Source organism: Rhineura floridana, chromosome 4 (genome assembly GCF_030035675.1).
Source record: "Rhineura floridana isolate rRhiFlo1 chromosome 4, rRhiFlo1.hap2, whole genome shotgun sequence".
Taxonomy (NCBI): Eukaryota; Metazoa; Chordata; class Lepidosauria; order Squamata; family Rhineuridae; genus Rhineura; species Rhineura floridana.
The window spans coordinates 148,169,384-148,423,331 of NC_084483.1; the positions used below are offsets into that span (position 1 = coordinate 148,169,384).

The 253,948-nt window shown below is 42.2% G+C and overlaps 5 protein-coding genes and 1 pseudogene across 12 annotated transcripts; 2 read left to right on the forward strand and 4 right to left on the reverse strand.

Moving 5' to 3' along the window:
* Positions 1 to 8,566: 8,566 nt before the first annotated feature.
* Positions 8,567 to 61,727, reverse strand: EIF2AK2 (eukaryotic translation initiation factor 2 alpha kinase 2). 2 transcript variants are annotated; one of them, XM_061624724.1, is made up of 15 exons: positions 61,525 to 61,709; positions 56,273 to 56,405; positions 53,250 to 53,370; positions 43,358 to 43,431; positions 28,012 to 28,089; positions 27,252 to 27,348; positions 25,530 to 25,564; positions 25,313 to 25,384; positions 22,112 to 22,231; positions 18,176 to 18,304; positions 15,853 to 16,036; positions 13,592 to 13,726; positions 11,798 to 11,896; positions 9,466 to 9,528; positions 8,568 to 9,380 (listed from the first exon to the last, which is right to left on the reverse strand). In XM_061624724.1, the coding sequence occupies exons 2-15, from the start codon at positions 56,392 to 56,394 to the stop codon at positions 9,273 to 9,275; spliced, it is 1,437 nt and encodes a 478-aa protein (XP_061480708.1). In that variant the 5' UTR covers positions 56,395 to 56,405; positions 61,525 to 61,709; the 3' UTR covers positions 8,568 to 9,272. The 2 variants fall into 2 exon arrangements, with proteins under 2 accessions (XP_061480709.1, XP_061480708.1); XM_061624725.1 differs by lacking the exon at positions 28,012 to 28,089 and having other exon boundaries at positions 8,567 to 9,380; positions 61,525 to 61,727.
* Positions 61,728 to 64,311: 2,584 nt separating this feature from the next.
* LOC133383650 (sulfotransferase 6B1-like) lies at positions 64,312 to 86,047 on the reverse strand (annotated as a pseudogene).
* Positions 86,048 to 93,236: 7,189 nt separating this feature from the next.
* Positions 93,237 to 110,874, reverse strand: LOC133383647 (sulfotransferase 6B1-like). Its single transcript, XM_061624726.1, has 7 exons — positions 110,427 to 110,874; positions 106,843 to 106,961; positions 105,011 to 105,100; positions 103,581 to 103,707; positions 96,500 to 96,594; positions 95,368 to 95,524; positions 93,237 to 93,895 (listed from the first exon to the last, which is right to left on the reverse strand). Exons 1-7 carry the CDS (start codon positions 110,626 to 110,628, stop codon positions 93,765 to 93,767), a joined length of 921 nt encoding a protein of 306 aa, XP_061480710.1. The 5' UTR covers positions 110,629 to 110,874; the 3' UTR covers positions 93,237 to 93,764.
* Positions 110,875 to 118,700: 7,826 nt separating this feature from the next.
* On the reverse strand, positions 118,701 to 137,338 carry RNF212 (ring finger protein 212). Of its 4 annotated transcripts, none has more exons than XM_061624732.1 (10): positions 137,219 to 137,338; positions 133,812 to 133,873; positions 129,957 to 130,031; positions 127,884 to 127,940; positions 127,375 to 127,433; positions 126,368 to 126,416; positions 124,363 to 124,426; positions 123,314 to 123,386; positions 120,081 to 120,280; positions 118,701 to 118,862 (listed from the first exon to the last, which is right to left on the reverse strand). In XM_061624732.1, exons 1-10 carry the CDS (start codon positions 137,232 to 137,234, stop codon positions 118,825 to 118,827), a joined length of 693 nt encoding a protein of 230 aa, XP_061480716.1. In that variant the 5' UTR covers positions 137,235 to 137,338; the 3' UTR covers positions 118,701 to 118,824. The 4 variants fall into 4 exon arrangements, with proteins under 4 accessions (XP_061480716.1, XP_061480715.1, XP_061480717.1 ...); XM_061624731.1 differs by having other exon boundaries at positions 136,915 to 137,338; XM_061624733.1 differs by lacking the exon at positions 123,314 to 123,386 and having other exon boundaries at positions 120,081 to 120,307; positions 136,915 to 137,338.
* On the forward strand, positions 136,070 to 140,510 carry NANP (N-acetylneuraminic acid phosphatase). Of its 4 annotated transcripts, none has more exons than XM_061624729.1 (3): positions 136,070 to 136,161; positions 138,016 to 138,270; positions 139,749 to 140,510. In XM_061624729.1, the coding sequence occupies exons 2-3, from the start codon at positions 138,181 to 138,183 to the stop codon at positions 140,481 to 140,483; spliced, it is 825 nt and encodes a 274-aa protein (XP_061480713.1). In that variant the 5' UTR covers positions 136,070 to 136,161; positions 138,016 to 138,180; the 3' UTR covers positions 140,484 to 140,510. The 4 variants fall into 4 exon arrangements, with proteins under 4 accessions (XP_061480713.1, XP_061480714.1, XP_061480711.1 ...); XM_061624730.1 differs by having other exon boundaries at positions 138,016 to 138,082; XM_061624727.1 differs by lacking the exon at positions 136,070 to 136,161 and adding an exon at positions 137,450 to 137,490 and having other exon boundaries at positions 138,016 to 138,082.
* A 93,510-nt stretch (positions 140,511 to 234,020) lies between these two features.
* Positions 234,021 to 240,044, forward strand: LOC133384199 (cytochrome P450 1B1; the record flags this gene model as incomplete). The annotated part of the gene is made up of 2 exons (XM_061626113.1): positions 234,021 to 235,024; positions 238,350 to 240,044. Coding segments are annotated over 2 exons (1,611 nt in total), but the record flags the coding sequence as incomplete, so codon positions are not given.
* Positions 240,045 to 253,948: the final 13,904 nt, after the last annotated feature.

Sequence of the window (253,948 nt, forward strand, 5' to 3'; positions counted from 1 at the left end):
TAAGGTAAAATCCTTAAGTATGAACAAGACTTGGCTTTATGTGACAGTAAGCTCTGTTGGACTCACGGCCTTACATCTGAGTAAATGTGCTGAATGATTCAACAGGAGAGTTCAAGCAGGACTTTAAAACCTCAACAGTTCTTCAAAGTGTTCAAATTTGGCTAGATTGTGTCTCAAGTTATCAGGAGCAAAAGTTTGTGACTGTACTAACAAAAGCAGAAAGATAGCACCCAGTGTTAATGTATATTAACACATACTTCTTTAGTTTGATTACTTTTATTTACATATGTGACAGTCTGAAAGTGGGCTAGCTGCCAGACTACTGACAGTTGTATACGCGGCGAACACTGACTAGCATTACGTAATCACAATAAAGAATCTATCACTGATTACATTTGGCATCTCCATTACTAATTGTGTGCGGGGGGCATATTTTATGAAGATATGCGCCAGAGAGGTACTAAGGATCAAGTGCATGGCCAAGACATGTCTGAAGGTAATCAACTCTCACAGAGCAGATGTTTCCTGTAGAAAGACATTTCGTTTCATCTGTATGCTATGTAGTTTCCAAAAGAAATCAAAAAATGGAATTTTCTTTATACACATAATTTATTAGGAAAGACAAAAGCAGCTATTTAACAGTAACATTAGCAATAAAAAATGACAATTATTTCCAAGATTTGAGAAATACAGACTTCAGCCAAAACTACTATCAGTGATTTAAAAACATATTAATGCTCACTAGAAATTTCCATGAAATGATTCCAATTAATGACTGACTTAGCATAGATTACGGCTGGCCCAGAATCCTATTCTCCCATGTGACTATCTTCCTATAGTATTGGATGATGGAAATGAAAAATGAGTTCCCTGTGGAATGCTGACACAGCCTTATGCTATAAAATAATGTTTTAATATATTTTAAACTGTTTTTATGATGTTTTAAGAGTGTTTTTAGTGTTTTTGTTTGTTGCCCTGGGTTCCTACAGGGAGGAAGGGCGGGATGTAAATTTAATAATTAAAATACCATCAAATCCTACCTATTCAAAATATCTCTCTCCAAAGGATCTTTGCAACACAAGCTACACTGATTCTACCATTCATGTTATTTTCATATACACTGTAGACATCCCCTTCCAACTATTATCATAACTTGTTAGACATCTTTAGGTCTCATGAATGCAAAAAGTTCTTCAAGAGTGGTTCTACTGATGTTTCTAAAACCATCTCCACTAGCATGAAATAGTTTGAACTACCTCTTTTGCGCCTACACAGATTCAAAGGTTCTTCACTTATCCCTTAAGCCTAAGGCTGTATAAATAGGGCCCCACTCATATGGCGGGTTACATTCCAAACCCCCGCCTAAAAGCGGAACTCATTCAATAGAATGGCGCCTGATGCCCAAAAAACACCGTACAAGCAGAACAAGTGTCATATGAGTGGGGCCTTACTCTAATTGAAAGTCACTATATTAGCGAAATGCCAAAAAGCAGGGACCTATTGTATAGTCCTTATATGAAGCAACCACACTCGCTTAGGCTCATGCTGCACCTCAGCAATAGATCTAATACAGTAGGGGCCCACTTCTTGGCACCCCGCTTTTTGGTGTTCTGCTAATACGGTGCCTGTGGGGCAATCAGCTGGAGGGGGGGCTGGAACTCCTCGCACTCAGGCTGATCATGCCGGAGGAGGGGAAGATCTGATCTTCTCCTCCTCTGGTGCAATCAGCGGGTTAGGTTCCAGACCCCCATGCTACAGCTGATCCACTTTTTGGCGGTTTTTGCTTTTCGGCGGGGGTCTGGAACCTGACCTGTTGTATGAGTGGGGCCCTACTGTACAGACAGACTTTAAGAGGAAACTCCCACCATAAATCTAGGGAGGAATCAGGATAAAAAAGAAAGGAGTTCCACAGCGGAAGGCGTTTATGCTATTTATTGACTACACATTTCTATATGAGTATAAGTTTATACTAAATCCTACTAAGGTATTTCCAGTTCTTATTGTTTACTTTCTAACACAGACTTTATTTTAGAAGCTGCTATCTTGGCTATATGGCCAGACTTCCTGGAGGGGGAAAATGGGTACAGAAACTCTTGTCTTTTTAAAAATGCTTTTTCTCCAACTCTGAAGGGGGGCAAAACATCTAACTCTATAAACCTATATAATACATTGTTTAAATGGGCCTACTACAAGTGCATATGTTAACACTTGGTCTAACTATACATGCACAGGCAGGAGTATATCAAGCTGTTCTCTACAGCGCTGCTGTCCTCAGAAGGAAAGTATCAAACACTTATGGTATTCTTCAGCCAAAGTGCAAACAGATCAAAACTAAACAAAGAACAGCAGTTCTTGAACTGCATATAAAACTGTTCTCAGTGTGCTGTTTCTCTACACAGAAGGATACTGCCCTGGATCTGCCGTCAGATTAATCATTTCTCATCAACTTTGTTCATGAACATCAGACTAAATAAAAATTTCAGAAAGTTAAACTAAAAGAAAATAACATTAATAGATAAAGGGTTGTTGAAAAAGAAAAGTCTTTAAAAACCAGCAGAATACAAGTAAAGAGGAAGATAATCTAAGCTTTTCCAACACCTAGAACAAATGTATGGGTTTCCTGGAATTTTTCCTATGCAAATTAAGAGTGTTTGCATTTTCACTGGAAAATTTTCCCATGCCCCAGAGAATGAACTAGTTTAACACGTTTATTTTACCTCTATTTAGTAAACAAAGCTAAACATTTTAAACCTCCTGAAGTTTTCTTATTGTTTGTTTTCAATTGGCATCCATTCATTATTACTAATGGACTTATGAAACAATCTTTTCTGCAGAAAAATAAAGTGCTGGAAAGTTTACCATCCCAAATTACTGCCCTTGACCGATAAGCATCCTGTTCATCAGTACTTCTATCTTGTCTAGATTTAATTTCAGTTTGTTTACCCTCATCCAACAAAATACTTTAAAATATATTTAAACAAAACATTTTAAAAAACATATTAAAGCATCTTTAAAAACATTTTTTTAAAAGCATTAAAAACAACTAAAAAAGTAATTATAACAGACGCAGGCTGGGGCTAGTACAAAACGCCTAAAGGGCACCAGGTTGGGGAAGGCTGGGCTAGCCTGTGCAAATGTTTATTTGGAAAAGTATATTTGATGAGTCTTTCAGTAGAAAGGAACATTTATTAATTTATAAGACATTTACCACCACACTACCAACAGGCATTCCTACGGAGGCAATGCATGAAAAGTTACTCAGTCACCCCACTGCTCTCAGTCAGCCTTTACTGCTTCATCTGGACTGTGTGAGAGACTCCCTTACAAATAATTTGCAAACTTCCAGATACATGAACAAATCATCTTGAACTCTGCAGCTAGAAGTGAAACATGATCCTATCTGACAGCAGGCTCCTACACTATCCCAAATGGAAATGGACCTTTAGTGTAGTGGAACCTACCCTTTGAATTCCCTCCCCTTAAATTAGACAGGCACCATCTGTTATCTTTTTGCTGCCTACTAAAGGCCTTCCTCTTTCAACAAGCCTTTTAAGTTGAGACCAGATCCCAAGTCTGCGTCGGTCTTGGAATTGCTTTTTAATATGTTTTTAAACCTTTTTTAAAAAAACATGTTTTTAAAGCTTTTAAAAATGTTTTTAAAGATGTTCTGTTTTAATGTATTTTAAAGTGTGTTTTTACGATGCTTTAAAGTGCTTTTAGTGCTTTTGTTTGCTGCCCTGGACTCCTACTGGGAGGAAGGATGGGATATAAATCCAATAATTAATAAGTAAATAAATAAAATGCTTGCCATTGTAAAAGTCCTGTTGTCCTCTGAGGATTACATTCTTAATAGTAGATGCTGTCATGTTAGTATTTTCTAAAGGTTAATTTAAGCACTATACTTACTTTCCAAGTTTGGCTTGTGGAAAATTACTCAAGCAAGGTCTCAAGAATAAAACAAAATGATCATCAATAATGGTTGGTTCTAATTGATTGACCCAAGCAGGCTGGGAGAATACAGGGAGAGGTACTTTGCAACCCTCAGTTGTGTATTTGATGCACCCATCCTCCCACCCATCCTCGTATGGGACGTCCCACACCCAACAGAACAATATAGCCACATTTGCAGTTTAACAGTTGCAGTTGTACTACATACAAATATAAAACAAGGAAGAAAAGACCAACGGACAGGCCCCATTTTGTAAGAGGTTTTATGGAGAGCTCTATCTTATACCAAAATAAAAGGGGGATGCCCAAAAGATCATGTCAACTGCTCATAGGGGCACTCAATCACCCAGTGCCTGCAGGAGGAAGGGGACCGCCATTGCAAAGGGAAGAAGGAAAGTCATTTGCTGCTGCTGCTGCTGCCTGCCTGCCTGCCTGCCTGCCTGCTTGCTGCTGCTGCTGCTGCTGTTCAGCTACCACCACCGCCCTCTTCCTGTTGGAGAGGTCAATCCTTGCAGGACCAGGCCCACAAGTACTCAGCCAGCTGTTGCTGATATCCTCCACCTGTCCCCTGCAGGGGATACACAAGCTGGTTGGCTGAGGTGGCTCCTGCTTTGCAGATTGCCTGGCTTTTTGCAGGTCTTGAGTCATGTGCCTGGGAGAGAGGACTCGGAGCCAAGTGGGGAGACTTGAGGGGGGCCCAATTAGTGTAGTGATGGGTAGAGGGAGACATGGCATTGTAAGGAGGACTTGCCAGGTATGGGGAACATGGCCCAGGCAGTTGACTGTGCCTTGTTCTGGTTCTCCCCACACCCGCAGATTTGTTGGTTGCCCTATCAGCCAGCTCTCAGACCTCCGGATGCTGCTTCTAAGCGCAAGATCGGTGCATAATAAGATCTCCCTCATTCATGATTTGTTGATGAGGCAGCCGATCTCGCATGTATAACCGAGACCCGGGTGGGTGAGCAGAGGAGTCAGTCTCTCCCAGCAATGTCCACCAGGGTACCTGGTTCAGCATCATGGTAGACCCGAGGGTCAGGGAGGGGGGGGTTGCTGTGGTCTATAGGAGCTCCATCTCCCTCTGCAAGCACCCTGTCCATGTGACTACTAGTCTGGAGTGTTTGCACCTTGTGTTGGGTCAGCAGGACAGACTGGGGATTCTGTTGGTGTACCACCCACCCTGCTGCCCAACAGACTCCCTAGCCGAGCTGATGGAGGTGGTCTCGAGTGTACAGTTGAGATCCCCCAGACTGTTGGTTCTGGAGGATGTCAACATCTATGCTGAGGCCATCTTATCCGGGGCAGCTCAGGATTTCATGGTTTCCATGACAACCATGGGACTATCCCAATATGCCATTGGCCCAACACATGTAGCAGGGCATACTCTATACTTGGTTTTTGCAACTGGACATGGAGATGGTGATCTGAATGTGGGGGGCCTTACATAAGCCCCTCTGTCATGGACAGATCACTGCTTGCTGAAGTTTAGACTTACAGCAGCTTTTTCCCTCTGCAAGGGTGAGGGACCTATTAAGTTGGTCTGCCCCCAGAGACTAATAGATCCCGATGGTTTCCAAAGGGCTCTTGGGAGTTTTCCGGCTCATAGGGCTGGTGCTCCTGTCGAAACCCTGGTTGAACTGTGGAATACAGAAATGACCCGGGAGGTTTTTTTGCTGCCACTATCAAATCATCAATCTGCCACCCAGCAGAGCTCTTCAGAATTGTCCGGGGGCTATTACATGCTGGCCCAAAGGACATGATAGAACCATCTGAATGTATTTGCTGTAATAAATTTGCCAGGTACTTCCAGGATAAAATCTTTAGCATCCGCCAGGACTTAGACTCCACGGTTATAGCAGGTGAATCAAGTGGCGTATCCAGAGCACAGCCTTCTCCCGATTTCTTGGATGAGTTTCAGTTGGTGCAGCTTGAGGACGTTGACAAGGTGCTTGGACAGGTTCGTGCAACCACTTCTGTGCTGGATCCTTGCCCTTCTTGGCTAATAAAAGCTAGCAGGGATGGAACAGCCGGCTGGGCCAGGGAAGTGATTAATGCCTCTCTGTGAGAGGGGGTGGTTCCTGGCTGCCTGAAAGAGGTGGTACTGAGACTACTCCTGAAGAGACTCTCCCTGGTTCCAGAAAATCTTAATAATTATTGGCCAGTAGCAAATGTTCCATTCCTGGGCAAGGTCCTTGAACAAGTGGTGGAAGGTCAGCTCCAGACACTCTGGGATGAGACCGATTATCTGGATCCATTTCAGTCAGGTTTCAGGCCTGCTTTTGGCATGGAAACAGCCTTGGTCGCCCTGTATGATGACCTTTGTCGGGAGAAAGACGGGGAGTGTGACTCTGTTGATTCTTCTTGATCTCTCAGCGGCTTTCGATACCATCGACCATGCTATCCTTCTGAGAAGCCTGGCTGAGTTGGGAGTGGGAGGGACTGCATGGTGGTGGTACTGCTCCTACCTGGCGGGTTGCCTCCAGAAGGTGGTGCTTGGGAAGCATTGCTCGGCACTCTGCACTCTCCAGTATGGGGTTCCACAGGGGTCAGTTCTGTCCCCCATGCTGTTCAACATCTACATGAAACCTTGGGTGTGGTCATCCGGAGCTTTGGAGTGCGCTGCCATCAGTGTGCTGATGACACGCAGCTCTACTTCTCCTTTTCATCTTCTTCAGGTGAGGCTGTCAATGTGCTGAACTGGTGCCTGACTGTGACAATGGACTGGATGAGGACAAATAAACTGAGGCTCAATCCAGACAAGACTGAGATGCTGCTAGTGGGTGGTTCTTCTGACCGGATGGTGGATGTCCAACCTGTCCTGGATGGGGTTGCACTCCCCCTGAAGAAGCAGGTTCATAGCTTGGGGGTTCTCGTAGAACCATCTCTGTCACTTGAGGCTCAGATAGTCTCGGTGGCACGGAGTGCCTTCTACCAACTTCAGTTGGTGGCCCAGCTGCGCCCCTATCTGGACAGAGATAACCTCACTTCAGTTGTCCATGCTCTGGTAACTTCCAAGTTAGATTACTGCGACGTGGGGCTGCCTTTGAAGACGGTTCGGAAACTGCAGCTTGTGCAAAATGCAGCAGCCATATTGGTAACAGGGACCAGACAGTTTGAACATAGAAAACTGATTCTGGCCCGCTTGCATTGGCTGCCTGTACGTTTCCGAGCTCGACTTAAGGTGCTGGTTTTAACCTATAAAGCCTTACACGGCTTGGGACCACAATACCTGATGGAACGCCTCTCCCTATATGAACCCACCCGTACACTATGCTCAACATCCAAGGCCCTTCTCCAGATGCCTACTCCTTGGGAAGCTGGGAGTCTGGCAACAAGGGAGAGGGCCTTCTCAGTGGTGGCCCCCAAATTATGGAATCTTCCTGATGAGGTGCGACTAGTGCCAACACTTATCTTTTCGGTGCCAGGTCAAGACTTTCCTGTTCTCCCAGGCATTTTAGCATGTGTTTTTAAATTGTTTTAATTGTGTTTTCAATTGTTTTTAAAAGATGTGTTTTAAATTTGTATAATTGTTTTTAATTACTGTAAACCGCGCAGAGAGCTTCGGCTATGGGGCAGTATATAAATACAATAAATAAATTAATTAAAATTAAAATCATGTTAAAGCTCTCCTAGCAGAAACAGAAAAAATAGTTGCAGCTCAGCTTAAAACCGTACTAACTGAATGAGCATAGATTTAATTTAAAACCTCATTAAAACAAACAATGCTTAGGGTTTGTTTTAAAACACATATTTGTTCAAAAGGCCTCAGTGAATAAACAGATATTCACTAGCTGCGAAAAGACCATAAAGGTAGTGCCAGGCAAGCCCTTCTAGGGAGGCTATTCCGTATCTGAAGGACAACCACTTTGAAGACCTCTTCCTTTGCAGTCACGCAGCTCACTTCACTTTGCAGGCCATACCAACGAGGATGTTCAGGTTTGGTCATATGGGAGAGGAGGTGGCAATCTTTCAGGCAACCTGGTCCCAAACCCTTTAAAGCGGGCCCAGAACCAAACTGTGATGCCCAGGCCCAGTTAATAGCGCCAAATAAATTTTATTACATAGTCACAGATCTGACAACCCACTGAATAGTCTTATGACACTATCTTGAACCAGCTGCAGTTTCTGGGTCATTTTTAAAGGCAGTGCCACATACAACACATTGATGTAGTCTACATGGGAGGTTCTGACTTTTCACACGTTTTGTCCCCACAAGAGCATCCCCAGCAAACCTTGAAGGCTACAGCGGGGTCAGACCCCCACCTGAGATCTGGTCTCCTAATGGGTCTCTCACACTGGCCCCAGCACAGGTCTCTCACAATCCCACTACTAGGCACCACTATGTGACACTCTGTAACACAATACTGCCCTGATACTGTGCCTTAGTCTCCTTCACAGATTGCTACGTAGTGTCTGGGTGCAGTTACAGGCCACAACCCCCCTGTATCTTTCTGCCTTTAAAGATTACAGCCCTGGGTTGCTTTGGATACCTCCTGCTGTTACACTATCCCTTCACCGCTGCCGCCATTGATATTGTTCCTAGCTTTGGTATTTGCTCTGCCCACCCTTCTGGTCTGTAATATCCCAGCCAAGGATCAGGCATGTTGTTAAACCAAAACTATTTATTTATTAACACAAGGAATAAACAACATTACTTTAAGTTCAGTTAACATGTATGTTGTTACATATAATAGTTTTCTCTTTATATATTTTAGTCCTAAAACTTGCTTCACTACCCGCCTAAACAGAAATCCTCCCCTCCAAAACCCAGAACCAACGACCAATTAACCAACCCCCTCTCCAACTGTCATTCTCTCATTTATACCTTCAATCACCCAGATGCTCAGCCAATCACAACTCCTCTCACTCACTCTACTTACCACATTTACCCTACAAAACTGACACTATAATTACTGTATAGTAGGGCCCTGCTTCTCGGCGCCCTGCTTTTTGGCGTTCTGCTAATATGGCGCCAGCGGGGCAATCAGCTGGAGGGGGGCTGGAGCTCCCCGCGCTCCAGCTTATCTCGTAGGAGGAGGGGAAGATCAGCTGTAGTGCGCTACATATGATCTCCTCTTCTGGCGCGATCAGACTCCCACACTCAAGCTGATCGCACCGGAGGAGGGGAAGATCAGACTCCCACACTCCAGCTGGTCATACCGCAAGGTTTTTTGCATATTAGTGAATTCCTTCAGATTGAAATGGCCCAAGCAATTTGTGTGGCTGTGTGCCACAGTTTGATTCAGATAAGATTTTAGACATTACCACCAACAAAAAGGAACAATCAACTCTGGACCAAAATATTGCACTTTTGCTTTGCCAGATATCTAACAAGTATGTGGGGTGTATTTTGAGTTCTTTAAAAGGAACAAAATATCTGTTGCTGATGGTCTTTGAGATGGCACATTTGAAAGCAGTTTCTTAATTAGGAATTTCTGTAAACAAAGAAGAGAATAATCTTTTTAAGATTACAATGGGCATGGACAAAACAACCTATAGAAATGCTTTACTGCAGTATACCTCTTCCGGAAATTTCTTGACAAATGTTTCGGGAAATTTGCCTTGTCTTATGTTCTTCAACACCTGAAAAATCACACGGAGTCTAATTAATTGCCACTTAAGAATACCTCTCATGACACAAATTTCACTGGCAAAGTCCAAAGCTACAGTTTTGAGGGAAACACCAGCGGCCTAACTTTCCAAACATAGAAAATTGAATGCCTCCCACATTTGTAAGTTGGATTAAGTGTGTATGTCTGCTTGCATTGTTCCAGGACCTATGGAGAGAACACCCAACACCATGCTATGATATAATTTATTACAGTATGGGATACAGCACAGAGGATAAAAGACTCTACTTTCAACCTGAAGCCTGGGTTCTTTTGGGTTTCATGGCCCTTACAGCAAACAGTCTGATCTATTTGAAGGGCCTACAAACACACACTACCCCAAATTTCAAGGCATTGCAAAAAACCTTTCATAGTGGACACAAAGGGCAGTGATGCAAGAAGGAAGCAATCTCGGAGATTCAATTGGGGTTCAAAGCATCAATGTTATTGTCCTACTTTACAGCTCCTGTAGGATGCAGCAGCATGTTAGGATCCCCTTAAAAATTACAAGTCTACTCAAATTTGCAAAGGAGGCTTGGCAAGTCTCTTACTCCATTGTTAAAGGAGGTCTGAGTCTCTACACATCATTCAGGGTCCAGCTATACTATATTGTTCATATCAAATTCCTTCCACCCAGGGTCATTCCAATGTCCAGTCCCCTATTTTTTCTTGTCCCACTTTGAGTCTACCCTGTCTAGACTTTCTCTGCTACCTCCAAAGTTGTGGCGGTTATGTTAGGATTGCATTTTAGTACTTAGAGTAGACCCACTGAAATGAATGAACATAGATTAGCCATGCCCATTAATGAGTCAGCTGTGTCAGATTTAGCAAAGTGTGAGAACTGGAACAGTTTCCAGCTACCTCTCCACAGTTACATTTTATAGAGACACTCAGGCATTCACTCATGGAGAAATTGAAAGAATTAATGAACTTCCTCATGCTCTGAAATCTGCAGCAGATGAAGTCCAACATACCCTTAAAAATGGGACAATGGCCCACCTCTCCCTCGGAAGGCAGGATTCACAATGTGTAGCCACATCCAAAAATGTATACCACTGGAATGTGGTATACAGACACAAGCGTCCTTCAGGTGTTCCACTTATGTTAACTGTTATTTTGTTGCTATTTAACTGTTATATATTGTCTTTAATGGTTATGTGTATATGACAAACAAACTTGAAATTTCTAAATAAAAGGTCGTATATAAGGGTTTTAAATCAATAAAATAATGAACATGAGGAGGTTTGATCTGCACATTTGTTGGAAGGTCCTCGTGTGTACACACACAGGGCTTCCTTCAGGTATTCAGCGAATGTGTGAAGTGGCAGGGTCACCCACCTCAAACCCCACTTTCTTTAATCACGTGAGCAAAATACCTGAAGGATCAAGAAGTGTGATTTACTTAGTAAGAGAAGCCAGGATTCCAGCTCAGAATAAGCCTAGCCTCACCTGGTGCAGACTGTTGACTGTAAAAATTGCATCATCTCGCCATACTTTTGAATCAGATACAATTTGGAGGAGGGCGGAACTCAGTAACAGCTGGAGTATAAATTTATACTTGAAGAATGCAAACTCTCACAGTTCCACTCTGTCCTCCTGCATATATATAACTATTTGGCATGCTGTCTCTCATCTCTCACTCTCTCGCACGAGAGAGAGGGGGGGAGAGAGAGGGGGAGAGAGGGGGGGGAGAGAGAGGGAGAGAGAGGGGGGGAGAGAGGGGGGAGAGAGGGGGGGAGAGAGGGGGGGGAGAGAGGGGGGGAGAGAGAGAGAGAGGAGAAAATATGCATACACATGCAAGGGAGATGCTTGCAAGCAAAATGACTCTCTGGTGACCTAAAACGGGAATGCACTATATGAAAATTATACTTGTGTTCACAAACTTACAAAACAACTGCCAACATTGAAGCAATGCATATACATTTCCGGTTTCTGTGGCCAATAGATGGTGATGGGGGCAGCCAATTAGTTGTTCTTCCCAACAAAACTCTTCCCATCTCCCTGACAACACTGCAGCTATTTCACTGACTCTGAAGGAAATAGCTCCAGGAGGTTGCTTTTTCCAGACAATTGCTCTTTAGCAAGCATGTACACATGAATATGCCCCTTTCTCCTTCTGTCCTGCCCCTTTCATTCCTTGCAACTGCATGGGGGCCCCACTTGTGCCCACATATCTTCTATACAATTATGTGAAGAAAAACAAGCTGTTTAAAGAAAGGGAGAAATCTTTTCAGATTATTTACCTTCAGTCTTTCATGACAAGTCTCAAATGCACAAAGCATTTCAAATAAAATTAATCCTAATGGGAAAATATCCACTTCCATTCCATAATGGCTCCCCACCTGCGGACAGTACAAGCACTTTAGGTCTCAAGAACATGTTCTAACAGAACAATTTCACAGAGATTAACCATGAAAGTCAGCAGTCGCCAAGAGGGCACATTTCAAATTTTGAGAGAGTGCTGAGGACATGGTTACAAATTGGGAGTGTGGCGTAACACAAATGGCTGCCACGGGTTGTGTGGCACAATACACACAGATGGCGAAGCTTTTCCCATAATTGTATTTCCGTAATAGAAAAGGCTTAACCTGTTGAAGCGATGCCTGCTATACAGCTGTTTAAGGCACAAGAACCCAATTTTTTCCCAAACCTAGACCAAAGCCTAGGTTGCCATCCTGTACCCACTTACCTAAAGTAAGCCAATTAAACACAAAGAGACTTACTTCTAAGTAGACATGTATACTATCGTACTGTAAGTTACTGTACAGTGAATTCTTAATGAGTTCCTGGTCTTCAGCTCCTGCAAAGCAGGATACATGCCTAAGCCTCTTTGCAAACTTTATGAAGAGGGGGATTCCTTAACATTCACCTACACTTATTGTGTTGTAATATTTGCAGAAAATCAGTTCTACAAACTACATGATCTCAGGTGAACCCAGCACAGGAAAGATGCATCCTGGTTGCTAGGAAAAAAGGGCAAAGTAGGGAAATTCTGAGGACTTGGGGGGGGGGAAACAGAAGCAGGAAAAGGGCATTAAAAGGGAGGGCAAAACAGCAGCTCTTTAAGAGCACAGGGATTCCTATTGCGTGATGTCCAGTCAACTCATTTATCAATCACAGCTCTGACATCACTCATTGGCTAAAAATACTGACAGGCAGGAGCAGCTAGGCTGGCTCATTTCACATAAATCGCTTAGAAGGGTACCTGCACATGTTGCTCCATAACTTTCTTTCTAGGAGAGCCACTTTTTTTTTTTTTTTTAAGAAAGCTCATATACTAGGCTACCTGCTGGGGGCATCAATGAAGGCTTTTGCAGGCACCCACAGGTGATAGGTTGGTGACCGCTAGTATAGGCCTTATGTATTTCTGCGTGCATTTTGGCATTTTTAATTTAAAAACTGACTATAAAATTGTTTGGCTGATTGTTTCTTTTCCAAATAAGTGCTTCAAATGCCCACTCAGTCATTCAGCTAACTGAATGACTTTGAGACAATCACTTCCTCTCAATCTCAATTATAGGGTTGCTGTGATAATATGGTTGTGGTATGGGGGGGGGGAGAAGAGAGACTGCCATGCCCTGAGTGACGCCCTTCAAGGAAGAAGGAATGTTGTAATTGATTTTAAAAAGTGCTCTCCAGCACCAAGTTTATCTGGAGAACTTCATGTGAGTTTCCTCTAGTTTTTGTAACAGTTTTGTAACCTCAATGATGTTTTGGATAAGCAGGTCTCTGGTGTGTGATTAGGCCAACCATCATGTTTGTCTGCTCTTCAGAGATTCTACAAGAACAGCCCCACTAGATGTGGCCAAATGCCCATCTAGTTCAGCATTATAGTGGCCAACTGGATCCCCGTGGGAAGCGCACAAGCAGGATCTTTCTTTTCCCCGCTTGTGACTCCCAGCAACTGGTATTCTGAGGCCTCCTACCTCTGACAGTGGAATCACACAATAGTGCAGATCAGTCCGAATGGGTGCTTGCATACACAAAACAAATGAACTGGGAGAAAAGCATCAATACATATACAAATTTAAAATTACCTGTTCGGGGGCCATGTATGATACTGTTCCCCTGTTTTGCGTCCGCTGTACTGAAAGGTCATCTACACCTGATGTTACCAGTCCAAAATCACCTATTTTTATTTTATTGTCTCTAGATATGAATATATTTATAGGCTGTGAAAGCAAGAAACAAAAAAAATTGTGTATCAGACATACAAGTTAATAAGTTTTTTATGAGCATGGGCCAGTTGAGTAGTTATCCTAGAGAGTCTGTACCACCTCAGCTTCTTATTTATTTTAGAAAATTTCTACCCTGCCTTTTGGTGGCTCAAGGTGTCTTCCAGATTAAAAACCCCAACAAAAACTGTAAGGTGTTACAGGGAGGTTTCAGTCTGACATTGATTCTATCAGTCACCACTACACACGCTCACCGAAAGAAACTATTCTCAGGCTATGGTCTGAAGGCACATGAGGCCACCACCTTGCTGAAGTTAAGCAGGTCTGGGTCTAGTCAGTGCCACCTGGGAACCACATGTATGCCACCTTGGGTTCTATGATGAAAGAAAGGTGGGGTGCAAATGTAATAAACGAATAAATATTTGCATCTCTCCTTTCTTCAGCACAGAAGGGAGGGTGGGCATCCAGACCAGGCATCCAATGAAATGTGGGCATGACTAAGGGAGCATGTTCAATGTAGGAGGTTGAGCAAGGGCAAACATTAACTGAGCAGAAAGGACAAGCATTCTCCGTCCTGTGCTATGGATTTCTGACAGAATATTTACCGAGACCTTTCACAGGTGCCATGGTAAATACTGGCAGTTACGCTGGTGCCCATGGGCACCACATTGGTGACCCTTGGTTTTATGGAAAGAAATCTATGAGCCTCCAGATGCGGTTGGACTCTAGCTCCCATCAGCCCCAGCCAAAATAGACAACGGTCAGGTATGTTGGGAGTAGTAGTCCAGTAGTCCAGCCCACACACACACACACTCACACACACACACACACACACACACACTCACACACACACACTCACTCACACACACACACACACACACACACTCACACACACACACAGAGCTGGACAGGAGCAGCCACCACAAGGCCACAGAGCGGCCCTCCTAAAACATATTTCTGCTGCTTAGCTGAACAGGGTTGCACAGGCACACGGATGATGCCACGGATGATGCATCCACACAGTCCCCCACCTCACTGACACCTTGTCCCGCCCCAGAACAGGGCAACCAGGTAAGTGGCAGTGACAATAATGTCAGGAGGGTGGCCACTAAAGCAGGCCGTCATCTGGGGGTTTCATGGCCTCCTCTTTTTGAAATGAAAACTTGGGGCTGCCTTCTTGGCCCTGAAAAGGAGCCTACCCACCCCCCACCCCCCATTACCTGTCCTCCTCCACTTGAGGAAAGGCAGGCTGCGGTACATTTGATTGCCACCCTGGAGGGACAAACCAGCAGCAGTTTCTGTTCACCCAAACCTGCCTTTTCAGCTTAGAATTTGGAGACTGTGGCTGAGAGGAAGAAGCTTCAGGCAACACTAAGGGGTGGTGCACAGATACCAGCAGGACCTAGCATTTAAACAGTGCAATAAGATTTTTTTAACTTTTGCCCTAGCCAGGGTGGGGAGGAGTGAGATCTGAGGCAGCATAAAGTCTCAGGCCACCACTGTCCCTGGCCTCATGAAGAGGCACAGCATGTCTCCCTGGGGACAAGGGGAGATCATTTTTTGCTTAGCTACCAGGGCCAGCCAAAACCAGTGGTTCCATAGAATGTGCACACAGAACTAGAAGGCAAGAGGTTTGGTCAAGGGGATGGAGGCTTTAGACTTGAAATGACTCAGAGAAATCAAGGAATGAGATAGTCTAATTAAACTGTTTAATATTTTATGTGCATTTCTATATTATTGTTGTTGTTGTTGTTGTTATTGTTGTTATTAACTCACACTTCACCCTAAGGTCTCAGGGCGGGTTACAATAGTTTAGAATACAATGATATAAAAATTAACAACAACTTAAAATTACAACCTGACAAAAAATAAGATGGGTCCTAAAATAAACATCTCAGGTATCAAAGGGCAGGACAAAGAGGTGTGTCTTCAGCACTCATTGAAAACTGTACAGTGAGGTTGCCAGACACACCTCTGTGTAAGCTCCTTAGTAATACATCCTCTGAGCCTCCAGGATGGGACTAGGTGAACCTTTCGCTAAAAACGTAGCTAGCTAGCAGCTTCTGTTCAACATTTACATTTTTTCATTCACACCTGAAATTGTAATTATCTAGTCTACATACCTTGAGATCTCTATGAATTAAGTCTTTGGAATGAATATACTTCACCCCTTTCACTATTTGCTGGAATTTAATTTTGACATCTTCTTTATAGCTTTCTTTTTCACTTTCTGTACGAATCCAATTTTCTAGTGTTCCCTTCTCACAATATTCCATCATTATAAAGAGGCAGTCAGCTTCCATTAACCTGTTAAAAATTTAAAATAAAAACAGATCACATTATTTGTGTATTTATTTAATTGTACTTATGAATCGCTTCCTATGAGACATTTCAAAGTGATTAACATCAAAAATAAAAACAGATTAAAAAATCAAAACAATTTCATATATAAATTCAAGGCAGATAAAAACTGGAATGAAAAATCTCTACTTCAAAGGCTGGTTGAAAAAGGAAGTCTTCAATAGGCAACACAACAAGAGACAGCATCGATCTGATATATTTATCCCCATTAACTACCAGGCTAAGTTCAAGGTTCTGGTTTTGGTGTATAAAGCCCTATACAGATTGGGACCAGGAAACCTAAAAGATCATCTTACCCCTTATATACTCGGTTGATCACTATGCTCTGCAGGTGAGGGCCTCCTGCAGGTATCATCTTACCAGGAGGTCCATTCTGCACAACGTAGGAAGTGGACCTTTCGTGTTGTGGCACCTACCCCTTGGAATTTCTCCCCTTAAATATTAGACAGGTGCTATCTCTGTTATCTTTTCGGCGCCTACTGAAGACCTTCCTCTTTCAAGAAGCCTTTTAAGTAAAGACCTTATTTCCAGTCTGTCTGTGTTGTAACTGCTTTTTAAGATGTTTTAAAGCTTTTTTTAAAAAGATGTTTTTAAAGATATTTTGTTTTAATATGTTTTGCTTTAATGTATTTTAAAGTCTGTTTTCATGATGTTTTAGAGTGTTTTCAGTGTTTTGTTTGCTGCCCTGGGCTCCTACTGAGAGAAAGGGCGGGATATAAATTTAACTGATTGGTGAATTGATAGATTAAGGGAGTAGATGTCACAATGCCAAAGGTCTAATTCCTACATCATACAGAATGGACCTCCTGATAAGATGGTATCTGCAGGATGCCCTCTCCTGCATAATGCAGCAGTAGTTTGGGTATATAAAGGGTGAGACGTTATTTTAGGTATCCTGGTCCAAAGCTGTATTGTGGTTTGTATACCAGTACCAGCACACTGTTAGCTAATTGAAAGTCAGTGCAATTCTTTTAGCAGCAGCTTAACATGGTGGTGACAGTCTATCCCAGTGAACAGTCAAGCTGCTGCATTTTGCACTAGCTGCATTTTGCAGCTTCCAGGCCAACCTCAGAGGCAGCCTCACAGAGTATATTGTAGCAATCCAACCTGGAGGATACCAGCGCATGGACAACAGTGATCAGGCTCCCACAGTCTAGAAAAGGCCATCGATATCTTACCAACTGAAGTTGGTAAAAGGCTCTCCTAGCCACTGAGGTTACCTAGCCCTCTAGTGACAGAGAAGGACCCTAGCTCCAACATATTTCTTCATGAAAATTAATGCTGAGACCAGCAAGGTTTACCTACAGCCAAATTTATCTTCAGCTACAGCTGGTCTTAGAGTTAAGGCTCTTAACTGACATGTAAAAAATCAAGAGAGGTCAGTTTCTACATCAGAGTCACTGTTAGTTCCTAAATCAAAGCTGCCGCCAAACTGCCTAGTTTATTATTTAATTAATTTGAACCAAAAAAGTCAACTTACAATAATAAAATTCATATAAATGCAATTCATATAAATGCAACATTTAAAATCAACACCACCACATGGATAGTTGTCACCCACAATAATAATTAACAAACAAAAATGTCCTTTGCCCACAAGGATCATCAAAGATTCCAACTACAATAGTTGCAACAATATTATACAGTAGTTGCCATCCAGTGGCATTTTTACAACTGAGGGCGAAGCCTGTACGCTGAAATCAATACTAAAATGGAACTTTCAACAAATAGTACCACGAGGAAGGTTTTAAGAGGGCACTGTATTCTACAGCAATCAACCTTAATATAATGAATTTCTAAGCACTTGTGTGAGCAGATCATTTCAGTAATCTTTACAACAGCTCTGTAAGTATTATCAGCCCACACTGCAGAGGGCAAGGCTGAAAGAGGCTTGGCTAAAGCCTCCTGAGAAGAGGGAACTTCCCAATTCCTTCTCTTAGTTACCAGCTACACCAGATCTCTCAGGCAGGTACTTGCCTCAATTCAATAGAGTGATAACGAAAGGGATTTGCTTCTCAACACTGGCATGGAATGTTTACACAAAGAACAAGAATGATACACCACCTGATGATGCAATGGAATTACCTGTTATCACTTATGCTGTCCTCTGATGGGAGATGGTCTTTCCCGATCCAACAATTGAAATATCGAACAATGTTTTCATGATCAAGTTTTGCTAAGACTTGTACTTCAATTTTTGTTTCTTCTTCTCCACTGGTTGAAGGAGGGGAAGGGAAAGAATGTTAGTTAACATTCATGGTTTACTGTAAAGAGGAAAATGGATCGTTTTTAGATCATTATTTTAAAAATAAGGTTTCTGATTTGGTACCCTGTAAACAGATGTCCAGAAACTAAGGGCAGTACCCAGCAAGGATTTCTGTTTGTGCAGTGAAACTTCCCCAACTTCTCCTCACCCTGTGCACCCTCCCCAAACCTGCCTCACATGGTTGGGGAACCCCCCAGAACAGATGTAGGGGGCATGCAGGGAGAGGAAGTTCCACTGTGCATCCCGAAGTCCATGCGTTCACACACCTACGTTGCTGGGTATCACCTTATGTCAGAAATAGAGAGAGCCTGCTAATCGGTAAAATCTGAAGTACGGATGATGCTTTTGAACCTTATTGATACTGAAAAGGCTCTTATCCAGGAAGGCATACCTTATAATAAACAACTCTAGCATACATAAATGAACTGTCAGAAGAAAAACTTGCTTAGTGTTTTCTTCCTTGCAGCTTTCAGCTAAAATAACAAAGTTATAGCAAATGCATAATGCTTGGGTATTATGTAAATGTGATGTCATGCCAATGCATGTGGGCACAAGTTTTTACACATACAAAGACTAAAATGGGAATATTATAGAAACAGCAGCCATATACGTATAAAGGAGGCCTTAGACACAAATAATGCTTGGTGTATTTCTTTAGCATTTTATAAAATGCTAAACTCTCTGCACTAACAACTCTCAGCCCCCAGGATTCTTGGGAGACATCATGGCGGTTAAAGTGGTATAAAAATGGTGGATGTTGTCAAGAATGCCTGATTTCTAAAATGGCTCAGAGGCAAAGAATTGTGAGGAAAACATCTTGTCTGAAATGGGGCCTCTGTGAAGGCCATGACTTTGCAGTTTTCACAGCTGAAGCTAGTTAATTAGGCCCAAGCAAGAACAACTGCTTATCAGTGGAGACTGGTACTCCACGGTCATAGGCCTGGGACGGCTGAGGAGTATCCGACCATAGGCATGAAAACTCCAGAAATGGTTATTCATCAGAAAGCCCCGATTGGGTAATTAATTCCTGGCTGTTGCTGGGCATTTTCCCATAAGAATAGGATCCAACCCTGAGCCTTTGTTCCCCAATGTCCCTCATGGTTGCTGATGCTACTTGAGTGGGGTTCCACCTTTCATCTACTATCCAGGCTATACATCTCTGGGGAGATAATAATAATAATAAAATAAAATTTTATTTGTTAGTCGCCTATCTGTCCGAGTTATCGGACACTCTAGGTGACTTACAACAACATATGAAAATACAATAGACAATCAAAACATAATTATCAATTAAGCTAACATCAAAAAATATCCAATAATATATCAAAAAGCTAATCCACCCCAAAATTCCGATAGGCCTGCCTGAATAGCCAGGTCTTAAGAGCTCGGCGAAAACCCACCAGGGAGGAGGCATGTCGGAGATCATAAGGGAGAGAGTTCCAGAGGGTGGGGGCCACAACCGAAAACTCCATCTCCCTGGTCCGCACCAGTCTAGTTGTTTTGACTGGTGGGACCGAGAGGAGGTCCTGCATGGCTGATCTTGTAAGGCGGCCTGATTGGTGATACTGGAGGCGGTCCTTCAGATAAACTGGGCCGAAACCATATAGGGTTTTAAAGGTCAACACCAACACCTTGAATTGGGCCTGGTAAACAGCTAGTAACCAGTGTAGGTCTATTAACACCGGGGTGATGTGATCCTGGCGGCGGCTATGCTTAATTAAGCGTGCCGCCGCATTCTGTACCAGCTGCAATTTCCGGACCGTTTTCAAGGGTAACCCCATGTAGTGCGCATTACAGTAGTCTAAGCGAGAAGAGACCAGGGCATGTATCACTCGTGGGAGCAGATGTGTAGGAAGGTAGGGCCGCAGTCTCTGTATCAGATGTAATTGATACCAAGCTGCCCGGCTCACTGCCGAAATTTGAGCCTCCATGGACAGCTGGGAGTCAAGAATGACTCCTAGACTGCGGACCTGGTCTTTCAGGGGTAATCTCACCCCATTAAGCACCAAGTCGATGTCTCCCAACCTTCCTTTGTCACCCACGAGCAATACCTCAGTCTTGTTGGGATTTAGTTTCAGCCTATTCTTGCCCATCCATCCACTTATGGACTCCAGGCACTTGGACATGGTCTGAACAGCCAACTCTGGTGAGGATTTAAATGAGAGATAGAGCTGAGTGTCATCCGCATATTGGTGACACTGCAGCCCAAAACTCCTGATGATAGCTCCCAGCGGTTTCACATAGATGTTAAATAGCATGGGGGAGAGGATAGAACCCTATGGCACTCTACAGTTAAGAGGCCAAGGGTCTGAAACCTCATCCCCCAATGCCACCCGTTGGTACCTGCCTGAAAGATAGGAATGGAACCACCGTAAAACAGTGCCCCCCACTCCTAAACTCTCTAGGCGAGTCAACAAGATACCGTGGTCAACGGTATCAAAAGCCGCAGAGAGATCCAGGAGGACGAGGAAGGTATATTCTCCCCTATCCAACGCCCTCTTCATATCATCCACCAGAGCGACCAAGGCTGTTTCAGTTCCATGCCCAGTCCTGAAGCCCGACTGGAAACCATGTGGAACCATGAAGTTATTTTGCTGTTTACCTCTTTGTAAGTATAGATTAGGCTAGACAGTTTTGTTATTTTTTGTCGGCGACTGTAACTCTCTGTATTTTACCTGGCCCTCAGGGGTGTGGGTTTTAAGGAACCAAATTGCTGCTATATTTGTGCACTTAGATTTTATTTAATAAAGTTATTTCTTATTTACCAGTGTGTGTTCATTGCAGGGGTAGTGTGGCCCTGAATCCAGTACCCTGGCCAATTGACCACAGACTGCTGTAGATTTTGGATATTTTGTCTGGGGCTCCAAGACAAGGAGTGTAGCTTGTCTGTTGGAATCCTTGGCAGGTCTATTTCTGGCACTTTGGGTTTCCCCTTGGCCCGGAATGGGTGACATGATTAATGGATGGTGGCAGTCTACATATCTTACAGAGTTGTTGTTGGTTTACTCAGCCCTAGTAAGGGGAGAAAGGGGGTTGTGCCTTGCCAGGATCAATTGCCCTGTGTTTGGGAATTGAGTCCTGGGACTGAACTGGGCTGGTTCATGACATGAACATGACAGAGTGGCCATTCATTCAGCCAGATAGGCGGCATAAAAATAAAATTTCATTATTATTATTATTATTATATGTGACCTCCATTACAATACCTCTGCTGATGTCCGATGCAATCATTACTACTTATATGAAGATGAACTATGGATGCGTTGCACCCAACATTAGTTAAACTCAGCATTTTGTTGTTAGGTCCATTAATTTGAATGGATCTCCTCAGAGTAGAATTTAATTGGCTACAAGCCTATTATTCTAGCCAAGCAACAGAAGAGCAATGGCATGTTCCTACCACATTACTTGCCAATGTATTAATACAGAGGTAGCCTACATGGCACCCTCCAGATGTTGTTGAACTCTATCAGCCTCAGCCAGCATAGCCAATGGTCAGGAATGATGGAAATTGTAGTTGAACATCTGGAGGGCACTACTTTTGCTACCCCTGCAATAGTAACTGAACTACTGTTGCATATTCTTGTGCCTAAAACTTTAGTGCTGATAAATAGTGCCCCTGAATTCCACTAACATTCAGATTAAAATAATTTCAACTGGAATAGATATCATGTTCATGTGGAAAACAGCACAAAACTGTTTTAATGGATTATAATGGCTTAATTAAAATAAAAAGCAAGCACAGGATAACTTACGCAATAAGCTTGACTCGTTTGACAGCACATAATCTATTATCAATAGCTTGCTTTGCCTTGAAAACTGTTCCATATCCACCAGAACTAATGCGCTGTATGTCTTCAAAATCTTCAAGAAACCTTTTTTTTAATAAAATAAAAAAAGAAAGTCTGTAGATGGCAGAAGCCTTGAAAAGTGTTACAATGAAATAAAGGTACAATGAAATAAATATCTAATGAATTCCAATGTAACACCATTGAAAGGTGTTCAAATGAAATAAATTATCTAAGTGGGCTAAGAGGGTATATTTGCTATTAAAGGACTCAAAGATATCATTCATAGAATGCAAATGATTACAAGGCAGCTCCCTGTAATCAACAAAAAATATCCAATACAAAACATTAAAACACAGCACAGCTAAACAAAACTAGCAACTCATTAAAAAGGTATCAGCTGCTTGACATAAAAACCCATCAGTTACAAAAGCCCACTAGAATACTACCACCTTAAAGACTGTAGGAATAAGGCAAGTTCCAGACTTTTGGTGCCACAGCTAAAAAGACCCTTCTCCATGAAGTAAATCACTCATTATACATCAGATAAAGAGGGCACTTGCAGTAGGACTACAAGGAAACTTCAAAACTGAAAGAAGACATATGCAAGAAGGTGGTCCTTCAAGTGTCCTGGGCCTGATGGTTTTGAACTATGTTAAAGGTCAAGACCAGCACTTCACACTGGACCTGGAAACCAAATGGGAGTCAATGCTGTACTTGTAAGAGTGAAGAAATATACCCCAAGTGGCCTGTTCTGGTTAATAACCTACCAGCTGCATTTTGTACAAACTGCAGTTTCCAAACACATTTTAAAAGCAGCCCCATGAAGACAGCACTCCAGAAGTCCAATTTGGAGGTGACTGTGGCATAATGACTGTGGGCAAATGGAATAAGTGCAGCTGGTGAACCAGGCTAGGCTGGTAAAACCTGGTAAGATTAACGCTTGATTAATATTGCTAGGTATCAAGAAACTGCCTATAATCTAAGAGCACATCCAAGTCTCTCCCAAGTCTTATGGACGAGTGCAACTCCTGTCCGATACAAACCATATCTTAAATCACAGAACTTCTGTCTTGTCTTATGGTTGAAGTGAAAAGGCCCTGCCAAATTTGCCACCTCAGTGTTCTCAGATGGGTTTTTTTCCACAGAAGTAATGGCTTTGAAAACCAAACGTGGCAGCAAGAGCAGAGCTCTGTGGGCCACCATAATTTTTCCTCTCCCAAGTGCCACTAGAACAGCCTTTCCCAACTAGTGGGCCACCAGATGTTGTTGGACCACAACTCCCATCAGCCTCAGCCAGCATAGCCAATGGTCAGGAAAGATGGGAATTGTGGTCCAACAACATCTGGTGGCCCACTAGTTGGGAAACGCTGCACTAGAATGACATCTGCCTCTGAAGGCAACTTGAAAACATCAGCTGGTCCAAAATGCAGCAGCCAGATTACTGGTTGAGGTTCCCTTTAGAACCCTTATAACTCCAGTTTTAAAACAGCTGCATTGATTACCAGTTCATTTCCAGGCCCAATTCAAGGTGCTCACATTACTGTGTAAAGCCTTAAATGACTGAGGCCCCAGATGGAAGATGGTCTCCATCCCTAGAGATCCCCTAGGGCAGCCTTTCCCAACCAGTGTGCCTCCAGATGTTGTTGGACCACAACTCCCATCAGTCTCAGCCAGCATTGCCAATGGTTAGGAAAGATGGGAGTTGTGGTCCAACAACATCTGGAGGCACACTGGATGGGAAAGGCTGCCCTAGGGTGTTAAGATCAGCAGAGGGGGCCCTCTTGGTTGTTCCACCTCCCTCAGAAGTTCACCTGGTGGTGGCCTAGGAGAAGGCATACTCTTTGGCAGCTCCTAGATTGTGGAATTCCTTCCACACAGAAGGGCATCTAGCTCCTTCATTAAATAGTTTGCACTGTATGTTGAAGACGCACCTCTTTAACCTCGCTTTTGATACCCAAAATATGTGTTTTCAGGACCCACCCTATTCCTGTGACTGTAATTTGTTTTAACTTGTTTTTAATATTGAATTTTAAATTATTGTAACTTGCCCTGAGATCTGATGGTGAAGGGCAAGTAATAAATTGAATAAATGAGCAGCAGCAGCCAGAATGCTGCTGCTGCCTACACACTGTAAATAAAAAAGAGGAAGCTACCGCCATGGTTAAGTACCCCCTTCCCCCAAACAGCTGTACCCCAATTCCATCATATACTCTCATATACTCTCCTGTTTTGTTCCCACTACCAACTGGACAAACCAATGATTAGGAAAGTTAATTGCAGCCCTAGGCTGAATTGAGATTCAGTTTCTGCACCCTAATTTAGACCATCATCCTCATCTAGTCCATCACTTCTCCACTATTTTCTGGCGTCTGACTGAAAGAAAGAGCTGGATGTTATCAGCATATTGAAGGCACTGTACTCTCAAGTATCTGTATGATCACCTCCATGAAAAAAAGCATAGGGACACAATAGTATCATGCCAGCCAGTGCGTGGACCAACATTGCCCTCCACAAGCATACCATCTTAGATCTATCCGGGACGACAGCAAATTTAAAACAGTGCCTCCCAATCCTATCCCAGCAAGATAATCCAGGATACCATGGTTGATAGCATCAAAAACTGCTGAAAAACCAACAAGGATGTACTTCCCACTCCCTTCATTTTCCAGCTAGGATAACAGAGACATTCTCCATCCCAAAAACGATGCCAGGAAGCCAGTTCGAAGAGGTCCCCCATAATCACTCTCCTCCAGAATACCTGGAACGTAGACACTAATGTGTGTTCAAACTCTCTGTCCAAGTAAGGCAGAGCAGAGCCTGTCTGATAAATTTTGAACTGGTGGAATCCAAGGAAGGAATCCAGATTGAAAAGGAGCCAAATAATCATTCAAACATTTCCTCATGCTGTCCAATGACACAGACAATTGGCTGCACAACATCATCTATGTAGTGGGGATGTGATCTGATCTGACCTTTCCATGATAGTGAATGGAGAAGCCTGTGCTTATCTGGTGCCCTATGTGTACATGGACATGACTAGTTGTATTTTTGTCAGTTCCTGACAAACCATCTTCCCACGTACTCTGTCATCAGTGAAACCAAATTTCAAAGCTACAAAAAGTAAATCTTATTTAAAGCGTTCAGCAATACGAAGTTTATTCTTACTTTTGATTGATGGTGAATTCTCTTTCCTTTGGATTCAGCGTTGAAAATTTCGGTGCCAATTGTGTCTCTTTTCTTAGGAAAAAAAGAGAAAAGTAAACTTTCTAACACTTAAGTAGTAAACACAAATGCATATGAAAGTGCCACCAAATGGGGATGTTAAATCATGTTCCCTAACTGATAAGATAAAGAGTATCCATTTCAAATGATAAACACTTACCTTTTAGATTTCACAGCAGGACCTTTGGGGTTTGCCTATAGCAAAATGAAGAAGAAAAATGTACTACTTTATAGTATAGCTGTTCTACCATAGTGTTAAATGCTTAAACTTAAAAAGGCTTCACTCAAAATCAGAATGCAGAAAATGCCAAGCATAACAGCTCAAAACCAGACCACTGAAAGTCAGGGACAAATTGCCTGTTTCCTGAACCATTAGGGGTCACTGGTTAAGAAGAGGCTGCTCCTGGTTTGAGCTCCACAGTCCTCAATACAAATCTCATACAGCTGAAGAGTCAAGGGATCCAGGAAACCCATCTACTTTCAGACATCTGTTGAAAATTGTGTTATTTGGACAGGCCTTTGAAATATGATTCCCCCCCACAAACCTGCTTTTATTGATGTCTTATCAAAGTTAATGTAATTTTGTATGATGTATACCACCTTGCTGTATTTTTATGAAAAGTGCAGTCTACAATTAATTACTCATGCCGCTGCCTGCTTTATACCTTCAAGGCCTTCTACACTTTGACCCTTTGGGTGACTCGTTACTAGTAGTGCTGTAACCAACCATAACTTCACCTTTGCAAACCATATATTGTACACCCCACCTACCAGCTGTACTGCCATTTAAATTAAAACTACAGATTTAGAATTAAACAAGAAAGTTACATATCCAACTTTTGTTTTATGAAAGCAAATTAGTTCAGTGTAAACAAATTAAGGCTCCAATAAAACCCAACTTCACAAAATCACATTAATGTAATTAATTAATAAATGGTAAAACCTGAGCTAAAAATCATAGCTGAACAAATTTCATACATTTAAAGATTATTTTCATATTTATTTCATTATCAAAAAATCAAAATTACCCACATAGGATTAATAAACTATCTATTATTCACTGTTTGTAATGGTTTCATTAATTATACATGGGTAATTTTGATTACAAAATAAATATGAAAAACAGCACTGAATGTGCGAAATAAGTGTCAGAATACACTCCACCAGCAGCAGCCAAATTGCACACAAAAGTGCATATTTTATGTAAAAAAAATATGTACACAATGCTATTTTAGGGGAAGATGTAAAAGCATTGAAAAATGCACATTTTACATAAAAAGAGTGTACAAAAGAAGGACAATTTAAATATGGATTTTTGTGTATCTTTTTTAAAATCCACACGAAGTGGACCAGAACAAAGCTATGATTAAGAGCCACCAGAACTGAAACTGGGGAAAGGACTGTAGCGCGGTGCTAGAGCATCTGTTTTGCACGAAGAAGGACCCAGGTTCAATCCTCGGGACCTCCAGGTAGGACTGGGAACATCCAGTCAGAAAAGGTGGAGAGCCATCAGTCAGTGTGGACAGTCCCAACCCAGACTGACCAGCAGTCTGACTCCTATGTTTCTAAGGCATCCTATGTTCCTATGAAATGGGATAGAATTAGTCCATCCCTACTCAACACTGAGGGAAGCTGCTACTTCATTTCCTGACTGTTGCCTGTCGGTTTCTTTTCTGCCCATTTCCTTAGTGAACCACCCTAGGAGCCATTTGGCTGAAGGGCAGTATACATAAATAAAAATAAATTCCATTAGATCAGACCGACCAACGTCTTTTAATTCAGTCCTAACCTACAAAAACATGTAGCAGCATTAACATTTTAGCATGCCTAAAACAAGAACAAATAGCTGATACTGTACTGAAAAATGAAAATAGTTTCATACCAGAGAGGATGGAGAAGCTTCAATTAGTTGAATGGCACCAAATTGATTAGCAAGTTTGTCAGCAGCACTCTTACAATCTGACTCCAAATCTGTGTCACTAGAGAAATATTTGAAATATTTTTCATAGCTGTTATTATTATTATGTGTTTAATTTCTTCCATTTACAACTTTCATTAAGGAATTGCTTCCCATGAATTAACTCAAAGATCATTTTAACTGTGTTAGAATATTTTTAACTGTGTTTCGGAATATTTTTAATTGTAACTGTTTTGGAATACCTTTAACTGTTTCTAGCATGTTTTCTTTTTCTTGTTAAATTGTGGTTTTTTTATGTTTATAAATAGAAATTTCAAGAAAGAACTGGACAGTTTAGCATCATTCCACCTATCAGAGAGAGATTGCAAAGCAAAAAAAAATACTGAACTTTATGGCCCAAGCGTACAGGCATTCTATTAGAGCCAGGATAGCCAATATGATGCCTTCTAATGTCAGTTATTACTTATTTAGCTTGACCCCAATTTTAGTGACTATAATAACTGAAAACCTTGAATAGATAAAGAAAACCTTAGTGGGCGTACAACTAATTTGCTTACAAAACAGGAAAAGGAATGTGTTCATATTATTTAGAACCTTTCCTAATGCTTTTCCTAATCTTTCCAAAAAGATGTCATATGCTATAGAATAAATGAAGACTGTAGACTTTCTCCTCAAGTACCATAGGCTTTCCCACATTTAAATTGCCATTGAAATTGTTTCTTACTTTGTATATACACCAGAGGTTTGAAAAATTATACTATCTGATTTGTTGACAGCAAGATCCACAGTCTCTGGAACAGACCTGAAAGACAAGTTTCCAGATTCAACATTTTCTTTTTCCTTTTTTGGTTTTTATTTATATGCAAAGAAAGAAACATTCAAGTAAACAATACAGGTATTATAAAATACAACTGATTCTCAATCGTTCTTGGGCATACTACAATACTCTATGCCAGGACACCATTTTGGGTTATAAAGTTAATATTTTCCCTTCAATTCCACACATTTTGCGGAGAAAACCATACAGAGGACATTACAGGGATGGATCAAAACAAAAACCATTTCAGCAGATTCACTTTCATAATATTTATATTTCCAAAGCTTCCAAGGATGGGGGATACTGTATGTTATTTTGATTTGTATGTGAAATAAAAGCATGCCATGTTATATAAAAATCATTTAGTTTGCCTGTGCCTCTCATGAATTTCACCTCCTGTGCTAGTTTTTCAGCAACTGCTATCTTCCAGGCATTCCTGTGCTGCAATACTACATTTAATTCTTTGAGACATTTCAATTTTGAGCTATGGATAATCTTATTGCTCAGATGAAAAAATAAGCAGCTCCACAGATTTAATGTCTGAACTGAGACCTTCAAACAGGGATAACAACATTAATTGAGATGTATAACTGATAGGTTCTTTCAAGGTAGTCTCAAGAGTTTGAACTGCGACATACCATCAAAAGAACGGACCCTCAGCAGATTAGGCAGGTGTAAATTCCATTTAAACAACTTTTAACCACAGAATAAAGCAACAGGGCAGCCCAGCTCACATGTTACTGCTAAACCATGGTTTAGTACTACATGCATGAGCTGGAAAGAGCCCAAGCAAAGACTTGGGCTCATGAGCTCCCCAATGGCTTCTCCTACAATCAGCCTGGGTGAAGGACTTTGCTAAGGTTTTCTTTCAGTCTCACAGAAACTCTGGTCAGTTTCAAAACACGCCAACTTCAACCAATGGGCTATGAGGATGGCTTGTTTAACTAACCAGAGTTTATTTTAAATCACAATCTCTGGTATCTCACAAGCAGTGGAGATTTTGTGAAACCCAAACGAAATGCAAGCAAAGTCCTTCTATCAGATGGGTGGGAGGAGTGGAGAGTACAGGCCTAAAGCTTTGCTCAGGATTGTTCCAGTTAATGCATATTGTACTAAGCTATGCATCCAGCAGTAAATCATGGTTTAGCATAGGGATGGGGAACCTGTGAGCCAGCATAGCAAATGGTCTGGGGTAATGGGAGTTGGAGTTCAACAACAGCTGGAGGACCACAAGGTTCTCTGCCCAGTTACATGTGAATGCAGACAGAGGAAAGTTGTGCTCCCATGGCAACAAAAGCTTGAAGAAATAATGTAGCATTACATTAGAAAATTCTTTGGGAAGAAGACTTTAGTTATTGATGTGCGCATATGGAAAGGGAATCTTTCTTTAAACTTACGGGGTAAAAGCTATCCCCAGTCTTAGCATCGTCTTCCCTCTTTTTGCCAAGAGAGAGGGATACAGGGGTCATCGAGGCAATGGCCATAAGGCACCCCTGTGTTTAAGAACATAAGAAGAGCCTGCTGGATCAGGTCAGTGGCCCATCTAGTCCAGCATCCTGTTCTCACAGTGGCCAACCAGGTGCCTGGGGGAAGCCCGCAAGCAGGACCCGAGTGCAAGAACACTCTCCCCTCCTGAGGCTTCCGGCAACTGGTTTTCAGAAGCATGCTGCCTCTGACTAGGGTGGCACAGCACAGCCATCACGGCTAGTAGCCATTGATAGCCCTGTCCTCCATGAATTGGTCTAATCTTCTTTTAAAGCCGTCCAAGCTGGTGGCCATTACTGCATCTTGTGGGAGCAAATTCCATAGTTTAACTATGCACTGAGTAAAGAAGTACTTCCTTTTGTCTGTCCTGAATCTTCCAACATTCAACTTCTTTGAATGTCCACGAGTTCTAGTATTATGAGAGAGGGAGAAGAACTTTTCTCTATCCACTTTCTCAATGCCATGCATAATTTTATACACTTCTATCATGTCTCCTCTGACCCGCCTTTTCTCTAAACTAAAAAGCCCCAAATGCTGCAACCTTTCCTCGTAAGGCAGTCGCTCCATCCCCTTGATCATTCTGGTTGCCCTCTTCTGAACCTTTTCCAACTCTATAATATCCTTTTTGAGACGAGGCGTCCAGAACTGTACACAGTATTCCAAATGCGGCCGCACCATAGATTTATACAACGGCATTATGATATCGGCTGTTTTATTTTCAATACCTTTCCTAATTATCCCTAGCATGGAATTTGCCTTTTTCACAGCTGCCGCACACTGGGTCGACATTTTCATCGTGCTGTCCACTACAACCCCGAGGTCTCTCTCTTGGTCGGTCACCGCCAGTTCAGACCCCATGAGCGTATATGTGAAATTAAGATTTTTTGCTCCAATATACATAATTTTACACTTGTTTATACTGAATTGCATTTGCCATTTTTCCACCCATTCACTCAGTTTGGAGAGGTCTTTTTGGAGCTCTCCACAATCCCTTTTTGTTTTTTTTTGTTTGTTTTTTTTAAATAATTTTTATTCAAATTTTTCAAAAAAACAAACAAAACAAAGTCAAAAAAACATACAACAAAAAATAAAAATAAAATAGTTGACTTCCGATTTGTCGCAGATCAGCTATAAGTATATAATATACATCAAACCTGTCCCTTAATGTATACATACAGAATCCCTTTTCTCCATAGGCTGTCTTAGTTAATCGTCAAATCCCAGTATCATCATTTTATTTTGATCTTTCAACAAAAAGTCTAAGAGAGGCTTCCATTCCTTAAGAAATGTATCTGTCGATTTTTCTCTAAGTAGACATGTCAATTTATCCATTTCTACTAATTCCATAAATTTCAATAGCCATTCTTCCATTGTTGGTGTTGATTCCATTTTCCACTTTTGTGCATATAATAATCTTGCTGCCGTAATCATATATAATATTATTCTTCCATATTTCTTTTCTATTTGTTTATCCATAAAACCCAATAAAAAAATTCTGGTTTTGACTGAATATTTATCTTTAGAATTTTTTGCATCTTCCTACCTATCTGTGCCCAAAATGATTTTGCCTTTTTACACAGCCACCACATATGATAAAATGATCCTTCTTGTTGTTTACATTTCCAACAAACATTAGAAACATTACTATACATTTTTGACAACTTTTCTGGAGTCATGTACCAACGGGTACATCATTTTATAAAAATTTTCTTTAAGATTATAGCATAGTGTAAATTTCAAGCCTTTTTTCCACATATTTTCCCATTCCCGTTCCGTGCCCGGTACCTGCCGGGCAAAAGGGGCGTGTTTGCGGCTGCTGCCGAAGCCAGGCCGCCATCAAGGGTGTGTGCGTGCGCACGTGGCGCGCCAGCGCGCCGTCGTGACGCACAGTAAGGAGGCGGGGCAGCTGAAGGCCATTTAAGGCCACTCCACCAGCCTCCCGCCCTCCTTTGAATTTTGGCGGCGGAGGCCTTGTGGCGGCGGCTGCTGCGCGCCGCGGGGAGCCTTCCGGCCGCGGCGGGCCCTTTGGTGCGCCGGCCTAGCGGGGGCAGCGGCGGCAGCGGGACGCGAGGGGCCTTGGGGCCGCGGCGAGGCTCGGGAGGCCTTACGGCCACGGCGAGGCCTTTGATGGGCCGGCCTCGCGGCTGCGACGAGGCACATGGGGACTTCCAGCGGCGGCGAGGCACGGGAGGACTTTCAGCCGCGGTGAGGCCTCTGATGGGCCGGCCTTGCGGCTGCGACGAGACGCGTGAGGACTTTCAGCCGCAGCGGGGCACGGGTGGCTTTCCAGTTACGGTTTCAGTTTCAGTTACCCCTGAGGAAGAATCTTTATTCAGAACATGTCAGGCCTAAACAAACTGCACTGCTATGGGGGCACCTTTGATGCTCTTCTGCTCTCTCCTGTTTCTTTCCTTCAAACTATCACCTTCTGATTCCATCATTTATCATAGAAATAATGTTTGGGATTAAGGGAAACACAACAACCTACTTCTAGTTAAATAGTACCCTAGACTTTCTATCATAAACCTGGAATATGTGGAGTAGGGGGAGAGACAATGTTTAAAATTTAATTCTATGCTGATAGTAAAAGAGAGATTGAAAAGGCCAAATATGTCTTGCAACCCAGGGCATGTGTGTCTGTGTTTTAAGTATGCAGAGAGAAATGTTTACTTTAGCTGAAGGTGAATTACAGTCAGCATTTTTATGGATTAAATATAATTTGAAAAGAACAGTAGGGGAAAAGGTTATTTTAAGGATTTTCTATTTAAACTAAACAAAATATTTATGCAGGCAGGCTTCTGTGCAGAACATAGAGGCAAGTATTCATGGAGAGCTCCTGTCTGTTTCTCTAAGCATAGTAATGCAGCAGGTAAAGGGATGATGCATAGACGAAGAGCTGTCTCTCTCCTCTCCTATGTATCTAGGTCCAGTTCCACACCTTATGTGGCAATTGACATTGCCACTTGCTCACTACATGTCTCTCACAATGCTGTAATGGGTGGCAAACCTCCAGTTAGGGCCAGGAGATACTTCTATTGGGGTCCCCTGCCCATTACAGAAAGCAAAATAGGAATAGACTCCTTTTCTTGATACTGAAGTGTATTTTTAGTTTAAACTAAATGTTACTTTTCAGTTACCAATTACCTAGAGAGGTAGTGGGCTATCTGACACTGGGGGCATTCCAGGGGCAGCTGGAGAGGGGATGCTTTTATTAAGGGATGTACTGAGAAGGCCATCCCACTTCCTCACTGTTTTGCAAACCAGGAAAGTTCAGAGAAGGGGTTAGTCAATTAGGGAGAACTTGAGATGAGAGCCCCCCCCCCAAAAAAAAAAAAATTGCCTGCACTCCCACACCCTTCTGCTGCCTGTGGCCGCCACTTCTTTTGCAGAATAACCTAGAAAGATGCTCTGTCATAACGTAGCGGCCATTTGGATTGGAACAATGCAATGTAATTACAAAGAGCAGAGGCTTTCTGATGAGGGTGGGGGGCAGCTGGAGACAGAAAGGAGGCTGCAGGAGCCAGTAGGGACCCCCAGTTAGTGCTGCAACCTCACCTCCAAAACTACTTCAACTCCAAATGCAAAGGGAACTCATCCCCCCTTTTTTCACTGTCAAGCTTCTCCCCCCCCCAAATACGTTCTTCAAAACCCAGGTAAAAATATATGAACCTTTCCATCAGTTAAGTCCCATAAACCTCTGTCCTAAGACCCATTTAATCTGTGGTATTCTGAGTAAACACACATAGGATTCTGCTGTATGTGTGCAATCACATGCACCCTTCCAGGGGAAGAAGTAACGATACACTCGGGGATTTTCTCATAAGTAAGTATGCATAGAATTGGTCCAATTCATATTTCTCTGAGTAAATTATTTAAACATAATGGAATTAATCACGTGCAGGCTGCACATTTGCTTGCATCTTCTCTTTAGCTAGTTTACAAACTGGTCTGTAGATAAGGTGCCCACCTTTTTTACAGGCCTCTAGTCCTGTGCTTTTAAGAGTCATCTGATCTGCAGACATTAGAAGATGACATTGCTTAACTCCATGCCATCTAATAACTGCTGAATACGAACCTGCTATTAAAGGCACAACAACAAGCCAGAAGGATATGTGGGGCCAGGGCCCCCCAAAGGAGTGGGAAGCAGCCCCCAGCAGAGGCTGCTTGAGAAAAGTGTCCCTTCCCAGCTACGCTCGAGGGCTATGGACCTTGCTTGCAGACTGCCCAGTTATGGGGAGACTCATTTTATGATGTGGTTTTTCTTTATTATGCAGTTTTCCGGATCCTATGGACGCACTGGTCCAGGGGACAATTGATGAAGACACACAGTTGGGCAGGGTTATTGGCCCCTTCCCATCATCCCCTACCTCTGCTCTCTCAGTGCCCCCCCTGTATAGTGCCCAAAGTGGCAGTGGGCAAAGTCTACCTGATTCACCATCCGTCATACAAGTGGGGTCAGTCAGTGATGGCTTCATACCAGATAGTCTATGCACAGTGCACTACACTTCATTCAATATAGTGCGCACCTGTGGCAGAGATGCCTTATGGGCAAGTGTGGCAGCTAATCTGCCTGCGTTGCCAGCTGTTACACATGGTGGATTTTGAGCTGCTGAGTTTTGCCTTTTAGGTCAACTATGCAGCAGAGCATTACCTATGGGCTGCTGTATTCTTGCATGGAGCACTTCAGCCCCTTCTGGGAAGGGACAGCCAGGAGACGAGAGGCCCCAGAAGCGGTGGGGCACTATTTTCATGATGTCCAGTTCTCGGGTAGGGCAGACTTTGGGTGCATGTTAGCGCTTGATGGCACAGTTTATAGCGTAGCTATGAACTGGGGAGTTCTTTTGGCAGCTGGGAAAGTGGAGGATCCTGCCCCAGTGTTCACCTTCCAGGGTATTAAAATCGACTTTTGGACCCAGGGCTGCAGGCTGCCTGGAAAAAGCTTGAATTGTTGCAGATCAAGATCCTGAAGTTTTCAGGGGCTGGGAAAGTGTTTGCTTTCTGCCCTTCAGGTATTGGGGGCCTTCTGTGGTGGGGTTTATAGTGCCATAACAGGGATTTCACAGCCTCACCACAGGTTCAGGGTTTTGGCTGCCTTATGCGCCAACCTGCGGTGTGGCCCCCTCCGTTCCTGCAGTGCGTCAGTGGTGTTCCAGTTAGAGGAAGGACCGACTCTGCTAGTCCCATACCGCATACTGGGAGATGGGGGAGGGGAGTCAGAGATGGTCAGGGCAGGAGGGGACTCCTGGGAGTTGGGGGGATGGCAGGGGCTATGCAAAGCGTGGCCTATTCCTAGGAATCTCGTCCTGGAATTCATCACAGATGGTAGGAGTAAAGCTTGTCTGCCAGTGTGTCGCAAGGTAGGCTTGCAGGGGGCCTTTAGGACCATTCACATGTCTTGGGATATGTCATGTGCTGGCCAGCTGGCCCATGCACACCCCCATACCCCTTATCCTCACCCTCCATGTTCACCTGACCCGCCAGGGATTGTTGATCAGGGAGGTGCCCTGTGACCATCATGCTTCAAAGCTCAGCGGTTACATGTAGCACCCCTCACACTTAATTTTGGAGCCTTCCGGATGGGGGGTGGGGGTGTTTGGGGCCAGGTCAGACTTCCCTTCGAGCCATCCTGGGGTCCAAGGTTTGTTTCCAGGCAGACCAGGGGTACAAGAGTCATTCCACATTATTTTACCCTCCCCTGGACTGGACACTTCCCCATGACGGCGACATAGTGTTTTTGGCCGGAAGCTATAGGCCTGGCTGCCTGATATTCAGGGGGAGGGATCTTCCCTCATAAAGTTTCGGTCTAGTGTCGCGATGCCTGGGAGCGGACCCATGGGGGTTTGAGGGCCATGCCCCTCCGGAATTGGGGTTGCCTACCCGGCAGTGGAATTGCCTACCTGGGACGGTCTATTTGGTTTTTGTATATGCAGGTGCAGGCCGCTAGGAGGTGGAAGTAGGGGGCGCATGGAATACATTCACCCCAGGGGCGAGTCTGAAGGTCTGGGACCCAACTGTTCACGATTGTTTCTGTTTTTGGCAGGTTGCTGGACGGGGATGGAGCAGATGCGCAGTCTACTCTGCAGCCATGGCATGAGCTCATAGGCTGGCCTTGGGGCCGCAAACGCACATTGGTTCACAGCTGGGCCTCTGATGGTGGGCCATGGTTTGGTGACTGGGTTGACAGAGTATGCGCTGGAATGGTCTCCTACCCATGTCGTTCCAGCAGGGTTCAGGGCAGAAGGTTACTGAAGGGCAAGACATGTGAGAACATGCAGTTGAGGCCACAATAGCCTCTGGTCGTCTGCTATGGTCAGACAGGAAGGGCAAGGCCCTCAGTGGCAGGCATGTGAGGACATGCAGCTGAGGCCTTGGTAGCCTCGGGTCGTCTGCTGTGGTCAGACATGGAGGGCAAGGCCCTCAGTGGCAGGCATGTGAGGACATGCAGTTGAGGCCACGGTAGCCTTGGGTCGTCTGCTGTGGTCAGACATGGAGGGCAAGGCCCTCAGTGGCAGGCATGTGAGGACATGCAGTCGAGGCCTCGGTAGCCTTGGGTTGTCTGCTGTGGTCGGACATGGAGGGCAAGGCCCTCAGTGGCAGACATGCTTGGACATGCAGTTCGGGAGGCAACGATGCCATCCTCCTGATGGACCTGCAGAGGGGTCTGCATGAGATTCTTATCGGGTGTGGGGTAAAGGGAGACTAAGCAGAGGCTTGTCCCCCTTTTGTGGCAAAGAAGTGCGGGAAAAGGTTTAAAGGGAAAGGGCAGCTAGGTGACACCTTTAGGCACCTTTGGGGGCGATTGGCGGTCCGGGGGCCTGCAGCTCAGGGCTATACGGCCCGGGGGGCAGAACACGGGCCGCCTTTGGGGCCAACGTGCCTCATCCGCTCGGAGTTTCACGGCTCCGGGGGGCGGTGATGCGGGTTGGACCCCCTACACATCTTCAGGGTGTGGCTTGAGCTGGGGTCTGGCATAGGGCAGCCCCAGGCTCAGGCAAGGTTTAGTCGCCCTATGGCTGCAAGCAGGCTTTGCCTGGATCATCAGAATGCTCCCGCACTTGATTTCCCCTCTGCAGGTTCATTATTCTAATTGATTCCGTTTAATAAAGTGGCCCATGATTTAACCCAATGAATGGTGTTTGTGTTTTATTTTGGCAATAGGCCGCAATCCCGTTCCGTGCCCGGTACCTGCCGGGCAAAAGGGGCGTGTTTGCGGCTGCTGCCGAAGCCAGGCCGCCATCAAGGGTGTGTGCGTGCGCACGTGGCGCGCCAGCGCGCCGTCGTGACGCACAGTAAGGAGGCGGGGCAGCTGAAGGCCATTTAAGGCCACTCCACCAGCCTCCCGCCCTCCTTTGAATTTTGGCGGCGCCCGCCCGACCCTCCCTCTACTGCAGTGTGATTCATTTGGTCGCTACGGGGCCGACTAGGAATTTTTGGCCTGCCTGCCTCGCTTTGCTGGCAGGTTTCTTTTGCCTACTCCACACTGTGGTTGGGGGGACGGGTCAAGGGTTAGCACGGGTGCCTTTGGGGTTAATAGGCTGATTGGTGTGTTTTTAGCTTCAATATGTCAACGGTCACTTGTGGCAAAGAAGTGCGGGAAAAGGTTTAAAGGGAAAGGGCAGCTAGGTGACACCTTTAGGCACCTTTGGGGGCGATTGGCGGTCCGGGGGCCTGCAGCTCAGGGCTATACGGCCCGGGGGGCAGAACACGGGCCGCCTTTGGGGCCAACGTGCCTCATCCGCTCGGAGTTTCACGGCTCCGGGGGGCGGTGATGCGGGTTGGACCCCCTACACATCTTCAGGGTGTGGCTTGAGCTGGGGTCTGGCATAGGGCAGCCCCAGGCTCAGGCAAGGTTTAGTCGCCCTATGGCTGCAAGCAGGCTTTGCCTGGATCATCAGAATGCTCCCGCACTTGATTTCCCCTCTGCAGGTTCATTATTCTAATTGATTCCGTTTAATAAAGTGGCCCATGATTTAACCCAATGAATGGTGTTTGTGTTTTATTTCGGCAATAGGCCGCAATGATCCATTTGTATGTTATAACCAAAAATTTTTGCCCACTTTACCATACACTCTTTTACTTGTTCTTCCTCCATATCCATTTTCAGTAAGAGTTTATACATTTTCGCAATTATATTTTCATCATTTGTACACAATCCTATTTCAAAATCAGATTTACTTATTTCAAACCCATACATTTTCTTGTCCATTTTATATCTTTCTAACAATTGTAAATAGACAAACCATTGAAAACTATATCCTTCCTTTGTCAGTTGTTCTCTCTCTTTCATTATATATTCTCCATGTACATTTTCTAATAGTTCTTGATAAGTTAACCATTTCTCTTTTCCAGCCATTTCTCTTCTGTAAAACGCTTCTTGACTTGAGACACATAATGGTATTTTCGAATAAAGCCTTGGTTTATATCTATTCCATATTTTCAACAGAGGACGTCTTATAAAATGATTGTTAAAGTCTACATTTACTTTTACTTTGTCATACCATAGATATCCATGCCATCCCCACTTCAAATTATGGCCCTCCAAATCCAATAGTCTTTTATTCCTTAATAAGATCCATTTCTTTATCCAGACTAGACAGCAGGCAGCAAAATAAAGTCTCAGATTTGGTAATCCCAGTCCTCCTCTTTCTTTGGCATCTTGTAGTAGTTTAAATTTAACTCTTGGTTTTTTTCCTTGCCATACAAATTTAGAGATATCTTTTTGCCATTGTTTAAAAGGTAAATCAGAGGATATTACAGGTATTGTTTGAAACAAAAACATCATTCTCGGTAATACATTCATTTTTATCACAGATATTCTACCCATTAATGACAATTGTAGTTTATCCCATCTTAGCAAATCTTTCTTAATCTCTGTCCATAATTTTTCATAATTATTATGAAACAACTTTGAGTTTTTATTTGTCATAATGATACCTAAATATTTCAACTTTTTCTCTATTGTAAAATCTGTCTTGTCCATTAACTCTTTCTGATCCCTTAAAGTTAAATTTTTCACCAACATCTTTGTTTTTTGATTGTTGATCTTAAATCCTGCTAACGGTCCAAATTCTTTTAATTTGTCCATCAATACATTAATTCCTTCCAAAGGGTTTTCTAGTACAATTATCAAATCATCAGCAAATGCTCTCAATTTATATTCTTCTTTTTTTATCTTTAATCCCGAAATTCTTTTATCTTGCCTTATATCTCTAAGCAGCACTTCTAAGACCAGAATAAATAAAAGGGGAGATAAAGGACATCCCTGTCTTGTACCCTTTTGTATTTCACATAAATCCGTTAAATCTCCGTTAACAATTATCTGAGCCTTCTGAGATGTATAAATCGATCTAATCCATTTTATAAAATTGTCTCCAAAATCCATTTGCTCCAAAACCTGAAACATAAATTTCCAATTCAAATTATCAAATGCTTTTTCAGCATCTAAAAAAATCAAAGCTGCTTGTTTATCATTTCGTTGTTCTAAATATTCCAACACATTCAAGACATTCCTGATGTTGTCACGTAATTATCTTTTAGGTAAAAACCCTGATTGATCTTCCTGAATAAATTGTTGCAATATTATTTTCAATCTTTCAGCCAAAATCATTGTAAAAATTTTATAGTCATTATTCAATAGAGATATTGGTCGATAATTTTTTGTTTTAGTTAAATCTTGCTCCTCTTTAGGTATTAATGTTATATTAGCATTTTTCCAACTATCCGGTATCTTTCCCTCTTGCAGAATAAGATTCATTGTAGACTGTAAAGGTAGCAAGAGTTCTTCCTCCAAACATTTATAATACATTGCAGATAACCCATCTGGTCCTGGCGCCTTTCCTAATTTAATTTTGTTTATAGCTTCAGATATCTCTCTTGACGTAATAGGGCCATTAATAGCTTGTCTCTGAAAGTCTGTAATTTTAGGTAAATTCTGTTTAGATATATACTCTTCTATTTTTTCAGATGGAATTTCCTGACACTTGTACAATGTTGAATAATATTGATGAAAAATCTTTTTGATTTTTACATTATCTGTCAGCGTCTCATCTCCTTCTTGTATCTTTAAAATAATATTTTTTGACGTTCTTTTCTTAATTTATATGCTAACCATTTCCCAGGTTTATTTGCAAATTCAAAAGTCCTTTGTTTAGCAAAATTTAGTTTCCTTTCAATTTCTCTAACTGTCAGCATTGATACTTGCTTCTGTAACATTTTAATTTGATTTACAATAGAAACTTTAGTTGGATTCTTTTTCAATTCTTCCTCTTTTTGTTTTATTTCTTCCAAAATTAATTGCATTTTCTGTTGTTTCTTTTTTTTTAATTCAGAGTTACATTTAATAAAATATCCCCTCATAAATGCCTTACTTGTATCCCAAACGATATTTTCACTTGTTCCTTTATGTAAATTATGTTCAAAAAACTCTTTTAATTTCTTCTTACATTCTTGTACTACTTTGTCATTCTGTAATAAAGATTCATTTAGTCTCCATCTAAATCCAAGATTTTTTTTTTTAAGTTAATATCACAGGATTGTGGTCCGAAAAAGTTTTTGGTAATATATCCATTTTAAAAATATCCTTCGCTAGGATTTTAGACATCCAAATCATATCAATCCTCGAGAATGTTTTGTGTCTTTCTGAAAAATAAGTAAATTCCTTTGCGTTATCATTTATATATCTCCAGGTATCCACCAATTCTAAATGTTCCATCAGTTCAAAGCAAATCTTCGGTAATTTACCCTGTGTCTCTTTGATATTTTTTTCAGAAAGCCTATCAATTTTTGGTGAGATTACCCCATTCCAATCACCCATAACACACCAATGATCATATGAAAACTCTGACAATTTTTCCATAAGTCCTGTGTAAAACCTTGTTTTATCTTCATTGGGGGCATAAATACCCACTACCAAAATGTTTGTACCCTGTAAAGTAATTTCAACCCCCACAAATCTACCACTATCATCCAGTAATACCAATTTAGGAAGCAATTGTGGGTTAATGTAGAGAACAACTCCATTTTTTTTTTTTTGGTCCAGCCGAAATAAATTCTTCACCCAAATTTTTACAAATCAAATATTTGGAATCTTTCTTCTTAATATGAGTTTCTTGTAAACAAATTATATCCAATTTTAATTTTTTCAAATAATGAAACACTTTCTTTCTCTTCTGCGCCGTGTTGGCTCCATTTATATTCCAAGTTAGATATTTGTAATCCATCTTTAAGCGTGTATTTTAAAATGTGCCTGATGCTCCTTTTAATCCATCATCTTCCTTCCCCTCCTCTGCATATCCTTGTTGACTTTGTTCCCCAGGAATTATATCCATATCTTTGAGTTTATCTTCATCCATATCTTTTGAAGCTTTTCTCAAGAAGTCCCTTGCTTTTTGAACAGTATTCAATCTATATTTCTGTTGTCTGAATGTAAAGATCACTCCTTCTGGAACATCCCATCTAAATTGAATTTTGCGTTGTTTAAGTTTTTCTGTAAGGAAAGCATATTCTTTTCTCTTACGTAAAAGTCTAATAGGAATTTCTTTCATCACCAGTATTTCCTTACCATCAATTTTAAAGGTATTTTTAAAGTGTTGCTGTAATACCATATCTCTGGTCGTCTTCTTTATAAAGTGAACAAGCACATCTCTTGGAATTTTTTTCATTGTTGCATATCTGGAATTAATTCTATAAACTTTGTCTATTTCAAATTCCATCCAATCTTCATTCAAATCCAGAAATTTTACTAAAGCATTAACAATTTTATCTCTGATGTCTTCACCTGTTTCCTCAGGGATTGCACGGAATCTCAAACAATGTTCTTTATTTCTCATTTCAGTCACAGCCATATAGTCCAAGTTTTTTTCTAATTCCAGATTTAATATATCTGTTCTATTCTCCAAGATTTGTACCTTTTCTTTAGTATTTTTTGCATCCTCCTTTATTTGCCCAATTGTCCCTTTAATCTCATCCACTTGTGTTTTAATATAGTCTTTTATATCCATCAATTCAGTTTTCATTTCCTGTTTTATATCATTAATCCCTTCCATTATTTTTTGAAACATATCTGGGGGTATAGCCCCTTCCTGTGGGTCAATAAGACCTCTTCGCTCCTGGGCCTTAGTTGCTTTTTTAGTTGTCATTTTCAAAAGAAGCCTTTAATTTCTGATATTAACCACTGTTCCAAAACCTAGAGGCAGTCTGTTTCTTTTTTTTTTCCTCCACCAACAAAAGAGTTAATATTCCAGGCCTGTTATTATAGTCCAGCCAGCACAGCACAGTTCTTATCTACGTCCAAGAATGCAAAACAATTCTGGTTCCCAACACCAAACGATTAGTAACAATTCGTCCAAAAAAAAAATAGTCCAAGGAGAAAAATAGTCCAAAATATATTTCCATCAAATAATAATTACCTCTCATCCGTTTTTAAACTTTAAAACTCCAAATTCAGGCCAGCTTTTTGTCGTAAAAAATATATATATAAGTTGTTTACATTTTCTTTCTTCCTTAATTATATTTAAAAGAGAAAAAGTATGACTCACCCAGGTTTCTCAGTTGCTGATTCGTAAACAAATCTCTTTTATTGTAGTAATTTAAGCCAAATGATAAGATTTAGACAGAAGTAGGCTCGCTGGTTAAGGACGTTTTTTAAGAAGAAAAAAAAAACGCTTCGCTTTTTTCCAGTACAGCTTGCATGGAAATCCTGACTCCGTCTTCAGCCGATCGGCATGCCTTCTTATCTCAGGGATTTCCTGATCAATTCCAGCCGCCGACAGCTCAACGAAGTCTTGTGGAAAATCTGATCGGTTCTCCTATACCTTGGAGAACATTTAAGCCAGTCAAAGTTTCCTCTTGGCTGGCTTTTAACCTGAAAAAAGCTTCCTCTGAGGCAGAGATCTCTCAGAGACAGTCACCAGCTGAGCACTCACTTCCGGGAAGTCCCACAATCCCTTTTTGTTTTAACAACCCTGAACAATTTAGTATCGTCAGCAAACTTGGCCACTTCACTGCTCACTCCTAATTCTAGGTCATTAATGAACAAGTTAAAAAGTACAGGTCCCAATACCGATCCTTGAGGGACTCTACTTTCTCCCTAAGGAAAAGTAGCTCCCCCAGTCTTTACAGACTGTGACTTTCTGACAAGTGAGAAAAGACGGACTTGCAGATATTGGCTTTTAACATACCAGAACTGTTTGTCTCAACACACGATAGCAAGCTATGGCTACCCTTCGTCTTATGGCTGCATATCTTTGGGGTAAAAGAAAAACAGGCAGAATGTGGGGGACAGAAGATTCAAACAACCTCTTTCCTTCCCTGGAGGTTGTTGGATTCCATGCAGCAGGACCACGCATGGTCATCCAGAGGCAAGGCAAACCAGGTAAATATTTTATTTTTATTTTGTTTTAAAAACCTCTAGATACTGCTTTTTATCCCTCGAAAGGTCCCCCGAGGCTTAAAATAAATGATTTACATACAGACAAGATTAAAAATACATTAAAAGTTCGGTAAAATAAAGCTGCCTTGAGCACCTGCCTAAAAGAGATCAAAGAAGAGGCCAATCTAACCTCCCATGGGAAGGCGTTCTACAACCAGGATAGCAGCATTCAAAATGCACTGTTTCAATCCCTGCCAATCACACCTCTTTTGCCATATGTAAGGCGAGTGTCCCTTTTGTTAATTCTGGGATTCTATATTGTACAGCATCATTGTTTAATAAATGAAAATTTTCTTACAATGGGTTATTTAAAGAGACATTATTAAATGGACAACTTACTTCACAGATGCCTCTGGTGATGATCCTTGGGAATTATTAAGAGAATCACTTGTAGGGGTAGCACTTCTTTCTGCCTGGAAAACAATGCAGAATTATCCAACAACTATTTTTTTTTAAAAAAACTGCAGTAATGGCAGTGACAGGAAAGGGATTAAACCAGCATTTGCCAACCTGGTGTTCTGGACTACAATTCCCATCTGCCCCATCCAGAATGACTGTGCTGGCTGCGGCTGATGAGAGCTGGCGAAACCATTCACAAGGCATGTCCACTACCTGAAAAGAAGTCATCTGCATGGACTGATAATTAAACACAGTCTGCTCTTTTACTACTTAGACCTGCATTATTCTGCAAGGGGAGCTCAGCTGAACAATTAAGGAAAATAGCTCCTATGGGCCGCTTGTTCTTAACATTAACTTCTGTTATCACTTTTTAAATTAAAGCATGATTGTTTATTGGATATGTAAGGAAATTTTACATACATGTTTATTCTTGTTGTTGTTATGTTCCTTCAAGTCGATCACGACTTATGGCAACCCTATGAATCAGCGACCTCCAAGAGCATCTGTCATGAACCACCCTGTTCAGATCTTGTAAGTTCAGGTCTGTGGCTTCCTTTATCGAATCAATCCATCTCTTGATGGCCTTCCTCTTTTTCTACTCCCTTCTGTTTTTCCCAACATTGTTATATTTTCTAGTAAATCATGTCTTCTCATTATGCGTCCAAAGTATGATAACCTCAGTTTCATCATTTTAGCTTCTAGTGATAGTTCTGGTTTAATTTGTTCTAACACCCAATTATTTGTCTTTTTCGCAGTCCATGGTATGCACAAGCTCTCCTCCAACACCACATTTCAAATGAGTTGATTTTTCTCTTATCTGCTTTTTTCACTGTCCAACTTTCACATCCATACATAGAGATTGGGAATACCATGGTCTGAATGATCCTGACTTTAGTGTTCAGTGATACGTCTTTGCATTTGAGGACCTTTTCTAGTTCTCTCATAGCTGCCCTCCCCAGTCCAAGGCTTCTTCTGATTTCTTGACTATTGTCTCCAGTTTGGTTACTGACTGTGCCCAAGTATTGATAATCCTTGACAAGCTCAATGTCTTCATTGTCAACTTTAAAGTTACATAAATCTTCTGTTGTCATTACTTTACAAATACGGTGTAAATACCGTATCATAAATACAGTGATAAAATACACCCCTGTCTCACACCCTTTCCAATGGGGAACCAATCAGTTTCTCCATATTCTGTCCTTACACTAGCTTCGTGTTCAGAGTACAGGTTGCGCATCAGGACAATCAGATGCTGTGGCACCCCCATTTCTTTTAAAGCATTCCATAATTTTTCATGATCTACACAATCAAAGGCTTTGCTGTAATCTATAAAGCACAGGGTGATTTCCTTCTGAAATTCCTTCGTCTGTTCCAGTATCCAACATATGTTTGTGATATGATCTCTGGTGCCTCTACCCTTTCTGAATCCAGCTTGGGCATCTGGCATTTCTCGCTCCATGTATGGTAAGAGCCTTTGTTGTAGAATCTTGAGCATTACTCTACTTGCATGGGATATTAAGGCAATAGTTCGATAATTACTGCATTCCCTGGGGTCTCCTTTCTTTGAAATTGGGATGTATATTGAATGCTTCTAGTCTGTGGGCCATTGTTTAGTTTTCCATATTTCTTGACAAATTTCTCTCAAAATTTGGATATATTCAGTCTCAGCAGCTTGTAGCAACTCTATTGGTATGCCATCTGTTCCTGGTGATTTGTTTCTTCCAAGTATTTTAAGAGCAGCTTTCACCTCACATTCTAAAATTTCTGGTTCTTCATCCGTGAATGAATCTGTCATCCTGGCATCTCCTTTATAGAGTTCCTTTTATTTCATCTCTGTCAGTCAATGTGTTCCCCTGTTGATTATTCAACATCCTACCCTTGGTTTAAATTTCCCTTTAATTTCTCTAATCTTTCAGAATAGGGCTCTTGTTCTACCCTTTTGTGGCCCTCTTCTATTTCTATACAATAACTACTGTAATAGTTCTAAATTATATCCTGACTGTCCACCAAATAGTGTTCAAGGCAGCTAGCTGCAATAATACAAGTATAATAGAATATCATAATATACAACAGATATTTTATCAAATTTTACACCAACAAAATACAAAATATAACACAGGTAAGTAAAACAATAATAAATAAAAGCAACCAATTAGAACTCAAAAATCCTGTTCCACCCTTCATTCTTGTTCCTTGTACTTTTTTTCACCAAAATATGAACTAACATAGCCTTTCCATAAGCTTATTCAACAATCATGTCTGATGTACGCAAGACGCACAAATCAATTGTGCCCCACCATATTTTCTCTGGACCTCTCAAGATTGATTTTTCTCTTTTTTTGCGAGAGTATTTTCTTTAGTGGTGGATTTATACTGTACTGTCCACATATCATTCCACTTTATTAACTGTCCTGTGATGCTTCCTCAATTTTATTGAATTACTGCTGTCTGGAGAGGCACTCTTGCACTACAGTGCAACAAAGGCAGAGTACATTTGTGGTATAAAAAGCCAGAGGATTTCAGGAGGAAGTTATGGGGCATGCACAGATTAGAAGTGAAGCAGTATGTCTGTCCCAAAACTTTTAGGAACCATATTGCGCAACTGTATATAACCACCCTGATTCTATCATGAGCACAAATAATCATAAATGCACAATAAAAAAGATTTATACAGCTGCCTGTTTCCTGGTCAATCTAAGGTAGCTAACATGGCAGCCACAGTGCCTCTGCACCAGCAGAGCCCTTCCTTAGAACCTCGGGGGTTCCTTCCAGGGTGTAGTCATCCAGAGTTGTAGACCCCTTACTTTTTTGAGAGCAAAGGCCCAGCCAGGTCTCTATGTAGGAGCCAATCAGCATGAAAGGAGATTTGTCAGCCACTGAGAAGACTCTTCTCAACAGCTTACCCACAGCCTCCCCTTTCATGCTAATTGGCTCCTAGGGACGTCTGTAGTTGAGGACAGCAAGAGAAACAAGGGAAAGAGTGTGTGCCTGTGAGGGAGTGTGGCATCACTATCATGAAGGGACCCTGCACTTCTGAATTTGCCACTACACTACTGGTCCCATCTGAAAATAGGCTTGAAACAAGCATTTTATTGTAGCCAACAAAATATGTTGCAGTGTGTGCTTGTTTGTGGGTATGTGGGTTGTATCCAAAGCAATGCCAGTGGAGTTCTGGCACTTATGTTTCCCTCTACTGCCCCCCCCAAATCTTGTCTGGAGGGTCCACCAACTGTCTGCAGCTGATTTTGAAGGTGCACAAGGGTCCAAAGGGGAGAGGAGAGGAGGGAAAGGTTTACAAGGAATGGCAACAAAATTAAGTAGGAGCTATGAGGTCAGATATAAAGGGCATGGGCATCTACAGAGTGTACCTCCCTTGCCATTGAGGAACATCTGTATATAAGAATAGAATTACATAATTCAACAGTATTGTCACACCATGGTGCTTTATTGCTATAAAAATGTATACAGGTGAAGTTTCATTTTTAAACAGTATTATTTTTATAGTGTCAGAATAATAATTCCAACACTCCTCTTTCCCTCCCCTAAAGATGCAAAGATATAAAAACAAACTGACTTTTGTAAAGCTCCAAGGAGCTTTGAAAAAGACTTTAGACCTAGGCTTCAGAGCTGCACTTCTTCCACCATCACCACCACCACTATCCACCGCACTAGTTCAAGACACATCCTTGCTGCTCCACTAGGCAACATTTTACATTTTATGATCTCTGGTAATAGCGACTGATGATTAATAAATGTTGATTATATATTGATATTTCTTGACATTATTTCATTTACATTCTGAAGAATTTTGGTTGGGGCATGACAACTTTATAAGCTCATCGGGGGTCAATGAACTCAGAATTTGGAAAACCATGATTCAGACCATTTGTATTCCACCCTTCATCCAAAGATCTCAGGCCAGGTAAAAACAAAATTCAATAAAACAGCATACCCATATGTATGATTATAAATACACAATAAAATCACAAGTACAGCAATTACTAAACATCAGTGACCATTTCTAGATGCCTGGATAAAAAGCCCAGGGTTATATTCAAAGCAACATTAAGCAGATTGTTCCGTTGTGCAAGGAGAAATCTTGCGCTGACAGAACAATCTCCCCCTCCCCCACGTGTCCCCTAAATCTGTTCCTGGGGTTCCCCCAATCCCCCAGAGCAGATTTGGAGATGCCGCGGAGCACATACAGGGGGAGAGGGGGGAATATCCCCTTGTGCTAGCACAATGTTTTCATTTACCACCCCAAATACCCCAAGAATAAATGCCAACTGAATTTCAAGAGGCAGGACATTCCAAAGCTGGAGTGCCACCATGGAGAAGGCCTGCCTGCTACTATTCAGGGTAAGTTCAACTAGATGTTACCAATTTTCAGTAACAGCCCCAAGTTCTTTGCAGCTTTGCTCTTAGTCTGTCCAGTTCCCTAAACAGACATATGGCATGGGATCAACCACAGAAAATCATCTCAGATTATTTAATTTGCTTTGGTTTCTTGGTAAAGCTACGCAACAAAGGAAAGGGAAACGAAGAAACACAGCTTCTACACATTTGAATACATTAAAAGAAAGTGCTTTGTACGACACTGTGGGTTGGAGGCTTTAATTTACTCATCAGCTAATTTATCCAGATTCTTATTAAAAGAAAATTGTTTAGGAAGGCCATATATATTATTTATTATATTTATTTGTCGCTTACTCCAAAAAAGTCTCAAAATTGACTTATGGGGGGTTACTTATATTTTTTAATAAGCATACAATACCAAATTTAAAATACATCAAAAGAGAAAAGAACAGTATTAACTAAAAATGTTCATCCTGCAAGAACATAAAAAAAAAAATCTGACCCCACCCAACTCAAAGATGAACACCTTCAAACAACATAGGAAGCTTTCAGTAATCAATCCCCTAGGCTGTGGTTCTGATCCAACTTCCTGCTATGAGATAATAGAATACTCCAAGCAGAAAACAAAGCAAAAGTCCATGTGTTGAAAGGAATCCATTACCATTGATAAATCACTAAGAACTTTAGGTTTTTTTTAAAAAAAGAGGAAAATAATAGTTTAAAAAATCAAATATAATTGATAACTTACATTGGCATGTGTTCTGGCCCAGATTTAGAAACCAAAACATAATGAACCACCACTTTATTCTTCAGTTTATATTCATTGAGCAAGGCAATACAGTTAGACAAAGGTGGTACTTGTGGTAGATTTGCAGCAGGCTCAGGCAATTGAGGTGGTGGTGACGGTGATGATGATGGAGAAGGTGGCACTGGTCTTAAAGAAGGATCTGCCTATAAACTGTTGTTCAGTAAAGCATGCTATGAGACTCACAGACAGGGATTTTTAGAGAGAGAAGGAAACCTGCAATAAACGGGTTAAGCCGAGCAGAACAGAGCGCCAGGTTTGCCAAGGTCAGCAGCTGGCGGGCAAGTAGATAAGGAGAAACTTGCAGAAGCTCTGGTGTGGGGGAAAGGAGTTTTTTGGAGAACAGTAGTTTGGAGAGAGAACTGTGATTTAGTTTTATTGTCAGTAAAGACTCTTACAAGAAACTTGCCTGGCCTGGCTTATTTACTGATCCATGCGTCTCTAGAATTTCTGCTTTGTATGATCTCTATACGCACACACCGACAGGGGTTATGGGCCCAGCTTATCATACAAAGTAAGGGGTTCAAGTGACGTCGTTGCAGAGAGAAAAGAAAGTGCACGAAAGAGGCAAGTAAGAGTGGACAACATGGCTGTAAACCTGTCATCCGGGATGCCGATGGAGAGACTGAATGCTGTAAACTACTCCAGCTGGAAATGGAGAATGAGAGCAGTTCTGATTAAAGAAGATTTGAATGATGTCGTAGAAAACCCCCCTCCGGCAGCTCCTTCAGCAGCGTGGACGAAGAAAGACGAGAAAGCGAAGGCTTTTATTACGCTGGGGCTGTCTGATTCTCAACTGTTGCTGGTGAGTAATGAGCCGACAGCTAATCAAATGTGGGAGAAGCTAAGGGCCGCTCATGTGCAGCAAACCGCAGGGAGCCGGCTGTGTTTAGCACGGAAACTTTATCAGATGCGTTTTACAGATGAAATGACTATGACAGAGCATTTGGCTGAATTTCGTAGATTGTTTGCTGAACTTCAAGAAAGAGGAGTGCATCATAGTGACATTCAGATGGTCTATATACTGTTATCTTCATTTGATCGAAAATGGGATGTGCTGGTCTCGAGCTTAGAAACTTTACCAGACGGAAATTTAAATTTGGACTTTGTAGAACAGAAACTTCAACAAGAATGGAATAGGAGACAAGAGAGTAAGAAGACTGAATTAAAAGAGACTGAGACTGTACAACATAATCAATATCAAAGAAACAGGCAAGAGAATAAAATATGTTATTTTTGTGGGTCCCGAGGACATATACAGAGACATTGTTTAAGTAAGAAGAGAACTAACAGGGACTTCGGACGTCAGAGAACAAGCGTGAACTTTATTACTAAGGAGGACAATAAACTAATTAGCTCTAAATGACTGTTAGACAGCGGAGCGTCTAATTGCCTGATCACAGACTCTAGTTTATTTTACACATCAAAGCCGATACAGGAGAAGATTTATTTGGCTGACGGATCGACTCAGGACGCTATTGCAAAGGGCACACTTAAGTTAAGTAATTTGGGAACTATATTGACAGATGTGTTATTAGTTTCTGGTTTAAAATATAACATTCTATCAGTGAGAAAACTAGCTCAAATAGGTTGTAAAATTACATTTGAAAAGGATAGATGTTTTGTGAGAAAAGATGGTGAAATCTGTATGCAAGGGAAATTACAGAATCAAATGTTTATGGTAGAGAGCAAGCTTGATAAACCCACGTGTGCCTGGATAGGAGTAAATAAAAACAAACACGAAAACTGTATACATGAATGGCACAGAAAATTAGGGCACGCACATTTTGAGAAAGTGAAAAATACTCCAAAGCATAGTCAAGATTTGGAATTAACACACTGTGAGCATGTGGATGAATGTGAGGTATGTTATAAAACAAAAATGACTGTGACTCCTGTAAATAGGAGCTGTGAAAGTACTACCACTAAACCCTATCAGCTCATACATGTGGATTTGGCTGGACCTTTCCAGTGCTCAAAAGGTGGGGCAAGATTTTATTTAGTGATTGTAGATGATTTTTCCAGATTTACACATGTCTTCTTATTGAAAAAAAAAAGTGAAGCAGAAGATAAACTAAAGGCATTCATACAGAGGACAGAGACACAATATGGGGTTGTTATCAAAAATATCAAATCAGATCAAGGTGGGGAATTTATCAGTAATTCATTTAAAACATATTTGGAAAAGAAGGGAATATTACAAAGTCTCACTGCTCCCTTCAGCCCATCCTCCAACGGGACTGCAGAGAGGAGGAACCGATCACTGCAGGATTCAATGAGAGCCATGCTGGCCGATGCAGATATGAATAACACCTATTGGGGTGAATGTATTCTGTACACTGCTTACATTCAGAACCGCCTTGTGCACAGAGTAATAGGCATGTCTCCATATGAGAAACTGACTGGAAGAAAACCCAGGGTGAAACACATAGAGCGTTTTGGAGCAAAGTGCTGGGTGCATGTGTCAAAGCAGAAAAGGCATGGTAAATTAGCATCTAGAGCTCAGGCAGGTCGTATTTTGGGATTTCAGAATTCATATTATAGAATTTGGTTGCCTGAGAAACAACAAGTAGTGTTAAGCAGAAGCGTAAAGGTGATAGATAAACCTTGGAGAGACAGTCAAACAGTAATACTTGATAGTGCGAGCAAGCAGGAAGCAGCAGATGTTCCTTTTGGGCATCAAATACCATTAAGAACTGCATTGACTGACTTAATTCAAAGTGGCAAACGTACTGTGAAAAGTCTGAGAAGTGAAGACGTAGCAATGCAAGATAAAGAGGTGCCAGGTACTAGTGCAGGAACAAATGCAGACACAGGTGCAGGACCAAGTAAAATTGAGAGTGAGGAAGAAATGGAAATAGATACTGTCAGACGGTCAGATAGAAAAACGAAAGGAAAACCACCTCATAGATTCACATTTAACGTTACACAAAAGAATGATGAGACAGATGAATATCCAGTAGAATGGGAAAAAGAAGGTCCAATAGACAAAGAAACAATGGATCTCATGTGGAAATACTGTATTGAAGAATGAAATATAAATGAGTGTATCAAATAAAAGTGAACAAAACTCTGTAAAAATTGTATGAATAAAGAAAAAAAAACTGAAATGTAAATGTAAATACTGTAAGGAAACATGTACTGATGTGTATTGAAAAATTAATATTGTATAAATGTGACAATGGAAATGTAGTTTTGTAATCTGTGAGTCTCAGGTGGGGGCTGTTGTTCAGTAAAGCATGCTATGAGACTCACAGACAGGGATTTTTAGAGAGAGAAGGAAACCTGCAATAAACGGGTTAAGCCGAGCAGAACAGAGCGCCAGGTTTGCCAGGGTCAGCAGCTGGCGGGCAAGTAGATAAGGAGAAACTTGCAGAAGCTCTGGTGTGGGGGAAAGGAGTTTTTTGGAGAACAGTAGTTTGGAGAGAGAACTGTGATTTAGTTTTATTGTCAGTAAAGACTCTTACAAGAAACTTGCCTGGCCTGGCTTATTTACTGATCCATGCGTCTCTAGAATTTCTGCTTTGTATGATCTCTATACGCACACACCGACATAAACAGTACGTATAAGTTAATCTACTTAACCGGAGAAAGGTTGTTCACTGAATTCCTCCTCATTCCATGGTTAGCGCAGGTCTGCTCTTACTTTGAGTTTCATGTTTCAAGTTGGCACCAGACATTGCAATGTCTTTTTGAAAATATTATTCTGAATTATCAGCGTTACATGATGACAACAGTACCCATCCAAAACAAAAGCTTGAGAGAGAAGGATAGACCTAATTGTACATTTGGTACAGGATTGTCATTCCTCACCCTGACCCAGTACTGGACATGGAGTCCTCAGAGGATAACCCCAACTTCTCATAGACTGAAGACCTGAAGCAGGGTTCCCCAGAACCAGCAGTGAAGATCCTCCTTGAGGAACGTTCCTCAGGTGTTTCAGTCAATACTATGGGTACAAAGTTTAGGCCCCCTGTTACTGGCATTGTAGTCTCTGAGGGCACCTGCTTGAGTGTGGTCACATGTTCTGACCGTCTGACTTTAACCGACATCTAGATAGCCACATTCTGCACCAGCTGACGCTTCCAAACCAACTTTAAAGACAACCCCTGGAAGTTATAGTAGTCAAGTCTGGATAAACTTTTGTAACTGCTCACTTAACTTAATAGAACCAGAGTTGGAATGGACCTCAAAGATCATCAAATGCAACCCTCTGCTAATACAAGAAACCCACTTCTACAGCAGTCCTGCTTAAAACCACTAATAAAGGAAAATTCATCATTTTCCAAGGCAGTCTGTTCCACTGCTAAACAGCTTTTGCCATACAGATGTTAATGCGTGAAGGAAGTTTCAGCTTCTTTACCCTCATCCATCCCCCAAACACTTCCAGAAACCTGTTTTAGAGCTCCTCAGGTTGCCTGGGAATTGTAGGTGGATATAAGAGGTAGAGCCGGGTGCCATCCACATATTTGTGTCGCATAGTAACCAAAATTCTCTGATGACATTTCCCAGCACTTTTATACAGATGTTAAAAAGCATGAGGGTCAAGATTGATCTTGAGGTTTATGAGACCCTCATAAGCCAAAGGCTCTTTTCTGACTATAAATATATTTTACAGGGAGAGGAGACACATCCATGTTCCAAGGCATGTATTCTATAAGTTTGGTTTACCTGCAGTTCCTTCTGTATGATCTCCCAAGCCAAGAGTGCTGCATGGGCTCTTGCCTCTTTCTTAGATTTGCCAGTTCCTGGGCTATACTTTCTTGCATCTATTAGAACTGCTATTGTGAATCTGCAATGAAAAATATATTAGTTCACCAAATACTTAAAAACCCAGTCTGACAAATGTGCTTGAACTTCAATATGCTAAAACTCTGGAAAGCTAGTCAGAATGTAAGATACACAAGTAAATTGAAATTTTTGTATAGTTTGGTTACTGTAAATCTCCCATCCCTAATATTTACAAAATATGCCTAATTTCATCATAACTTTTCAATCATATAAAATGGTCTTCCCCAACCTGGTGCCCTCCAGATGTTTTGGAGTCCAATTGTCATCATCCCTGACTATCAGTCATGCTGGCTTGGGAGATGGAGTTCAACAACATCTGGAGGGCCACAAGTTAGCTACCCCTGCACTAGATGTTGTTTCAAGGAGATCTCTGGAGAAAAGTAGGCTTCAGCATGCATAACTATAGGGGAGTTTCCAAGGATAATCTGCTTATCTATATGCAAGCACTGGGCCAAGAAAACCTGTCCATGACATGAAGAAGTCATTAGACTTCTTTTGCCTCCATGGAGCTACAACTGATACACATTTCTCCCTTTATTTATCTCAGGGTACATCACACCAGGAGTTTGTCAAGAAAGCCTGAAATTAAAATGGCTCTGTGGCAAAGAACTGTGGGATTTCATCTTGTCTGAAATGGGTCCTCTGTGTGAGATCAATGACTTTGCCGTTTCATTTCACAGCTGAAGCTAATTAGTGGGGCCTAAGCAAGAACGTGATTCATCAGAAAAGATAATAATGCTGAGAAAAACAGAAGAGAGTAGAAAAAGAGGAAGGCCAAACAAGGGATGGATGGATTCCATAAAGGAAGCCACAGACGTGAACCTACAAGATCTGAACAGGGTGGTTCATGACAGATGCTCTTGGAGGTCACCAATTCATAGGGTCGCCATAAGTCATACTCGCCTAGGAGGCACATAACAAAAACAAGCAAGAACGCCTGTTTATCAGCTAAGAGCCTGGTACTCAAGGCCAGCCTGGCCTGGGAAGGTTTGGGGAGTATGTGCCAGTTAGGCGTGAAAGCTTGAAGAAGCATTGCATGATGAGAAAGCCCCCTGATTGGCTAATTAGTTCTGGACTGTTGCTAGGATCTTTTCCATAAGTATAGGAGTGAAATCTTTAGCCTTTGTTCCCCTGGGTTCCATCTTGCCTATAGGTGGTTACCTGTGTGGGTTCCATTTCCATCTGCTACCCAGACTATGCATCTATATACAACTATACAACCCATGCCTCTTCGAAAGTATAGAATAGGTTGGTTAGTTTTCTTGTTTTGTTTTGTGATTGAACTCTTTGTATTTTACCTTACTCCTTTGGGTGTGGGTTTTAAGGAACCATTTTACTGACATTAATTGTTCACTTATATTAGAAGTAGCCTTATTAAATATCAGAGCCAAATTCCTCCTGAAATGAACACACACTGGTAAATAGAAGTAGCTTTATTAAATATATTTACCAGTGTGTGTTCATTTCAGGAGGAATTTGGCTCTGAATCTGGTACCTTGGCTACTGACCACAGACTACCGTGTATTTTGTTATTTGCCTAAGGCTCCAGGACAAGGAGTGCTCTTTTGGCTCTTGGAATCCTTGGCAGATTTATTTCTAGTCCTCTGGGTTTCCCTTTGACTCAGAGTGGTTGACCAGTTTAAGGGGTGGTGGCAGTCTACCTACCTTGCAGGGTTGTTGCTGGTTTACTCAGCCCTGGTAAGGGAAGTACTGGTTTGTGCCTTGCCAGGATCAATTGCCCTGGGTGGGGATTGAGTCCTGGGATGAACCAGGTCCGGTTTAGGACAGGTTCATGACAGAGTTATCTTTAAGAAGGGAGAGAAGGAGATACATTTCCATTTGTTGCCTTCCCGACCCAGGAACTGACTGCAAAAGAGGGAAAGTGAAGCCACACAACACATACTCCAACCACCACCTTAAGCATTGGAACTGGGATGAATAACAGATGGCAGAGCTAGGTATGGAAAAAGAAGCCTGAACCTGTCCTATACTTTATCTCTAAGACTAGCAGATCTAAATAGTACGAGAAGGTGTGACACTTAAGGAACTGTTTCTACAGTATAGCTAATGAGCTAGGCAGGATGTTGAACAGGAATGGGGGGAGGGAACCAAGAGCTTTCTAACCATAAAAAACTGTGCCTTTAGTTTAGTTACTATAACAAGTGTTCCTGCTCTCTTTACTTTTGTATAACAAGCATCTATGCCTGCTTCCTGTCTCCATACACACCTCTTGATTAGAGATGTGAAGGCCTGGAAAAAAACTGGAAATATTCAGGAAAAATGTGTTTTTTCCAGGGGGTTTCCGCAGCCATTTTATTTTTTTCTGAAAAACTGAAAAAAAATGAAGAAAAAATGGATTATGGAATGTTTTATTTTAGCATCATGAATAAAACGTTTCATTGAATCTTGGTCCCCGCTTTTTCTCAGTTCTTTTTATGGGAATGGATGCTTTGTGACTGCTTGACACTGTGGAGGACTAGCGGAGACATAAATAATTTTCTTTGTTATTAATGTTCATGGTTTCTTCTGTTTTTTTAAATTATTTTTTGCCTGCTCCTCATAAACTGGCAAAAAGAGGTTCCTTGCAGTTCAGGACCTTGTCGATCCATTTGTTACAAAGCAAAGTAAAAAATTTAAAAAGTAAATTCAATTTGTAATAATTGTTTAAATAATATGTACTTTTAATATACCAAATGTGATAATTTTATGCCAAACCAACTTGTACATAATTACATTTGATGTTCCTGAAGTACCAAAGTGACTTTTAATATGTAAAAAGTGCTAATATTGCATGTCAATTTTTCTGAAAATTTGTTTTTTCTGAAAAAAATGGGGAAAAACTGTTTTTTCCATGGCTTTAGCAAATTTTACATCCCTACTCCTGATATTCTTCATCAACTCACACACGATCATGAGCAGGGCCGCTGACATCGACTTCCTTATAATCCAATCGTGCACGTTTTTTCTGACAGTATTCGTTAAGTTTTGCCATGTACACACGTGGGCCAGCATGGTTGTCTGCCATTTTGGTGTGGCCTAGAAAAAATGAAAGAAACTCCAAGAAGGAATGCTGCATTCATCATAGCGCTTCTTTCCCATGTTAACAGTACAGGAGCCAGGTCAAAACCAGGGCACTCTGGGGAAGAGACTGCAGAGTTCCTCTTCATCCCCCATTCGCACCATGGTTATGGTGGCATTGCACCCATAGGGGCTTCCCCCATCACCTCCTTTTCCCAAGAGGCCCAATACAAACATGGCGGCTGAACAGCACTCCCATTGGCAAATTGCCTTGGCTTCCCCTCCCATTTCCCCAAGAGAAAGGGTGCCTAAGAATAAAGCATAACTCTTTCATACTCCTTTTGGCCCCACTAGCACCAAACTCCTTGTAAGTGGCAGTGGAGCCAAAAAGAAGACAACAGTGGCTCTCCTTGCTCCCCCTAAACATGTCATCACAGGGGCCTCTTCAACAACCATTTCCCATTTGGAAGGGTTAGTGGCAGCTCCATAGGGAGAAGCAGGAGCTCTAGGCTCATTCTGTCCCCAGCATCTCTCCTCAGTGGTGAGCCCCTTCCATTCTGTGGGCCTCCATAGGCCCCTGACTACTGATGCCAAGCTGACTGTCACAACAGCCCAGTCCTCAAAATGCTCCACAAATGCAAAGCTCAGCAGTTGGAGCACTGGAGCTCTATGAAAGCAAATGCATGCAATGCAATCCTAGGCACATTTATTCAAAATCATGTCTCACTGATTTCAATAAAATTCTCAAGTGTACACAGAATTGCAGATTAAGATGTTTGGAACTTAATCAACAGATCACAAACTCTCAGGCAATGCTGGGAAGCACAGACTCGCAGGGGTCACAGGAGACATTTCTACTGACATCAGCCCACCTGCTGCAGGAGGAGTAGCCACAGAAGAGGCCACAATATGATGTGATAAGGAGAGGAATCACTACTGAGCATATCTCAGATCCATATAAAGACTCCTATTGTTCGTCAGAAGTCTTCATAAGAGCAGATGTTAATCAAAGAAAAGGAGGGAGCAGAAGAGAAAAAGGATGCAGGTGGCAATACCAAAAAGAGTAAGAAGTGTGATGCCTAGTCCAAAAACTAATCCAGACTAGTGAGCAGACTATTTTCAACTTCCATGCTGCTATTTGAACATCCAACCTAAGAGTTCTGATTAACTCAAACATTCACTCACTTTATTCACTGTGACCTTGACACACTAACCAACTAATATCAATATTATTATTACATTTATTACCCGCGCTTCAACAATAGATCCCAAGGCAGGTCTTAACAATATAAAGTACATTATTAAAAACAGTTTAAAACAAATTACATTGTCAACTACAGAAAGTCCTAAAAATCTCTCTCTCAAGTGTCAAAAGAGGTGCATCTGGTGGTAATTTCCCTCTAGAGAATTGAAAGAAAAGTACAAATTTTGTAGCCAAATTCTGAACATTTTGTTAAAAAGAGGGGAGCGAAGAGGCGCTGCGGCGGCGATGCCCGCAGGAGAGAAAGTGTCCGGTCGGGCTCTCCCCACACTTCTGGCTGGAAGATCCAAGAAACAGAAATGCAGTCTTAAAAACAAACAGAAGCTGCAGGTGGCAGCTCTTCATATTTTGAGTTGCCATCAGAACCTGGGCAATCTCTTCCTGGAGGTCTTGCGGAGCAGCGAGGAGTGCTTTCCGTCCTGCCGGGAATACCACCAGTAGTTTGGGCACTGGCCCTGCCTGGACTACCCGCTCTACCATCCGCTGCGCTACTACAACTGCAACGGCGAGAGCAAGCCGCCCAAACAGGCGCACCCATGCAGCGTCTTGGCCCCATTTGCACCGTCATCCGCACTGTGGCCTGTGGCGTCTTCGATTCCATGCTGCCCAATGACGACAATGAGCCGATGACAACTGGCCGACCAAGGTCTACATCTACCCGGTTTGTTCGCTCCACCTGCAGACGTCGCCGGTTAGTCGTTTGGCCAGCCCGAGAGGAACTTACGGTGGCACCCACCGCCCCGGAAGAGCTGCAAGACTACGAGGCCTGGGAGCTACCGCTGCAGTGTCAGAGGGCCCACAGGGCAGGCCAGTTCGTCAGCCTGCTGGTTGCCGCCACCCTGCTTCCACTCTACCAGCGGCATTGTCATTGTCGTCACTGGCAGGGCATGCAGACGATGACCTTCAGCGTTAAACTGTACTATTCTTGGCCTGAGCCGCAGGCCGTTGCCGTTTCGGACTGGTGTACCGCTCCTTGAAATAGTTGTAAGTTCAGGCAAGACAGAATGCCTTTCCTGGATATTTTTTTTCTTAATATAATGTTATTTGCTATTTAATTTAATTTTTTGTACAATGTATTGCTTTTTTGATGTATTGCCTTGTTGATGTATTTTTATATTTGTGTTTACTTTTTCTGTAAGCTGCCTTGAGGGCCTTACGGCCGAAAGGCGGAATATAAATAAACATTAATATAACATAACATCTTCAGCATAAAACGAAAGCTGTAGAGTGAAGTTGCCAGTCACAGCTCTGTGGGGATGGAATTCCACAACTTAGGGGCTGCCACAGAGAATGCCCTCTCCCAGGCCGCCACCCACCAAACTTCCATGCATGGAGGAACTATCAAAAGGAGACCTTCTGCTAAGCTGAAGAGGACTGTAGAGAAGGAGTCAGCTTTTCAGATATTTGGGGCCTAAGTCACTTAGGGATTTAAACACAAGTATTACCACATGGTGACTATTGACATCCATAAGTGGCCAAAACAAGCTTCCAAGGGGAAGCCAGCAGACTGCCTTGCTGTAGCTCTGACACACGCTGACCAAAGTGGCTGCAATTCTCTTAAAGTGCCTACCCAACGATGCTAAAGTTAGAAGAAGTAACTAATTCTCAGTTCTTTATTTGCTCGAAAGTTCAAAAACACTAAAAAAATATACATTTCTGAACTCAAAAGGAAAGTTTATATGCCCTTGAACCCCAAAATAAGCTTTGGGATACCACATATCATATATCTCCATGATCAAGGGACTTTCCTTTTCGAATCCAGCAACACTTTTCTTCAATCACATTAACATGCTTTCAAAACATTGATAAATGTGTGATGAAACCATAAGAAACTGGAGAAGCCCATCCCAAAATATGCTTTGGACCACCACAAATTATACATCCATGGATATGAGAGAGTGACCTCTACAAGATGCCATTAGATCCTGCATAGCCCGGAGAGTCCTCCATGTGCAAAGGACTGTCAAGGGGCACCTATGCACACCAACAATAGCCAAGATAGATAGAAAAAAAAATGGGAGTGCCTACTAAAAAATATGCCTTGGGCCAGCACAAATCATACACTCATATATCCGAGAGTGTTCTCTACAAAACAGCATGGGATCTGACCCGTCCCAGACCTTCCTCCACCTCCAGACACAGCCAGGTGCATCTACAAACATCACCAACAGCCAAAATGGGGGGGGGGATAACTGGTGGTGTCCATTCCAAAATATGCTTTGGGGCAGTACAACTCATACACCCACATATATAGCAGAATATCCTTGTTGTGTTGAAATTTAAGAATTGCCTTAAACATTATAGTTTGCTTTATACCCTGTCCATATAAATGTTAACAGTGCCCAGATTAGATTCAAAGTGACCCCTGACTGACTTTTGATATCAAGAAAGGTTTATTTCCTGGCGACCTGACCCTTACCTACATTCCAGTGGCTCGAAGAATAAAAGCCGGTTTGAGCTGGAAACTTCACTATTATGTGTTTCTTATATCACATCCATGCCTATGACCTTGTTTATTGTTATAAATGTGCCTTGCATAGAAATGTTATAAGTTGTCCAATGCCCCACAGACCTTGACTTGTGAAACCCTTTGATATGCAAGCGTAGTAATTTTCATGTCTGTCTCCTACTCATGGGGCGCCCGGTTGCAGCCGGGCCACCCCTTTACTCTTCTCTTTGTCGGTTCATGCAAAGTGCTTATCTCAAGGACATGCGAAATATGCAGACATGGAATCTAAGAGATAATCTCAATGTTTCCGCTTATGCTCTTCCCCTGTACCCCTTTACCTCCTTCTACATATCTTAAGGCTGTAATCACTAAGCAATAGCTCCTTTTGTGTTTATGACGTTACCCTGATATTGTAAACTCGGGGAGAGACTATATATACCCTAAGACATCAATAAACGAGGTTCCCATTCTGAAGGCTTTGAGCTGTAAGTAGTGGGACCCCTTTGCAAAGGATTTCTGTGTCTTTTTTTAATTGATCTCTGGTAGTGGGTCTTTTTGCACTCAACTCCCGCACCCCTCCTGGGTGGATGTGAGCTGGGGTAGGCAGAGACAGCTCGCGTGTTTGGTTTGGACCTAACATCCTCTATAAGGGGCTATTGGTTCCCATCTAGGCCAGAACTTCCTGTGGGTGCATGGCATGGTAAAGGGCATGTATGCACATCAACAATGGCCAAAATATGTAGGGAAAAACAGTAAATACTGGTGCCCATTCCAAAATACGCTTTGGGCTGCTATAAATTATACATCAACACATATGGTAGAGGATTCTCTACAAGACGGCATCAGATCCTGCTTGGCCCAGAGCTTCCTCTGGGCACGTTGCATGGTCAAGTACGTCTTCATCCACCAACATTAGCCAAGATATGGGGAAAAAATAAGTAACTGGGGCTGCCCATCCCCAAATACGCTTTGGGGGCCCACAAGTCATGCACCTACACATACTGGAGAGCTAAGAGATGCCGTTGAATCGTGCCTACCCAAGGCATTTTGCTTCCTGAGGCAGAGCAGCAACTAAATCAAGGTGCATCTCAGCAGAGGCCAAAATAATTTGGAGACCGAGCCAAATAATCTGCCACAAGCGCCTCTCCCTCTCCCGGGCAGTAAAAGTACAACAATAAACTACCTGCTGCCCCGGCAAGACCCCAAGAGCAGCAGCCGAGGTGGCCACCTCGCTCTACCCAGTTACCTGGAAGCAAGCGAGCCCCCACTGGAACCACCTGGATTTACGTCCACATAAGCAGGGGCAGGATTAGGCTACTCCCCTCCCCCCCCCCGGACTCTTGGGTGCGTCCAGTGATAGGCTACCGTCTGAGAGCTAGGACCGTCCCGAACGCACGCAGCCAGCCGCCTTGGCATACAGTACTTACTAACGAAGCGGGATGTTCGGCAGCGGCTTCTCTCCTGAACAGCCTGGAGACGGACCACACCGGGCGAGCGACTTCCGCGTCTTTAAGCAGCCCACCTTAGCTTTCGTTTTCCCGTCTCTGGGTCGAGCTTCTTCCGAAACTCCTTCGCTCCTTGGATTCCCGAGCCTGGCGCCGCGAGAACCGAAAATGAAAGAAGTCTCGCCGGAGACGCCACTAGCGGTGCCTCGAAGTCGCTGGCGTCTTATGGCTTATGCGGCCTGCTCTCCAAATCGACTAGATGAAAACGAGAGTGGTTGTTTCTCTCTCTTTTTCTTATTTTGACAGCTGAGGTCCAGAAGGGTTTTTGCTGAAACCGACTTAAGTAATGCTGCGCTCACCCTAGGTTTGGTTTCCTTGGGAAGAAGGTCTGCGGAGACTTTGGTGTCTTTATGAAATATGGTTTATTTATTCACACACATTCCAACCTGATCTTAGGATAGAGGGGTTCAAGGCATCAGCAGCCCAGTATCGTTGCTGGGCACCTGATAGACCCACCTGGCCACTCTGTTAGACTAACAAAAGAAACTCATCTGACGAGCAGAGCGTTTTTCACCCCCAGGTGCAAGTCTCCAAATCAGAGGCTGGAAGGGGACTCACAGGAATTTTCCATCTCAGCCCCCCAAACAGTAATGTGAATTAGTGGGACAGCTCATTTGAATCCCAAATGCTTCTTCACGGTATGCATATTAAATCATTCCATCATAGCAGCAAACCTGGAGCTCCCAGATCCTGGAGCTCTCCTATTCCCACATTGGACAGACCCATATCTCAGTTTCAGTAATGTCAGTGTCATGTGCACACCATTGTTCATCTTTCGCATTCTTCCCTCGGGACATAGATATCATGATCATGTGTCAATAGAGGTTTTAAATACAATATACAAATAGTCTCATAATATACGAGAACACCAGTATGTTTTTAGGTGGAGTCCAAAGATTTTCTGCAACCAGTCGGTAGTTGTTACAAACCAATGGGTCCAGGGTGGGCTTTTTCAGGAGTGGTTGAATCACTGCCTCTTTCAAGGTGGCTGAACTACTCCTTCCCACTATGTTGCGTTGACCACACCCTGGATCCACTCAGTCAACCCCCCTCAGCAAGCTTTAATAAGCTAAGAAGGGCAAGGGTCGAGAGGACATGTTGCTGGCCGCATCATCGCAAGCACCTTGTCTACATCATCAGGCCGCATCAACTGAAACCATTCCCAAGAAGTTGCAGCAAGTGTTGCACTGGACACCTCATTGGGGACTGCAGTAGATGTGGAGGGGGCATCAAGACTGCTACGGAGGCGAGCAACTTTACTCTCAAAGTGCCTTGCAAACAATTCACAGTGGGCCTCTCAAGGGTCTAAAACTCCATTTCCTGGAGTTAATCTCAACAGACTCCGACAGTACAGAAAAGCTCCACTGGACGGCTACTTAAGGATGCGATGGAGGCAGAGAAGTGGGCCTAGAAGATAATCTAGTAATAGATACTTGGGTTTGTGTACAGTTTCCTTGAGTCCAGAAGAAGCCTGCCTGTGTGATCTGAAAAGACCAGTAGCAGGTCTACAGAAACTGCAGTGGCTTTTTCTCCTGTGAGTTGATAAATCTGGACCACATTTAGCAGAACCTAGGCATATGAAAGAAATGGGGGATCTACTGTGAAATTGTTTGGAAGGCTTCTGTCATAAATGATGCCTTTGCCAACTGGGAATAGAATGCACCTCTCACTCAACTAACTGATGACAGAGTCTGAATAACTAGAATAGTTGTCTTTGAGAATTGATGTTTTGTAATAATAGAATTTAATTATTTCAAGTGTTTAATCATGTTGCAGACAGTGCCTCAGTAATCCTTGCATGTGGGCCGTTATTATTGACCTATTGCAGATGCGGGGGGGGGAAGGTCTGAAACTAAACCCACCTAGTTCATAGGAGAGACAAGAATTGAACTTAGAATTCATTCCCATAAAGATTATGTCAAACACACAGTGGGCATGTGACAGATGTATGTAGCTTTTCTATGGGTCCCTATATACAGAGAGAAGAGGAGTATGTATGGAAAAGTGTAAGGATATGGGTAATGCAATGATTATGATCTTATAGGTGAGTATGAGCTAGGGTTGCCAGATTCATCGCCTGAGACTGATCCTGTATCTTTAGAAGAGAAAGTCAGCCAAGTGCAGGTGTTCTTGCAACCCTGTAATGGGAAAAACCACAAGGTGGAATTCTCCCTTCCCCCGGCACAACTTTTAAAGATACAGAACACCTCTTGGTTGCCAGGCCCAGCATCCAAGAGGTGTTCTGTATCTTAACAGTTGTGAAGGGGGAAAAGAGAATTCCACCTTGTGGTTTTTCCCATTACAGGGTTGCAAGAACACCTGCACTTGGCTAACTTTCTTTTCTCCTAAAGATACAGGATCAGTCTCGGGGATTGAACCTGGCAACCCTAGTATGAGCCCACAAATACAGAAGGGGCCCAACTAGTTCAGCAGAATGTACACAAAACAGAACAGTGGGTTTTGGCTCTACAGTAGGATACAGAGGGAAAAACAAGTATATCTTTTGAAGGAGGACATGATAATAAAAAAACAGATCACTATCCCAGAACACTTTTATAGCACATGGGTTTTAATCTCCAAGCCCTTCCCATTTAGTATGTTAAGAATCTTGAGTCCATGATTTTAAAGCAAAAAGCCTGACCATATTTATTAATATTCTGTGGGTAAATGCCTACACCTCTTAAATAATTTTATTCTTAACTAAGGGGCTTAAGACAATGACTTCCAATTCCAAGATTTAAAATTTACAGTATTTGTCATATTTTAGCTTTGCACCCAGTTTAGTTCCAGCTAAACACTCTTCAAATTTTGCATCCATTTCCTGGCTCTGGGCTTCAGTGAACAAAGTCTTCCAGTCACCCACAGCACCTATATGGGAACAATTAAAAATGAATTACACAATTTATCCTTTTTTATAAAGAGGTTCAGAGATCAGATGTATGATTCTGGAATGTTGAAACAGATGAGTGTATTGTCCTAATTCACATGCTTTAAGACGGCAGTCCTATGCATACTTTCATGGGAGTAAGCCAACTAAAGGGATTTCTAACATACATCAGATTGGAGCTATGTGGAAATGTGAAGGCCAGGAGGGAGCAATTGGAAGCTTTTCCCTTGGAATATTTTTGTTTTTTTAACTTTATATTAGGTTTCTTTTTTAAAAGGCTTTTTTCAACTAGAAGCCTAGGATATTTTGGAGAATTAAAAAAAACCTCATGAACTGTTTTCTATTTTAGAATGAAGAATGACATGCGTTTAAGGCAAGATTTTAAAAATACTGTTGTAACAAGATAGAAATACCAGGTTTTGCTTTTTTGCCATAAATACCACCACTAGAGGACTCTTGTGTTACTGGAACAAACAGAGCAAGTGTGCTCACAGCCAGAATCCAAATTAAAAGCTCAGGACATAAAATCAGTAGTACCTTTCCTGAAGAGGATAGGAGCAAATTGACCATGTGTTTCTTGGGATTTATTGTTCATTGCTTGGAAGGTAGAGTTGTCTGCAATAGACTTAATCATCTCATCAGACAGAGGCAGTTCATAAAAGTCAGCTATTTGCTTCACTCCTTCATAAAGATTCTGAATAATAATAATAAAGTTAGTTACGACTTCATAAATATTGTTATGGGTTTGGGGTTGAGATAGATGATTTCTATGAGTCCCCTTCAGCCTGTGATTTGGAACCCTGCACCTGGAGGTGAGAAATCTGCTCTGCTGGCCAGATCTCCCTTCCTTAGTCTAACAGAGTGGCCAGGTGAGTTAATGTGCCTGTCAAGCACCCATTAACTGGTGAATGAGTCAAGGAGATCCTGTTGTTATTGAAACTCTTCAGGAGAGCCTCACCCCCCTTCCTGAGGCCAAGCAGAGGCTCGAGTTTGAAGTTGGGTCGGGAAAAAGGCTAGGGATGAGGCAGGTAGAGAGCCTGGCTCTCTGCACCATGGCTTTGGGGTGCCTCCTGTAAGCCTGATGGAAAATGCAATGTTGGACTGCTGATGCCTTGAACCCGTCCATCCTAAGCTCAGGTTGGAATGTGTGTGAATAAATAAACTATATTTCATAAAGACACCACAGACCCTGCTGGCCTTCTTTCCAAGGAAACTGAGCCCTGGGCAAGTGCAGGGATCTCTGGAAAACTCACCGCTCAGAGATTGGGGTGGTGTGCAACAATATTTTTGGTACTTTAGGAAATTTTCTTAGTTAGAAGCTGTCCTCAGACTCAAGGATTGGGCAGGCTAGAAATCTGAGTAAATATATTCATAAATTTATGTGCTTTAGCTGCACTGATATAAAAAATAGGTGCAGTGTGAAAGAAAGTACATAACTTGGGATGTTGGGTGATAGATGGGATGGTTAAAGAAGATGAATCTGCTTCACATCTAATCTAAAGGTTAGATGCAAGGCACCATAATTTAACTCTTCCGATTTCTACCAATCCCCTCCCCACAATTTCCATTTTGTCATGTCCAATCCATAATTCAAAAATTATGGCAGAGTTTGGAGCACAACTAGTGATAAGCTTACATTTATCCGAAGTTCCAACTTAAAGGGAATAATGTAGGCCTGTGAATGATCACACCCAAAGAGTTTATAATACAAAGACTTAATGTCATTGGCATATTGGTATGCTTAGTATTTAATCAAATGCAAGATAATAATTTATTTTTAACTTGAAAACATGTAAAATAGAATATCCAAAGCTGCTAATGAAAAGGAGAAAAAAAACATAATTTTAAAAATAACCATAGCAGACAAAAAGTCAAAATATAAAACCAGCAGAAAAGTGTTTTCTGGAATAGAAAAGCCTTGCATTGTGGTGAGAAGGGAGTACCACATCTCAGATAAAAAAGGGGCTGTCCTGCATGCTCCCCATACCTGAAAGTGGAGAGGAGCAGGAACCTTTGGTGAAGACCAGAGAATGGGCCAGGTTTATCACGGCCTTAATTGTTCAAAAAAAAATTGATGACAGGAGATAGTGTTATAAAAGCAAATACTACTAAATAATCAGGAGAAGAGCAACAATGTTTATTTCTCACGCATGTCTTATTTGACACTGGGAAATGTAAAATTATCTTTTTAGAAAAAATAAGAACTGGTGGAGGAGGCCAGAGTGGGAAGCTGCTCATTGTGTCCCATGGGGCTTCCCACACCTAGGTTGCAGCTTCCCCCAGTGGCACAATTTGGGTTTTTTAAGCTGCCTGTTGGAATCAGTAGGAGGCTTTTCAAGCCTAAATCTGGCATGGGGTTTGGGGAAGTCACTAAAACATTCTCTGCCCTGTATTTAGACTAGGAAAACCTGTTGATGGTAGGGAACTCCTTAAGTAACAGATTCTGTTATCCAAAGAAGAAGAAGAATGTGTAACATTATTAGTATTATTTCAATTTCTAAGAATGCTCACTTCTTTCAGCTCTTCATATGTGATAAGCATGATATTTTCTTCATCTATGTTTGTCCCAAGCAAGAGCATGGTCAAAGTAGGAATTCCAACAAACTGAAATAAAATGCAAAGAGCGTATTTCAAAGCCTGAGAAAATTACCAAGTGACATCTGTTTCGGTTTATGGCAAAAGCTCCACATATCATAGAACGAAAACTGAACAATTCATTCAGTTTGATTCAAGACTGGCTAACACAGGACCCATTTTCATGACATGTAAAATCTGTATACACAAATCAAGATGAATCGGATGGTAAAAGGATGTCTAAATTCAATGAATCATAGAATAGTAGAATTGGAAGAGCCCTATAAGACCACTGAGTCCAATCCCCTGCTCAGTGCAATACATTGTAAAGTCTGTTTTTAAGATGTTTTAGAGGTTTTTTTAGTGTTTTGTTTGCTGCCCTGGGCTCCTTCTGGGAGGAAGCGTGGGATATAAATTTTAAAAATAAATAATAAATTAAATAAATAATGCAGGAATCCAAGTTAAAGGATACTGGACAGGTTGCTATCCAGCTGCCTCTTGAATGCCTCCAATGTTGGAGAGCCAACCACCTCCCTAGGTAATTGGTTCTATTATTCACTCTACACATCATGGATGAGGCTGGCTGTCCACTATTATCTGAATGACATCTTGTCAGTGGTATGTTGATTTCATGCCAGTTTTGTGCTGTTTAAATGGTCCTTTTAGTTAACACATTTTACTTATTTATTTACCACATTAAGTATAGAATGAGATAGAAATATTCTATTCTTCCAAAAAATATGTAAGCAGTCTTACAACCCTACATTAGTCAGTGTGTTTTATTCTAAATTAACTACTTGGAGAAATACCAGCTGTGGAATCTTGCCTGCAGTCAAGAGCCCTGTTCCGTTTCAGCTTCATATGTATGGTGTATACCTGATGCTTGGGGAAAGTTTAATGCTAGGTAGAATTTGAGAATAGAGTTCTGGATCTTTGAAATATTGAAGGTGAAAGCTTCTAAAATAATATACCTTCACCACTCATGAACATTTGAAAAAAATCATCCTAGGAGCTGGCATTTGGAAGGAGAGGGTTTTTGTTGTAAAAATGGTAATAGGATATAGCAGCATCTTTGGGATTTCGTAATATCACCAGCATCTATTAAAAACAAAAAGGATATATTAGATTTTATTGTTTAAAGCAACAACCAGTGGTGTGCACTATTTAAATATTGAAAGTAATGGCTCAGTTCAAACTAAAACTAGAATGTTAAAATGTCCAACCTGCTGGAGCCTTAAATTGTTTTCAATTCCTGACTATCCCAGCTAAAATGCTGGTGAGGAGAGACTTGTTTTGCTAGAGTATAAGAGACTGCTACAGCAAGACAAGAGACACAAAGTTTAGATGAGTAGATGTTCCAATAACATTTCATCTGAGAAAGACTAGGGGAATAGATTTTGCTTCATATCTGGGATCAAATTGATTGCCCTATTCTGGTCCAAGAAGGAATTTTCCCCAGATAAAGTTGAGTACTGTTGTGAGGAAGAAGACATGGCAGGGGGATTTTCTACTATATGCTGTGATTTGGCTCATGTTACAAAGCTGTGGCAGCCCCCAATATGAATAGAACAATTCCAGAGACCCCTTACCTTGCAGAGTGTACAGAGAAAGGAGTGCCCTTACATCCAGCTAAACTGAGGATACAGTGGGTGGATCCAGACATAGTTGCACATAGGTCTCGTTGAAATTAGATGGATAGCTCATGACTGGTTTAAGTCCCATTGATTTCAATGAGACCTGACTAACTTAAGCTGCAATCCGACCTCCCTCCCCTACCAACAGAGCTTTTGGAGTGGTGGGGTTGCCACCTTAACCCTGCCACACACAGCTGATAGAATGGAAAGTGGGAAGCAGCAAGATCACTGTCCCAACCTGCAGCTGGCGCAGCAATGAGCCTCAGCCTCCAGAATGCCCCATTTTGGGACCATCCACTGGCAGGCATCCTGTGCAGTAGGCAAGAGTGGGAATGCCACACTGACGGAATTATGTTTGCATCGCTTCAGCAGCAGCAGGCAGCTTAGGATGTAGCCCTCTGCCCAATCCAAAGCCCTCCACCCAGTGCAAGGGTTAGGGATATGGATTCCTCTGCTTGCTTGCTTGCTTGCTTGGGTCCAACCCAATGGACATAACTTTTGCTTTACCACAATAAAAACTGTCATATTAAGAGACTCACATAAATTAAACATTCAGAATCATACTTAAATGCTGTCAGGCAATGCTTATTAGGCAATCGTAGTAGTAAAGGTAGTCACTTACCTTCACCTTATTCTCAATAAAAGATCTGGGAATGTTATTGTAATGGAGATGAGTAGTAAAAACACGTGGAGAAGGCTTGGTTTTCATGTCCTAGATGGACAATTAAAGGAATGTTAGTATTCCAGTCAGCTGATTGGTAGTTAGTGACCTTTGAATTTTGTTAGGTTTCAGTCACATGACATTGTTATAATGCCAGGTGGCTGACAGATGGGTAGTCCCACCTGCCTGTCACAGTTGGCCCACAGGAGTGGAGAAGAACAGGATCTGGTTGTTGGGCAAATCCAGTTCTCCAGCCCTATTAAAATGACTTTAGTCTTTAAAGGGGGTCTTAACTAGTTAATTAAGTGATGAACTAGTCTAAATAATTCATATTGTAAATGCATTCAAATATTTCTATTTTTCACAAAGACTAGTTCTTAAATGTCATTTTTCCCTAGTCATGGAAGTACTAGAATATTAAACATCAGAAGAGCCTGCTGAATCAGACCAGTGGCTCATCTAGTCCAATATCCTGTTCTCAAAGTGGCCAAACAGATGCTTGTGGGAAGCCCTGAGCACAACAGCATTCTCTCCTCCTGCAGTTTCCAGCAACTGTTACTAACTGCAAGGATTTTCAGAGGAGTAACTATACTAGTCTTTTGCAACAAAATAATGATAATTAATAATAATAACATTGTGATTCCTAACAAATGTAGCATGAAGGGGAATCCAGGGTGGTGCTCTCCAGATCTTCCTGGCCATTGGCTATGCTGACTAGGGTTGATGGGAGTTGTAGCCCAAGGACTTCTGGAGGGCATCACATTGGCTATTTCTGTCTCATGCTGTGAGATTTTGGGGACTACAGGCCATTTCATCAGATGCATGTCATCAGACGCATGAAGTGCTATCCTGAGTTGCAGGTACATGTAGATATGGTTGGGTGATGGGACTTTAAAAAGTGAGCTCAGAGGAAAATAAAATGCAGAAAAGCACATACAGTGCCTTGCAAAAGTAATCAGACCCCTGACCAATGCTCTCATATTACTGAATTACAAATGGTACATTGTAATTTCATTCTGTATGATACTTTATGTTGAAACACTGAAACTCAAAACCAGCTATTGTAAGGTGCAAGGGGAAATGTTTGTAAGACACATAAAAAAACAAAACACGTTGCTTGCCTAAGTATTCAACGCCTGTGCTGTGGAAGCTCCCAGATAACACAGATGAAGGAAACAAGGACACAATTACCTTACCATTGGCCTCCACCTGTGAACCATTAAACTTGCTGTCTCATTGTCAGGATAAAAACCTCACTGTTGAAGGATCATTGGTCAGCCTGTAGATCTGAAGGAAAATGAAGCCCAAAGAGCATTCTACAGAAGTAAGGGATAATGTAATACAAATGCATCGGTTAGGAAAAGGGTACAAAATAATATCCAAGTGTTTGGATATCCCAGTGAGCACAGTTGGATCAATAATCAGGAAGTGGAAGCTGCATCACACCACCCAGGTACTGCTAATAAAAGGATGTACCTCAACACTCAGTGCTCAAACAAGAAGGAGACTTGTGAGAGAAGCCAAAGAGAGGCCAACAATCACTTTGAAGAAGCTACAGAGTACAGTGGCTGGGAGTGGAGTAATGGTGCACCAGTCAACCATATCAAGAGCTCTGCATAACACTGGCTTGTATGGGAGGGTGGCAAGAAAGAAGCCGTTACTCAAAAAGTACCATCTGAAAGCACGTCTGGAATTTGCTAGAAAGCATGAGAGTGCCTCAGCTGCCATGTGGGAAAAGTGTTTGTGGTCAGATGAGACCAAGATAGAGCTTTTTGGCCAAAACTCAAAGCGCTATGTGTGGCTCAAACTTAACACTGCCCATGCCTCAAGACACACCATCCTTACAGTGAAGTATGGTGGTAGCAGCATCATGCTGTGGAGATGCTTCTCATCAGCAGGGACTGGGCATCTTGTTAAAACTGAAGGAAGAATGGAGCAAACTACAGGGAAATACTGCAAGAGAATATATATATCAGTCCACTAAAAACTGAACCTTGGGAGGAAGTCCACTTTTCAGCAGGACAGTGATTCCAAGCACAAGGTCAAAACAACACTGGAGTGGCTCAAGAAAAAAGAGGTGAATGTCCTACAGTGGTCCAGTCAAAGTCCTGATGTCAATCCCATTGAGAATCTGTGGCACTCTTTGAAAATTGTGGTCTACAAGTGACATCCAACCAACCTGAACGACCTGGAGTGAATCTGCCAAGAAGAATGGGCCAAAATCCCTCCGACATGGTGTGCAAAGCTGGTACATACCTACTCCAAAAGCTGTTACTGCAGTGAAAGGTGGCTCTACCAAATATTAATGTGTGGGGTTTGAATACTTATGCAAGCAACATGTTTCAGTTTTTTATGTTTCTTACAAACATTTCCCAACATGCCACCCCAATTTTGGTGATCACGGGTAGAGGGAAGTATAGCCATGGGGAGGTGGTGAATTACCATAGAAGATGAGGGCAAGGCTATCTGCGCCTTGTTCCTTGCTGCCACTCCTCTCATGGATGGGTTCCTCGTTACTCATCTGCTGTGCCCACTGGCCTGTATGTGTTGTTGTTTAATGCCAGATCAGTACACAATAAGACCACACTCATCCATGATTTGATCGTGGATGAAGGTGCCAATTTGGTGTGCATTACTGAGACCTGGGTGGGTGAGTTGGGAGGAGTTGATCTGACCCAGCTTTGCTCACCTGGATACTCGGTGCAACACCAGCACAGGCTGCAGGGACGGGGGAGGAGGAGTTGCTGTGGTCTACAGAACTTCCATCTCTGTCACCAGGAAACCACTCTGTCTTGGAGCTGGCTGTGAGGGCCTGCACCTGGTGTCGGGCCAAGGAGAAAGTAAACTAGGGTAGCTGCTGGTGTACCATCCACCCTGCTGCCCAGCAGCTTCCCTGAGCTGGTGGAGGCCATTTTAGCTACGGTATTGGAGGAGCCCAGAACGATAGTCCTGGGTGATGTTAATGTCCAGGCTGAGGCTGCCTCTAGTGTTCTGGCTCGGGACTTCATGGTCTCCATGACAACTATGGGGCTGTCTCAAGTTGTCACCGGCCCGACGCATAGAGCAGGGCACATCCTCGACTTGATTTTTGCTCCAGATGGAGGAAGGGGTGGTCTGGAGATGGGGGGGGTGGATGTCACCCCATTTTCATGGTTAGACCACTTCCTAGTGAAGTTTATACTTATGGCTCTGATCCTTCCTTGCAGGGATGGTGGATAGATTGATATGGTCTACCCTCGGAGACTAATAGAATCCACTAGATTCCTGAATGCTCTTGGGGAGTTCCCAGTAGATAGAGCAGGTGACCCTGTTGAAGCCCTTGTCATGCTGTGGGACAGCAAGGCACGTTGGGCTCTTGACATGGTTGCCCCAAGTGCTCTCTCCAGTATTGTGGAGCCCATTTTGCACTTTGGTACACCAGTGACTTAAGGCAATGAAACAGGCTGGACGATGGCTATAGCCCAAGTGGCGAAAGACATGCTCTGAGGCTGATCGGGCACGAGTAAAACATCATAACCGTGCCTACTGTGAGGTGGTGAGGGTGGAGAAGAAGGCCCACTTCTCTGCCTCCATCGCATCCTCAAGTAGCCATCCAGTGGAGCTTTTCTATATTGTCGGGTCTATTGACATCAGCTCCAGGAAATGGAGTTTTAGACCCTTGAGAGGCCCACTGTGAATTGTTTGCAAGGCATTTTGAGGGTGAAGTTGCTTGTCTTCATAGCAGACTTGATGCCCCATCCACATCTACTGTAGTCCCCAATGAGGTGTCCAGTGCAACGTCTGCTGCAACTTCTTGGGAACGGTTTCAGTTGATGCGGCCTGATGACATAGACAAGGTGCTTGTGATGATGCGGCCAGCAACATGTCCTCTCGACGCTTGCCCTTCTTGGCTTATTAAAGCTTGCGGAGGGGGTTTGACCGAGTGGATCCAGGGTGTGGTCAATGCCTCATTGCGGGAGGGAGTGGTTCTAACCACCCTGAAAAAGGCAGTGATCTGACCACTCCTGAAAAAGCCCACCCTGGACCCATTGGTCTGCAACAATCACCGACCGGTCACAAATACCTGCTTCTTAGGAAAGGTGATTGAGAGGGGTGTGGCGCAGCAATTGCAAGTACTCTTGGATGAAACAGATTATCTTGACCCATTCCAGTCTGGGTTCAGGGCTGGTTATGGGATTGATTTGGCCTTGATTGCCCTGATGGATGACCTTTATTGGAAGAAGGACAGTGAGAGTGCGACCCTGTTATTCTTACATGATCTCTCAGCGGCTTTTGATACCAATGACCATTCCGCACAACATAGGAAACGGACCTTTAGTGTGGTGGCACCTACCCTGTGGAATTCCCTCCCCTTAAATATTAGAAAAGCGCCATCTCTGTTACCTTTTCGGCGGCTACTGAAGACCTTCCTCTTTCAACAAGCCTTTTAAGTTGAGACTTTATCCCAGTCTGCATCTGTGTTGGAATTGCTTTTTAATATGTTTTTAATTTTTTTAAAAAACAATGTTTTTAACCTTTTTTTAAAAAGATGCCTTGAAAGCTTTTTAAAAAGGTTTTTGACTTCCCAGGAGGATCGCTCCGCCTGCGCTGCCTCTGGGACGGGCTCCCGTCTTGGTGGAAACTTTTTCAGTTTTAAAACCAGTCAGAAGGGCTTTTTGACTGGGGAAAATTTCTTCCGGATAAGGAAGAAACGTAGAGATTTTCCACAGAGCTTTGTTGTGTTTGTTGGAGGCTGGAATTCTGTGAAAGAAGGTCTTCCAGCAGCTCGGACGGAGCTAGGATTTCCAACCAGCTCAACTGATTAAGTGAGCCTTTTTTTTTCTTCAAAGAAAAACGGATTAACAGGCAAGCATTCTCCTGTCTTTTCTCATAATTTTGTTATCAATACAGCTCAAGAGATTTGTCAAAGAACCAGCAATTAAGAAACCCTGGGTGAGTCATAGCTTTCTCTTTTATTCACGGAGCTAAGGGGAAGAAAATAGAAATAGTTTATCTTTATTTTTATTGCAAAAAGCTGGCATGGAATTCAGCATTATAAAGATTACAAACGGCTGAGGGGTTTCTAATTTAAAGAGAATTTTTTTTTTGATTTATAAGACTTTTGAGTAATATATGTCTGGGACTATTTTTCCGGTTTACTTTTTTTTTTTTGATGAATCTGCTCATTCTTCCAGCTACTAATTATTTGGATGCTGTGAATTAAAGTTGTTTTGGCACTTTTGGACATACAAGAGATAAGGCAGTTCGTCTTGTCTAGAGGGTGACATCAGCTGGCTTGAAATATTAACTCCTTTGTAACTGGATAAAGAAATAAACTGTTCTTTGCTTGGGACATTGGAAATTGAAGGGATTGTGTTTTTTTTGGTTTTAAGAATGACAATCAAGAAGGTGGTTGAGATCATGGATGTACAAGAAGGGACTTTCTCTTTAGATATGTTTCAGAAAATAATGAATGAGAGGACTTCCGGGAAGGGTGACTTAGCCTGTGCCTGCTTTTGAGACGGGCTCCTGCCTCAAAAGAAGCTTATTCAGATATATCAGTCAGTTTTTTCTTTTTTTTTTGACTGATTAAACTTCTCCCGGGTAGGGAGAAACGAAGAGATTAACCTCAAAGCCTATTTTTGTTGGGACGACCAGATCTCATTAATTTATGGGACGAGGTCCAGCCGACGAAGGTGGGACGGATTTTCAACAGCAAGCTCTATCTGTTAAAGCGAACGTTCATCTTATCTTCTAAGAGAGAACGCACTAACAGGCAAGCACCCTTCTTTCTATATTTTTCTTTTACTTGACTTAAATTGTTGCTGTTTAAAAGAGATTTGCCAGATTGATCAGTTTTTGACATCTCACTGGGGAGCCATAACTTCTCTCTGCTACGCACTAATTAATAGCTTATCTCTGTTTTTGTTGCAAAAAGCTGTCCTGGATTTGCATTCTAAAGATATACACAGAAGAGGGATTTCTATTCCAGATTTTTATTTTGAAAAATATTATACTGTTTTGAGACTACTCTCTTTTTGGTCTATTTTATTTTGACGAATCTGTTTCTTGACGATTGCCATTAATTGTTTCGATCCTGGGAACTGCATTTTGTTTACTTAACTATTGGAGAGATAAGGCTGTCTGCTCTGTTTATACTGTGATGTCACCAAGTTTGGAGTATTAACCCAATTGTTGCTGAAATAAGAAGTGGTTTTCCTATATTTTTCTTTTAAAATGGCAATTAAGAAAGTGGCTGAAAATCTGGAAATAACTATGTTTCAGAAAATAATGGATGAGATTGAGATAACGAAAATTGAATTGAGTAAAATGAAGCAGGAGATTAAAGATATAAGGGTCCCTGTGAGAGAGGTGACCCTGGAAGGGGTCCCTGTGAGAGAGGTGACCCCGGAGATTGGAACAGGGGTCCCTGTGAGAGAGGAGACCCTGGAGACTGGAATAGGGGTCCCTGTGAGAGAGGAGATCCCGGAGATTGGAACCAACGTGGAACAGGAACAAGATTTGGAGTCTATGGACTTTAGAAATAAAATCTATTGTTTGGAACTCAATGTTATCTCTGAAGAAATGAATGAAGATTCTAGAGATAAAGTTATCAATGGCATGGATAATCTTCTGGACTGGAATGATGTGATGGAGCCCAATATAGAGAAAATCTATGATTTTACAGCAGTATTTCAGCAACCTATTCAGAATGGATGGCAAGAAAATATTTGGGATAGAGGTAATTCCCATCAGACTCTTACTTTATGACTATGGCTTTGACAGCAAGATTATTATGGAATACTGATAATGGAAGATTGGATATTGAAATTACTGGACTTAACAAGACTACTGAAGATGGAAGATGGAAAATGGAACTAATAGAGATAATAGAACAATGGCTACTGAAATTATTGAACCTAACAGATTCTGATGTGATGGATTAATTGAAATGTTTATTTTGACTATGGTTATGACAATAAGATTATCATAATTAGTAATGAGATGGATTAATCGATATGCTTATCTGGAAAAAAAAAATTGATAGATATATTTCTTAAAGAATTGAAACCTCTCTTTGACTTTTTGTGGAAAGAATAAAGTAATGTTTATGAGATTTGATGATTAAGTAAGATAACTACTGGAGGAAAGTGATTTTATAATATGACTTAAGAGACAGGATTGTTATATATTATAGACTTATAACTGATTTGATCTTTGACAAATGGGAAGTCAATATTTTACTCTTTATTTTTTATTTTTGTTTTTTTTTTCTTTTTTTCTTTTTGTTTAACTATTTTTGATTTTGTTTTTTGTCTTTGAATGTTTTATGATTTTGTCTTGTATGTTTTATGAAAATCTGAATAAAAATTATTGAAAAAAAAAAAGAAAATAATGAATGAGATTAAGCTAACAAAACAAGAACTCAGACATAACAGACAAGTGATGATAAGTGAATTTGGCGAAATGAGACAGGAGCTGAAAGAAATTCAGGATTCTATGAGAAAGGAGAACAAAGATAAATTTGGAAAATTAAAAAAGGATGAAAGAAAAATTAAAGGGAAGGTTCAAGCCCTGGAGATTGGATTAAATATGGTCTTGGAAAAAGATTTGGATTTCCTGGCTGTGATGGATCCTGGAGACAAATATTACTGTTTGGAATTCAGCGCTGTCCCTGAAGGAATTGGTGAAGAGATTGGAGATAAAGATATCATCGGTTCGAAAAAATTCATGGACTGGAAGGATTTGATGGAACTTGAAATGGAGAAAGTTTACAGAATTAATTCCTGTTTTGTGACAATGAAAAACCCTTCAAGAGATGTGCTAGTGCATTCTGTAAAAAAGAGGAACAGAGATGCGGTTCTGCAACAATACTTCAGTGATACGTTCGGAAATGATGGCAAGAAAATATTTGTGATGAAGGAAATCCCTATCAGACTCTTATTATATGACTATGACAGCAAGATTATTGGGTGCGTAAAGATGGAAGATGGAATCAATACGGATAAAGGAAGAAGAGCGATTTGAAATTACTGGATTTAATAGACTTGAAGAGTTGGATTAATTGACATGTCTATCTAGAAAAAAATTGATGGACATATATCTCAAGGATTGGAAACTTCTCTTTGACTTTTTGTAGAAGAATAAAATGATATGATGTTAATGAGATTTGATACCAACTAAGATAACTGCTGGAGGAAGGTGATTTTATAATTTATCAAGAGACAGGCTTGTCATATATTATAGACCTATAGCTGAACTACGACAAATCGGAAGTCAATAGTTTTTTTTTGTTTCTTTTTATTGTATTAGTTTTAATTTGTGTTTTTCTTTTTGTATTGTCTTGATTTTGAAAATTTGAATAAAAATTAATTGAAAAAAAGAAAGCTTTTTAAAAAGGTTTTTAAAGATCTTTTGTTTTAATGTATTTTAAAGTCTGTTTTTATGATGCTTTAAAGTCTGTTTTTATGATGTTTTAAAGGGTTTTAGTGCTTTTGTTTGCCATCCTGGGCTCCTGCTGGGAGGAAGGGTAGGATATAAATCAAATAATAAATAAATAACATAAAACCAATGTCACCTTACAATAATTGATTTTGGGTTTCAGTGTTTCAAAATAAAATATCTTACTGAACAAAATTACAATGTAGCATTTGTAATTCAGTAATATGAGATCACCACTGGTCAGGGGTCTGATTACTTTTATAACGCACTGTATAATTAATGATCATTGTTTTACGAAACACCTCTGTTAAGTATGTCATCACTTCCTCCAAGGAGCTCCAGATGGCATACATGGTTCTTGCTTCCTTTTTTTTAACAGCACAACAACCCTGTGAGGTACATATGGTTGAGATAAAATGGTCTGAGGTCACCCAAGAAGTTTCATGCTGAGTAGGGATTTGAAACTGGGTCTTCTCCGTTGTACTGATCAGAAAATAAGACAAGCCTTGCTGGATCAGACTAAAGGCCATCTAGTCCAGAGTGAGAGCCCACAAGCAGGACCTAAGCCCAACAGCAACGTCTACACCTGATTCCCATCAACTGGTATTCAGAGGCATACCAGTACAATGATATGAATAGCAAAGTTTCCTTATTTATTTTGGAATGGCAAAGAATAATACTTCATCCATAGAAAGTAGCATTACTTTGTGATTTTAGGTCATTTTTAATTGTTTTTAATTCTGTATTTTAAAATTGTTGTAACCCATCCTGGGACCTTTGGGTGAAGGGTGAGTAATGAATGTTGATAATAATAATAATTCTACTAACAAAAAGGAAGGGTTTTGTTTTCTGTCTTACAGTCAGTACACTTGCTGAGACGCTAATCCTAAACACTTTTGCCTCAGTGTATCATTTTTTTGGTTGTGGTAAAGTTTCAGTGACCATATGGATTTCCTCTGTCTGTAAGCATTGCTCCATTCTCTTCAGTGAAGATGCAGCTCCTCCTACACATTCCTTCCCATCACCCCAAGCACAAGTAGTTCTTCAAGCACATTAGAATACACACCTGACTCTGGATTAGAGCAGTTACATGGAAATAAATTCTGTTGAAATCAATGGAGCTTTCAAGTAAAGTGTTTAGTACAGAAAGGCAAATGATATTTTCTTGCATCTTAATGGCCCCTCATATACTTTCTGTGTTTAGAACTAGCTTCAACATTCAAGGAATCTAACTGTATGAATGTTACACAATCACACATAATAGCCATAAAGTATCTGCCTTCTGTGTTGGACACTGTAAAATAAACACATTTAAACACTGATAGTTTGCTAGACATGCCTCCCTGGGCTCCTACTGGGATGAAGGGTGGGATATAAATCAAATAAATAAATAAATATCAACCTGAACTTTTTGGACGTCTCCGAATTCAAACATTTGGAAGTGATCTGGTGGTGGTAAATCCTTGTAACTTGGAACTGCAGCTATCATGTCATTTACCATTTTGAGTGTCCAGTTAGTACCTGTAACACAAAGGCAAATGAGACATGTATGGATTCCAGAGGCATAAGTTGCACAACCAAGAGCACAGTTCTGTTCACTTAAGACAGTGAACTTAAGTGAGCTTAATGGGCCTAACTCTGTGTTAGCACTAACTCTAACACTTTGTTTCCAAACTATGTATCTACCAACAAGTGAACCTGTAACATCCTGCCAGACATAAATGCCCAACACCCAATATTCACAAATTTATGTAATACCACTAAAATGTTTTCTCTGTTTTACAGTTCACACTGTACACCGTGCATACAAAAGCTAATTCTCAGCGAGGTGCTAAATCTGTGACTGGCCTGTATCACTTTAAGTAGGAGTATGATTCTGAATTTACATATTTTCCCCATATATCCATATCATGTTTGTATGCAACATTCTGTGATCTATGGACTTGAGTGGCCTGAGTCAGACCTAAAGTCAGCAGTTTCTAAGTCTGCTTGTCAGAAAGTCCCACAGGAAACTGAATTTGAAGTTTCTGCCCATTATGGAGTGGTTCATATATAGGACAAAACCATTGTTGGTCATATGGAAAATAAGCAAAGAGGGGCCTTGGGACTGTGTGCTCCCTCTTCATTCTCCCTCTCTTGTGCACCCAGACGCTTCTTCTAAAGAGGAAAACCACTGTTTGCTATTTTATCCAAATTGTCAAACTGGTTTGCACTTAGTCTGCAGACCTAGAATCACCAACCATGGTTTCATCCTGATTTTTCAGGACAAGGATTCGCCAGAGTTCATCGATTTGAATGAAATGAGAAACTGTGGTTTGCACCAAACCAGGAACAAAGGGATGGATTTATGGCATATAAGGGGACGAGAGAGTGAAGGAGAAAGCATGTGACTGACTGCAGGGCTCCTCTTGGCTCATTCACATAGCATTATGGCTGAACTTTCTCTGAAGATCTAGTGCAGGGCAAGATAGTCAATGTGGTGTCCTCCAAATGTTGCTGGATTATAATTCCCATCAGTCCCTGATAGCATGGCCAATGGTCAGGGTCAAGGATGAGGGGAGCTGCAGCCCAACAATATCTTTGGCTACATTACCTTTCCTAACTCTGGCTGGTATTATTAATTTTTGTCTGCTCTGGAGGTCCTTTTTGCTGAAGAGAGATTATCCATGCTGTTCTTGCAGAAGCTACTGTTAAGAAATCTCTCCTAGATTATGTACTTTCCCCACATCTGGGGAACAGCATGAAACAAGAATACTCTCGCCAAAGCAGTCTTTTTCAGCTTGTTAAGGCATTTAGGACTTTCCTACACATCCTCAGCTAAAAAACATAACAATAAGGTTTGCTCCAGCATTATGTGAATGATATGTAACAAAGGTGGCCTTGGTTGTCCTGATGGATGACCTTTATTGGGAGAAGGACAGTGGGAGTGCGACCCTGTTATTCTTACTAGATCTCTTGGTGGCTTTTGATACCATTGACCATGGTATCCTTCTGAGCCCACTTGGTGAGATGGGTATTGGAGGCACTGTTTTACAGTGGTTCCAATCCAATCTCCAGGGTCATTTTCAGAGAATAGCATTTGGCAATTGTCTTTTGGCTCCCTGGCAGTTGTGCTGTGGGGTGCTGCAGAGTACCATCTTGTCCCCAATGCTCTTTAACATCTATATGAAGCGCTTGGGAGCAATCATCAGGAGATTTGGGGCTAGGTGTCATCAGTACACTGATGATACCTAGCTCTGTTTCTCTGTAACATCTGAATTGGGAGAGGCCGTGCAAGCCTTGGACTGGTGCTTGGACTTGGTGGTTGGCTGGATGAGGACCAGTAAATTGAGTCTGAATTCTAGCAAGGCAGAGGCACTGTGGATTGGTGGTTCTTGAGTTCGGATAATTGGTCAGTTGCCTGCTTTGGGTGGGGTTATACTCCCCCTGAAAGAGCAGGTTTGTAGTCTGGGGGTGGTCCTAGATCCATCTTTGTCACTAGAGGCTCAGGTGACCTCAGTGGCTAAGAGTGCCTTTTACCAACTTCGGCTGGTAAAATAGCTGCAGCCTAACCATTGTTATCCATGCACTGGTAACCTCCAGGGTGGATTACTATAATGCATTCTATGTGGGGCTGCCCTTGAGGTTGTTCCAGAAGCTGCAGCTGGTGCAAAATGCGACAGCACAACTGCTCACTGGGGCAGGGTATCGCCAACATGTGACCCCACTGCTGAAAAAATTGCACTGGCTGCCCATTAGCTACCAGGCTAAGTTCAAGGTTCCGGTTCTGGTACAAAGCCCTATACAGCTTGGGACCAGGATACCTGAAAGATGGTCTTACCCCTTATACACCCAGTTGATCACTATGATCTGCAGGTGAGGGTCTCTTGCAGATATCATATTATCAAGAGGTCTGTTCTGCACAACATAGGAAGCACACCATTAGTGTAGTGGCATCTACCCTTTGGAATTTCCTCCCCCTTAGATATTAGACACCACTTCTGTTATCTTTTTGGCACCTACTGAAGACCTTCCTTTTTCAACAGTAGAGACCTTATCCCAGCCTGCATCTTATCCCAAGTAGAGACCTTATCCCAGCCTGCATCTGTGCTGGAATTGCTTTTTAAGGTGTCTTTAAAGCTTTTTTTAAAAAAGGTTTTTAAATATCTCTTGTTTTAATATGTTTTTCAATATGTTTTGTTTTAATATATTTTAAAGTCTGTTTTTATGTTGTTTTAGAATGTTTTTAGTGTTTTGTTTGCTGGCCTGGGCTCCTACTGGGAGGAAGGGTGGGATATAAATTTAACAAATAAATAAATGAAATAAATAATAAATTTGACTGTTGTTTCCTGAACTTTGCCAGAAGGGACCTGCTAAAGGGTTTCTGAATTAAAATAAAGATTACCTCACCTTTCAGCATTTGACACTTATGGGGCATGCTTTATACATTAGTTAACAATTTGTTGCCTGGAAGTACATGTGTATAGCTTTAAGAGGCAGTCTGAAAGGTAAATTGTGAATTGGTGATATCACGGAATGCATGTATATCTGTATGTAAGAAATAAGAAATGGCTAATATCCGTGGCGCAGAGTGGTAAGCGGTGGTAACGCAGCCGAAAGCTCTGCTCATGGGCGGAGTTCGATTCCAACGGAAGGAGGAAGTCAAATCTCCGGTAAAAGGGGTCGAGGTCCACTCAGCCTTCCATCCATCCGTGGTCGGTAAAATGAGTACCCAGCATATGCTGGGGGGTAAAGAAAGGCCGGGGAAGGAACTGGCAATCCCACCCCATATATACGGTCTGCCTAGTAAACATCACAAGACGTCACACTAAGAGTCGGAAACGACTCACACTATAAGTGTGGGGACACCTTTACCTTTAATATTTGCATTAGGCGGTCTCCAAGAGGTCTTCTGTATCTTTAAAAGTTGTGCAGGGGGAAGGGAGAATTCTACCTTGTGGTTTTTCTCATTACAGTGTTGCAAGAACACCTGCACTTGGCTGACTTTCTCTTCTCCTAAAGATACAGGATCAGTCTCAGGCCAGGAACCTGGCAACCCTACTTGGCAAGCTAGTTTTCCATGTGAAGGAGGCAGCAGGATCTTTGAATTAGCATTTGGTCATGTGATTCCCCCACCTGCAGTCAAAAGTGGTACAGCTCAGCCCTAGATTTACTACCTCTGTTAATAATTAGCCCTAACATGTTTTCCTTACTGGGCCAAGAGTCACTAGAGCAAACATGCATTTGTAACCCCATGGAGCAGTGCTTTTGAAGATTAAAATTAGGTGCAGGGCAATGAGAGACAGAGGAAGGATTGAAAACTGTCGCTGGTTCTCCAGTTGCTCTTTAAGGAATTACTCTCCATAATTAAAAAGGAACAACATACATTTTTGTGTAAGGTCTAGTCTAGCATTCAGAATGCCTTCACTAAACTTACTGCCCATGCTCCTTCCAGAGGTTGAATCTATTAATACAGGTTCCTGTGGAGAGCAAATGTTAATAAGGGAGGAGTGTAGCTCATTGTTAGAGCATCTGCTTTGCGTAGAGAGAATCCCAAATTCAATGCGAGGCATGTCCAGGGAGAGCTGGTATTTTTTTAAATTAATTTACATGTTTTATATTTCATTCTTCATCACAAGCAATCTCATAGTGGGTCACATTCAAATAAAAAACAATACAAAAACATACAATAAAATCAGTCAATAAAAGCATCTTTGTGTCTGAGGCATGGCTGGAACACTATTTTATTTTATTTATTTATTATTTTATTTATATCCTACCCTTCCTCCCAGCAGCAGCCCAGGGCGGCACTTCAATGAAACCATATTCTCAGCTCAACCCATATTGTATTTTTTTTATTAATTTATTATTACGTTTATATCCCACTTTTACTCGAAAGAGCTGAAAGTGGCATACATGGTTCTCCTCCCTCTCCATTTTGACCTCAGAATAACCCTGTGAGGTAGGTTAGGCCGGGAGACTGTCTGGGCCTAGGTCACCCAGCAATCTTCATGGCTGAGCAGGGGTTTCAATACTGGTCTTCCAGGTCCTAGTCCAACACTAACCACTAAACCACACTGACTCTCAAATCTGAAATAAGTCCTATTGAATATTGTTAAAAAGGGCTGCTGCAAAAACAAAGATGGAAAAGCCTACAAAGCACAGAAGTAAAGAGAAAATTATGTTGGTTTTTAAAGGAAGAATTTCAGGCAACTAGGCTTCCTGCCTTATAAAGGTATTTGCTCAACATCTGGAACATGATTTATGCTTTTTGTCATTTGGATCAACTTGCAATTTACATTTCAGCAACGTTCAACCCCTGAACTGATTCAAAATAGTGAGATATTAATAAATGAAATGACAAAGTGTCTTTCCCTCAGTTTACAAGTAGTTCGGGTAGGTCAAAGAACATTTCCACTTAAAAGTTTCTTTAAAAATTGTATTTTGCTTCTGTTTGTTTCTAGACCCAGTTCAGATCACTGGTTTTGACCTATTAAACCTCCAAAAGGCCTGACACCAGCCTATCTGAAGGGCCCCTCAGTTCTCCCTCTGAATCCATCTGCATACTGAGATCATCAGCTAGCACCCTATTCCAGATGTCCTCCTTCTGAAGGTTGGTGAGTGGCTGATAGGGACAGAACCTTTCTTGTCATGTGAGCTTGGGTTATAAAGTCACCTCCCCAAACATATTCACCTGGCGTCTATTTTACTGTCTTTTAGGCACCAGGTAAACCAGAGTTTATTCTAACACGCAGCTAGACACATTTTGCACAGTGTAAAAAAAAAGTGCTATGTGAAATAAGTTTTTGTGTAGTTGAACATATGGGATTTAATAAGGAGCTAGGTTTTTAAACTGAAATAGATGAGCAGAGAGAAAAATAAATAGAAAATGAAGATAAATACTGGTTCCTTTCAAATCTTCATAATCTTATACTAATAGTAAGTGATCTTCTGGTAAAAAATAAGGTGCCAGTACTCGTACGTTGATAAAAGTTCTGTGGGTGCCAGCACAAAATGGCTGGCACGGGCAGCAACAGAAGGGTTGCCGGTACTCCATACCGGTAAGTACTGTCACCAAAACAGACCTGCTAATAGTATATATCAGACAAATTACTTGACTAGCTTGGGGGTGGGTAGCATTCTGGCTGCTTGTGCAATAGGAAAAAACATTTATAATAATCTCTGATGTAAACACTGTTTTGTTTGCTCAAGCTTTTGACAGGGAAACCTCCACACAACAGTTTATTGTGGACTCAGTGCTGTTCCTGCATGCAACTTTTTATTCAGTATCCACAAGATACTGTCCTCATTAAAATTAAAATACCATCCCATATTATTTTCCCGTGTAATTTAGATTTACTGTTTCCACAGGAAATCTGAAAAGTAAAGAAAAAAATAACACAATCTGTAAATCCAGATTAAATCAGTAAGAAGAATGAATTATATCCACTTAAGTCTCCAAAACTTTCTCTGTTACAGCAGAGAAAGTGCAGACTTGATGGACAAAGTGCAGACTTAGCGGGCAACTACATCATTCCCCCCCTTTTTTTCTCTCCTTCATTTTGCCTTAAAATCCTGCCTGATGGAAGAGTTCTGAACTCAAAAACTAACAGATAGGAACAGGAACTAATACCAGGATTACCAGATTAAAACAGATTGTATTCAAAAGGTGACTGTAACAATAGGGTTTTCATTAGGCATCTAAAATGTGATGTGTAGAACCCTGGCAGACCTCCACCAGCATGGACTTCCACAACCACGATGCCACCACTAAAAAAGCCCTGTATCTCTTGTATCTATCTGACCCTCACAAATAGATGGGAGACAGAGACCATAGCCTCCAAGGCCAAACATAAGTAAGACTAATTCATATTGGAGTAGACAGTTTCTAATATAATCTGGTCACAAACCGTTGTATTCTAATCTGTTGTCCAACACCTTAGAAATCCTCATTTAACCGAAAAGCAGCAGGGTGAGGGTTCCTTTAAAAAAATAAAAAATAAACAAGTAAATCCTCTATGGTCATTTAGCAATTGATAGCCCACTCCTTTCCTTTTTAATTTCCTCCTAAAAAACTAGATACTCACCGCATTTTGGATAAGCAGCTATCAGTATATCATCCTTCCTAGCTTCCATGGTTTCCAGTGCTTCAAAGGTCTCGGCACTACAAAGGCGATTAGGATACAACACTCCTCGGAAAGTAAACAGCAGCTCCTCATTCTCATTCTCTTGGCTGGCAGCAACAAGATTCTCTACTAGTTTCACAAACTTACTCTTTTTCTGGGCCATCCTTTACTCTTGCTGGCTGCCTCAGACTTGTAACCTTCACTTTTAAAATGCAGGTTTGGTTTTGCGTGACCAAGTGAGAGGTGAGATTCTTGCACACTTGTGTTTTCTTGCTCAATAAAATGGTATTGCAGAGGAGGAAGCAATCCTGAATCACAGGAACTCACATGCTAAACTCTCATTTATACCTTTGACTTGTGGAATTAAGAATTACTTAATCTTTCAGTGGCTGGGTGGGACGGGGGGGGAGGGAATCACTTAAGAAAGAAATTGCAACACTAGAGGCCCTGCAGGGAGAGAAAAACTGACTGAAACCACACAGATACAGATTTGTATTTTTTCAAAATATATACAGTTATATAATACCATAATAATACGATTTGTTAATATATCACATAATAATAAAAAACATAAATAAAAGAGTCATGCTTATCATTTGTTGCTTACAGCTTTAAATACATTATTTATTTACAGCTTTGCTAGGAAATTTATAGAGGTAAGTCTATGTTAGGATAAGGCTGTATATAAGATGAATTTTATAAGGCTTAAAAGTTTGGGCATTTTTCATTTGTTCCAGAACTTGACAGTGTTTCAAACATGGTGAAAGACATGTAGTAAAATTAGAACTATTACAGCTATGCATGTTTACTTTGAAGTACGTCCCCCTGTTGCAGTAAGCCTTACACGCTAGTTTAAAAAGAAGTATTGGTTTTGCATATTTTAAATTGTATATTTCCAATTTTGTTTCATTGTGTTCATAAATTTTGAGTAATTCTAAATGGGAGCTTTATTTGCAAATAGGTCATTCAGATATTTGAAATGCCTTGCTGGCAGGCATATATTTACTTAGTGTATTTCCCCCAGAAAGGGTCAATTCAGATTTAATGGGGGGGGGGGATATGGGCTGGCATTTTAATCCTAACAACCTGATGTGGTCGCTGTAAAAAACTTGCAAGTGTGTGTTTAGGATTACAGCCATAGTGTGCCAGTAATGATAGCCATATCAAACTGCGCCCTATCAAATATCAAATTGTTGCCCTGTTGTGATGGATGATCCATACAGATGAGGGCCAGAGCTTTAGGAGCAGCACTTGTAAAGAAAAAGAATAGGTAAAATTCCTGCAAAAGTTTTGAACTAGGCTCACTGATTTGGCTTACGCTACCCATACTGATTCTGCTAGTCCAACCGGAATAGCAGAGAGCTGCATGGACCTTCACAGGCACACTCCTTATGTGGCTTTTCATGTACAGATATCAGATAATCCTCCTTGAAAGTGAGCTCTTTTGACAATTAAGAGATAGACAACAACTATCCCATGCAAGTAAAGTAATGCTCAAAATTCTACAACAAAGGCTCTTACCATATGTGGAGCGAGAAATGCCAGACATCCAAGCTGGATTTAGAAAGGGAAGAGGCACCAGAGATCATAACGCAAATATACATTGGATAATGGAACAGACGAAGGAATTTCAGAAGGAAATCACCCTGTGCTTTATAGATTACAGCAAAACCTTTGACTGTGTAGATCATGAAAAACTATGGAATGCTTTAAAAGAAATGGGGGTGCCACAGCATCTGATTGTCCTGATGCACAACCTATACTCTGCACAAGAGGCTACTGTAAGGGCAGAATATGGAGAAACTGACTGGTTCCCAATCAGAAAGGGTGTGAGACGGGTGCATTTTATCACCCTATTTGTTTAATCTATACACAGAACATGTCATACAGAAAGTGGGATTGGACCAAGATGAAGGAGGTGTGAAAATTGGAGGGAGAAATATCAATAATTTAAGATATGCAGACGATACCATACTATTAGCAGAAACTAGTAATGATTTGAAACGAATGCTGATGAAAGTTAAAGAGGAAAGCACAAAAGCAGGACTACAGCTGAATGTCAAGAAGACTAAAGTGATGACAACAGAAGATTTATGTAACTTTACAGTTGACAACGAGGACATTGAACTTGTCAAGGATTATCAATACCTTGGCACAGTCATTAACCCAAATGGAGACAATAGTCCAGAAATCAGAAGAAGGCTAGAACTGGGGAGGGCAGCTATGAGAGAACTAGAAAAGGTCCTCAAATGTAAAGATTTATCACTGAACACTAAAGTCAGGATCATTCAGACCATGGTATTTCCAATCTCTATGTATGGATGCGAAAGTTGGACAGTGAAAAAAGCAGATAAGAGAAAAATAAACTCATTTGAAATGTGGTGTTGGAGGAGAGTTTTGTGCATACCATGGACTGCGAAGAAGACAAATAATTGGTTGTTAGAACAAATTAAACCAGAACTAGCACTAGAAGCTAAGGTGATGAAATTGAGGTTATCATACTTTGGACATGAGAAGACATGATTCCCTAGAAAAAGACAATAAAGACAATAATGCTGGGAAAAACAGCAGGGAGTAGAAAAAGAGGAAGGCCAAACAAGAGATGGATTGATTCCATAAAGGAAGCCACAGACCTGAACTTACAAAATCTGAACAGGGTGGTTCATGACAGATGCTATTGGAGGTCGCTGATTCACAGGGTCTCCATAAGTCATAATCGACTTGAAGGCACATAACAACAACAATGGCAGGGCTTCCAAAACTATGGTCTGTGGACCACCTGTTGTCCATGAGCTTCATTTAGGTGGTCTGCAGTATGTCTGTGAAAAACAGCAGAAGCAGCAGATGTGAACAGCAGGCACAGTGACTGCTTCGTCATTATTAAAATCCGGTGGTCTGCCCAGAAGATGAGTGGGATGGACTGGAAGTGAAGGAGGGAGGGAGGCATTTGAAAGGGGAGGAGAGGATTAGCAGCAAAGTTAAAGGGAGACTAGAATTAAGACTTTGGTATTCATTCAGTTAAAAATCCTGCCACATCTAGAATGGTACATTACAATTGCTATTATAAGCAGAAAAATCCTTGCGTGGTCTGCTAAGACCCTTAGCAATTTTCATGTGGCCCATGGGGAGGGGGGAACCACTGAGAACCACTGGGAACCACCGGTCCACAGTGCAATGTATGGCATGGGTGTATTTCCAGAAAGTAAAGGCACAGCTGCATTGTAGTACTGTGAAAATCTAAATGGATATCTGATCTAAGTTAAAGTATGAAAAACACGGTAAGAGCAAGTTAATGCTAATGTTGTTTCTACAGTGCCATGAATGTACATTGGTGTTTGCAAAAGCCTCCACCTAGAAGTTGACCAGTAGTTGTGTCAGAAGGAACTATGAGAGAGGTTTGGAGAGTGGAGATACACAAGAGGGCCTTTTAGGTTGTGCCACCCACCCCCAATTATGGAATGCTCTGCCCAGTTAGGCCCACTTGACACTAGCATTACCATCTTTATCATGCTAGGTTAAGACCTTCTTCTACTCTCAGGCATTTAAAGATGTGTGACAGGCTAATTATATTATCACTCGATTAGTAATTGTAAATTGATTTTATGTATTTTTGATGTTGTATATTTATTGTTTGTTTAAATTGTTGTTTTGTTTGAGTTTTACAGAGCAATCCAACTCTGGGGAAGCAGGCGTAAATTGTGCTGGAGCAAGAGAAGCCAACATAAAGTTCTGCCATATCGAAATGCCATCCAGGAGCCTCTGGGTTGGCTGAACGGTGCCTCAGCTGGGACTGCACACAGGGGCTAGAAAGTAAAAGCCTGCTCTCCCAAATACCCCTACCAGGGAGTAAGCCCTCTCCATTGACTTCTGTTGCAATTATTTTCTTAGACCAATCTTTTTCCAGCATAACTTTTGCCTGGATTGGGACCTGGAGGAGCACTCCAAACACAAGTTGGATGTGGCCTAAGTTCCCTCACCTTGGCCCCTTCCCTGACATCTCCCCTTTTGGGGGCTTACACTGGGTCCACTTGTGCTGGTCTCAACTGAGTCAGGCTGAGGGACTTAAGACACTGGTGTAGTTCAGCTGAGCCGGGACCCAGCCAGCTCAGCTGGAGATCCACCGCATCCAACTCCCCTCAGCCCAACGTAAATGCCAGTTGGATTGCACCCTTAATTTCTTCTGTATCATTTGAATTTTGTAAGTTGCATTGGGACTATTTTGGAAGCAAGCTTTCAAGTACTACAGTTCATCTTCAGCTTGACCCTAAACATGTTTACTCTGTGTTAACTTACACTGAGTTCACTGGGACTTACTCCCAGGTGAGTAGCAACAAAATAAGTATTGAAGAAGGACTGATGTTAGCTAAAGTCCACAGCTATACAGAACAAAGGAGATTGTAGCAAACATAACCACATTCATTCTGCAGTAGGTCAATAAAATTGCCAATATTTAGGAATTGCATGAGGAATTCATTTCATAAAAGCCCTCCAGAGGCAAAGCAGTAAACATTAAATACATCACATTTGGAAAATATAGCAACTAAAATCAGGGTCTGGATCTTCATTTCCATCCAAATATCACAGAACATGAAGCACAATTAATAGCAATTAGATAGACCTTTTACTGGACAAAAGACATGTTCACATTCACCTTCAGTTTTGTATAGATCTATCCAGAGAAAATTCGGGCATTGAACCAATTGATATTTATGTGGCTGATATATTCAATAATTTGCCTTCCTCAGAGGAAGTTCGAGCCTGCATATTTTGCAGAAACATTGTGAGACTTTGAGATGGATTATAATTACTGGGATTAAGCAGATATGAGGATTTCAATTTATTTTCGAATATTGTATTTTAATGGCATTGGTAAATTTTGGTTTTACTAGATTATTGCTGCATGCCCCAAATATTTGGGGGGAGAGTAAATTTTAAAATTTGAAAACCACAAACAAAGCAAGAGAGCATCCAGAGCACAAGATAACAATTAGAAAGTCAGATAATCTCTGATAGAACTCCAGCAAAAATTGAAGGGGATTGTGGATCCGACAACTTAATTATATAAATAATTTGAACTCTGTCTGTTTATATAATATTTTTGTAAGCCGTCACACATCGTGGCAGGGCGCAGCAGCAGGACAGAAGGCAACCAAGGCGAGGGTGTGAGGAAAGCAAGGATGGCAGGCGGGTGAGTGAGCGGGCGTCAGTGGCAGGCAAGTGGGCATCAGTAACAACAACATGGGAGGCAGGTAAGCAGTTGAGGTAGGGGAGCAGCAGTAGCTTGGCCTGGCAGAAGGCCAGTAAGTGGCCTAAATGGGGCTGGGGCAAGTGCTTTGGGGGCCTTTGGGGAGTTGCCAGGGGGTGGAAGCTTTGGGGAGTTGCCTGGGGATTGGTGGGGGACATTATCCCTGTGTGGTGTGTTTGTGATTCCTTGTGTATGTGTTTGAGGATGCCTGGGGTGTGTGTATATGTGTGTTTGGGTGTCCCTGGGGCGGGGGGTTGAGAGTCCGTGTGTGTGTGTTGGTTTGGCATGCAAAGCGTGCAGGGGCAAAGTCCCTAGTCCAAAGTATATTATTCTGCCTACTGAAATGATGCACTCTGAGAATCAAAATAGTTGGAAGGGGCCTATAAGGGGCCTATGCAGGAATTCAACTTAAAGCATACCTGATAGGTGGCTGTCCAGGTGCTTCTTGAATGCCTCCAGTATTAGAGAGTCCACTAGGTAATTGGTTCCATTGTCATACTACTCTAACAATTAGGAAGTTTTTCCTGATATTCTGTCAAAATCTGGCTTCCTACAATTTGAGACCATTATTCCATGTCCTGCACTCTGGGATGATTGAGAGGAGATCCTTGCCCTCCTCTGTGCGGTAACCTTTCAAGTACTTGAAGAGTGCTTTCATATCTCCCCTCCGTCTTCTCAAGGCTAAACATGCCCAGTTTTTTCAGTTTCTCCTCATAAAGTTTTGTTTCCAGTCCCCTGATTATCCTTGTTGCCCTCCTCTGAACCTGTTATCTTATGCCCATAGAAGTGAATGTGGAACCTACATATGTAAATCAAGGCAGGTACCTGTGAATAATACATCTCCCAGATCTCTGAATATGATGACTTGTTAAGATAAGAGGTGGAGTCACATGGCATAATCTTGCTATGAACAGCGTTTTGAGCATCCCTACAGGAGCCAGCAGTGGATGCTGGTGCATTATGTCTACTACAGCACATCCCTGCCAAGCAAAAAAATTAAGTTTTCCCAAAATCTGAAAGCCACACTCTTTCCACTCACATCCTTCCATTTGAACTTAGAGAGGCTCCTGGATATATTTCTATCAATCTCCCCTTCTCTAGCTGATCAGCTCTCTACACTGTTCAACCAAGCACAATGCAAAATCCAAAGAAACCATGTGAAAAAATAGTATTTTCCCAAGGCTTTAGTCTCCTAAGAACTGGCATCTTGGCTGGGTCCTCCATCCCCACTTTCCTTTTATTGTAATGGCAATCTAGCCAATCAGAAATTAACATACAGCCACAGACGAACATGGGTTTTGGCCATGGAAGCCTTATCAGAATCGTCCATATGCGCTAAGCATGGGCAAAGTTGTTTTCTTGAAGGCCACACCAATATGACAGCAGAAGGGTTCTTGGAGCCAGGTAGCAGGGGTGTGTTTGCTTCTATGAGCAGCCTTGTTTGCTTCTTTTCTTTCACTGACCTGCCATTCTGTGAGTGAGCACCACTGGGGACGCTGCGAGTTTCTTGTATGTAAAATAAATCATTTTTACTCATACCATTCATGTTTTTAATGCATGGAACATGGGGAGATTTGAATCCGAAATATCTTCCACATTATGGATTTTGGATCCTATCTTTCTTTCATCATGGCAGTGGACCTGGAGTTCCCAGGTGGTCTCCTATTCTGACATTGGCCAGACCCACTTATCAATTTCAGTAATGTCACTGTTTTTCTTGTGCCTTCAAAATCGTATCCCTGGAACATGAACAGTGATGATCACATTATCGACAGATGTTGAACAGAGAATGTAAGTTTTGTCATGTAAGAAAGTATCCGGATGTTTTAGGGGAGCAGTTAGCTTCTTTGATACAAGAGAGACTATGTAATTGGTGCATTGCTAACTGGTTATTAAACTAGTCAAAACCACTTTCTAGAAAAACACTGGGCTGTATTAGATTAAACAAAGCTTCATTTTAAATAGGGTTTATTAGAGGCTGAAACTCAATAGGTGTTTTCCGTTTTAAAGCTCAGCTCAAAAGTGAGAAATATAGAGAAGTATCTCTGAGCATGCACAGAGTGTTTCTGTTTCACTACGTTGTAACCACAACCAGTGTCCACGCTAGTTTTCTACATGTAAGTTTTTTAATGTGAAGTTGAACACCATTCAAATACTGAAGCCCCTCATGCACTGAAGTCCCCCATGTAGTGGTGATAGTTTAGCAATAGATACTTGGGTTTGTGTACAGGCTCACTGACTCCAGGAGAAGCCTGCCTGTGTGGTCTGAAAGGACTAGTGGCAGCTCTGTAGAAAGTTCAATGGCTTTTTCTCTTGTGATTTGACAAATCTGGCAGCAAGCAAAGACATGGCATATATCTCTTTTACTTTGACCACTAGAGACTCTGAGTTTTTGTGTTAGTTTATCTAACAATGCTTCATTCCAAACCAGCTTATATAGTTTATCTAACAATGCTTCATTCCAAACCAGCTTATACCAATATTCTTGGTCCTTCCAAAAATGTGCCACTGTGAAATAAGCCGCATGTAGTAAATGTGTAATCAATGATGTATTTTGCATCTGAATAATCATCTATGAACAAATAAATTTATTCTTAACTAAAGGGCTTAAGACAATGACTTCCAAATCCAAGATTTAAAATTTACAGTATTTGTCATATTTTAGCTTTGCACCCAGTTTAGTTCCAGCTAAACACTCTTCAAATTTTGCATCCATTTCCTGGCTCTGGGCTTCAGTGAACAAAGTCTTCCAGTCACCCACAACACCTGTATGGGAACAATGAAAAATGAATTACACTAGTTATGCTTTCCTATATAGAGGTTCAGACCAGATTTTGGAATGTATTTGTCTGTTTGATTGATTGATTTTACATTTATATCCCACCTTTCCCCCAAGGAGTTCAAGATGATGTACCAACATGGTTCTCCCACTCCCAATTTTATTCTCATAAGAATCCTGTAAGGTAGGTTAGGCTGAGAGGCAGTGACTGGCCCAAGGTCACTCAGTAAGCTTCATGGCTGAGTGGGGATTTGAACGCTGGTCCCAGTCCAACACTCTAACCACTGTACCAATATTGAAACAAAGGAGTGTATTGTCCTAATTGACATGCTTTAAGGCTGCGATCCTGTGCACACTTTCTTGGGAGTAAGCCAACTAAGGCGTTTACTAACATGCATCAGATTGGGGCTATGTGGAGATGTGAAGGCCAGGAGGAGGAATGACAGAAAAAATGAGGTTTATATGTATGCACATGTGTACAATTAGAAACTTTTTCAAATATTTTCATCTGATTTAACTTTATATTGTTATTTTTATTATATTATTATTAAAAAGAAGCATAAGCCTTTTTTCCAATGGAAGCCTAGGAGATTTTGTAGAATTTTTAAAAATACGCACTTCATTATATATTTTCTCCTTTACAATGGTCAGTGACATGTTTTTAAGGCAAGATTTAAAAAATATTGTTTTAGCTGCCTTGGAATGCACCAGCTAACCCTTCTAATAGTTATATCAGAAAATATTAGGTAATTGTAATTTCTGAATACTGTAAACATATAAAACTCTCAAATCATCTTGCCTGCTTCAAATATCTCTTTTGCAGCATGTGAAAGAAACTAGTCTATATTTTGGAAATATAAAATCACCAAATCAAGAAACAAGCAAACATGAGAAACCTCACTTACCTGAGAGGAAGCTCCATTGAATTCAACAGTTAAGTTCAACTAATTTATTGTTCAATCCTATGCTTTTTTACTCAGAAATAAGTCCCAAAAGGACTTACATCCAGGTAAATGTGACTTTGTTGTTATATGCCTTCAAGTCAATTACGGCTTATGGCAACCCTATGAATCTTTTGGATATATTCATAGGGTTTTCATGGTAAGAGGTATTCAGAGGTATAACTATGAAAACCTAATTTGGGCTATGTGTATATTTAAAACATTAAATGTGCAAACTCTTCAGGACCAGAAGTCTTTCCTGTTCTAATTATAGCAAAAGAACCAGAAAGATCTTACAGAGATTTTTTTCAGGGTTGCCTGTGCATTTGAAATTTGGTTCTTTATGTGTAATTAGAGTGAAGAAGATAGAAATGGAGTAAAACTATTTCCTAGACATTGACAAAACATAAATATCAGGTTTTGGTTTTTTTACTATAAATGCCACCACCAAAGGGTTCTTATGTTACTGAAACAAACAAAATCCAAATCGAAAGTTCAAGGCATAAAATCAGTAGTACCTTTCCTGAAAAGAATAGGAGCAAATTGACCATGTGTTTCTTGGGATTTATTGCTCATTGCTTGGAAAGGAGTGTTGTCTGCAATAGCGTTAAGCGTCTCATCAGACAGAGGCAGTTCATAAAAGTCAGCTATTTGCTTCACTCCTTCATAAAGATTCTGGAAAATAATAATAAAGTTAGTTATGACTTCATAAATATATTTGGTACTTTATGAAATTTTCTTAGTTAGAAGCTGTCCTGAGACTCAAGGATTGGGCAGGCTAGAAATCTGAGTAAATGTACTTACAAAGGTATGTGCTTTAACAATGCTGATGTAAAAAAATAGGTACAGAGTGAAAGAAAGTACATAACTTGGAATGTTGGGTGATAAATGGGATGGTTAAAGAAGATGAATCCACATCTAATCTAAAGGTTAGATGCAAGGCCCCATAATTTAATTTTCTGTTTGTTTATGTAACTTAGATTAACACTATTACTGATAATTTTAAATAAATAACCTAAGTCCCAACTTAACTGGAAAATGCACACACACACACACACAAAGTGTAGGCTTGTGAATTATCACACCCAAAGACTTAATCTTATTGGTATATTGGTGTAGACAGGAGAACATAGAGCAGGGCCTTTGGTGAAGACCAGAGAATGGGCAGGTTTATTGTGGCCTTAATTGTTCCAATGAAATATGATAAAAGGGGACAGTATTATAACAGTCAAAACTACTAATTAGCCAGGAGAAGAAAATAAATGTTTATCTGTCATGTATCTCTTATTTGAAACTGGAAAATGCAAATATATATTTTTAGAATTAAGTAAGAACTTGCACAGAGTAGGCCAGGGCAGCTGGATGTGACCCACGGGGACTCCCCTCACTTCTCAGCAGCACAATTTGTCCTTTTAAAACCTCCAACTAGAGCCGGTGGGAAGTTTTTAAATCCTAAATCTAGCATGAGGGGGCTGTTAGAGGAATTTACAGGTCGGGGAGGTCACCATTCTTGCCTAAAATACCTCCTGCTCTATATTTTTGTAGGGAAAAACCCTCCTATAGACCCTTGTTGATAGGAAGCATCTCCCATAGCAATTGTCATAATTATGAATGTGTAACATTATTATTTCAATTTCTAAGAATGCTCACTTGTTTCAGCTCTTCATATGTGATGAGCATGATATTTTCTTCATCCATATGTCGGTCCCAAGCAAGAGCATGGTCAAAGTAGGATTTCCAACCAACTGAAATGAGATATAAACAGTATGTTTCAAATTACAAAGTGACATCTATTTCAGTTTATGGGAAAAGCTCTACATATCATACAACAAAAACTGAACAATTTGTTCATTCAGTTTGACTCAAGACTGGCCAACACAGGACCCATTTTCATGACATGTAAAAACTATACACAAATCATGATGAAGAGATGGCAAAAGGATGGCTAAATTCGCTCTACAAATGGGTGATAAGTCTGGCTAGCCACCATTATCTGAATGAAATCTTGTCAATGGCATATGGATTTCATAAGCCTCTTCTGTTTGGCCAATTTTGTGCTGTTTAATGGTCCTTTTAATTAACACACTGGGCAGTATCCAATTAACTCATTCCATCGGCGCAAGGATTTCTGCCTGCACAACAGAACTTACCTGTTTTCTCCCTGCGTGTGCCCTGTAGCTCCAGAGGGTTGGGGGGCTCCCCAGAACAGATTTAGGGGGAAACACAAGAGGAGAAGATGGCAGAGAAGTTCTGTTGTGCAAGCAGAGATCCATGAGCTGACAGAACAGGTTAGTTGGATACCACCCACTTTAACTACTTATTTGCTGCATTAAGGATAGAAAGAAACAGAAATTTTCTATTCTTCCAAAGGATGTGATAGCAGTCTTACAATCCTGCATTAGTCAGTGTACATTTCCATCTAAACTGACTACCTGAGGACCATTCAGAATTTCAAACAGAATATCATATGTACCATTTCCCCTAAACACATTGTTAGAAAGAAAGGGGAGATGGGGTTTAAATTACCTGCTGGTCCTTTGAGAGTGCTATTGAAGTATTTAAAACAGAAGTGGGGAACTAGTTGCATGCCAGATATTACCAAATTACTGTACTGCTCCCGTTGTCTCTGACATCACTGACCATGCTGGCTGTGGCTGACGGAAGCTGGACAGCTTCTAGAGCAGTCTTTCCCAAACTGGGTCCCCAGATGTTGTTGGACTACAACTCCCATCAGTCCCAACCAGTGTGGCCCATGGTCAAGAATGATGGGAATTGTAGTTCAGCAACATCTGCAGACCCAAAGATTGGAAAAGGCTGTTAGAGGATGCCAGATTCACCACCGCCTACTTAACCATTATGTACAAAGTAGTGATATAGAAATGGTTACTAATTTACGTTTTGTTGTTATGTGCCTCCAAGTCGACTGCGACTTATGGCAACCCTATGAATCAGTGACCTCCAAGAGCATCTGTCATGAACCACCCTGTTCAGATCTTGTAAGTTCAGGTCTGTGGCTTCCTTTATGGAATCAATCCATCTCTTGTTTGGCCTTCCTCTTTTTCTACTTCCTTCTGTTTTTCCCAGCATTATTATCTTTTCTAATGAACCATGTCTTCCCATTATGTGTCCAAAGTATGATAACCTCAGTTTCATCATTTTAGCTTCTAGTGATAGTTCTGGTTTGATTTGTTCTAACACCCAATTATTTGCCTTTTTTGCAGTCATGGTATCCGCAAAGCTCTTCTCCAACACCACATTTCAAATGCGTTGATTTTTCTCTTATCAGCTTTTTTCACTGTCCAACTTTCACATCCATACATAGAGATCGGAAATACCATGGTCTGAATGATCCTGACTTTAGTGTTCAGTGATACATCTTTACATTTGAGGACCTTTTCTAGTTCTCTCACAATTGCCCTCCCCAGTCCTAGCCTTCTTCTGATTTCTTGACTATTGTCTCCATTTTGGTTAATGATTGTGCCAAGATATTGATAATCCTTGACAAGTTCAATGTCGTCATTGTCAACTGTAAAGTTACATAAATCTTCTGTTGTCATTACTTTAGTCTTTTTGACGTTCAGCTGTAGTCCTGCTTTTGTGCTTTCCTCTTTAACTTTCATCAGCATTCATTTCAAATCATTACTGGTTTCTGCTAGTAGTATGGTATCGTCTGCATATCTTAAATTATTGATATTTCTCCCTCCAATTTTCACACCTCCTTCTTCTTGGTCCAATCCTGCTTTCCTATGATATGTTCTGCGTATAGATTAAATAAATAGGGTGATAAAATACACCCCTGTCTTACACCCTTTCCGATGGGGAATAAATCGGTTTTTCCATATTCTGTCCTTACAGTAGCCTCTTGTGCAGAGTATAGGTTGTGCATCAGGACAATCAGGTGCTGTGGCACCCCCATTTCTTTTAAAGTATTCCATAGTTTTTCATGATCTACACAGTCAAAGGCTTTGCTGTAATCTATAAAGCACAGGGTGATTTTCTTCTAAAATTCCTTGCTCTGTTCCATTATCCAACGTATATTTGCGTTATGATCTCTGGTACCTCTTCCCTTTCTAAATCCAGCTTGGACGTCTGGCATTTCTCGCTCCATATATGGCAAGAGCCTTTGTTGTAGAATCTTGAGCATTACTTTACTTGCATGGGATATTAAGGCAATAGTTCGATAATTACTGCATTCCCTAGGATCCCTTTTCTTTGGAAGTGGGATATATATGGAACGCTTCCAGTCTGTGGGCCATTGTTTAGTTTTCCATATTTCCTGACAGATTTTAGTCAAAATTTGGACTGATTCAGTCTCAGTAGCTTGTAGCAACTCTATTGGTATGCCGTCTATTCCTGGTGATTTGTTTCTTCCAAGTATTTTAAGAGCAGCTTTCACCTCACATTCTAAAATTTCTGATTCTTCATCATATGGTTCCTTCGTGAATGAATCTGTTATCCTGGCATCTCTTTTATAGAGGTCTTCAGTGTATTGCTTCCATCTTCCTTTTATTTCACCTCGGTCAGTCAGTGTGTTCCCCTGTTGATTATTCAACATCCCTACTTGTGGTTTAAATTTCCCTTTCATTTCTCTAATCTTTTGGAATAGGGCTCTTGTTCTTCCCCTTTTGTTGTCCTGTTTCTGTACAGTAACTATTGTAATAGTTCTCTTTGTCCCTGTACTAGTCGCTGTATTGTTGCATTTAGGGTTCTGACTGTGTTTCTGTCTCCTTTTGCTTTTGCTTTCCTTCTCTCTTTAACCATTTGAAGAGTTTCTTCAGTCATCCACTGGAGTCTTTCTCTCTTTTTAACTAGAGGTATTGTCTTTTTGCATTCTTCTCTGATAACGTCTCTGACTTCATTCCATAGTTCTTCTGGTTCTCTGTCAACTAAGTTTAAAGCCTCAAACCGGTTCCTTATTTGATCTTTATATGCTTCTGGGATGTTATTTAAATTGTATTTTGGCATTATGATTGCTTTGTTGGTCTTCTTTAGCTTTACTCTGATTTTCGATACGACCAGTTCATGATCTGTACCGCAGTCTGCTCCTGGTTTTTGCAGAAAGTATGGAACTTCTCCACCTTCTGCTACCAATTATATAATCAATTTGATTCCTATATTGACCATTTGGTGATGTCCACTTGTATAGTCGTCTTTTCGGTTGTTCAAAAAATGTGTTCGCAAGAAACAAATTATTGGCTTCACAGAATTCAATAAGTCTTTCTCCTGCTTCGTTTCTGTCTCCTAGGCCCCATTTCCCCACAATTCCTAATTCTTCTCTGTTCCCTACTTTTGCATTCCAATCCCCCAAGATTATCATCATATCTTGTTTTGGTGTGTGATCAATTTCTTCCTGTACTTCTGCATAAAATCTCTCCAATTTCTCTTCTTCTGCATTTGCCGTTGGAGCATAGACTTGGATGATGGTTGATAGGTTTCCCATTTAATCTCATTGATATCACTCGCTCAGACCTTGCGTTGTAGCTCCTAATTGCTCTTGCTACATCACTTCTCACTATTAAAGCAACCCCATTTCTTCTTAATTTCTCATTTCCTGCATTAAATATTTTGTAGTTGCCTGATTGAAAATGTCCCATTCCAGTCCATTTTAGTTCGCTCACACCAAGTAACGTTGATGCGTTCCATTTCTTGCTTGACAATTTCTAACTTTCCCTGGTTCATGCTTCTCACATTCCATGTTCCTATTGTGTGTGTCGTACAACTCTGGACTCTCCTTTCGCATCTGTGCGCATCAGCCTCTGGGCTTCCTTTCGGCTTTGACCCAGCTGTGTCATTAGTCACAGCGCTACTCGTACTTGTCCTTTGTTCTTCCCCAGTAGCTCGGTGAGTGCCTTCTGACCTGGGGGGGGTCTCATCTTCCAGCACTATCTCGTGTTGCATTTTGGATACTCTGTTCATAGGGTTTTCATGGTAAGAGATATTCAGAGGTGGTTTACCATTGCCTTCCTCTGAGTTTGGATGCATCTTAGTCTGGTGTTTCAGCTTTGACCATTCCGCCTTGGGTGCTCCTGCTAGGAGTCTAGCCTCTTGGTCTAGACTCCTGACGGCATTGCTCTCAGCTTCTTCAACACACTCAAACCCCCTCACCACGTTAAGGTGCGTATCCGAAGAGGACTAATTTACTTACTTCTACAAAAAAAAGCGATAGACTTTTTTTTTTTTGTAGAACTAATTTACTTACTTCTACAAAAAAAACAGTCTATCGCTTTTTACTGGGGGGGGGAGTATTACTCCTGTCCTTATCAGGGACTGTTTTAAGAAAAAGAATGTGTGACATCGCTATGATGACTAAACTAATCTGTTACTTTTATGCAAGGGAAATCAGATTATGTCAGAGAATAGATTTATTGAAAAATGGACAGTATTTGCCATATTCTGGAATGATAAATGTAAGGATAACATTTGCCTTTATTCTATTTTTTCATTAATATTAAGTGAATTTGGGTTAGTTAGCTACTTCAGTAACATGAATTTGTACATTATGTATGGTTAATACATTAACAGGAAGTAACTATATGTACTTATAAAAATAGATTATTGTTAATCTCTTAGGATTAGTTTTATTTACTTATTTGTTCCTTCATTTATTTATTTATATCCCACCCTTCCTCTCAGGAGGAGCCCATACTCAAACTTTGTATGATATTTAATTTTGACTTTATTCGGAAGGGGGTTATATATGCATACCTTAATTTTATAATGACACAGGCACACAGTAATCTAGATCCAACCGGCAGGTCACACCCTGAACTCCCCCATCCCCAAGTGGGCAACTGAGTCAGATCATTGGCCCATCTTGCCCAGATGTGTCTACCCTGACTGGCTCTCCAGGGTTTCAGACTCAGGTCTTTCCCATCTCTACTTGGAGATGCTGGGGACTGAACCGGGAGCTTACTGCATGCAAAACAGGTGCTTTACCACTAAGCTGCATCCCTGGTGTAGGTGCCTTGACCATTGAGGGAACAGAAAGAAGGGGGGAAGTGTCTTTTACCATGTTTGGCTTATCTTCAGAGGTTTTTTTAACTGTTGCCTTTCATAGCAATGTACATAATACTTTGTCTTCTGATAATAATTGGTCTAAAACATCCTGGACTAACATGTACATACAGAAGAGAGCAGAGAGTACAGCCAGAGCCTTGCTTGCTGAATTGTTGTTCTTGTTTGTTTTTACAGTTGTCCCTATTGTTGAGACCAATGGGCATGTATCAGTTTCAGTGTCTTGAAATCAACAGTGTGAGAAAACAGACATGGTTATGACTATTTAGAATTGCTGTTTATTCAGATCTTAAAACATAGTTAGGGATGGAAAGATCTGTCAGTTTTGGTTCTTTCCAGGTTTTCATTTTTCTAGTCTTAAATTCTGTTCTCCACATTTCCACATCAACTGGTGAATTTAAAAAAATTCTCCAGCATTTTAGTGTGAATTTCTCCTGGTAAACACATTTTTGCAGGCAGTTTTGACTCATGTACACATTTTAGCAAGCAATTTCTCATCATATAATGCATTTTTGTATGTTATTTTCAGTAATATATTCATTTTTATGCACACTTTCACCTGACAGATGCATTTTTATAAACATTGGCTGGCGAACTGCATTGCACAATTCAAGTAAGTGTGAATTGCAAAGGATGGCTGTGTTTCGGTTCTCATATGGTTTATAACAGATGCTATTGGAGGTCGCTGATTCATAGGGTCGCCATAAGTTGTAATCCACCTGAAGGCATATAACAACAACAGTAATTGTTTCAGAAAGCGTGAATTTGACATATTCAGCTTGAAATACAAACTGAATCAAATTTCTCGCCCATCCCTACATAGGATATAAGGCGGTACTTAGTGTAGCCATCCTGATGTCTTGAGCAAAGCTCTGCAGAAGTATGTTCAGGATTGACTAATCTCAGCTAAGAAACATGGAAACCATCATATATAAATAATGGACACCTGTTTGTATTCAACATGATAAAACTTTTTCAAATTACTTGACTCCCTCCTTTTCGGGAGGGCAATTTCTCAGTGTGAGATTCCAGTTATTCCTGTCATCTTATTGTCTCCTAATGATGTAAGTCAGAGTAACAGTGCAATCCAACTGATGGGTAGCTGGCAGGAGGGGAGCCAACGGGAAGCTCCATAGCATCAACTTGCCACTCAGGAGCCGCCGGCCCAGCTGAATGGATGCTCTGTTGGGAGCCATGTGTGGGACAGCCAGCTCCCACAAATAGGTCTACTGGTGACTCAGTACTCCTCGTAGACCACCATAATTATTTTTCCCCACCAGCGTTCTTGCCAGTGGAAATCTCGTGTGGAGCGGGATCTGGGAGAGCACTCTGAGGAGGACATGGATGTCACATACATCCCCTCCATGGCTCGCCCCCAGCCATACCCCCATAATGCCCCATTTTGGGGGCTACCACCAGCTTCCACTTGCTCTCTGTCCACTGGGCTGGCCAACCCTGGTGGACCCCCAGCGGCGTTGGCATGCTCCTGGCACGGCTGCAGCTCAGCCAGGACAGGGGCTTCTGTTGGCAGAGCCTGGAGGCTCCGGGAGCCTGCCAGCTCAACTAGGAGTCTGCTTCATCCAACCTCTCACCAGCCTGGCGCAAAATCAAGTTGGATTGTGCCCTAAAACACTTTTGGGGAGATTTCATGCTAGGTAGAATTTGGGAGTTCTAGACCATTGAAATATAGAAGGTCAAAGCTTCTAAAATAATATACCTTCACCACTCATGAACTTTTGAAAAAAATCATCCCAGGAGCTGGCATTTGGAAGGACAGGGTTTTTGTTATAAAAATGGTAATAGGATACAGCAGCATCTTTGGGATTTCGTAATATTACCAGCATCTATTAAAAACAAAAAGGATATATTAGATTTTGTTGTTTAAAGCAACTATTGATATCCAGTGATGTGAACTTTTAAATACTGAAAGTAATGTCTCCGTGCAAACTAAAACTGGAATGTTGAAAATGTCTAACCTGCTCGTGCCTTAAAATATTTTCCATTCCTGCCCATCCCAGCTAAAACGGTGGGGTGAGGAGAAGTTTAGTGGAGTAAATGTCTGTTCCAATAACATTTCATCATGGAGAGATGAGAGGAATAGAGTTTGCTTCATATTTGGGATCTAAGGGATTACCCTGTTTGGGTCCCAGGTAAGACTGAATACCTATTCTGAAAGAAAAGAGAGGCCAGGGAGGTTCTCTACTATATGCTGTGGTTTGGCTCATGTGACAAAACTATGCTGCCCCCCCCCTATCTAGGAAATGGTTCTGGGGAGGGGCTTACCTCACACAGATTACAGAGAAAGGAGCACCTTCCAGTTACATTGAGAATACAGTGGTTTAGATCACATAGTTTTACATAAGTCCCATTGAAATCAATGAGGTTAGTTACTACTAATGGGCAGACCAATCCAACTCATGGGAAGCCAGCGGAAGGGGTGCCAGCAGAGGAGGAGCTGGTGGGAAGGTTTGTGGCATGCAATTGCCATTTGGGAGCCTCCAGGCCAGCTGAACACAGCCTCAGCCAGCAGCTGCGCACAGGACCAGAAAGTAAAAGCTGGCTCTCAAGAACACCCCTGCCAGGGAGTAAGTGCTTCCCATAGACTTCCATTGTAATTAATTTCTTAGACTGACCTTTTTCTCAGTGCAACTTTGGCCTGAATTGTGACTCGCAAGAGTGCTCCGAACAGGAGTTGGATGTTGCATACATCCCCCCCTTGGCCCCTCCTCCAACATGCCCCTGGAATGCCCCTTTTCCAGGCCTTACATCAGCTTCTGCCAGCACCTGCTGAGCTGGGCTTCCCTGGTAGACCCCCAAAAGGGCCCCAGCTCTGCCAGGGCTGGGCCAGGCTGAGCCAGGACCCCACCATATCCAACTTCCCTCAGCCCAACATACATATGAGTTGGAATGTGCCCTTAGACTGCAATCCAAAGCTTTCTCCCCCACCAGTGAGGCTTTTTGGAGCAGCAGAGTCATCACCAATCTGCAGCCCTGTAGTGCACAGTGGCTAGAGCTGAAGGTGAGGGGGCAGTAAGATCACTGTAGCAGCTTGGTTAAGACACACAAATTAAGAATTCAGTATTGTACTTAAATGCCATCATGCAATGCTATTAGACTATAATAGTAGTAATGAAACTAGACACTGACCTTCACCTTATTCTCAATAAAAGATTTGGGAATGTTATCATAATGGAGATGAGTACAATAAACACGAGGAGAAGGCTGGTTTTTCATGTCCTAGAATGACAATTAGAAAGGCGTGTTAATCTAACCTTTAATGCCTTTATGCTACAATCCAATATATGTCTACTCAGAAGTAAGCTCCATTGGGTTCGATGAGACTTACTCCCATGTAAATGTGTATTGCAGCCTTAGTCATTAAAGGGCTTTTAATCAATTAATCAAGTGATTGACCAGTCTAAACAATCCATATTGTATATTTATTCAAATATTTATATTTTTCACAAAGACTAATAAAATTATTTTAAAAAATTTCTTCATTCATAGATGTACAGGAATAATGGGGAAAAAATGGACTGTCTTCAAATCGATTCCAACTTATGGCAACCCTATGAATAGAGTTTTCATGGTAAGCAGTATTCAGAGGGGGTTTACCATTGCCTCCCTCTGAGGCTGAGAGGCAGTGACTGGCCCAAGGTCCCCAGTGAGCTTCATGGCTGTGTGCGGATTCGAATCCTGGTCTCCCAGGCTGTAGCCCAGCACCTTAACCACTAGGATTTTCACCAGCTAGGATTTTCAGAGTAATAGCTGTGTTAGCTTTTTATAGCAAAAATAACAATGAGTTTGGTGGCACTTTAAAGGCTAAAACATGGAATTTTGTGGACTCCAACGACCCATTTCATCAGATGCATGAAGTGTTATACCAAGTTGTAGGCACATATATACACAGTTGGGGGAGGCTATAAAAAGTGAGGTCAGAAAAAAATGAAATGCAGAAAGTACATACTAATAATTCACTGTTCTTGAAATACCTCTATTAAGTACATAATTATTTCCTGCAAGGAGCTCAAGATGGCATTAGGTGGTTCTCCCTCCCCCTTTTAATATCACAACAATCCTGTGAGGTCAATCAGGTTAAGAGATAGTGACTGGTTCAAGGTCACCTAGAGAGCTAAGTGGGGTATGACCTGGATCTCTTTGCTCCTAGTCCAATACTCATCAGAACATCAGAAGAGCCCTGCTGGATCAGAACAAAGGTCCATTTAACCCAGTATCCTCTTTTCACACTGGCCAATCAGAAGCATATGGGAAGTCCACAAGCAAGACCTCAGTGCAGCAGCCTGCTCCCCAGTTGTAATTCCCATCAACTAGTGTTCAGAGGCATACCAGTATGCTTATTAATAGCAATGTTTCACTTCTTTCTTTAGGAATGACATTGACTAATACCATGTCTTCCATGGAACATAACATTAGTAACAGGAACAGTGGTGCTTCTCCTGGCTTCCCTCTCATTAATACAGTTGCCAACCTCCTAATCTAACCTAAACCCATTTACTGCAATTCATTTTTTTCTTTTGGTGACAGTGGTAAGATTCCAATGCCCACACAGCGTGTGTCTGTAAGCATTGCTCCATTCTCTTCAGTTGAGAGGCAACTCCACCTAAGCATTCTTTCCCACTGTCCAAGGCACAAATTAGAACACACATTAGAACACACATCTGGCTCTGGACTGGGGCAGCTACATGGAAGTATATTCTATTGAAATCAATGGTGCTTCCAAGTAAAGTGCTTAGTACTGAAGGGCAAATTATATTTTCTTGCATCTTAAGGGTCCATAATATATTTTCTGTGTTTATTTGACAACAGAATTGGCTTCAATATTCAAGGAATCTAACTGTATGAAAGTTACACAATCACATATAACAGCTGAAAAGTGTTTGCCTTCTCTGTGGTACACTGTAAAAGTAACACATTTAAACACCGATAATTTGCTAGATAAACTTGGAAATCATGCAAACCTGAACTTTTGTGGGGGGTCCAAATTCCAGCATTTGGAAGTTTTCTGGAGGTGGTAAATCCTTGGAACTTGGAACTGCGGCTATCATGTCATTTACAATTTTGAGTGCCCAGTTAGTACCTGCAACATAAAGGCAAATGAGACACATATGGATTCCAGAAGCATAAGCTGCATAATCAAGAGCACAGTTCTGTTCATTTAAGACAGAGAACTTAAGTGATCTTAACAGGCCTAATTGTCTTAGCACTTTGCATTAACTCTGTCACCATTTTGCTCTCAGTATTTAGTATCTACCAGCAAGTAAATTACAGTAATATCTCAGTTAACAAAGTAGATGCTTTCCTGGACATTACTTCTTTACAGAAACTTTGGTACCAGAGGTAGGAACATGGAAAGAATGGGGATAGGTTCCTACATCTGCTCATAGATGGTAGGGGCAGTTTCAACAGGGGCTTTAAAGGATGCCTACCTGGCACCCAGTCACTCCCCCCCTTCCCACTCCCCTCCTTTTCCTCCTCTGAATGTATTGGATCCTTCCCTCCCCAGCCCTGGAAGAAAGCAAGAGATCTCTTGAATGCAAAGCAAACACACAGGCTTATCAGTTTCACCCTAGCAAATCAAGGGCACAGGCTTATCAGTTTATTGATGGCAAAGCAAAGACAGAGACTGCTCAGTTTCAGGTTAAAGCAAAGGCACAGGCTTGAACATTTATCCTTAGCAAAGCAAATCTAGTCAGTTTCATCTTTTAAAAAGCCTACCTTAAAAGAAGCTTCATTCCTGGAGGATTTGTTAACTGAATTATTACTATACTTAGGTCCCGAACAGTTGAAAGACCACTTCCTTCCCTATAGACTCCGTTGGATGTTAAGATCAGCAGCAAAAGCTTGGTAGTTCCACTGCCCTCATAAATTCGGAGGGTGGCAGCCTGAGAGAGGGCATTCTCTGTAACAGCCCCTAAGCTATGGAATTCCCACCTCACAGAGATGTGCCTGCAATCTTCCTTATGTAGTTTTTGTCTTATATTGAAGACACCATTCTTTACCCTGGTCTTGACACCTGAGATAAGTGTTTTTATCTCTATTTTATATTGTTTTAACTGAAATAATAATAAGGTTATCCCAATAGCTTCCAAATTTGTAATATCCTGCTAAACGTAAGGTATCCAATACTCACAGATTTATGTAATGCCACTAAAATGGTTTCAATGGATTGTATCTAATGCTAGTCCTACGGCGTAGACCCACTGAAATTAGTAGACATGACTAACTTAGGTTCATTAATTACAATGGGTCAACTCTGAGTAGAACTTAGCTGGCTACAACCCAATATTTTATAGTACAGAAAGGCTAGTTCTCACTTAGGTGCTAAATGTGTCACTGGGCTGCAACCCTTTAGGTAGGACTATGGATCTGAATTTATTTCCTTTTCCTATATATCCAAATTATATTTGAATTGATATGATTCTGATATAATTCTGTGATCTCTGGAGTTGACTGGCCTGAGTCTGACCGAAAGTCAGATGTTTCCAAATCTGCCTGCCAGATGGCTCCACAGGAAATTGAATTTGGAATTTCTGCTCATTGTGCAGTGGTTCACACATCCCACAAAACCATCGTTTGGCATTTTGTAGATAAGCAGGGAGGAATCTTGAGATTCTGTGCTCTTTCTTCACCCTCATGTGTCCTAATCCCCGTCTCTGAAGAGGAAAACCATAGTTTGCCATTTCACCCAAATCAGTATGAAACAAGAATATTCTTTCCCAAGTAGTCATTTTCAGCTTGTTAAGGTGTTCAGGACTTTCCTACACATCCCCAAAGTTAATACTTGAAGAGGAGAGTTAAGCCTTTTTGCTCAAGAATATGTGACTGATTTGTAATTTGACTGTTTTTTCCTGAACTTTGCAAGAAAGGGCCTGCTAAAGAGCTTCTGAATTAGAATAAAGCCTACTTCACCTGATGCATGGTTGATCCAGTAAGGGAAGAAAACTCAATATAAAATGGCATGTTACCCGATTGTGGATGCACGGAAGAACATTGTGTGGGTGGGATTTTTCATATTCTTTATGATGTTTCGCTGGGTGCCATTTATTGTCACACCCCTAGGGTTGCCATATCCCAGTTGCACAAATCCAAGCAGATTGATTTGCATATTATGTAAATTATTTGCTAATTATGCAAATTAAGCATATTAATTGTTGCATGGTCTAGTCATTTTGTTTTTGTGCCTAGTAATTGCCACCAAAAACTGGGGGAGGATGTGAGGAATCTTTTCTTTAAACAAACTTGCATTTTCAGCCTTAAATGCCTGGACTCTAGTTCCAACACTATGAAATTTATTTATCGAGAGGATTTATATCCTGCCTTTCCACTGTTAAAAACAGCTCAGGGCAGCTTACAAACACAGTAAAAGCAATACAAATACACAATCAATATAAAAACATAACAAAACACAAAACAGAAACAAACATAAAACAAGTCAATGCAGCAGTATAAAAATCCAGCATAAAACAAAAAGCCAGCAAAGCATCAATTAAAATAAGTTTGCTTTTATATCTTGTGTATGTTCAGAGGAGGGAGCGTTTGGTGGATTGAAACCCCTTTCTTCCATCCTCCATGATGGCAGGCAGACATTCCCATTACAGTCACCACTTAAGACACATACCCTGAGACACAGAGGCAATTGAGATGACACCTGCTTCTCCTTGCTGACTCAACCAGAAAGTCTGTGGCAGAGCTGCATGTGTAGATTAAGTAAGCATGCAGTTTTCTAAACTGCTAGATTCTGCATATGCAGCAGGCAGACTAAAATTATTGATTTTCTCAGGACAGCTGTGGTATCCTTCATTGGCTAAGAACAATGGAAGGTGGGAATAGGGTAATTTCTCACAAAATGGGCAGAAAACTGCCTCCACATTTTGCCTTGTATCTCTGGATCCAAAATGGCCGCTAGAGACTTGCTTTTTTTAAAAAAAATGAAAGCTGGGAATCTGGCCCACCTAATGGCCTAAGTGGGCACTGGGTAGCATGGCTAGAATCCAGGTAAAACCTGACTAACCAGGCAATATGGCAATGCTACACACCTCCTATTTCCATTTGTTTCCATCAGAATGCGACCTGCTTTTTTCTTCTAGCTGAACATATGTTCAGCAATGGATAACCAAATCCTTTCCCTTTCAATTTTAATTATAGCACAGTGGGGAGGACAGCCTGGCTGGGAGTCCAGAGTCTGTGAGTTCAAATCCCTGCTCGTGTCTCCTGGGTGTCAAGGGCCAGCTAAAGATCACCTCCACAGTGAGTGGCTTAGGGGTTACATGCCCTGCCACCTATGCAGCGTGGGCAAGCTGCACAGTCCCAAGGAGCCCAGTCACTCCCCAGCTGGCAGTTGCGGACAAGGAAGGGGCTGGCTTGTGCAGCTGGGGCAAGTTGAGCAGGCCCTAGCCAGCTGAGGAGGACTAGCCTCAGAGGGAGGCAATGGTAAACCCCCTCTGAATACCATTTACCATGAAATCCCTATTCATAGGGTAGCCATAAGTAAGGATCGACTTGAAGGCAGTCCATTTCCATTTCATAAAAATTAGATACTCACCACATTTTGGATAAGCCACTATCAGTATATCATCCTTCCTAGCTTCCATGGTTTCCAGTGCTTCAAAGGTCTTGGCACTACAAAGGCGATTAGGATATAACACTCCTCGGAAAGTAAACAGCAGCTCTTCATTCTCATTCTCTTGATTGGCAGCAAAAAAATTATCTATGAGTTCCACGAAACTGCTCTTTTTCTGGGCCATGTTATGCTTGCTGGCTGCCTCCGTCTCGTTGCCTTCTCTTTTAAAAGGCACATTCAGCTTTGCGTGACCAGATGAGAGGTGAGAGTCTTGCAGGCTACGTTCTTGCCCAATAAAAGGATATTGCAAAATAGGAAGCAATTCTGAATCACAAGAGTTCTCACGCTAAAGTGTCATATATGCCTTTAACTTGTAAACTTAAACTGAATTTACGGCTTCAGGAATTAAGAATTACTTAATCTTTTAGTGGCTGGGCGGGAACCTTTCTGGGGGGGTGGGATCATCTGGGGAAAAGATTGCATCACTAGCTAGAGGCCCTTGCAGGGGTAGAAAAACAGGTTGAAACCATACAGTAAGATTAAAGAGCTCCTTTCTCTTTCAAGAATGGTAGTAATATAGTAGAGCATCAAGGTTTATTATAATGTGCAGCTAGACACATTTTGCTCATTGTCAAAAATGTGTGCAGTTGAAGTAAGTTTTTGTGCAGTTGGGCATATGGGATTTAATAAACAGCTAGGTAGTTTCTTTAAAAAGAAATGTATGAGAAAAGATTAAAAGAAATAGAAAATGAAAATAAATAATGGTTCATTTAACATTTTCATAATTTTATATTAATAGTATATTATTGGACTAATTACTTGACTAGTTCAGGGGTGGGCAGTGTGCTGGCTACTTGTGCAGCAGAAAAAAAGCATAGAATAAACCCTCTAGAGCCTTCCCTATTTTAGGATTCTTTGGAAAACTAGGTAACATGAACTTTAAAAGGTTTAAAAATCTGGGCATTTTTCATTTGTTCTAGAACTTGAAAGTGTTTCAAACATGTTGACATGCAGTAAAATCAGATATTTTGAGGCTCTTTTTACTTTTGTTTTTAATGTTTTTTTAAGTCACTTTGAGTTCACCTTTTTGGAAAAAGGCAACTAATAAATATAATAAATAATGATAAATCTTTTACAGCTCAATCATGTGCATGTTTACTTGGAAGTGAGTCCCACTGTGTACAGTAAGCCTTATGCACTAGTAAATTAGTAAGTTAATTTTTCTTGCATATTTCTATTTGTATATTTTTTCCATTTTGTTTTATTAAGCTTATTAAGTAGATCCACACAATACATTTAAAGCACATCCAGTGCATAACTTCTCCTAAAGAATCCTGGGAAGTGTAGTTTCCCCCTCACAGTTATAGTTACCACCACCCTTAACAAACAACAGTTCCCATGATTCTGTGGTGCGATTCATGTGCTTCAAATATGTGTTGAGTGTGCTTTAAATGAATTGTGTGGATCTGCATAAGGTATGATGTGCATTCATTAGGGAACTGAAAAGAACATTCTAAAAGTTTTTTTAAAAACAGGAAGGGTTGTAGCTCAGTGGTAAGTCATATGCTTTGCATGCAAAGGTCCAAAATTCAATTTTTGGAAAAGACTATTGCCTGGAATCCTGGAGACCCAATACTAGTCCATGTCATCAGTACTGAGGTAGATGGTAGCAAGTGGCCTGAGTCGGTATAAGTTAGATTCCTTTGTTCCTAAAAGTGGAAAGAGACCCAAGGGTCACAGTGACTCCAACATTTATTTATGTATTTTATTTACAATATTTATATACCGCTTTATTATAAAAAAAACCTCAGTGGTTTGCAGAAGGAATTAAAACAATAAAATAATTGGCAAACAGTTAAAGACAGGTATTTAAAAACATTCAAAATAATAAAACCAACAATGAGTTAAAAAACACAATAGTTTTTACCTGCCTGGGTAGGCTTTCATAAACAAAAATGTTTTTAGCAGGTGCTGAAAAGAGTACAATTAATAATAATAATAATACAATTTTATTTCTAGGCCGCCTATCTGGCCGAATTAACAGCCACTCTAGGCGGCGTACATAGACTAAAATATAACATAGAGTAAAATATAACATATAATACAAAACAACAATAAGTATACTCAATCCAAACCTACCCCCATCATACAAAAATTTAAACTAAATTAGACAGAGGTCTCGAATGCCTGCCTAAAAAACCATGTTTTCAGTTCTCGGCGGAAGCCTGTCAGGGAGGGGCCATGGCGGAGATCATAAGGCAGAGAGTTCCAGAGGGCAGGGGCCACAATTGAAAATGCCCTCTCTCTGGTCCGCACCAGCTTAGCTGTTTTGACTGGTGGGACCGAGAGAAGGTCTTGGGAGGCTGATCTCGTTTGGTGGCCTATCTGGTGATGCTGAAGGCGTTCCTTTAGATAAACTGGACCAAAACCATGTAGGGCTTTAAAGGTTAAAACCAACACCTTGAATTGGGCCCAGTAAACAACTGGTAGCCAGTGCAGATCTTTAAGTACTGGAGTGATATGGTCTCGGCGGCGGCTGTTCTTGATCAGACATGCCGCCGCGCTCTGTACCAGCTGTAATTTCCGGACTGTCTTCAAGGGTAGCCCCACGTAGAGTGCATTACAATAGTCTAAGCGAGAGAAGACCAGGGCATGTACCACCCGTGGGAGCAGATGGACAGGGAGGTAGGGTCGCAGCCTTTGTATCAAATGTAATTGATACCAAGCTGCCCGGCTCACCGCCACGACCTGAGCCTCCATGGACAGCTGGGAATCAAGAACAACACCGAGGCTGCGAACCTGGTCCTTCAGGGGCAATCTTACCCCATTCAACACCAGGTCAAAATCACCCAACTTCCTCCTACCTCCCACAAGCAGTACCTCGGTCTTGTCGGGGTTCAGCTTCAGCCTGTTTCCTCCCATCCATTCACTTACGGCCTCCAGGCACTTGGAAATGGTAACCACAGCCATCTCTGGTGAGGACTTAAATGAGAGATAGAGCTGAGTGTCATCCGCATATTGGTGGCACTGCAGCCTAAATCTCCTGATGATGCCCCCCAGCGGCTTTATATAGATGTTGAATAGCATGGGAGAGAGGATAGAACCCTTTGGCACACCACAATTGAGAGGCCAAAGGTCTGAAGCCTCATCTCCCAATGCCACCTGCTGGTGCCTATCAGAGAGATAGGAATGGAACCACTGTAAAACAGTGCCTCCTATTCCCATTCCCCTCAGGCGATCCAGGAGGATACCGTGGTCAACGGTATCAAAAGCCGCTGAGAGGTCCAGGAGGACGAGGAATGTGTGTTCACCTCTGTCCAACGCCCTCCTCAAATCATCCACCAGAGTGACCAAGGCTGTTTCAGTTCCATGTCCAGTCCTGAAGCCCGACTGGAATGGATCCAAATAATCCGCTTCATCCAAGTGTGTCTGTAACTGAGTAGCCACCACTCTCTCAATCACCTTGCCCAAGAATGGTAAATTGGAAATTGGGCGAAAGTTGTTCAACTCTTGGGGATCCAAGGAGGAGTTTTTCAGAATGGGCTTTATTATTGCCTCCTTGAGGGCTAATGGCATTGCACCCTCTTCCAAGGAAGCATTCACCACTGCCTTGATCCCTTCGCTCAATTTCTCTTTACAGCTCACAATGAGCCATGTAGGGCAAGGGTCAAGCAAGCACGTGGTTGGCCTCACATTAGAGAGCACCTTGTCCACTTCCTCAGAGGGAAGGGGCTGAAATCGATCCCACCGGACCGGAATGCAATTGGCCAGCTCTGGCCCACTACCTGTGTCCACAGAGTACAGAATCGTGCTCTTCAGGTGCTCGATTTTATCAGCAAAGTGCTTGGCAAATTTGTCACAGGAGGCTTTAGAATGTTCCAAGGGTTCCTGTGCAACCGGACCGACCACGCTTCGGACCACTTGGAACAACCTCCTGGGACAACACTCTGCAGACGCAATGGAGGCAGCAAAGAATTCTCTCTTTGTTGCCTTCGTTGCCACTTGATAGGCAGCTATTGCTGCTCTAACAAGTGTCCGATCGCCGTCAGAACGAGATTTCTGCCACCGGCGCTCTAGTCGTCTCACCTCCTGCCTCAGGCCCCGTAAGCGTGGTGTATACCAGGGTGCAATCTGAGTTCTATTCAGTGGGAGAGGACGTTTTGGAGCCACCCAGTCTATTGCCCTGGTGATTTCCCTATTCCACTCCGTCACCAGGGTTTCGACTGGGCGACTTTCTGATGGCTCCACATCTCCCAGCGCATTCAGGAATCCTTTTGGCTCCATCAGGCGTCTGGGGTGGACCATCTTAATGGGTCCCTTACCCCTGCGGAGGGTATGTGGCAGTGAGAAGTCCATGTTCACCAGATAGTGATCTGACCATGACACGGGGTTCAAAGAAACAGCCCCCATTTTCAGAGCACTCCCTTCCCCTCCTGAGACAAACACAAGGTCGAGAGCATGACCGGCTACATGGGTGGGTCCAAAATTACAAAGGTGCAGTTCCCAGGAAGTCATGGTTTCCATGAAATCCCAAGGAGCTCCTATGAGAGCAGCCTCCGCATGCAGGTTAAAATCCCCCAAGACTAAGAGGTCAGGGGAGAGAACCCGCACGCTCGAGACGACCTCGAGCACCTCAGTCAGGGAGTCATTTGTGTAGCGGGGTGGGCGGTACACAAGAAGAATCCCTAAACTGCCCTTAGGGCCCAACCTCCAGTACATGCAGTCAACAAACTTGGTCTCGTGGAGAGGGAGTCTGGCAAAACTCAAGGACTCCCGATAAATGACTGCCACTCCCCCTCCCCGCCTACCAATCCTTGGCTGCTGTGCATATCGGAAACCCGCTGGACACATGGCCTCAAGCACAGGTGCTGCCGCTGCATCCAGCCAGGTCTCCGTAATGCACACCAGGTCTGCATGCTCATCCATGATCATGTCATGGATGAGCGATGTTTTTTGCACCACAGACCTGGCGTTACACAACAGCAGTCGAAGATTGGGTGGAGTCGTACATCTCCCAGTTGTCTTCTGGTGGTGTGCAGGCCCGGAACAGGGGATGGATATTATGCATCTATCCCTTGTTCCCCTAAGCTGGCATAGCCTGCGCCTCGTACCCCTCCAGCATCTGCCGCCTAGCCTCTCGATAACGTGGCCATCCGCCCTCCCCACAAGAACCTTCTCTGCCAAGCACATGCCTCCCTCCCGCCGGGACTCAAGTAAAGTCCCCCCACTTCCAGACAGGACCACCTAAAGTGCCAAAATATCCCGTTATCCCCCCACCCAGCCACTGTGAGAACCAGCAATGGAGAGTGCCAGCAGCCACTGGAGGCGTGGGTCTGAGCACCCACCAGGCCAGTACTCCCCAACCCCCCCGACCATCCAAGCTGTGTCCAAGTTACTTGCCGAGGCGAGGGGGGAGATCATATCCAGTCTCTGGCCGCCTTCTATGATGCTCCCCAGTCGTTTCGAACCGCGCCCACACTCCAGCTATTCCACTGCGGCGTTCTCTCACTGCCGCCGGACCAACGCTCTTCACGGCCCTCCACACCTGGCCGCTCTCTCTCGCGCTCCTCCACTGCTGTTCTCCAATTAAGGTGTCTGCCTAATGTCAATAGGCAGGGAGTTTGAAAGCGTAGGTGTTGCCACACTACAGGACTGATTTCTTACAAGAACACAACAAATACTATTTGGCACCCATAACATGGAAAGCACACCTTGAACTTAGCCTGGTAGCAAATTGGCAATAAGTGCAGATTTCAGAGCAGAGGTATTACGTGCTGATAGGGTCTCACTCTTGTCAGCAATTGTGCCACAGCATTCTGCACTAACTGCAGCCCCCGGGTCAGGTTGTGCTGCATAGGGATTTCTGTGACTGTGGCTAACTGGCTACCAGGATATTTTTAGTTTTGGCTTTTGGTTAGGAATCCTGACTGGTTGTAGCCAGTTCTGGTTCTGCCTTACTCATAGGAATCTTGTGGTTGGTATGGCATTGCGTTTAGGAAATCATCACTGTCTTTTTTTTTCTTTTTCCATTTCCATTTCATTTACCTTTATCCTCACTCCCTTTCATCCATAGAAGCAACAACAGTGGTTCCATGTGCTCCGCTCAACCCCCTTAAACCCGCTGGTGATGCACCTTGTTGTTTGCATGATGGTTTATGTTTTGCCCAATAATGGTAAGAGATAATTCACATACTGGAAAGTGTGGCTGCAATTGTTGTTGTTCCCAAGCTGCTGCCTATGAAGGTAAACCAAACCATGTGTGTTTTCTCTCTGTCAGTTTTTCACTGGAATTGGGTTGGCTGTCAAAGTGAGTTTATAGCAGCCCACAGGAGAGACAGAAAAGATGAGAGAATCTTCTTATATTACTAATTTCTCAGACCTCTTTCTGAAGTGGTCAAATCTGTAAAGAAATTTGGAGCAGCCATGTTAAAATGTAGGGGCAGGGCATTCCAGGCAGGGGGTTGTCAACCCTACTTGGATATGGATATCTTCGCAGAGGATCCCAGGTCAAGCTTTACCAACAACACAATCCAAACCATATCTACTGAGAAGTCCTATTGAGTTCTATGTGCTTAGTCCCTTAGTAAGTGTGTTTAGAATTGCAGCCTTTGGGGGCATCCATCTTTACTCCTGAGTGCTCCCATCTAACATCTCTACAACACTAGGCTCCTTTCTTCCTACAATGGCCTTCTGGTGACTGGCCTGGCCTAAGGGCACTTAAACCCTTTTTGTCAGAAGCAAGTAGGCTAGATTAAATGTTCCCTACCCAGACTCCATCTTTTAGCTAAGATTTCTATCTTAATTTCTAATCAGATAAATGTTTTTGTTTGAAATATATACGCCAAGCAACTGTGGTTGATACTTAATGCATCATGCTTAATGACATCACTCAGGCCCACCCTTATGACATCACTAGGGCCCACCCCAAAATCTCAGGTTTGGGATGCTTCTGACCTGGCAACCCTAGGAGCATCAGATATAATATATATGAAATCTCTACTATTTGCTTTCTTTCTTTATTCAAGAAGCCTGGAAGGGTTGTATTATTCAGTGCTGTACAATAATTAATACTTAAAATAAAAGGTGCTGAGCTGAAGCCCTTTCAGGAAGGCTTGGCAGGTCTACCCTGTAATTTGTAATGAAAAGGAGACAGATTGTGGCCCATGATTGGGAATGAATAGGGGACAGCCTGCATCATAAATCAGGTTGGCTGACATATTGTAATTTATCTCAATCAAGCAGCATGCCAGTCCATTCTTCCTGGTCATTCCACTTTACTCCTCTGGCGTGAACAGCAGAAACAAACCAGGAAGCTGCAATTCATCTTGGCTTCTTGTTACACCCAAATCCAGAATCATGGTTTGTTGCTTCCTAAAAAGCCATGATCTGTAAACCATCAATAAGACATGGTGTAAAGCTGGTTAGTGATGTGGCTTGTTAGGGAACAACAAACTAAGATCCCTGGTTTGGCCTAACAGGAAGTCATGTTTGATTGAGGCTTTCTGGTTTGTTTCTCCCACTTATGCCAGGGACGGAACAAAGCAGGAGCAACTGAGCAGCATGTAGCAGCACACTGCCCAATCCTTATAAACCGCAATAAGCCAACAGGCCTGACTTAGCATGATGTGTGAACATCCCTCTGGTATTTAAATCAGTGGTGAAGGACCAGCATCTATAGCTGCAGTCTTAATGTACACTTATCTGTAAGAAAGACCCACTGAATTCAGCGGGACTGACAGGGTAGTGGCAGGGGGAGAAGCAAGCATGACACACTCCTTTGTTCCACTGAGGAGTGAGTTACTGGAGCTGCGGAGAGAGGTGAAGCTTCTAGTGAAGGAGGAGAGGACACTTCTCTCCTCTGCTCTCCCTTCTCTCAAAGAAATGTTAACAATATTTCCCTCCCACTTAGCCAAGTCTTGGGCGATTTTCACCTACCAAGAAGAGAAAAGGTTAAGCACACTGAACTCTGGAACAGAATGGAGTACTTAGTAGTAGCAAAATGTTGTAATTGTATTTTCTCTGAAGAGAGGTTGCAGTAAAAAGGAGTAACAAAAACAATAACAGAATGGAAGTTTCTCAGAGAAGAAAACTACAAAATAAAATCTTGAAAGTTAATAGTCAGTAGGGGAAAGGGAGGGAAGGGGGTGATAGGGGTTCGGGAAAGGGACGGAAAGGGAGTTAATAGGTTTTTTGTATTATTTTGTAACTAAGTACATGTTAATGCAAAAAGGAGATAAAAATAAATTAAACAAAAAACAATCTTAAACATTTTAATCAAACTAGATATTGTACAGTGGTATGAATCTTTATATGCTTTTTATATACAATTAAAATATTCAGTGGTTTAGTTCTCTGTGTTGAATGGAGTTTGCAAGTACATCTATTTATGTAACGAATGTCCTGTAAGCCCAGTGGATCCTAAAAAGAGAGATTTTAAACTATAATAAATTTCATTAGCCAAGCTAAATGCATTATTTATAAAGAAAATTACTTTAATGATCGTAATAGTGAAAATTAAACAACTGAAAATGGAAGAAATCCTATTTAGCCAAATATGCTTCAAGATTCAGATTCAACCTTAAATTGGAATGTTAAGGTTTTTTTTAGAGAATTCCTGCATGAGACCACTGCCTGATAAAAATTGCTATCATAAAATTTCCTTTAATATTTTTCTAAAAAATGTCAAATGTCAGTCAACTGTAATGCAACAGTAATGTAGCTATAGTACAGTGAACTACAGTTTTAAAGCAGGTAATTTATTTAAGGTAAGGCATGCATTAGCCATTTCCACGAAAGAAAACTAACTAAATAAGTAAATAAATAAAACATCCACAACTGGGGCTCCTCATATCAGGGCTTTGTAATGCATTAGAACATATATTACAGGTTCTGAAAGGTGATCCAAAACTATTGGACTGGACTATTGAACATTCAGTGTTGCGGTGGGTGCAGGGCAGCCTGTGAAGATACTAAATAGGATTCTTTATGGGAGAGGCAGAGGAACACAGAAATCCTATAGCTGTGGATGGAGGAGAATCCAAGGTGGAGAACCACTAAATCCAAATTCCTGCCAGGCTCACACCAGCAGGGCAGAAGGTGGAGACGTCACTTTTCTTCTTCCATTGGATGTGGAAGATGTTTTGGATTTTCCATTGAGATCAATGGGAAGGAAAATTAGTATTCTACCTTTAAGGCTAGAGTAGTTCACTCCCCTGTTGTGTGTGTGTGTGTCAGAGGAATGGAGGTCAATGGATACAGCAGATTCAAAGTCTCCCCTAATCTGTCTAGGGCATGCCCCATTTTTTCTGTTAACACCATAGGGTCACCAGTGGTAAAATGTCAAAGGTGACACTCCTCCCTGCATCTGCAACAGGAAGACTTGCCAAGGCAGACCTTCTTCTTTACTCATAGGTCTCCCCTGGTGGCATGCAGAGAAGGATATCTGTTTATCCTTTGGCCCATGAGACACCCTCCCAGGAACCGTAAGACTGCACCCTACCATATTATTTTCAGAAGCAATTGCCTGCCAGGCTTATATAGTGTTATTACTGCCCATGAAATCAATACAGTGCACTTTGAACTAAAGTAACTTAATTTTTGATGTAGTTATTTCAGTCATTCACTAAACATGCTTACCTAAATGTTGTCTTTGTAAAAGATCAGCAAGTCTAATTGGATGTCTTGTTACTGACGAGAGTGAAGGTGTTGGTATACATCGATAATGCTGAGTAGTTCTTTGTCCAAAACCATCTGATATGTGATCTCTACTATTTTGTGATGATACAAATGGTGACATATAAGAAGTCTTCCTACTGGGCATTCTGAAGGGTGATGACCTAGACATTCAATGGACAAGACTGTGTCTGCATAGCATATTGAGAAAGACAGACATAAAGTATAATCAATTATAGCAGGATGTACATTTTTACTTTTACTATTTGGACCATCTATAGAATGCTAAACGTTTAGTAAAAATTGTTTATTGGACAAATGAAAAAATGGAAAAGAGATAAATGTAGGTGGCTGGAACCCTGAAGAAGAACATTCCTGTTATGAGATACCCTGCAACATTTTGCTATTTTTCTGTAATATCTGACTCAGGATCCAGGAGAGGCCATACATGTCCTGAACCAGTGCCTGGATGCAGCAAAGGGCTGGATCAGTGCTAATAAACTGAGACTGAAATCTGATTAAAAGTGACCTATGAATGGGTGGTTCCTAGATCTGAAAACTGGGATGTCTGCCTGTTCTAGATGGGGTTGCGCTCCCTCTCATGGAACAGGCACATAAGTCTTGGAGTACTTCTAGTTCCATCCTTGTCATTAGAACCCCAGGTGACCTCTGTGGCACAAAATGCTCAGCACAATGTTGGTTAGTACAACAGGTACACCCATTTCTGGACAGGGATAGCCTAGTCACTGGCCATGCATTGGTAACCTCACACTTACTGTGATGTGCTCACAAGGGGCTGCCCTTGTGCTTGCTTCAGAAGCTGTAATTGGTGGAGAATGCTGAGTACTGAGTGGTACATCTAGGCATGCACATGTTACACCTGTGCTTAAGGACTTGCACCAGCTGCCTGTTTGCTACCTAGCCAAGTTCAAAGTTTTATTACTGATATATAAAGTCCTAAATAACTTGGCACCAAGATACCTAGAAGACCACCTCCCTTACTACATGTCACGTCAACTTTTGCAATCTTCAGTGAAGGCCCTACTAGGCAGCCGATTCTTATTGAAATCTCACGGAAATAGGCCTTCCCAGTTGTAGCACCAACTTTCTGGAATATTCTCCCAAAAGAGATTCAGGAGACTCTACTGGCTGGATGTTCTAAACGTTTGTGTACAAAACCATCTGTTTGCTCAGATCTATTCTGATGTTTAGAAGGACTATCCTATTCAGTTGCTAATTGGCTTGTTTTAAATGCCAGGTTTTATAATATATTTATTTTGATCTGTTTAATATTTTATGATATCCTATAAACCTCTTAAGAGATTTTGTTAAAAGTGTTAAGTGGTATATACATTTCCTAAATACATAAAAATAAAATAAACATGGCAGTCCAGAATCAGGTGGGGAGTGAAAGGGCTTTCTGCTGACAACTCCCTCTGCAGGTAGAAAAATATTACCTTGCATATTAAAAGAAAGGAAATGACCCATCAAGAACAGGCACTAAATGACTTCCAAGACCTATAGAATATTAAAGTCAGTTGAGTGTCAGTTGTAGGAGGGGGAGAAAAAACAACTGGGAAATTGCCTGCTGTTCAAACCCATGACAGATTATGGTATATTTGAGTGAGGGATTAGGGCAAACCTGCATTAAATTAATGGATGATAAGACAATCAATGGCTACTAGCTATGAAAGCTATGCCTCTGGCTGGCCGTTGTGAGAACAGGATGCTGGACTAGATAGGCATTTTGTCTCATCCAGCAGGGCTCTTTTTAGAATGTTGATGTTCCAGGATAGTATAAGCTTTTAAGGGTTTACCACTTCGAAGCATAAAGGATATGGGATGTGAATAGGGAACAGGATTAATAAGGAAAATAGGGAAGGCCTGCTGTTTCCTGCATTGTTTAGGCTATGTACCTTTGGGTTAGGCATCCATTTCTTTTTAACATGTTAATTTATTTCCATCTTTACGGCAATATGTGCTACAAAATTAAAATAAGGCAAAAGAGTGCTAATAGTACAATATATTATTGTTATTATTATTAACAACAACAATATATTCCGCCCTTCCTTCCAGTAGGAGCCCTGATATGATATCTGATATGCATAGAATAGTTTGGTCATCCAAAGGCCAAATTAGACATTTGCTTAATTATGTATCATGCAGCTATGCATCTGTTTTTCCTTAAATAATTACAGGCACAGAGGACCCTATTTCTTACTGGAAAGGCAGCACATACAGAAACTTTTCTCTTCATTCCCTACTACAGTCACAATGGAGATCAGTGTCCCTGTGTCTCCAATGGGATCATTTTTTCCCTAAGGCTCCCAGCAGCTCCCAGAAGGCAGGAAATCTCTATTCCAATTCCAGGACAGATAATGTGAAGAGATCTCCCAGTCCCCATGTGCTGGCTTCTCCTGTGCCTGTAATTAATGAAGGAAAACGATACATAGCCACGTGCTATGTATTTGGTGAACATAGTGTTGGAGATCCCACCTTTCAGAATAAAAAAGAATGGAATTGTTAATATTAGGGTTTACTTTTCAACGAAGTACACATTTTATTTGTATTTAATACAATAAATAGAAATGCAAAATTACTATTATTTGCATAAAAGTTGGCATACAAAATTCCACAGTACAGGAATGCAACAAAAATATTTGTAAATGGAAGCCTATTTGAATAATAATTTTTTTCTTTAGAAAAGCAACATGCTTAGATGACTATGACTGCAATCAAAACTGTTCACTGCTGAGGCTCTACGGAACTACTGTTGCGTCCAGTCTGACCACTCACAGTAGTGGGGGTACAGACAGATTGGGCCTATTCCCTGTGCCAGCTTCAGAGCGACACAGCAACAGGGCCCAGATCAAGCCCAATGCCAGCCAGCATTACCTATGATAGCAGCTTGGGATCCTGAGATCCCAGGCTGGCTAACCCCTGTCCCCAACCTGCCCTCAAAATGCCTCACTTCAGAGCTATCCACCAGGCTCTGCCAGCAGGAATGCCATCAGAAGGCAGAAGGGGGAGGTCTAAGCCAGAGGCGAGAAAACATGGAGGGATGCCTCCACTCAGTCCACGCATACATATCCACACACAGCCAAGCATAAGGAAGGTATGGATTGTAGCCCAAGGTGATAAAACATATCCCTCTCATCTCAAAAGTTGCCTCCTATTGCAAAGTTGGTTTTAGTTACCTTACAGACCCTGATGTATTGTTCTGACAAGAAGTCATTCCAGACAATTGAGAACTTCTGCATGTAACACTGCCTGTAAATAATATTCCTGAATATATTAAAACATTAAAGAATTTATTTGACATACTACATTATTTTGAAAGCTCATTTCCAGAAATGTATAAATATGTCTTTGAAAAAGTGAAATCTCAGTCAAAGTGCCCTTTAGATCACTTAAAATTATTTCATTTGTTTTAAGCCAGCAGGACAGTTAATAGTAAAACTTTCAAAAATAATATGTAAACCATTACAAATGGACCATGATTTTCTAAAAATTTACAAATTCACTGATAACATTTTTTAAATCATAAAACATGATTTATTCCTATGTAACATTTTTCTGTAATTTTGGTTTTTAGTATCTTCCTAACAATGTCTATGTTCTTCTGGACCTCGCTTACTCATATAACGATGGATCAAATTTGTTAAAATACATGGGTGGTTGATGAAAAAGAGAGCAGATTCCTATACCTTTAATAGTTGTGTTGAAAAGGAATCCCCTGTTCCACAACAGATAGCAACTGAAATCTACGTAGTTCAAAACACCATGATTGCTAGAAAACATTCAATTTGAACACCTGAAAACCCTCAAGGATTTTTTGAGTATTCAAAAGAACACTTAAAGAGTTTGATCTTCTCCATTACCTGCTACCTTATCCATCCTCAAGGGAAAAAAATCCCCAAGAGAGTAAGGGTGGGGTAGAAGGCAGGGATGATTCCCTCAAAGTCAAGAGAGGCCCACTAAGTCTCTCCTCCTTCCCTTGACTATAAAGTGAGGAGATCCTGATGATCCACTGATTCATGATGATGATCCATGATGTCCACTGGCTTCCACCATCTTCAAAGAAGCCACCACTTCTTACTATCTCATCCTGGCTCCCAGTATGAATTTCTCCTTCCTCCTTGGAGACAGGATAGCAAGTGGTGAAGGTGCACGTTACCAAGGTGCAAGCCAAATTATATGTATTCCTGTGTTCAGTTTTTAAGAATTGGTCATTAACTCTTCTTACCCATATGCCCTTTCTGAGGTGGGCTTATCAATGATATCCTTGTGGGTCCAGCCACTGTCTCAGTCTAGATGTATGCAGAGATATTAACAGTACAGTAAATTATGTAAAGACACAGAACATAAATAATTTCAACTTCTTGAAATATTTCTTTCTCCATTGCTGCTAAATCATGGACATTTTAGCTTGCCAGTAAGGTAATGCTTTCTTGAGAAATTTAATTTAAGTACTACAAATTAATAACTACTTTACTAATGTATTGTTTATTTATTAACATAAATTTGCTAACCAGCTTCCTAAATGCTCAAGGCATCATGCAAAAAAGTAAAACTAATAAAATAAAAATTACAACAAAAAGAATAAACAGCACTAAACTAACCAATCATAATGGAATAAGAGGAGAGGTCCTCTTGTGGATAAGGAATTGGTTAAGAAGCAGAAAGCAGAGAGTAGGAATAAACGGACAGTTCTCCCAATGGAGGGCTGTAGAAAGTGGAGTCCCTCAAGGATCGGTATTGGGACCTGTACTTTTCAACTTGTTCATTAATGACCTAGAATTAGGAGTGAGCAGTGAAGTGGCCAAGTTTGCTGACGACACTAAATTGTTCAGGGTTGTTAAAACAAAAAGGGATTGCGAAGAGCTCCAAGAAGACCTCTCCAAACTGAATGAATGGGCGGAAAAATGGCAAATGCAATTCAATATAAACAAGTGTAAAATTATGCATATTGGAGCAAAAAATCTTAATTTCACATATACGCTCATGGGGTCTGAACTGGCGGTGACCGACCAGGAGAGAGACCTCGGGGTTGTAGTGGACAGCATGATGAAAATGTCGACCCAGTGTGCGGCAGCTGTGAAAAAGGCAAATTCCATGCTAGGGATAATTAGGAAAGGTATTGAAAATAAAACAGCCAATATCATAATGCCGTTGTATAAATCTATGGTGCGGCCGCATTTGGAATACTGTGTACAGTTCTGGTCGCCTCATCTCAAAAAGGATATTATAGAGTTGGAAAAGGTTCAGAAGAGGGCAACCAGAATGATCAAGGGGATGGAGCGACTCCCTTACGAGGAAAGGTTGCAGCATTTGGGGCTTTTTAGTTTAGAGAAAAGGCGGGTCAGAGGAGACATGATAGAAGTGTATAAAATTATGCATGGCATTGAGAAAGTGGATAGAGAAAAGTTCTTCTCCCTCTCTCATAATACTAGAACTCGTGGACATTCAAAGAAGCTGAATGTTGGAAGATTCAGGACAGACAAAAGGAAGTACTTCTTTACTCAGCGCATAGTTAAACTATGGAATTTGCTCCCACAAGATGCAGTAATGGCCACCAGCTTGGACTGCTTTAAAAGAAGATTAGACAAATTCATGGAGGACAGGGCTATCAATGGCTACTAGCCATGATGGCTGTGCTCTGCCACCCTAGTCAGAGGCAGCATGCTTCTGAAAACCAGTTGCCGGAAGCCTCAGGAGGGGAGAGTGTTCTTGCACTTGGGTCCTGCTTGCGGGCTTCCCCCAGGCACCTGGTTGGCCACTGTGAGAACAGGATGCTGGACTAGATGGGCCACTGGCCTGATCCAGCAGGCTCTTCTTATGTTCTTATGTTCTTAATCAGCCAGCTGAACTGAAGGCAGCATGAAAGAAATTGGCAAAATTGAAAGTCCATTCCACAGTCTCAATATAAAAGTCTTGCTTCTCACTGCTACTAAAAGGATAACTCCCTACCTGAATGTTTACAATCTAACAGCAAGTCGGATGTGGGAAAGGAGACTCAAGTATGTGAGGTAACATAAAGAGAACTACATGGAGCCTTGCTATTCCTGAGTGTGTATCTCATCGCCACCCCAAACATAAATTAATACCTTGCCATATGTAACATGTTCATATTGCAGCCAATCATATTGCAGCCCACTCCCCCTGCTGACATATTACATATGTTTCTGGGAATTAGAATGGAAGATTTCTAACTGCAACTGTTTGTATGTAGAAAAGAGAAAACCACTTACTTTCCTCATTAAAGATGGCACATGATCTACTTCCATTGATGAAACCCTCCTGGTAAGAGATTGGGGCACATATGCAAGATGTTAAATGTTAAAATAAAATAATGCTAGTAGAGATCAAATATCACTAAACTTATGTCATACTGACATGTTATATTTAATTTGTTTAGTTACAAACAATAACCCATTGCAGCATTCCTCAGTGAAACTATATTTCATTAAAGCCTTTTGGAGTGAACTTCTAGCTATAAATATGAAACCATATATGCTCTCATGCCATATACCTTTCTAGTAGGCTACAGGCAAATCTGTACTCTTCAAATACCTTCATGAAGAACGCGATGGTTATCACTTCCTTCAGAGATGAGCAGAGCAATCCAACTCGGGGAAAACCAGTGTAAGTGATGCCAGCACAAGAAAAGCTGGCATAAAGTTCTGCCGCACCCAGTTGCCATACAGGAGCATCCAACGCCTCTCAGCCCAGCTTAAATGCGAGTTGGATTGTACCCTTACAGTGTAATCTTATATGTCTACTTAGAAAAGTAGGTGTATCGAGTACAATGGTGCTTACACTTAGGGAAGTGAATGTAGGGTTGCGACTTCTAAAGTTGCTATCAATGATAGGTGAACAATTTTAGCAGCTCACACTTGTACAACTTAACTGGATTCAAAGGAAGCAATTTTGTATTTGATTTTGAAAATTGTACCAAATAAATTCTTGTAAGACTGGACTTGAATGTAGGTGAGATTTAGTATCTTTCGTTTCCAAGTAAGAATATACAAGTCCTGTTGCATCAGACCAAAGTTCCATCTAATCCAGCAACAAGTTTTCCATAGTAACTAACCAGATACTTCCAGGAAGCCTGCAAAATGGGCATGAGGGCAACAGCCCTCCACTATACTACCATACTATACATTCCCCTATACTATTAATAATTCAGTTGTCATGCTAATATTTATTTATTTATTAAATTCATATTCCACCCTTCCTCCCAGTAGGAGCTGCTTACTGTTGTATATGCTGCATTTGTTGTGTTGCCTTCTTAAGATAGCCTTCCAGTTTTGTAATCTGAATGGAATAAAATATTTCAGTAATTGAGATTTGGATTGTCATCCACAAATGACCAATTGTTTTTAACAAGATTGCTCCAGAGTAAGTGGTTGTATTTTATCTTGTTTGTTCACCGCCCTGAGAGCTATTCTGCTAAGGGCGGTATATAAATTGAAATAATAAATAAAATAAATAAATGACCAATTGTTTTTAACAAGATTGCTCCAGAGTAAGTGGTTGACAGCTCATAGTGATAACATTCTGATTAGCAGGTAAGACAAAGGGTCAGATGGGGCATACATCTCTTCAAAGCAAGAACCCACTGTGCTGCCCTGCCTTTTGACATTTAATATTAATAATATTGATGCATTAGTCAATCTGTTACATTTTAGGAATACAATATAAAAATGTAAACATAACTTCTAACAACCCCCCCTCCATTATTTCTATTTAACATATTCAAGGTACCTTTCCTCTGTAGTGTGCCAATAACTGCCTTCTGTGTTTTTCCTGGAATTGGGCAATCTAAAAATTAAGAGGAAAAAGAGTACTAGGTATCACTAAATAGTGTTGCTGTGATAAACAACTTGAAGAGCGACAATAAAAAATAACAGAAATGAAATACTTAATGCTTATCATGTATTTTATTTTAACACAGCAAAACTTTTTCATTGTTTTCCAGAGCCAGTTCACTCTAAGGCCACCATCCTGTTCTCTCCAACCAAGGAGTACAAGTTTTAGAAGGATTCTTAGGTGGCGTTCAGCATGATATTCCCATCCTAAGCTCTGCTACCCCATCAGTGAGCCTGGCCTAGCTGAGGAGCAGTCCCCCCAGACTTCACATTGGATCAGCCAGTGGCCTACTCTTCTCCTCTTGTGGCACCACGCAAATGTTTGCTGACAGTATTTTGCGTCTGTGCATATTTGTGTGCAAAGCTTAGAGACGATCCTAGATGATCCAAAGTGGTTCTCAAGAAGGCCTCAGCTTCAAGCTAACAGCCAGTTGCATCCATACTGTTGCAGTATTGTATTCCTTTTTAGATAATGTTGGGCCCAATCTGCACTATACATTTAAAGCAGTATTAAACCATTGTAAATAGGCATGCATGGCTTTCCCCAAAGAATCCTGGGAACTGTAGTTTGTTAAGGGTGCTGAGAGTTGTTAGGAGACCCCCATTCCCCTCACGAAGCTACAATTTCCTCTTTCCAGGGAACTCTAGAAACTGTAGCTCTGTGAGGGGAATAAGGGTCTTCTAACAACTCTCAGCACCCTTAACAAATTACAGTTCTCAGGATTCTTTGGGGAAAGCCATGACTGTTTAAAGTGGTATGATACTGCTTTAAATGTGTAGCGCAGATAGGGCTTTGGTTTAGACTCTAAACTTTAGAGGAATCTTCATTAAATACATGACAGCACTGGTGCAAATGGCAGCTTCCTTCCATGCCAAATAGCAAGATGAGGGAAAGATTTTGCCAGAACTGTTACACCCACACCTTTTCTGTGCAGTTCATATTTAAACTTTTAAAACAAGCATGTGCTACCGAACTATGCAAATTGCCTGCCTCTGTCCATTTCAGGTTTTGAAATTAGATGGAAGTATGAATAGCAGCTAAGCCAAGTTTCTCTCCAGAAAAATTAAGTTGAATGATATCATAATTGATGGTTCAAAGGTCATTGTTAAGTTCATTTTCAACTATATTTTTATTGAAATACTTACAATTCTACAAATTGAAAAAGCAAAACAGTTACACACAAAATAACCAAGTGGGAGAATTTACAGTACAGAAAGAATATAGCATCAGATATATAAATGGCGTTTACCAGATAAATAAAAGTGGAATACAAATATTATGTAGTGATATGATCACTCTAGAACAATTTATGTTGAGTGGAGTAACACTGTACCAAGGGATCATTAACATAAGAAATTAAATAAACTACAAAATTATCCAGATGGGAATATTGTTTTTCAATTATGGCTAAGTTTAAACTCTCTTGTACTAATGTTCTACACCATAAATGCAATTTTCTTCCATTGAAAGATGGCATCATAAGTAATTTCTAACAACTATTTGATGTATCCTATATTCATTACTTGCCAGTACCAAACACAGCATGGGATTTCTTCTTGTGGGTTGATAACCGGTAGTGTAGTGGCAAAATCAGAAGTGCAGGTTTGCTTCATAATAGTCGCACCATGCTCCCTCACATCCACGCTCCCTTTTCCACTTTCCCTTGTCTCCATTGTTCTCCATGTCATCTGCAAGTCCACACTCTACTACAACAAACACCCCTTTCACTCTGATTGGCTCCAATCAGCACAAAAGGATAAGGACTCTTCTTAGTAGCTAACATGCTCCCACTTTCATGCTGATTGGCTCATACAACGGGACCTGGCTGGGACCATACTCCCAAAAAAGTAAGAGGTCTATGATCCCCCCCCACAGCCCCAGATTACTACACCCTGTATGGTGCCAGTTTAATGATGAAAATAATCTCTAGTGTATTTCTGATGAAAAATCACTCAGATCACAACTCACTTGTGTGACTTCTTTAGAATATTTTCTGCATAATCCATCAATTCCCGTAAACAGTGACTGGATATCTGAATTCACCTGCAGAGAAACACATTACATGACCAAAAATAATCAAAGTATATAAATATTTTTGGAATATACAAAAGTATGCCACTTTGCAGGAAAAATATTCACACTCAGCTCCCTTCTTTGTGTGTACATGCCTCACGTGCAGCATAGAACAAAAAGGGCACTCTCTAAGCGCCACCACTATATTCACATTGAATCTAATTTAGAATCTCAATGGCAGCACAAGTTTGGAATTACACCAGCAAAGGTCTTATCAGAACCAACACTGAGTCCTCTACTGAAAGTGTACATATTGATGGGATTTTTAGATCACACTACTCAGTTTTTGCTTTATATTTTAAAGTGCTACTTTGAAATTTTTCATTAATTATTTTATTTTGATATGTATGTTTCCCCCTTTAGGATGCACACCTTAATGTGGTGAGGGGGTTTGAGAGTGTTGAAGAAGCTGAGAGCAATGCCATCAGGAGTCTAGACCAAGAGGCTAGACTCCTAACAGGGGTACCCATGGCGGAATGGTCAAAGCTGAGACACCAGACTAAGATGCATCCAAACTCAGAGGAAGGCAATGGTAAACCACCTCTGAACACCTCTTACCACAAAAACCCTATGAACAGAGTATCCAAAATGCAACACAAGATAGTGCTGGAAGATGAGGCCCCCAGGTCAGAAGGCCGAAAGGAAGCCCAGAGGCTGATGCGCACAGATGTGAAAGAAGAGTCCAGAGTTGTACGACGCACACAATAGGAACATGGAATGTGAGAAGCATGAACCAGGGAAAGTTAGAAATGGTCAAGTAAGAAATGGAACATATCAACATTACAATACTTGGTGTGAGTGAATTAAAATGGACTGGAATGGGACATTTTCAATCAGGCAACTACAAAATATTTTATGCAGGAAATGAGAAATCAAGAAGAAACGGGGTTGCTTTAATAGTGAGAAGTGATGTAGCAAAAGCAATTAGGAGCTACAATGCAAGGTCTGAGCGAATCATATCAATGAGATTAAACGGGAAACCAATTAATATAACCTCATCTACGCTCCAACATCAAACGCAGAAGAAGAAGAATTGGAGAGATTTTACACAGAAGTACAGGAGAAAATTGATCACACACCAAAACAAGATATGATGATAATCATGGGGGACTGGAATGCAAAAGTAGGGAACAGAGAAGAACTAGGAATGGTGGGGAAATGGGGCTTAGGTGACAGAAATGAAGCAGGAGAAAGACTTATTGAATTTTGTGAAGCCAATGATTTGTTTCTTGCCAACACATTTTTTGAGCAACAAAAAAGACGACTGTACACGTGGACATCACCAAATGGTCAATATAGGAATCAAATTGATTATATAATTGGAAACAGAAGATGGAGAAGTTCCATACTTTCTGCAAAAACAAGACCAGGAGCAGACTGCGGTACAGATCATGAACTGATCATATCAAAAATCAGAGTTAAGCTAAAGAAGAAGAACAAAGCACTCAATGCCAAAATACAATTTAAATAACATCCCAGAAGAATATAAAGATCAAATAAGGAACAGGTTTGAGGCTTTAAACTTATTTGACAGAGAACCAGAAGAACTATGGACTGAAGTCAGGGACATTATAAGGGAAGAATGCAAAAAGACAATACCTCTTGTTAAAAAGAGAGAAAAACCTCAATGGATGACTGAAGAAACTCTTAAAATGGTTAAAGAGGGAAGGACAGCAAAAGCAAAAGGAGATAGAAACATGGTCAGAACCCTAAATGCAACTATACAACGACTAGGGACAAAGAAAACTATTACAATAGTTATTGTATAGAAATAGAAAAGGACAAAATGGGAAGAACAAGAGCCCTATTCCAAAAGATTAGAGAAATGAAAGGGAAATTTAAACCAAGAAAAGGGATTGAATAATCAACAGGGGAACACACTGACTGACCGAGATGAAATAAAAGGAAGATGGAAGCAATACATTGAAGAACTCTATAAAAGGATGACAGATTCATTCACGGAGGAACCACATGATGAAGAACCAGAAATTTTAGAATGTGAGGTGAAAGCTGCTCTTAAAATTATTGGAAGACACAAATCACCAGGAATAGATGGCATACCAATAGAGTTGCTACAAGCTACTGAGACTGAATCTGTCCAAATTTTGACAAAAATTTGTCAAGAAATATGGAAAACTAAACAATGGCCCACAGACTGGAAGCGTTCAATATATATCCCACTTCCAAAGAAAGGGGATCCTAGAGAATGCAGTAATTACCGAACTATTGCCTTAATATCCCATGCAAGTAAAGTAATGCTCAAGATTCTACAACAAAGGCTCTTACCATATATGGAGCGAAAAATGCCAGAAGTCCAAGCTGGATTTAGAAAGTGAAGAGGTACCAGAGATCATATCGCAAACATACGTTGGATATGGAACGGACCAAGGAATTTCAGAAGAAAATCACCCTGTGCTTTATAGATTACAGCAAAGCCTTTGACTGTGTAGATCATGAAAAACTATGGAATGCTTTAAAAGAAATGGGGGTGCCACAGCATCTGATTGTCCTGATGCGCAACCTATACTCTGGACAAGAGGCTAAAGTAAGGACAGAATATGAAGAAACCAATTGGTTCCCCATTGGAAAGGGTGTGAGACAGGGTTGTATTTTATCACCCTATTTGTTTAATCTGTACGCAGAACATATCATACGGAAAGCGGGATTGGACCAAGAAGAAGGAGGTGTGAAAATTGGAGGGAGAAACATCAATAATTTAAGATATGCAGACGATACCATACTACTAGCAGAAACCAGTAATGATTTGAAACGAATGCTGATGAAAGTTAAAGAGGAAAGCACAAAAACAGGACTACAGCTGAACGTCAAAAAGACTAAAGTAATGACAACAGAAGATTTATGTAACTTTACAGTTGACAATGAGGACATTGAACTTGTCAAGGATTATCAATACCTCAGCACAGTCATTAACCAAAATGGAGACAATAGTCAAGAAATCAGAAGAAGGCTAAGACTGGGGAGGGCAGCTGTGAGAACGAGAAAAGGTCCTCAAATGCAAAGCTGTCTCACTGAACACCAAAGTCAGGATCATTCAGACCATGGTATTCCCGATCTCTATGTATGGATGTGAAAGTTGGACAGTAAAAAAGGCAGATAAGAGAAAAATCAACTCATTTGAAATGTGGTGCTGGAGGAGCGCTTTGCGCATACCATGGACTGCAAAAAAGACAAATAAATTAAAGCAGAACTGTCACTAGAAGCTAAAATGATGAAACTGAGGTTATCATACTGTGGACACATCATGAGAAGATATTATTCACTAGAAAAGACAATAATGCTGGGAAAAACAGAAGGGAGTAGAAAAAGAGGAAGGCCAAACAATAGATGGATTGATTCCATAAAGGAAGCCACAGACCTGAACTTACAACATCTGAGCAGGGTGGTTCATGACACATGCGCTTGGAGGTCGCTGATTCATAGGGTCACCATAAGTCGTAATCGACTTGAAGGCACATAACAAAATGTATGTTTGTTTTTGTATGTTCGTTTTCTGAACCACTGAGAGATTGATTACATTAAGTGGTGTATGTCACATAAATAATAAAAAATATTAACAGAACTGAACAGTAGGTCTGTAGTCAGAATGCAAGCAAACTTTTTTGGAATTCTATTCCAATGTAATCAACATGACTAAATATCTGTAATATTTGAGGTGCCAATCAAAAATATTTCTGTTAAGCATTTTGCAAATCATTAGGCACACCGTAGTTAGCAACTTTTATTCTGTACCTTTTTCGAAAGGACTATTGTACGACAAGGAGCTCTGCAAATCACACACTCATCTTTTTTACCTATAAAATAAAAATCAATGCATTGTACATGTCATTTTGACTGGAAAGTGTGTGTTGTAATCTCTGAAGGATGACATATAAAAACATCAAAGAGTTCTGTTGCATCTTAAAGACTAACAAGTTTATTATGGCATAATATATGCCAGTTAGTCTTTAAGGTGCCACAGGACTCTTTGTTGGTTTTGCTGCAACAGACTAATACCTATCTTTCTGGAAAACATATAAAATATTTCATTCATAAAGCCTAACTTGGCAAATATTTTTATGGAATTTTCACTGGCTTATTCATTGTGTTACAGAATGTACTACAGCTAATTAATTTGATCTGTTGGAGTAGGTAACAACTGCAGTGTGTTTTGACAGTGCATATGCTTTGTTTAAGAAAGCTTCCCGTATTAAGACTAGCATCTTGGTATGGATCCAAAGACCACTTCCATTCAAGAAAGGCATCTGAGCAGGTGGAGGATCCCACAGGTAGAAAGAGAAGACAATTTTTGCAGACTTCCTCCTTTTCCTCTAGCCTCCCACACTGTTCTGAACAATCTCTCTACCATTTCAGATTTTTCAGGTGTTCAAGGATCAGAAGGGGAATCAGCAAAAGTCAACTTGTCCTCTCTTGCCAGCAGGCACATCTTGTGCGCTGAATTCTGCTCATGGGATGCTTCTGCAGGTGAAAGAGAACTCAGGATGCAAACCAGAATTTTAAGGTTGCAATCTATAACTGTTTACTTGAAAGTAATGCTCATTAAACTCAGTGTGAGTTACTGTTGAGTAGATATGTATAGGTTATATTGTAAGTCTAGCTATTACAGTATTCCCACTGAGAGCTACCTGATCTTAAAATACAGGGAATGTTGGTGTTAAGTCTTGAAACTTGATAGAGGCACACAAATTACAAATAAAATGGTTTATTTTATATGTATTTATGCTCAAAACAGAATGGGGTAAGTAAATAATGATTCTTAAATCAACAGTGGATATCCCAAATCAATATAACTTTTCAGCCACAGGAGAGAAAAGTCAGCATATGCTTTTCTCAGAGTAGAGATGGAAAGGGGGTTGTTAAGGCCAAAGGCAAGTCTAACCTCGTGGAAGATTTATTTATAAAAATATTTATAGACTGCCCCTCATTCAAAATCTCAGGACATTGTACAAGATTTACAAAGACATAAAATATCATTAACAGCACATAAAAATGACCTGCTCATCTTAAACTTTAAACTGAACAGACTTGTTGACACAAAGTCTTCAAGAGATGTCTGAAGGTTAGAAACAAGGATGCAGGGGATTAAGACTGCCATTATAGCTGTGCCTGCACAAACCACAGTTGTACTGCTCAGCTAATTCAGGATGAGTTTGTATGACCAATTGTTAAAAGAACCCTCTCTCCCAACAATTGACATTATGTACTGATTCATGCCATGTATAAACTTCAAAATTAAAAGATGGACTTGGACCTGGGTATATACTAAAGTTCATCATTTGATGTATTATGCAAAGCCACTCAACATTTTTCTACATGTACTCTGGAGGCAGATTTCCCAATTCATGTACATTTTGCAAAATTGGTATCTGTGGATTTTCCCACAGTTCTATGCATTTTTCCATAAACTGAGCCTAAGAAGGATCTGACGCGTTAAACAGCCCTAAGCCTTAGTGCCAGACTTTTAAAATATAAATAATCACATTACCTGTGGAGATGAATTGCAAAAAAATTACTTCTCCATAATATTAATATAATTGCAGGGAGCTCCATTTTCTTCATAGAGAGCTAGTACATACAGTGGGAATATTTTTCCTAGCACCAGCATCAGAACTTCATGAAGAACTTGACACCCCTTAAGACTATAATATAACTATTAACAATTGGTAAGAGACTGAGAGTGGTCTCTTGAATTGCATACTCCCCTTCTAGTGCAAATTCCCCTGTTGGCCTTAACCAAGGTTTTATCAGTGTTGTGTTGGGTGACATTAACTGTGATTAACACTAATCAGGGTCTCTCATCAGGGGTTGCTAAACAGCTAATTGCATGATGGTTCAAGCAATTGAGCCTAATGGGAGAACGATGAAGAGTGTGTAACAATGTTGCCAGATGTGTAAGAATTCAAACATACGGTATATGAAAATCAGAGCCTATGAGTTCTTTGACCTCTAGTGTACAAATATATAAGAATTCAGGTTTCTTTGATACAACACTAATTTTGGTGCCAATTGTTTTGGGAAGAACAGTTATAGCAGCTTCTAGCATGCCAAAGAATCTCAAGTGAAAGTGTGATGGCTGGGAAAGGTATGTTTTGTTTTGAATCCACAATAATTGCTGTACTAACTTTGTGTGGATGGGGTATTTATGGTTGTAGGTTCCCTCCCTCTGAAGCACCATCTTAGCAACCAAGTATTGGTGAAAGCTTCCTTTCCCTCCACCAAGGTAAATCGTGGGCTGCTTCCCTCTTGCAGAGTTGCTGGGGAAGTGGAATTAAGAAGACAAAGGTTCTAACAAGAAAGCCATAAAGAGAAAAGTCTCTTTGTGGATAAGTAATAGTCCACTATTCCCTAAGATAAAACATTGAGGATTGTGGTAGCTATGGTCTTCCCGGTTAATTCTTAAGGTGCTGGTAGCCTGTGAGTAAAGGTCTGTAAGAGCAGGCTAAGATTGAAGGTTTTACTTTATGCCCCCACACCCTGTATCAGAGTTCTCTTATGCAACAGATTTTTGGGATTTGGGTATGAAGAGTCCATATTGATAATACAGAAACACCAGTGTATGATCTCAGGGCTTCTTTTTCATGATTAAGAGATGCTATTTGGCGACATATTCTATGGATATTCTCAAAGTCAGGGGAGGCAATAATAGTATTAGCTAGGCCACGTCACTGTCAGTCTCTGCCACTCCTGCCATTGATCAACGCAACTAAGTTTGGCTACTGAAATAATCTTACTTAAAAGAATGTTTGTCTATTCTTGAAGAGCAGAGTGAAGTCTTGTGAATATCATGGGTGAAGGGCTGGTTAATTTATCAGTCACTATCCACAGTGCAGGTTACCTTTCTGGAGACACTGTTCACAGATAACATGGCCACAGTTGGTCAGGCAAAACTTTTGAGTGGCTCTTTGGGGCTTCTGGAAACATGCATTGCAGAATACCAGAGCAGCCATTAAGGAAGGGGGCGGGTTGATACTGGGTTTGTTTCCTCTGTTTTTATCTACAGGCAGTCGACGGAGCTGCTATGAAATAAAAGGGGTTTTCCCAAGCGCCCAGAAGCGTCCCAAGAGAAATGTTTTTTCTAGAGAAGAAAGCGCTCCTGAGGGAGAAAAAATGACCCCCTTACTGCCCACACACACACTTACGTACACACGCAAGCATACCCACGCGCACACAGGAGCGCCTGTATGCCCCTCCCCCACCGAGCGAAGTGCTGAGACACTAAGGAGAGGAGGAAAGCCGATATGCTTGGCCCCTCCCTTTGCTCCCAACAATCGTTTGTGAGGGAAGACCACAGAGATATAAAAATAATCGAGTGAGGATCTCACTGCTGTGGTGACTTCTGAGACCAGATAGGAGGAACCATTTTGAAATTTCCCCCAGGAGCGGAAATGAGAGCTGCTCCATATAAATCAATGTAAGATTTTTACCGTACCTTTGATTTGACATCACCACCAGAAACAAAAGCAAAGAGAATTCTTCCTTCTCTTTTAATTTGGGTCATGCCGTATGGAAAATAATAATTGTTTTTAATTTAAAAACAATAGCCAAAGGTATCCAAATTCCAGTCCCACACAGTTCATTATCCCCATGTTGCATATCTGAGGTGGGGAAGCTGAGAGTAGTTTACAATAGCCTTGTAATGTAATCCAGCTATAGTACTATTGGGGGGGGGTCTGGCTGTGGCTCATTTTCTTATGATTGCGTTGCAAAATAGACCACCGTTTAGAGTTTGAGGCTGTCTCGACTTTTCACCTCAAAACGGACTCCATGTAAACACCCCCATAACAGCGCAATCCTACGCATGTTATTTGGAGAGAAGAACCCGGAAATTGGCTCTGTAGTTTAGTCTATCACAAATCTATATACATGGGTTTGAGAGAATTCCACAACAACGGAAGCCCCACCCCTGAGAAACGGACACGTCTCGCTTCCCTTTCAGTATGATCTCGGTATTACTCGGGTGTCACCACTTCTCGCGAGACAAGCAAATGAATCAACTAGATGAGGTTAGTGGAGGGTCGAGCCGAACGTGGCTGTTTTCTTTATCTGCAAGATCTGGTGCGACTGGAGTGAGGCTGTCGCCGCTGCTGTTATCACAACTGCTATGGGGCTGCAAGGGGTCAAAGCTGTTTTCTTTGACTTGGACAACACTCTGATCGACACCGCCGCTGCAGGCAGGAGAGCTATTGAGAAGGTACCGGTTGCACCCATCTCCTTCCCACTTGGTCCCCTTCCATAAAAACAATAAGGAAGAATACGTTAAAGCCTTGTTGCCTCAGAGTTCCTATTCTAAATGTGGTGGTGATTATCCTTTTAAACCGTGACTCCGATAAACGGGAAACGGTGTCCCTTCTATGGTCGTCGTGGGAGCTCTTTCTGGAAGGTTTTCCAGCAAAGGCTCCGTTGCCCTCTGTAGATTAGGGAACACTGGGGGTAGATTGCATATTCTCTGCTAGAGCATGTTTGCATCTGAGTTACTGACTCAGTAGATGAACCTGTGGGGGTATGTCAGGAATGCTTAGAGACACAGGAAGCTGCTTTGTACGGAGCCAGAGCACTGGTCGCCCAACTCAGTATTGTCTACACTGAATGACAGTGGCTCTTGAGGGTTTCAGACGGGTGTCTGTCAGCCCTTCCTGGAGATGGGAGCTTCTGAATGTATAGCACTTGCTCTACCATTGAGCCACGGTCCTCCCTCCTGAGGTGTGGCCCTTAATGTGTTAAGTACATATCAATTACAGTAATCAGAAACTTGATTAATCCAGAATAAGAGAATGGGCCTTTGTACTTCATGTGAAAGCACAGCAGTGGAATAAAGGGAGAGATTCTGGCATACTCTTTGCCTTTGTGCAATAGACAGATCAGTCTGAAAGTCTCATGAAGAATTTGAAAATGGCACCAACTCTTGGATGTGCAGCATAATTGCATTCTGTGGCATGTTTTGCTGGGTGAAAGTGGAGGAGAATGAGTCCTAGGTGTTCTAAAGCAGAATGCTTATTGGGATTGATGACGCATGTGCTCTATTTGTTAGTAAAAGGCTGTTGCGTAGCTGGGTTCAGAAATGTGTCCTTGTACAGAGAAAGCTCTAGTGTTCTAACATCCCACCTTGCAGTAATTAGCTCATAGATCACCATCACAAAAGGAGAACTATTGTAAATGTAGAAGAGACTGAATAGCACCAATGTTGTTTCGGGATGCAGATTAGAGGACTGCAGGTGTAGCATCCTTCCTTTACTTTCGGCTGCTTTGCTGACTTGCTTGAACAATGCAACGGAAGAACTGGGAAATCGTAGGCTGTAGCAATTTCTGTGATTTTTGGAGATAGTTTTTGGACTTCTAAATAATGTGGAAATTGTTATGGCTGAGATACATGAGTTTCATGCCATGTATTACACTGTGTAGATGACTCTTGTAATGACTGTAATGACTGAATGAGCTCTAGAATGCAAGACGCGATGAGTTGTGCTCTTTGAAATGGTGTCTATGAGGTGACTTTCCTGGTGAGTACTAGCTGTGTGGCTATGATGTGTTAATCATATAGTAGGTTCCTGGATTCATGTTGTTGTTCATTCCTGTGAAACATCTTGTAGAATAAGTCATTGTAAGCACAAAGGCAAAACAGTAGAGTCTTTCCCAAATTGATCCTGTCCTGCTTTAATCCTCTCTTCATAGGTGATAAACATCTTGCAGTCAGAGCATCATTGTGATGAAAAAGAAGCTCGCATGATTTGTGATAAAGTCCAAGCCAAACTCCTCAAAGAGTGCCATGATCCTTCTAAGATGTGTATTACTGACCTAAGGATTCAACACTGGGGAGAAGCTATACAAGAAGTAAAGGGAGGAACAGCCAATCGGAATCTAGCCACAGAATGTTATTTCCTTTGGAAAACCACCCGCCTGCAGCATTTGACCTTGGCAGAAGAGACACGGAGGATGCTCAGTGACCTTAGAAAAATTGTCCGTTTGCTTCTACTGACAAATGGAGACACACAGACACAAAGAGAAAAAATTGAAGCTTGTGCTTGTCAGCCATATTTTGATGCCATTGTTGTGGGAGGAGAGCACAAAGAAGAGAAACCAGCATCCTCTATATTTCGTCACTGTTGTGAACTTCTAGGGGTTGAGCCTGAGGACTGTGTGATGGTTGGTGACTCTCTAGATACAGATATTCAAGGAGGCCTGAATGCAGGTTTGAAAGCAACAGTTTGGATAAATAAAACAGTAATGGCCCCAAAAGACACTTCTTCAGTCCCTCACTATATTATTTCTTCTGTTCTTGATCTTCCACAGCTTTTACAAAACAAAGGAGTTGCTGATTTAGAAATTAGCCAGTTGGCTGGTATTTGTAATGTGTGTGATAGTTCCACGGAGGAACCTAGGACTTTAGCCTGCTCGAGTTCATATTAAAGGGCATTTTTACATGTGACACTTAAATCAGGTTGTCTTCTATGCTAACTGTAAAAAAAAACTAGTGTAACTACCATGTTCATTTGATTTCTACAATCTTACTTGCAGTAACAGCATTTACATGTGGCACAGACAGCATGACAGGTTCAGATATGCTTTGTGTGCACACGTCATGAAAACAGTAAAGGCTTGGCTCTAAGCTACATACTAAGCAACAGCAAACTTACCTGTATGATATATGAGCATATTTGTGAGTTAATTCAGAAATCTATTGATCTGAAAATTCTCTGTTAGTTACTGATTTTTTTTTCTTTCAGAAGAATCTAGTTACCAGCAATCAAATCTACATCCTAGTCAAGCTGAACTGCTCGGAATTTAAAACTGACTAATCCCATTTTCTTCAGCTAAACTAAAAGTCCAGTGTGGAAACTTGCTATGCCAGCACATAAAATGCTAAGGCTGAGATAAACCAACAGTGCTGTATCGCAAAATCTTCATTTCCAATTCTAAATATATTTTTAAGGAAGGAAGTCCTGTTGACTTGAGTAAGACAATTCAACATGTGTAGTTACGATTGTATTGACTCATTAATACAGGTTGATGTTGCAAAGTATCTTAAATCTAAATAATTCAGTTTATCTGATTTGTGGATTAGACTGTTAATTTTTTTGCTAGAGACCCACTCTACATCTTGTGTCACTTTCCATGCCCAATTTTTCAAGGACTGTTTGTGCAATTAGAGCAGAGCTAAACATTTTGTTGCAAATTTGGGGTTGCCCTGATCCTACTTGGGGTGGGCATTTGTAGGAAAGATTTGGTGGTTAGAGTGGGGAGTGCTTAACCATTAGACCACCTGTTCATTCTCTACAACTTTTCTTTCCCAGACATTTTTCCTCATCTACCTCTGAGACCACCAATAAACGTAACTAGGCAAAAATTGGTTTAAGAGGGGAAGATTGTGGGCAAGAATCTGTAGATGGAGTATTCCCTCCTACTCGCCCATCTCTCCTGCAGTGCCCCCCCTTACTGTTTTCTGGAAAGGCATTTTTACGAAGGTGATGTATATTCTGCCTCAAGAAAATGGTGAATATGGTTTGGATATCATTGAAATTGACTGGCTTTTAAGCAAGGCTGTGGAGTCAAGAGTCGGGAGCAATTGTGGGTGGAGTCGGAGTTGGTAGAAATGTACCGACTCCGGCTTCAAAATAAATTTTGATTGACAAATTTTTAAAAATAATTCAAAATGTCAAAGAAGCTTCCCATGAAGTCAGCTGTATTTGAGCATTTCACCATAACTCAAGATGGAAAACATTTTGTGTGTCAGTGTATCACAGGACCCAGATGAAGACAAATGTTGTGATGCCAAGATCAGCACATATTCAGGCAGCAATAAAAATGCTCCTATGAGAGCTTCCAATTTAAAAAGACATTTACAGCGCTTTCCAGGGCTGTGGAGTTGGAAGCAATTTTAGGTGGAGTCAGAGTCGGACTAGAAAAATAGAGGAGTCGGGAGTCGAAGGTTTGGCGTACCGACTCCACAGCCCTGCTTTTAAGTTGAGACATTCAACCACAGAAAGTTATTTGTGGTGTGTAAAAGTGATGAAAACCTGAGGTTCACAATAAACAGTGCCATTCTGAAACCAGTAGTGTAGAAGAAACGGTGTAGACTTCAGTTCAAGGAGTGTGGAATTATGTCTCGATGAACCAAAATCTATTCAGGCATCCAGCTGTGTCCTCTTCTACATTCTTCTAATTCTGAATTCTCCTGTGAATTTTTACTAGTTTTTGCAGTGATCATTCTTCAATAAAATGGTCCCAACCCTTCAATATAATGCCCTCACTCTCAGATATATATGTATGTACAATGTAGACCCATTTATCAGAGATGCTAAATGATATCCTTTTGTGAGATAATGTATTTACATTGACTTCAATGCTAGTATTTTACAGCAGTGTAGTGATGGCATCCCTATGAAATATAATTTGGGAGTATATGACTTCCTTGCTCAAACTTTCTCAGATGTGTTGCTCTTTGGCTTTCAGATTATTCTACATTACAATGATTATTTATTGTGCCATCTGTGTCAGTGATGCTTTACAAAGTATGCAAGTGTTCCCTTAAATATTAGGCAGGCGCAATGTCTGTTATCTTTTTGGCACCTATTGAAGACTTTCCTCTTTCAACAAGCCTTTTAAGTTGAGACCTATCCCAGTCTGCTTCTGTGTTGGAATTGCTTTTTAATAAAAATAAATAAATAAAAAAACCTTTCCCCCCCCCCAAACAATGTTTTTAACCCTTTTTTTAAAGTTGTCTTTAAAGCTTTTTTTAAAAAATGTTTTTAAAGTTGTTTTGTTTTAATGTATTTTAAGGTCTCTTTTTATGTTTTAAAGTGTTTTTAGTGCTTTTGTTTGCTGTCCTGGGCTCCTGCTGGGAGGAAGGGCAGGATATAAATCAAATAATAAAGTGTGACAGCTCCGTACCCTAAGGGGCTTGTAATCTAAAACAAACACATGGCAACACCAGAAAGGAGGAATGTGTAGGCATGGGAAGAATACATTATAACTTTAACAGCATGTACTTGGGCTTAGTTACTACATGATAACAGTGATTGCTTTGGGACTATTCCATGTATCAGAAAATAATGTAAAGCAGGGCTGGGGAACATGTGCCCCTCCAGATATTGGACTCCAACTCCCATCAGCACCCAGCCAGTGTGGCCAATGGTCAGGAATGATGGGAGTTCAGTCCAACAGTATCTGGAGAGCCAGAGGTCTCCCGTCCCTGGCATAAAGCATCCAAGAAGTTAAGGGTAGTCCTTTCATGGTGGCATAGGAACCTTCCATACATATGGAGCATAAGGCAAGGCATGTCCAGATGTGTTTCAGCTGGAAGAAGCTTATTAGTTTTTCAGAGGAAAATCTGAAATATGCAAACAGTGATGCTAGGCAAGTGGCCCGAAATATAATGCCTTGCATTATGTTGTCTTAATCCAGTGAATGCAATTCAGAAGTGGGTATTGTGATGGAGGAAAGACTGTGAGTGAGGGAAAGGAAAGACAACTCGCCTTGCAAAGGCATACTGCAAAAGGAATATCCTGCCTTATCCACATGGTTCTCCGTATTCTCAAAGTTTGTGTATTAATACTTACATATAGGCACAGGGACCCACATGCCGCCTTCTACTGCTCATAGGGTTCTCTGTGTTGGAGTCTGATCCAGCCAAATTGTTAGCCAGGGTGAAGCAACTTACTGCAAGAGGCAACTACAGCGATGCTATTACAAGGCAGTCAATGATTTAGTTAATTATTACATCTTTTGTATCACCGTGGATAGGTGACTTTTGGATTTGGTGCCTCAGGCTGTTTCTGATGAGGGCCTATGCCTACCAATTAGCTGGGAGTCCTTCCAAGGACAATCATAAGCCTCTTGTGCTTTTCTGTTTTGGAAACGGGTTGAACTCCACATCAGGGCTGGAAAACCTGTGGTCCTACAAAAGTTGGACTCCAACTCCTATCAGCCCCAACCAACATGGCAAATGGTCAAGGATGATGGGAGCTATAGTCTGTCTGTAGGGCCACAGGTTCCCCAGCCCTGACCTAGAGTGATAAATCTTCAGATCTGGTTTACTAGTGATCCCGAGGATAAGCAGGATAAGCAAAACAGTCCAGTACCGTTGTCCTGAAGAAATGCCTACACTGCAGGAACCAACAGGAGGCAGACGTTTTCCTGAACAATTGCTAGCTTACCTCACGTAACTAATATCCATGAATCCATACTGACTGGTGAGTCAGCTCCATTGAACAATGTGATTTAATTCTTAGAGGGCAGAGGATGGTGCCACAATGTATACAATTTAATTAATCTATTTGTTTTGTAATATTTGTATACTTTTCCAATCACGTTTGTTCTTGGAGGCTGCAGACAGGGCAGGCTCAATATGGATGCAATTATGCCAGCCATTCCGTCAGCAGGAGACAGGAACACTGTAGCCCTCCAGGTGCTGCTGGACAGTGGCTCCCATTATTCCTGACCTTTGGCCATGCTGGCTGGAACTGATGGGCATTGGAGTCCAACAATATCTGGAAAGCCACAGGTGCCTCATCCTTGCTGTAGGCGGAGATCATGACTTTGGTTGAGAAGTGCAGCTGAGAGCTCCCATAGTCCAGTTTCAATTTAATTTCCTCTGTGGGCCTAGGGCTCTATTTTTCTACCCCTATATGCGTTTTGCAACAGTTGTTCATGATGGGGGATAATATTTATAGAATGATAGAACAGTAGAGTTGGAAGGGGCTTATCAGGCCATTCAATCCAATCCCCTGCTCATTGCAGGAATCCAATTTAAAGCAGACCCAACAGGTGACTGTCCAGCTGCCTCTTGAATGCTTCCAGTGCTGAAGAGCCCACCACCTCCCTAGATAATCGGTTCCATTACTGTTCTAATAGTTAGGAAGGTTTTCCCGATGTTCAGTAACAATCTGGCTTCCTGTAACTTGAGCCCATTACTCCGTGTCCTGCCCTCTGAGATGATCGAGAAGAGATCCTGGCCCTCTGTGCGACAACCTTTCAAGTACTTGAAGAGTGCTCTCATATCTCCCCTCAGGCTTCTTTGCTCAAGGCTAAACGTGTCCAGTTTTTTCAGTCTCTCTTCACAGGGTTTTGTTTCCAGTCCCCTGATCATTCATTTTTAGTACTATTCACAATAGATTCACTGAGGTTCATAGACATAACTGAGGGTCTTTAATAATTAACTGAGCGTTATTAATTTCAACGGGTCTTCTCCAAGTAGGATTCAGTTGAATACAACCCTCTCTCATAATACTAGAACTCGTGGACATTCAAAGAAGCTGAATGTTGGAAGATTCAGGACAGACAAAAGGAAGTACTTCTTTACTCAGCGCATAGTTAAACTATGGAATTTGCTCCCACAAGATGCAGTAATGGCCACCAGCTTGGATGGCTTTAAAAGAAGATTAGACAAATTCATGGAGGACAGGGCTATCAATGGCTACTAGCCATGATGGCTGTGCTCTGCTACCCTAGTCAGAGGCAGCATGCTTCTGAAAACCAGTTGCTGGAAGCCTCAGGAGGGGAGAGTGTTCTTGCACTCGGGTCCTGCTTGCGGGCTTCCCCCAGGCACCTGGTTGGCCACTGTGAGAACAGGATGCTGGACTAGATGGGCCACTGGCCTGATCCAGCAGACTCTTCTTATGTTCTTATGTTCTTAACCCTGGATCTCTAACTCTCCTTTCAATCAGAACAGCAACATGCAGCTTTGCATGCTCTCTTTCTCCTTTGCCACACAGCTAATTTTGCAATTTGGATTCAAGTATGCAGAATTCTCAGTCAGCTGGTAAGAATAAAGTGGCAAAGAATAATCAGGCGTAGAAAGAAAAAGAACCCAAAGCTGTCCCATTAGTGGATGCTGAAATTCTTATAGTATTGTTACTGAATTGTGTTTCTAGTAAAGTCCTGCTTGAAGCTTATCACCTGTCATTGGCCACTGAGCTCTTCCATTTTAAGACATTAGAAAGGGAGGCACTCTTCCGCCCCCCACCTCCCCCAAATTAGTATAATTCTATTCCATGCTTCCATATGCATGGTGAGATATCAGGGCCTCATACATGTACCTTGTTGTTATGTGCCTCCAAGTCGACTACGACTTATGGCAACCCTATGAATCAGTGACCTCCAAGAGCATCTGTCATGAACCACCCTGTTCAGATCTTGTAAGTCCAGGTCTGTGGCTTCCTTTATGGAATCAATCCATCTCTTGTTTGGCCTTCCTCTTTTTCTACTTCCTTCTGTTTTTTCCAAGTATTATTATCTTTTCTAGTGAATCATGTCTTCTCATGATGTGTCCAAAGTATGATAACCTCAGTTTCATCATTTTAGCTTCTAGTGACAGTTCTGCTTTAATTTGTTCTAACACCCAATTATTTGTCTTTTTTGCAGTCCATGGTATCCGCAAAGCTCTTCTCCAACACCACATTTCAAATGAGTTTATTTTTCTCTTATCCGCTTTTTTCACTGTCCAACTTTCACATCCATACATAGAGATCGGAAATACCATGGTCTGAATTATCCTGACCTTAGTGTTCAGTGATAAATCTTTACATTTGAGGACCTTTTCTAGTTCTCTCATAGCTGCCCTACCCAGTCCTAGCCTTCTTCTGATTTCTTGACTATTGTCTCCATTTTGGTTAATGATTGTGCCAAGGTATTGATAATCCCTGACAAGTTCAATGTCCTCATTGTCAGCTGTAAAGTTGCATAAATCTTCTGTTGTCATTACTTTAGTCTTTTTGATGTTCAGCTGTAGTCCTGTTTTTGTGCTTTCCTCTTTAACTTTCATCAGCATTCGTTTCAAATCATTACTGGTTTCTGCTAGTAGTATGGTATCATCTGCATATCTTAAATTATTGATGTTTCTCCCTCCAATTTTCACACCTCCTTCTTCTTGGTCCAATCCTGTTTTCTGTATAATATGTTCGGCGTATAGATTAAATAAATAGGGTGATAAAATACACCCCTGTCTCACACCCTTTCCGATGGGGAACCAATCTGTTTCTCCATATTCTGTCCTTACAGTAGCCTCTTGTCCAGAGTATAGGTTGCGCATCAGGACAATCAGATGCTGTGGCACCCCCATTTCTTTTAAAGCATTACATAGTTTTTCATGATCTACACAGTCAAAGGCTTTGCTGTAATCTGTAAAGCACAGGGTGATTTTCTGCTGAAATTCCTTGGTCTGTTCCATTATCCAACATATGTTTGCGATATGATCTCTGGTACCTCTTCCCTTTCTAAATCCAGCTTGGACGTCTGGCATTTCTCGCTCCATATATGGCAAGAGCCTTTGTTGTAGAATCTTGAGCATTACTTTACTTGCATGGGATATTAAGGCAATAGTTCGATAATTACTGCATTCCCTGGGATCCCCTTTCTTTGGAATTGGGATATATATGGAACGCTTCCAGTCTGTGGGCCATTGTTTAGTTTTCCATATTTCTTGACAGATTTTAGTCAAAATTTGGACTGATTCAGTCTCAGTAGCTTGTAGCAACTCTATTGGTATGCCATCTATTCCTGGTGATTTGTTTCTTCCAAGTATTTTAAGAGCAGCTTTCATCTCACATTCTAAAAACTCTGGTTCTTCATCATATGGTTCCTCCGTGAATGAATCGGTCATCCTGGCATCTCTTTTATAGAGTTCTTCAATGTATTGCTTCCATCTTCCTTCTATTTCATCTTGGTCAGTCAGTGTGTTCCCCTGTTGATTATTCAACATGTACCTACCCCACCATTATTTGATATGATATGAGACATGAGTTCCTAGTCATATGTGTCTTTCCTTAATCAGCATGTTCCTTCTGTCACTTTTTTAAGTGGAGGTGGAAGACTGAGTTGCATGTGTGTACCATCTAGTAGTCACTTGGTATGTGGAATGCCCAGTAGGGGGCATGCAAGGGTGATTGTGATAGCCCTCTGTGCATATGAAATCACTTGTCAAGTTGCTCATGGCATGGATAAGGCAGAGAGGATACCCATGCAATATTCTGATACTAGCAGAGCACATCACTAGAGATAGAGGTAAACATTCATGCTCCACCAACAACACTCTTTAAAAAAAAACCTATTGAGAGAAGGATAGTGGTGTTACAAAGTTCTCATGTTTCATTTTCATAGGAACAGAGGATGCTGCCTTATATTGAGTCAGACCATTGGTCCACCTCTGTATTGTCCTCACTGAACGGCAGCGAGACTCCAGGGTTTCCAGCAGGGAATCTCTCCCAACCCTTCCTGGAGACACTGGGGACCTTCTGCATGCAGGGCAGATGCTCTGCCACGGAGCTACAGCCCTTCCCTATCCCTCATCCTTTCTGAATTAACTATTCTGGTATGTATTTGTGCCATTAGCATGGCTTACTTTTCATGATACAGTATATACGAAGAATCTATCTTGCCAGGCTTGGGGATTTAGAGCGACTGTCACAAACATGTTGCAAGCTTTTGTTTTCCAGACGGTTGATGGTTTTCCCTGTAGTTTTGTTGGCATTTAAGTGAGAGGGGTCCTGAGTATTCTCTTTTCTTTTTTCAGTGTGAAAAACACATCAACAGAAACATTTTCTATGCATTTGTGCATTGTTTGATACCTGTCAATAATCCTGTTGTGATATGTTATTTCACTATTGCAGTATCAACAATTTCATGTAAATATCTTTTTGTTTTGTAAGAAAACAAATCAGGATAACTATTTTTTATCCAATGTTTGATTTATCTCAGCATTTCAGATTAAGGTGAAGGTATAAAAAGTCCTCTGCCAAACCAAACCTTATCTGCACACTTCTCTGTATGGCAGTGAATTAATTTCAGCTTTCCATGTAGCCCTTGTCAGAGACAGTCCCCTGAAGGAGCAGGTGCTAGGGCACAGAGAGTAGCAGAGTTGTGTGTGCCATGTTGTTCCCATGCACTCCCTAAACTAGTCTTCTGTCTTCAAGTGTATTGTATGGCACTGCTGTCCTGTCATGGGTGTGGAAGTAAGGCTTCTATGCAACTGGCGGGGGGGGATCTTGTTCTTTGCCTCCGGAAGTAATATGTCTTGGGCTGGTCCTGGATTTGCTTAGTTACGAAGTGTGTTGTTCATTCCACTGACACCAATGATACTGTACATATCCAATACAGTGCCCTCCATATGTTTTGGACTACAATTCTTGTCAACCCAGCCAGCATGGCTAGTGGTCAGGGATGATGGGAGTTGTAGTCCACAACATCAGTCTTCCTCTGTTATAATCTGTATCAAGGTAGGCAGAAGGTAGATTTTGGTCTCCCAACAGACCAATGGCCACTTTCTAATTGGAATCCTTGGGGAGAATTCTGAACCTTGATTGGATCCTTCAAGGTACTTGGGTTCTTAAGTAAGGGACTTAACCATACTTCAAGGATACTTAAGATTAGTTATGTCTTAAGATATTCTGATTATATACTTTTGCTTTGCAAAACTAAAAACATATCAGTGGACATGGGGAGGATGAAAAATAGATCACTCAGAAAAACAGACTGAAGTCAGCCCACCCCTTACAGGGGATAGTATGTTATGGAACATTATATGGGTATGGAGTATCCTGACTTAAATCGCCACCCTATGCATGCTTACTCAGAGCTGTGTTCAGCAGGGTTTATTCCAGGAAAGTATGTGTAAGAATCCAGTCTTCATGACTAATTGGAAGTGGGGGGGGGCAGCTTCCATATACATCTGTTGCATATACTTATAGGACATGCTTTTTGCTATAAACTCTGATAAGGCAGTCTTTTTTCCCTTTGCTTTTTTGCCATGGTTCCCTTGCCTTTAGGAAAGCTCTGCCCAGGGATGCTCACTTAGTCTGATGAGCACCAGGTGAAGATTTTTTTTTATTTGCTCTTCAATATCTATATCTCTATATCTACAGTATATATCTCTCTCTATATATATATCTTAGGAACATAGGATTGTAGGAACCTACGAAGTTGCCTTCGTATGGTCAGACCATTGGTACATCTAGCTCAGTATTCTCTACAGTGACTGGTAGCAGCTCTCCAGGTTTCAGACAGGGGTCTCTCCTGGACCTACCTGGCGATGATGGGGATGGAACCTAAGTCCTTCTGCATGCAAAGCAGATGTTCTACCACTGAACTATAGTCCTTCTTTCAACACTGCAGACGCTTGTTTTCACACTAAAGCTATCTGGCTACTCTGCTGTTTTTTATTGTATTGTTTTCTTGTTATTATATTTTTGCTATTGTCTTTTAAGATTTTCTGTCAGCCGCTCTGCGAGTCCTTTGGAACAGGACATAAAATATTCTGAAGAAAGAAAGACGCATCCAGGGTACTGCCAGGGATTCAAATTGAAAGTGAACATACCCACACCGAAACATGCTTCAGTAATTCTAAAATGTTCAAAGTACTTAATTTTTCATTTGAGGTCAATACATGTGGATTTCGAACACAGAATTTCATTAATTGTTCATGGCTTCTGTTGCAGTAGAGATAATATGCAGCAGGTGGCGTACACAGACTCCCATATGCGTCTCATAGTTTGATACTAGTGGCAGGCCTTTCTCTTTTGGGCAGTTGGCATACTCATAAAGCAGTCGTATGGACCTAGAGGTGGAGGTAGGTAGAGAGAAGAGGAACATTCCATGTTCAGAGAATACTTCTGAGTCCCAGATCAGTAGAGACTGATCATTATCTTCATGCTCTGCTTGTAATTTTTCCAGATACATGTGTGTTTGCTTGGTCACTCTGGGACCTGTTTACAAGGCACATTACAGATAAAATCACTTGCATTAATTTCAACCTGGACCCCATGTTGGTTGCAGATTTGTCCCATGGGTTTTCTGGAATCTCATAATACCACAGTTGCATGGCTGAGTTACAGTTGTTGTGGCCTGAAGATGCGGACAAAGTTCTTGCAACTAGCTCTGGATCCTTGCTCGACCTGATTCTAGCATGTTGGCAGAGGCTGGCTGAGTTTACTACGGTTCTGGTTAATGAGGAGATGGGGAGTCTGTGGTGCACCAGACATTTTTGGACTACAATTCCCTTCATCTCTGACCATTGCTCACACTGACCAGGGTTGAGGGGAGTTGGAATCCAACAACATATGAAAGAGCCACAGATTCTCCATCCCTGGATTAACATCTCTCTGAATAGGGAGATTGTTCCACCAGCACCCTTCAAAGAGGCCACTGTAAGACCTTCAGTGAAGAAACTCCAACTTGGTTCATTTGACCCAACTAACTTCAAGCATTCCCTTCATATGTGGTAGAGTGGGTTTTAGTGTGTCGGATCCAGGTTCTCTTGGAGGAAACTGATTCCCTGGATGCTGATGTGGGCCAGATCTTATCAGCAACTTTCAGTACCATTGGCCACAGCATCTCTCTGGTTCTTCTGGCTGTGTTGGGATCCTATCTATTGGGCAGGATTTAGAAGGTGGTTACACTGCATGACAACAGTCTTTTCAGGTGCTGCAAAGTACCATTTTGTTCTTATGCTCATTCCCTGTTGGGTGTGGTTGTGTAAGTTCATTGCCATCATAAGCAAGACATCTGTCCACCCCTTCCTTAACCTCACCCCCCCTTAAGATAGCGGAGTCTCTGAATCAGTACCCGCCCTATTGGAAATTCAGGGCTCGTTCACACGGTGACTTACTGTGAGATTGATGCTACTTGCATCCCCGTTTAATTCACATGGTTCACATGACGTTGCAGGCAAAGAGAACTTAGGGTGCAGTTTTTCCCTTTAAATCCACAATAAACCAATCTGAAGATAATGCGAAAAGTGAAGGAAAAACTGTCTCCGCTTCACAGTGTTACTCCATGTGTAGGTGCTTTCCTCCGATGTTTTTTGCTGGGGGGTGGATTGCCACTTTCAGATACTCCCCTTTCTCCGCTCACTAAGCTTTCCATGAATTCAATTTTCTTTCCAGTGGCTCAAACAGCCACTTCCGACTTGCTCTGTCCTCCCACATTGGGAGGAAGTGATTTGTTACTGGTGCTCACTACTACTATAACTGACACTGTACTTTCTTTTTTTAAAAAAACTTCAGCACAGTTGGAACTGTTTCCACCCAAACTCCCTCAGGCTTTGCAAAAGCGAAGCTGAACTACCCCCACAACTTTCCCACACAGCACCGCCAATCTGCAGGAAGGAAGCAAATAGTGGGCTGCGAAGCATATGGCGGAGGCGGTGGCAATGCCCTGGTGCAACAGAAACGGAACAGCCCAGAGTACATAACTAACAACTTCAGCAGCTGCACATAAGCATGCACACATGCGTAACCCATGATGATCTCTCTCTCGCCCCCCCATCACCCATTCTTTTCCCAGAGATCAGCAATAACTGAAAGAGAAAAGGGAAACTTCAGGGTAGGACCCACAGTTAAGACTTTGCTTTCTGCGCAAGGCTGAGGGGAAAGGAGGGGAGAGAGAACAGGCAGAACAGTAGGAGGTGGGGAATAACCATTGGCCTTACATGGCAAAAGAGAAAGGCAAGTTCTGGCTCCACATGGAGCGACTGTCCAAGATAATTAGAAATCTGTGCACTGTATGAGTGATGTGATAGAAAGTGCATGTGCGCACACACACACTTCCACTAAGCATGTCACACCTACTTAAAAAAAGGGTGGTTGCTATAAACATGTCAGGAAGAAATGAAACCCACAGAAAAAAGTTTTTCATGTTAATTGCACCCCCCAGGCTCTGGGCTTCAGTCTGCAATTGACAAGAAACAATGAAACAAAACCCTCTCCCCTTTTCCATTAGCAATACTCCATGTAAATTGGGGGGCAGGGCCACAAGGAAACAGCGATACTAAACCTTTCTATGGGAATGCCAACTATGTGAGTAGAAAACAGTGGATTGGAAGGTAGTGTGAACCTTGCAAATCTATTGCAATGGCAAAAGCTGCATCTTTAATCCAAAGGTTACCTCCCATGTGAATCAGCCCTCAGTGGGAGAGCAAGGAATAAAATACCTATTCTGATCCCAGACCTCAGTTTGAGATGTAGCCTAGCAATTGAGCTACAACTGTGGAACAACCCTTTGCTTAATGTTTACTCAATCAAGGCTTTAATGTAAATCATTTTACATTGTAATTAGGCCTGTGCATTATTGCTAGGTGCAGCCTCCATGCATTCATTCAGCTTCTTTCTCATGATATGCACTAAAACCACAATGAGATAGTCAGTGAGATTTTTCTCACATGCCATATTTCATTAGGGTTGATGAAGAAGCCAGCTCACTTCATTTCTTTGTACACGGCAGAAAGACCTCATGTAACTTCAGGGGAGAAGGCTGTTCTACATGCCATTAGGTGGCATTTTGTATACAGATATATGTTCTTCTATCTGAAACTGTGCCAAACGCTGCTAAATTTTTCAGAGCACATTTTAGTTTGAAGAACAGCCAACCACACCCATCTTGACAGACCTAAATAATGTGCTCCCTTAATAAAAGAAAAACAAACATTAAACTATCTTTTCTCAGATAATTTATTTCCGGGACATCAGGTAAATGATATATAAGACATAATTTTTAATTCTTCAAGGGATGTATTAAGAGCCAAGTGGCAGTGGGACTTTAAAGTAGATTTTTTGACACTTTCTAGTAAATCTAGGTAGGGGAGCTTCATCCTTTCAATTACTATTAAATTCAATTAATATTAAATGAATAATCACCAGATCCTGATTCCTGACTGGGAAACAATGTTTTCGTAGGTAATTGCAAAGCCTTGACCAAAAGATCTCCAATGATTTGTACAGCCTGCCTGCTTATTTATTTATTTATTACATTTATATACCACCCCACAGCCAAAGCTCTCTGGGTGGTTTACAAAATAGAATGCTTAGAATAGCTTGAGTAGCTATCTCTGGAAAACCTCTTGCCCAGAATAAATTGTTTACATATTCCGTGCAAGTAGTTGTTAGGCTGTCTTCGGGCTTTGTGTTTACTATTTTTTTTAAGGGGGTGGGAGAAAAATTCTGCACCAAATTATGTCAAGTTCTGCATGAATTCCATATGCTCCAACTGTCTTGATTTATCAAAGGGAAGTCACCAGAAAAAATAAGGGCAGTCCATGTTAAACTACAGAATCACTATTTTATCCCTATTTTTGGCTTTTGGCTGCCTGTTTAATATTCTGTTAATGTAAGTTACCTTTTATGCACATTTACACCACTGTTTGGCTAAAAAAGATCAATAATAAACAAGACAGTCACTGTCCACAGGCTTACAATCTAAAAGGCATGACAAAACGAAAAAGGGATGAGGTAGGAAGGGAACAAGCAAATTGAAGGCCTAACTACATATTATGCTAATTGTGTTACTTGTAGGTGTAAGGGGTGATGTTCACTGGGAATACTTTATGTGGGGAAACCCCCCACACACACACACACACCAATGATTGCAACAACATCCTGCCTCCCATGCTTCAGTTCGGCTTAGAAGAAAAGGCCCCAGCATGGAGAAGGAATTTTGTTTCAAGGGGTAGTGGTGGGAATTAAACCTCCCCTCCATATACGGAGCGAGAAATGCCAGACGTCCAAGCTGGATTTAGAAAGGGAAGAGGCACCAGAGATTGTATCACAAACATATGTTGGATAATGGAATGGACCAAGGAATTTCAGAAGGAAATCACCCTGTGCTTTATAGATTACAGCAAAGCCTCTGATTGTGTAGATCATGAAAAACTATGGAATGCCTTAAAAGGAATGAGGGTGCCACAGCATCTGATTGTTCTGATGTACAACCTATACTTTGGACAAGAGGCTACTGTAAGGGTAGAATATGGAGAAACTGACTGGCTCCCAATCAGAAAGGGTGCGAGACAGGAATGTATTTTATCACCCTACTTGTTTAATCTATACACAGAACATATAATACGGAAAGCAGGAGTGGACCAAGAAGAAAGAGGTGTGAAAATTGGAGGGAGAAATATCAATAATTTAAGATATGCAGATGATACCATACTACTAGCAGAAACCAGTAATGATTTGAAACGAATGCTGATGAAAGTTAAAGAGGAAAGCACAAAAGCAGGACTACAGCTGAACATCAAAAAGACTAAAGTAATGACAACAGAAGATTTACGCAACTTTACAGTTGACAATGAGGACATTGAACTTGTCAAGGATTATCAATACCTTGGCACAATCATTAACCAAAATGGAGACAATAGTCAAGAAATCAGAAGAAGGCTAGGACTGGGGAGGGCAGCTATGAGAGAACTAGAAAAGGTCCTCAAATGTAAAGATGTATCACTGAACACTAAAGTCAGGAGAGAGTCCATCCAAGTTTGCACCAAGGAAACATTGATTCCTTGTACCAAGCCCCTCAAACCTACCTGCACATCAGCTGATGTCACCCATGATGCCTACCTGCACATCAGCTGATGTCACCCATGATGTCATCTGATGGGTGCGAGGGTGGGGTTAAATCCTGCATTAGCTGTGCCCCCCTGTTCCCAGTCCCATCTTCAGGACTTCAAAGTACCTGAAGCATATTGTCACTGATGTTCATTGGAAATGTCCCATTGAGTAAGCACCATATAACTCAGTAGGATTTACTTCTCAGTAGACATGAATAGGATTGTACTAATTATTTTTGTTTTACAGGTGTATCGGAGATAAAAATGCCGCCTAAAAAAGCTGAGAGTGACCAAAAAAGAGAGTACCAAGTACAGTACATACTGAGATGAATATAGTAAGGAATTCCTATGCAAAATAAAAGGAAGGACAGATTATGAGGGATGTTGCTGTTAGTTTATAGTTATTTTATTAGACTAAGAATGTAGTCCTATGTATGTAGATGTAAGCCTCACTGTTTAGTGGGGGTAGTTCTCAGGAAAGGATTGCAGCCTTGGACTTCTTCCAGGATATCAAATTACATTTATTTTTTATTTAGACTTTGTGGGTTCAAATGCAAATGCAAGAAAACCCAACCTTTTGCTTCATTCCTATAAAAGAAATTTTGAAAGGGGTAATTTGGAGTGGGATGTCAGAAGGGGAGGGGTTGCTTAACCCTTCCCCAACCCACTACAAGATTTGCATAATACGCAAGTTAGACTATCCAGATTTGGAAGACTGGAATATGACACTCCTACCCTATTCTACCTTACCCAGTAGCATAGCGGCAAATTCGGAAGTGCAGGGTCTCCTCATGTTAATCACAGCCGTGCTGCCTCTCCACTTTTTTTGCTGGGAGTTGAAAATCCTTGTTAATGCCTTTGTTGTTGTTGTTATGTGCCTCCAAGTCGACTACGACTTATGACGACCCTATGAATCAGTGACCTCCAAGAGCATCTGTCATGAACCACCCTGTTCAGATCTTGTAAGTTCACGTCTGTGGCTTCCTTTATGGAATCAATCCATCTCTTGTTTGGCCTTCCTCTTTTTCTACCTCCTTCTGTTTTTCCAAGCTGTTAATGCCTAGGAACCAATAAGCATAAAAGAGGAGAGTGTTAGCACTGAGAAGTGTTCTCAGTGGCTGACTTACCACCTTTCACTCTGATTGGCTCCAATCAGCAGGAAAGGACAAGGAAGCATGTTAGAAGACTCTTCTCAGTGGCTAATATACTCCTCTTTCACGCTGATTGGCTTGTAGAATGCTGGAGACATAGAGACCATGCTGGGACCCTGCTCCCCAAAAAGTAAAGGGTCTAAGCCCCCCAAGTCCCCACACAACTACACTCCTGACCTTACCCCTATACTATCAGTGTACTGAGGCCTTTAGCAATATGCAGTGGATGATGTGTGTGTGTACATGCGTGTGCACGTATGGGGACAGTTCAGGCAATAAACCTTGGCATTAGAACAGGGGTGTTACAAGTTGGTGGAGGGCATAGGTTGCATTCAATTTACTCAGAGTAAACACTTTGAAATTAATGAATCTAAGTTAGCCATGTCTATTAACTTCAATGGGTCTACTCTGAGTAAAACTAGCATTGAATACCACCCTGTGAAAGCGATATAAATTTTGCAAATTGAGTGTCTGTGTGTGTTTCCCCAGCACGGTATATTTTGCTTCTATTAGTCATGAAGAAGGGCAAAGAAATCACACTGAAGGCCTGATCCCTGGAATCCTTTTGTCCCCCTCTTCACCACATTTGCTTTGGGGTTTTCAACAGACATTATCCACATTTTCAATCCCATAAAGAGCTAGTAACTTGGAGGCATGTACTGCAAGAGCAGCCTTGCTAGTCCACCCCTGCTAATAAAAACAGAACAAGAATTGTGGGGTTATGTATGATGGCTCTCTCTTTAAGAAGTGAGATTGGCATCCTTAAGTTCTCTCCTCCCCCACTGCAGGAAAGGAGAAGCGCTTTACTATCTTTTTGATTTTGGTACTCTTCATTTTGGCATATAATACAGCAAATCATTCCAGTGCTTCCGAACGTCCACAGCATGCTTAGTGCAAACGGTATTGACACAGCTACATCCTGTGGCTCTCAGTTGTTGAAATGATCAGGAAGCTGCTTTATTTGCCAATATCTCATGCATGCAAGAACTTAATAATAACGCATTTTTGATCTACAAGTCTACTGTGTTGACACAGAGGAACAAAAACAAAACACAACAAGAAATCCGCTTCCACTCTGCCAAACCACATAAGCTGGCAGCTTACAGCCTGGGAGATAACAAAGGCGTATTCAAAAGAATTGGCAGTTCCTGGCATGATACTACACCTTGAGTTTATCAGGCCAGTCACGCTATGCTGGTCATGTGCTCAGCCTAGTATAGCATCACCTTTCAGAATCTGGGCCCTGACTTTTGCCTTTCACATCTCAGTCTTTAAAAGTTGGGAATCATGTTGCAGCAGATTGCAACCATTAATGTGGGGTGAAATTCTTGTTAAAACTCAGTATGTATTATTTAGCAAGGCACAGTTCAAACAGTACACAGGTTGGAGTGCAATACTCTGCATTTGTATACACTGGACTCTGTAAAGGTTTGCAGAGCTTGGAAAAGTTACTTTTTTGAACTACAACTCCCATCAGCCCAATCAAGTGGCCATGCTGGCTGGGGCTGATGGGAGTTGTAGTTCAAAAAAGTAACTTTTCCAAGCTCATTATGGCCTTATGTGTAGCAGTGTAGAGTTATTTCTTCTGGTCAATTGTTGTTGTCGTCACTGTTGCTATTTTAAGTTCTTTTTTCTCCTATTCCAGCATCTTGAGTAGCAGCCAGTAGGCCACCCCTAAGCTATTAAAAAAACCCTGTAAAATATATTTGGATCCCTTGAGTACCCTGTCACTGGTGTAGCTCCTTTATGAAATGGGAATCATGCTTATGTTGTTGCCTGATACTCTGCAGGATTAAGGTAATTTGGGTTCCGAACAGTTATGTCTATGGAAGAAGTAATGATGTCTGTCTAGGTTTCTTCACATGGCTGGTGGCAATTAAGATCTCAATTAAGGTCTCCCTCCCATTAAATATTAGATGGGCGCCATCTCTGTTGTCTTTTCAGTGCCTACGAAAGACTTTCCTCTTTCATTAGCCTTTTAAGTACAGACCTTATCCCAGTCTGCATCTCTGTTGGAATTGTTTTTAGATGTTCTAATTGTCTTATCACTTGTGTATTTGGCACCATGGACTCCTTTAGGAGGAAGGGTGGTTTATACGTTTCGTAAACAAACAATGACTGTGTTATTGTATGTGAGAGTATGGCAGCTTCTTCATGCCTTCCTGCTTTAGGTAACCATGGAGTGGTTTCTGTTGTTTAGTACCCTCCAGATATTTTGGTCTTCAACTCTCATCAGTCTCAGCTAGTGTGGCTGCTGGGACTTGTAGTCCAAAACATCTAAAGGGCACTAGGTTGGAGAAGACTGATCTAGTTTGTAATTTACACCTTAAGAAAATAAGAAGAGCCCTGCTGGATCAGACCAAAGGCCTATCTAGTCCAGCATCCTTTTAGCCACAATGGCCAATCAGATGCCAGTGGGAAGCCCACAAGCCGGTCCCATGAGGGCAATATCCTGCCCCTGCCATTGTTTCATAGCAATTGGTCTTCTCAGGCATGTTGTTACTGATCCTAGAGGTAGTATGCTGCCATCATGACAAGTAGCCATTGACAGACTTATTCTCTGTGAATTTGTCTAGTCGCCGCAGGCAGATCTATTGTCCCCTATTCCTATACCATCATGCTGTTTGTTCTCATGTTTAAATTAAGTTGCCTTGTATGGTTTAAAAGTAGCTTTTTATGAGCCACAAAATCTTAGGGCTCATCTACCCATTGGTTTACTATGTGTCTGGTGCTTCTCATATCTCCTTTAAATTTGCATGGTTCACATGACATTACCAGCAAACAGAAGCTATCACATAGTTTCCCCCCTGTAAATCCATACTAACCCAATCCACTGATAATATGAAAAGGGAACAAAAAGTCTCCACTCCATTTCGCTAATGCTTGCAGACACTTTGCTCAATGCTTTTAGGTGGGTGTGTCAATCATTCCCCTCTCCATGCCCACTATCTCCTTCTCCCTTCTTTCATTTTGTTTCCTGTAGGCTGACAAGCAACTTCCTGTTGCTCTCCTACGTTCTGCTGCCCTTTTTTTCTGTTGCTGCAAATGGTGTCTTTATTTTCTTTTTCCCCTAACTTGTGCATAAAGGTATAATACTGCTCAAGCAAAGATTTGTATTTCATCTGTATCCTACCAACCATAGGCTCGGAAAACACAGATATTCACACTCGTGGGGTTTTTTTAAAGGAACCTACTGCAGCTGGTAGAACAGACTGAGCATGCTCTGTCACCTAGCAACCAGAAGGAAATGTATAATTAGAGGGCTGGGACACATGGAAACAGCAAGACTAATCCTTTCCAGAGGAATGCCTACTCGTGTAAATGGGAAAAAGTGATTGGCAGCTAACATTGTGCAGGAACTGCACACAGTGCAAATCTATTATGAAGGTAAATGCAGTGTATTTCCTATGAAGAAATGCTTCCATGTAGATGAGCCCTGAAGCTGAATGTTGGAAGATTCAGGACAGACAAAAGGAAGTACTTCTTTACTCAGCGCATAGTTAAACTATGGAATTTGCTCCCACAAGACGCAGTAATGGCCACCACCTTGGATGGCTTTAAAAGAAGATTAGACAAATTCATGGAGGATTGGGCTATCAATGGCTACTACCCATGATGGCTGTGCTCTGTCACCCTAGTCAGAGGAAGCATGCTTCTGAAAACCAGTTGTCGGAAGCCTCAGGAGGGGAGAGTGTTCTTGCACTCGGGTCCTGCTTGCGGGCTTCCCCCAGGCACCTGGTTGGCCACTGTGAGAACAGGATGCTGGACTAGATGGGCCACTGGCCTGATCCAGCAGGCTCTTCTTATGTTCTTATGTTCTTATGAGCCCTTAATTAAAAAAAGAAAGGGTGTGTTTCTGTCTTTAGAGCAGAACCCAGGTGTTATTTATATCTTTTTTTCTGTGTGGCAGGTTATGCATTAATGAGTTCATTATGTTTATGCACCTTTGCATTGTTACACACCAAAATCAAAACGAAATTTGTCTCTAGGCTCAAAATGTGTTGCTTAAGTAGTGTATTAAAAATTAGCTTAGCACCACAAGACTGTTACCATTTTGCAAGTACCACTTAGCAATGTGCTAATGTTATATAGCAAACACCGTCTGTTGTATATGACTTTGAAGCAGAACAAACATGATTATTCTGTTTAACATATATCCCATTGTAGAATGTGCAGTGAAGACAAACTCATCTGCCTAGTTTTCCTTATGATGTTTTCATGAATGGGAGAAGCTACAGAGAAGAAACATCACTGGTTGTGATTATAATTCTAGAGTCATTCAACCAAAAAGATTTTTCACATGCAAGTGAAGACTGGAAATATTTTAGTAAAGAGCCAGAGTGGTATCGTGGGCAGAGTGTTAGACTACGTTGGAGAGATGCAGATTCTAATCCTCACTCAGCCATGAAGCTCACTGGGTGACCCAGGCCTGACACTATCTTTCAGTCTAACCTCCCTCACAGGGTTGGTGTGAGGATAAAATGTGGGTACAGGAGAACCAAATATGCTCCCTTCAGCTGCTTGAAGACAGGAAATAAATGTAAATAAATGAAGAACTTACAGCTAATATACAACTCTGCAAGAACCCAAAACAAAACATGGCCAGATGTTTAGCTTTTTTCCTAAGTATATGTTCAGATTATGCAGCTTTTCTTACTATTCAGTGTGTTTGGTAATCCCTCTGTGACATTTCAGGGGTCCCCTAAAAGGCCCTGTCCTCTAGAGGTCAGTAGGTATGTCACTCAGCTGGTCCACTGAATCCAGACTTCCCTTAATATACCCTGATGCCATGCCACGTATTGATTTACAAAAAGCAATGAGGGTTTTTGTCCAAAGCAAATTCCAGTCCCAGTCTGGATCTGGACCATAGTGACAGACAAAGGGTTAAATCTTGACTCTTACACACATATATTAGGGCCTCAATCTAGATCATGTCCCCTACACTGGCAATTCGTGTAAAAACAAAACCTTCCACTTAAAAGGAATAGCTGTGGCACTGAGGTCCCAGCAACTGCCTTAGGATGTTGGGTGCTGATGCAGAACCTGTGGTAGTAATTTACACACAACTCTGAGCCACCCATGAGAGTGTATCATGTTTTTTTTAAAAGCTTCAATTCATGTGCAGCCTGCATCTGAAGAGCACCAGAATTATGGTTGAATTGCATTTTCTTAAACCACCTTCATTCAAGGAATTTATTTGACACTCTGCCTTCCTCGAGGGGGAAATTTTAATACCCAAATAATAGGAATGGTCTGTCTCTTCGCTTTATTTGTAAGTAGCCATGGAAGATATGGGTCCAGCTTGTAGTTTTGGTATTTTGTGTGTACAAATGTGGAATTAGGTTTGGGTTTCAGGCAACACTAACTGAGCATCAGATCCTAATTTATGGCTTTGAAGTGGTTCATACAAATAGAGTGGGATAGTTCATCTAAACAGTATGAACCGCAAAAGCCCCTTGTTTCTCCTCAGAGAGTTTGGATTTGTTCATTCCTGAGCCTCATGACTAAATTTATTGGTCATGAATTTATTTGAGCCAAACCAACAAAGCAAGAGTTTCCATAAAATTGCTCAAAACCAAACCCATTAAGTGTGAAACAGATTTTGCTTGGCTCAGCCATTTTTGGCCCTGTGGATCATGCAGGTGGCTTGGCCATTTACCCTGTTAACTATAGTTGGCTTCCAAAACAAAATATCTTTGTGCTTTAAATCAAGTGTTTCCAAGCATTTGTTATATTATAAAAAACAGAAATCATAAGTTTTGGAAGTGGGCTGAACACAGGACTAGCTTCAGGTTTTGTCCTTGTCAGGCACCTGCCAAAGCCTACACCCCTGTAGGAGCCCACTGCTGTCCCCCAGAATCACCTGGCCCTGCTGGTGTCCTTCCTTGCTGTTGCATGTCCTCCTCCAAGCATGCAATCAGTGACAACAGTGAGGAGATGGAAGGCCTCTGATTGCTTTGCGGTGCTGTCTCTCTGGGTGGTTATGCAAGTTGGGCCCAGGCAGGGTGGCAAGTGAATGAGTAGTAGACATTGTCAAGGAGTCAATGGGCTCACACAGAGGAAGCATCTTGCCCAAGTGCCTCCAAAGCCTGGAGCTAGCTCAGCTCTTCTGGAAGATTATGAAGTTGGCCCTTGTTATTGGTGCTCAAGACATCCCCCTTTACCCTGGCCTTTGACACCTCAGATATATACACGTCAGTTGGTATCTGCATCAGATTTAGGATTGCCAGGTCAGAAGCATCTCAAACCCTAAGATTTGGGGAGCAGGCCTGTGTGATGTCATGGGTCAGGTCCAAGTGACATCATGGGGCGGGTCCAAGTGATGTCATTAAGCATGATACATTAAGCATCAACCACAGTTACTTGGTGCATACAATTCATACAAAATTGTTTTTGTTTGAATTGTATGCTCCAAGCAACTGTGACTGATGCTTAATGACATCACTAGGGCCTGCCCCTGTGACCTCACTAGGGCCCGCCCCTGAAATCTAAGGGTTTGGGATGCTTCTGACCTGGCAACCCTACTTACAACTCCTCTGTGTTTCAAACATGACTTGCAGCTTGGCAGAAGTATGGGGCAAAGAAAACTCTGCTAGATCAAAAGCAACCAAAAATAGCACATAATCTCCAGTGAGTGTGTCAGGCCTTTCTGGATTATGACCAGTATGTTTAGAATTGGGGTGTCAAACATTGTTACTTAGTTGGCAGCCTTCAATCTATTTTAAAAATAGCAAGTAGTAAATTGGAGATGGAGCAAAATTTCTTACCTGAACAACTTAAGTTAGTGCACAACTACCCAAGCTTTTGAGTTTCACAAAGCTTTCAGCACACAAATGAGGTCTGTGAAATTTAAAAGTTTCCATATTTCCAAAGCAGCTTAAGTTGGTCTAATACAAGACATAGGGTAATGTACAATTGTGTCTGCCTGCCATTAGAATAGACTTCCATGTGCAACCAAAATGACCAAGGGGGTGGAGCAAATCCTCCATGAGGAAAGGTTGCAGCATTTGAGGTTTTTTAGTTAGAGAAAATATAATAAAGAGGTAACATGATAGAAGTGTATAAAATTATGCATGGCATGGAAGAAGAGGACAGAAAAAACTTTTCTCCCTCTCTCATAACACTAGAACTAGAGGACATCCAGTGAAGCTGAATGTTGGAAGATTCAGGACAGACAAAAGGAAGTACTACTTCACACAGTGCATATTGAATTTGCTCCCACATAGAGGCAGTGATGGCCACCAACTTGGATGGATATAAAAGAGGGTTAGACAAATTTATGAAGGGAAAGGCTATCAATGGCTGCTAGCCATGATGGCTGTGCTATGTCTCCATAGGCAGAGGCAGTGTGCTTCCAAATACCAGTTGCTGGAAACTGCAAGAGGAGAGTGTTCTTTGCACTCAGGTCCTGCTTGCGGCTTTCTCATGGGCAACTGGTTGGCTACTGTGAGAACAGGATACTGACCTAAATGAGCCATTGGCCTGATCCAATAGGCTATTCTTATGTTCTTATGATCTTAACAGGGCTTTCCTTTCCTCTTTTTCCTCCTGCAGTCTCACCTCATTATTGGCTCTGGAGAATTGGTGGGCCCTCTGGGTTTGGGAGAATGTGGAGCTAGAGGGGGAAAGAGGGAAAAGTGAAGTCCCATCAGGCAAGTGGAGTTCTGCTCGCATGATGTTGAATATCACCTGTAAGAACGTAAGATTCTTGCTGGACCAGACCAAAGATCCATCTAGTCTAGCATCCTGCTCTCACAGTGGCCAACTAGATGCTTATGGGAAGCCCTCAGTCAGGATCTGATATGAACTGCAGTCTCCGCTTGTGATTCTGAGCAACTGGTATACAGAGGTGTATTGTCCAGAACAGTGGAAGTAGAACATAGCTATCATGGCTAATATCCACAAATATGTCTTGACCTCCATGAACTTGTCTGATCCTCTTTTAAAGCCATTCTAGTTGGTGACCATCTAAATGTTTTGTGAGAGTGAATTCTTTAACGATTCTGACATGGACCACCTGATAAGATGGTATCTACAGGATGCCCCTTGGCTGGCTATGTAGTGGGTGAGATAATGTTTTAGGTTTACTATGAGGTTTTTTTATATTGTTATAATTTCTATATTATTGTAAATTGCCTTGGCTTGTACAAAATGTTTTTCTAACAGGCTAGATATAAATGTATTAAGTAAATAATAAATAAATGTGGATTTTTGGAAGGGGAGGTTGGTGAAATATGAATTTACTTTGACCAACTTTCACTTTAATAGGCAATGGGGCGGGAGAGATGTATCCAAAATTACCTGATATATTTGTCCCTTTGTGGGAGCCGTAATTCATCAAGGCCTTTTATGCGAAGAACAAATCCACAACTGAATACTAGAACCGCCAATCTTCATTATCCAGCAAAAGTGAAAACAAAGTCTGCAGAACAGCAACGCAGGAGCTGAGCTGTCTCCATAGCCTCGGATGTGGGTGACTAGCAGCAAATGAAGAAAAGTCAAGCTCCAGTAACTTTTAATGACAGATCTTGTTAGGGTTAAAAAAACAGCACTGCCCTCACGCTGTGATTAAATGTGACTAGGAACTCATCATCTCAACCATTCCAGGTTGCAGCATTGTGAAGAGGCTTGTTTCTATCTAAATTAAATCATTCTGAGCTACCCAGCAACAGAGCCTGGGTACACAGAGCAGCGTGAGACAGAAAACTCACTGTAGGTTACCAAACTGTAGCATAATAAATTCCTGCTTTGCCATTTTAGCCTGTCTCGTGAATCTAGCTTCCTCTGTCCAGTTCCGTTTTTGCTCTGTAGAGCAAGATACAAACTGGGTCAAGCCATGAAATGATGCACCTCAAACTTGCAAAAGTGCTGCAAACAAAACTTTCCTCTCTCCCGCATTAACTCAAATACTTGAAAAGCCAGGGTGACCCAATATATATTAAGCTGGCCTGGCGTTCAGCCTGGGAGGCCTGAGTTCACATCCCGATTCACTTCAGGATTCACTGTGTGGTCTTCGGGAAATCTCTCTCTTGCTAGCTTTAGCTTTCCAGTTCTAACATGGGAATAACGATGACCTTCCTCCTTCCCAAGGCTATTGTAAGGATGAATGTGGAAGGAATGGCAAAGTGCTTTGCACACAGAGGCCTAATTCATACATTACCCAGGCAACATGTTAGCCACCAGGGGCACGGGGGGGACACACTCTCATGTGGTCAGGCTCTACATTGCAGCAGTAATATATGCAAGGGTCAATTGTTTTGGTTGGTTGGACCATGAGGTCCAGTAGCAGTAGTCCCAGTAAGGATGTGGCATTGCCATGGAAAGTAATCACTCAATGAGGGTAGCCCATATTATTGCCATGACTGCGCAATGTAGTTTTCAGTTTGTGCAAAGCAGGTTTGGTTGGTTGGATCTCACCATACTTAAGACTTTAACCTTCATTTTCTCATCTGGACATATAAAGAGTTTTTCCAGCTCTATAGTTTCCCAACGTTTAGATGTCTCTGTGTTGGCCCTAAATCAATCTCCATTCCAACTGCATTACACGTTGAAAAGAATGTGTGACTCTTTGCCCTCAGGTTTCGGGTTGATCAATCTCTAGACTGAGGGAGTACTGAAGGTGTTGAGCAGCCACCCAGAATACATTCTGGAATCCTGTGCATGCTAACTGTTCACATTTTATTAATACAAAGCACTACCAAAAAGTCATTGTCAATTCCAGCATCACCAATTATGCCGCCTGACAAGATCAGCCACACAAGACCTTCTCTCGGTCCCATCAGCTAAAACAGCTAGGCTGGTGCGGACCAGAGAGAGGGCATTTTCTATTGTGGCCCCCACCCTCTGGAATTCCCTTCCTTTCGACCTTCGCCATACCCCCTCCCTGACAGGTTTCCACCGGGCCTTGAAGACCTGGCTATTCAGGCAGGCCTATGGGGTCTCCGGGGGTGGGTCAGTTTTTAATGTTGTTTCGTTAAATGTTGTTTAATTTTAATTATTGTATTTTGGGTTTTATACTGTATTTTATTGTGGCAATGTACGTCGCCTAGAGTGGCTGTTCAGTCGGCCAGATAGGCGACTCACAAATAAAATTTTATTATTATTTATTATAATTGTGTGGTAGTGAACTTGGCGCAATATTGTTGAAACAAATTTGTTGTATGTGTTGGTAATGATTCACGAGTCAACAACAAAGGAGTGACTGTAGTGCTAATTAATCAATTTGATTACTAAAGCCACAATCCTATACACACTTGCCTATGAGAAGTGTGGGACTCTGGGATTTTCTTCAGACCAGACATACATAGGATTGCACCATTAAGCACTTTATTAACTTAAATTAGATGAATTAGAATTTGCCTCCTACAGGAAAATGCCTTATATTCAATCAGCCCATTGGTCTCTCTGGCTCATTATTGTCTACAATGACTGGCAGCTCTCCAGGGTTTCAGATGGGGCACATTCCCAGTCACACCTGGAGATGCAGAGAATTGAACTTGGGACCTTCTGAATGCAAATTCTACCACTGAGCTACAGTCCTTTCCCTTAACCTGTGGGACTAGGATTGAGTAACATAGCATTGTGCAGGCCACATCACATGCCAGTTCCTTCCTCCATGTTAAGGGTTTTTTTCCTTCCAGTTTGTAATCTGAATTAGCAGGTATTTTGTATTTCAGGATGCAACTGTTGTGGGCTTTCTTCTAGCAATATGAACTATGCAAATGAAGCTAATGGTGCTCAGTAGTTAGATTTTATCATTCTTTTCACCATACTTGCATGGCCCCCCATCAACATACATTCTCTGAGACTCTCACAGAACCAAGTATAAAATACAATATTAAAATATAATGCAATGTTTAAAGTGCAAGAATTAAAACAGTAGAATGCAGCCTTAAAAACATTTTTTTCTACTAGAAGAAAAATAAAATGAATTAGTAGCTCAGATTATAAAGTGAAGGATAACGCTGACCTTGAAAGCTTTTTTTAAAAAGCACAAGCTGTTCAAGAAACAGTTGAAAGTCCTGGTTCAATTAAAAGGTCTTCATCTGGTACCAAAAAGATCATAGGAAAGGTGTCAGACAAGCCTCTCTGGGGAGATCATACCATAACCAGGGTGCCACCACCAGAAAATCCTCTCCATAGTATCTGTCTGCATCACGACCCTTGGTGAGGGCACACGAAGCAGGACTTCTGAAGATACTTTTAATGTCCCATTAGGTATATATGGAAGAAGGAGATCTTCCAAATAATTTGGTCTCAAGACATTAAGAAAACTGGAGGTTAAAACAAGCACTTTAAACTGATCCTAGAAACATAATTGATATTTTAAATTTGGATCTTCCGCAGTTATGGGTTGAAGGGATTTTTGGTCCATTTTTAATCTGATGTGTTACTGTAATAATGAATATTCCATATTCTGAAACTCATGAAAAAGAAAACTTTAGATTTCCTTCTACAGTGAGTAGTAAATTTGTTTAATAACTGGTAAGTTATTTCACATTTTCAGGGAAACTACTACATTTCTACAATATCATCCAAAAGACTGATGTTATTGATATTTTGGCAATGTTTCAATTTATTTAAATTTAAATGTATCTAAATATAACTGCAATTAAAATCATGTTATTAATTAAAGCATGCACAAACTTGACAGCCCTATTTGCCTCATGTTACATTTTGTGACTTTTAAAAGCTGTTTTTTAATTTGTAATTTCAGTTCTCATTATTTTTGCTGTATTTTAGCAATTGTTTAGCATTGTTTCATAAACAGCTCACTTTGGGTGAAACTGGGGCATTGCCAAATTTCTTAATATAACAAACATTCAAGACCAGCTTTTAAAAATCCATTCCTTTCAATAGTGAGATAGGGATTTGGCAGCTATATTGCATATATTATAGGTAGTGTCATTCAAAGTAAATAATAAAATAGATTAGATGAGATGTCAGTTCAAGAAAATCAAGGGTTGTGTCACCTGAAATGTTTTATAAGATAGGCATCAGGCAGATTTTTTTAATCAATATGGAAAGTTTCATTCAAATTTTCAGACTCATTGATCATAGTACAGAAGTGTGTGATTTCCCACCATTTCCAGACATTATGGTTTACTGTTAAGGCTGCATTCCTCAAACATCTTACTTGAGTGACTAAATATTTTCATATGTTCCCAATATCTGATAAATAATAATGGTTATGAATACCATTAAAATGTCATCCTTACAAAGATATCTTACAAAGTAACATCCTACCACCTCAACACCTGAATTATCCTTCTATGGTAACAGTACACTCCCCACAAACCTCCACAGCACTCCACAAATCTTGAGGCCAATATGGGATCAATCAAAAGTCAGTGTTATTTGTTTAGTTTCCACATACACCACATACATTAAAGATTAATACTTTACTAAGGCCCAACAAAACAGTTGTTCTTGTTCTGTTACTACCAGCTTCAGAATAATTTTAAAGTGAAAAAAGGTCCACATTTGTATTCTTGAATGATATTTTAATTACTAATGTAACCCCACATCCCAGTGGCTAGCCTTTTGTTATTTAAAAATGGCTTAATTACTTTTTGAAGCCTTCATAGAACCCATACATATAAAGCACTTTTCTTCAGACTTTCAAGACTTACATTTGGAGCTGGCTCGCTACCAGTGCACTCAAGCAGATAGTCACGTAGGTAGCAGTGAAGCCAATTTTAATGAAGTAATCATAGTTGACTGTCTTGCTTGCACTATCCTACAAAAATGTCTGCAAACAAAAGTGGTGGTGAGCACATTGGTTTTGATCTGAATTCATTTAGATAGGCCGTAGCTGTGTTGGATAGCCGAGAGACACCTTCATGGACTGTTGCCTACGACTTGGCACAGCTTTGCAACAGTTTGTTAGACAAAAAGGGAGTCTGATCCAGATACCGTAATAAGTATCCTATCTGTGAGGCCAATGGGATATTTCAAATGACTTTCAAATCTCATTAGTTTAGACGTTTCCACAACTATGTCCTTATCTTGTGTAACTTCTGCAGCCAAACCTCATGGGAAAGTCTCTGAACGTGGTGACACTTTTACTGAGTCAGCCTTCAGTAATGAGGCCCCAGCTGATGGGTCCTTTGCATTTTTAGGCAGTATATGTTTTTAATAACCTTTTCCATTGTGTTTTTTCTTTTTTATCCTTGTAAGACCCTGGCTTCTGCCATGCAAATCTCATTATTTCTAATAGGCCTTAATTAGGGTTTTCAGGCTGGTGTTCTCAGCCATTCAAAACTGTTCCAAAATCAGTGGGGTTTTTTTCTGTAGTAACAAAATGCATACACTTTATAAAGTATATGTGTTTCTAATACATTTTCAGGTCTTAAATATTCAATCTCTTTTAAACCTTCAAAATTCCTCTTACTAATGAAGTTTGTTTGCAATCATTTTGTCATAAAACTTATAGGGGTTCTCTCAGGTAGAGAAAAGACCAAACAAGTAGCAGCGAGTCCAAGGCTTTATTCACAACTGCAGTAGGGCAAACACATACATTACACAACAATGGGTGAAGCATGAGTCGCACCCCCCCCTTTTCTGCTTCCCCTTTTTATATGTTTTTGCAGATCACAAAGGCTTACACAGAGAGGCGCACACAAAGGCTTATCTAACCAGGCAGGAAGGAATGTACAGAACAAGACACAAGACATACACAGTTGCGTATGTGAATGTAGCTTGCAAGTCTCCTGTTGTCCTGGGACACGGCCTTGATTTTATCTAGTTTACTACATTCTCTTTTACTTTTACTACATTCTCCCCCCTTTTTAACATCTTTCCCATGATGTTAAATTTCTTGTTGGATCATTAATTTCCTTCTTTCATGAAAGCTCATTGGATTTATCACGGGGGGGGGGGGTTATCCAGTTTCCACACATTTGAATAAGATTTGGTAAACATTGCAAACAACAGCAAAGCATTATTAATACTATCACAATACATGCAGTATATTAGAACAAGACAGAAGATGAGGCTTATCAGACTAACAACAAGACTTCTTAACCAACCAAAGTTAGGAAGCCAGGACCCCCCAAGTGAGGCTGTCCATTGTAACAGTATAAATTGTTCCACAGGTAAACTCCCATTCCTTCATACACTTGGAATGGACTTCTGTATGTGCTGTAACATTTATGTATGTGGATTCAGTGTTGTCCATGCATGTATCATTAACTAAGACATTTGCAGGTTTTGTATAACTATAGGTACCCATATAGTCAAGTGGAATAGCAGTCCATAAGGAACAAACAGTTAAATCTGGTCCCCATGGATAGCACAAAGTTTGATTGCCCTTATAGAGTTTACAATGTACTGCCAGAAAGGTGTAGGCAAATGTAAGTGTAGGATAGGCAAGCAATAGCATGAACATTAGATTGGCCATGGTCCCTTGGAAGACGGTTGATACAGATCGTAGGAAGCCCACCATTGTACTTCTTTAGGTTGGCCACACCAATATTTCTGATACAAAGGTTTTGCACAGCAGAGACACAGAAAAATAAGGCAACAAATTAATAATACTGAATAGCAAGCAATGTGTGATTCACACAGTTCTTGGATGGTGTTCATCAGACCTCCTGGAACAGGTTGGCAATGAACCACTTACCTTCTTCTGGGTCTCTCCTTAACTTGAGAGCTGGAATAGGACTGGCAACGTCTTGGCCGTGGTCAACAACGGCAGGTTTGATGTGGCTGTGATGAATCCAGGTACTGCACTCAGCAACCTTGACCACTATGTGGGTCATAAGAAGAATCTGGAATGGGCCCAACCGGGAAGGAGCCAGCGGCGAAGTCTTGGAAAACGACTTGATCCAGATCCAATCACCAGGCTGAAAGGGATGAAGCTGTTCCTCCAGTGGCAACGTCTGAGTAAGGGCTGCAGCAGTCCATAGACGCTCAAAGCTTCTAGAAAGAGAAATCAAATAGGCATGTAAGGAATCACCCCGTCCCATTAGACTCAGGGACCTTGGATTTAATCCTTTTGTGGTGGGCAGTGGGTGCCCAAACAGCATCTCATATGGTGACAACTCACAGTCAGCACGTGGTCTGGTAGTACCTGAGGCCACCTCAGTTGTGTCTCCTGGGGTAACTTACCCAAAAGGGACTTAATTTCTCTTACCACTACCCTCCAAACTTTTGGGGTGATGCAAATTACGTGCAATGCCAAAAGAAGAGTATAAAGTAAGAAAACAAAGTAAGATGGCGACGTAGGAGGATACAGCGTTCGGAGCTCTGCAGCAAATTCCTAAAACATCCTTCCTTGGAGCTGTATGGAGAGAAAAACGCTCTCAACGCTCTCCACTGTGGGCTCTGCTGTGGACTTACCAGCGAAGAAACGCCAATGAGCCGGGTGACCTGTGACGGCGCGGAGAGAGCAGAGGCAGGGAGCAAGAGGAGTGGTGGGGGCGGCCGGACGGTGCTGGTCTGTTTTTCTCAGGCGGCGGTTGAGGCAGTGGCGGCAGGAGCGACGGTACTGTCGCTAACTTGCAGCGCCCGTCATACAGCCTGCCGACCCCTCTGCCTAGCCCAGCCAGCCAGCCCACGAGGCCTGAGCGTCTCTTCTTCCATTCGCTGGCGTTGCCTCTGGGAAAACCCTAGCCGCCGCCGCTGCCGGGGCCTTTCCAAGCTGGAAGAGGAGGAGGAAGCTGGCGGAGGCCACACGCTATGATCGCCTTAGCACGGCCACTGAGCCAGGCACAGAGCCGCTGCCCCCAGTGATCCTGGCCTAATGCCAGTGAGCTTACTCTAGCGAAAGCAGCACCACCTCCCTTTTGTGGAGGGCTTTTTGAAGAAGATCTTACGGCGCTGCCGTCTGACTGTGGGGGGACTGTGTCGTGGCTTGCCCTACGCCCCTGAGCGAGCGGTCTACGGTTAAGAAGACAGACTGGGACCCTGGTTTTAGTGGGTCTCCTTTGAACATCACGTCTTCCACCCAGAGGATCGCAGTTTTAGGAGTGAGGGGCCTGCCTGACTGGCGGATAAGGAGGGGGCATGTGCAGACCGGAGGGGGGTACCGTGGGGGGGATGGGGAGCCATCATAATAAAAGGCTAGGCGGCAGATCCTGGAAAGGTGCGGGTGGCAGGCCATGCCAGTTTAGGGGAACAAGGGATAGATGCGTAATATCCATCCCGTTCCGGGCCTGTACATAACCAGAAGACGACTGGGGGACGCAGGACTCCATCCAACCTTAGACTGCTGTTGTGCAACGCCAGGTCTGTGGTGCAGAAAACAACGCTCATCCACGATATGATCTTGGATGAGAACGCAGACCTGGTGTGTATTACGGAGACCTGGCTGGACGAGGCCTCGGCTCCTACACTGGAGGCCATGTGCCCGGCCGGTTTCCAATACGCACAGCAGCCAAGGGTTGGTAGGTGTGGAGGGGGGGTGGCAGTCATCTATCGAGGGTCCTTGGTTTTTGCCAGGCCCCCTCTCCATGAGACCAAGTTTGTTGACTGCATGTACTGGAGGTTGGGCCCAAAGGGCAGTTTAGGGATTCTACTTGTGTACCGCCCTCTCCGCAACACAGCAGACTCCCTGACCAAGGTGCTTGAGGTGGTCTCAGGTGTACGAGTGCTCTCCCCCAACCTGCTGGTTCTGGGGGACTTCAACGTGCACGCTGAGACCGTCCACACTGGAGCCCCTCGGGATTTCATGGAAACCATGACTTCCTGGGAACTGCACCTTAGTAATATAGGGCCCACCCATGTAGCCGGTCATGCTCTTGACCTTGTGTTTGTCTCGCAAGGGGAGGGAAGTGCTCTGAGAATGGGGGCTCTTTCTTCTAACCCCGTGTCATGGTCAGATCACTACCTGGTAAATATGGACCTCTCAATGCCACACTCCCTCCGCAGGGGACAAGGACCTATTAAGATGGTCCGCCCCAGACGCCTGATGGATCCAAAAGGATTCCTGAATGCGCTGGGAGATTCGGAGCCGTCTGAAGGCTACCCGGTCGCAACCCTGGTGACAGAGTGGAATAGGGAGATCACTAGGGCAATAGACCGGGTGGCTCCGAAATGTCCTGTCCCCCTGAATAGAGCTCAGATAGCACCCTGGTATACACCACGCCTCTGGGGTCTGAGACAGGAGGTGAGACGACTAGAGCACCGGTGGCGGAAATCTTGCTCTGAAGACGTTCGGACACTGGTTAGAGCAGCAATAGCCGCCTACCAGGTGGCAACAAAGGCCACAAAGAAGGAATTATTTGCTGCCTCTATTGCGTCTGCAGAGTGTTGTCCCAGGAGGTTGTTCCAAGTGGTCCGGAATCTGGTCGATCCAGTTGTTCAGGAACCCATGGAGCAGTCTAAAGCCTCCTGTGACACGTTTGTGAAACACTTTGCCAATAAAATCAAGCGCCTGAAGAGCTTGATTCCGTACGCCGTGGATACAGGAAGTGAGCCAGAGCCGGCCAGTTGCATTCCGGTCCGGTGGGATCGGTTTCAGCCTCTTCCCTCTGAGGAAGTGGACAAGGTGCTCTCTACTGTGAAGCCAACCACCTGTCTACTGGATCCTTGCCCCTCGTGGCTCATTATGAGCTGCAAAGAGAGACTGGGTGAAGGGATCAAGGCTATAGTAAATGCATCCTTGGAAGAGGGTGCACTACCATTAGCCCTCAAGGAGGCAGTTATAAAGCCCATCTTAAAAAAGTCCTCCTTGGATCCCCAAGAGTTAAATAACTTCCACCCAGTCTCTAATTTACCATTTCTGGGCAAGGTGATTGAGCGAGTGGTGGCCAAACAGTTACAGACACACTTGGAGGAAACAGATTATCTGGATCCATTCCAATTGGGCTTCAGGACTGGACATGGAGCTGAAACAGCCTTGGTCGCTCTGGTGGATGATATGAGGAGGGCGTTGGATAGGGGAGAATTCACCTTCCTCGTCCTCCTGGATCTCTCAGCGGCTTTGATACCGTTGACCACGGTATCCTTTTAGAACGCCTGGAGGGATTAGGAATAGGGGGCACTGTTTTATGGTGGCTCCGTTCCTATCTCTCAGACAGGCATCAAAGGGTGGCATTGGGGAAGGAGGTTTCAGACCCTTGGCCTCTCAATTGTGGAGTGCCACAGGGTTCTATCCTCTCCCCCATGTTATTCAACATCTATGTAAAGCCACTGGGGGCCATCATCAGGAGATTTGGGCTGAGGTGCCACCAATATGCGGATGACACCCAGCTCTATCTCTCGTTTAAGTCCTCACCAGAGTTGGCTGTGGATACCATCTCCAAGTGCCTGGAATCCGTAAGTGGATGGATGGGAAGGAATAGGCTGAAACTAAATCCCGACAAGACTGAGGTGTTGCTTGTGGGAGACGGGGGCAGGCTGGGGGATATAGACCTGGTGTTCAATGGGGTAAGATTGCCCTTAAAATACCAGGTCTGCAGCCTCGGGGTCATTCTTGACTCCCAGCTGTCCATGGAGGCTCAGATCTCGGCAGTGAGCCGGGCAGCTTGGTATCAATTACATCTGATTAGGAGGTTGCAACCCTACCTGCCTGCCCATCTGCTCCCAGGGGTAATAAAGGCCCTGGTCTTCTCTCGCCTAGACTACTGTAATGTGCTCTATGTGGGGTTACCCTTGAAAACGGTCCGGAAATTGCAACTGATACAGAATGTGGCGGCATGTTTGATTAAGAACAGCCGCCGCAGTGATCATATCACTCCGGTGTTGATAGATCTACACTGGCTACCAGTTGTTTACGGGGCCCAATTCAAGGTGTTGGTATTGACCTTTAAAGCCCTATATGGTTTCGGCCCAGTTTATCTGAAGGAGCACCTCCAGCATCACCAATTATGCCGCCTCACGAGATCAGCCGCGCAAGACCTTCTCTCGGTCCCACCAGTTAGGACAGTGAGGCTGGTGCGGACCAGAGAGAGGGCATTTTCGACTGTGGCCCCCACCCTCTGGAATTCCCTTCCTTTCGATCTTCGCCATGCCCCTTCCGTGATAGGTTTCCGCTGGGCCTTGAAAACCTGGCTGTTCAGGCAGGCCTACGGGACCTCTGGGGTGGTTTAGTTTTAAGACTGATATTATTAATTATTATTATGATTTTTGTGGTTTTATTGTATTTATTGATGAAATTGTACGTCGCCTAGAGTGGCCGTTGATTCGGCCACATAGGCGACTCAGAAATAAAATTTATTATTATTATTATTATAAATATGCCAACACATCAGCTGTGAAGTGTGTGCCTTGATCAGAGTCAATGACAAGAGGTGGACCAAATCTGAGGACAATATCTTTCATCAGGAATCTCAGGACAACAGCAGCAGTGGTGTGAGCAGCAGAACAGGCTTCAATCCAATGTGTAAACTGATCATGACAGACTAGGATGAACTTGTAGCCCTGCGAGGGAGGCAAGGAAATGAAATCAATGTGTAGCTTCTCAAATGGCAAAGTAGCCCAGGGTCACCCCCCTTTGTGGCTTTTAGGCTTAGACGCAGTATTGAAGGCTTGACACGTAGAGCTTCCTGGTATACACCTGGTGCGAACCAATGTGCCTGAATGGCATCCACCAGTACTTGAGTACCACAATGTCCTTTATCATGGAGTTGTGAATATAACAGGCGCAGAAGTCTTCGTGGCGCTATAGGGCGTCCATTAGGAGCTTACCAAATGCCCTCACTTCACTGTGCTTCATGTCTTTGTTCTCAGTCTTTAATTTCCTGTGGGGAGAGAAAATCTGCATATTGCTTAAGGGTGTCATTTCAAACATAAGTGCGAAGTGGGTGCTCAGCATAGGTATTACCTTTTGTGATTGCAGAAGAGTTCTTCTGAGGGGCTGAACAAATGCATAACAGCTATTTGTGGTGGTAAATGGCATCTAAGAGGGCCAACATGAGCTGGCCATTTGCTGTTAAGAAGTCTCTTTGGTTCCACAATGCTCCAGTGGCATGGCATATGTCAAAAGCATGTTTTGAGTTAGTGTAAATATTCACAGTCAAACTTTTGCTGTACAGCAGGTTTCTGTCAGAGCGACCCAGAAGACAGTCATGCTCAGCAGTAGGAGCTGAGTCCACATCTGGGAGTAGAGTAGCAGGATTCAGGGTGGAGTGTCATTCCAGCTTTAAATTGGAGGCAGCCAGTAATGCAATCAGTAATCTAGCTTAATAATTAGCTAGACGCTGGTGTAACAGGCTTGAGTTTGACACTTAAGTAAGATGGCTGACACCTCATGAGGGACCAGGACAAGCAATGGGTAGCCCATGAGTAGGTCTTTAGACTTCTGGACCAGTAGAACAGTAGCTGCAAGTGCCCTTGAGCAGCCCACATCTCCTCTGGCTAAAGGATCAAGTTGTACTGGATGAGCCACAGGTTGTTGCCTTCCACCAAACTCTTGGCTGAGAACCCCAGAGGCCACTCCCAGGCACTCATGCACGTACAGTCTGAAGGGTTTCTCATAATTAGGCAGGCCCAGGGCTGGAGCTTTGGTCAGAATACATTTAATAGTTTGTAAGAGCTGGGTGAGCTCTGGTGTGGTACAATCTTGTCCGGGGCATCTTTCACAGTCAATTCCACCAAAAATTTGGTTAACTCACCCAACACTGGACTCCATGGTCTGCAGAAGCTCGGATTCTTAGTAGGGCCTGAACTTGGTGCTTTGAAGTAAGTAGCGGGATCTGCAAGATAGCTTGAATACGTTCAGGCAATTCTCATTGGCCAGGGGCAATAACATATCTCAATTACTTTACCTTTGTATTTGCTAACTGCAATTTTGCAGGTAAAGCCTTGGCCTAAGAATTCCTTGTGTCAAATAGGCATCAATTTATTTCTGAATGGGATAGGATACTGTGGAATGCAGGGTACCGTGGAATGTTTTACATGGATCACAACTGGGGTGGTTGATTTCAATAGTCCCACATCAGTGGAGGACCATCCCCATAAGCTAGGAGTGACGCTGTACAGTTCTGGTGGCAAAGGTGAAGGCACTGGTGCTGCATCTAAAAACGTGGTCAAATTATGAATTTGAGAATTTGGAATGTCCAATAAAATAAATATCAGGAGTGCAACGGATGGTGGCCCTCAGTTTACAGAGAAGAGCACGTCCTAAAAGACTAACAGGAGACTGGTGGGTTAGACAGTTACACATAATTCATCAAATATATTTACAATGAAGTCTTTCTCCCCCCACTCCTATAATGTGGTTTATTCCTTGTGTTTTTACGCTATAATAACTTTGGCAACACATTCAGTATCTAAAAGGCAATGGTAAACAATTTATATTGGAACACAGGCAGCTTATAACATTAAACCATCACCCCCCACCTTTTATGCCTGTGAGTCCTCCCCTTCCCTGCATGTCGAGGTGTCATACTCATCCTGCAGGAGAAAGAAAGCATCGCCCCAAGGGAAGGAGAGGCTGCTGCTGTGCTGCTGCTGCTACTGCTACTGTGGGACCTCCACCTCCACCACCCTTCCCTGAGGGACTTCTGCCTGGCAGGACCAGGCCCCAGGTACCCAGCCAGCCAGGACTGATTCTTACCACCTGTCCCTCTTTGGAGGGATACATAAGCCGGCTGGCTGAGGTGGCCTGGGAGACGCAGGCCCTGCAGGAGAAAGAAAGCATCGCCCAAGGGAAGGAGAGGCTGCTGCTGCTGTGCTGCTCCTTTCGTTCTTTTTTTTTATTTATATTTTTTATTTTTTATTATTTTTTATTATTATTATTATTATTATTATTATTTACTTTTTTGTTGGTGTGTTGATGCAATTTGAGATGAATGGGTGCCTGATTATATGAATGTATGTCTGAGTGAGTGTGTATGTTTATATGCTGTATATATGGCTGTATATATAGCTGTTTTTATACGTTTAATTGTTGTATATTTTAGTTGTATTATGTGCTTCGGAGAGAGTTTTATCCATCAGGCGGGGAGACTTGAGGGGGCCCCAATTGCCGTAGTGACGGGCAAAGGAAGGTATGGCGCTGTGAGAAGGACGTGCCAGGTAAGGGGAACGCGGTCCAGACATGTTGTGGCTGTGCCTTGTTCCGGTCCTTCCCACACCCGCAAGGTCGTTGGTAGTCCTATCAGCCAACTCTCAGATCTCCAGTTGCTGTTATTAAATGCCAGATCGGTATATAATAAAACCTCCCTCGTCCACGATTTGATTGTGGATGAGGCAGCCGATCTGGCATGTATAACCGAGACCTGGGTGGGTGAGCAGGGAGGAGTTGGTCTCTCTCAGCTCTGCCCACCGGGGTACTTGGTTCAGCATCATGGTAGATCTGAGGGTCGGGGAGGTGGGGTTGCTGTCGTCTATAAGAGTTCCATCTCACTCACTAAGCACCATGTTCATTCAGTTACTGGCCTGGAGTGTTTGCACCTTGTGTTGGGCCAGAGGGACAGGCTGGGAATCCTTTTGGTGTACCGCCCACCTTGCTGCCCAATGGCTTCCCTAACTGAGCTGGCGGAAGTGGTCTCGGATATATTGTTGAGATCCCCCAGACTAATAGTACTGGGGGATTTCAACATTCATGCCGAGACCACTTTGTCTGGCGCGGCTCAGGACTTCATGGCTTCCATGACAGCCATGGGGCTGTCTCAATATGTTAGTGGTCCAACACATGTATCGGGGCACACTCTAGACCTTGTTTTTGCTACTGAGCATGGGGAAAGTGATCTGGATGTGGGGAGTTTTACAACACTCCCTTTGTCATGGACAGACCACTGCTTGCTGAAGTTTAGACTTTCAGTAACCTCTTCCCTCTGCAAGGGTGGGGGACTTATTAAAATGGTCCACCCCCGGAGACTAATGGATCCTGAAGGTTTTCAAAGGGCTCTGGGGGATTTTCCGGCTGATAGGACTGGCGCTCCTGCTGAAGCCCTGGTCGCTCTGTGGAATACGGAGATGACCCGGGCTGTAAACACGATCGCTCCTGCACGCCCTCTCCTGTGTAGAGCTCATACAGCTCCATGGTATACTCCGGAGCTGAGAGCGATGAAGCAAGATAGGAGGAGGCTTGAGCGGAAATGGAGACGAACTCCCGACGGATACAATTATGCGCTGGTTAGTGCTTCGACTAAGCTCTATGTAGGAGCAGTGAAGGCAGCTAAAAAACATCATTTTGCTGCCACTATTAAATCATCTCTTTGCCGCCCAGCGGAGCTCTTTCGAGTTGTCCAGGGGCTTCTCCATTCAAACCCTCCGGACACGGTGGAATCATCGGAGGCCCGCTGTAATCAGTTTGCCGATCACTTCCAGAATAAGATCTCATGTATCCGCCAGGACCTAGACTCTCAAGTTATAGCAGTAGATCCTAGTGAGATGTCCGGAGCACAGTCTTGTCCTGTTTTGTTGGATGAGCTTCAGTTGGTTCAACTCGAGGACGTGGACAAGGTGCTTGGACAGGTACGTGCAACCACTTCGGTACTGGATCCTTGCCCCTCCTGGCTGATAAAAACTAGTAGGAATGGAACAGGTAGCTGGGCCAAGGAAGTGATAAATGCCTCTTTACGAGAGGGAGTGGTCCCGGGCTGTCTGAAAGAGGCAGTGGTGAGACCACTCCTGAAAAAGCCTTCCTTGGACCCAGACAATTTTAACAGCTACAGGCCAGTGGCGAATGTTCCATTCCTGGGCAAGGTCTTGGAACGGGTGGTTGCTGGCCAGCTCCAGGCGCTATTGGATGAAACTGATTATCTAGATCCATTTCAATCGGGTTTTAGGCCCGGTTTTGGCACTGAGACAGCCTTGGTCGCCCTGTACGATGACCTATGTCGGGAAAAAGACAGAGGGAGTGTAACTCTGTTGATTCTCCTTGATCTCTCAGCGGCATTTGATACCATCGACCATGGTATCCTTCTGGAGAGGCTCGCGGAGTTGGGAGTTGGAGGTACTGCTTGGCAGTGGTTCCGCTCCTACTTGGCGGGTCGTCTCCAGAAGGTAGTGCTTGGGGAACATTGCTCGACACCGCGGGCTCTCCAATATGGGGTCCCGCAGGGGTCAGTTTTGTCCCCCCTGCTTTTTAATATCTACATGAAGCCGTTGGGAGAGGTCATCAGGAGTTTTGGAGTGCGTTGTCATCAGTATGCTGATGACACGCAGCTCTACTTCTCCTTTTCATCTTCTTCAGGTGAGGCTGTCGATTTGCTGAACCGTTGCCTGGCCTCGACAATGGACTGGATGAGAGTTAACAAACTGAAGCTCAATCCAGACAAGACTGAGATGCTGTTGGTGGACGGGTTCTCTGATCGGATGGTGGATATATACCCTGTCCTGGACGGGGTTACACTCCCCCTAAAGGACCGGGTTCGTAGTCTGGGAGTCTTTTTAGACTCTTCCCTCTCACTTGAGGCTCAAGTAGCCTCGGTGGTTAGGAATGCGTTTTACCAACTTCGGTTGGTAGCCCAGCTACGTCCCTATTTGAGTAAAGAGGACCTTACATCAGTGGTACATGCTCTGGTAACCTCACGTTTGGATTACTGTAATGCGCTTTACGTAGGGCTACCTTTGAAGACAGTTCGGAAGCTACAACTAGTGCAAAATGCGGCGGCCAGATTGCTGACAAGGACCAAGCGGTCCGAGCATAGAACACCTGTTCTGGCCAGCTTGCACTGGTTGCCAATATGTTTCCGGGCTAGATTCAAAGTGTTGGTATTAACCTATAAAGCCTTATACGGTGCGGGACCACGATACCTTGCGGAACGCCTCTTCCGATATGAACCGGCCCGTGCACTACGTTCTGCTACGAAGGCCCTCCTCCGGGTTCCAACTCACAGGGAGGCCCGGAGGGTGATGACAAGATCTAGGGCCTTCTCAGTGGTGGCCCCCGAACTATGGAACAGTCTCCCTGAGGAAGTACGCCTGGCGCCGACTCTGCTCTCCTTCCGGCGCCAGGTCAAAACCTTCCTATTCTCTGAAGCATTTTAAGTTACACTGATTTAATTTTAAAAATGTTTATTGTGTTGGATTGTTGCTTGTATTTTAGTATTGTTTTGTTATTTATTGTATTTTTATGCTGTTTTATGTTCACCGCCCAGAGAGCTATTGCTAGTCGGGCGGTATATAAATTTAATAAATAAATAAATAAATAAATCCAGGGCGGAGGTGGCTGAAAACTGCTGGATTTGCTGTGGGGGCTCTGGAAACTGTAAATTCTTCTGGTCCAGACCTTGCTGATAAAAGTGCCAGCTGTCTCATTTCTGTGGCCTTTTTCTTTTTCTTTTTGCAATAAAAACATTTGGAGGTTCTGTACTTACAGGCTGAATTTTTCCAATTCTTCCTTCCTCCTCTTCCAAACGCCTCCCCGAAGCCTCTGCCTCGGCTTCTGGATCCTCCTCTGACCATCTCTGAATACCTGTAGGGAATTTAGCCAACAATTTTAAATCATCCTTACGCTCTCTCTAGCTGAAGTTACGTGGAAGAGCTCTGATCCAAAATCAGGTCTCTCCCCGGTTATGTCCCTCAATGCATTCTGTTTTAAAAGACCTTTTCTCTCTCTCTCTCTCTCTCCGACCTTCAAAACACTCATGTTGCCCTTCCCGTTATCTCACTCCTTGACTTTTCACTTCAGCCTGGAAAAAAAACTTTTTGGAAATACAGTCTGATAGAAAAAGGCAGCAGATATGGCTTTTATCTCTCTCATTTTGTTGTGCAAATTTCTGTGCTGCTTCTGATAGATGAACATAGCAAGTATCCAGATTTTTCATCAGGCACCTGAACAATAGCGTACCAGTTTCTTTGATATTTCTTTGCGCGCTCTAAAAGGGTCTATTTTTGCCCTTTGCAAAAATTTGCCAATAGCCAGCCTGCACACAATTGTTATAATTCCAATCTGGATCATGGGCGGGCCAGGGAGTAAAACCCACAGGGTATATTGAAATGTTGGCTGAGGGACAAATCCCATCAGCCAAGGCTGCCCAGTCTTGTAGCCATGGCTTAAGAGCTTTCAATTTACAGTAATCAAACGTCCCCCATTTTTAGCCAAATCTGTTGTGCTGCATCACATTCCCAGTTTGTCACACACACAAAAACACAGCCTTTTTACTCATCCCCCTTAGAACCAGGAGGTTACTCTTTTGTCCCACACCTGCAACATTTTCTTTAATGGTGTTCCATCCATTATCTTACTGTGTGGAAACCCATTTCCTTCCCTATCCTTGTGTGGCACAGGCGCCTCTTGGAATTTCTGCCTTTTTGCGGGGGGGTTGTCCTTATGACAATCCAAGACCCCTTCCTTGTTTCTTGGGACAACGCAGGCACTTGCAACTATGCACTTCTCACTAGGCTGACAAACACAAAGATACCAGGCACTCAAAACACACCATGCATTCACACCAAAGCAATTTTTGTACCAGGGAATATAATATTCTACTTCTAAACTGCTGTGGAAATAAAACATAGACCACTTTATAGCCTTTTACTCACCCCAGGAGGCCACAGAAAACATCACCTATGGGATTCAATGGATCCCTAATGTCGGCTGGGCGATGGTTCAGCGGCCTGCCCTGGGCAAGCCATGGTTTGGGCATCTGTTGTGTGTGGGTGTGCAAGCCTTTTTGCCTTGATTCACAAGGACTTACGCAGGGAGCACTTTCCAACTATGTGGAGCTTTGACAATCAATGACAAGCTCCAGTTCCCAGACACAGCCCAACCTGTCTAGTACCCTCCCAGGTACTTTCTTAACTACAGTCCTGGGACATACTCACCATGCATTGAAGTCACAGCTACTCGATCTTCAGTAGGCTCCTTTATGGCCCGGAGTCAAGACCACCCGCTCGGTCCAGGATCCCGCACAACAAGGAGGTGAGCTCGTGATCACAGGGCAAGAGATGGAAGTCAGCCCCCAGAATGACCCGGGAGCCCACCCAGGGACATCAAGAACTGTCGTAAAACTTGTAGGAGTTATCTCGGGTAGAGAAAAGACCAAACAAGTAGCAGCGAGTCCAAGGCTTTATTCACAACTGCAGTAGGGCAAACACATACATTACACAACAATGGGTGACGCATGAGTCGCCCCCCCTTTTCTGCTTCCCCTTTTTATATGTTTTTGCAGATCACAACGGCTTACACAGAGAGGCGCACACAAAGGCTTATCTAACCAGGCAGGAAGGAATGTGCAGAACAAGACACAAGACATACACAGTTGCGTATGTGAATGTAGCTTGCAAGTCCCCTGTTGTCCTGGGATACGGCCTTGATTTTATCTATTTTACTACATTCTCTTTTACTTTTACTACAATTTCATGCAGAGATCCATATGCATTAGAAGTATATTTAAATTATGATTCATTTTAATTATATAATGAAAGATATATCACAAAATTTAAATGGTACTTTGCACAAATTGGATAAACAAAATAAACCTTGTTAGATAGCTGAAAGTGAAATTGGAGAAACCTCATGAAGTATACTGTAAATATTTAAAAGACACATAAAGCAAGTTAGAAAAGTTATTTATGGTAGTGCAATCCTATACATGTCTACTCCAAACAATCAGCAATCTGGTCTTAGCTCTTAGGATCATCTGTAAGTAGGGATTCAGTTCACATATAAAGCCGAATCTATCAAATTTGCACTTTACGAAACAATGTAAAAACCGAAACACAGCCATCCTTCAAATTTCACCCTAATTTTGTGATGGAGTTCTCCAACTAAAGAATGTTAACAAAAATAAGCCTAGTGATTTATTTCTGAGTAAATGTGCACAGAATTGCACTGCACTAAATTTATCCCATGGGTGTAAAACATGATGTCAGAACTTAACCTGAAAATTGAGATACCAGGGAGAGCAAAGACAGGTGTGTAAAAAAGCACATGCTCATACTTTTCATTAGATATAAACAAAGAAAGTAAGCAAAGTCCTTTTTAAATTGTTATTTGTTTGATTAGGAAGCAAGATAAATAATGTTGGTAGCCACCTCTTCAATAGAAATCACAGACTCCTGAAGTTGAAGACTGCAGTATTCAAACTAAGAAACTGTGACATGGTAGATTGGTTTCAAAAATGGATGTAAACAGGATTGTTCCAGTTAATCAGATATGTATTAAATGAGGCTGAGATCTACCAAATCAAGCAACAGAATTTGGGAAGAACAATTACAAGCAAATTATTCCCAGGCTGTATGCTTCCAGAACTAGAAAAATAAGACTGTTGTCATTAAAACCTGAAAAGATAAAAGAGCAAGCCTAGGGAGACAAGTCAAAACTTTTGGGTTTCTCAGAAACAATTTAAAATGCCTCTGAGATATCACAATGCAATTTCAGAAGGACAATTAGAAGTATGCTTGAACAGAGAAAGAAAGAAAAGAAAAGCAATCTTTCTGAGAGTGGTTAATTTATTTCCTTCCTGTTTTGTGCATTCGGAAGTGATAATTCACAGCAGTTTAGTTTAATATATTAGATTACAGTGATTGTTGCATCCTGTTTCCATAACCTAAGCCAGTGTGGTGTAGTGGTGAGAGTGCTAGACTAGGACCTAGGAGACCAGGGTTTGAATCCTCACTTGGCCGTGAAGCTCACCGGGTGACCTTGGGCCAGTCACTGCCTGTCAGCCAAACCTACCTCACAGGGTTGTTCTGGGGATTAAATGAGGAGGAGAGGGAATCATGTACACCACCTTGAGCTCCTTGAAGAAAAGGTGGGATATAAATGCAATAAATAAATAATCACGGAGATGTGCAAACTGTATCCATATTGACAACACAAGATTTCCCATCAGGAAGATGTGCAAGCTGATTCTTCTTTACACAGTCCTCAGATGTATGGAGGTTGGAGAGAGGATGTATAGGTCATAATTTGCAAATCTAGAGATTTTAATAGAGTTGGATGAAGCCAAAACATCCTAATCTAAACCACTAATTATATTAACCACTAACCAAAAGGAGCCAAGAAAATTCCTAAATATTAGTTCCAGTCATTCCATTAACATGTTATCCTCATGTAAAGTATGCTATCTTTACTCCATGGTCTTCTTCATTTAGTCTTCCCTTAAATTAATGCTTCTAGCGGTGCTTCTGTCTTGCACTCCAGTTTGATGATATACTACATTTCTCTGGAGGTGAAATACAAAAAATGATCAGCGCCAAAGTACCAGACAGTTTCACACTGGTATTATATAAATTCTCCTGGTGTTAAGGAGAGGTTGTTAATCATCTGAGATTGCAATTTTGACATCTCTTTTGCAAAATATGCCTTCAAGACCTGCGTAAATCCATATTTTCTGAGGTCACACAAGCACAGATTGCCCGTCACAATAAATTATTTGCTCATTTAATTAGGTCTGTTCCAGTAATTCAGTAACAATCAAATGAACTTGTGCACCGATTGCACTGAAAAGCATTGCATTTGAGAAGATGAGGTGCAATATGGAATGTCAGGCTGTGGTGTCTGGTGCTACCTTTTCATGTTGCAGTCACTGAGAAACAAACATACATGTCTGAACTAACCAAAAGGTGGTTAAATTTCTTTTCTAATGTCATAAACATTTATCAATCAAATGCAAAAATCTGCAGCTTGTGGTCGCTGGTATTGGCCTGCTCATTCTGTCACATCTTCCTCTAGGCTGTAATCCTAGACAAACTTGAGAGTAATTAAATTCAATTGAGCTCACTTCTGAGTAGGCAAGCATAGGATTGTATTGCTGCATCTCTGTAATTCACTTTTCCAGTGGATTAAATCTAGCATTTTGTTTTGAAGTGAATTATCTGATCTGAACACACATCCAAAAGCCTTTGAACGTTTGTTATAGTTTTAGATGGCAAATAATATATAAAGCTATTATATTAGTTAGATTTCATCCACCCCTCACCTTGCTCAAGACTGAATGTTAAACAAGCCAAATCAGTTAAGCAATATTTTAAAGAACAAAATAAAACAAAAACAATAACTGGAAGGCGATCATAAGGACTGAATGTCAGCGTTAGAGGGAAACAAACAGACCAGCTTCCCCCATTGTCCAAAAGAAAGACCTTTCCCCCTCATATAACATGGATGTCTGCCATTATTATCCATTTATTATCATGTAAGCAAACCAGGAAGCCTCATCTCGTCCACAAAAATTCTGCCAGATGCCTCGGCTTACCCCAGATTGCAGCCAGTTCTTTGCACAGCCTGTTCAGCACCAGTTGAAATGGCCCCCTGCTGCGGCCTCCTGCCTTTCTCATGGTGTCGTTCATCATTCTGTTTCTCAGAACTGCTTCTGCGTGGATGGCTGAGAATGCAGCCTCTCAGACTAAGGAGTCCCAAGGAATTCTCCCTGAATTCTTTCCTTGAAGGAAAGAAAGGATCAAGAAATAAGAATTCTCCCAACTATCCCCTTTCTTTTCAATCATGTTTAACTTTTTCTTCAGTGTAGAGCTTCCTTTGCTTAGTATCTTTAAAATCTGTCAGAGAGGTGGGTGAAGCCCAGTTGACGAGTCTGTATAACAAATGGGGGAGGAATGGGGCAATAGGATAGAAGTGGGTGAGAAAGACCCAGTATAAAGGGTGGGGGTCAGGTCTACATGGCCCCCTTTCGAAGCTCTGAATTGTGCCTCCGTTACATAATGCTTTAACTGTGATGGTGATTAATGCTTTTCCTGCAGTTAAAAATAAAATGTAGTGATGATCCTGTTAGGTCCAAACCCAACCACGAGCCGTCCACAACCTTACTCACCTCTAGTTCACCCCGGGAAGAGTGCGGAGTTGAGTGACTTTTCCTCCACTGCCAGAGGCCAGGAAAACACGACACAAGTACCTTTGCAAAGGGGTCCCAATCCATCCAGCAAGATGCTTTCCAGAGATGGGAACCCCGTTTATTGAAAGAGTCCAGATTACATACCCTCACAGAGAGGTTACAGAATAGGGGAGAAAAACGTCATAAAACATAAAGAATACTACATGGCAGTATAGAGGTCAGGAGAGGGGAAGGGGCAAGAGGAGGAGGCGAGAAATATGCCAGGGACATGTCACCCCCTTTTGAGATCAGTCTTGCATATTATACAACCTTGAGATAAGAACTGGTGCCAGGATGCCTGAAAACAACTAACAGGGAACATCAAAACAAATAGACAAGAGGCAGAGATCCCAGGCTCCTACAGAATACATTCTTGTGGGGCAAAGGCTTTCATCCTTTGACATGTCTCTACTAAGGCTCAATAAACATGGAGGTGTGGATTCTGTTTGTAGATTGAATCACTTTCTTCCTGTAGAGCTATCTGGGAAAGTCAGGTTAGGGGCAAATAAGCTCCGTAAGCCGAGCCGAGCTTTTAAACACTTTTAACACCTTTAACACCTTTATAACTATTTTACCACCTACTTTTATTGTATTATTACTCTGCCACCCTTTGCATCTGTTGGAGCCGTGTGAGTGAGGTGTGGAGTCTCACTTTTAATCTTAAATTGATGAAGCTAGCCTCCTTACCTGGTGGCATCGGCACGGATGCGGTGGCAGGCCGGTCTTCCTGTGGTGGTGTCCTGTAGTCGGAGAGCGCTGCGTGGGGTGCCCGGCGGCCTGGTGGAGGGGAGTGATCTGGTCCGGCAGCGGTGAGAGCGTCGCGGGAGGCGGCTGGACTGGGAAGCGGCGGGCCGCCGGTGGGAGCGGCGGGCCGCCGGTGGGAGCGGCGGTGAGAGCGCCGCTGGAACCCACCCTGGTCCAACAGTGGCCGCGGACGGCGGTGGAAAGAAGACGCCGAGGAGGACTGGCCCAGCAGCAGCGAGGAGGTGCGAGGAAGCGCCGGGGAGGAGTGGCCAGTGGGAGCGGCGGTGAGAGTGCCGCTGGAACCCAACCTAATCCAGCAGCGGCCGCGGACGACGGTGGAAAGAGGACGCCGAGGAGGACTGGCCCAGCAGCAGCGAGGAGGCGCGAGGAAGCGCCGGGGCAGCGTGAGAGCCGCAGAGGTGCAGCAGCGCCGGAGCTGGGAGGCCGTGGAGAGCTCTGGTGCGCTGGAGGGCGGCGGTGAGAGCGCTGCGGGTCCCGGCGGACGGCAACAGTGGCGGTGGCAAAGAACAGACCCCGTGGAGGAACATTGCTGTTGCGGGCCGGGCAGCTGCCGGGGTGCCGTTGTTGCGGCCCTGCCTTGCAGTTGTTGTTGCTACAGGCTGTGTCACCTCTGGGAGTCATCTCTGCGGCCTGTTTTTCCATCACCGCTGCCGCCCCCTGCTTGCCTGGCCCTTGTATCGCTATAGCGTTTGGACCGCTGCTGGATGTGTAGTGTGGAGGAGGCTCTGCTGGTCTGAGATGGGGTGTGTATGAATGAGTGAATGTCTGAATGTCTGAATGTGAAATTAGGGTGGTATCATATTTATTGTTTTATTTAATTAATTTAATTTAATTTATTTAATTTAATTTATAAATTTATAGTTGCTTTAGGGTATTGAGGCGGGTCTCCAGACCAATATTGCTTTAGGGTGGGTGGCCTGTTGATTGATAGACAGGGGAAGAAACATGTGCAAGTCAGGGAGGGAGGTGGGGGTCCAAGTTTTTGGAAGATTGGGCGGCAGGCGCTGGAAGGGTGCTGCTGGCAGACCACGCCAGAATAGGGGAACAGGGGATAGATGCATTATACCCATCCCCTGTTCCGGGTCGGCCCAGAACCAGACGAAAACTGGGGGACGCAAGGTTCCTACCAACCTTCAACTGTTGTTGTGTAATGCCAGGTCTGTGGTACAAAAGACCTCGCTCATCCATTATATGATCTTGGATGAGCGGGCAGACCTGGCATGTATTACGGAGACTTGGTTGGATGAGGCCTCTGCTCCCATTCTTGAGGCCATGTGTCCACCAGGTTTCCGTTATGCACAGCAGCCGAGGGTGGGTAGGCGGGGAGGGGGCGTGGCAGTCATCTATCGAGAGTCATTGGTTTTTGCCAGACTCCCTCTCCATAGCACTCAATGTGTTCACTGCATCTACTGGAGGTTGGGCTCGAAGGGCAGTTTAGGGATCCTGCTAGTGTACCGCCCACCCCGCTGCACAGCAGACTCCCTGGCCGAGGTGCTGGAGGTGGTCTCGGCTGTACGGGCGTTGTCCCCAGAATTGTTAGTGCTGGGTGACTTCAACGTGCATGCCGAGTCCACTCTCACTGGAGCCCCTCGGGATTTCCTGGAAACCATGGCTTCCTGGGAACTGCACCTTAGTAATAGGGGGCCTACCCATGTAGCCGGTCATGCTCTCGACCTTGTGTTTGTCCTGGAAGAGGAGAGAAGTGCTCTGAAGTTGGGAATGGTTTATTCCACTCCTGTGTCATGGTCAGATCACTATCTGGTAAACTTAGACTTCTCAATGCCGCACCCCCTCCGCAGGGGTGAAGGACCTATTAGAATGGTCCGCCCCAGGTGCCTGATGGATCCAAAAGGATTCCTAACTGCGCTTGGGGAATTGGAACCTGCTGAAGGCCGCCCGGTTGAAACCCTCGTGAGGGAGTGGAATGATGGGATCACCGGGGCATTAGACCGGGTGGCTCCGAAACGTCCTCTCCCCCTGAATAGAACTCAGTTAGCACCGTGGTGTACACCACGGTTGCATTCACTGAGACAGGAGGTGAGACGACTAGAACGCCGGTGGCGGAAATCCCGCTCCGAAGATGTCCGGACACAAGTTAGAGCAGCAGTAGCTGCCTACCAAGTGGCAATAAGGGCAGGAAATAAGGCTTTCTTTGCTGCCTCTATTGCGTCCGCGGAGTGCTGTCCCAGGAGGCTGTTCCAGGTGGTCCGAAGCCTGGTCGGTCCAATTGCTCAGGAACCCTTGGAACAGTCAAAGGCCTCCTGTGACATATTGGCAAAGCACTTCGCCGATAAAATCGAACACTTACGGAGCTCGATCCCATGCGCCGTGGACACAGTAAGTGAACCAGAGTTGGCCAGTTGCAAGCCGGTACATTGGGATCGGTTTCAGCTTCTCCCTTCTGAGGATGTGGACAAGGTGCTTTCGACTGTGAAACCTACCACTTGCCTAACTGATCCATGCCCATCGTGGCTCTTAATAAGCTGCAAAGAGAAATTGGGCGAGGGGATCAAAGCGGTGGTAAATGCATCCTTGCAAGAGGGTGTGATGCCATTAGCTTTCAAGGAGGCAATTGTAAAGCCCATCTTAAAAAAGCCCTCCTTGGATCCCCAAGTTTTTAATAACTTTCGCCCAATTTCGAATCTTCCATTCTTGGGCAAGGTCATTGAGCGAGTGGTAGCCAACCAGTTGTCAGCACACTTGGATGAAACGGATTACTTGGATCCATACCAATCGGGTTTCAGGACTGGTCACGGAACTGAAACAGCCTTGGTCGCTCTGGTAGATGATATGAGGAGGGCATTAGATAGGGGAGAATTCACCTTTCTTGTCCTCCTCGATCTCTCAGCGGCTTTTGATACTGTCGACCACAGTATCCTCTTACATCGCCTGGAGGGATTGGGAATTGGAGGTACTGTATTGCAGTGGTTCCGTTCCTTTCCCTCCGATAGGTGCCAACAGGTAGCATTGGGGGAGGAGGTTTCAGACCCTTGGCCTCTCAATTGTGGTGTGCCACAGGGTTCTATCCTCTCTCCCATGCTGTTTAACATTTACATGAAGCCGCTAGGGACAATCATTAGGAGATTTGGGCTGCAGTGTCACCAATATGCGGATGACACTCAGCTCTATCTCTCGTTTAAATCTTCACCAGAGTTGGCTGTGGAGACCTTGTCCAAGTGCCTGGAATCCGTGAGTGGATGGATGGGAAGGAACAGGCTGAAGCTGAACCCCGATAAGACCGAGGTGCTGCTTGTGGGGGACAAGAGAAGATTGGGAGATGTTGACCTGAAGTTCAACGGGGTGAGTCTTCCCCTGAAGGACTAGGTCCGCAGCCTTGGGGTGGTACTTGACTCCAGGCTGTCCATGGAGGCTCAGATTTCGGCAGTGAGCCGGGCAGCCTGGTATCAACTATACCTCATACGAAGGCTGAAACCCTACCTTCCTGCTCATCAGCTCCCACTGGTAATACATGCCCTGGTCACCTCTCGTTTGGATTACTGTAATGCGCTCTACGTGGGGTTACCCTTGAAAATGGTCCGGAAACTACAACTTATACAAAACGCGGCGGCTAGACTACTTACGAATAGTCGCCGCCGGGATCACATCACACCTGTGTTGTTCGATCTACACTGGCTTCCTGTTGTTTTCCGGGCCCAATTCAAGGTGTTGGTATTAACCTTTAAATCCCTATACGGTTTCGGCCCAGTTTATCTAAAGGAGCACCTTCAACGCCACCAATTATGCCGCCCGACTCGATCAGCCACACAGGGCCTTCTCTCAATCCCGCCAACAAAAACAGCTAGATTGGCGGGAACTAGAGAGAGGGCTTTCTCAGTGGCGGCCCCCACCTTCTGGAACTCCCTCCCACAAGATCTACGGCACGCCTCTTCCGTAAATGTCTTCCGAAAAGCCTTAAAGACCTGGCTCTTTCAACAGGCCTTCGGGATTTCCAGGGAGGGCTAAATGCTATGATTAAATGCCTCATGCCCTGTATTATTATTGCTTTTGCTGTCGCACTGTTCTATTTTGTATTTTGTATTATTGTATTGTGTTTTAATTTTTCACATGTAAGTCGCCTAGAGTGGCCATTGGTCAGATAGGCGACGCATAAATTAAATTTATTATTGTTGTTGTTGTTGTTGTTGTTGTTGTTGTTGTTGTTGTTATTATTATTAAATAAACCGAGATCAGTTTTATTTCTACTATAGTCTATTTTCACTCAACAATCCTCACATAGCCCTGGAAGTGTGTTGAAATTTGCATTGATGACATAAGTGAACTCAGGCTTCCCATGTCCAAGTCTATTACATTTTTAAAAAATAATTATTACTAAAGTGCCAAAAATTGCTAGGTGCTGTACAAGAATTAAATACAATAGAGGTCCCGCCAGCAGGCTTACAATCCAATTAAATAGTTTGTTATTATTTATTTTCTACACATGATTTAAAATTACTGCTAAGGGATCATAAGTACAATAAACCCTTATGTAAGCAAACCTTTTCTGCGCTGTTGAAATCTCTAGCTTTGATGTTTCTGCTTCTCTTTTGATGGATGATTGATTATGTGCTGTAATGTTGTGGTGCCTTTGGCCATGCAGCTTTGTCATAACTCTCTGCTGTTGCCTTTACCTAGTCTGATGTCATAACTTGGTTTGCTAGCCTTGGCACCATTGGAGTCTGAATGCCAAGGTATGTGCAATTGAAACCTTATGCGAAATTCAAGCCTCCCATTTTGTGAATTTTTTCCCTTCCCTTTTGAATGACATCTTTTGGTACAGATTGGTGCAGTGGTCTTTGAGCTTATAAGTGAAATCAGCGACAAATATAATGCTATGTGTTTATGTATGTACCCCTTACGTTTCTCCAAGGTGAATATTCATGCCTAATATAACAGTATTTATGCTTCATTTAGGATTCCTCCTGATAACCTGTTTACTGAGCATTCATTCTGATTTTCTTGCACAAAGCTTACATGGAGATTAAACTATGTATGGTCTTTATTAAGCGTTTTATTCTGATTGTTTGCAAGATAGTTATACAATGAGCATTCTTCTAGATTTGCTTCCAGAGTATTTATGTCTTCCCATTAACCATTTGTTCATTTCACATTTCTCAATGCATATCCCCATCACGTTCCTAACCGCAAAAAGTCTTAAAAAATAAAATAAAATCGATTTGTTGTGCTAGGATGACAGAGTGATTTAATCCACTTTAATTGTGCAGGCCTATATTCAAGTGTCTAGTATGCACTTGAATCGTGCTTGCAAGATAGAGACTGTCTGGAGACACCATCTGTAAATGAATTGAACAAACATTTTTTTAACTTCAGGAAATATTTCTTAACTTTCTACATCTCATTAGATCCTCTGCAGACTTAAATATAGTAGGCATTTTACACTTATTATGGCCTACATTTTCATGGAGCACAGTCTGCTTCATCAGATGCATCAAAAATCTGTTAGTCTTAAAAGTGTCACAAGACAAATTTATTATGATGTACACTTTCATGGAGCAGAGTCCACTTCATTGGAAGACGCTTCAACTGACAAGTAGATTGTTATATACCCATACATATGTAACCTAGTCAGAATCTGACTAGCACTGGATGGATGTCACCCATAGTTTTTTTAATGCACAATAGAAAATCACTTATCAGCCCCAAATAAGCAGTAGACGCCACCTCCTCATTGGAAAAATTTTCAAGCATTTGTGAAAACTATTTATGTGCCAACTTAATGGGCTTTAAACTGGATGTTACAATTATGAACATTCTGGTTTCAAAGCCAGTAACCAAGAGGCTGAGCTGAATGGAATGTTTTCATTCATACTTTTGTTCCATTGTTTAAACAGGATAAATGGATTTCAGTTTTGCCAAATATTTTACACTGTATAAATCACTCTAATCCATGGAAGATTTTGCTGAAAGAATTAATTTCTGCATGACAACACTTGTCAGCACTTTTCCATTGATTTAAAAAAGGCACTTAAAGACAGCTCTTTTGGAAGACGTTATGGTGTAGTTTATAAATTGAGCAAATAAATTGAGCTTCCTACAAGCTATGAATGTAATTTGTGGGTAAGACGGTTGAAGAGAGGTCTCTTACTTCCATATCTGCTTATTTTTCATCCATTTGACAGTAGGATATTTTCTTGTAATAAAGTATTCCTAAAAAAATCTGTTGGTTTTTTTTGGTCTTTTTGGTTATTCTTCAAATAACCACTTAATCTACTTCATCCTTTGTTCACATGCTGAAAGGATGAATCAGAGGTTGAAGCCAGTTGACAGAGTGATCAACTGTAAGGTCAGATGCACAATCATCTTGACGCACTTCTCTTTCACCCTAGGATCAGGAATCATGAACACAAGAGGATTGTAATTTCTGATAACTTAAAATTACATTTTCATACAGACACATATAGTGATGTAAAAATACTCAAGACAGTGGAAAATACAGTTCCTATGAGTTCCCCAAATCTGCTCAAGCTAGGGATGGGCAAATCTATCCATTTTAGTTTTATCTCATTTTATCATTTTCCAATCTTAAGTTCCATTCTCCACATTGAGAATGACTTGAAATGCTATTCAGTATTTGAAGTTGTGCATACAAGAGGGTAGTGCTTAACTGATAGACTTTACTGCCCATTTGCATTCTACAAATAACATCTGTCATCACTACCATAGACTTTTACTGTATCCATGACTGTTTAGCTTTGCTGGTTTAACTTTCAGAACTAGTAGTTCTAAGAAAGAAATCAAATTGTTTCAAGAAAATGCCTCCAGCTACATTAGAAAATCATTTACTTTCACACCTTTCATTTCTCCACTTTGAAAAGCATGGAGAGAATTTGTGAGCCTTATGCTTTCTTGGGTAATTCCAGTTCTCTGCTGTCAATTAGTATTAAGTCCAAGAAATATCTCAGTTGTCAGTGGAAGAAATGTGTAATTTTGGGGCAGACCCATAGGTCACTCATAGCCTGGAGTCCTGTTTAGGCATTCGCTTTGGTAGAAGTGTGTGTGTGTGTGTGTGTGTGTGTGTGTGTGTGTGTGTGTGTGTGTAGGCTTGGTGCACCCCAAAGACCCTTGAAAACAGTGAGGTCAAGGGCAGGACTATTGGGCACAACCCTGATATCCTCCTCCTCCATATGTTGATTTCTATACCAGTGAATGGCTGACCAGGGCTCATGTGCTTTGCAGGCATTAAGATTCATAAGAACATAAGAACATAAGAAGAGCCTGCTGGATCAGGCCAGTGGCCCATCTAGTCCAGCATCCTGTTCTCACAGTGGCCAACCAGGTGCCTGGGGGAAGCCTGCAAGCAGGACCCGAGTGCAAGAACACTCTCCCCTCCTGAGGCTTCCGGCAACTGGTTTTCAGAAGCATGCTGCCTCTGACTAGGGTGGCAGAGCACAGCCATCATGGCTAGTAGCCATTGATAGCCCTGTCCTCCATGAATTTGTCTAATCTTCTTTTAAAGCCATCCAAGCTGGTGGCCATTACTGCATCTTGTGGGAGCAAATTCCATAGTTTAACTATGCGCTGAGTAAAGAAGTACTTCCTTTTGTCTGTCCTGAATCTTCCAACATTCAGCTTCTTTGAATGTCCACGAGTTCTAGTATTATGAGAGAGGGAGAAGAACTTTTCTCTATCCACTTTCTCAATGCCATGCATAATTTTCTACACTTCTATCATGTCTCCTCTGACCCGCCTTTTCTCTAAACTAAAAAGCCCCAAATGCTGCAACCTTTCCTCGTAAGGGAGTCGCTCCATCCCCTTGATCATTCTGGTTGCCCTCTTCTGAACCTTTTCCAACTCTATAATATCCTTTTTGAGATGAGGCGACCAGAACTGTACACACTATTCCAAATGCGGCCGCACCATAGATTTATACAACGGCATTATGATATCGGCTGTTTTATTTTCAATACCTTTCCTAATTATCGCTAGCATGGAATTTGCCTTTTTCACAGCTGCCGCACACTGGGTCGACATTTTCATTGTGCTGTCCACTACAACCCCGAGGTCTCTCTCCTGGTCGGTCACCGCCAGTTCAGACCCCATGAGCGTATATGTGAAATTAAGATTTTTTGCTCCAATATGCATAATTTTACACTTGTTTATATTGAATTGCATTTGCCATTTTTCTGCCCATTCACTCAGTTTGGAGAGGTCTTTTTGGAGCTCTTCGCAATCCCTTTTTGTTTTAACAACCCTGAACAATTTAGTGTCGTCAGCAAACTTGGCCACTTCACTGCTCACTCCTAATTCTAGGTCATTAATGAACAAGTTGAAAAGTACAGGTCCCAATACCGATCCTTGAGGGACTCCACTTTCTACAGCCCTCCATTGGGAGAACTGTCCGTTTATTCCTACTCTCTGCTTTCTGCTTCTTAACCAATTTCTTATCCACAAGAGGACCTCTCCTCTTATTCCATGACTGCTAAGCTTCCTCAGAAGCCTTTGGTGAGGTACCTTGTCAAACGCTTTTTGAAAGTCTAAGTACACTATGTCCACTGGATCACCTCTATCTATATGCTTGTTGACACTCTCAAAGAATTCTAATAGGTTACTGAGACAGGACTTTCCCTTGCAGAAGCCATGCTGGCTCTGCTTCAGCAAGGCTTGTTCTTCTATGTGCCCTGGCATTGTCAGTTACTTCGGTAAAAAGGCTGGGAAAGACCTGTACTCATTGATGGCACTCACAGTCACCCGACTTTTTCCCCCCAGCGTAATACTTTCATTTTTCTTCTTTTGGGAAGCTGCACTTTACCCCTTCTTTTTAAAAAGTGTTGCAAACACTAAACACTAAACAAAAAAATATTTTTTGTTAGTTGCCAAGGATGTTTGAATGACTTTAGAGTATTTTGGGGGTGCTAAATCCAAAAATGACATTAGTTTTGCCGAATTGGCTCTAGCTTTTGAGATAATGGATACCCCTCAAATGACAATTGTACCCCAATACGACCTGTAGCTGCTGACATATGCAGCAGGGTTTGGTCTGTCTTTTTACCCTTTAACATTGTTTTGCAAGTTTATCCATTGCATATAATATCATATTGTTTATTTATTTATTTTTTTTGAAGAATATGAGTTCGTCACGAAGGTGCTGCTTAAACAATCCTAATGCATTCTGCTACATTTGTGGCGAATACACTCTGCAAAAACAAAGGAAAAACATCACTGACCTTGTAAAACAAGCATACCTTGCTTATTTTGGAGTGAAGCTTGGAGATCAAGATAAGTCTTGGGCTCCCCATAAGGTTTACAAAACCTGTGTAGAGTGCCTACGACAGTGGAAAAATGGAGAAAGGAAACATTTAAACTTTGGTGTGCCTATGGTGTGGAGAGAGCCGCAAAACCATCACAATGATTGTTATTTTTGTGTTGTGAATGTGAAAGGCTTCAATTGCTACAAGAAACATAAATGGGAGTATCCTGATTTGGACTCAGCAAGGCGACCTGTGCCACACAGCGAAGACGTTCCCATACCAGTGTTTACCTCACTGCCTGACCTTCCATTGTCAGATGTTGAAGAAATGCTGGACGTGGAGTGTAGCACAGGTGGTAGCCCTGGAAGTGGATATGAAGAAAGCTTTTCAACACCTGAGCAGTTCTCCCAAAAGGAACTCAATGATCTGATACGAGACCTCAGTCTGTCAAAGCAAGCATCTGAACTTTTAGCATCCAGGCTAATGGAAAAGAACTGTCTACAGCCGGAAGCTAACATAACAGCTTATCGGACAAGAGAGGAGGGACTTCTTCCATACTTCAGCCAAGATGAAGAACTTGTATACTGCAATAACATTCCTGGACTTCTTCTCCAAATGGGACTACCGGAATATCAACCAGAAGATTGGCGGCTTTTTATAGACAGCTCCACCAGAAGCTTGAAATGTGTTTTATTGCACAATGGTAACCGCTATGCATCTCTTCTAATTGCTCACTCAACAAAACTTAAAGAAGAATATGATTTTGAATTTGTTATGTTTTTCAATGGGGACATCCATTATCTCAAAAATTAGAGCCAATCTAGCAAAACCGATGCCATATTCGGAATCAGCGACACAAAGTTACCCTAAAATCGATCAAACATCATTGACAATAAAATTAGTGTTGACCAGTGAAATGGATGATAGAATGTAGAGCGCAGAGGTTATTTTTAATGTAGGCTTCTCTCTTTACTCTCATTTTGTCAAGAATTTCACACACGGGGATCAGCAACTCCCCTTCTATTTCTTTTTGGTTTTGTAACTGGTGAAACTTAATAAATCGACAAAAACATGCAATACCCACTGCTTCCCCCATTCAAATTGGGCCAATTCTTTTGCCCACATTGCAGCAGTGGGCAGCAGCCAAGGAATCCAGTCTGCTGTCAAAAGTTTACTCTGACTCTAAACCTTTTTCCTTTGGCCAAATTTAAAGAACACCACAGCCCTGAACTGGTGTACATGGAAGCAGTTGAGTGCTACTCATTCCATGCCACTTCCTATTAGAGACAAACAATTGCTCACTCTCAGTTGCCAGCCTTTCCAAAAGACAGACAGAGGGAAGATGGAATTTTCTGAAAATCTTGATGTTGCTCATATCTGTGTGGATTTTTTGCAATTCCTGCCTTGCTCCTTAATTTCAGTGATAAGGAAGTGGCTTTTTTTACCAGTTCCACAAACAATTATAGCATATTATATGTACTATTTGCATTATTATACACATACTATACACATATACATAGCAGATTTCCTAAAGAAATCAGCATATAAGCCAGTGCATACAGCAATGCATACAACTGTATAAAATAATTGTGTATTTATAAAATTACACTGCAGAAATTTAGTACATTTTCTATTACTCTGCTCTATGTATTACATGTATAATATACACATTTTACATATAATTTTGCATAATTAGTCAGCCTTTTTTTAGACAATCCACAAGTGGTTTGGACATAAGTGGGTGCTTGATGCAAGATGTGGTTTGAAGTGGACAAAGCTTGATTGGGTCAGAACTGCCAGATTCCATGTATAAATCTGTTTAAAATGGACTTCATTAACCCTAGACTAATTCTTTCCCCACCCCCTCTTTTCTATTCTTCAGGAAGCATTCCACCATTTTTGTGCTTCTTACTAGTTATGGTCACTGTCTCTGTATCTTTCTTGCTTTCCTTCTTTCAACTTTTTCTGGCTTCCTGCTTAAATCACAGCTTCTGAATCATAGTGCCTCCATACTAATAGAGAGTGGCTGCTAATCTCTTCATTTTTATTAGCCGTCACCAGCATTATTCACAACGTGCGTGCAACATATGATGGTCTGATGATATCGGCTTCATCTAACTCCAGGCAAATTCAAGCCACAGCAGGTATATTTCAAGATCAAGATAAATTACTTCAATGAACTTTGCCCCCAGGTGTTTCTCTCTCTCTCTCTCTCTCTCTCTCTCTCCCCAGATCATAGCTGGTTAGATAATGTCTGTTCCACTATATTTCTGTAAGTGCAGATATTACTTAAAGATTCTCTCTGTGTGTGTGTTTGCACTATTTTCAAGCACACATGCAATTCATGTGCAATTATACCCCAAAGATTGGACAAGACAACCAAATTTGCCTAATAAGTTACAGTAGCTATAGCCAAATAAAGCATCGGTGCTCCCTCTTGTCACCAAAACTCTTCCTACAAAACCTCTGTCAGTTGATGACAGCTCAGGGTTGTATTGGCCTCTAGGATCCCATTGCTGGTTCTGCTTCCTGTCTGTTCTCCCAGCAACATGATACAAAACCCACAAATGCTGACATTAGGGTGGCCAGTCCTAGACATAGGCTGCTTCTAAATGAGGCTTTCTTAGTGCTACCCAGTCATGACTACAAGTATAATTGCAGTTGGCTTCCCCCACAATTGTGCTTCTTCTGTGTGTAGATCTTGTTATGTTCACACCAGTTGGCATGACATAGCAGCTATGAGTGATTTAACAATCAATCCCACTTTCCAGAGAACTCTTCAGTGCCCGTCTTCAGGACAGAGGGCTGGCCCTGTAAAAATCTAAGTTCCACATAAGCGGGTGGAGCCTGAGAGTGGTAAGCTGCAGGGCAGAGGCTTAAATAGGCTCAGTTTGCTTTCAATCTGTGTTGGAGCAAGTTGCTCATTTGGCGCTATCGGTGATCCTGCAACTCCTGACCCATCTTGCAGCATGGGCTCCAGCATCTAAGATAAGGGTTGGGCTGGGATGGAGTACGCATCCAGCAAGTGAAGAAAGCCCCACCCCTAATTAATGATGCTGCCACTGCCTGTATAAAAAAGTGCAGCTTGCCAAGGGTGCATGGAAGGGAGTCCCAAAGCACTGGATTTTTTAAAATAATAATAGTAGGGGTCTTTAACCATATAGACGATATAGATATATAGATACTGATATACCATCCCTCTCATATCAAGAACGACAGATGATCCTGCATGTTTACTCTGAATCAAGGCCTTTCCGCTCTCTTTGCAATCCTTTCAAACTAAATGTTTACACAAACAAAGCAAGACAGGGCAAATTCTTAGCACACACGGAGAGAGGGAAATGGAAGGCATGGGACTAGGGTTGCCAGGTTCAGGGCCTGAGACTGATACTGTATCTTTCGGAGAAGAGAAAGTCGGCCAAGTTGCCAGGCCCAGCCTCCAAGAGGTCTTCTGTATCTTTAAAAGTTGTGCAGGGGGAAGGGAGAATTCCACCTTGTGTTTTTTCCCATTACAGTGTTGCAAGGACACCTGCACTTGGCTGACTTTCTCTTCACCTAAAGATACAGGATCAGTCTCAGGCCCTGAGCCTGACAACCCTAAATGGGACAGAGGTGGTGGTGAGTTCTTCAGTTCTGCAATCACAGACGTAACAGACGGAACTGATTTGCTGGAGATTTGCAAACGAGGAAGGGCAGACAAGCCAGTAGGCTTATTTAAAATTAACACCCCTGATCCTGCCCATTTTTGTTCTGAAGTTAAGCCTCCACATTGCCCATTGTGATGTTTTCTCTTGCACCCTTGTCCCCTTCCTGGATTGTCTTTAAAGGTGTTTCCACAGAAATACCTGCATGCCTACTCAGAGTGGGAAAAGTTAGTGGAAGGTGAGAGAGGAATGATTGAGGGGAGGGACAAAAAAATAATAGCCTGGATACATTCCATGAAGCTCTGCTAACTGGTGTGGAGAATGGAATGAAATTCACAGGTGAAAGAACCGAAGTGTGTGAACATAAACACTTGTTTGCGAGATAACACCTGTGCTTGGAATGTGAAGAGCTTATAAATCATGGTACATTAGGAGGCATCCTGGTGCTCAAACAGGTAATTTATTTGCTCCTTCTGATTGCAACAAGGAGGGAAGCTTCACCCACAGCAGGGTGGTGGAAAGGCCAGTTAAGCAGCAGGCACTGCTACTGGATGCTGCCTTGCTGCTCCAGAGTTCTTCAGACTGGAGGCCCATTGTTGACAATGTATCACTATTAGAACATCAATCTTATCCATTTAGGTGGCAGTATGTAAATTACATATTCTGGAATAAATCAAGACTAATCCCACTATTATTTTATGTAATAATGTAATTATGTAATGCTTTAAGGAAACAATTCTGCCCAAAATAGTGAATGCCTGCAGTGGAGCCACAATCTCACCCTTGATACTTGCATAAATCTTATTTAAGTTGTTATAATTAGTTTTGTAGGCAGGAAGACAAAGCTTCACCTTGGGTTTAAGATGCTTAAGGGTCAAGAAATGAATAGGTTGCTCTTAGCTTATATTTGCTGCTTATGTGATATTGATTTATTGTTGCCAGGCTATACTCTCTTGGGGCAAATTAATGCTGGTTACATTCTCCCCAGACTGCTCCCCTCAACTGCAGTTAATTGCTTACCTGCCCACTGTTCTTTAAGTAGTGTCCCCTTCTTTAAACGTTAGTAGCACTAAGAGCTACTTCTAGATTATATACCATACTGTGCATGTATTACTGAACTTTCTAATTTTCAGTAAAGTGTTACCTGCCACTTATAACATATTTCTGTTGCAGAAAAGACTCCTGTTCCTTTGCAACATCTAGAAATTCACTGAGTGAAGATGCAGTAAAGACAAATGTATCACCTATTTAATTTCTGTCTGTCTTCCACTTTTTAAAGTCTTGATACTTGCCGGAAAAGAACAACCCTACCTGCTGAAGAAAAGGAAATGTTAAACCATCTCTACCCCTAATCTAGAATAATCAATACATGATGTATTTTATCACTGATGTTTTATTACAATAATACTGTCATCAAAATGCTTAGGACCCTCCCTCCATGACAAATGGTATCTGAAAACTGAAATTTGGTGCATGACAGTTGAGTGTAAAGTATTTTTACATTTAATAGTTGCAGTGCATAATACAAATGAACTGCCTCTCCTAATGGGGGCTTGTTGTTGTTGTTATGTGCCTTCAAGTCAATTACGACCTATGGTGACCCTATGAATCAGCGACCTCCAAGAGCATCTGTCATGAACCACCCTGCTCAGATCTTGTAAGTTCAGGTCTGTGGCTTCCTTTATGGAATCAATCCATCCCTTGTTTGGCCTTCCTCTTTTTCTACTCCCTGCTGTTTTTCCCAGCATTATTGTCTTTTCTAGTGAATCATGTCTTCTCATGATGTGTCCAAAATATGATAACCTCCGTTTCATCATTTTAGCTTCTAGTGACAGTTCTGCTTTAATTTGTTCTAACACCAAATTATTTGTCTTTCTTGCAGTCCATGGTATGCGCAAAGCTCTCTTCCAGCACCACATTTCAAATGAGTTAATTTTTCTCTTATCCACCTTTTTCACTGTCCAACTTTCACATCCATACATAGAGATCGGGAATACCATGGTCTGAATGATCCTGACTTTGGTGTTCAGTGATACATCTTTGCATTTGAGGACCTTTTCTAGTTCTCTCATAGCTGCCCTCCCCAGTCCTAGCCTTCTTCTGATTTCTTGACTATTGTCTCCATTTTGGTTAATGACTGTGCTGAGGTATTGATAATCCTTGAAAAGTTCAATGTCCTCATTGTCAACTGTAAAGTTACATAAATCTTCTGTTGTCATTACTTTAGTTTTCTTGACGTTCAGCTGTAGTCCTGCTTTTGTGGTTTCCTCTTTAACTTTCATCAGCATTCGTTTCAAATCATTACTGGTTTCTGCTAGTAGTATGGTATCGTCTGCATATCTTAAATTATTGATGTTTCTCCCTCCAATTTTCACACCTCCTTCTTCTTGGTCCAATCCCGCTTTCCGTATGATATGTTCTGCGTACAGATTAAACAAATAGGGTGATAAAATACAACCCTGTCTCACACCCTTTCCGATGGGGAACCAATCGGTTTCTCCATATTCTGTCCTTACAGTAGCCTCTTGTCCAGAGTATAGGTTGTGCATCAGGACAATCAGATGCTGTGGCACCCCCATTTCTTTTAAAGCATTCCATAGTTTTTCATGATCTACACAGTCAAAGGCTTTGCTGTAATCTATAAAGCACAGGGTGATTTTCTGCTGATATTCCTTGGTCTGTTCCATTATCCAACGTATGTTTGCGATATGATCTCTGGTACCTCTTCCCTTTCTAAATCCAGCTTGGACATGTGGCATTTCTCGCTCCATATATGGTAAGAGCCTTTGTTGTAGAATCTTGAGCATTACTTTACTTGCATGGGATATTAAGGCAATAGTTCAGTAATTACTGCGTTCTCTGGGATCCCCTTTCTTTGGAAGTGGGATATATATTGAACGCTTCCAGTCTGTGGGCCATTGTTTAGTTTTCCATATTTCTTGACAAATTTTTGTCAAAATTTGGACAGATTCAGTCTCAGTAGCTTGTAGCAACTCTATTGGTATGCCGCGTATTCCTGGTGATTTGTTTCTTCCAAGAATTTTAAGAGCAGCTTTCACCTCACATTCTAACATTTCTGGTTCGTCATCATATGGTTCCTCCGTGAATGAATCTGTTATCCTTGCATCTCTTTTGTAGAGTTCTTCAGTGTATTGCTTCCATCTTCCTTTTATTTCATCTCAGTCAGTCAGTGTGTTGTTCCCCTGTTGATTATTCAACATCCCTACTCGTGGTTTAAATTTCCCTTTCATTTCTCTAATCTTTTGGAATATAGCTCTTGTTCTTCCCCTTTTGTTGTCCTTTTCTATTTCTATACAATAACTATTGTAATAGTTTTCTTTGTCCCTACGTACTAGTCGTTGTATGTATTTAGGGTTCTGACTGTGTTTCTATCTCCTTTTGCTTTTGCTTTCCTTCTCTCTTTAACCATTTTAAGAGTTTCTTCAGTCATCCATTGAGGTCTTTCTCTCTTTTTAACAAGAGGTATTGTCTTTTTGCATTCTTCCCTGATAATGTCCCTGACTTCACTCTATAGCTCTTCTGGTTCTCTGTCAACTAAGTTTAAAGCCTCAAACCTGTTCCTTATTTGATCTTTATATTCTTCTGGGATGTTATTTAAATTGTATTTTGGCATTATGAGTGCATTGTTGTTCTTCTTTAGCGTTACTCTGATTTTTGATACGATCAGTTCATGATCTGTACCGCAGTCTGCTCCTGGTCTTGTTTTTGCAGAAAGTATGGAACTTCTCCATCTTGTTTCCAATTATATAATCAATTTGATTCCTATATTGACCATTTGGTGATGTCCACGTGTAAAGTTGTCTTTTTTGTTGCTCAAAAGATGTTTTGCCAAGAAACAAATCATTAGCTTCACAGAATTCAATAAGTCTTTCTCCTGCTTCATTTCTGTCACCTAAGCCCCATTTCCCCACAATTCCTAGTTCTTCTCTGTTCCCTACTTTTGCATTCCAGTCCCCCATGATTATCAGAACATCTTGTTTTGGTGTGTGATCCATTTCTTCCTGTACTTCTTTGTAATATCTCTCCAATTCTTCTTCTTCTGCATTTGATGTTGGAGCGTAGACTTGGATGATGGTTATATTAATAGGTTTCCCGTTTAATCTCATTGATATGATTCGCTCAGACCTTGCATTGTAGCTCCTAATTGCTTTTGCTACATCACTTCTCACTATTAAAGCAACCCCATTTCTTCTTGATTTCTCATTTCCTGCATAAAATATTTTGTAGTTGCCTGATTGAAAATGTCCCGTTCCAGTCCATTTTAATTCACTCATGCCAAGTATTGTAATGTTGATACGCTCCATTTCTTGCTTGACAATTTCTAACTTTCCCTGGTTCATGCTTCTCACATTCCATGTTCCTATTGTGTGTGCTGTACAACTCCGGACTCTCCTTTCGCATCAGTGCGCATCAGCCTCTGGGCTTCCTTTTGGCTTTGACCCAGCTGCATCATTAGTCACAGCGCTACTCATACTTGTCCTTTGTTCTTCCCCAGTAGCTCGGTGAGTGCCTTCTGACCTGGGGGTCTCATCTTCCAGCACTATCTCGTGTTGCATTTTTGATACTCTGTTCATAGGGTTTTCGTGGTAAGAGGTAGTCAGAGGTGGTTTACCATTGCCTTCCTCTGAGTTTGGATGCATTGTCTGGTGTCTCAACTTTGACCATTCAGCCATGGGTGCCCCTGCTAGGAGTCTAGCCTCTTGGTCTAGACTCCTGACGGCATTGCTCTCAGTTTCTTCAACACTCTGAAAGACCGCCTTCTTCCCTACAGACCCTCTTGGATGTTGAGATCAGCAGAGGGGACCTTTTGCTAGTTCCACCACCCTCAGAAGCTCTGGAGGGAGGTTGCCCAGGAGAGGGCATTCTCTGTGGCAGCCCCAAAGCTGTGGAACTCCCTACCCACTGAGATGCATCTGGCAACTCACTGTACAGCTTTAGGCAAATACTGAAGATGCACCTCTTTACCCTGGCCTTTGACACCTCAGGTATATATGTTGGAAGTGGGGCAAGAGCAACTCCTGTTTTGTTTTTTTGTTTAAGCTCCAGAGGGAAGATAGGGCTAGGGTCCTCCAGATGGATAGGCTTTGTTTACCTTTTACCTGTGATGCTCTGACTGACTTCCTTCTGTCACTAGACTGTGATGCCTTTAGGGAAGCTTACCTGCCCCTCCTCCTTCTTCCCTTTCCACTCTTTTGTCCTCTGGCTGTCCAGGAAAGAGGAGACATCCCTTTGTCTCTGCTCTCTCTCCAAGCATGGGGCTAACTCCTACACCTGGGCGTTATGCCTCCAATGTAGCTAGTTAGTTAGAACTAGGTATGCCTTTTCTATCTACTATGTATTTCTATAAATAAAGTAGCTTTTCTTATGTCACTAAGTCTCCAGTCCCAGTGATCCTGATGCAGGGTAAAAGCCTGCTTTCTTAGGCAAATGCACGCACACGCTGGCACACTCGCATTTCAACATCTGCTGTTACTCTCTGCTGCTGTGGTGTGCTTTTAAACTAAATTAAGCAACATAACTACACACAGCGCAACAAAGGGTTACAGGCCCAGCAAACTAAGTTGAATGCAAGTTGTAGCTGAAGCTAAAAGTGCTTGTATGTAATTTACAAGGGAGACTTTAAGTTAGAAAGAAAAGCAGAACAGAGATAGAAAAGATGACTGAAGTATCTTTGCTGGAGAGACACATTCCAAGGCTTGAAAAGGATAACTTCAATCTGTGGGATTTAAGATTCAGAGCCCTGCTTGGCAGAGAGGGTCTGGAAGGAATCCTGACTGAGAGAGAGCCCTCAGCTGAGGATGAAGATGCAACAGCTTCATGGATACGTAAACGTGCTAAAGTAAAAGCTCTGCTTATTTCTGCTCTATCAGATCAAGCACTGAATCTGTGCACAGGCTGCAACAGTGTTAGACAGATGTATGAAAAGTTGCAAGAAGTCTGTAACAAGAAAACAAATAGCCGTATCTTGTACCTTTACAAAGAGTTGTTTTCTCTGAAAGAAACTAATGAAAAGGGCAGTCTAAGTAAACACTTAGAGAATTTTACAAGCCTTATTGCAAGATTGGGGAGATGTGGCAGAGTATTAGATGAAGAATTACAGAACGGATTGCTTTTAAGCTCTCTTAATGAGGATCATAAATTAATTTCCTGTGTACTGGAAAATTCTGATCAAAGTTTAAATCAGCTTGTGTCGTATTTAAAGGATCAGGACTTTAGGGAAAAACAGGAAATGCAGCCTGTCTCAGAGCAAGCAAACCTCACTGTGGGGAGAAACAAACAAACAAAAGGTAGCCGGATGGGTCATCAGCTCAATCCACAAAGGAGAAGAGACAGGCGGGATTTGTGTTTCAAATGTGGCTCTCTAAACCATTTTCAAAAAAATTGTGATAGGGGGCAGGTGAGAGCAAAGGCTGACTTTAAACAGAAGCCTGACTTCGAAAGGGAAGCCCCCAGGCAAATACCAGATAAATAAAGGCAAAGAAACCCACGAACAGAGGATTTTAGCTATGTGTCTTATCCAAGCAAGAGTGACTGTAAAAATAGATTTTTAATTGACTCAGGATCCACGTCGCATATTATAACAGATAGGAACCTGTTTAAAAATTTTGAAAGTCACAGGCAACAGATATTGAAAGCGTCTGGAGAAGAAATTTTCTCTGAAGGAAGAGGAAATGTCCAGCAACAATATAGTCTTAGAACTTACCTTATTTTTTTGTTCTGGTTGTTTTTAATTGTTTTTAAAGCTGTACTTTAAGGTTGTTGTAACCCCCTCTGGGTAAAGGATGGTCAATAAATGCTAATAATACTAATACTAGTAGTAATAATAATAATAATAATACAGATGCGAAAGGAGGGTCCAGAGTTGTACGACGCACACAATAGGAACATGGAATGTGAGAAACGTGAACCAGGGAAAGTTAGAAATTGTCAAGCAAGAAATGGAGCGTATCAACTTTACAATACTTGGCCGTGAGCGAACTAAAATGGACGGGAATGGGACATTTCCAATCAGGCAACTACAAAATATTTTATGCAGGAAATGAGAAATCAAGAAGAAATGGGGTTGCTTTAATAGTGAGAAGTGATGTAGCAAAAGCAATTAGGAGCTACAACGCAAGGTCCGAGTGAGTGATAGTGAGATTAAATGGGAAACCTATTAACATAACCATCATCCAAGTCTACGCTCCAACATCAAATGCAGAAGAAGAAGAACTGGAGAGATTTTATGCAGAAGTACAGGAGGAAATTGATCACACACCAAAACAAGATGTGCTGATAATCATGGGGGATTGGAATGCAAAAGTAGGGAACAGAGAAGAATTAGGAATTGTGGGGAAATGGGGTTAGGTGACAGAAATGACGCAGGAGAAAGACTTATTGAATTCTGTGAAGCCAATGATTTGTTTCTTGCCAACACATTTTTTGAACAACCGAAATGATGACTATACACATGGACATCACCAAATGGTCAATATAGGAATCAAATTGATTATATAATTGGTAGCAGAAGGTGGAGAAGTTCCATACTTTCTGCAAAAACAAGACCAGGAGCAGGCTGCGGTACAGATCATGAACTGGTCGTATCGAAAATCAGAGTAAAGCTAAAGAAGAACAACAAAGCAATCATAATGCCAAACAATTTAAATAACATCCCAGAAGCATATAAAGATCAAATAAGGAACAGGTTTGAGGCTTTAAACTTAGTCGACAGAGAACCAGAAGAACTATGGACTGAAGTCGGGGACGTTATCAGGGAGGAATGCAAAAAGACAATACATCTTGTTAAAAAGAGAGAAAGACCTCAATGGATGACTGAAGAAACTCTTCAAATGGTTAAAGAGAGAAGGAAAGCAAAAGCCAAAGGAGATAGAAACACGGTCAGAACCCTAAATGCAACTATACAACGACTAGTATGTAGGGACAAAGAAAACTATTACAATAGTTATTGTACAGAAATAGAAAAGGACAACAAAATGGGAAGAACAAGAGCCCTATTCCAAAAGATTAGAGAAATGAAAGGGAAATTTAAACCAAGAGTAGGGAAGTTGAACAGGGGAACACACTGACTGACTGAGATGAAATAAAAGGAAGATGGAAGCAATACTCCGAAGAACTCTGTAAAAGAGATTCCAGGATGACAGATTCATTCATGGAGGAACCATATGATGAAGAACCAGAAATTTTAGAATGTGAGGTGAAAGCTGCTCTTAAGATTCTTGGAAGAAACAAATCACCAGGAATAAACAGCATACCAATAGAGTTGCTACAAGCTACTGAGACTGAATCTGTCCAAATTTTGACAAAAATTTGTCAAGAAATATGGAAAACTAAACAATGGCCCACAGACTGGAAGCGTTCAATATATATCCCAATTTCAAAGAAAGAGGATCCCAGGGAATGCAGTTATTATCGAACTATTGTCTTAATATCCCATGCAAGTAAAGTAATGCTCAAGATTCTACAAGAAAGGCTCTTGGAGGGAGAAACATCAATCAATAATTTAAGATATGCAGACGATACCATACTCTTAGCAGAAACCAGTAATGATTTGAAACGAATGCTGATGAAAGTTAAAGAGGAAAGCACAAAAGCAGGACTACAGCTGAATGTCAAGAAGACTAAAGTAATGACAACAGAAGATTTATGTAACAGTTGACAATGAGGACATTGAACTTGTCAAGGATTATCAATACCTTGGCATAGTCATTAACCAAAATGGAAACAATAGTCAAGAAATCAGAAGAATGCTAGGGCAGCTGTGAGAGAACTAGAAAAGGTCCTCAAATGCAAAGATGTATCACTGAACATCAAAGTCAGGATCATTCAGACCATGGTATTTCCGATCTCTATGTATGGATGTGAAAGTTGGACAGTGAAAAAGGCGGATAAGAGAAAAATCAACTCATTTGAAATGTGGTGCTGGAGGAGAGCTTTGTGCATACCATGGAGTACGAAAAAGACAAATAATTGGGTGTTAGAACAAATTAAACCTGAACTGTCACTAGAAGCTAAAATGATGAAACTGAGGTTATCATACTTTGGACACATAATGAGAAGACCTGATTCACTAGAAAAGACCAAAATGCTGGGAAAAACGGAAGGGAGTAGAAAAAGAGGAAGGCCAAACAAGAGATGGATTGATTCCATAGAGGAAGCCACAGACTTGAACTTACAGGATCTGAACAGGGTGGTTCATGACAGATGCTCTTGGAGGTCACTGATTCATAGGGTTGCCATAAGTCGTAATTGACTTGAAGGCAAACACCAATAACATGTTTGATTTTATTGTTTTTAATTGCTGTAAACCGCCCAGAGAGCTTCAGCTATGGGGCGGTATATAAATGAAATAAATAAATAAAATAAATATTTCCCTTCACAGACTTGAACAGACTGAAGGGGGAGCATTTCCAATGGTACATGCAATAAACTGGAAGTTTCTTCGTCAGATACTTTAACAATCTCAGTGGGAGAGGACTGGAGTAAGGTTTCCAGTGGCTGCTAGGTATTCATCCACACTTGTAAAATGCAAGTTGTGTTTACTTACTAGTGCATATATTAACATTCCAGAACCAAACATTGTAATCATATAATTGTCCAATATTTCAGTATTCCTATTCAAGTTCATAGTTCCCTAAGTAATGTTAGCAGCAAAGGAAAGGGGGATGTCTGCAACATATAAGTTGTTTACAATAATGAAAATGCATAGCCGACCCTTTTGCAGGCCCACCAGCCTCCATCAAGGGGCATAGTTCAGTGGTAGAGCATGTGTCTTGCATACAGAATGTCCCAGATTCAAATAGATCTCTAGGCAGGGCTAGGAGAGAACCCTGCCTGAAAGCCCGGAAAGCCGCTGCCAGTCTGACTCAGTATGAGACAGTTTCCTATGTTTCTGTGTCATTGTTGGGTTTTTTAAAGGCATCTTTTAAAGACCCTTTTGTTTCACTGGGATAGTGTGTGTTTTTAAATCTCAAGCTTTTAAAGGTTTTCTAACTGATGCTTTGAAATGTATATCTGTCGAGATTTTAATAAAACGGCGAGATTTTATTAGACTCCTGTGTTGCTGTATAGTTTCCTGCTTTAGATTCTTTTACTGCAATTGCATTAATAGTTTATATGCTTTTTGATTTTGTGCATCTCTTTGTTTAGTTTTCCAGAATGCAATTCAATATAAACAAGTGTAAAATTATGCATATTGGAGCAAAAAATCTTAATTTCACATATATGCTCATGGGTTCTGAACTGGCTGTCACTGACCAGGAGAGAGACCTCGGGGTTGTAGTGGACAGCACAATGAAAATGTTGACCCAGTGTGCGGCAGCTGTGAAAAAGGCAAATTCCATGCTAGGGACAATTAGGAAAGGTATTGAAAATAAAACAGCTGATATCATAATGCCGTTGTATAAATCTATGGTGCGGCCGCATTTGGAATACTGTGTACGGTTCTGGTCGCCTCATCTCAAAAAGGATATTCTAGAGTTGGAAAAGGTTCAGAAGAGGGCATCCAGAATGATCAAGGGGATGGAGCGACTCCCTTACGAGGAAAGGTTGCAGCATTTGGGGCTTTTTAGTTTAGAGAAAAGGCGGGTCAGAGGAGACATGATAGAAGTGTATAAAATTATGCATGGCATTGAGAAAGTGGATAGAGAAAAGTTCTTCTCCCTCTCTCATAATACTGGAACTCGTGGACATTCAAAGAAGCTGAATGTTGGAAGATTCAGGACAGACAAAAGGAAGTACTTCTTTACTCAGCGCATAGTTAAACTATGGAATTTGCTCCCACAAGATGCAGTAATGGCCATCAGCTTAGATGGCTTTAAAAGAAGATTAGACAAATTCATGGAGGACAGGGCTATCAATGGCTACTAGCCATGATGGCTGTGCTCTGCCACCCTAGTCAAAGGCAGCATGCTTCTGAAAACCAGTTGCTGGAAGCCTCAGGAGGGGACTTGCACTCGGGTCCTGCTTGCGGGCTTCCCCCAGGCACCTGGTTGGCCACTGTGAGAACAGGATGCTGGACTAGATGGGCCACTGGCCTGATCCAGCAGGCTCTTCTTATGTTCTTATGTTAAGAAGAGGAGAAATTATTTATTTGTTTATTACATTCATATCCTGCCTTTCATCCAAATGAGCTCAGGGTGGCATCTAAACATCGTTCTCCCACTCTCCATTTTATCCTCCCAACAACCTTGTGAAGTATGCTAGGCTGAGAGACAGTGACTGGTTTAAGTCACCCAGTGGGCTTCATAGCCAAGCAGGGATTGAACCCTGGTCTCCTAGGTTCACTAATCCAACACTTTAACCACTATGCCACACTGGCCCTCTATTATTATGTTGCAGTATATGCATTTAAATTAGTTACTTCATTCTGAAACTGTTTTTTGAAAACAGCTGTTGCAAATCTCCCTAAGTAGTGCATTATGGACAGGTGTGAAAATACAGCGAGGTCAGCTGAGGTGATCATGACTGAGCCCCTTGATCTTAAATATTTGCAACAGCCTTTTCTGCCTCCAATGCCACGGCAATGATGTCATTATGTACTATTACACTGTTCTACTGCTTCTGTTGGAATATACTATCCCAAGGACCAAGGACCAACATTCCATGTCTTAGGACCACACTGTGAGACATGATGCCATGAATATATGAAGAGTCCCCAGGAGATTTGTTTCTCCTTCCCACACACTGCAGATTTCACTGAAAGCCAGGTCAGAGCATCCTGCTGCTTAAGACCCTCTAGTGGCAGGTGCTTACAGACTTCATTGTAGCTGCTGCGACATGTCTCTGTCTAGAATGATCACCTTGGGGAACTGTCTCTCATTTATTTTATGAGATTATGCCTGTCATCTTTATTAGGGGAAGTGGTGAATCTCCTGTGTTAATTACATTTGGGTGCCCTGAGGGGCCTGGCTTCAGCAGGGTTGGCTTACTAAGGAATGTAGGAAGTTTAGAATTCACTCCATCCTTAATCAAAATCCTCTAACCTTCTGATCAGTTATCTTGTCAATACTTGGATGCATTCAGTTATCTTGTTAATTAATTCATCTACCATGTGATCTTCCACTGTTCCCCAGGACTGAGAAAGATCCTGGTGCTCCCTGATGGAGAGCTCCATTTGTACTCACCTGTGTGACGGGTGAACTTGTCCCAAAGCATGGCAAGGTTCATAGCTTGAACTCCACCCAGCCCAAGTTCAGTTAACACAAGGTTAAGGTGGTTTTTCCCTCCCCACACACACCCAGATCAGGGTTCCTGGTCTTCATCAACAGTGTGACTAGCAGGAACCCAAACCATAAAACATTTGTCATAGCTATATGTCTACACAGAGAGCCAGTGTGGCATAGTGGTTAGAGTGTTGGACTACCACCTGGGAGACCGGGGCTTGAATCCCCACACAGCCATGAAGCTCACGGGGTGACCTTGGGCCAGTCATTGCCTCTCAGCCTCAGAGGAAGGCAATAGTAAACCACCTCCAAATACCGCTTACCATGTAAACCCTATTCATAGGGTCGCCATAAGTCAGAATCGACTTGAAGGCAGTCTATTTCCATTTTCATATCTCTATGCTGGGAAAAGCATTACCTTTTGAATGTTTTTGCCTGTTAGGCAGCTGGTAAAGGTGTAGGAACTCGACTAGAATTACAGTAATAAAAAGCTAGATTCGCCTGATTTCAAGACTCTTTTGTTTCAACTGTACTTACCATTTTTTAGTGCAGGAGATCTTTGACTTAAAAATAGGGAGCTGTGTTGTTGGTCTTTTGTATCTTTAAAAGTTGTGCAGGGGGAAAGGATAATGAAAGTAGTGTTTTTTGTTGTTTGTTTGTATATGTTTTTATGATTTTTATTATGATATATTGTATTTTATCTTGTTTGTTCACCGCCCTGAGAGCTATTCTGCTAAGGGCGGTATATAAATTGAAATAATAAATAAATAAATAATAAAATAAATAATTCCACCTTGTGGTTTTTCCCATTACAGGGTTGCAAGAACACCTGCACTTGGCTGACTTTCTCTCCTCCTAAAGATACAGGATCAGTCTCAGGCCTTGAACCTGGCAACCCTAGGGGAGGATGATATACAGTTGGGGCACCACCACTGAAAAGGCTCCACCACCAACAGCTGTAGCAATCCACTGCACCTCATCCAGCAGGGGGCCCAGAGAAGAACCTCAAGAAAATCTTAAAATGTCCTGGCAGGAACATGTGGAGGCAGACAGTCTTTTAGGTACCATAGTCCCTGATTAAGGACTTTAACACCAGCACTCTAAATTGCACTTAGAAACAGACTGGGAATCACCAAAGTTCTTCACAAAAAAGGATGCTTGCTTGCTTAGTCTTGGAGTACTTCCACACTAGAGGTTGGAATCCAGACTAATTAATAGTGAAATCCTAATCCCATTTACCTGGGAGTATGCCCCATTGAATCCAATAGGATTTAGTTCTGAGTAAATGTGGTTAGGATTGCACTGTTAATTGAACTTAAGACCCCTTGAAGTCAGTGGAACAACTTGATCATGAACGTAAGGAGTTCCAGTGCATGCTCTGGGATTAGTTTCATTGGAATTAAGGTCACTGAACTGATTTCTCTGATACAAAGTTTTATTTACCTGGAAGATCATCTTATCCCTCATATACCTAGTCTATCGTTGTGTTCTGCAGGTGAGGGCCTCCTGCAGATGCCATCTTATCAGGAGGTCCATTCCGCACAACATAGGAAGTGGACCTTTAGTGTTGTGGCGATGACTCCCAGTCTATTATCTTTTTTCATGTAGAGAACCTTTAATGGGAAGAGAAGAAAAAACATACCCTTAATCTTCCAGAAATGTCTCCAGCTGTTTAGTTTCTGTGGCAACTTATTGTCCTAGCTTACATTACAAAGCAGATGCTTGACTTTGCCAGGGCAACATACCTAACAAAAACCTGGTTTGACCATTTTAGCAGTCCTCTTCTGCAGACTGCACTGTAGAATCACAGAGCGAGAAAGGATCCCGAGAAGACATCCAGCCCCATCCCAGTGCTATAATAACTATTTTAAAAACTATTAAAATATTTGTTCAATGAAAAAGCATTATAATACTAATTTAGAAATTGATTAAAAACAAAACCCCGCGCACCCTTTATGTCATTCCCATTTTAGCTCTGTGGGCTTTTGTTTTGTTTTGTGTGTGTTTTTTTAATAGAAAGTTTAGCCAGAAATCCAGGTTTTAACATTTTAAAATAGATGTTAACATTTCAAGCAAGTCCTAAGCATAGCCACATGATAAAAAAGTCAGAATGGCATGTTCAAGTTTATTGACCCTTTCCAGCTTGCTCAGCTATGTCATGCCTACTATGTGAATGGAACCTAGCAGGATGTAGAACCCAAAAGTCAGTTGCAATTCTGTTTGTTGCCCCCAGTAAAGAATAATGACTGAGTAGTAGTGCTAGGAGCTGCCCAACCAAAATCAGCCCAAATAATTGTAAAGAAAGGTTTAAGTATGCAAGGGTAGTGCTTCTCCATAAGGCAAGAATGACAAATGGAAAGGGGAAAATGTGCGTATTTATTATAATTTGGAATTACAGCATTTTTAAAGTTCATCTGTTTTTTGTGAATATGATACCCTCAAAAAGGCCTTGTAATTATATTTTTTAGAAACTGTGATGAGACATAATGAAGGTGGCATGTTGAGTTTAAGCCTTGTCAGTTGTTTCATGACGTCAGTCCTGGCTACTTTCAAACATCATTCTATATAGATCCATGATAGAACCAGAAATAAGACCCAGAGCTTTTTGCTTAATTCAGTCTCCTTTTTCTGACATGATTTTTAAAAAATTAGATATTGCTGCAATTGGGAGTGTGTGTGTGCTTAAATTGAAAAAGGAATGGTCATGTCTAACTATGCTCCTAACACATTTTCTAGGATATGCTAAGATCATTCTGAGCAGTGCATGCCAGGATCCCTTTGTCAGGTCTCTGTGCACAATCCCAGCATAATCTGCAACATTGCATGGAATCCTGGGGTGCCATTGTGCCAGGTGATATAGGCACTCTGGGGTGACAGAACATCTTGAGCCACTGCACTGCTTTACACCATCTGCTTCTCAGAATGCTGGTAAAGAGGGTAATGAATAGCGTGATCCACTTGGTTATTAGCTCTCTCCCCCTCCTCCCTTCTGCCTTTGATTATGGCAACTTTACATGCACTTTTAATTTGTGTGCAGAAAGGTACAAAAGCATAACCGGATATACCTGTTATTTGCCAATGACCTGAGAGAGTTTAGTTTATGTTAAGCCTGGGGTTATGTCAGAGTTTGCACGCAATTCCCCAATGGATTTGCTGCAGGCAATTAGTGGGTAGTGGTGTTGGAAGGGGGAGGAAGGCTTTAAAGTGACAGAACTTTATTTCATTCTCCTTTAGCCTTTTCAAGCACGCAACCAACTTACTTTTATTCCGCATGCAGGCAAAGTTAGACTTTCTGTTCAGGAAAAGATATGTATAATTTAAACCATATTAAGTCAGGAAAGAATTTGTTGCAATTTGTTAACAGTCCCTGAAGCAGCTAACCTTGTGAGTGCTTTTTTTTTTTTAAATGACTGTTATAAAAGCCAGGCTCCTAATGGTGTAGAGACTATGGGATGGCAACATGCTGTGCTTTGTTAGTGCAGGATAATGTGTTGCTTTCTCAGTGTGATTTGATCAGGCACAAAATCTTAATGCCCAGTCCTATGTGTGGTTTACTTGGAAATAAGTCCCATTGAGTTCAATTATACAACTTCCCCAGACTGAACCTGTGCAGCCCCTACGTTTAATTTTGAGGAAACTCTAATGAAACTGCCCAAGGCAAAAAAATGTGTAATTTAAAACACATGCCCATTCTAACGTGAGCCTCAATTGATGCAAATATACTTTATCTGTATCTCTAATTTTCTGGCACACCAAATTGTCTACCCCATCTTGTAAGATTTTGAAAAAAGACAAACAGAGATACAATTCTGTTCAAATATAGTTTCTGCTTCTGATGATTTTGAATATTCATGAAGAGAGGGAAATGCAAAGGTGGGTAGGACAGTTCAGTCATTTGTTTTTCTGTTATGCTCTGTCACAAATAAATGGTTAGTAAATAAGGAAGGGATTAGAAAGGGTAGCAGTGAGTTCTAATACTGTTCCTATTAGTCATCATGACCAGAGTTAATTCATTAGAGAAGGACAGATACAGCAAAGTGTGTACAGCATTCATATTTTATATTCATTACCATTATTGGTTGTCGGTGTCAAAGGTGGACCAAAACAAAGATTGGGAAAGGAAAGCTTCACCAGGTGAATACTCTCAGTGCTCCAAGATCTCAGGTTTCATAATTTCATGACTGATGTAATGACTGGGCAATCAGTCCTGAACATAATCTGCATCTGCAAACAAGAAGCAGTTTTCCCAAAGCTTGATCTAGGCCAGAAGATGGTACATGTGCCCAATATGAGGTAAGTGCATTTCCACAGCAGGATCATCACTAAAATGATTATCATGGATGTCTGGACTGACTGCTATCTGGCACTATACATCTAACTTTGAAGACTGCTTGCACCTGTATCTTTGTGCAGTGGTCCCCAAACTTTTTTTCCTTGTGGACCATTTGAAAATTGCTGAGGGTCTTGGTGGACCACTTAATTATTTTTCTGCCTGTTGTAGGAATTGTAATGTACTGTGATAGATGCTGTATGGTTTTTAATTGTATTTTTACAGACACACCACGGACCACCTAAATGAATTTTGTGGACCACTGGTGGTCCATGGACCACAGTTTGGGAACCCCAACCTTAGTGCATAGCATGGCTGCCTATCCACTCCTGGGTGTGGACCTTTGTGACCATAACACTACAGCTGTATCGGTTGTACTCCCTGACTGTCAGCTTCTTGCACAATTCATGGTGTTAGTGATGCCCATTTCAACTCTGGTATGGTCCGAGTCCAGCATATCTTAGAAAAGGTCAGCAAATCCTGACCAGAAACTACGGTAGCACTTTCTCCAGAGATGCAATCCATGCAAAGCAATCTTGGGCAGGCATGTAGAACACATGTAGAGCAACTAACTATACAAATTAGCTTTGAGATAGTTGAGGATGGGGTTAATGTGGATGCCCATCTCTGCACATTTAGAGAGAAAGGATATAATCCTCTTCAAAGGGATGGAACTTGAACTGTGCAAACACAACCACCTCTTCTGCACCCGAGATGTTTGCTTTATTGAGCATCTCCAGTGCTGGTTTGATCAGCCGTAGCTCTTAGCACTGATTTATGGTAAAGTCATAACGTATCCAGCTGTAAATGTAATTCATAGGTACAAGGAGTACACATCAAAGAACGCAATCCATGGAGAACTTCTCATGCACAAGCTGCCCTCAATATGTACTGAATTCAGAAGTGAGAAAGGGAAATGTCAAAATGTCTACTGAAGGGAGACACAGGGAGGAAGGGGCTCAGGCTGTGTCTCTTCACAATCCTTTAACTTGCTGTAACAAATGCCCATATATAACAAGAATGGGCACAAAGTAGATTTTACAGCTGAACTATAATCCAACAGCCAGCAGAATGCAGATGAAAAGAGTTTTGTGATTCGGATAAGCTTCTTCTTTCTAATCCCATAAATCTTACCCAGTCCATGTTTTTGTAATCTAAATGGAACATTGTCTGAGTTTCATTTTTATGACTGAATGAACAAAAGGGATTGAAAGGAAAAGGTGAACAACTAAGTACTGTCTCTTCCACTGGCTTCCAAGTAGAAAAGGGACACTGAAGGCTTGTCTACTGGGACATATGGGGCACCTCCCCACCAACCTCAGTCTGCCCTCAGCCAGCCCCCACCTGGCCCTGTCGTCTTGCTTACAACCACTCCAGGAGGTGGCCCTGGCTGTCAGCTTCCTCCTCCTTAGTCTCTGTGTTGCCCTTCCATACCGCAGCAGGGAGAAGGGTGGGAACAAAACTAGTTGACTCTTCTTGTTATTGGCTGTTGCTCCATCTACTGTTGGCCTCTCTGCTTTCTGTCCTGCCAGTCTCAATGGGCACTAGCCACCACTGGAAATGGGCCATTCATGTCCTGAATATCAAGTGTTGCTTAGGGCCTTTCCATACATTAATACTCCCCCCCCCCGCATACACACATACCTTTCACTTAGTGGCATCGAGCAGTAGAATTAATCCAACACCAACAGCACACATCCTGTCCCCACCACGGATGTAGTGGTAAATTTTATAGTGCAGAAGTTCATCATGACAGCCCCCATAAACCATGGCCCCAGGGTGAGTCCAAAAATGCAGGCAGCTCTATTGGTCCATTACACACACACACACACACACATATCCCAAAGAGCAGCAGAACATAGCATTACTGCAATCCTATGCCTAGTAACCCAGGAGTAAGCAGTATTGAAATCAGTGGTGCTCCTTTCTAAGTTATCGGCTGGATTTGTAAAACACATTGAGCTTTAACAAAAGATCTTCAGATAGCTGAAATGCAACCCTTAGCTTTTAATTAGAAATGCAAACCATCATGCAAAGAAACATTACCATTTCAATGGCTAGTAGGAACCCTACCAAAGAAAAAAAAGTATCTAGTTTTGCTTGACTTTTCCTCAGGCTCTGTCACAAGCAAACTTGAAAGGCCCATTATCACCTCATCTAATTGCTGGAGAAAGGAGAGTCTATCAATTCCCTTAGTGCTCCAGCAGATGACATAATTGCTCCTGCTTTGAAAAAAGTCCCAGAGCTGTGCCCCCCTGTGTTCCCCCTCCACTATACCACTGCTTCCTACATGTGCTGCTCAGCCACTGGGCCATGTTCAAGGTATTGTTGTTAACATATAAAGCCCTGAACAAGTTGAGACCAGATGATTATGATCAAAATTTATTACCCACCCTTCACCCAAAGGTCCCAGGGTGGGCTACAACAATTTAAAAACATGTAATTAAAAACAATTAAAAACAACCCAAACAACATCACAGAAAAAAGGGTGGGTCCTAAAAATATACATCTCAATGTTGAAGGGCAGAGTAAAGAGGTGTGTCTTCAGCATTTGCCAAAAGTTTTATAATGAAATTGCCAGGTGCACCTCGGTGGGAGGGAGTTCCACAGCTTAGGGGCTGCCACAAAGAATGTCCTCTCCAGGGCCAGCCCCCGTGAACTTTTGAGGGTAGGGGAACTACCAAAACGGCCTCCTCTGCTGATCTCAACACCTGAGTGGGTCTGTAGGGAAGGAGGTGGTCTTTCAGATAAGAAGAGCCTGCTGGATCAGGCCAGTGGCCCATCTAGTCCAGCATCCTGTTCTCACAGTGGCCAACCAGGTGCCTGGGAGAAGCCCGCAAGCAGGACCCGAGTGCAAGAACACTCTCCCCTCCTGAGGCTTCCGGCAACTGGTTTTCAGAAGCATGCTGCCTCTGACTAGGGTGGCAGAGCACAGCCATCACGGCTAGTAGCCATTGATAGCCCTGTCCTCCATGAATTTGTCTAATCTTCTTTTAAAGCCGTCCAAGCTGGTGGCCATTACTGCATCTTGTGGGAGCAAATTCCATAGTTTAACTATGCGCTGAGTAAAGAAGTACTTCCTTTTGTCTGTCCTGAATCTTCCAACATTCAGCTTCTTTGAATGTCCACGAGTTCTAGTATTATGAGAGAGGGAGAAGAACTTTTCTCTATCCACTTTCTCAATGCCATGCATAATTTTATACACTTCTATCATGTCTCCTCTGACCCGCCTTTTCTCTAAACTAAAAAGCCCCAAATGCTGCAACCTTTCCTCGTAAGGGAGTCGCTCCATCCCCTTGATCATTCTGGTTGCCCTCTTCTGAACCTTTTCCAACTCTATAATATCCTTTTTGAGATGAGGCGACCAGAACTGTACACAGTATTCCAAATGCGGCCGCACCATAGATTTATACAACGGCATTATGATATCGGCTGTTTTATTTTCAATACCTTTCCTAATTATCGCTAGCATGGAATTTGCCTTTTTCACAGCTGCCGCACACTGGGTCGACATTTTCATCGTGCTGTCCACTACAACCCCGAGGTCTCTCTCCTGGTCGGTCACCGCCAGTTCAGACCCCATGAGCGTATATGTGAAATTAAGATTTTTTGCTCCAATATGCATAATTTTACACTTGTTTATATTGAATTGCATTTGCCATTTTTCTGCCCATTCACTCAGTTTGGAGAGGTCTTTTTGGAGCTCTTTGCAATCCCTTTTTGTTTTAACAACCCTGAACAATTTAGTGTCATCAGCAAACTTGGCCACTTCACTGCTCACTCCTAATTCTAGGTCATTAATGAACAAGTTGAAAAGTACAGGTCCCAATACCGATCCTTGAGGGACTCCACTTTCTACAGCCCTCCATTGGGAGAACTGTCCGTTTATTCCTACTCTCTGCTTTCTGCTTCTTAACCAATTTCTTATCCACAAGAGGACCTCTCCTCTTATTCCATGACTGCTAAGCTTCCTCAGAAGCCTTTGGTGAGGTACCTTGTCAAACGCTTTTTGAAAGTCTAAGTACACTATGTCCACTGGATCACCTCTATCTATATGCTTGTTGACACTCTCAAAGAATTCTAATAGGTTACTGAGACAGGACTTTCCCTTGCAGAAGCCATGCTGGCTCTGCTTCAGCAAGGCTTGTTCTTCTATGTGCTTAGTTAATCTAGCTTTAATCATACTTTCTACCAGTTTTCCAGGGACAGAAGTTAAGCTAACTGGCCTGTAATTTCCGGGATCCCCTCTGGATCCCTTTTTGAAGATTGGCGTTACATTTGCCACTTTCCAGTCCTCAGGCACGGAGGAGGACCCAAGGGACAAGTTACATATTTTAGTTAGCAGATCAGCAATTTCACCTTTGAGTTCTTTGAGAACTCTCGGGTGGATGCCATCCGGGCCCGGTGATTTGTCAGTTTTTATATTGTCCATTAAGCTTAGAACTTCCTCTCTCGTTACCACTATTTGTCTCAGTTCCTCAGAATCCCTTCCTGTAAATGTTAGTTCAGGTTCAGGGATCTGCCCTATATCTTCCACTGTGAAGACAGATGCAAAGAATTCATTTAGCTTCTCTGCAATCTCCTTATCGTTCTTTAGTACACCTTTGACTCCCTTATCATCCAAGGATCCAATCGTCTCCCTAGGTGGTCTCCTGCTTTGAATGTATTTATAGAATTTTTTATTGTTGGTTTTTATGTTCTTAGCAATGTGCTCCTCAAATTCTTTTTTAGCATCCCTTATTGTCTTCTTGCATTTCTTTTGCCAGAGTTTGTGTTCTTTTTTATTTTCTTCATTCGGACAAGACTTCCATTTTTTGAAGGAAGACTTTTTGCCTCTAAGAGCTTCCTTGACTTTGCTCGTTAACCATGCTGGCATCTTCTTGGCCCTGGCGGTACCTTTTCTGATCTGCGGTATGCACTCCAGTTGAGCTTCTAATATAGTGTTTTTAAACAACTTCCAAGCATTTTCGAGTGATGTGACCCTCTGGACTTTGTTTTTCAGCTTTCTTTTTACCAATCCCCTCATTTTTGTGAAGTTTCCTCTTTTGAAGTCAAATGTGACCGTGTTGGATTTTCTTGGCAATTGGCCAGTTACATGTATGTTTAATTTAATAGCACTGTGGTCACTGCTCCCAATCGGTTCAGCAACACTTACATCTCGCACCAGGTCCCGGTCCCCACTGAGGATTAAGTCCAGGGTTGCCGTCCCTCTGGTCGGTTCCATGACCAACTGGTCTAGGGCATAGTAATTTAGAATATCTAGAAACTTTGCTTCTTTGTCATGACTGGAACACATATGCAGCCATTCTATGTCCGGGTAGTTGAAGTCACCCATTACTACCACATTTCCTAGTTTGGATGCTTCCTCAATTTCATATCTCATCTCAAGGTCTCCCTGAGCATTTTGATCAGGGGGACGATAGATCGTTCCCAGTATTAAGTCCCTCCTGGGGCATGGTATCACCACCCACAACGATTCTGTGGAGGAGTCTGCCTCTTTTGGGGTTTCGAGCTTGCTGGATTCAATGCCTTCTTTCACGTATAGAGTGACTCCGCCACCAATACGTCCTTCCCTGTCCTTCTGATATAGTTTATATCCAGGGATAACCATATCCCACTGGTTTTCTCCATTCCACCAGGTCTCCGTTATGCTCACTATCTCAATGCTCTCCTCTAAGACCAAGCACTCCAGTTCTCCCATCTTGGTTCGCAGGCTCCTAGCATTAGCGTACAGGCACTTGTAAGCAGTGTCTCTCTTCAGGTGTCTTTGGCACTTGTGGTTAGGCCTGTGGTAATTTTGCTCTTCTGAATTTATATCCTGTGCCCCTGCTCTCACAATGCCTACTTCTAGGCCTACCCCTTTTAAAATTTCATCATATTTGGGATGTAACTTGTTTAGGACTTTAAACACTAACATGAGCACCTTGAATTGGACTCAGAAACGAACTAGCAACAAATAAAATGGCAACAAATAAAATGGGTTATATGAATTCTAAAAGAAACCCCTGCCAGTAATCTGGCTGTTGCAATTTGGACCAGTTTAAGTTTCCAAGTTGTCTCAAGGGCAGCCCCACATAGAGCACATTGCAATAATCCAGTCTGGAAGTTACCAGAGCATGGAGCACCGTGGCCAAGTCTTCTCTGCCCAAAATGGGCTGAAGCTGACAAACCAGCCAGAGCTGGAAAAAGGCACTCCTAGCCACTGAGGCCACGGGAACCTCTAGTGACATTGTTGGATCAAGGAGTACCCCCAAGATGTGGACCTGCTCCTTCAAGGAAAGAGCAACCCCACCTTTTGGACATGAGAACTCTGATGCATAACACCTCTGTCTTTTCAGGATTCAGCCTGTTTATTTGCCCACATCCAGTCCATCACTGCCTCCAAGCACTGGTTTAACACCCTAACTGCCTCTCCTAATTCAGATGGAATAGAGAGGTAGAGCTGGGTGGCATCTGCATACTGATGGAACCTCACTCCAAATCTCCTGATGACTGCTCCCAGTGGCTTCATATAGACGTTCAACAGAATGGGGAACAAGATAGAACCCTGAGTAACACCACAGGATAAGTCCCATGGTGCAAGGGGTAGCTGTTGGAGATGGTGATCTGATTCAGTGCCCTGTAATCATTACATGGGTGTAACTCTCTGTTTTTCTTCTTAACAAATAGCAGAGGTGCCCCGGCCGGGGACTGAGAGGGTTGAATGAAGCCTCTCTTCAGGTTCGTGTCTAGAAACTCCCTAACTGCTGACAACTCTGGCTCTGACAGGGAATAGATGCGCCCGGATGGAATGGCTGCTCCTGGCATTAGGCTGATGGCACAGTCATATGGCTGGCGGGGGGGCAGTTGGTCACCTTCTTTTTTGTCAAACACATCCCAGTATTCCACATATTTCTTGGGTAGAGGAGCTTCCTCCTGCAATGTCGCTCCAGCCACTATCTCAGGGTCAGGGTTTTTCCTAGGCTGGCAGTGTTGGCAATATCTCGAGTCAAACACCACCACTGCCTCGTCCCAGAAAATGGTCGGATTGTGTTGGACCAGCTAGGGCATCCCTAACACCACTGGGAAGTGAGGCAGAGAAGCCACATAGAATGACAGTTTCTCCACATGCCCCAGGATCTCCATCCCTAGCATCTCAGTCACTCTGGTCACAGTTCCTGACTTTAGGGGACGCCCATCAATGGTCTCGATGGACAAGGGTTGCTCAAGCATCTGAATGGGAATGCCATGCTTGCGGGCAAAATTACACTCCATGAAACTCAATGATGCCCCACTGTCAATCATTTATTATTATTAATAATAATAATAATAATAATAATAATACCCCTCCTTTCGGCCAAAGGCCCTCAAGGCGGCTTACAAAGGAAAATAAACACAGGTATAAAAATACAATAAAAGCAATACGATTTACAAAAATTAAATTAATTAACAAATAACATTATCATTATCTGCACCGCCAAGAAAGAGGAGGTGGTGTTAGCAGGGGTGGTGGCTCCCAAGAGGCAGAAGGGCGACAGGCATTTGTTACAGTGAAGCTGTTTGCTGTTTTAATGTTGTCTTCCTCTCCATGTCCCTGGGCTCGCTCAGCTGCTGCTCCCTGGGTTTCTGCTGGTGGTGGTGGTGATGGTTTATGTTGGGGGGCGGCTGCAGGAGCTCAGGCTCCGGGACCTGGGCCTTCCCTGGAGCCGGAGGAGGAGAAGTATGCAGCGGCAGCTGTTGTTGAGCAGGAGGCCCCGCGCCGGGAGGCCCCGTGTAAGAGTCCCTGCACCAGGCTGTTGTTGGGCAGGATGCACCAGGCTGTTGTTGAGCAGGAGGCCCCATGCCGGGCTGTTGTTGAACAAGAGGCCACACGCTGAGAAGTGGTGGTGAGGACCTGGGCCTTTCCTGGAGCAGGAGGAGGAGGAGAACATGGCGGCGGCCTTGACTTGGAAACTCTGTCCCGTGGGTAGAGTCAACAGGACCAGCATGAGCAGGGCGACTTGCGACGGAAATGGTTGTTGCTGATGCCGCTTCATTGACTTGGCTTCCAACTCTTGGGCCTCTATGAGAGCTGGGATTTGGGGTTTTCCGGCACTGGGGTCTTCTCGGTTTTGGAAGGGCATCCTCGGGCCAGGTGCCCCCCTTTTCCACAGTATAGACATAGCCCCTCCCTCCTGAGCTTCTCGTTCTCCTCCTCTGACAAGCGTGGTCAAGCCCCGCCAATTTGCATGGGCTCCACCCCTGATGAGGTCGAGGTTCCCATGCTAGGTGGATGATGGATGAGGGAGAGGTAGTGGTGCCTGGGAACGAAGCAGCTCTGCTCTGCGCTCCAACCGACAGCCCTCAAGCCAACTGTCTATCTGCAAGCACAACTGGATCAACTCGGCCAAGGTGCCTGGTGGGGAGGTGCATGCCAGCTTGTCCAGCACCTCTGGACTCAAACCATTCTGACAGAAGTACATCAGGGCCGGGTTGTTGTAATCAGTCTCTTGGGCCAAGACACTCTGCTGACTGGCTACTTGCAGATGCAATGAGGGCAGAGAAGTAGGCTTTCTTCGCTGCCACCACTGCCACATGGTAGGCATGATAGTGCAGCCTTACCCGTGTTCGGTCAGGTACAGACTCAGATTTGTGTAACCTGTGCTTAAGCTGCCGACCCTCCTGTTTCATCGCATGCAGGTGACCTAGGTGCTCCACAGCGATGGTGGGGACACTCAGGAGTGTTTCTGTTGGTGGCTCTATGCATCTTACTGTTCCACAGTAAGAGAAGAGCCTTGACAGGAGCACCAGCCATGCCAGCCGGAAAATCCCCCAGAGCATTCAGGAATCCATCAGATTCCATTCGTCTCCAAGGGCAGATCTTCTCAATAGGTCCCCCACCCTCACAGAGTGGAGTAGCTACGTTTAACCCAAACCTTACCAGGGAATGGTCCGTCCATGACAACAGACTCACAGTGAGTCCTCCAATCAACAGAGTAGTACTAATCTGCTCTGTGGCAAAGATTAGGTCATGGGTATGTCCAGCCAAATGTGTTGGGCCATTGGTGTATTGGGACAGCCCCATGATTGATTATCTCAAAGTTCGCCTGCCCCTGTATAGACCTATAAGATCACTTAGATCATCTGGGGAAATTTTGCTACTGGCACCACACCCTACAGAATATTGTAGGCGATGATTTGGAGATGAGCATTTTCTGCTGTTGCTCCTAAACTGGGGAATGCCCTTCCATCTGCCATATATCAAAACAGCAACCATCCGTTGCTTCACACATCTTGTAAAGACTTACCTTTTTGCCCAGGCTTTCACTAACCCAGAAGATCAGATCCTGGTTTATGTGTTTTAATCTCCTCATTTCTGCTTGATATGCTTTTATAATGCTGTTTTATTGAGTTTAGGCTGTATTTTTTAATGACATTTTAATTTTTTTTTTTAAAGTACACTGCTTAGAGAGTTTAAAAATATTCAGCAGTTTATATATCCTTTCAATTAAACAAAAATAAATGAACAAATACCAAAATAGGGATATCTTTCATACAAGACGCTGTCATAAAAAACAAGCCAGGGGCTGTGGTCTCCAGTAATGAAGAGCGGGACTGCACATTATTCAAAGAATAAAACCCTTTAAAAAGAAAACAGTAGATCAATGAAATTAACTGCATTACTGGGCAGGTGTAGGAGAGAGAGGTAACCTGCTGCCTTAGTTTCTTCTTAGAGCTACATGACACTCTCCCATCTCATCTCTGAAGAAGTAATCAAATATGCAAGTAAACATACAAACAAATAATCAACATTTAATAGAATGATGGGTGGCTGGGGTGGGATGACTGAGTACTCTCTAGTCCAAAGGTGGTGAAACTATGGCCCTCCAGATGTTGTTGGACTCCAACTTCCATCAGCCCCAGGCAACATGGTCAACGGCTGGAGTTCAACAATATCTGAAGGGCCATTTCCCATCCCTGGGCCAGTGGACGTGTCATGAGTACTATCTGATCCGTACCCGTGACATTTCCTTCAGGCACATTCTGCAGGCTACCCACAATCTGAAGGACACACTAGCTGGCACAGCAGAAATGGCACAGCCACTTTCCAGGCATCTTCAGATTTTGTGTAAATAACAGGTAGCCTGTTTGCTTGGCGCTCCAGATTTTAAAGATATGGCAATCACTTGTCCCGGGGTAATAGCTCCAGCATGTGATGGCGAGGACAGAGCTTTCCAAGGTGTGCCATAAAATGGTAATCTTTCAAATGAAGCTTGGAAACCATTCCCCACATGTGCAGAAAAACTGCTTCCAAAGAAAAGATTTAATAACCGTGCCTGAAAGCACAGAGATGCAGCCCAGGGCTGTTTATTATTCTGTGCCAAGCTGGTGGTAGGTTATGAAACGCCTTGTAGCATGTAGCATTCAGCTTTGACTATTCGAAGAGTTGTTTCCCATGTACATTTTAGAGACAGGAAAACCTCACTTTTAACACTTGACTTGGATTTGAACCTGCTTCCTGTGCTTCCCCCTAAATCAGCAAGTGTCACTTTTGGTTCAGACTGTTGACGGCTTTCTGAAATTGTCAGGGAAGCTGTGATTAACTAGGCCGGAGAGAGGGAACCTCAGGCCCCAGGGTCAGATGTGGCCTTCCAGGCCACTCTCTCTGGCCCTCAGGACTCTCCTTGGGCCACAGCCTTCCAAGCCACACCCACACTTCCTTTGCAGCCCTCTTGAGTGTTTTTGCCTGACTTGAATATGTCCTTGAACTCTGATAATGCTTCTTGCTTGCCTGGATGGAGATAGAGAGGGATTTGTGAAGAATCTAGCTCACTGGACAAAAGATAAACATTGCATTCATTGCTGTGTCCACTTTTGCTTCTGGCCCCTTCCACCACTGACATTTGGCCCCCAGAAAGATTCTCAGAAAGGAATGCAGCCCCTGGATGGAAAAACTAAGATGTCCCAACCCCTAAACTAGGATGGCATGGAGCTCAGTCATATTTACTTACTCCCTTTCTACCTAAGATAGGTACAAGTAAATAGGACTTTACAATTTAAAAAATCTTAAAATAATTCACAGTTTTAAAAAATCAAATTGTAAAATCAAATGATAACCAAATAGCAGCAACAGCAGGACTATCAAAACTAGGGATGGAGAATTTTGTTCAATCCACATTTTAAAGTGAGCCAACCTAACCCCCATCTTCCAGACCAATACACCGAAATCATTCTTCAGAATTTTGACTTCTCTGTATTCCTATATTATTGTTGTTGTTGTTGTTGTTGTTATTCAGAGTTTTGGCTTCTCTGTATTTTATGATGTAGGGCTCAGTTAATTTTTTTTATCAAAATACATATTTTAGGGAATTTCAAAATACTAATAGATTTGTATCCCACTAAGCCATACTCAGAATAGACCCACTGAAATCAATGGACTCAAGTTAGTTTTGAATCAGAGTCCATTGATTTCCGTGTGTCTATTCTGACTTTGTCAGAAACAACCCATATTTTGTGCTAACATTTATATTTAAATAATAATTTGTTGTACAGATTTTTAAAAATCATAGATTAATGCCAAAATGGGGCAGAAATTATTTATGAATGCAAAATTGAAACAGACTGGAAACAGACCGATCTTCCCTAATCAAAACAGAGTCTTTGTGCTAGCTTCAGCCTTAGTATGGGACATGTAACAGAAATTATAGTAATTTACCTCAGGTGACTGTGTGATGATCATGAGATCAGGCATGTCCACCCTATCTGATCAATCTCCTTTGTCAATTAACTGCCTCCAGTCTGGGGCTCCTAATGAAGGATATTTTATTAAATTGCTCTGGTTCAAATTATAGCCCATGCTATTTTTCTATCTACCATTTGTACCTGGGAGACCAGGGTTCGAATCCCCACACAGCCATAAAGCTCACTGGATGACCTTGGGCCAGTCACTGCCTCTCAGCCTCAGAGGAAGGCAATGGTAAAACCACTTCTGAATATCGCTTACCATGAAAACCCTATTCATATGGTCTCCCTAAGTTGGAATTGACTTGAAGGCACTACATGTACATTACATTATTCAATAAGCTCAGGACAGCGCGTGTAAGGACATCCTTTATATAAGGTGTTAAGCAGCATATAAATTATTGAAAATAAATAAATGACACAATTTTAAATACCTTTTTTGAGAGATTAGGTGACTGTGTTGCTGGTTTTCTCCATTCAAGATCTAACTTAATTTTGGTTGGGAGGAAATTTTTGCTGAGGCAAAACTGATTATGGAATCCTAGGATTTATTATTATTGTTGTTGTTGTTGTTAATTTCTCTTATCCTATAGCCAGTTCATTTGCAAAAGGAGGCATGGTGATGTGGACTTCATTCACTATATTTACACATGGTAATCTGAATTAAGTAGGTTTAGAAGCAAGGAGCGTGCAGCATGTAGTGGATCCTACCTCCCAGAGTAGAACTGGACCTAATTTCCATTCCCTTTTCAGCTCTAAATCTCTAGTGCACAATTTATCCTTCCCCTAATCTTGTGTTCTAAGCCCTTCTCTGGGAGGGTTCACATCTTCAGTTTATTCTCATATCAAAGTATCAAGGCGTTAATGTATCCCAGAGCGATGCCACCATTCCCTTGTGAACAGATGCTCCTGAAAGATGTAAGGTCTGACTGTCGGAAGCACTTGGCATCAACTCTCTCTCTCTCTGCAATCCACAAAGGAGCCACCCTATGATTCCTTTACAGGATGCCTTGCTGAAATGTGTGAACTAATCCTCACATACCTTGCCAAGCCAATCTGCGGAAAAGAAGCCTCTAATATTTCTACACGGGGGGCGGGGGCGGGAAGGAAGGGTCAGCCAGAGGGACCCTCGCTTTGAGCGCCATTGCCCTTCGGATCTAGCGTGCGCGCCCGGGTGAGCATCCAACGCGAGGAAGGGGAGGAGATGGCCAGAGGGTTTCCATCAGCACATCACGCAATGCAAACTCCGCACGCAACGGGGAGGTGACACTCAGAGGCTAGGAAGCTTTTCCAGCCTCCAGGGGTAGAGGAGGGCTTCCCCCAACCTCGAGCAACACAAGCGGTTTAGACGGGGCTGCTGCTGGGCACTTGGGAGCGTTCAGAGCACGGTGTGGCCGCAAAGGGAGGCGACGGCGACTAGGCAGGAGGACCCAGCTCTTCAGGAGGCAGAGACTGGCGTTTCGCCAGGCGCCGACCCGACCCGAGCCCAACTGAGAGCGCCCGACGTGGCTCCCGGAGTCGCCTCCGCTTCCTAGCGACCGGGGAAGAGGGAGCCATCCAGGCGCGGCGCTCCCGAACCTCTCTTCCGAAGAGAGACCCCCCTCACGCGCGCGCTCGCAGGCACGCAAGGCAAACTTCGCAAGAGGGTGGCATTTGCCTGCACAGGACCTGCCGAGAGCAATTTGGACCTTGGGGGGCGGGGAAAACCCCAACCGCTCGCTCTCCCTCCCCAGTTCAGGGAGTTGAAAGGAACCGCAGCTTGTGCGCAGAGCCCACGTCTCGGCCGGAGGCATTATGAGCCAGAGAGATGTAGCAGCTTTGCTGACCAGGTTAGTCCTCGGGCGTTCACGCAACAGAAAGTCGTGTTTCTTTTTCATATGGGGCGGCAAGGCAACGGCTAGGCACGACTTGCAAGTCGTGGCAATTAGCCACCCCGGTGCTGTCTTGTCCCAAATTAAATATCCCTTGTTTGGGGCATTTACCAGAAGAGCTGATTGATTCTTATCCCGATGCTTATTCCTGGCAAGGCTGCTTAAGCCTTAGGATAACGACCTGAAGAAATGTTAAGAGGGGTAACTGCCTTCCTCTATTGCAGGCCAAACGACACAGCCGACTACATTTCTCAGGGCAATAGCTTCTGTGGACCGGAGTCCGCTTCTTCAGATATAGATGTTATTCCAATTTGACAGGCGTAGATGGGTGTAGAAAGAAGCCCTTGACTTCAGGCTGTTACATCTGCAAATAAGACGAGGGATCTTCCAGTTATTTGCATGAGTGAATGATGATCACCAGAACTTGTTTCTTAAACGTAGCTAACCAACCTTTTGCACACATGCTCAGAACGAGTGGGAAATGGGAAGCTTTACCCTCCACACACACACACACCGCCACCAAATTCTTGAGTGCACATTTTTGTGTCTAAGATGGCATTTTAAAACCATGGTTGTAGATGCAAGTTCAGAACCCAAGATTCAGAGTTTCTAAAAGTGGATTTCTAAAACTCCAGATTTTTGTGTGGCCTATTAAGACGGTAACAGTGATATCCAACAAAATCATATTCAGAGCAGACCCACTGAAATAATTAGGACTTGAGTCCACTGATTTCAATGGGTCTGCTCTGCATATGACTAACAATGGATACCACATCTCCAGCTTAGGAGCTAGTGTTCCAGTCCTAAGAGCTACACTGAGTTCACTAATTCTGGGGTCATCACCCTAACCATCTGTGTACCCCAGTTGTATGAAGGAAGGCATCAACAATGTCCACATATTGGTCCCCATCCTCGTTTCTTGTAAACTACTTAAGAGGGTTTTTTTTACAAATCAAGCAGTATATAAATTGTTAAATAAATAGATCCTACAACAATCCATTACATATGGTTTTATGTATGCTTTATATTTTTAAATCTATGTAATCCACTTCAGGACTTGAATTCCAGGTCAGCCAGGTCAGGTGCTTTCATTTGGACCCGGACAACAAAAACATAATAAGAATAATAGTAAGTTACTTGTTCCATTGCTTTCAGTGGGACTTAATACTGAAGCCTGTGCAGATTGACCCGGGAGTAAAGCCCACTGAACATAGTTACTTCCAACAAAACATGCATCAGATTGGGCTGCACATAATGGAAGTGGATAATTTCTAAGTGTTTTGCATCATGATATACAGTTGCAACTTTAAGCATGCTTCCACATAATTTCTGTTGAAATAATGGACTTTCTGTCAAGTAAGGATATGATTTTCTGCAAAACTACTTGGAAGTAAGTCCTAATGAAATCAGTGGGCCCAAAAGTATAATTCTAAAAAGCTGCAACTCCTTTTTATTTGCGCAAGCATTCGTTGGTCAGGAGAAAAGTGCCCTTTTAACATACCAATATGGAAGCAATCCATTTGCTTTGTTCTAATTTAATTCTGATCAAACTTTTTGTGCTGAACAGCTTGCTTTTGAGGTTACGTGATGAATGCCTACACAGAGAGATGCTGAGTACTGCAAGTTTTCCTGCACTGCTCCTAGGTTCCTACCTGACACAGTTCATAGATGTGCCGAAATATGACAAATTCTCACATGACTTTTCAAAGGGCATGTTTTCATGGAGTATTCATACCTATTTTTCTGGCAGGGCTTCATTTTAAGCAAAAATCCTACCCAGCCTTTTCTGGCATGCAAATATAGTAAGGAACAAAGTTTCTACCTGTGAAATTGTCTGCCGGACACACAGCTATTGAAGGCAGAGAAGCCCTGCCAGGAAACAAGGTAGCAGACCAACACTCACAGGATGCTCTTCTAAAGCAAGAACGAGAGATGAAGGTCTGAGCACAGCGATAAATATGAATGATTAAACATTTTTAAAAAGATAATTTTTTGATTAAAAAGAAATTGGATTGTTTTGTATACCCTTCAGCTATTCTACACATCACTTTTTAGAAACGGTTTCAAATGAAGCCTATATTTAATACAGAAATATAAAATTCTACACTGCTCTTAAAGCTGAATTAATGATCCTCTCACACATGCACTGAATTAAAGTCTTTTTATTCTTATGTAGAAGGGGGAACAAACCATGGAGAAAAGAATTTTGATTTCTGAGGCAAACATTATTAATAGATCATTCATTTATTATACCTATGCTTATTTCTGCAATAAACTTCCTAATTTTTGCAAAAATACATGTTTGCCATCATTATCACCCTTCCTTTTGTAAAGTATTAAGTACTTACAGCTAAAGTCTATGCATATTTACTAAAAATTCACTCAAAAATAGTATCTTTGCTGTGTTCAATGGAGCTTACTCAGAAAAGTGTACACCGTATTGCAGTCTTATCCCACCGTATAGGATACCTAACTCTGTATTTGGATTGTAGCCCTTGTATTCAAGTATGCGATTTATACTGCAATCCTATACATGCTTATTTGGAAGTACGTCTTCTTGTGTTTAATGGGGCTTACTCCCTAATAAGAGTATTTAGATGCATGAGCAAGATTTAGAATGATGTAGTAAAAAGGCTTTATTTAATTACTGACCAATATTGTAGTTGTTACAGCAGCTATATATACATTTCTGTTCAGGAAACGAGTGAATTACAAAATGAGAAACTTGATTTAAGTCAATGTTTTTAATTCGTCCGCCTCATCCCGTCTAAAACCAACTGTCCCTGGCTCAACATACTATGACCTAATTTGTGGCAGGATACAAAGGCTAGGTTAAAAAAAAACATTCAACAGAATCAGGTATTAGCTTTCTGCGTTCTACCAGTTCAGGCTTTAGTTGGGGTTTGAAAAGCCCTTTCTACACACAGGCAACTGCACGTGCCGGACGTTTTGGTCTGCGATCTTTATATATTTGTTTCAATGGCGCAATATTCAAACATGCACCTGTAGCCTGACGTGGTGATGGAGGCAGAAGCTTGAACTCGCTAGGATATGCGGCGTTTATCTCCTGGTCGCAGCCCTCAAAGGCCGAACGCGCTTCTAACGCGGCCCTTTTCTCCGCAGCGTGCGCCCCCGCGGCTTGGAGGAAGCGCTCCCGGCCGGCGTGCCCCCGGTGCAAGGCTTGCTTCTGCTGCTCCTCTCACTCCTGGCTGCCTTCCACGTTGCGAGGCTTCTCAGGCAAGAGCGGCTGCGACGGAGGAGGCTGGAGCCGCCGGGCCCGTTCCCGTGGCCGCTGCTGGGCAATGCGGCTCAGCTGGGCAGCGCCCCTCACCTGGCCTTCGGGCGTCTGGCGGCCACCTACGGCAATGTCTTCCAGCTGCGCCTGGGTAGCTGGCCCGTGGTGGTACTGAGCGGCGAGCGCGCCATCCGCGAGGCTCTCATCCGCCAGGGAGCCGCTTTCGCGGGCCGGCCGTCTTTTCCCTCTTTCCAGCTGGTATCCGGCGGGCGCAGCTTGGCCTTCGGCGCCTACTCGGAGCTGTGGAAGCTGCAACGGCGCCTGGCGCACTCGACGGTGCGAGCTTTCTCGGCGCGCCGCCTCCTGGAGCGCCCCCTGCTGGCCGAGGCGCGCGCCCTCGTGCGGCTCCTGGTGCGCGCTTGCGCCGGCGGCGCCTTCGTCGACCCTTCGAGGAGCCTGGTGGTGGCCGTGGCCAACGTCATGAGCGCGCTGTGCTTCGGCCGCCGCTACAGCCACGCCGACGCCGAGTTCCAGCGCCTGGTGGGCAGGAACGAGCAATTCGGGCGCACGGTGGGCGCTGGCAGCCTGGTCGACGTGCTGCCTTGGCTGCAGCGCTTCCCCAACCCGGTGCGCTCCGCCTTCCGCGCTTTCCGCGCCCTGAACCACGAGTTCTACAGCTTCGTGCGCCAGAAGTTCGTGCAGCACAAGAGCAGCCTGTGCCCGGGAGCCGCCCTTCGCGACCTCATGGACGCCTTTATCCGCCTCCAGCAGGCGCAGCCCGGCCTGCCTGTGGAGCACGTGCCGGCCACCGTCACGGACATCTTCGGCGCCAGCCAGGACACCCTCTCCACCGCCCTGCAGTGGCTCTTGATCTTCCTCATCAGGTGAGCTGCATAGCTGCGTAGCCGAGAGAAAAGCGCCACTTGCCCTTCAAGAAGTCTAGGTAGTAGAAGTGGGGAAGGTCTGGACCCAAAGAGAAGCTAATGTCAGCACAGAGGAGATAACTGGGAGATAGGGATGGAGAATTAGTATTAGTTTTAGTATTATTATTGAATTCTTATCCTGTCCTTTCTCTCGAAGGAGCCCAGGGTTGCAAACATAAACAAAATAACAAGGAAAGGAAAAACGTTCAAAAAACAGGTGTAAACCTTCTGAAACGCAAGTACGATTAAAAATATTCTAAAGCACAGTTAAACCACATTCTGAAATACAGTTAAAGCCCACATTTTAACTAGTTTTCAACCGGAGCGCCACATTCACTTTTGGTTAGCCTTCTGAGGGCCACATAGCAGTAGTGGATGGGCCCAGAGGCTAAAGTAGGCAGAGCAATGAATCTGAATTTTTACTTTGTGCATTAGGCTACTTTTGGCACAGCTTGCACTTCCCCTCTCTATCCTGTCTCCAGGCAAGCAAGAGGCATTATCAGAGTATGAGAACACAGCCAGGCAAGTGCTCTCAAAGAGGGTGCAAATCTGGGTTGTTGAGGAATGTGGCCTCAGGAGAGTTCTGAGGACCAGATAGAGAGGACTGCCACACATTGCCACACACACACACCCCACTCCACCCCCGAGGTTCCCTGATTCTGTTTGTGGAGCTGAAATACTTTGGTTGGAAAATGGACTAATGTATCTCTCCCCCTTAAGTTGAAGGTGTATCACAGAAGGTGCATGTGCTATCATCTTTGTCCATTCTTTGAGAAATCTGGTTTCTCCATATATTAGGGATTATCTGGGTCTTGTAGATCCCCCATTTCTCCAGAAAACAAACTGCCATTGGATCCTGTTAGGAGTAACATTAGTCTCTAGCAGAATCTGGTGCTTTTATTGCTATAGGCTTTGTTTGAACATTGGTTTGGTACCCTCAGTTGGGATGAAATGCTGCCCTTTTTAAAATGAGATGATGAAGCACTACCTTGCTATATAGAATTTCAACAAACGGAAAATTGTTTTAAGATTTCCCCCCCTCTTTCAATAGCTTCCTTTCTTCTGTGATGCAAAGGTCAGAAGGTCAGATGGCAAAAATAGTGGTCCATCAACCCCTTACCCAATCCTTTGCGTAGTCTTACTAATACAAACTACTGCTGTCAAGAACTCCTAATTTAATCTAGCTGCCCAAAACAATTTGTGACTTCTAGAGAACTAAACTAAACCAATTCGGATCTTATCCTGAAACCAAAATGTGTAATGCACAAAGTAGACTTCCATGTACAAATTAGTCCATTATCTTTAGTGCAGGAACTTAGGTGGCCATTGATATGAAGGCATTAAAATGAATTGAGTTGATTATTAGCTCTTTGTTTCTGGACACTAGAATATTCATTGGAAAAACCAAGATACGTACTTTTTTTTTAGTTAGAATTTCAGAGGAAGGTAAATGAATTTTGAACTTGGAGTTAACAATCCAAGAAGTAAAACTCAAGAGATTCGCAGTTACACATCTTGAAGCCCTGATGGGTTAACAGTGGAATTTTATAAACAGTTTCCAAATACATTAACTTCAAAACTAACAGATTGTTACAGCTCAGCAATTAACATTGGCTAGATCTCCAAAGCCTGGAATGAAGCAAATATTGTTCTTGTATTAAAGCAGGTAAAGTAGCAACAAAAAAAGGTTTATTTCAATTTTGGCAAAAGAGCTTTAATAATATTGTGGGAAATTATATAAAAACAGACCAAACAGGGATTATTAAGATGAAGACATTAGTATCTTCCCATTCATAGAGTCATTAATGGGTAATATCCAGTTGTGCTGACTTGCTTGTGCAATAGACTTCCACTTGTGCAAATGGGACTTCCCCTTTCTCTCCTACCCCCGTCAACCCCCAAAGCTGCTTTCAGGGTTGGGGGATGCTCTGAAGCAGATTGGGGATATGGGAAGTGTTGGGGATAGGAGAGGAAGGGGAAGTTCCATTGCATCCACTGGCCCAGTGTTGGGTCTTGCCCAGCATTTTTAATTATATCTCAGTCTCAATAAATCCTACTCTTTTGTTGTTTCTAGATGCTGTTAAAGCATTCGATCAAGTGGAATGGCATTACCGATATTTAAGTGCAAACTTTTCCAGTATTTATATAACATATTTGCTCTTATAAACAGCAGCATTTCTAACTGTTCGATTTTTGTATGGTGTATAAACATTTTGGGAGAATGACAGAAATCCTCACACTAAATTAGTAAAACAAATCTTATCTCAGAGAGAGAATGCATGTATGAATCTATGTAGCAGGTTGCTAGAGATGAATGAGCAAATGTTCCCAACAACAAAAAATAGTGATTGTCTGCATGAATTCAAATATTGGCAACAGTCTCAGATTTAGAGATAACATAGTACAGAACTTGGTTAAGTTCTAGTTCATCTGGTTCACTACAAATGCAAGACTCAAATAGGGGGATCCTTTTGCCCCTCTGCCTCACCTGTAGCTTGTTTGTGTAGACACTACAACAGGCTGTTACAGAGAACGGGAGTGCTGTGCACACCTCCGGCATCCTCATGGATCTGTCCCCTTTTTGCCTGGTCAAAGAGCATATCACTCAGAGCTCACATTTCTTGACTGAATGGGAGGGAAGGTTGGACAGGGATATAGGAGCTGTGCAGTACAGAGGATCTGAGTGGGCACTCTAAGGAAGAAGTGAGGGAAATTGTGTATATTAAACCCTATGGGAGTCTTTCCATGTGTGGGTACTTTGCCCATTGTGGACTGGATTGAGCCATAGTGAATTATTTGTAGGCTTATAAAACTACACTGGTATAAGCAACGGCCCTGAAATTATAAATTACTGTTTACAGAAATATACATTTTTTTTGCACACAGTAGTCGCTTTGGTTCCCATCTCCAAGCTATGTGTGATGTCAAGTATAAAGCAGATGTGGAGACAAGGGGGGAATTGGTGGGTGGAATGGGAGAGTGTTTAACCTCCCACTGCCTGTTGATTCTTCCTTGCAGATACTCCTATAGTATATTTTGATTGCAGTCAATTTTCCCAAAATGGGAAGGCAGCTCAGCTCTACAGCAAAGCTCACATTTGCAAAGGAGGGCTGGAGATACAGAAAGAGAGACACTTCCATCCTGTCTGCCAGCTATTTTCTCACCACCACATCCACGTTTTCTCAGTAGTCACAGGTTTGGGGTATATGTTTGCCCTGATAACACTTGCCCTCAGAAGAGTTGTGAGAAAAAATCCAAAAGTTGTTGTTGTTGTTGTTTTAACCAGGTACCCAGAGGTGCAGGCTAAACTGCAAGAAGAAATTGATAAAGTGGTTGGCAGGGACCGTTTGCCTTGTGCCGAGGACCAGCCCCATTTGCCTTACGTCATGGCTTTCCTTTATGAATCGATGCGTTTCAGCAGCTTTGTGCCAGTTACTATTCCACACTCCACCACGATCGACACCACCTTAATGGGCTATCGCATCCCCAAAGATACAGTGGTCTTTGTCAACCAGTGGTCAGTGAATCATGACCCGGTGAAATGGCCTTCCCCAGAGGATTTCAATCCTGCGAGATTCTTGGATGAGGATGGATTCCTTAACAAAGACCTCACTAGCAGTGTGATGATTTTTTCAGTGGGCAAACGTCGGTGCATTGGGGAAGAGTTGTCAAAAGTGCAGCTCTTTCTTTTTATTGCCATATTGGTGCACCAGTGCAATTTCACTGCTAATCCAAAGGAAGACGCTAAAATGAATTTCACCTATGGCTTGAGTATAAAACCTAAGCCATTTGAACTCAATGTCACACTACGAGATACCATGGATTTGCTGGATAGTGCTGTACAGAGACTTCAAGGAGAAAAAGATTCTGAAAATTGCCTCCCAAATATGTAAGCTTTGAAGATTGAACACTGTCTGTAGTACCCATATAAGGATCATTTTCTTAGTCTTTCTATATTTAAATGAAGCCCATATAATTGTTCTGGAGAGGTCGTAGCATGATATGAAGTAAAACAATACATGGATTTGTGAATCCAACGTAGTGCTAAGTAATCGTCCCATCAGCGCATGAATAACAACTTGCCCGTCTCCTCCAACTGTGTGCCCCCTAAATCTCTTCCAGGGGTCCTCCCAACCCTCTAGAGCAGATTTGGGCACTGAGGAGAGGAAAGTCCCTTTGCGCAAGTGGACATATTTGCGCTGATGGGGCGTGTTAGTTGAATACTACTCATGATTTTTCAAATCTGAATTTGGTTTGGTATTTCATTATCTCTGCATTTCTTGCCAGCCAGAAGTATCAAAGCTATTCTCCAAAGTTGTTTTTTAAAAAATCTGAGAGCTTTCCCACAGTAGGAATTGCTATGCTTAATTTACTCCCTTTTTGTGGGGCATCCACATGGTACTGTCATTGAGTCATTGTCATCCTATTATATATTTTCCCTGCAGTTATTCTGTCTTTTCTCAAACCACAAAAAGTCTGATTTTTTTCCAGAAGAACGGAAGAGTAGCACAATCTCTCTGGTGCTGATGCCTTTAGCACTACCCTTCTGTCTTTTTAAAAGGGAGTGGTTTTGACAGGGGCAGTCTGATGGATGAGGCAGTTGAATCTATTGTAGCTCAGCACACATTCACTATTGCGACAGGCACCATTTTGTCATCCTGTTTGTTTATTTATTTTTAAAAGTCTTTTAATTAGCACTAAAATGATTTGCCAGGTATTACTTTTTTTAAAAAAAATGCATGGGTGAAATATTACTTAAATGAAAGTGTTACAGCACTACAGTGCTACTTTTTAAAATATGATGGGGTAAAATCTCTCTCCAGCCCCCTCCATCGTGACCATGTGATTAATGACATTGGGATTGTAGCTGTGAATAACAGTTGTATTTCAGTGCTGTGGTCATGAAATATTTCTCCATTCAAATTCCAAATGTTTTTGTTCAAAGAGAGAGATTAAAAATAATCACAATTTAATTCTGAAATGTAATTGACATTCTCTTAAGAGCCAGTGTGGTGTAGTGGTTTGAGTGTTGGACTATGACCTGGGAGACCAGGGTTCGAATCTGCACATAGCCATGAAGCTTACTGGGTGACCTTGGGCAGTCACTGCCTCTCAGCCTCAGAGGAAGGCAATGGTAAACCACCTCTGAATACCGCTTACCATGAAAACCCTATTCATAGGGTTAGCCATAAGTCAGGATCAACTTGAAGTCAGTTCATTTCATTAAGTAAGCAAACGCTGCTTCTGCTGAACAAATCTTGATTGAGGAAATGAATTTAAAGATGCGAATGAATTCATTTACCTCAAAATATCACATATATTGATATAACGCAATGTTTTAAAGTCATCAGTGAAAAATAACATGCATTTGACAGCCTAGCGTTTATTGGTTGTTGAGTGCATTAGTGTTACCCACCGGTATGTATTCATAAATAAAGGTATTAATTTTGATAAATGCATAAATAGAAATAATGTGGAAAGTACTAATTAAAGTTGGTTCTGTATTTTAAAACAATTTGAATAAGAAACTGAAAGCACTCATGAATTCTGTTGAAGCCAACAGACTTACTAATTAGGAGCGTTTGCAGGATTGGACTCTGTTAAATCTGTTAAATTCTGGGATTTTCCCTCTGTAATCCAACCAAACTCTGCGCTGGGGGAGATCAGTGGCCCTCCAGATATTGTTGGAATGCAGCTTCCATCATCCATTCTGGCTGGGTCTGATGGGAGTCCAACAATATTTCGAGGGCCACATGTTCCCCTGTTCAGCCCAGTCTATCTGGAAGAGCGCCTCCAGCATCATTAATGTTGCCGCCCAACAAGAACAGCCTCAAATGACCTCTCCGTCCCACCAGTTAAAACAGCTAGACTGGTGAGAACTCGGGAGAGGGCTTTTTCAATCGTGGCACCCACTCTGTGGAACTCCCTCCCAAATGACATCCGCCATGCCCCCTCCATGATGAGCTTCCGCCGGACCTTGAAAACCTGGCTCTTCAGGCAGGCTTTTGGGGCGGGTTAGGTTTTAGTCTTATTGTTGGAATTTTAAGGTTTTAATGTGAATTATATGTTTTTATGTTGTACGTCACCCAGAGTGGCTGGTAAACCAGCCAGATGGGCGACTAATGAATTTAATAAATAAATAATAAATAAATGCCTGCTCTTCACAAATGGGAGCAGAAGGAATGAAGGTCTGATCCATCTTTCATTTGAAATAAATTGTATTGCAGTTGTCTTCATTAGAAATTAGCCCTATAAAGTTGTTCCCTAACATATGGTTGTTGGGGGTGTTGGGTTTGCCCTGATCCCTCTGGCTTGCCTTGTTTGGTCTCACGTGCTATTTGTACTTGGAGCTTGTTTGGTAAGGCCCCATCTGCCCAGTCGTTACCCCTCAAAAATCAGAATTAAAGATGTTGCAGATCAGACCTACGCGCACTGGGCTGTATGTGTATAGGCTCCTATTTGAAATGTGATACTGATGTGTACTGATGACATGCAAATAGAGGAGTGGGTCATCATAATCCTGGCCCACCCGTTAAAACCGCATCTGCGTCGGACTGCAGTGGTTCATGAAAAATAATATGCCCCACCTTCCCATAGTTAAGGGCTATCAGTTTATCTTGTCAATCTAGCAAGTTATTCAGACGACCTACCATTGCAGTTTGCAAGACATCAAGCTAGAACAAGGACTACATGGCTGGCTTTAATCTGGGCATGTAAGGCAAATATGTCTGTGATTGAGGCAAAAAGCAGTAAGTCAAACATTTCTCCCTTTCTTAGAGTTTCAAGATGTCTTTGTTATTGTGCTCACTAACAAATCTGCTTTTGTGGCAGTGCTTCCCAAATTTCTCATGTAAGCCCTGCTGAAATAATTAATTTCAAAAGATAATATAACCTCCAAGGCATAGATTTGCAAGAGAAAATGTGTGTACTTGATTTGCAATGCATTATCGAATCCTGTAGCCGAATGATGCAACCTGCTTGCCAATATATTGTCATGAGAGTCAACAGGATCTGTCTACAAGATAACAATAAACTCATGTTTATTTAGTGCTCTTGCATTTTAAATCTTCACTTGTTTGGAATACATAAAGCAGAAATTTAAAGATAAGAGTTAAAAATTGATAGAAGGGGAATATGCTTAGATATTTTGTAGGTTATAAAAAATGATATTGCAGAACTTAGCCTGTACCTGTGAAAAACTCTGTACTACATGAAATGTTTTCATGCTCAGGTCTACATTAGATCTGTCATTAGGATAGTACTATTTATCTCCAGTCATACCTCTGTAAAGATGATTCATATGTATAATATAGAAAATACATTTCTACAGAATAGTTCCCAGTAACTCAAGGACATTGAGTTTATTTTAATACATGTGGATTGTAATTTTGTTCTATTTTACTTTTCATAAAAGCTTTAAAATAGATAGAGAGCCAGTGTGGCATAGTGGTTAGAATGTTGGACTCCGACCTGGAAGACCAGGGTTTGAATCCCTACGCAGCCATGAAGCTCAGTGGGTGACCTTGGGCAGTCACTGCCTCTCAGCCTCAGAGGAAGGCAATGGTAAACCACCTCTGAATACCACTTACCATGAAAACCCTATTCATAGGATCGCCATAAGTCGGGATTGACTTGAAGGCGGTCCATTAAAATAGATCAGGCTGATAAGACATTTGTACATGCCTCTGAAATATGACTGTATAGGTTATCTCTAAAATTAATTGAAATCGTAGTTTACTAGATTCACTGTATCTTCACATTAAATTTGTCAGCAGCTATTAAACCTGTGTTTGTGTTTTGTTTTGTTTTGTTTTTTGTTTAGGATAGAAGATTGTATTGCTGAAATTAAATAAAACTATTCTTTTTTTTCCTTTTTAAATTGTTTTATTGGAAGACAAATGAAACAACACAAGCAAATAAATGAAAATACAACAACTAGTGTCACAGAGTACAAATCAGTTTCTTATGTACTGTATGCAAGCCTAGTCGCAATTTCTTTCATAGGATACATGACTCCAAGCTTAAACCAATGATCTCTGGAAGAGTGGAGGTCTCTCCAATATTGAAACTGACGAAAGAAAGAAAAAGGTATCCGGTTTCCATGAAAAGTGTATTGTTCTGTTTCTCTCTTGGCAAGCCTACATTGCTTTGTAAGCTTACCACCCAGTGCCAAATTCCAAATTCTATCATACTATCACCTCAGAGCAAACTCCTCTTCACTGTTCCTGTAATATGCAGTTTCCATGCAAGCTGCTATGAGTAGATGTTATTTGATCTATGATTTATTTTGGCCTCGGAATAAAGAAAGGAAAGCTATCCCGAAATCCATTATCATGTCTGCTTGCACCACTCTGGTTATTTCTCCAGAGACAGCTTGCCAAAACTTTCCTCCTCACACAGAGATGTATTAATGAGCCCCTCTCCTGACATCATCTCCAGCAGGGAAATAACAACTTCCTATTAATGTGGTGAAAATGAACAGGGTTTATATTGCAGCTGCTTCGTATTTGCTGAGATGTACATCCTTAGATTTGTCTAGTGCTTTGCTTGCTATGCTGGCCCTAGCTTCCAAGTATAGATGTGTAGGAAAGCCGTCAGAAAACAATAATGTGGGAATGTCCAAGCATTGCCTGTCCCTGTATTTTTAGAATGTCTCTTTACATTTAATAATTGTGAGATTAGAGGCAGAAGCTTAATGGTAGGAGAGACTGGGAAGATGCCAGCAAGATCACTCTCATAACACGTTGCTGTGCATTGTGAACTACCATTCCCTTCCATTACATGTGTAGAGCTCTAGATGGGCCCAGTCTAACACAGGAAGGAAGGTTAGGCTGCTTATATATGCGCATCAGCACTTAGGAATGGATAGAGCAGAGCTTTGTGAGGTCAATGACTAAGGCTTGGATGAATGGCGAGATGTATGGATGAGAATCCTACTGTTTAAATGTCCCTGGGAGGTGGGCTGAGGAAACAAGATATCGAGAGATTGCATAGGTTGTGCCAGAGGCAAGCAGTGGGGTAAGCAGCCCCCAGACAAGTAGCTTCCTTGCCCCCCATGGCTACTTGAAATAAACCTTTAATGCTTTCTTTACTAAAAATATATGCTGCCTCTTTTGTGCCACTTCCCCCAAATTTTATTTTATTTTTGGGTCCTGCCAATGGAAGATGGGAAGATGTGCGCCCCTGCCCACCAAAACACTCTTTTGGTCAAGAGTTTTTCAGTAACTCTTCCTATAGCTGTGGTCCATCTCTTGACAGGGTGCCTCTGTGTTGGTCCCCGATTGATGGGGGTGGGGAGGGGAGAAGGCCTGGCCTGCTCTTACACATTTCATTGATCTTCAAACACCATCAGGCGAAATGTTTAACCACTAAGAGGTAAATGCACCTGTCACGTTTGCAGATCAAATAGCTGTTAAAAGGGTGGCTCCAAGTTGGCAACTTTACTAGCTGCAGTTTTGTGTATGTGGACCCCAAGATCTCCATGTTCTCTTTTTTCTTTAAAAATTACTTTATTAAGCATCTGCATCTGTGTCAGAATTGTTTAATATGTTTTTAATAATGTTTTTAACCCTTTTTAAGGTTGTTTTTAAATATGTTTTTAATGCTGTTTTGTTTTAATGTATTTTAAGATCTGTTTTTATGAAGTTTTAAAATGTTTTACTGCTTTGTTTGCTGCCCTGGGCTCCTGCTGGGAGGAAGGGCGGGATACAAACAAACAAACAAACAAACAAATAAGCAATTTGATAAACGTACAGTGTAAAACAATGTCCAACAACAACAACAAATTATATAGCAGTTCTATGCAATTGTTTCATTGCCCCGTAGAGCATCTGGTTTCCATAAACGTCTATTCCAGGAGAATGTGGAGGTCTAAAGCAACAAAATGAAGACTTGTTCATGTCATCTGTTTCTGTTGTTCTCTTCATAGATGTAAAGGAGAGCTTATTTGGATCGTCCTATAAGAAGTTAAGATGCTCCATTTTTGATTAAGCATGCTTCCTACCAGGGTCCTCTCCAGCTTTGAAGGGGGAACGTGCCCCCTCCTTATGCTGATGGGCCTCCTAAGGCTTACCTAGCAGTGCTGGCAACGTCAGTATTTCCAAGGGTGACTGGGAGCTGCCAGTTTAATTTCCCCAGAATACCCTTGAGCACCTGATCTAGGATCACTCCAGAGCATTGTGGGAAATTAAAATGGAAACTTGCAGACCCAGTTGCGCATGTGATGTAGTATCACTCCAGAGCATTGTGGGAAATTAAAATGGAAACTTACAGACCCAGCTGCGTGACGTGGAGGGCTCTGGTGGGGCATTGGAGCCCTGCCAGCTGCTCGAGGAGGATGCCAGGTGCCAACACGGGACCTGCATCCCACAAGTATCCTTCCCCCCCCCCTTCGGAAAATGAAACATTCATGGTTTCTAGTCTCTGGGCTTGTATAAACATTGCCTTAATTTTTAATACAGGTTTTCCCCTCAGTTGTGGATTTTAGATTGAATGTCTCTGGTTTGAGATGATGGATCAGTTCAAGCAAAACAACAGAGCTGAAGATTAAAATCTTTTCCTAAAGACCCTCTGGAGTGGAATTGAAGCTTTGTTTGAGGGATTTCTCCTAAGTCTAGCAAGACTGTGCTTCCTGTTGCTGAGGTTCAGTTCAGTTGAACAGCTTTGGTCTGAAGCACTGGGTCATGTTGCAGCTTGTTGGAGACACAACTGTATTGGCCTCTTGTCTTTCTGGCAGAGGTGAGAAGGCAGAGCTGTATCTTCAGTCCAGAACAATGTGCCTTGTGGATATACTTCGTAAGTGGTGCAAGAACAAAAGGGAAGTATTTTACCCCCTTAAGCTTTCTGTTTTTAATGCGTTCTCTCTCTTGCCTCCAACTAACATCTTGCAACATTATTGCCAAAACAGTATCTTCTAAAGTGCGTGACAAGGATGTGTGCAACACTGAGCCCAATGCAGAGCAGTTAATCCATTCTGGAGGGGGAAATGAAACTTATAACAGAAACTAAGTCTCAGTATTGTTAAGAGGGATCAGGTACGAAAAATGGGAAGAGCCAAATGTAAAGGAGGTCTGTGTCTTGTGTCTGTGTCTTGTGCCTGTCTGAAAAACAAGCCCTGAAACAGTCTAGTCTGGCCTTCTTCAACCTGGTGCCCTGCAGATATTTTGGACTACAACTCCCATCAGTCCCAGCTACCACAACTGTACTGGCTGGGGCTGATGTAGTCCAAAGCATCTGGAGAGCACCAAGCTGAGAAAGACTGATCTAGTCAAAGGAAAGCAAATGAAACAAGGGATGCTTCAGGAATTGGATCTTGCAAATACCTTATACAAGCTAACTGGAACTACACTTCCAGGGCTGATGTGTGAGTTGGCAGTGGATTAGCTCCTTGCTTTGGCACTTTTTGAATGCTCCAATAGAGTTCTAGGCTCAAATGTGTACCAAAATACATTAAAGCAGGGGTAGGGAACTTCCAGGCTATGGGCCCACCAGGACTCTGCATTTGGCCTGCAAGGCCATTTTAGGGTAGCCCTGCCTGCCTGCCTGCCCTACACTTGATGTCATATGTGATGTCAGGTGTGGGGCAGGTAAGGGCAGGGCTTCAAAGGAACAACCGGGAGCTTAAAGTGGGTTCTCATTGTTCCTTTGCTGGAGCAAGGCGTGCCTAGCTGACAGAGGGAGAAGTGGTTTCCATTCAATAGAAACCCTGCATCTCCTCCCCAGCGCTGTTTTGTGAAGCCGCCCCATGGAGCTCCTTTGCTACTCTGACTTCGGAGGTGGAAAAGAGCAGCACAGGGAAGCTTGCCAAGTGCAGGGCTGGCACTGCCCTTTGAGCTGTGGCTCCCAAGGTTAGGGATCCTTTGCTAGGGATTTTGGTAAGTGGGTGGAACAACCCCAAGTGTCAGTCATGTGATGTCCTAATTGTATGTGAGTGACAGGTGGGCTGCCCTGCCCACCTATCAAAGTTGGCCCCTCAGAGCCAAGAAATCTCCCTGCCCCTGCATTAAAAACTGGAAACAGACAGATTTGTTCATCTGTACTTTAAAGCTGCTATGCTTACAACATTGAATAGGAGTTCATTTGAACGTAGTGGGATGTACTTCTGAGTAGACATGCTTAGGATCACACCAGACATTTCATTGATTTTTAGTGGGAGTAATCAATGAGATCCAAAAGTGCTTAACTGGAACTGGTTTGGGCTTTGGAATTTGACAGTTCATGCTGAAAAGCATTAATCAGACCTGGTGCAGTAATGCCATCTAAGTGTGGGTGTAGCTCTGTACATGGAGGAGGGCAGTGTCCTCAGCTTGCATTTTTGTAAAGAAAGAAAAGAAATTAAAGAGGGCTCGTGCTTCAGCACTGGACAGGGGAGAAACATACAGCTGGATTTCAATTGTTATTAGCTGTCCATTAGCTACCAGGGAAAGTTCAAGGTTCTGGTTTTGGTGAACAAAGTCCTATGCAGCTTGGGACCAGAATATCTGAAAGACCCCTTATATACCCAGTCGATACTGCACTTTGCAGGTGAGGGCCTCCTGCAGATACCATCTTATCAGGAGGTCCATTCTGCACAACATAGGAAGCAGACCTTTAGTGCTGTGGCACCGACATTTTGGAATTCCTTCCCCTTAAATATTAGACAGGCACCATCTCTGTTATCTTTTCAGCGCCTATTGTAGACCTTCCTCTTTCAACAAGCCTTTTATGTAGAGGCCTTATCCCAGTCTGCGTCTGTGCTGGAATTGCTTTTAAGATGTTTCTAAAGTTACCTTTTAAATATGTTTTTAAGATGTTTTATTTTAATATGTTTTTAAAGATGTTTTGTTTTAATATGTTTTAAAGTCTTTTGTTTTTAAGATGTTTTAAAGTGCTTTTGGTGTTTTTGTTTGCCACCATGGGCTCCTTCTGGGAGGAACATCAGGATATAATCAATCAATCAATCAATCAATCAATCAATCAATCAATTAAAAAAGAAAGAAAGAAACATCACACGAAATGGCAGGGGAGTGTTCTAGACCAGGAATAGTAGCTATGCACGTTTGCCTTTTTTTTTTCCAATTTAAAAAAGACCCCTAACTATTCCCACTGGAATCATACCATGGAGAAGGGGTGCTATGGCTCTCAGCCTAGTTTCATGTGGTCCTCTACCTACCTTTTAGTTTAGATCCCTGATAAGAGCCATTACTCCTTCCCATCAGCCTACGGGGAAGAGGGGGGTCAGAGAGAGAGAGAGAGAGAAGAGGGGGTGAGCCTGCCTACCACTGATATGGATTGTCCCCCAAGGAATGCAGCCCTTGACAGGAGAGGGGGCAGAAGTTTTTCATTCCTGCCATGGAGAGGGAACTCAAGTTGTAAAAGTCAAATGAGGGAGGATGGAAGTACCAGCATCAAAAAGAGCAGACAGTTCATCCCCAGAATTACTCCATTTTGAAAAGTTAGGCTGAGAAATAGTGACTGGTTCAAGGTTATCCTGTGACTTTCATAGCTGAGTGGAGATTTGGATCTGGTTCTCCTGTACTACGCCGGCTCTCTTTTATCTGCATCTGTTGTTTCTGCATGATTTATTACCAAAGTGGCTAGGAAGTCCCTAGTTCAAATTTCTCCTTGGCCATAAACTGACTAGGGTGGCCTTAGGCAAACATAATGCTGGCACACTGGCCTTGCATGGCTGTTGGAAATAATGTTGCTCTAATATGCATAATATGCTGGCCTGATTCATATGTCACACTAAGCCAGGTTGTCTTCAACAATGTTTAATGGTGAACAGGTCTCTCTGCCTGCTCACGTGTTCCTGTCTGGCTTTGCCCTCTGCATGGTACCCATGCAGCTCAAACCAACCATACAACAGCTTGTTGTGTCATCGGAAACTGGACCATGGTTGGTTGGTTTCAAAACAGAAACATTGTCAAACAAACCAGAAATGGTAAGTTAAGAAATAAACCAAGAGCAAACCTTTTGCATGTTTTGTGTGAAACAAGCAAACCATAGTCTGGGTTCAGATGCCACAACAAGCCATAGAATGACGTGTTTAAGCTGTGCTGAGCTCCATGAGGTACATTCACAACTAAATGTGCAACCCAGGCCATTGTATATTAAGACCTCTGATCATCATAATAATAATAATAACATTTTATTTTTCAGTCGCCTATCTGTCCGGGTTAGGGACACTCTAGGCGACGTACAACAGAAATAAAAACAATACGTATATATATCAACACAACCAAATTTAAACTAAAAACCATCCTTCAGTTCATATAGCATGGAATTAATCTGTCCCAATATTGTAGGCCTGCCTGAATAGCCATATGAACCGTGCAATGCTTTCTATTACTGATGCGACAGAGGCAGAATACAGTGCAGTGTGACCCTCCCCTTTGCCCTTTTTCTATCTTCTGTTATTTTAGACCAGCTTTCAGGCCGTTTCATACATATGCTCCCTTCCGCAGTGCGTAACGGAGGAGACGGGCCAGCCTCAAGTGATCAATCAGGCTTCCCTGAGGCTGAAATGAGCCGGTAAGTTGTTCATGACATTCCCACATGTTTCTGTTTTCTCCACTAATGAGAACCTGCTGTACTCCTGGCCTGGCTCTCGCTTGAACAGCAGGGCTAGTGCAATCAAGAGGAGGAAAAATGCACTGCTACACATGGGGATCCCAAAGCAGGCTTGACCCTCTGGCACAGTCTCAGCCAGTGTTGATCTGAGCCAGCACCACTGGATTTTTTTTTCACTGTCAAAATGTTTCCACAAGTACAGCACAGCTAGAGTATGTGCTCACAGGAGCCTTCAATGCACCAGAGCAAAAAAGAGATATTGGAAGCAGTATCCTATTGAACAAGATTTTTGATGTCCTTTTCACACTGTGGCTGCTTTACAATATTGGTGCTAGTGCAAGTCTTCAGATCTGGCGTGTGAACAAGTGGGGCATCAAAATGGGCTGTAAAGATGTCGTTGGTGGACAGGATCAGCGCCACTAACATCAGTATAACAAGATGCCCTTACTGGAATGTCATGGGGGGCAGGGAGGGAAGGGTCCTTTGTGGGTGACCCTTGGCTTAGCTGGTGGAGTATTCCAATCAGTGAGGGATGGTTGCATTCTTGGAGCTCCTCATTTAAGGTCCCCAAATGCTTCCACCTCCTGTAGGATCAGGGGCATTGCAGGGAACTAAATTGTAGTTTTTCAAGACTAGCCACATGGTACTGCTTGAAGCACTGAAAGTATTTCTTTTAAAGGGGTTGTCAGGACAGGTGTTAGCACTGGGTCACATCCAACTGCTGTGGCCTTGACACTACCTGATGATACTGCATGCTGGGCCTGGGCCTGGGCGAGTGGGATGCCATATCCTCTTGTCAGCAAAAACTGACTCCCCCCCCCCTTTCTGGAATCCTATTTGTATGCAGGCCTTCTTTCTTTCAGCCATATGTATCTCACCCGTGCTTTTTGGGATAACAAATGAGGTGCCAGTACTCATCCCTTGATAAAAGTGCTGTGGGTGTCAGCACAAAATTGTTGCCATGGGCAAAAAAAAAGGTGATAGTACTCCTTACCAGCAAGTACCGTTACCAAGAAAAAGCACTGCCTGTCACTAACTAGACATGCCACCTTCTCAGAAATCCAGCAGTCACTACCGTGCAAGTCTATATAGACAGTGTTTGTTCTTCATCCACAGTTTGTATTTACCTTGGCATGTGCATATCTAAGGAATACTACATTTCCCATCAGGCTTTTCCCCTTGCATTATGTTACATTGTACCAAAAGAAGAAAAACTTTGTATTTCCAGCTACCTTTTCAGATATTGCCTAGCAGGAAAAAAAGTGCATGTCTTGGACCCTGTACTTCTATCAGGGTAGTGAATGTGGTACCCTCCACATGTTGTTGGATGCCATCTCTTCAGCAGCCGCAGCCAGTGTGGTGAATGGTCAGGCATGATGGCAGCTGTAGTCCAACACCATTTGGAAGGTACCCATTTGCTTATGCCTGGCTCGTGGCCCCACCAACAGCCACGTCTATCTCATTATTAAGCTTCCCTGACAACAGTCTGATAGTATTTTTCAAATAAAAAATAAAATGAGAATATTTTAAGATAAAAAAGAGAACAAGGATCTACAACTTTTTTTGGTATTTAGTCCCTTATAATCACTTGACTTGTTAGAACCAAGAGACTGCAAAAAGGTTGCAGACTGAAAGCGTTAGGCCTCTTTCCCCCCCAGCCTTCAGAAGTTTTCTGCTGCAGCAGAGAGGGAGAGCGTGAGGCTCTTTGGAATTTGTTGGATTCCAACTCGCATCAGCCCCAGCTAACATAGCCAGTGGCCAGTGGTCAGGGATGATGCAAGTAGTAGTCCACCAGCATCTAGAGGGCCACAGGTTCACTGTCCCTTTCTTGCACAGTGACTGGTTTGGTTTTCCCCACACGCTTTCCCTTTGGGCTAATCACAAGCAATAGTAAAACTTAAAAGCCTAATTATCACCTCATATACTTGGCAGAGCAGAGAGTGCCTGCCCACCACCACAGCTACTCTGGCAAGAGGATTTGTTGGTACTGGGGATGTGTATCTTAATTATCATATGCACATATCAAGCTCAGTGCTTGCATGAACACTGTGATGTGTGTTTACATCAATTCTGCACACAGATCTCCCTTGCTGGACAGATATCCATGTGTTACTTTGAGTGGTGACCTGGCCAAAGCTATAATCTTTAACTATAAAATAAGAAGATGGCTAATATCCCAAGCTATAATATTTTTTCCATTAAGAGAACACTACTGAATCACCTATGTGTAAGAAATACATTTTGCCAGACCCGTCAATGCTGTGTGTGAGCAGTTAACACATGCCTTTGTATGACTGACATGATAGATTGCTTCCATATCATATGGTAGGAACTTTTGCTGCCAGGGGAGTATTATAAAAGCACAAAATAGGTTTTCTTCTGTAATTTAGAGTAATCTGCTTTCCATCATCAAGTGTAAGTATTTCAAATGACAAGACCAGTTTCCTTAGAGAGTGATACTATGTTTCTTCTCTTTCTGGTAATGTGAGTTTTAAACATAGAGCCATTTATATTCATTGTTTTACAATCTTTTAGAACTATGCCGCCCTGGGCTCCTACTGGGAAGAAGGGTGGGATACAAATCTAATCAATCAAATAAAAATACGCACATTCTTAAAAGCCAATGTGTAATGGTTGTGTTGGACCAGGGTTCATATCCCCATCCAGCCATGAAGCTCACTGAGTGAGCCTGGGCCAGTCACAGTCTCTCAGCCTAACTACCTCACAGGGTTGTTGTGAGGATAAAATGGGGAAGAGGGGGAGAACAATGTAGACCATCTTGAGCTCCTTGGAGGAAAGGTGGTATATAAATGTAAACAACAATGTCTTTTATTTAGCAGGCAGCTGTTTATTGTTTTTTGTCATAAAAGGAGGACCTGTGCAAAAATAGCCTATGAAAATACACGTAGCAAGAATTATGCATTTATCAGTATTGGAAGCATTGTTACCAGTGTACAAAATTCCTCAAGTATAGCATCAGCAACATGGCTTGGCCCATGCTTTATAGAACAATGGTCTAATTAGTAACTAAATTAACCACATAAAGTATACTTGAGAGGACAAATAGTAATGCAACACCTTTACTTTTTGCATCGCTTCCCGTTTCAGTGTATATATGGGAAATCAGAACACATAAGGACGTGGAGGTCATGCAACCTTACATTGCAAGACACTTTCTAGCATCATGATATTTGAGAACGTTTACAGTATTAGTGCTTGGGAATGTTAATTTTTCTTCCAGCCCATGGGACTCTTCTGTCTCAGGTGAAAACTTACTGACAGGCCTGTGGTCACAGCTGAATGGTCTGCCCGTCTGCTTGGCATAAAAATCATGTACTAAATCACTCAAGACTTGGCTGGATGGTCTACAGGTTTAAGTTTACATTTGGTTTGGCAAGAAAGCTGGCAGGGATGCAGTACAAGTATGGGTAACTCAGCAAATAAGAGCTTCACATTATTTTGCTCCTGAGAGAGGGAGGGGGATATCGCCTGTATATTCAGTGTGTACAAGTGAAATGGTGCTAGCTTGTTGTTTGTTTTTCAGATGTTTTTGTGGCAAAACCCTCATTCCCTGGAAGCAACATCGCACAGAAAGAAGGCACAACAGGGGTGCCAGAAACAGAAAATAATGCTTGCTAATTTATTGTAGACTCCATATTTATCTAACAATTTTTAGAACTTAAAAAGGATTGCTGGGTCCTAGCAATCAGCTGTGAATAAAAGAGTGGTGTTCCAAAGTGAGAAAGAAAAAAGATAAGAGAGAACCCAATAGCGGTGGTAATCCATTGCTAGCTGCAGGGGAGCGAATTCCCAGAGAGGATTCAGCAAGGGACACATGAGGCAAGGAGTGGGCACATGCAGGGAAATATTCCATATTCTACATTTCCAAGCAGCCATCCTTGCAGAAGATGACTAGGTGGAAACAGGAACAGTGAATGGGGGTAGGACATAAGCTCTGTTGATAAACCAAAGCCAGGAGCAGAAACAGTCAATGTGGATAAGAAGCAGAGACCTGAAAGGAAAGGAGGGCCCTGCAAGCTACCTTAAAAAGCTGAGGAAGCTCTTGACTAAGTACACTTTTGTTGTAATCCAAGCTTGCTAATACAGCTTCTACAACATTAAAGCCTCTGCTACATGAGCAGCACCACAGGTGGGATAGCCAAGATTAGAAGGGCCCTCTGGGACCACCTATTTCATTTGGGACAATCAATTTCTCTTGAATACATTTTAATATTATCTTTCATTGAGTAAGATAGTTGTTGACAAAGTTCTACACTGGAAAGTGTGAAAAGATTCACTAATCACAGAACCAATGCAGAATTGGTCAAGTTCCCA

What these genes read in the sequence shown, in the direction of transcription:
- EIF2AK2 (XM_061624724.1), bottom strand. Translation starts at nt 56,394, where the DNA reads ATGGCAGACAACCATGCTGGCCCACGTGTGTACATGGCAAAACTTAAC. An exon ending in TCACCAGAGGCATCTGTGAA is followed by an intron (nt 28,090 to 43,357) that starts GTAAGTTGTCCA and finishes CTTGTCTTTCAG; the next exon opens with GTCTGTTCCAGAGACTGTGG. An exon ending in GAATTCACCATCAATCAAAA is followed by an intron (nt 22,232 to 25,312) that starts GTAAGAATAAAC and finishes ATTAAAAAAAAG; the next exon opens with GTTTCTTGAAGATTTTGAAG.
- LOC133383647 (XM_061624726.1), bottom strand. Translation starts at nt 110,628, where the DNA reads ATGGCCCAGAAAAAGAGCAGTTTCGTGGAACTCATAGATAATTTTTTT. An exon ending in CATATGAAGAGCTGAAACAA is followed by an intron (nt 95,525 to 96,499) that starts GTGAGCATTCTT and finishes ATTATTTTCCAG; the next exon opens with AATCTTTATGAAGGAGTGAA. An exon ending in TCCTATTCTTTTCAGGAAAG is followed by an intron (nt 93,896 to 95,367) that starts GTACTACTGATT and finishes GTTCCCATACAG; the next exon opens with GTGTTGTGGGTGACTGGAAG.
- RNF212 (XM_061624731.1), bottom strand. Translation starts at nt 137,026, where the DNA reads ATGGCTGCTCTGGTATTCTGCAATGCATGTTTCCAGAAGCCCCAAAGA. An exon ending in TGAACAGTGTCTCCAGAAAG is followed by an intron (nt 133,874 to 136,914) that starts GTAACCTGCACT and finishes TTTATTTTATAG; the next exon opens with GTAAAAAAGATGAGTGTGTG. An exon ending in AATACATCAGGGTCTGTAAG is followed by an intron (nt 120,281 to 123,313) that starts GTAACTAAAACC and finishes TTGAATGTCTAG; the next exon opens with GTCATCACCCTTCAGAATGC.
- NANP (XM_061624727.1), top strand. Translation starts at nt 137,465, where the DNA reads ATGAGAGCTGCTCCATATAAATCAAT. An exon ending in GCTGCTCCATATAAATCAAT is followed by an intron (nt 137,491 to 138,015) that starts GTAAGATTTTTA and finishes CTTCCCTTTCAG; the next exon opens with TATGATCTCGGTATTACTCG. An exon ending in AAATGAATCAACTAGATGAG is followed by an intron (nt 138,083 to 139,748) that starts GTTAGTGGAGGG and finishes CTCTCTTCATAG; the next exon opens with GTGATAAACATCTTGCAGTC.